The sequence below is a fragment of the Schistocerca nitens genome, chromosome 5, assembly GCF_023898315.1.
Source record: "Schistocerca nitens isolate TAMUIC-IGC-003100 chromosome 5, iqSchNite1.1, whole genome shotgun sequence".
Classification (NCBI taxonomy): Eukaryota; Metazoa; Arthropoda; class Insecta; order Orthoptera; family Acrididae; genus Schistocerca; species Schistocerca nitens.
Window position 1 is genome coordinate 27565171 of NC_064618.1, and position 288358 is coordinate 27853528.

Below are 288358 nucleotides of genomic sequence, written 5' to 3' on the forward strand. Positions count from 1 at the left end.
CTTTTGTTTCCTTTACTGCTTGCTCAATATACAGATTGAATAACATCGGGGAGAGGCTACAACCCTGTCTCACTCCTTTCCCAACCACTGCTTCCCTTTCATGCCCCTCGACTCTTATAACTGCCATCTGGTTTCTGTACAAATTGTAAATAGCCTTTCGCTCCCTGTATTTTACCCCTGCCACCTTCAGAATTTGAAAGAGAGTATTCCAGTCAACATTGTCAAAAGCTTGGACTCGTGGTATTTCTTCCAAAAAATTATTGGATCAGGTTTCTCCTCTACGTCTAGAAGCTTTTTGGACGAGTAGAACGGCATGTCCTGCTGCGTGTTTGTAAGTTCCGCTGATTCTGATTCATTTTTTTCTGTTCCATAAAATGATCCAGATCTTCTGCTTCTTAACTTGTGTTTCACCATCTTCTACTCGAGTCACCAAACTATCGACAGCAACTCTGCCTTTGTTTGTAGTTTAGCGAATCTCCGCTATGAACTCACTCACAAAATTTTCAGCACTTCCATCTACTCAGAAACCATACTTTTTGATCCGAGGGTCCAAAATAGTAGCTTTGGCACAGATGCTGGTGTTGTTTCCTTGATCAAGCGTCATTCGTTTCAACACGGCCTCCAGTAGATGATTTCTCAAAGCAGCGCCTACATTAGTCGCTGGGATTGTGTCTGTCACCACACTTCGGCAGCCTTGAGCTAATGGGACTACAATGGAGGCTGTTGTGAACTGCTCCCCTGACCTTCTCTTAACTCGAACAGAGGTTTCAGTAGAGTAAGGCAGTCTCTCAAAATGTCCCACATGGCGTCAGAACTTCACAGTTAACTTATGAAAATGTCATTACTAACTTTGACTGCACCATACGAAACGGAGAGTTCCATGTGCAGGGCGTATCCTGTTTTTTCTTCAGCCGAACTTGGCAATCTATCAGTATTGCAGGGGCTGCTGTAGTACCTTTGAAAACCACAATGATTTTGCGACATTTCTATCTCGAGGAGCTTAGTGCTGCTAACTTAGGACGGTTGAACACATCTGAACAGCGCATCGCAATTTAACAACATTCATTTTCCTTGCTAAATCCAGCATATAACTTGCACTGTCAGTGACGAGAGAAAATGCTTTCATAAGTGTGGCGATCAGTGACGTGCACAGTGGCCAGAACAGCAGACTGCAGCTCGTACTGCTCACCACAGTGCTCTGTCACTGTCAAAAACCCTCTTATTTATGTTGGTCAACATGTCCGCAGTCAGTTTGGTTTCAGCCAGCATTTCCCCTACTATTTGCTTAATTTCGAGACAGCGATCATTTAAGAGTTTGTCTGTCAGGGAAGGCAAAAATACCGCCGTTTTAGTGTCTCTAATTTTATTACCAAACAGTTCTTCTACCTTCAAGGTACCACAAATCGCCGCCTGCCTTGATATTTTTCTCGCTCTTGTGGGACTACAATGCTTGGGGGATTATAAGGTGATGTTTCAGTCATATTACTTATTGTGAAATCACATTGCATACTGTACATATTTGCTACATAGTAGTACCAACAGAGGAAGAGGTGGCGCACGTCGTGGAGACAGAGAAGGAAGAGGACATGGTAACAGCAGCGGATGGGTTGCATCTTCTGACGAATTACCAAGAGTACAATACTTAAGAACTGATGGTGCTTCCTTTTCAAGTGATCCATTAGATTATTGGATGAACCGTGAAAACGTATTTCCTTATTACGGGTCGTAAAGACCGCAACATCTCTCAGTTGCCAGACGGCAAACGTGAACACGCTATTAATAAAGACGGACGAATAACAACTAAAAGCTACTGCAGATATCGGAACGACAGGCGATGGCAGAGTTCAGTCAACAATAACGATTTAACAGCGGCAAAACGATCTATTGTTTCCGCCGAGAACTGAATGCACGAGTGGTCAAGCGAGTCCAACTGTCGCTCCCAGGGTGCTAGACGGATGCGAACTTGGTGACCCTGTTACAGACTGTATGCAATGCTGCCTTGGGACAGGCTTACCAGTGAAACCGAAGTACAAACGTATGAATCTGAGTAGTACTTCTTCATAGACATGAAATGCTACACAAGCTACTTTTGACAGACTCTGAGGTGTAAACAGCGTTGTCTGCATGAGTGTAATTTGTACGCATGTAGCTGGTGACGTGATTTTCTGTACAAAATATTTACCTTCCACACAACTTAGTGGGAGACTAAGGGTTTATGGAATACAATCCAATTAATTTAAATTTGTGGATGTCATCACACATTGTCTATTACTGTTGTTGTTGTGCTCTTCAGTCCTAAGACTGTTTTGATGCAGCTCTCCATGCTACTCTATCCTGTGCAAGCTTCTTCATCTCCCAGTACTTACTGGAACCTACATCCTTCTGAATCTGCTTAGTGTATTCATCTCTTGGTCTCCCTCTACGATTTTTACCCTCCACACCAAATTTGCTAAATTTGTGATCCCCTGATGCCTCAGAATATGTCCTACCAACCGGGCCCTTCTTCTTGCCAAGTTGTGCCACAACCTCCTCTTCTCCCCAATTCTATGCAATACCTCCTCATTAGTTATGTGATCTACCCATCTAATCTTCAGCATTCTTCTGTAGCTCCACATTTCGAAAGCTTCTATTCTCTTCTTGTCCAAACTATTTATCGTCCATGTTTCACTTCCATACATGGCTACACTCCACACAAATACTTACAGAAACGACTTCCTGACACTTAAATCTATACTCGATGTTAACAAATTTCTCTTCTTCAGAAACGCTTTCCTTGCCATTGCCAGTCTACATAATATATCTTCTCTACTTCGACCATCATCAGTTACTTTGTTCCCCAAATAGCAAAACTCCTTTACTACTTTAAGTGTCTCATTTCCTAATCTAATTCCCTCAGCATCACCCGACTTAATTCGACCACATTCCATTACCCTCATTTTGCTTTTGTTCATGTTCATCTTATATCCGCCTTTCAAGACACTGTCCATTCCGTTCAACTGCTCTTCCAAGTCCTTTGTTATCTCTGACAAAATTACTATGTCATCGGCAAACCTCAAAGTTTTTATTTCTTCTCCATGGATTTTAATACCTACTCCGAATTTTCTCTTGTTTCCTTTACTGCGTGCTCAATATACAGATTGAATAACATCGGGGAGAGGATACAACCCTGTCTCACTTCCTTCCCAACCACTGCTTCCCCTTCGTGCCCCTCGACTCTTATAACTGCCATCTGCTTTCTGTACAAATTGTAAATAGCCTTTCGCTCCCTGTATTTTACCCCTGCCACCTTCAGAATTTGAAAGAGAGTATTCCAGTCAACATTGTCAAAAGCTTTCTCTAAGTCTACAAATGCTAGAAACGTAGGTTTGCCTTTCCTTAATCTTTCTTCTAAGGTAAATCGTTAAGGTCAGTATTGCCTCACGTGTTCTAACATTTCTACCTCACGTGTTCCAACATTTCTACGGAATCCAAACTGATCTTCCCCGAGGTCCGCTTCTACCAGTTTTTCCATTCGTCTGTAAAGAATTCGCGTTAGTATTTTGCAGCTGTGACTTATTAAACTGATAGTTCGGTATTTTTCACATCTGTCAACACCTGCTTATACGGAATGCAAACTGTCAAACTGTAGCTAAAATAAGATAAGTTTCCTTTCTTCTTCATATATCCTTAAGGGAACCTTTAGGATCACCTTTACACCCATAACTAGGGCCGCAATACTTCCGAGCTTCCCTGGATTGGTCCTACTATCGAGGGCGTCCAGAGGTGTGCTGGAGGGGTGGAGGGATTTTTATACAACCGTCCAGGATACACCTGGACAATTTTCGTGTCTAAGAAAATTCCAACGATTGGAAATTAATAGACTAATAATTCTTAGCTAAAATTCATTACATAAGGACCGGCCCGTAGGTAGTTTCTTCGTTTTCGTTTATTAAAAACCCAGCGGTAAGTACACTTAGGCGCTGTCCTATACACATACAGGATGGTCCAAAATGATCTTTACAACATTGATCACGTATATTTGAGAAATGGTAATGGACAGAAAGGTGCAGTTTGATGCATAATGTTCACACGCACACACACACACACTTAAGCTGTTTCTTTTCCTTATTTTGTCATGCTAGTTATTGATTGTCCACCCCAGCTCCTGCGGAACCAAATTCAAATGGCTCTGAGCACCAAGGGGCTTAACATCGGAGGTCATCAGTCCCGTAGAACTTACAACTACTTAAACCTAACTAACCTAAGGACATCATACACATCAATTCCCGACCTTCGACCGTACCAGTCGCGAGGTTCCGGACTTAAGCGCCTAGAACCCTGCGGAACCACGTTACACTTTAATCTTTATTTTTGGCCGGGACCTGCAGCAACTGTGAGCTCACATCAGAGCAACAATAGCACACTTTAATGAGGGCATGTTAAGGGTGCATATAGAACTGGAATATCGCTTACATGTCCTGTGTGCTATGGATGGTGACTATTCTTCCACCCCCTGTCCTTTCTTTTCGTGACAGCCACGACTTTTCTAGGTCTGTACGGAATATTTTCAGAAGTAGCTCCGGACACCTATTTGTGCCGGATCCAACTATTATGAAACTACTTTTCCCGAATTAGATATTCATTTCATCTGTATCAGTGTTCTGGTACTGAAAGGTTATTTTCACAAATGAATAATGTGTGTAGCAGCGACAAAGCTCAGCTTGTTGTATAAACTACGAAGGCAATGTTAGTGACTAAAGTGAATTATAATGATACTTCAATTGAATGTTTGCATATGCTCTTGAAGAAAAAGGGCATGCCGAAGAAAATTTACTGCACAGATAAATACTTCATCATAGAAGGTACCAATAAAATATAAATTAATATACTTTGTCACAAATTAAAGCAACTGTTTACATTTGTTACATTTCATTAAGACTTCCTTTTGCAATATGGAAGTTGTATAAAGTGTACTGAAGTCGCAAAGATAATTTTGAAATGCCCGTACTTCTTTATTGAGACAATGAGAAACCGCCGACAATGGGCGATCACATGCACCACGACGCCTCCCCGCCCGCCAGACAACTGAATATTTTAAACGTCGTTCGCCTTCTGCCCATCGAGCTGTTTTAAAACTGACGTCATTTAAGTTCACATTCCTTGCTGCATATGAATACAACGTTTGAACAAGAACGGCTCCGTAAGCACAAACCCGTGTTACTCTGATGTAATGTAGATGTGCTGTGCGCACCTGCTGGCGTTGTCGGCAAGCGAGGGTACACTCCCGCTGTGACGCCCTTTCTCCCCGCGGTTCATCATCGCCATCGGCTAACTCGTCGTCTGCTGACTGCGTACATCCGGGAAAATAATGCGATTTGATCCAAATGGCCGCGCGGGATTAGCCGAGGGGTGTAAGGCGCTGAAGTCATCGACTGTGTGGCTGGTCCTGTCGGAGGTTCGAATCCTCCCTCGGGCATGGGTGTGTGTGTTTGTCCTTAGGATAATTTGGTTTAAGTAGTGTGTAAGCTTAGGGACTGATGACCTTAGCAGTTAAGTCCCATAAGATTTCATCACACACATTTGAACAAATTTTTGACCCAAATGTTTTCGAAGTTTTTATCTAGGGTCGGCAATTTAAGTGATGGTGGGCCCGCCTCAGTTTAATTATTTGCGTGTTTTTTTTTACAACAATTTAATTCACAACTATATATGAATGCGTTTTAAATGATGAAACGAAAAATTACTCAATTCAGTACATTATTGAATGAACATATATACTGCTTATTTTAACTTTGGCATACCCCCTGAGATAGGCCTTCACTTACTCATTGGGGTAAGCTGTCCTCTGGTGGTATAATGTAGCATTAATTTAGTTGAACTAATGAAACGTGCTGTAGTCTGGATCCACTCAGACGAATGAAGACTAAAGAGTGGTTTCACTTGAAAGAATGAATACATTTGAAAGAAAAGAAAGATTAATTCAGTCAACATGAGAAGCTAAACAGTGTCAAATGTTTTCATTTTGCGGCTCCCACAGACTGGTTTCACTCAAAAGAATTAATGAGTAGTCCAACTGTCTGAATCGATTTTTTTCATTCGTTTGCTCATACACAATAGTTTCACTCAAGAGCATGAATGAATAATTAAACCGATTCATAAAACTACAACCCAATGAGTCGATTGTTCTCCAAGATCTTTTTGTGTGGTGATGCTCCAGCATCTGATACATTACTGGAAATGTTTATCGGCATACTTAGGTGTTCCTATACATATGAATTTGCGTCCCCTTCCCTCCTCCTCCTCCTTGGAATCTGGTGTTCGGTGTTTTTATTCACCGCAGAATTCTTATACTCTTCTAGAAGTGATTTCCTGTCTCTGTTAGTGAGACAATACTATGGCTTTAGCAACTGCTTTATAGTCGTTCTTTTGTTCTTCTAAGTACGGTATCGAAGTAATGTTCATGTAATAAATACTGAGTGGATAACCATAAGTTTACTGAGTGGATAACCATAAGTTCTCTGGAATAATATGTTTTTATGTCAAAACCGACCAACTCTTTTACATCAGAAATCTCGCTCTCTCTCTCTCTCTCCCCCCCCCCCCCCCCCAACTTAAATTTCCACGGACGCTCAAATCTCCATAACCAAAAACCTAAATACTATTAAGAGAGATGTAATTCTACCATATCAGCGTTTACCTATTACGCTACTCCAACTTGCCACCGACAATTTGTTCTAAGACTTTAAATTTTGCTGTGGCACCTTAAAGAATCTGATACGTAATTATAGAAACATGTCACTAAACTTGCACTACACAGTTATTTACGGATAGATAATATATACAAATACAAACACACACACGCATAGGACCGCTACGGTCGCAGGTTCGAATCCTGCCTCGGGCATGGATGTTTGTGATGTCCTTAGGTTAGTTAGGTTTAACTAGTTCTAAGTTCTAGGGGACTAATGACCTCAGCAGTTGAGTCCCATAGTGCTCAGAGCCATTTTGAACACACACGCATACACACATACATCCATTTATACTTGTTTATAAGTTTGCATTTTTTTTCTTTAAAAAAACCGTTGTCCTTTGTCACCTTTCCAGATATTTTCTGAACAACAAATCATACGATTCATTCTTAACATTTGTTTTGTACTAATCTGCCCTCACGTCCCATAATTTTGGCAATTATTTATACATTTCGATGCACTCTAATCATAACCCATTTTCAACACCATTACAACAACAGTAAACACGATGATATCCAGTGTCTGTAGCACAGGAGACTGTCAAGAACGTTGCACATTACTGCCCGCAAGCGCCGCAATATTTCCGGACAGTGCAAAATGTTTCAAAAGTTTTTTATGTTCTCAATATTACTGCCCAATCTTTCAGTCTCACACCTACACGCTCGATATTATAACACTTCAGGAAATTTTGGGCAATATTATCGACCGTCTTCGGGCCGCTTTTAAATAACATTTGGCATTTTTATCCAGCTAGAGGCGTCGCAAACGTCATATTGTTTCTGATTGGCTACTCTCAACCAATGAAATGTTGTTACGTATGCTCGAGACACATGTTCTCAATTGTGTTGCCAGCCTACGATCCGTAGTTTAGCGATTATCGTTAATAACTTTTTAATGATAATAAATAATTGTAAAGAGACCTTATGTTTAACTACAACCAGTTTCATATTAACTGCTTAACGAAATGTTGTAGTGGGCAGAGGGGGTTCCAATATGTAACTTTGCAGCCTTCTTAAATTAAAACTGCTCTTCCTGAATTTTCAGAGTTTAGATAGCCTGTAATTGAAATACCGTCTACTGTTCAGACGAATAATATCTAAACAGATAATAAATTATTTGTACTTTTTTATTTTTGATGTTAATGACTGATAAGTCTACAATCTTGTTACGCTAGTAGCAATTTATGCCCAGGAACTGTTTTACGATAAGTATGCGTTAATATGAACAGTTCAATCGTGATGAGTAAAGAAATGAAGATGCATCAAATTCGACTGAGCTTGAATACTAAACACATCGATAGATTTTCAGTAGTTCCTACGATAGGTGCACGACTTGCGAAAATGTTTTGGAGTTGACGGCATGTGGATCTATTAAGTCCGTCGTAATCGTGATCCGCTCACTTCGTTCAGTCACAAGACCGCAACGAAATTAGCTTATAGTACTGTTCGTTTGTTTACGTTATTGTTCTGCAACAAGTATTTGTTATTAGATTTTTGGTTCGTTCCTTCTATTATTTCTCATTTACTACGACAATAAATAAAGAACAGTAAGTAAGTTACCCTGTAATAACGCCGCAGCAGTAAAAAAAAGACAGTATCGATAACTACAAAAGTAAATTAAAGAACACCGCTTTACTTTTGTAAGGACTGTTAAAATTTTTTTCTAAAAAAGCGTTAGGTACAGTCAGGGTAACTTCTCACGAACTAGTGTATGAGTATTTTTGTTTCAAACGGCGGGTGTTCCATCCACTGCGGTAATAAGACAGTAACTTTTAGAACAAAATAACCTCAGTAGATGGAACACCAGCCATTTAAAACGAAAATAGTAAGTGGTACAAAGATACCTAGACTGGTAAAATATTACCATGACTGACAGTAACAAATCTACAAATTGCTCCGCATAATACGTACAGACTAACGCCAGATTTTGAGAGCTGATTCTGAAGGAACATTTTAGCATTCAAGACTGCTGGGGCTAGAGCCGCAGGTGAGCTGATATCCACAGGCTCTTCTTCTGGTTCAATGATTTCGAACACTTCTTCTTGGCCTTTAACATTAAACTCGTCTTCGGCCCCTGAAAGTACGGAACCTTTGCTGCCCGTGGGGCTTTTCATCTTATTGGGAGATTCCGATGACTTTTTTACATCCGATGAAGACATTTTCCTGTGCAACAAGCTTTAACAGCAATGTCACAAGCCTCCAGCAACGCTGCTGCTTTTCTGTTCAGATAAACAACTGCGTGAATATGGAACAAAAGACGACTAATATTATGGCAGAATAAAAGGAAACTATAGCTCTCGACGTTAATGTGTGACATGCCATGATTTGCAAGCTCGTTAACTCTTCTGAAGATATTGTCTAGTCATCATGTCTCTTATTTATATATTCCTGCATAAATCTTTCCTGATAGTGGGATACAATACAAATACTATATTCGCGCGAGCGTACACACACACACACACACACACACACACACACACACACACACACACAGACTCACACCCACACAAACAGAATAGAAGCAGATTTTGCACTGTCTTGTTACAAGTCTCTTGTATTTCACATGTTCTAACAATAGCTCTGCTGTATAGAATGCCCTTAGGGTTTTACAAAAAAGTAAGAATGATGAAATAATTTCTTTCTGATATCGAAGACAAATGCAAATTTGTATGACACTATTTGTATGTAGTAGAACTTTTCAAAGCTGACGTCTTTACTGACTGAATATGAAACATCTCTCTTCGCAATGCTCATGTATATGAAAAATTTTATTATGTATTTTAATTTTTCTAACATACTTCCAAATTAATGGTACACACATGGGAGTGGGAAGATTAACAACTTTTGAAAGAGTGGCTTGGTCTGTTACCTCTGATGTCTTTTTCCACCACCTGCTTGGTGATATGGTCTTCTCAACACGTTATGTGCCTGTATCTCGAGTCTTCTCCCTTTAATCATTGCCACAATGTCCAGCAATGTGTACAATACTTGTAGTCCACGTTTCTATTTTTCCGTCCAGTCGCCCCTAATATGCCCGCCGAAGGTGAACGAAGGTGAACTTTATTGCATCACAAGAACCTCTCTTCCCCGATGGGAGAAGTCTAAACAGAAATAGAAAACGCAAAGGACACTTCTTGAATATGCAATAACAAAATGAAAACTCAGAAGGCATGCTAATGCAACAATACATTTAAAGTTACAAAATCTATTGTTCCTGCATTAAATGTGCCAAAGTCAAAGTCCAGATGGTACACTTCAAAATTAAAGACACGAAAAAAAAATTAAGTTCGGCATAGCTGGTAACACGAACTACACAGATATTACAAAGTCCGATTGCTAGTCGACATGGGGCCACGTCTCTTCCGGGTAGAGGGTACAATGGCAGTGGCCGGGTGGGAAACTCGACGTGGACAGCGTCGTCATAGCGACAGTGGCTCCAAAGTGACATCCAGATTGTTAGGATACTTTCGCAATTGGCGCTTGGCGAGGAAGCTCACTCGAAGAGAACCGGTCCTTTGCGGCCTGGGTGCCAGTGCTCCAGGATACTGCTGGTACTATTTTGGGTCACGTGGCCAGTGAGCTCTGGCGGTGCTCGGGTGGCAGGGCGGAGTGCAGCCCATTCGTGTCTGTCATCTGCAGAGAGCAGCCCCTATGTGATGTTAGTTGTCGGCTGAGCAGGCGCAACGCCTCGACACAGCGGTCTCTATCCTTCACTGGCCTGGCGTTCTCAAATATCAGGAGATGCCTTTCTCTCTTTTGGGTCAGAGTCCACACCTCTGTTTCATATAAGATCACAGATTGTATTACAGTCCTGTAGATTCTAAACTTTGTTGCTGCAAATCTTTGCCTAAATCCTGCTTGAATTCTTGCCGTTAATTGCTTGTCTGTCCCATTCCTTTCGCTGAATACTGCCCCACCAAGATATTTGTAGTATTTTACCCGTTCAGCGATTTTACCATCCATATCTAAGAGCGTCTGTCACCATTCTCTCTGCTCACTACAAGGTATTGGTCTTATTCATCTTCATATCTGCTCGTAATTACTCTTCCATTAACACTCTCACGATCTGAACCAGATCTTGCTCATTTTGTACTATTAAAACTACCTCATTCCCATAGGCCACCGTGTTGCTCCTTCACCCAGCTGGATTCCTGTCTCGAAGTTTCTTACTTTTGTCATAGCTCTACATTGATACGCAACACAATAATACTTTTTACAAATATATTTGAGAATTGCGTTCGTCACGCAACACGAGCGCCAGATACTGTGGGTTTTCTAGGCGTGCAGGGTAAAACAGATGGATAAAGCATGGGAACAATGTAACAAAAGACGTCCAGATACTAAACAGTACCTTTATTGGAACGTTAAGAGGCGCAATTAATTGCAGAAGTGATCTACAAGGGTAAGTTGCCATAAAAATGTCTACGAACGAGACCTCTCAATGTAGTTGGTCTGGTAATTCCCATTAATCGTGGAGACGTTACGAGCACACGCCAGGAGTGCCCACGCTCCGTGTGTGAGGATTCAGATTACACAGTTCGCTTAAGACAACATGAAGAACATTGATAATGTTCTCTAAGTATTGTAAATGGAGCTAATCTCACACAGTTATCAAGGACACACACAAATACACTTGGTAGTACCATAACTGTATCTAATGTAACACAATGATCAAAGCAAAACGCAGTTACAAATAAACGAACTTGAGGTACTGTGGGTGAAGCTAATCTAACACGGTGATCAAAGCACAGTACAATATATGAATAAACGAACTTGAGGTACTGTAGGTTGGTCGATTTGTCGACTTGGGGGAGGTGATGAACCAGTGAGGTCATCAGCCCCATCAGATCAGGGAAGGATGGGGAAGGAAGTCGGCCGTATCCTTTCAAAGGAATCATCCTGGCATTTGCCTGAAGTGATTTAGGGAAATCATGGAAAACAAAAATCAGGACGGCTGGACGTGGGTTTGAACCGTCGTCCTCCCGAATGCGAGTTACAGAGTTCTAACCACTGTGCCATCTGGTTCGGTAATCGTAGGTGAAGCTAATGTAACACAGTTGGCGATTGTGGCCTTCAGTGGCCACGCATGTGGTGCAGTGTCGGATTGTGTAGTTGAGCACGAGGTGAGTGCTGAATACTGTTTCCCTAAAGTATAGGCGTCGTGCGAGCCGGCAGCGCTATTCGCTTTATAGACTAACACCCTCCCTGGTCACGTGCTGCAGCAGAGGCGTGTGCTGATGTCGCAGGTGCCCGTGTCAAACGCGTGGTGTCAGCACTAGCCACTCCGAGGACAGTACTCGCAGCCACACCTTGTGCTGAAGCGTGACTGGTGGCGCACAGGGCCTTGGGAGATTGAGCATATATACTATCTTCAGTCAGTCAATGGGTACTGTGGTGATAGTGTCACAGAGATGTACAGAAGAGATCTTTTCCCTGCACTTGTGCCACAAGCTGCAGGGCTGAGTAGTGTGTAGCTGCCATCCACCCAGAGCAAGACATACATGCATGTGTGGAGGTTCTAGATCTATGCCCACTCTGACATTGCAGGGGTGCCAGGAGCAGGTGCGCCACGCAGTCAGGCAGCTGTTGTAAGAGGACTGAGTTGCGGGTAATGGCCGCAGGGCTTTGGCTCGACGAAATCACCCGGAATGGTGAGTGGCGGCCCGTACACCGATTCAGTTGTGGAAGCACTCGTGTTGGTTTTGTGGGTCACTCACAAGCCTAGCATAACTACTGGCAGAGTGGCAGACCAAGTTACGCATTGACAGGTACGGGTAGCTTTTAGAGTCGTGTGGAATCTCTGCACCGTGCTGTTAGTGGTAGGGTGGCGACGAGTCGTAAAACTGGCGAGCGTACCGCAAGTTTCCGTGAGTGTATTAAACGAGAGAGATCTGAAGTGTCGTCCACAGTCCTTTGTCGTGTGGCGGGCACACAAAACCCGAGTCCCAGGTGTCCGTGAAAGCTTTGGTCACTTTATCCGCAGAGTGAACCTGTCGGTGATGATAAGGATGCACCAGTGGCCGTTTGATGATGGAAGGGGTCCTATTATGTCAATATGGACACGGGAAATGTGGTGGTCCACCAGGGGCAAAGTAGCGATAGCAGAGTGTACATGACGGCCTACCTGCGAACGCAAGAGGCAGGTGCGAGCCCAGTATGTGCAGTTCTGCTGGATACTGGCCTAGACAAGACAAAACTCACATGCACGATGTGCACGGTGCACAGACGCCAGGGTGGGATGTGGTGGAGGGGTTGGAGGAGGCAGGGGTGGGGGGAGGGGGTGCACTAACTCCGTGACAGAGGTGAGATCGTTCATCTCGACGATCACGGGGGCTAAGAGCAGTGCTACGTCCGTGGAGGATTTGTGGGATGTGGACAGTGTGGATGCTGATATGTCCTGTACAGCGGATAGGTAAAATAATGTGAACACCAGGACTTACTTGGGAGTGGTTTACTAATAAGGGGTTGGGCCCCCATTTGCCCGTAATACATCTGTGATTCTTCTTGGAATACTGGGTTATGATGGATATATAGTCTCCAGTGGAATTTTATGCCACTCTTTGATTAGAACCTCTTCTAACTCCTGTAGTGACGAGGGAGGCGGAAATCTTCTCCGGAGTCTGTGCTCTGATACCACCCACTAGGGTTCGATAAAGTTCAAGTCTGAGGACTGTGCGTACTCCTCATACCACGACTGTACAGTCCTGGTTGTGTGAATGGCTGCTTTATAGTCGTGAAATATGGCACCATTGTTCGGGAACAATATTTGGATCATGGGGTGCACTTGATCACATGAAATGTTCACATAATCGTTGGCTGTAACACAGCCTTTGAGAGCAATGATGGGACCAGCAGAATACCATAATATGGCTACCCACACCATCACACTTCCACCTCCATGCTTAACAGTTGGAAGCAAGCAATAAGAATTGTAGGCTTCTTTTGGCGTTCTCCAGATGTAAACCTGGCCTGATGTTGGAAGTAACGGAAACATTGACACTTCGGACCATATGACGTGTTTTCAATGATCAGTCAGACTTATGCTCCTGACACCATGTTTTACCGTTCTTTGCGTTGGTTGTCGTCACTAATGATTTCGGTACAGCAGCTCGGCCATAAATATTCGTTTTATGGAATTCTCGGCGGGTAGTGTCGATAGATACGGGGTCTCGAAGATGGCTGTTGAGCTCTGCAGTCACTTTAGCTGCCGTAGTTTTGTGTTATTTCAACACAATTCGTGTTAGCGTACGATGATCTCTGTCATCTAGTTTTGATTTGTGCCCACTATTACATTTACACGATGATGTCTTTCCATGTTTTGTTTTCGCTGTCATGACTGTTGAAACAGTTGCTCTCGAAACATTCGCTAAGTTGGCTGTCTTTGTTAGTCACGCTCCAGCTAACTGGGTCCCCACCATCTGCGCTCTTTGGAACTCTTTCATTGCACGTCGACCTCGGCCTCTGAATGCACATACGAAGTGTGCACTACTCGTAAATAACCTGCACTGATGCCTAGTCCGTACTGAACATGCACAGTCCAACACAACACGTGGCTTACCAGCATTGTTGACCTTCGAACTATCACTGTTCACATTATAATGCTGTGGGGTCGAGGGACTCAAAGTACGCCGTGAAAGCTGCTGCACAACGTTCGTACAGACGTGCACTTCTAATGCCATGTGGACTTGTAGCGGGCAGATGCACTAGCCAATTTGATAGCAGCAGCATTTTGGGAATGATGGTAGGCTCGGCGAGTGCGGGGAGGTGCTGGAGGAGCTGTGAAGGCCGCATGCTAGCTGATTAATCGGATGAAAATAATGGGTGAGTGCACTACATTTGTGAAGCGACCAGCCACGCTATCAGATGGCCTCTCAGGGCATCTGCCAGACTGTGGTGGGCTTCCGACGATGTTGCGCTCTCCACTGTGACCGAAGGCTGCAGCTGCACGACCGTTAGGGCGAATTGCCGAATTGCACGAAGTCGCTGGCAATCGATACTGCTTCCACAGAAGCAAACCGCAGCAAGGGGCTCAGGTGGGCGGTGATGCGAGCACGGTTGGGATGCTGGAGGGGTGGCGTGCGCCGGGACAGTGGCGGTCCCTGAGAGCTGCGTGCAGAGACCGAGGAAAGTGTGAAACCTGTCTGTGTGCACTTGAAACACTTACCAACTGGGCTGAACTTAAAGTTAGCGATAATCTGGGATCAGCAACATGATTCTTCACTGTGTTACTGCTAGAATGGCATAGTAGTGTGCTGCCCTACGCATGCGACCTGGTGTGGTGAGCTCTAAATGGGTCTACCACCCTGGTTATGTGACGTCAGCAGTAGCTTGGTTTTGTGTAGGTTCCTTAAATGGCCAACACATATAAATAAATATTTGCAATGGTTCTTATTCGCGCCGTCCCCGTGCAGCAAAGATATCGCAGGGAGGTATGATCATATCTGGGTAAGATAACAGAAAATTGACAGCTAAACTATCAGTTATCTTACGCACTTCATTTGTTTTTTTCACCAACCTCGGTGTCTGTCGGTGTTTTGAGCAGATGCGATAAAGACGTATGTACTCTCCCAGTATTGTGTTAATTCTTCTACTGTAGTGGTCAATCCAAGGATTGGTTTGCAACAGCTACAATGGCAGCTTGTCTCCATTCTGTGCGTCTTTCTGTTTTTCTCTTCATTTATTTATAGGTGTTACATCCCACATCTTTCACGATTTGATCCATGTACCTCAGTCGTGGTCTTCCTCTTGGTCTTTTTCCCTCGACATATCCCTCTACGATGGTGTTCAGGAGTCCTTTATGTCTTAATAGATGGCCTGTAAATTTCACTCTTCTTTTAACAATGAAACTCCAGAAGCTTCTCTTCTCACCTGGTCTTTCCAGAACCACTTCGTTTGTGACCTTGTAGATACATTTGATTTTGAGCATGCGTCTATAGCACCACATTTGAAAAGAATTTAGCTTCTGGTCTTCCTCTGTCCCGAGAGTCCATGTTTCACACCCATAGCATGCCACACTCCACACATACGATTTCAAAAATCTTTTCCTGATTTCAAGGCTGATGCTCTTAGATGTTAAGATGTTTTTCTTCTTGTTAAAAGCAGCCTTTGCTTGAGCAATTCTACTTCTCACTTCTGCCTTGCTCCTTCCATCCCTGGCAATATTACTGCCCAGATAAGTAAATTTATCGACTTGTTCAAGCAGTTCATTGCCTACATGAACTTGGAATTTCACTTGATCTTTTTTGTCACATTCCATTAATTTTGTTTTTGCTTTATTAATTCTTCCCCCATAACTTTATCCATTCTATTCAGTAGGACTACAAGATCTTCTTCACTTTCAGCCAGGACAGCTATATCATCGGCATATCTTATCATATCTATTCGTTGGCCATGAATTACTACACCTTTCTGTGAATTTTCCCTTACTTTTTTCAGCGCCTCTTCAACGTATAGGTTAAAGATAACAGGGGATAGTGCGCAACCTTGTCGGACACCTTTCCGCATCTGCACCTCTTCTTGTTTTGTCCGTCCTCGGATAACTGCTGCCTCGTTTTTGTACAGGTTTCATATCATTTTTCTATCTTTATAGTCTATTCCTACTTTTTTGAGTACCTCAAACATCTTATCCCATTTAACATTATCAAAGGCTTTCTCTACATCTACGAAAGCTATGTATGTTGTCAGGTTCTTATCTAGTCGTTTCTCTGTTATTAGTTTTAGAGCAAATATTGCTTCTCTGGCTCCTCTATCTTTCCGGAATCCAAACTGGTCTTCGGAGAGTGTAGCTTCGACTTTTTGCTCTATGCGTTTTAGGATAATTGAGGTTACTATTTTAGAGGCGTGAGTAACTAGGCTGAGCGTCCTATAATTTTCACATCTTGTAGCATTTGCCTTCTTTGGAATTGGGATCATAATGTTTTTCTCAAAGTCTGTAGGAATTTTACCCTGCTCGTACATGTTGAAAACAAGATTATACAACTCCTGATTCAGTTTTGCTCCTCCAGATTTCAGAAGTTCAGCTGGGATATTGTCTATACCACGCGATTTGTTGTTTTTCAATTTTTTCAGAGCTAGTTCAAACTCTTCCTTTAATATAGGTTCATCTATGTTGTGTGCATCTACTTCTGTTTCTTCTTCCATGATGTTTTCAGACAGTTCTGGTCCGCTGTACAGCTTTCCTATATATTGTTTCCATCTTCTTGCAACTCCATCAGCGTCATCCAACATATTGCCATTTTCATCCATCACGGCCCTACACTTGTTTCTTCTGTCTCCAAAGCAATGTCTCACACATTTATAGGCCTTGTCAATATTTCCCTTTCTCATGTTGTCCTCAACTGAAATACAGAGATCATCAAGGTATTTTTCTCTTGCTTGTTTTGCCTCTCTGTTGATTCTGTTTTTCAGACTCTTGTATTTCTCTTGGTCTTCCTTCTTCACGGAATTTTTTAATTTCCTCCTGTATTCCATCATATTTAGTAGGTCATTAGTGATCCATTCCTTCCTTTTCTCTGTCCTTTCTTTTCCTATTACTTCTTCTGCTGCTTATAAAATACCAGTTTTCCTTTTTTCCCAGCTGCTTTGGATGTCACTGCAGCCCTCTGTATTTATTTTCTTGTCTGTTTCTAGTTGATAATGCTTCAGTGTATTTTCATTTTTCAGGCTTGTCAAATCCCATTTACATGTACTTCTTTTTTTAATGTTCTTGAATTTTAGTTCAGTCGTCGTCATAGCGAGTATGTGGTCACTTTCCACATCACAGCCTGGATATGATCTGCTGTCCTTAACTTGGTTTTTAAATCTTTGCTTCACTAATATGAAGTCAATTTGATATCTGTTAATGTCACCAGGCATTTTACAAGTATATCTTCTTCTTGGATGATGATTAAAGACGGTATTTGTAATGCAAAGTTTATTTCTTTGGCAGAATTCTACAAGTTTCATTTCTTAATCCTAATCCAAAATTCCCTGCCACATCTTTACCTTCCCCAACAACGGCATTCATATCTCCCATGATGACAAGGTTTTCAGCTCCTTTAATTCTGCCAATTACTTCTTCAAGGTGGTCATACATTATGTCGATTTCATCATCCTCGTGCCTCGTAGTTGGCATGTATACTTGGATTATGATTGTGTCTCTTGGTTTAGTTTCCAATCTGACATAAATTATCCTCTCACTATGTTGAGCAAATCCTTTTACTCTTAACCCCATCTCTTTATTGAGGATAATTCCCACTCTTGCAATCCCGGGATTGTCTTGTGCTGTTCCAGTGTGTATGATTCTGTAATCCTCTGACCAAAAGTCACCAGCGTTTGGTCATCTAATTTCTGAGACTCCCAGTACATCAATATCCACTCGTTTCATTTCCAGTTTCAAGTTTACCACATTTAAGAAGTGAGTTGACGTTCCATGTTGCTATCCTTCTTACATTAATGTTTTTGGATTTCGGTATCTCTTTAGTTCTCCCCGCCAGGAGAACCGAATGGGGGACTATTTTACCTCCGGAGAATTTAACCGAAGAGCTTTCCATCATAAGCTGTTGATACTTGGGATACCCGCCCGGGTCTTTAATGGAGTGGTTTCCCGTTGCCTTCTCCATTCTATGCCGTTGGCCACCTTGTGGCTCGTCCGCCTTTAGGAGCAGTTTCCCGCCCCAAGGGCAAGAGAGTGCCCTTCTTCTAGCCGCTCATCCGCCCTCCTAAAAGACCGTTGGCACTTGATAGAAGGTAATCTCCTTATCCCGGGAGATACATGTTATAAAATGCGGAGGTCGCAAGTTTTCATTGTCCTACCGAGCTATGTGCTAATCTCCACCTCCCCATGCGATCAGGGCTTCAGTTTTTAAACGCGCCTTTTCGGAGAAGAAGACAACAAGAAGAGACAATAACAGCCGCAACCACGCCGGCACTGTTGTACATCGTTCGGGAGACAAGCTGAAAGGAATTAACATTGAATCAATGTTCCAGAACTGCCACAACGTTTCTTACCATGCACGCATCCATACCTGTGCGTGTTTCTGGGCTTACATTCCTGGTGCGGCTAAACGTGTATTAGCATAACTACTTCAACTTTGAACAATTCACATTACATCTGGTGACCTGTAGTAGGACGTCGCCATCGGGTGACAGCACGTTTGTAATAATTCAAAATTGTTGCGTAATTTTGTAAATTTTCTCTTATACTAATCGTCGTCTTTCTCCGTTTCACGAATGGTATTACTATATTATGGTAACGGGGATAGAAATCGCAAAACGTACAAAAGATTAAAACATTATCAACTGGAGAATTAATTCCAGAAGGAGCGAAGGAGCCAACGATGAGGTAGGAAAATTCACGATCCATTGCATGCCCGACTGTATGATCTCTGCCAACAGTGATCGTAGTACCTTTCCTAATCTAATTAACAAATTGAAGTATTCTCGTAAAATATGTGGACATTTGGACATAAAATTAATTTTAGGGAGAGAAATGTATGCATACAATTGAGTTACGCCGACAGTGCATTTTGATACATGTTAGCAAGGCACCACTGAATAGATTTCGTAGTTACAACCAGAATGTTTCAATTTCGAAAGTATCCATTTACTATGCCATATTGTAAAATAATCAGAAAATGAGTACACAAGATAGGCACACTGTTGCCAGTCCATTGGCGGATAGCCAGGCACAGGATGTCGCCAACATGGACGTGGCAACAAATGAAATCGAAAGTGAAAATGTGGTCGCAGTGACGACGACCAGTTTCATTTTTCAATTAACATGGACACAGATGATAGTAACATTATCATTCGAAATGATACAATGATGACAGCAGGTGAGACAGTGTCACAATTTTCTCCAGGGAGTATTTTTTCCCCTGGTGAAAATGTAACACGTGACGGCGCGGGCTTCTTAAATCATTCTCTGCCTGCCACATTTAGGCTTAATGCAGACGTGCATCGAGCACACGGGAATCGTCGATCACGATGCATATGTTACAACAGTTATTTTTTAAGCAAAGCTTTAATGATTTCAAGAATGAGTTTCAGGAAGAGCAAAAACAAACACTCAAACAACGTATTGATGAAAAATTTAATGATTTTTCAGAACAACGGACAGATACACAAAAGGGATTACTTGAATGGCAAAAGCAAACTCTTGATGCTTTCAAAACCGACATAACACAACAGTTCTCTGACTTGGCAAACGAATTTCATGCTGATCTTTCAAATGAATTATCGGATAAACTTGTAAGTAAGGGGAAAAACCTAAAAACATAATTTCTCAGTGGTTTGTCACAAGATATAGATAATTTAAGCCAAAAAGTATCATCAGTAGGCAAGACACAAGAACAGTTCGCGGGAAAGGTGAAGAAGTATCAGAGGCTCAGACAAAGATGTAGCAGGAGCAGTCACAATTGTGCCAGAATATAAACAAACTAACAGGTACCATTGATGGGTTGCAAACAGCGTAAAAATGTCTACCTGAAGAGGTGCAAGATGTGTCATTGTAACTAAGTGGCACAAGTTTAAATACTCATTTCATGAGAAGGGAGCAAGAAAGTATAGTTAAAGACATTAAGGAAATAGAGGATTGAGTCGAGGCTGGTATCCTAGACCAAGGCAGTAACCTGACGCAGAAGGCAGTCTAGGAACATAGGGGTTATGTAGATGTAATCGAGGAAGCAATGAAGGTACAGAAGACAGGACTAAGAGCTGAAATAGATCAGAGGTTGAAAGCAGTGGAGGAAAAATCACGGACTAATGTCCTTATTAACATTGACAGGGAAAGGGAACATTCAACAACAAGCTATAATGTGTCAAGACAGAGGATTGATAATCCGAACATCTATGCATACTTGAATTCTAATCTGTCAGGTGAAATAGACCACAACTATAACATGCAGCAGGCGCTGCCAACTTCTGTCCCTGTCACGCAGAGGTATTCGGAATATGATACGAAACATCAAAATAATGCCACGCTGGCATGCGTTTGTACTTTGTTTGCGAATGAAGGCTTTTTATGTCACAGGCAGTCTCCGAATTTTTTCTTCCAGAAGTAAGCGAACAAATCCTATCGTGTTTGTAAGAGCCTTCCGCAACGTTTTGCCAAGGAACTGGACCGAAATGCAGAAGATACGCTTTGTGGTAGGTTTCACACAGGGTGACATCTTGCTGTGCGCCACTGACATGGCGGAGAAAATGTCACACCTACGAATAGTTTGAAAGGGCATTCGTAGACAAGTTCTGGTGCATTGTAGTACAAGAAAGATTGAGGCGCAAAGTGTTAACATGGCGACATTCAACAGCAAACACGGAGGGCTCAGAAGATACTTCAAGAAGTATCTAAATAAAACCATTGCTGAACAAACCCAATTTAACATGTAGATGTCATAAAAATTTTGAAAATCCAACCACTGTCTACCATACACGAGAAATTAATCACCACCCATGAGCACGATATGGAGAATTTCCTCTCAGTTCTCGATTCCATTGATCTTATCTACGAAGAGAGACCTTTGCAACCACAAAGCGACAGCGTGCACGCAGACCACACACAAACTAACGAACAGCACGGCAGCCATATCCCCCTCGCAGCAATACCAACCGGAACCAGTTTGATAATGGAAAGGGACAAAAATTCAAGAGAGGATATAAAAATAACCAAGGACAGTTTTGCATTTGGACAGGATACAATGGCCAGAGAGGTAACAGTCAGCAAGCATACAATGTGCCGGCGACCAGGAACAATTCAGTATTCAGTTTATTCACCATTGACCACTTACAGCAGAATAGGTCTGAACATTAAATATACAATTAACAATAACTTTACAGTAAAGTTTTTACAATTTAATTCCTTTTCTTTTAGGAATATTCTTATATACTAATGTCAATGATTGTTTCAAAATATTCTGGTATCTTATAAAATGGGTGTTTGAGTAACCAGTCATAAAACTTATGTTTGAAAATATTACTGGTCAGTGACCGAGCATATGCTGGAAGTTTATTGAAGAGTTTTAAACTCATTATTCTGTGTGAGTTTGCAGTCTTTGTGAGTCTGTGTCTTGGTATGTCGAAGTCCAGTTTGACTCTGATGTTGTGGGGATGTATGTTCTCTCTGGTCTCGAACTCATTTAAGTTGCTTTTGACATAAAGCAGTGCTGTGTAGATGTATAGATTCACAACAGTTAATATCATGTGCTTGATAAAGACGGTTCCTTGGGCTTAACTTTGCTCATTATTCTGATTACTTTTTTTTTAATTTTCAGAATTTCACTGACAAAGCAAGAATGTCCCCACAACAATATTCCGTAGGAAAGGTGCGACTGAAAGAGGCCAAAATATACCACCTTTAGATACTCATCAGTGACTACATCTGTCAGTCTCCAGATGAGATAACACACTCTTGCTATTCTCTTGCAGATATGGCTAATGTGTTCCTCCCAGTTTAATTTTGAATAAACGTGGAATCCTAACAATTTTATTGATTTGCTTTCAACAGCTTTAGTTAAACCCAGAATTAGTTCTTGTGTTTTATCAGGGTTACACAGGAGTTCATTAGAAGAAAACCAATCCATTACTAGTTCTAGTTTTTCCTGTGTTGCCTGATGCAGTTCTGTTTTGTCATGGTGTGTATTGAGCAATGTTGTATCATCTGCATAACACACAATTAAATTTACTCCTACATGGTAAGGCAAGTCATTAATTGCAATGATGAACAGAAAAGGACCTAGGACCGAGCCCTGAGGCACTCCAGTCCGAACTTCCTTCAGTGAGGAGCATCTATTTTTAATTGATACAAACTGTCTCCTGTTACTTAAGTATGATTCGATTACATCCAAAGATGGTTTGTGTATGCCATAAAATAGCAGTTTTGCAAGTAGGGTGTTAGATGGTATGCAGTCGAAGGCTTTGCTAAGATCACAAAGTACGACTGATACTAGATCCTTATTTTCGAATGCAGTTAACACCTGGTTAACAACCTCAGTGACAGCAGTAGTGGTATTTTTACCATGTTGATATGCAAACTGTCTGTTGGAGACGAGATCATGCTTATCAAAACAGTTATTTAGTTGACTGTACATTACATATTCAAAAACTTTAGAGAAAATTGGGACAATAGAAACTGGTTGATAGTTTTGGGGCAGATGCTTATCTCCCTTTTTAAAGACTGGTATCACTTTAGCAGTTTTGAGTGCATCTGGGAAAACTCCAGATTATAAACACATATTAAAAATGAAAGAAAGAGGCTGACAGATAAGGTGTATTATTTTTTTCATTACATAGTTAGAAAACCAATAACAGTCCAAACTTTTGGAGTTGGTGAACCTTGCCACAGCTTTTACAATATCCTCTGGGGTGACAACATTCCAGTGGAAAGTATACATCCTAGGGGCACAGCACCAAGTTGATCTAGTACACAAGTGCCACTTTGCTTGATTTTGTTTTTCAGCTCACTCAGTGAAGTTAGGAAGTGATTATTTACTTCTTCTGGGACCAGTATTTCATCTTGTGTATGGTTTTGTGAATTATATTGGTTGACGATATCCCATGCTGCTTCACATTTGTTGGGAGCACTTTCAATGTAATGTTCACATGCTTGTTTTTTGGCCAAGGACAGTTTGTCTTTGTAGATTTTTTTGCATTTTAGACAAGCTCTATAAGAAATATTATCTAGCTCAGGTCCTTGTTTACAAGAATTTTTATATATTCTGTACAGTCTGAGCATCTCCTCCCTAGTGAGAGCTAGCCCGTCTGTATACCATTTTAGCTGTTTGTTTTTCTGTTTATGCTTAGGGCTACTTTTGATTAATGGTGAGCAGGAGTACCATAATTCTATGAGTATTTCCAGGAAGTTAATAAACACCATTTCACCAGCACCCTTCTCAGGTTGTGTGTTGTATACAAAGTCCCAGTTAACATCAGATATTCTGTCAGTAAATAAATTAATATATTCATCTTTCTGACTGATTTGTCTGATAGGCAACTGATCACAGTAGAATGTTAAAATCAATGGTTCATGATCAGCTAGGGCTCCACTGGCAAGTCTGACATCGCACATATCTCTACAAAAATATACTATGATATTATCTAAGCATGCATTATCCCGTGTTGGTGTGTAATTTGTACATTGTAAATTTAGTGATCTTAAGATATTAAAAAAGTTCTAGTAACATGTTCATCATTGTTGGCCATTTCAATGTTGAAATCGCCACAGATAATTAGTTTTATGTTAGATTTTAGTATTTTTCTCATAAGCAGCTCAAATCTTTCGAAAAATGTATTTACATCTCCTCCTGGTGATCTATATAAGCTAACAATTATAGTATTCTCCATCTAGTTCTGCACAGTAAGAGCTAACATATATTTTATTAAACATTATACTATCTTTAACAAATATTAGGATACCTCCATTCTTTCTTTCACTTCTACACATAATGTCTCCAACAGCATACCCTTGAGGAACAAAATATTGTACTCGATCTTCTGTCAGCCAATGTTCTGAGATACAAACAACATCAACGTTTTCAATACTGCAAAAATGTTCTAATTGTAATACTTTGTTCCTAATGCAGCGAATATTCGTTTGCATCACAGTAACAGATTTATCTTTCTTGTTTATTGTCTGTGAACACTCTCTCATTTGAATGTCGCTTTTAGCACCTAGTTCAAGTACAGGAGGTTTATTACCCGCCGATTCACAGACTTTTATACTAAAAATGACGTACATTACAGGTATTACTCAAACCGCTACTTTCGTAGTTTGTTTTATTACGTGTGAGTCTTTCTTTAATTATTTCATTGACACGTTCGCACATAAACTTTTTCCCTTCATAGTTTAGGTGGTGCCCATGACTGGTGTCAAGGTTATGTTGCATTTTACTTATATCGACCACAGCACAATTTGTGATTTCAGAGTACAGTTTCTTTATTTTAATATTCGTTCTTTGAATTTCTTTATTAACGCACGAACTATAGATTAGATAGTGCCTATGAGGCACCGTAGCAACAACTGTATTCCTTGATTTATTTTTTTCTAGAATATTCTGAAGCACTTTTACGCAGACATCTGCTTCATTTTTCGCAACATCATTTGATCCCGTTATGCATACGACAAAGTCATTTTCTTGCGTGGATTTTGTTTGAATGCAAGGGTCTAAAACGTGTTTAGTTCCCGCTCCAGGTTTAACAACACTGGTCACTGCTAAGTCTCGATTTATTTCTCGAAACATACTTGATAAATTCCTGCCATGGCTGTCTGTTAGAAAAAAGCACACTGTTCTTTTTACCTGTTGTTCCCCGAATATCAACATTTTTCCCAGAGTGATTATTCGTTTTCAGCGCATTGTCTTTTGAATGGTCTGGATCATTTACACTGTCTTTAACACCATCACTGGACTGCAGAAAACCGTATTTGTTTTTATCCGTAAATGTAACTGCTGTTACAAAGTTCGTTTTTATTTTTCCAGCTAAAGTCCTACCTTTGTGTCTCACTTCTGTCCACTCGGACGATTTGTGCCTTTCGTCAGGTGCCACTTCGCTTGATTTGTTCTTCGACCGTAGTTCCCGATATTCGTTCTTGAGTGTGGTGATTTCGCTTCTTAAAGTGTTGACTAGGAATTGTAGACCTGAAACTCATTCTGTTAAATTTGTTATTTCGACGTTACAATTCTCGCAAACTCCCTTTTTTTAGCACATAACTGTAACTTTTTCTCGTATTAGAGTTGCACACTTCTACACTCGTGGCCATCTTGATATGACTGGAATGGTAACCGGCAACAGCAGACGGCAACCAGGTGACAGAATAATTCGTCGCCGTGTGACAATAATCGCATAATGTGCACATATCTGAGGTTGCGCCTAACGAACAGATAAGTGTTCAGGGTAAGCTGGAAAACTCGAACCCGTCTTGATAGGCCCCCTTTCGATGACCACTAATATGGGTGGAGGCAGGGAACTAGCTAAAAGGTGTTTTCTTAGATTCAACAATTATGGTGATATCAAAGATGACCTGTGTCAGGAGGATATTACCAACTGTGTAGATGAAGACACAGGGCAGGCAGTAACCTATGCAGAAATACTTGGTTTAAGGGTACCCATAGTACTGGACACTGGAGCTACCACAAATATAATTTCGTAGGGCCTGTTTGACCAACTACTAAAACGAGGACACATATCGGTGCCTCCATTCCAAAATTGTAAAATCTAAACATCTGTAAGACGTAGTCTAAAGGTGTAAAATTGCAGACATGGATTCCTACTCAAAATGATAGCTTTTCATTACACTGAATTTTTCTTGTCATTCAAAGGCTAAGAGGAAACTGCCTTTTCAGCATGAACACCTTTAGGAAGTAGCACAAATTGACATTGGTAAGGGGAAGTATCATTTCGTTCTGAATGACCACAAATATTCAGTAGACCTAGTCAGGTCAAGTGACAGAGAAAGCAAACCAAAACACACTACTGACATTCAAATGCAATTCTTCTATCCTACTGTTATGTTTGCAAACACACATGAAATTGAGCAATCACAGGAAGAGAAAATAGGACATGAGATTGTGTGCGCTGCGGTGAGTGAGTCAGTGTGTCTTACAGAAGAACACAAGGAAGAATTGCAAGAGCTTGTAATACAATATGCTCATGTTTTTGAATGACGCCCTGGCGTAATCGAAGGATACAAATACAAAATGGAGGTGTTCCCCTACAAAACCTTCTGCTTTTCGTCTTATCCCTTTCCATGGGCCGAGAAGGAGGTTGTGGGGAAAGAGATCAACAGAATGCTACACTGGGAAATAATACAACCATCGTTATCTCCATACTGTAGCCCCATTTTGGCCGTTAATCAGATGGTAGTGTCTGCCTTGTGATCGATGCACGAGGAATAAATAAAATTATTGTGCTTGTCATGACATGCCCTGACAACCTGGAAGAACAACTTCTTAAATTTCATAACATTATGTGATGATGATGATGATAATTATGATGATGATGAGGTCCCATACTCCGAGGAGTGTAGGGGACGATGTAGGAGACCCGCACCACCGACTAGGCAAGGTCCTAGCAGAGGTGGTGTACCATTGCCTTCCTCGAACCATAATGAGGACGAATGATGATGATGAAGACAACACAACAACACTCAGTCATCTTGAGGCAGGGGAAATCCCTGACCCTGCCAGGAATCAAACCCAGGGTTCTATCTTCTACCTTTTGGTTTAAACGTCAGTGCAGACATATTTATTCCTGCCTTAGATGGAGTCTTAGGGCCTTAATTGTTAAATAGAGTCACTGTGTATGTTGGTGATTTACTGACTGCCACCCCGAAGTTGTCAGAACACTTAAGACTCTTGACTCAAGTCTTGTATAGCTTTTCAGAATATGGAGTCAGAATCAACCTCATGAAGTCACATACACCCCTCACAAACACACAAGATGGATAAAATGCATTATCCCATTCTAGCAAGTTGTTAACACTCTTCCTCATAGCTCAACTGGCTTTACACCTACAGAACTGCTGTTTGACAAAAGACAGGTAGACGATTTGGAAAAACCACTAACCAAGGTCCCTAGGAAGAAAAATCACATGAGGACGAAAAAAAAGTTAAAAAGGGTTCAAATGGCTGTGAGCACTATGGGACATAACTTCTGAGGCCATCAGTCCCCTAGAACTTAGAACTACTTAAACCTAACTGACCTAAGGACATCACACACATCCATGCCCGAGGCAGGATTCGAACCTGCGACCGTAGCGGTCGCGCGGTTCCAGACTGTAGCGCCTAGAACCACTCGGCCACCTCAGGAAGAATACAAAAAACAACTGAATGATCACACATTTGGACGCACTGTAGAGTACCATGTAGGACAACAAGTACTCCTCAGGACCCATCCAAAATCGACTATGGTAAGTTGAATTGAATGTGGCAACTGCTGTACACAAGGCCATTTGTTATATCAAAAATCCCTACCCAGGAGCCTATAAGTTAGTGCACTTAAACAGTGGTAAGGAAAAGGGGCTCTACCCACACAAACATTTATGTGAATTTGTGCACCAAACAGAATTTGACACTGATCAAGCACGCTTAGAGCAATGTATATGAGTGTATATAAGAGATGGCATTCTGTCCACTTGAATATACTTACTACGACTGATGTTTAGTATTAAGCAAATATTTAATTTTGCCTATTTCATGTGTAAGTTTTAACTAAGTCAGATTTTCATAGTATGTTTACAAGCCATAGTAGCTCAGAAAACATTACTCTCACTGGGTGTGAGAAATTACTTAATTTGACACTGTACTGTTTACACACACAGTAGGGTGCGATTGAGATGCAGCACACGGAAGCGGTGAAGTGGAGTGAGGACAGAACTGTGCACATGCAGCAGCTCGCTTTAAGGTTGACAACCTCCATGCAAGCACACAGCACAGCCTAAGCTGATGGATCGCCACCGGACAACGATCGTAGCTTAGCAAAGAAACACGAAGCAATATACATTTAGAGAAAACTTTATATCATGAGTTGATTACTAAGAAAATAAAACATTGACACTACAAAACTAAAATAATTGTGCACAGCCTAAGAGAACACTTTTTTTTTTTTCAGGTGCAAAAAGTTAAGTCAAAGCGACAACCGCAGTACGAACATGTGCACTGTTACAGCTCATTAAAAAATTGATTCTGCATACTGACAGAAATTGAAAATATGAATATTGAAAGTGTGATGTGTTAGTAGGTGTAGTGTACCTAAACTGGGACATCTGAAAGACTGTTAATTTTTTAAGTGTTCGTCTCTCTCTTCCTCATGATTTATAGGAAGATAAACCTAACAAGATTGTATAACATGTGGTATAGGATCTATATTATCTCAGTAATTTCAATTTTTTATTTTCATTTGTTAACAGTTTTCTTTTATTAATGACTTCTCTTGTTTCATAAGTATTCAATACAGTGTTTATTACAAGTTTTGAGTTGGGTTTTATTTAGCATCAAGAAGAAACGAGGTAAAGTGACAACATCTGTGGACATTACTTTATAAGACATTAATGGGAATTGGTAGTATTTCAGGTGAATGTAACAATAGCAGCTGTTCAGTCTGCCACCCTTCCTACATATCTTCAAAGACTTACCATTATTCATAAAAATAGTAAAAAATATTAATAACTAAATCACGTCGACCACATTTAATAGTCAGCAAACAACTATACACTTAGTTTTAAGTCAATATTTAAGTGTCCTTCCAGCAGACAATGCAGTCACATCCTGGGTAAAACTGAGAACACAATAGTTAGGTGTTTGGTACCAAAGCATAAAGGCCACACCAAAAATGATTAATTATATATATAAAAATATGTGTGAGAATGATGGTGTAAATGCATGTACAAAACAGCTATAGTATGCCAAATGTCTAGAAAGGTTGAACTTGGGTCTTGTGCACTGAATTCAAAATGGTCAGACCACACATTATAAGACCATATGACTGAGAAGAGCGCTAAGGAAGAGTTACTACAGTACATTTGCACATGGACACAAGTTGTCTCAACATTGTTTCACACTTTTTCATTGTCACAATTCTCGTGCACAACAGAATACACAGGAGTGATATTCTGGAGTAAAATGAAGTACAAGTCACTCACACTTAAGTAAACTGATTACAGTTGATGAAGAGACTTGTGTAACACAATATTGTACTGTCAGAATGTATCAATAGATAATAAACACAAAGTACCGTAAGTGGATGAACATGAGTAGATAATCACAAAATAATGTACTCAATAGTTCCTCGTGATCAATGAAGGTTGCAATAGTAAAGTAAAACTGCTTCTTCTTGTCTGTAGAATTTCCTGTAGACCAGTAGACTCATCCTAGTAAACTTGTCAGAGGTGTAGTTAAATGTAGTAATGTAGGCTTATTGTGATTTCTTGTTATGAAGCTGTCTTTCCTCAGCATCTGTAATGATGGGTACTTGCATCAGATGTGATGTATGACCACAGAACTCATGCACATCATGTGATAACTTTGTATGCAAATATTTTGTCAATAGAGGAAAATGAGATTGAAAAACGGCAACCTGTGTAGTGCCAAAGCAATATCAGACTATGAAAACAGATTGTTCACAAATGAACATTCAAAAGAATAATGCCCTGGAGCAAAATGTGATAAATATGCAAATGTAAAAACTGAAAAATATTATGTGAAATAAAGTCACAAGAAATATACGTAATATTAACTGACTTGTGTGCATAATTTCTACACAGTGTTAATGTAATTTTTTTTTTCCAATATTTATGCAAAGAAATGTAAGTGCCACACGAAAATGTATATTTATGGAGTAAGAAATATGCAATCCGGCGTGTCAATATATTTTAAGACACAAATACCTAGTTTATCGTAACGATGATGTAGTGTAAAAACTACGATGGAATGTAATGCTGAATATGTTTTCCAGGACTGCATATGTGAACTAATAACTGTAAATGTGCTATGAATATTTTGTGAAGGTTTGAAACCCATAGTTCTGTGTGTTCCTGTTAAAACATGTGCCAGTGCTGGGCAGTAACAAACATTTATATCCTCAGTGGACTCGTATATTGACAAGGCATTCTACCACAGAGAGGGTATGGAAACAAATAAAGGCACTGGAGGCTTACCTTGAACCCATTAAAGTGCCTTCAGGATGATGATAGCTCAACCACTGATATATGTGGATTACGACAGGAACACATGCCTGGGCCATAAATGATGAACCTCCTCGCCACAGCATCGATGGTTCCAGTATGCACAAGCCTCGGCACACCTCGTTGCAGCTATGGGATGAACACTTTTATTGACTTTGGGCAAATAAGTGAAACTGTAGCATACTCATAAACAGCTCAACTTAACTACAATGTTAACAAACTCAAGTGCATGCACAGCATGTCATGTGAGATGTACATGCTGGACGATGCCGCAATAGCAGCGGTTAGATTCCAATTATCAAACTACAGACTCTGAATTCAAATGCACCTATTGACAGAACACTTAAAAATTTTTGTAAGTAGTAGTAGTAATAATTTGTAAAGTGTGTATATCCTTTCTTTCAGGAGTGCTAGTTCTGCAAGGTTCGCAGAAGAGCTTCTGTAAAGTTTGGAAGGTAGGAGACGAGATACTGGCAGAAGTAAAGCTGTGAGTACCGGGCGTGAGTCGTGCTTCGGTAGCTCAGATGCTAGAGCACTTGCCCGCGAAAGGCAAAGGTCCCGAGTTCGAGTCTCGGTCGGGCAAACAGTTTTAATCTGCCAGGAAGTTTCATGTTTTCAGATTGTTGGTGTAATGGTTCAGGGATTCCGGACTGGAGCAGATTCATTCGCCACGAAGAGCTAGGCTGTAGGGAAGGGACCGTTTGATGTGGAATGGGTGGCAGCTGTCCTAATGGAGGTACTGTTGCTTGTTGGTGGGTTTGATGTGGACGGATGTGTGAAGCTGGCCATTGGACAGATGGAGGTCAACGTCAAGGAAAGTGGCATGGGATTTGGAGTAGGACCAGGTGAATCTGATGGAACCAAAGGAGTTGAGGTTGGAGAGGAAATTCTGGAGTTCTTCTTCACTGTGAGTCCAGTTCATGAAGATGTCATCAATAAATCTGTACCAAACTTTTGGTTGGCAGGCCTGGGTAACCAAGAAGGCTTCCTATAAGCGACCCATGAATAGGTTGGCGTACGAGGGGGCCACCCTGGTACCTATGGCTGTTCCCTTTAATTGTTGGTACGTCTGGCCTTCAAAAGTGAAGAAGTTGTGGGTCAGGATGAAGCTGGCTATGGTAATGAGGAAAGAGGTTTTAGGTAGGGTGGCAGGTGATCGGCGTGAAAGGAAGTGCTCCAGCGCAGCGAGGCCCTGGACGTGCGGAATATTTGTGTATAAGGAAGTGGCATCAATGGTTACAAGGATGGTTTCCGAGGGTAATAGAATGGGTAAGGATTCCAGGCGTTCGAGAAAGTGGTTGGTGTCTTTGATGATGGATGGGAGACTGCATGTAATGGGTTGAAGGTGTTGATCTACTTAGGCAGAGATACGTTCTGTGGGGGCTTGGTAACCAGCTACAATGGGGCGGCCGGGATGATTGGGTTTGTGAATTTTAGGAAGAAGGTAGAAGGTAAGGATGTCGGCGGGGTCATGAGGTTGATGGAGTCAGGTGAAAGGTTTTGTAGGGGGCCTAAGGTTCTGAGGATTCCTTGAAGCTCCGCCTGGACATCGGGAATGGGATTACCTTGGCAAACTTCGTATGTGGTGTTGTCTGAAAGCTGACGCAGTTCCTCAGCCACATACTCCCAACGATCAAGTATCACGGTCGTGGAACCATTGTCCGCCGGAAGCATGATGATGGATCGGTCAGCCTTAAGATCACGGATAGCCTGGGCTTCAGCAGTGGTGATGTTGGGAGTAGGATTAAGGTTTTTTAAGAAGGATTGAGAGGCAAGGCTGGAAGTCAGAAATTCCTGGAAGGTTTGGAGAGGGTGATTTTGAGGAAGAGGAGGTGGGTCCCGCTGTGACGGAGGACGGAACTGTTCCGGGCAGGGTTCAATTTGGATAGTGTCTTGGGGAGTTGGATCATTAGGAGTAGGATTAGGATCATTTTTCTTCGTGGCAAAGTGATATTTCCAGCAGAGAGTACGAGTGTAGGACAGTAAATCTTTGACGAGGGCTGTTTGGTTGAATCTGGGAGTGGGGCTGAAGGTGAGACCTTTGGATAGGACAGAGGTTTCGGACTGGGAGAGAGGTTTGGAGGAAAGGTTAACTACTGAATTAGGGTATTGTGGTTCCAGATTGTGTTGATTGGAATTTTGAGGTTTTGGAGGGAGTGGAGCTGGAAGTGGGAGATTGAGTAGATGGGAGAGACTGGGTTTGTGTGCAATTGTGCTTCAGTATATCCTCTCTTCTCGTTATCCGCCAGGCCTCAACCTCCACTAATTTCAAGTTGCCGCCGCTCATACCTCACCTGTCTTTCAACAACATCTTTGCCTCTGTACTTCCGCCTCGACTGACATCTCTGCCCAAACTCTTTGCCTTTACAAATGTCTGCTTGTGTCTGTGTATGTGCGGATGGATATGGGTGTGTATGCGAGTGTATACCTGTCCTTTTTTCCCCCTAAGGTAAGTCTTTCCACTCCCGGGATTGGAATGGCTCCTTACCCTCTCCCTTAAAACCCACATCCTTTCGTCTTTCCCTCTCCTTCCCTCTTTCCTGATGAGGCAACAGTTTGTTGCGAAAGCTTGAATTTTGTGTGTGTGTTTGTGTTTGTTTGTGTGTCTATCGACGTGCCAGCGCTTTCGTTTGGTAAGTCACATCATCTTTGTTTTTATATATTAATCACACAATCTGGGAGTGGTTGAGGTAAACTTGGCCATGAATAAAGATCTCAATGTGCTGACGGGCCAAGACTTAAAGCACAAAAAAGTGCAAATAGTGCAATGCACTACCATCCAGTGATACGGATCATGCCAGTGGGGGAGGGGAGGGGGGGGGGGCAGCTGTGTAGGTTCTTTAAATGGCCTACACATATATAAAGCTCAATATTAATTATTTTACGTACATTTTTTTCTGATTTCCGTGTCTGTCGGTCTTTTTAGCTGGTGCGAAAAAGACATATGTACTTGTGCTCTCCCAGTATTGTGTTAATTAAAAGTTATAATATGTGGAAGTCGCAAGTTTTCATTCTCCTACTGTGCTACGTCCTGATCTCCACCTCCTGATGGACGAGAATTGCATTTTTATATGGGACTTTTCCGAGAGGAAGTCAACAAGAAATGAGAATAGCTGCCACAGCCATGCCAGCATTGTTGTACATCGTTGGGGAGACAAGGTAAATATCAAGCTGAACGTCAAAACTGAAAGGAATTAACATTGAATCAATGTTCCAGAACAGCAACAACATTTCTTAAAATGCAGTCATCCATATGTGCACTCGTTTCTGGGCTTACCTCTCCTCATGCATTATTGTGTGGCTGGCCACTGTAAAGAGCTCAGACTGGGTGGTGAGGGGTCAGGTTACGCTGGGGTCACCAGTGTGGCAGTTGTGTTCCTCGCTGAACATAACAGATGGATACCACAGGTGTGTTAGATGTGGTGAGTAAAATGCTGAAACAATACAAATAAATGAACTTGGTACCATATGTGTATCTAATCTAACACAATGATTGAAGCAAAATATAATTACAAATAAATGATCTCCAGAAACAGTGGATGAAGGTAATCTAACACACTGATCAAAGCAAAATAATATTTACAAATAAATGAATTGAGGTACTGTAGGTGAATCTAATCTAATGCTTTTGGGGATTTCAGTCTTTAACGGCTGCATGCTTGGTGCCATAGTGGATTGCACGCAGTTGACAAACAAAGATCAGATCTTGCTGTACTCACTTTAATTTAAGCTGTTTGAATTTCATGTGACTGTATGCTGGGATGCTGAGCACACGTGTCGGTGAGGGCAGCATACTGCAGCGATATCATCCGTCATCCCTTGCCGCACCCTGCCACGTCATCGCAGTCCATCGCAGACTTACCTGATGGGGCGAGACATTGTTGTTGCAGTACATCAAGTCGCCAGCCGTCGTCACCAGCAGCACTATCACGAAATTGTACCATTATTAAATGTCATACGAAGTGAATATTAAAATGTTGAAAATTAAAAAAGAGGGTACGGAAGATGTGCTCGCTCCGCCGTGGTTTTTTTCCGGGGTTTTTCCCATTGGCCTTTGTCCGAATGGGGGAGCGTAACTCAAAATCCCTGAGACTTAAAAGTAAACAAAGCACATGCTTCCAAGTGAAAGAACACAGTGAACTTTAAACAGAACAGACAAGGAAAATAAGCCTGCTTGGATGTCCAGTCAAACAAGTGTGACTGTACATCCAAAGGGGGCAATGTAGTGCTACAACGATGAAAATTAATATTACGACGATGTCAAACCTTATTTTCATGATTTAAAGAAGTATTCATGATATTAAAAATCTAATTATAATTTTATTATTTTCATTTTTGTGCTCAGTGTATCAAAGACTTTCTAGTGCATGGAAGAAATTAGTATTGTTTGTATTACGAAACTATATATGATTGTTAAGGGTTAAGCATGTAATAATTCAATGTAAGACATTTTGTTGAGTCTGAATTTTGTTCTCGTACTGGTCGGTAGAGGAGGAAAAGTTCCTTAATCGATGTGAAGGTATAAAGGCTGTAAAAAGGAGAGAGAGAGAGAGAGAGAGAGAGAGAGAGAGAGAGAGAGAGAAGGTAAATACAAGTTATTCAAAACAAATATCTCTAAAGTGTAACGTCTTGTGATTTCCTATAACTAAAAATTACAAGGTCTAATCTGAGCCTGTCCTGAATAACAGCGAAGAACATTTATGTTATCATATATTTTCTTCATTTGATCACGGTTGTGATTTGCGTGTTTCTTTTTGTTATGCGATGTGTTATGAATATTTTCATTATACGCGCAAAAGTGCATACAGCTTTAATCGAAGCTGCGTCTTTCAGAAACGATAACTTTTAATCAGTACAATTACACGAATACCGTCTAAATCGCAACTGTGATCGCAAAAGTGTTTCCTGGACCAAATAATTCTTATAAAATGTGTATTCTTCAAAGCGAGCAGCATTGCACTATCGCTGACTCGCAACAATTGAAAGAGTAAAAACAGTGCTTAAATAAAAGTGCCACCTTTTAATAATTATTATTATCCCATTAAATAAATAAATAGCAATTCAGTGGCTATCCAATCAATAAACAGAGAGGGCAATTCAATCCTTTTCATAGAGTGCTGTTCTGAGCCTGCTGATGTAAGATTTTTGTTTATTTCTGGTACTGTACTCTTACAAATCAGAACAAACGTTGCAGTCGTCTAACAAGTAAAATGGCTTTTAGAATATACATGTTGACTACGGTTAGCACACCAATTTTTGGAAACAAGCCACAGCATGATTCCTTATATTTTGCTCCACAGATGACTCTTATAGCATTTTTTTGAAATATGCCATCTTTAGGACAACAATGTCTTTGCAGAACTTGCTAATCATATTAATTGGAAATATATTCTTACACAACTTACATGCTAGTGTCAACGTGTGTCCCATTTTAGATTGCTTTGAATTGTTAAACCAAGGAATTTTACACTAAACTCTTTTTTTTTTTTTTTTTTTTTTTTTTTTTTTTTTTTTTTTTTTACTAATTCATTGTCTATGTATAGCTTAATTTCATCATTAAAACTGCTGTTGTTGAACAACAAGAGACATGTTTTACTACTGCCTACATTTAAGTGGCTTTCATTAAAGTACTGAACAATTTCATTTGTCACATTATTATAGTGTCTCTAGTTTGTTAAATGATTTCTTTTTACACACAATGGATGTGTCATCCACATGCAGAACTATTTTGGAAATTTGAATGCAATATCTTATGTCATTACGTAAATAAAAACAGAAGCGCAACCAGTACTTAGTCCTGGAGCACACCAATTTTATATTAGCGAATTTGGATTTGTGAACACCACTTTCAGTTTTAAGTAGTGCATACTGTTTTCGGTTATTCATGTAAGATTGGTCATGAGCAGTGCCTCTGATGCCAATGTTACATAGCTTATCTAATATGTTAGTGGCGTTCACACAGTCAAAAGCTTTCTCAAGGTCGAGGTATCTGTCTGCAAAATGTTGCTTGTTCTTGACGCCACTTATTATATCTTCAATTAACTGAGCAGCTGCTGACCTAGCTGATTTACATTGTAAGAATCCATTTTTTTTCAAACATTAGGTTGTGCTTATGGTGAAATTTTATAATTCTGTTGTATACGACTTTTTCAACAATTTTGGAAAGACAGGTAATATTGAGATTGGTCTGAAGTTTTGAATTTTGAATTTGTCACCTTTTTTAAAGGTTGGTGTTACCTGAGCTATTTTTAGTCAGTTTGGGAAGGGGTCTGCTGCTACAGACAGGGCTACAGAGACATTTTGTCTGCATACTTTTAATACATCAATAATAAGGCTCTTATGCCATGCAGAACTGGAAGATTTTAGGGCACTAATGATGTTAATTATTTCTTTGCAAATTTTGGGGGCTAAATATATGCTATGCTTAAATGGATGCCTTTTTGCAGGTTTCTATGTTTGTGATTGATAGCTTCCCCTACTGAAGGAAATATTCATTGAATAAATTAGCAATTTCAAGTTGATCTTCATCCTATTGTGGCTGATAATAAAATCCATACAGGATTTGCGTCTCTCTGTTCTAAAACTGTTCATTGCTTCCGAGACACCAGCAGAAACATAGTGTGTCGACTGAAGCTTGTTCGAAACATAGTTGCTCCTGGTCTGTATTAATAAATCATTATAGTAGTCTTCATACAGTTTGTAGGCCTCCTTTAGCTTGAAATTTTGTCTATTATTCAACATTGCAGTATGGAATAATTTAAATTTTTCCCTTGACTCAATGACACCATTATTTATCCACATATATTTTTAGTTTAACTTTTGTGGCTACAACTGGGCATGTAACATCAAAACAGTAGTAGAAGTTAGCAGCAAAGCTATCATGGGAAGAGCTATCATTCTCAGACCAAGGTGTGTGCTAACATGCAGTTCAGTCTACTGATGTTATCATTATACATAATTATTTTGCTCACATATAGTTTCTTTTTAGTGAGAAAGGGCATTTTATTTGCCTCCAACTGAAGCTGTACTGCATGATGATCAGAGGTGACCAGTTTTAAAATAGATGTACTGTAGGAAAGATGGGTCATGTTTGTTATTATGTTATCCAGACATGTTTTTCTGTTGTCAGTCTCTCTACCTGTCTCATGGATAAGTGGGGTCAGACTGAATTCATCAAGTAGGAGGTGTCACTTTTTGGTATTAGCGTCATTGGTTAATAAGGCTATTTTATATCCCCTGTTGTTATAATATTTACATGGCCATTTAACCCTGAAACTGTACTGTCTATATATAACCAGCAAGCAGATAGATTTTTGAAAAATGTATCCACATGTGCTCCAGGTGGCCTATACACACTGATAATTGCTATATTTTCTCTACACCATTTTAGATTTATTACAGCAAATTCTGTGATTGCTTCTAAGCAGATTCCAGTTACACCAAGAACACAGAAACTTAACAGTGAATATTGCTACACCACCCCCACATTTGTTTTCCCTACTAAAGGCAGAACAAAATTTCATGGAGAGTGGTTGAGTAATGTTAATTAGATTTTCATTGTACCAATGTCCAGTTATGACAAATTATCAGATTTATCAAGACATGTAATAATATCCATATCATTGTGCTTGTTTTTAAGACTACCGAAATTCTGGTGTATGACATTAATTATGAGTTTCTCCTGCTGGGCTACACAGGATGATTTAGGGCTATGAAACTGTCCAGCAGGCTTTTCAAGTTTCCCACACTTGCCTGAAGTGGCGGTTTGTGTGGCACATTCTGATTTGGTGGGTTGTGCCATTCCACGGCAATGCACTTATTTACATCACTTTGTGGAGTATTTCATCTAATTTCCTCAACAATTAATTTACACACACACACACACACACACACACACACACACACACACACACACACACACACACAGGACCACAGCCTCTGTCAGCTGACTGCAGAGAGAGAGAGAGAGAGAGAGAGAGAGAGTGTGTGTGTGTGTGTGTGTGTGTGTGTGTGTGTGTGTGTGTGTGTGTGTGTGCGAGCGCACGTGTGTTTTCAATGAATGTCTTATTTACTGAAAGCTGACAGTCTTTTCACTGTGCCTATCTGCGACTCAACATTTAATGATACTTGCGCATAAATGAAACATACATCCACACAGCAGAATATCTAATTCATTATGAAAATTAACTTTTTATACCGGCAATCATTTTTTGTTGGTTCGAGAAATGCTTGTGCAACATCAGTTCACCAAAGTGGTATGTTACACTACAAGTCCATACAGTTTTTCGAGGGAAGCTACTGTGGCAACCACGAGATCAACTGACTGATTAAATGCAGTGCTAAGTGTTGTGTGAAGTGATATTTTTCTCTCAGTTCGCTTTTACTTCTTGTCTTGAAAAGTCTTATGTTACTAGTGATCTATCCAAAGTGTATAAGTCCTCAACAAATAATTATTATCTTTTACCATACATCATTTCCTCATTTGTAGTTAGGGTAACAGTAAAGCTTAAAACCCTACCAACTCATGTACCTAAAGATACAGTATTAGAAATAAGCTTAATGTGTTACAGATTTTTGTAAATTAATACTCACCTCCAAGAGCACCCATGTTATAGTTCCTGGGGAGGCAAACTGGGATGTATGAAGTACTTTTAGTATTTTGGAAGATAAATAATGACTTGTAAGTATCACATACAAAAGTTCCAGTTCCGACCCTGTTAAAAACCTACATAATACAAAGTTTTAAATCATTTTTCTTCAAAGAAAAACACCGGATTACACTATATTTTTTCCTTACCCTGAAAGCTAATGGGGGGATGGGGGGCACAGTCCTCCCTTGTTTTGCAGTCCTTATTAGTAAGAATCTCGAGGCGAGGAAAATAAACTATTTAAATCAGTATGGCAAAAATGGTTGAGCAAAGTGACAGTCACTGAACTCTGCACCAAAGAGTGCAGAAAGTTTATGAGAAAAAATAAAGTTATTGGGACTTATCATCCACCAAAGGCAGTAGGGAGTTTCACGGACATACTTAGTAGGATAGTGGGACATAGTTGCCCCAGCGATCTCACTAAACTTGATGATTTGAATGCTGATGCAAAACACTGCAATGTATTTAATATAACAGTAGTAGAAGCTCTTAATTCATATAATCTTATAAATGTAGTAAATACTGGTACCACAGTACAACGTCCACCTCCAGCAGAATAGATTAGATTATACTTAGTAAACATATTAAAGACAATGTTATGTGCAGGAATGTGGATTTTCATTACTCTGACCATAAATGTCAACTAGCAGACACAAGCATCTCAAAACAGACAAAAGTTGTGAAAATAAAGTAATTCTAGCAGAGCATAAGAGTACAGGAACACCACAATAACATTTGTCAACTTCAAGAAGGCATATGAGTCCATAGATATAGAAACACTCTTCAACATACTAGAAGAAATGAAGGTGGATACTAGAAGAAATGAAGGTGGGCAACAGGACCAGAAACCTAATTTAGCAAACATTAATTTTTTTTGGTGGTTTTTAGGGCGCACACCTTCAACGGTCATTAGCGCCAAGACTACGTTAGGAATGCACCACGAGGCACAAGTTTAAAACAGCAACTAAAAGGGAAAACACGATAAAAGATCGACAGGCATAGGATTAAAAAAACAGCATAATCAAATGTCCTTAGACAGGTCGGTCAAGTTGATAAAACGAAGAACGCGAGCAGCTGCTCCTGGGTCATCCGCTAAAATGGCATCGAGAGTACATGGCAGGTCAAGATCAAGACGCAGTGTAGTAAAATCCGGACAGGACGTTAAAATGTTGCGGACCGTCAGCAATTGCCCACATGGGCAGAACGGCGCCAGTGCAGCCGTCAGCAGATGGCGATGGCTGAACCGGCAAAGTCCAATTCGTAACCGGGCCAAAACTACCTCCTCCCGCCGAGAAGGGCGTGAGGAGGACGTCCAAGCCGCGGGAAGAGGTTTCGAGGCCCGAAGCTGTCCGAGGCTGGAGGACCGCAGCCTTGGCCACGGCATCTGCAGCTTTGTTCCCAAGGATACCGACATGGCCAGGAACCCACAAAAAGCTAACCGGAGAACCGTCGTCCACCAGCTGCTGAAGAGAGCGTTGGATCTGGTGCACGAAAGGGTGAACCGGATACGGATCACTGAGGCTCTGGATGGCACTCAGGGAATCGGAGCAGATGACATAAGCAGAATGTCGGTGGCGGCAGATATAAAGAACAGCCTAGTAGAGGGCAAAGAGCTCAGCTGTGAAGACCGAACAATGGCCATGGAGCCGGTATTTGAAACTTTGTGCCCCGACAATAAAAGAACACCCGACCCCGTCATTGGTCTTAGAGCCATCTGTATAAATGAAGGTCATATTAATGAACTTCGAACGAAGTTCAACAAAACGGGAGTGGTATACCGAACCGGGGGTAACCTCCTTTGGGAGTGAGCTGAGGTCAAGGTGAACGCGGACATGAGCCTGGAGCCAAGGTTGCGTGTGGCTCTCACCCACTCTAAAGGTTGCAGGGAGTGAAAAATCAAGGTGTTGAAGGAGGCGACGAAAGCGAACTCCAGGGGGTAGCAGGGCAGAGACATACAACCCGTATTGACGATCGAGAGAGTCGTCAAAAAAGGAACAATAAGACGGGTGGTCGGGCATTGACAGTAGCCGACAGGCATACCGACAAAGCAGTATATCGCGCCGGTAGGTCAGTGGCAGTTCACCGGCTTCAGCATGAAGACTCTCGACAGGACTAGTATAAAACGCTCTGATCGTAAGACGTAAACCCCGATGTTGTATGGAGTTGAGGCGGCGTAAGATGGACGGCCGTGCAGAGGAGTATACGAAGCTCCCAGAATCCAGCTTGAAGCGGACGATCGACCGATATAGGCGAAGTAGGACGGTTCGATCCGCTCCCCACGACATACCACTGAGAACACGGAGGACATTTACAGAACGGGTACAACGGGCAGCCAAATAAGACACATGTGGAGACCAGCTAAGTTTCCTGTCAAATGTAAGACCTAGAAATTTTGTTGTCTCCACGAATGGGAGAGCAATGGGACTGAGTCATAAGGACGGTGGGAGAAACTCTTTGTAGCGCCAGAAGTTAATACAGACCTTCTTCTCGGCAGAAAAACGGAAGCCATTGGCGACACTCCAGGAGTAAAGATGGTCAAGAGAACGCTGAAGACAGCACTCCAGGAAACATGTACGCTGCGCGCTGCAACAGATGGTAAAATCGTCCACGAAAAGGGAGCCTGATACATCAGCTGGGAGGCAATCCATTATTGGATTGATCACTATGGCGAAGAGAGCGACGCTCAAAACTGAGCCCTGTGGCACCCCATTCTCCTGGCGAAAGGTGTCTGACAGGACAGAACCCACACGTACCCTGAACTGTTGATCCATTAAAAAGGAATGAATAAAAAGAGGGAGGCGAACGCAATGGCCCCATGTATGCATGGTGCGGAGAATGCCCGCCCTCCAACAGGTGTCGTAAGCCTTCTCCAAATCAAAGAACACAGCCACGGTCGGGCGCTTCCGCAAGAAGTTATTCATAATGAAGGTCGACAAGGTAACCAGATGGTCAACAGCAGAGCGGCGCCTACGAAATCCACATTGTACATTGGTAAGTAGGCGTCGAGATTCGAGCAGCCACACAAAATGAGAGTTAACCATTCGCTCCATCACCTTACAGACACAGCTGGTAAGCGTGATGGGTCGATAACTGGAAGGCAAGTGCTTGTCCTTCCCCGGCTTAGGAATCTGTACAACAATAGACTCGCACCAGCATGCGGGAACATGTCCCTCAATCCAGATGTGATTATAAGTACGAAGAAGGAAACCTTTAACTGCAGGAGAAAGGTTCTTCAGCATCTGAATATGAATAGAATCAGGCCCTGGAGCGGAGGACCGTGACCGGGCAAGTGCATTTTCGAGTTCCCGCATGGTGAAAGGGGAATTATAACTTTCACGAGTTGAGGAGCGGAAGTTAGGTGGCCTAGCCTTCTCTGCCTGTTTTCGGGGTAGGAAGGCAGGGTGGTAATGAGCGGAGCTCGAAACCTCTGCGAAAAAGTGGCCGAAGGCATTGGAGACATCCTCAGGGGCCACAAGGACGTCATTCGTGACCGTCAAGCCAGAAACTGGTGAGTGAACCTTAGTGCCAGATAGCCGGTGCAGGCTACCCCAGACAACAGAAGAAGGAGTAAAACTGTTGAAGGTACTTGTGAAAGCAGCCCAGCTGGCTTTCTTTAATAAATCTACGGCACTGTGCATGTAATCGTTTATAAGTGATACAATTCGCCACTGTAGGGTGGCGTTTAAAGGTGCGTAAAGCATGTCGACGAGCACATAAAGCGTCTCTACATGCTACGGTCCACCAGGGCACCGGTACGTGACGTGGAGAAGTAGTAGTGTGAGGGATGGAATATTCAGCAGCAGTGAGAATGACTTCCGTGAGGTGTGCGACCTGACTATCGCAGCTTGTGAAGGTTTGATCCTGAAAGGTCGCCCTGGAAGGGAAGAGCCCCCAGTCTGCTTTGGAGATGTTCCAACTAGTTGAGCACGGAGAGGGGGTATGATGCAGGAGATGGATGACACACGGGAAGTGGTCGCTCGAATATGTATCAGAAAGGGCATACCACTCAAACCGGCGTGCAAGTTGGGTAGTACATATAGAGAGGTCTAAATGGGAATAGGTGTGAGATGTGTCCGAAAGAAAAGTAGGGGCGCCAGTATTGAGGCAGACAAGATTGAGCTGGTTGAAAAGGTCTGCTAACAGGGAGCCCCTCGGGGAGGATGCTGGAGAGCCCCAAAGGGGATGGTGGGCATTGAAGTCTCCAGTTAACAAAAATGGTGCAGGTAGCTGAGCAATAATTTGCATCATGTCTGCCCTGGTAACGGCAGACGACGATGGAGTGTAAATGGTACAAATGGAAAATGTAAAAGTGGGGAGAGTAATTCGGACGGCAACTGCCTGCAGGCCGGTGTGCAATGTGATGGGATCGTAGTAAATATCATCCCGGACCAGCAACATAACCCCTCCATGAGCCGGAATACCTACCACAGGGGGTAGGTCAAAACGCACAGAGGTGTAGTGTGCCAAGGCAATGTGATCGCATGGGCATAGCTTCGTTTCCTGGAGGGCTACGACGAGCGGATGGTGCAAGCGGAGCAGCAACTTCAATTCCTCTCGGTTGGAGCGAATGCTGCGAATATTCCAGTGAATAAGTGCCATCGTGAGAAGAAAAGGAAGATGAAAGAAGGGGTCACCTCGAAGGCCGCTGAGGGCCTGGCTTCGAGCGAGCACTGCCGCCGCTATCAGTAGGCGGACAGTCATCGTCCATTGGTTCTATAGGTTCATCGGCCATCTCGTTAAGATGGCCGGGAGGAGGAGCTTCCTCCGCCAGTGGATGGCCAGATGTTCGGCTACCAGCGGTGCGGCCAGGCGAAACGGATGACGGCCTGGGGCGGCAACCGCTGGGTGGCGCAGGAGAAGAAATGCGCCGTGGCGGAGAAGGAGAACTGTGCTTCCTATGAGCCTTCTTGGAAGGTCGTTTAGTGGAAGTACTGGTCGACGGCTGGGAGTTCAAGGTACGTAGGAAGTCTGCACGGGACGGTTCCTTCTTGAAGGCCCGTGCATCTGACTTCTGGGTCTTCGTCTTGGCAGAAGCTGATGAAGGTGCTTGTGTCTGAGGGGTGACGGGAGGAAGAGGAGATGTCGACCGTGCGATCTTAGCACTGGCCGAACGGACGCCCGTGGTGCTGAAGGTCAGATCGCATGTCTGCATCGCCACCTCCCTGGTAGTCCGAGGAGAGGCGAGGACAGTACTGTATTTTCCCGCTGGGAGCAGCGTGGGCTTCCTACTAGCAAATAGCTTGCGAGCAGCCGAGGTGGACATTTTCTCTTTGACCCGAATTTCTTGGATACAGCGTTCTTCCTTGTAGATGGGACAGTCGCGGGAGGATGCTGCATGGTCACCCTGACAGTTCACACAACGAGTAGACGGAGGTGGACAGCCACCCTCATGGGCATCCCTGCCACAAGTGACACATTTAGCCGCATTGGAACAAGACTGGCGAGTGTGATGAAAACGCTGACACTGGTAGCAGTGCGTAGGTGTCGGGACATAGGGGCGAACAGAAATAACCTCGTAGCCCGCTTTGATATGCGACGGCAGCTGAACACTATCAAAGGTCAAGAAAAGTGTCCGGGTCGGTACACGGTCATTGTTGACCTTTTTCATGACCCTATGGACAGCCGTCACGCCCTGCTCAGCGAGGAAAGACTGAATCTCCTCGTCAGTCAATCCATCGAGTGATCAAGTATATACCACACCACGAGATGAATTCAAAGTGCGGTGAGCCTCCACCCAGACAGGGAACGTGTACAGGAGTGTGGCCCGAAGCAGTTTTTGTGCCTGAAAGGCACTCTCAGTTTCTGGTAACAAGGTACCATTACGAAACCTGGTACACGACTTGACAGATCTGGCTATGGCATCTACGCCCTTCTGGATAACGAAAGGGTTGACAGAGGAAAAATCCTTGCCGTCCTCAGATCGAGAAACTACGAGGAACTGTGGGGCAGGCGGTAGTACTTTTGTCACTGGTGGCTGGTCAAGTTTCCGTTTGTGGGCAGAAGTCGAGAGAGAAGAAGAAGAGAAATCCATTGTGGAGGAATCCCCCATGATTGCCAGCGTCTCCGATGGCGTGCTCCTTCCTTGTGGGGACCCTCTCAGAGGGCACTCCCGCCTTAGGTGAATGTTTACACCTCAGGTCACACCTCCCGAGAAACAGACGGAGGGACCAACCGGCATGGTCAGAAGGTATCAGCTCAGGCAATCACCCCTCCCTGGGCCTGGCCTTTACCAGGGGGTATGTGCGTGCCTTACTTGTCTACCCAGGGCAGGGAATTACGCGTTACCCCGTCACTGGCTACGCGTGCGAATGCGTGGGTCGGCCTTCAGGCGCGCACAGGGAGGAAGGAAGAAGAGGAAAAAGAAGAGAGAGAGGGAGAGAGAGGACAGACTGTCTCAAACGCCGAGGCGGAGACCAGAGAAGGCAAGGAGAAGAAGGCAAGGAGAAGAAGGCAAGGAGAAGAAGGCAAGGAGAAGATGGCAAGGGAAAGAGTAAGGAAGACAGTGAGATGGAGAAGAACAATGTAAGGAACCAACCAAAGGAAGGAAGAAATGAGAAGAAGTGGAAAACCAAAATGACTGCAAATATAGGTCGTGGAACCGTCCGTCTCCGGACGCAGGCGCTAACTACCCCCTTGAGGGGAAGGGACTCCTTTTAGTCGCCTCTTACGACAGGCAGGAATACCTCGGGCCTATTCTAATCCCCGGACCCGCAGGGGGAGGGAAACATTAAGAAACGCAACATTCAGATTGAAGTTCATGGGAGAGGTATGCCCATTCTATTTAATGCAGTTTCAGAGAAAACAATCACGGGATGGAACGTAGGAGTCAATCGGCTAAAGATGGGGAGAGACAAGGATGGAACCATGAACTTCAAATGTCTAGCCTTTGCCGATGACATAACCATCATAATATGTACAAGAAAAGAAGCCAAAGAAACTGTAGAGACACTAAAACGATATCTCAGCTAGGCAGGACTACAAATCTCGTATGAAAAAACACAGTTCATGGACACAAAATCCCTTGGGAGTGATATAATGAAAACAGGACTGAACTCGACATCCAATGAGGAGATGACCAAAACAACTACAGAAAGCATGCAGACTTACATGGAATCACTTCAACAAACGAAGTATCTCCAGCAATGCCAAATTAAGACATTATAATACCGTAGTCTCACTAGAGGCCTTGTATGCCTCATAAACAACAGTAATCCCAGGAATAATGAAAATGAAGGGGATAAAAAAACAAGAGAGAAAAGTACTCAGAAAGATCTGTGGGCTGGTTCAGAAAGAGGGAGTCTGCACGACAGACTGATGAAAGAAATGTATGAACAGACAGAGATGATTTCTAACAAATCACAAAAAGAAGGGCCAAGTTCTGTAGACACACACACTTAAATGAGCAAAGAAAAACTGACCAATCTTTATTTTGCTTGGATTGGATCAGTGTCAGTCAGATGGGACCGTCAGTGAGAGAATCCACCTTCCATTACTGCTGCTGAGAAGGTGAGTGCACCATTTGTTTGTGAATTATATTTATGAGCTTCAAACAGGAGTGACTTATTTTCAGTTATCTGTGTGGATAATAGTTTTCTTTCTTAATTTCTTGCATGTTTGAGAGCACAGTCTTAAATTTTAATCGCAGTGTAGCGTAAAGTAACCATGCCTGTATCGATTCCCGCATTTCTTGAATGTTTGTGTGATTACCATGCACCGCCTAGTAACTGTGTAATGTACAGTTTTGCCATCTATAGTGTGAATAGAGACTGTGATTGCTGCGTTCATATGTGAGGTGAGTTGGTGACCCTTCGTGAGCTGGTGACCCTTTGCACACAGCTTGAGGTTGTTGCCAATAGGCATCACCGTGGGGGGTCGGACGTGGAGATCCGGAGGACATCCAGCACATCCTTATCTCCCCTGATTGGTTCACTACTGTGGCTTCCCCTTGTACTGGCCACACTGAAGTTGATCGCTCACCCGTGGTTGAACAGGAGGTCACTCCAAGGAAAAGTAAGCATCAGAAAACTTTCCAGGGGTCCAATCAGAAGGCCATCCCAGTCCATCTGATGAACAGGTTTCTGGCACCTTCTGTGGCCAATGGTTCTGAGCCAGATGAAGTCACTTGTCTTATTTCTTAGGAAGCCTCTTGACCCACGAGGTCTAGGCATTCATAGAGGGTGGGTTTACTGGTAGCTGGGGACTCCAGTGTTAGGCAGGTAGTGGGGCCCCTTAGGGATATAGCTGCAAAGGAGGAAAAGAATACAGAGTGCACTCTAGATACATGCCGGGAAAAGGTACTTCTGCATACCGTGAAGAGCACAGAGTGCAGCCAGCTGCAGCTGGTAGCTCACGTCGGAATTAGTGATGTGTGTCAGTTGGGATCTGATGAGATTCTCTGTGGTTACAGGCAGCTAGCTGAAGTTGTAAAGACTACCAGCCTTGCTTGTGAGATGAAGGTGGAGCTCGTCATTTGTAGAATCATCGACAGAACCAACACAGCCGATTGGAAGGTTTTAATCAGAGGTTCAGGCAGTTCTGCAGCTATGTAGGCTGCAGATTTCATGACTTGTGCCACATGGTGGTGAGTTTACGGGTTTAGCTTTAATAGTTCAGTGGAAGTAGCTACACGGGTAACACGGGCTGTGTGGAGGGGACTGGGTTATTCTTTAGATCACTGTGTCTCAGAAAAGGGTGTCGGTCTAAAGGGGAGCAGGACAAGGGTGTCAGTCTAAAAGTGTGCAAAACAAACACAGGAAAGTAGATCCAGAAATAAATGGTGTTGTAGTTGTAAACTGTTGTAGCTGTGCTGGTAAAGAACCAGGGCTCCAAGCACTAATACAAAACACTGAAGCTCACATTGTTATAGGTACAGAAAGCTGGCTAAAGCCAGAAATAAGTTCAGCCAAAATTTTTACAAGGACTTAGATTGTGTTCAGGAAGGACAGAAGTGTTAATTGCTGTCAGAAGTGAAATAAATGTAGATAGCTTCTGTGAGATAGTATGGATACTGGTTACACTTGTCAACCAGAATAAATTAATAATTGGTTCCTTTTACTGACCCCCAACTCAGATTGTACAGTTGTTGAACAGTTCAAAGAAAACTTGAGTCTCATTTCAAATAGGTAACCTACTCATACAGTTATAGTTGGTGGTGACTTCAATCTACCCTTGATAGGTTCACAAAAATATACATTTAAAGTTGGATGTAGGCATAAAACGTCATCTGAAATCATTCTGAATGGTTCTCAGAAAATTATTTTGAACAATTGGTTCAGGAGCCCATTTGAAGCGTAAACAGTTGTGAAAACATACTTGACCTTTTAGCAACACATAATCCTGACCAAATAGGGAAAATCATGACAGACACAAGAATTAGTGGTTGATGGTGGTTGGTTTGGAGATTAAAGGGACTACACTGCATGGTTCTCCATCCCTTTTTCCTTAGTCACACTCGTCTCAGATGAAAAGCATACCCCAAAGGAATTCTATCGCTTCAAATCCAGAGAAGGAACAAAATGTGTAAAGCTGTTTTTGTAAGCACAATGAAGTAGAAAATGAAAGTATCAATTGAAAAAATTAATGAAGAGGAAAAAAGAGGTAAAAGATGTTAAAACAATATAGTAGATGATCTTAGCTGGCTGATCGCAACAATAAAAAAGGATGAGTCAGTCACTCTGCGGCACACTAAAATCCCCAGCCTAAAAACAAAAGGCAAGAGAAACGCAGATGGTGGAAAGACAAACACCAAGCTGAACAGAGGGAATGAGGAAGATTTAAAATGCAGGTAGGGTGAGGTCCTGAAAGATCAGGGTAAGGTGCCCACCCTTAAACAGAATGATAGAATAGAATTGAATAATTTTATTATCATTAGGCCATTAAGGCAATAGACAAAGTCATACATATCATACAATATAATTCATGTTGCAATAGAACAATAGGTTTGTTATTACAGTGTAGTATTACTATTGATGAAATTTTAGAAAGTCATACTTATAACACAATATAATTCCTGTTGCAAAAGAGCAATAGATTTGTTATTACAGTATAATATTACAATTGACAAAGTCATACAAACAATACAATATAATTCATGTTGCAAAAGAACAATAGGTTTGTTATTGCATGGTTATATTACGATTGATGAAATCCTACAAAGTCATACTTATATTACTATATAATTCTTGTTGCAAAAGAGTAATCGGTTTGTTATTGCAGTATAATTTTACAATTGATAAAATCCTTTACGTCATAGAATGCGTGGGCAACTAACCAGTCATACACTGTTTGTTTGAATGGTTGCTCTGGTAAATCTTGTACAGCTAGTGGAAGTTTATTAAATAATTTGTGCCCCATTAGCTTGTAACTGTTCAGTGATTTTGAGTGTCTGTGGAATGGAGTATAAATACATCTATTCGTCCTAATGTTGTAGCAATGTATATTTTCTCTGCGTTTAGCTGCGGGTAGATTAAAACATAGTATAAACATAGGTTTACTACTGTCATAATTTTTGGCTCAGTAAACAAAGGTTTACATTGCCTTATATGATGAGCCTGTAATTACCCTAATAGCTTCCTTTTGCAGTAGAAGGATGTCACACAACTGGAGTTTCCCCATAAAATGATACCATGAGTTATTATGCTTTGGAAGAATGAGAGATAGGATATTCCAACATAATTTTTAGGTACAGAATCCATTAGTTGCCTTAACAGATAGATTGCCCTTGACAACTTACCACTATGATACTTGACATGTTGACCCCAAGATAATTTGTCTTCCAAATATACCCGTAAAAACTTAACATAACTGGGATCATCATATGGTAGCTTGTCTTTTACACTAAATACTCTTTGTTCGCCTCTCTCTCTCTCTCTCTTTTTTTTTTAAGCAATTGTCTCTGTAACACGTTTTAAGGCTACTGAGGTCATTACTGCTGTTCAGAAAAGTTGTACCATCTGCATATAGTACAGTTTTTGATTTAATACATGACAGTAGGAGGTTGTTAACCATTATTAGGAACAGGAAAGGGCCCAGTACAGATCCCTGTGGGACACCTACGTTAACTAGTTCTACACTGGACAATTCTTTACCAACACAGACAACTTGCTTATGGTTCTGTAAAAATGATATTAAGGGGATACGGAATCACCTATCCCCGCAATGTTAATATATGCCTACTATAGGGAACATTTTCTCACAAACTACTGGAGACAGAGAGGTAAAAATTTTACTGTATGTGCATTCATATGTTACAACAATACTGAAACAACAGTTTATTGTCAAAGTATTTTCTTACAGAGATATTGTACATTTATTTTTAAGTAAATTTTTTCCATCGCTTTTTACTAGACTATCACCCCTAAGTCTTTTGTAAATCAAGTAATTAAAAAATCGTTGTTTCAGTATGTAATAGGGACCTATGTCACTACGTCATAAAAATTTCAGACTTCTAGGTTGACCAGTACCTGAGATAATGTTCCTAGATGAAGTAAAAAGTAAACTTACGGGAAACGGAGAAAGAAGATTAAAACATTCCTGATCCGTAGCTAATACCCCCTTCACAGTCTTCATAATCATCTTCAAGTCTTCTTTTGGCACCCCTCTGCACCTGTCTTGCTTTTTTCACTAATGTCTTGATTATATTATCAGCATGCCTTAGTCTGTGCTGATCTAAAAAGAACATAGCACGTACCGTACGGGAACCAACACACATACCCAACTTTTGAAGGACCTGGCATTTAGTTATATTTCCAAGATTGAAGGTTGCCACAGCATCATACACACCAAAATGTAGTGTATTAATTCCGACAAACACTGTTTTTGGGAGACGATGCCATATCACACTATTCAAGCACTCGTTGGGGTTCTGCGTTTTTCCGTGAAGACATTTCATCAGAAGACTTCTGTCAGCCAGATCTCTGAAAATGGGCTTTATTTCTGCCATGATGGCTGATGGTAGACTGTGGTGGTGAATGTATTTCTCTCCTGTTGTTAGTCCCCTATTGTATTTACACCAGCTGTTTTCACCTTTGGGGCACAAACCATGTTGTGGATGCTCATCCGTGGATGCGGTGTGGAAATATAAAGCCCATATAGCTCTCCTCATTTCTTCAAGATTGCCTGTATTTTGCCTGATTGCAAGGCCATAGCAGTTCTGAATGTGGTCTATTATGGAATCAGTCAATCTTCCTCTGCCATCCAAGGTTTTCCCATCATCTAGTTTTTTCCCTTTCATAACTGATTTTAACCTTCTCAGCCTGGCACCCATTCTCTTCTGCACATGTCCTATACATTCAAGTTTGCTTATATTTACACTGTTCCCATATGGTTTGCTTTCCAAAACTTCTTTGAATGCTTTAGAGTCACCATCTCCCAGATATTTGACATAGCGAACATTATACCACTGTGAAGAGCGCAATACCCGATCTCACAAATATATAAAAATAAAATAGTTATAATTGTAGTAGAGCTATGTATGATACGTCATTTTAAAGAGGAAACATGGCAGAATATAATACGCCAATAAAAAAAAATTCCATTTTTTAACCCAAAATCCGATTCCGTATCCCCTTAATAGTTTAAGGCTATTATCTCTAACACCATAGAAGTTCAATTTTTCAAGTAGTACTGTATGTTCTACATAGTCAAATGCTTTGCTTAGGTCACAAAAAGTGACTTGAGCAAAGTCTTTATCCTCAAATACTTGATGGATGTACACTACTGGCCATTAAAATTGCTACACCAAGAAGAAATGGAGATGATAAATGGGTATTCATTGGCCAAATATATTACACTAGAACTGACATGTGATTACATTTCCATGCAATTTGGGTGCATGGATCCTGAGAAATCAATACCCAGACCCACCACCTCTGGCCGTAATAACAGCCTTGATACGCCTGGGCATTGAGTCAAACATAGTTTGGATGGCGTGTACAGGTACAGCTGCCCATGCAACTTCAACATGATACCACAGTTCATCAAGAGTAGTGACTGGCCTATTGTGAAGAACCAGTTGCTCGGCCACCATTGACTAGACGTTTTCAGTTGGTGAGGGATCTAGAGAATGTGCAGGGCAGCAGTCGAACATTTTCTGTATCCAGAAAGGTCCATACAGTTACCTGCAACATGCGGTCGTGCATTATCCTGCTCAAATGTAGGGTTTCGCAGGGATCAAATGAAGAGTAGAGCCACAGGTCGTAACACAGCTGAAATGTAACGTCCACTGTTCAAAGTGACATCAATGCGAACAAGAGGTGACCGAGATGTGTAAACAATGGCACCCCATACCGTCACGCCAGGTGATACGCCAGTATGGTGATGACGAATACACGCTCCCAATGTGCGTTCACCGCGATGTCGCCAAACACGGATGTGATCATGATGATGCTGTAAACAGAACCTGGATTCACCGAAAAAATGACGTTTTGCCATTCGTGCACCCAGGTTCATCGCTGAGTACACCATCACAGGCGCTCCTGTCTGTGATGCAGCGTCAAGGGTAACCACAGCCATGGTCTCCGACCTGATAGTCCAAGCTGCTGCAAACGTCGTCGAACTGTTCATGCAGATGGTTGTCGTCTTGCAAACGTCCCCATCTTTTGCCTCAGGGATCGAGACACGTGGCTGCACGATCCGTTACAGCCATGCGGATAAGATGCCTGTCATCTCGAGGTCGTTGGGATCCAGCACGGCGTTCCGTGTTACCCTCCTGAACCCACCGATTCCATATTCTGCTAACAGTCATTGGATCTCGATCAACGCGAGCAGCAATGTCGCGATACGATAAACTGCAATTGCGATAGGCTACAATCCGACCTTTATCAAAGTCGGAAATGTGATGGTACGCATTTCTCCTCCTTACACGAGGCATCACAACAACGTTTGACCAGGCAATGCTGGTCAACTGCTGTTTGTGTATGAGAAATTGGTTAGAAACTTTCCTCATGTCAGCACGTTGTAGGTGTCGCCACCGGTGCCAACCTTGTGCAAATGCTCTGAAAAGCTAATCATCTGCATATCACATCATCTTCTTCCTGTCGGTTAAATTTCGCGTCTGTAGAATGTCATCTTTGTGGTGTAGCAATTTTAATGGCCAGTAGTGTATTTTACAACAGTATCTATCACATCAATTGTTGACATCTTTTTCCTAAAGCCATATTGAGATCCACTAATAATTCCTGTATTATCAAAGTAATCAGATAATTATATCTAAAAACAAAGATGATGTGACTTACCGAACGAAAGCGCTGGCAGGTCAATAGACACACAAACAAACACAAACACACACACAAAATTCAAGCTTTCGCAACGAACTGTTGCCTCATCAGGAAAGAGGGAAGGAGAGGGAAAGACGAAAGGATGTGGGTTTTAGGGGAGAGGGAAAGGAGTCATTCCAATCCCGGGAGCGGAAAGACTTACCTTAGGGGGAAAAAAGGACGGGTATACACTCGCGCACACACACACACATATCCATCCACACATATAAAGACACAAGCAGACATCTCACAAGCAGACATATTTGAAGACAAAGCGTTTGGGCAGAGATGTCAGTCGAGGCAGTAGTGAAGAGGCAAAGATGATGTTGAATGACAGGTGAGGTATGAGTGGCGGCAAGATAATTATTTGTAAATTGTGCATTCCAGAACTTTAGAAAAATATGGGTCTATGGAAATTGGCCGGTAACTTGAGGCAGAGTCTTTATCCCCTTTTTTATAAACTGGAGCTACCCTAGACAGTTTAAGCTCATCAGGAAAATATCCTTCAGCAAGACATTTGTTTATACAATGTTTTAAGGGGTACACTATACTGCCTATGACATTCTTCAGTATGTTACAGGATCAGTCATATATGTATATACTGTCTGATGATTTTAACTGTTTCACTATTCTTAATACAAAATCTGGTGAGACCTTATAGAAACTGAAGATACTTGTATTTGTTGATGATCTACAACTATTTTTTGACAGTAACTGTGATGAGCTGATTTTGGGTTTAGCAATACTATTTCCTACTTCTTCAACTGATGTAACAAAATAATCATTGAATTTTTGGGCATAGATGTTAATTGTAACATTTCTTTCATCTTTAGCGACACTATTTATTACGTCGCAGTTTGAAGACATCGCCACCCGGCTGGAAGCCCGAGAACTCTTCGCCAACTATTTATTAGCTTCCAAGCAGCTTTGCACTTGGTGGATTTCTCAATACTTCTGAGATTGTGTGCTATTTTGGCTTCTATGATCACTTTTTTATATTCATTCCTACATGTAACATAGACTAGTTTAGCTTGATTAGTCTTCAGTCTACAATAAACATTGTGCAACAACATAACTTGGCTTTTCAGAGTGGTCAGCTGTTCTGTATACCACGTATTTTGTCTTTTTAGAACTTTAGTTTTCAGGACTCGATTAGTTAGGCCTACTTCAAATTTCTTTGTCGGAATGCAGTCATTAAAGTGTGCCAAAAATACTTTAAAAAACCTTTCAAATAGTATATTTGCTGGAAAATCGTTACTTAAAGTATAGGGTATGTCTCCATAGCACTGGCCAAAACCAGTCTGTCAGCAAGGGAATTACAAAATCTATGAATTTTTTTCATCTGGTGATCACAATTTTTGGGAAAGGGTTAGTTATACTAGTTTTATCAGGAGGGAACCTACTTGTATAATTTAAGGTCACACAACTATGATCAGAAAATGCAAACTCTGACACACCACATGATTCATCTGTTGTTTTAAAATTCACAAAAATATTGTCAAGACATGCTTGTTCTCTTGTGGGCCTATTATTGACGCAGTGTAAGTTGGATTGTCGTAGTAGTTTTTGAAGTTCAGTGACACTACATTTGCGTGTTGTTACATCAAAATCAGAATTCAGAGCACCGCCTATTACAATATCATAATTTATCCATCTAGTTTCACCAGGTACCTGTATCAGCTGGTCCAGTTTCTCTAGAAATAGACTGATGATGCCATTAGGTGATCTCTACAGGGATATTACCAATAACTTAAAACTGTCTAAAACTATACCAGCAGCTTCAAAGTTCAGTTCATCACACAAAAAATCTCGATCCAATCTATTGATTGATCGTCTAAGTGATTTGTTAACATAGATTGCTACACTACCTCTTGAATGCAATTTTCTGCAGTAGCTTTTGGCTATATTACAATTATCAAATTTAACAAATATTAGGTCACTCTCAGTGGCCCAGTGTTCACTCAAACACAAAATATCAAACCCTTTTTCTGTTCCAAGATTACTGACAGTAAATTCCTTATCCCTCATTCCTTGAATGTTAAGATAGCATATTTTAAGATCAAACCTGTCTTTCCTCACAGATGTACCATTATGGTGAGGGGCCATTAAATCTCCTGCACTATTTACCTTATGGGCTTCTTCTCCTTGCTGCCTTCGACTAAAAAATCATTTAGACGGAGAAGAGGAACTGTTTTTCGTTGACCCACAACACTCGACGCTGCTACTGCTCATTGAACTCTCTTCCCTTCTTCATGTTAATGTCTTGATCTCGATGACTGGGTTCCCCTTGCGGGTAGTTCAGATGTTACTGCAGAATGGCTACCTGTACCACTTGATGGAGCAATAGTTTTTGTAGCTGAGTATGCTGCCACCCTTGCTCTTTCTGTTTTCTCTGTTCCTTGCTGTGTTGTTCCATCTGTTGTAGCTGTTAATATGCCTGCTTCTCTCCCAACTCGTTCTCCTGTAATCAATGTTTCTTCAAGTTGTGTTACTGCAGCAGCTGGAGTAGTTGGTAGGCAAGATACATTGCAGCTCTCCTTCACCATCAGCAATGGGATTGGATTACATTTCTTACTTCTAGGAGAAACACTTCCAACTAAATCCTTGAACTTCTGGCTGAGTAGCAATTTTCCCTATTTATTTAAATGTATTCCACGTGTAGTGGAGTGCTTTCTCTCCAGGTCATCAATATTGAGGAAAAACGCATTTGAAGTGGCCTTGCAGATCTTTTTGTACATCCTGTTTGCTTTTTGGATCTCTCTGTTCACACAAGAAGATTCAATAAGATCATACCTGTGTGATATGCCTACCACGATCACACTTTGATTCATTAATGCACATAGTGCATTTCTTAACACACTGTTTGCCACTATTAGTTCATTCTTATTCACATCATTTGCACCGCCCATTATTACTATACATTCACTTTGCAAGATGCAGTTATAGTTTTTACGGTCTTTTAAAACTTCTGTCAGACCTGCTCCAGGTTTCACAACACTTGTAAAAGAGAGATCTTGCTGGAGGCGAAGAATACCTGCAACTCCTCTCCCGTGGCGGTCAGCAAGCAAAACTGTAGGCCTATAAAAGTTTATTTTTGTCATTTTATTTGCATCGTCACTGCAGTTACGTTTTTCCGACATTTTGCATTTACTTCCCGCCAATTCAGATAAATAATCTTGGTGCGAGTTGCCAGACTCATCATTATTAACTTCACAATCTGTAATGAGACACTGAAATCTGTTTCTTAACGGAACTTTAAAATTGTTTGAAGCATATTTAGGTTTTGCACACTTCTTTGGTTCATTGTGCTCTTGAAATTGTCCGAGTTCTTTAAGTGATGGATCAGATAGGTTTTTAACCATATTTTCCAACAACTGAACATGTTCTCTTGCTTCTTTCAGTTCATTCTGCAGTGTTTATAAAACTATAAGTTCACGATTTGCACGGTATATATCAGTTGCGGCCAAACGTCCCTTACACTTTGTTCCACAACCCCTTCATGGATAAAACTTACAACTACATTAGCTGTTGAGAAATTGTCACTTACAAGTGAAGGGAGCACATGAAAGAGATTAAAAGTCTGCCACAGGGCGACTACATTTGGACAGTCGAAGATACGGACAACTGCCAAGTGTGAACTGCAGTGACACTGAGGTGTGTCCTTGTAATGAAGGAGGTGACCGTGAGTCAGCCAAGTATGGCTGATACGGAGCTGGCAAAGGACAAATGGAGCCCTTGCTAGATGTTTCCATTGAGGATCTCCACACATTTGTTGTCTCTTTTAGCATACTTAAGTTATTCAGCAAAGTCAGGGAGCACCATGCTGTATTCCAAAGCCCAAAAGCTTTGTGCCATACCGAGTGAGTTGGTGCAGTGGGTAGCAAATTGGACTCGCATTCAGGAGGACGTCAGTTCAATCCGCGTCCGGCCATCCTGATTTAGGTTTTCCGTGATTTCTCTAAATCTCTCCAGGAAAATGCCGGGATGGTTCCTTTGAAAGGGCACGGGGCTGACTTCCAACCCCGTCCTCCCGTAATCTGATGACCTCGCTGTCTGGTCTACTGCCCCCAAAACAATCCAACCCTTGTGCCATAATACCTACTGAAAATCAGATTGTGGTACACCGATCTCCAGACTCGGTTTATGAGTAGACTCTTTGGTTAACCTGTCAGCAAGTTAATTTCCCATGATTCCGACATGTCCTTGGGTCAACAGAAAGATCACTGACTGTCCATGTTGTTCAAGGACGTATGAACTCTTGGGTGGCCATTACCAAAGGATGCGGAGGCTAGCTCTGATCGAGAGCTTGTAACAGGGATTAGTGACGACAAGGTTGCTGTAGCAAGACTGAATACTGTAACATCCAAACCCACCAAAACTAAATGCAAAATACATCTATTAAAAAAGCAGATAAAACTCTGCTTGAGGCCTTCCAAAGAATCAGTCTCCAATCTTTCCAGTCTGTAAATGCAGACCAGATGTGGTTTAAATTGGAAGAAATAGTATCAGTGGCTACTGACAGACATATACAAAATAAATTATTAAGAGATGGTGCTGGTCCCCCATGGTACACAAAACAGGTCAGAAAACTGTTGCAGAAGCTACAAAAAAAAAAAAAAGCATGCCAAATTTAAAACAATGCAAAACCCTCACGATTGGCAGAGTTTTACAGAAGCTTGAAATATAGTGCGTACTTCAATGCGAGATGCTTTAATACTTTTCGCAATGAAACTCTGTCTTGAAATCCGGAAGAAAACACAAAGAGATTCTGGTCATATGTAAAGTACACCAGTGGAAAGACACAATCAATACCTTTACTGTGTGTTAACAGTGGTGATGTTACTGGTCCCAGTAAAGCAGAGTCATTAAATACCGTTTAGCAAAATTCCTTCACCAAAGACAACGAAGTAAATATTCCAGAACTCGGACCAAGGTGAACTGCCGACATGAGTAACTCAGAAGTAGATATCCTTGGTGTAACAAAGCAACTTAAATCACTTAATAAAGGCAAAGCCTCTGGTTAATTGGTAGAACAGTGGGGAACTGGAACAGTCTACAACAGAGTCTGCTTACAAACCACTCATGCAACCAGTTCTAGACTATTGCTCAAGTGTCTGGGACCCATACCAAATAGGACTAACTGGGGATACTGAACATGTACAGAGAAGGGCAGCATGAATGGTCACAGGCATGTTTGATCTGTGGGCAAGTGTCACAGAGATACTGAAAAAACTGAGCTGGCAGACTCTTGAAGATCCATGTAAACTATACTGAGAAAGTCTGCTAAGAATGTTTCAAGAATTGGTATTAAATGATGAAGCTAGGAATATACTACAACTCTCTGTGCATCGCCCACATAGCGATTGTGGGGATCTGATTAGAGTAATTACAGCACACAGAGATGGATACAACCAACCATTCTTCCCACTTCCATGCATCAATACAGTGGAAGGAAACCCTAATAACTTGTACAATGGGTCATACTCTCAGCCATACACCTCACGATGATTTGCAGAGTGTAGACATAAATCTTAGTTGTTGCCATTTAAACTTGCAAATTCAAACCAAAACTCTGTCAGTAATATAGGCAGAATTGAAGCAATAGACACAGATGAATGTAGATTTAAATGTACATACCTAGATGAAAATCTACAATGGGTAAGCTGCATCAGATTTATACCTAATAAAATCAGTAGTTCGCTACATATTATTAGCCAGTTATCAAAAGTAGTCGCTGATCCAACATTAAATCAAATTTATTATGGGGCAATTTTTCCATTGATTAATTATGGGATACACACATGGGGCTGGGCTGCTGACATATTAATGAATACAATATTAATCCTGCAGAAAAAATCAATCAGGATTCTCCATAGACTTGGGTACAGAGACTCCTACAGGGAAATTTTTGTACATCAAACATACTTCACAATTTACTCATTGTATATTTAGAAATTAACTACATTTTTGGAGATACATTGAACCAAAGCAACCAAGAACTTTGCTATGCATGTCTACAACATAGGAAAGGAAGTCTGGACCTACAAACAAAGAACCAACAAAAAACAAAAGACCACAGTCCAATTCCCTTCGTATCAACCGAAAAAAAATTACAAGACCTGTATGTATCGTGGAATAACAACACTGAACTTGAGCAGATCTCAAACGCTGTAAATTTCCTTGGAATCTCAATTGATTCAAAATTATCCTGGGGTAACCATATAGAAAAAGTGGGAAGCAGCATTAGCAAAGGAATATTTGCTCTAAGGAAGCTGCGTCTTTGTCTAAACGTGCCAGTACTTAAAGTGGTTTATTTTGCTTTAATACAGTCACATTTCCTATGGTACAATACTGTGGGGACATCAAAGCAAGGCAGCTAATGTCTTCAACCTACAAAAGAAGGCAATAAGACTGATATGTAGCTTGGCACCCAGAGTTCACTGTAGGCCAACCTTTAAAAAATTACAGGTTATGACCCTGCCGTCAATATTTGTACTACAGTGTGTAATGCATATTAAGAAAAACTATCCGAGTTATCAACAGTATGACGTGACATAATTATAACACAAGAAACAAGCATGACCTAGTTTCTTTCCGATGTAACTATAAAAAAACACAAAAGTGCTTCTTATACAAGTCCATAAAATTTTTTAATGAATTTTTAAGGGAGGCAAAGAATATGGTATGAGTACACTTTGTGATCAGTTTTTATGTGCTTCTATATATGAGTAAGTCTGTAATTGGCTAAATTTACTATGCAATATCAATTTGTACCAGAAGTTTCTCTGTTTTGTATTTGTGTGAAGGTACCATGATTATTTGTGTAATATTTATATTGAGTAATATTTTTCTTGTTTTTGTAATTATTTGTGTAACATTTATATTGTGTAATATTGACTTTTGTAATGCCTCAGATGATCTCTTGAGGTCTCTACAACAATAAAAATCAATCAATCAATCAATCGTTAATGGCCAAATTTGGTGTAACAACTGCCAAACTATATTAAGGTACAAAACTTGTGAGAAATTGCTATGACATTTACAAAATCCATCAGTTGGTGCTCTACACAAAAAAATACAATAAATAAAGAAATGAGTGAAGGTCTGTTGATGACTCTCCATCCAGTATAACATGCTGTTTCTCCCCTACCAAGAAATCCTCAGCCCAGTCACATAGTTAGTTTCATCCCCATAGATCTGTAGTTTTGTTAAGAAACATTGCACACACTTGAGTAACTTGATCTATGGTTCTCAAGATGACATGTTGTAATTTCTTGTCAACAATCAATCACTGGTTGAAAATGACAGTAATATTCTGCGGCACAAAAAGAAATGAGGTATTCAGTTATAATAACCTTTGACCACTTACCCAGTGATATAGAGAAATTAGTAGATTATAAATTGTACTTCAAACACAAACTGAATTCATATCGGCTGGTTAACTCCTACCCCATACAATGATTTCTGAATATGAAGCAATGCGTGGATGGGAAGGGGGAGCTGACAGACAGAAAGTGTTGTAAAACATTTCTCCTTTTAGTATTATATTTATACCTCTCTCATACCTTCCTATCTTCACAGCAGTTCTGCCTCATACCTTGCCGGGCAATTACTCCTGGTTGAATGAAGATATAAAGATATGTCTTATCTGTCGGTAGAGCATTTGCTTGTTTACGTATTTATTGTGTAACAATTATTTCTTAATGTAACGATGAGTTACTTCATAACATGATGCCATAAGGTACTACAGAACTTTTGTTTTCTTCTTGACATTTTCATCCCTAAAATCTAATATTATCTGTACAGTTGTAAGGCGAAGATGTTCAAAATCTAAACTTGTTACGTTTGCTGTCCAAACAGGACTACCTTATGTTGCTTTTGTTAAATGTCTTTTTTTTCCATTTATCATGAGTTACGAACAATACTTTCTTGCTGGCTATAAAATGCGGGTAACAACTTCTCTACAGGAGTGGCAAATTAAATGTTACTGACAGCATTTCCGGATGTAATATGTAACGTAATAAAAATAAATGCTATATAGCTTGTATAGTAGTTGCGTCCTATGTCTTAATATTTGGTACAAAAAACGTAAAGACGAGTGGTAAAGGGGGGGGGGGGTGGTACATGATACGTGCTACGTGACCTACCGAAATGTTTTTCATTGTGAGGTCAAAGGATCAACTCAAAGGTAGAATTTGGAACCTCGTATCTTATCTATACATTTGGGACAGCAAGTAATAATATTATCGCGGCATATCCAGTAATCAATCGCAATTGTGCTACGGCCTCGTCAGGCAGAAGTTTCACGTTACAGCAGTAAGTAATCAATCCACTTTCCTGTATTCCACAACCACCCGTAAAACTTTATTTTGCTTTCCACAGTCAATGACATAATATTTGGCCAAAGAATTTAAGGAAAGAGATAAACTACCCGGCTGTTTTATGCTCTTGTTTCGTTTTTATTGGCGAGATAAAGGAAAACAGTTTTCCTTTGTGTTGTGAGCGCTTTAAAATTTCATTAATAGGGCTCCCGAAAAACGACAGGACTCCGAAATTTCAAAATGTGAACAGTTTGTCACATCCAGCTACTTGCATTATTACATCGATTGCTTGACAATAGACACAGCATCCCTTGCCCACAATGCTTGAACTACGCGTAAAGAACAATAAAGGTGAAAAAATTCGCTTGCATTTTATCACATGTGGTTCTTAAACAGCAAAGTAACGTGTAATTTGCATAGAAGTTAATTGGGCCGTGGTTGGTTTTTACAAAAATAATAAAAACAGACATGCCACTGACGTAATTATAAAAATAAAATATGTTTAAAATTTTAGTAATATCGGAATCTTTTTATTCCTCACGTGTAATTGGCCGACGTACTTATTTAATGAATAACGGTCCGAGTCCTGAGCAACAATTTACTTGTAGGAGATATTACTACCGGACAGTATCGGTCGTTCAAGAATTCGTGTAATCTAAAGTTTGCTGATGATTTTTTGCATAATTTTTTTCCCTAGCCTCATAGTTGCCCAGCTTTTAAAGCGACTTGTTACTTCGCAGTATCACGAAAATAGTCGTGTATAGACTATAGTATATGTGTCTAAATATTGAAAGTTAACTGTCAATTAGGAAAACAAACTGGGAAGACTTGACAGACTGCGTCGGAGTTACAAGGTTACGATTACACAAGCATTATAATACAAGAACAAATTAGCATAAGCATGCACAATAATACAGAAAAAATAGCATAAGTATAGCATAACACTTAATAACGTTTAGAGTGAGAACTTTTTAAAACATACATGTTCACTTGATTTCATACGTCGCTGCATTGTTTCGGGAGTCCAATTTGCTGTTTCACTGTCAAAGAACTCATTTAAACTGTAAAGTGGTTTTTGGCATAGATTTTGCGGCATCTTTCCACGAAAGGAATAATCCATCATTAGTTTATGCCTTTAGTTTACAATTTTAGGAGCAAACGTTTCTCCACATGTAGGCCTATGTAGAGTTTAATTAACCAATGAATTCCCCACAAACGAAGACAGGGTAATGTATGAGACTCGTTTCCATGTATTTGATTTAGTTCGTTTAAGAGTCGGTGTATTGCGAAGTATGTGTAAGGGTGAAGAGTTTCATGATATTTAAAGATCTATATGCAAGACATTCAGTTGCCTATTGTATACAATATTGTCAAAGATGCAAGTCATTCAGTTACCAGTTTTATACAGTATCCTCATTGCTGACTTTTGCTGAAAACATACTTTTGTTGAGTAGTACTCTATTAGGCCTTGAGACAGTTGTGCAGAAAAGTAGCGTCAGAAATTGTACCTATGAAGTAATCTCTTTTGTATATGAATCAAGACAATGATACCTACATCTGTGTTCAAAAGAAGATGATATAAACATTTGAGTCAGCTTATCAGTGTTCTAATTAGCCTTGCATTTTGCGTCTATTGGTATTGAGTCACATGCTTGCTGTGTTGTATGTTTTACTGGTAGATCCAGAACTTTGTCAAGTACAGCTGGCTACACACTGTCAACACTGCCCCTCTCTCCCCACTCACAGACGGTACAATCTGTCATCCAAAAATCATGTTATTCAAGCTACAAAGTAGGGCAACTACATGCTTAGTAAAACAAAATATGAATATTTTTCCCTTTGTGTTAAGTGTCAGGCTGCCAAGAGCGTCACAAAGGGAAATCTGTTCTCCTATAATCAATGTGGCACTCAGTGCAAATCCAAACATCTAAATTATTGATGATAGATTGTGAGTCACAACTTAACAGTTAGGGAATACTGTGTGAATCTTTAGTTATTTAGGGTGCTGATCATCAGAGCTACTGAAATAAAATTTCAGACAGTTATCATAAAGTGTTATTTATTTGATTCCATCACAGAGTAAAGATGTTTGTTTCTCTTTCAGTAAAATATTACATCTGCCCCCCTCCCCCTTTCCGCCCTCTTACAGAGTTTCAGTGTTGTCAGAGGGTGACCTGTGGATGTCAGAATGCTGGAGCACGAAATACGAACATTAATAATGATCAGTCACAGGCAACATTCATTCACACACCATGTTTTGTGAAACTGTCACTAGGAAAGTTCCCTGGAATGACTCAGGTTATACATTAAAAACAAGAAGTGCTCAGCTATTGCAGACTAGTTCCGTAAATCATACTGTCAGCAAGTTAATTATGACTGCTAGGCACATAAACAAGACTGGTAGTTTGATTAGGTTTTGAATGGCTCATTCACACAGATACACTATCACTGTGCAACTGCAATGTTACGGCCAGCACAGTGTAGCCAGCTGAGCAAAAGTTACTGTACACGTGTGGTGAAGTGTATATGTAGTAATTTTTCATTAATTTATTCCCTGAGAAGGCTCTCTTTGTCTGACTGTTTTTGTGTTGTGAATGGTTTTCATGCTATACTATGGTGGATTGTAACCTTCAGTTTCAACAGTCCAAGTGCTGATATATTATGAATGACTTTCCAGACCCATTCAGTTGACAAATTAAAGTACTTTGAGTTGTAATTTAGTTTTCTAGTGTTTCACTATCCCCCTTTTTCTGATCGTCTGATAATGATGTGGTAATAAGTTTAAGCCTGTTATGATACTATTTGTGTGACCTACTATATATCAATATGAAGTAACAACAAAAATTGTAATTAATTGTAGGCGGAGTGGTGATGAGGCATTCTTTTGCTTTGATTTTCAAAATCCGAGGACTTTAATTTTTCTATCTGATACCTGACTTTAATTTTTCTATCTGATATCTGTTATGCACTTGTGCACCGGAATATGAAACTCCATTGTGAACCATTTAAAGAATGCCTACTGCAAATAAGAAGTAGTTGTATTTCTAGTATTGTGGACATGAAGTGCACTGTTCATCCTAAATTACCTTTTCTTATTAACTCCAAAGATGGTTAGTGAATATCTGTATTTACTTGAAAGTAAAATAGTCCGTGAAGAGGCTTCTGCCAGATGGTAAATATTGAACCTGCAAATACCACCTGTACAATTTATCCGTGATGCCATCTAAATGGTGAATTTAAACCACTCAGTGAGTAAGTGTAAAATAACTCTCATAACAAGAATTATTGTTATTAGAATGGCATCTCTCTCATTAGCTATGCCAGTTTACAACAAAGCTATTAGCTCCCAACCTTGATCATCGCAGTGCAGATCAGTGTGTTACCATAACCTACATTCTTAAAAATAACATAGAAGCAAAATAAATATTGACAATTTTCTGTTCTATTTCCGTTTACACGTGTATGACACCACATAACACAAAATCGTTGCAGCATGAGTCAAAGTTGACATTTGGTATTGGTATTTTCAGTTTCTGTACAAATTGTAAATAGCCTCTCGCTCCCTGTATTTTACCCCTGCCACCTTTGGAATTTGAAAGTGAGTATTCCAGTCAACATTGACAAAAGCTGTCTCTGAGTCTACAAATGCTAGAAACGTAGGTTTGCCTTTCCTTAATCTTTCTTCTAAGATAAGTTGTAAGGTCAGTATTGCCTCACGTGTTCCAACATTTCTACGGAATCCAAACTGATCTTCCCTGAGGTCGGCTTCTACCAGTTGTTCCATTCGTCTGTAAAGAATTCGCGTTAGTATTTTGCAGCTGTGACTTATTAAACTGATAGTTCAGTAATTTTCACATCTGTCAACACCTGCTTTCTTCAGGTAGGTGCAACCACAATGGAGGAGTATCTGTTGAGAGGCCAGACAAACGTGTGGTTCCTGAAGAGGGGCAGCAGCCTTTTCAGTAGTTGCAAGGGCAACAGTCTGGATAATTGACTGACCTGGCCCTGCAACACTAACCAAAACGGCCTTGCTGTGCTGGTACTGCGAACGGCTGTAAGCAAGGGGAAACTATGGCCGTAATTTTTCCCGAGGGCATGCAGCTTTACAGTATGGATAAATGATGATGGCGTCCTCTTGGATAAAATATTCCGGAGGTAAAATAGTCCCCCATTCGGATCTCCGGGCGGGAACTACTCAAGAGGACGTCGTTATCAGGAAAAAGAAAACTGGTGTTCTATGGATTGGAGCTTGGAACGTCAGATCCCTTAACCGGGCAGGTAGATTAGAAAATTTAAGAAGGGAAATGGATAGGTTAAAGTTAGATATAGTGGGAATTAGTGAAGTTCGGTGGCAGGAGGAACAAGACTTTTGGTCAGGTGAATACAGGGTTATAAACACAAAATCAAATAGGGGTAATGCAGGAGTAGGTTTAATAATGAATAAAAAAAATAGGAGTGTGGGTTAGCTACTACAAACATCATAGTGAACGCATTATTGTGGCCAAGATAGACACAAAGCCCATGCCTACTACAGTAGTACAAGTTTATATGCCAACTAGCTCAGCAGATGATGAAGAAATTGATGAAATGTATGACGAGTTAAAAGAAATTATTCAGGTAGTGAAGGGAGACGAAAATTTAATAGTCATGGGTGACTGGAATTCGTCAGTAGGAAAAGGGAGAGAAGGAAACATAGTAGGTGAATATGGATTGGTGCTAAGAAATGAAAGAGGAAGCTGCCTGATAGAGTTTTGCACAGAGCATAACTTAATCATAGGTAACACTTGGTTCAAGAATCATAAAAGAAGGTTGTATACATGCAAGAAGCCTGGAGATACTGACAGGTTTCAGATAGATTATATAATGGTAAGACAGAGATTTAGGAACCAGGTTTTAAATTGTAAGACATTTCCAGGGGCAGATGTGGACTCTGACCACAATATATTGGTTATGAGGCCAGACAAACGTGTGGTTCCTGAAGAGGGGCAGCAGCCTTTTCAGTAGTTGCAGGGGCAACAGTCTGGATGATTGACTGATCTGACCTTGTAACACTAACCAAAATGGCCTTGCTGTTCTGGTACTGCAAACGGCTGAAAGCAAGGGGAAACTACAGCCGTAATTTTTCCCGAGGGCATGCAGCTTTACTCTATGATTAAATGATGATGGCGTCCTCTTGGGTAAAATATTCCGGAGGTAAAATAGTCCCCCATTTGGATCTCCGTGCGGGGACTACTCAAGAGGACGTCGTTATCAGGAGAAAGAATACTGGCGTTCTACGGATCGGTGCGTGGAATGTCAGATCCCTTAATCAGGCAGGTAGGTTAGAAAATTTAAAAAGGAAATGGATAGGTTAAAGTTAGATATAGTGGGAATTAGTGAAGTTCGGTGGCAGGAGGAACAAGACTTTTGGTCAGGTGAATACAGGGTTATAAATACAAAATCAAATAGGGGTAATGCAGGAGTAGGTTTAATAATGAATAAAAAAAATAGGAGTGTGGGTTAGCTACTACAAACATCATAGTGAACGCATTATTGTGGCCAAGATAGACACAAAGCCCATGCCTACTACAGTAGTACAAGTTTATATGCCAACTAGCTCAGCAGATGATGAAGAAATTGATGAAATGTATGACGAGTTAAAAGAAATTATTCAGGTAGTGAAGGGAGACGAAAATTTAATAGTCATGGGTGACTGGAATTCGTCAGTAGGAAAAGGGAGAGAAGGAAACATAGTAGGTGAATATGGATTGGTGCTAAGAAATGAAAGAGGAAGCTGCCTGATAGAGTTTTGCACAGAGCATAACTTAATCATAGGTAACACTTGGTTCAAGAATCATAAAAGAAGGTTGTATACATGCAAGAAGCCTGGAGATACTGACAGGTTTCAGATAGATTATATAATGGTAAGACAGAGATTTAGGAACCAGGTTTTAAATTGTAAGACATTTCCAGGGGCAGATGTGGACTCTGACCACAATATATTGGTTATGAGGCCAGACAAACGTGTGGTTCCTGAAGAGGGGCAGCAGCCTTTTCAGTAGTTGCAGGGGCAACAGTCTGGATGATTGACTGATCTGACCTTGTAACACTAACCAAAATGGCCTTGCTGTTCTGGTACTGCAAACGGCTGAAAGCAAGGGGAAACTACAGCCGTAATTTTTCCCGAGGGCATGCAGCTTTACTCTATGATTAAATGATGATGGCGTCCTCTTGGGTAAAATATTCCGGAGGTAAAATAGTCCCCCATTTGGATCTCCGTGCGGGGACTACTCAAGAGGACGTCGTTATCAGGAGAAAGAATACTGGCGTTCTACGGATCGGTGCGTGGAATGTCAGATCCCTTAATCAGGCAGGTAGGTTAGAAAATTTAAAAAGGAAATGGATAGGTTAAAGTTAGATATAGTGGGAATTAGTGAAGTTCGGTGGCAGGAGGAACAAGACTTTTGGTCAGGTGAATACAGGGTTATAAATACAAAATCAAATAGGGGTAATGCAGGAGTAGGTTTAATAATGAATAAAAAAAATAGGAGTGTGGGTTAGCTACTACAAACATCATAGTGAACGCATTATTGTGGCCAAGATAGACACAAAGCCCATGCCTACTACAGTAGTACAAGTTTATATGCCAACTAGCTCAGCAGATGATGAAGAAATTGATGAAATGTATGACGAGTTAAAAGAAATTATTCAGGTAGTGAAGGGAGACGAAAATTTAATAGTCATGGGTGACTGGAATTCGTCAGTAGGAAAAGGGAGAGAAGGAAACATAGTAGGTGAATATGGATTGGTGCTAAGAAATGAAAGAGGAAGCTGCCTGATAGAGTTTTGCACAGAGCATAAGAAGGTTGTATACATGCAAGAAGCCTGGAGATACTGACAGGTTTCAGATAGATTATATAATGGTAAGACAGAGATTTAGGAACCAGGTTTTAAATTGTAAGACATTTCCAGGGGCAGATGTGGACTCTGACCACAATATATTGGTTATGAACTGTAGATTAAAACTGAAAAAACTGCAAAAAGGTGGGAATTTAAGGAGATGGGACCTGGATAAACTGAAAGAACCAGAGGTTGTAGAAAGTTTCAGGGAGAGCATAAGAGAACAATTGACAGGAATGGGGGAAAGAAGTACAGTAGAAGAAGAATGGGTAGCTCTGAGGGATGAAGTAGTGAAGGCAGCAGAGGATCAAGTAGGTAAAAAGACGAGGGTAACAGAAGGAATATTGAATTTAATTGATGAAAGGAGAAAATATAAAAATGCAGTAAATGAAGTAGGCAAAAAGGAATACAGACGTCTCAAAAATGAGATTGGCAGGAAGTGCATAATGGCTAAGCAGGGATGGCTAGAGGACAAATGTAAGGATGTAGAGGCTTATCTCACTAGGGGTAGGATAGATACTGCCTACAGGAAAATGAAAAAGACCTTTGGTGATAAGAGAACCACTTGTATGAACATCAAGAGCTCAGATGGAAACCCAGTTCTAAGCAAAGAAGGGAAAGCAGAAAGGTGGAAGGAGTATATAGAGGGTCTATACAAGGGCGATGTACTTGAGGACAAAATTGTGGAAATGGAAGAGGATGTAGATGAAGATGAAATGGGAGATACGATACTGCGTGAAGAGTTTGACAGAGCACTGAAAGACCTGAGTCAAAACAAGGCACCGGGAGTAGACAACATTCCATTAGAACTACTGACGGCCTTGGGAGAGCCAGTCCTGACGAAACTCTACCATCTGGTGAGCAAAATGTATGAGACAGGCGAAATACCCTCAGACTTCAAGAAGAATATAATAATTCCAATCCCGAAGAAAGCAGGTGTTGACAGATGTGAAAATTACCGCACTATCAGTTTAATAAGTCACAGTTTCAAAATACTAACGTGAATTCTTTAAAGACGAATGGAAAAACTGGTAGAAGCCGACCTCGGGGAAGATCAGTTTGGATTCCATAGAAATGTTGGAACACGTGAGGCAATGCTGACCTTACGACTTATCTTAGAAGAAAGATTAAGGAAAGGCAAACCTACGTTTCTAGCATTTGTACACTTAGAGAAAGCTTTTGACAATGTTGACTGGAATACTCTGTTTCGAATTCTAAAGGTGGCAGGGGTAAAATACAGGGAGCAAGAGGCTATTTACAATTTGTGCAGAAACCAGATGGCAGTTATAAGAGTCCAGGGACACGAAAGGTAAGCAGTGGTTGGGAAGGGAGTGAGACAGGGTTGTAGCCTCTCCCCAATATTATTCAATCTGTATATTGAGCAAGCAGTAAAGGGAACAAAAGAAAAATTCGGAGTAGGTATTAAAATCCATGGAGAAGAAATAAAAACTTTGAGATTCGCCGATGACATTGTAATTCTGTCAGAGACAGCAAAGGACTTGGAAGAGCAGTTGAACGGAATGGACAGTGTCTTGAAAGGATGATATAAGATGAACATGAACAAAAGCAAAATGAGGGTAATGGAATGTGGTCGAATTAAGTCTGGTGATGCTGAGGGAATTAGATTAGGAAATGAGACACTTAAAGTAGTAAAGGAGTTTTGCTATTTGGGGAACAAAGTAACTGATGATGGTCGAAGTAGAAAAGATATATTATGTAGACTGGCAATGGCAAGGAAAGCGTTTCTGAAGAAGAGAAATTTGTTAACATCGAGTATAGATTTAAGTGTCAGGAAGTCGTTTCTGTAAGTATTTGTGTGGAGTGTAGCCATGTATGGAAGTGAAACATGGACGATAAATAGTTTGGACAAGAAGAGAATAGAAGCTTTTGAAATGTGGAGCTACAGAAGAATGCTGAAGATTAGATGGGTAGATCACATAACTAATGAGGAGGTATTGAATAGAATTGGGGAGAAGAGGAGTATGTGGCCCAACTTGACGAAAAGAAGGGACCGGTTAGTAGGACATGTTCTGAGGCATCAAGGGATCACAAATTTAGCATTGGAGGGCTGCGTGGGGGGTAAAAATCGTAGAGGGAGACCAAGAGATGAATACACTAAGCAGATTCAGAAGGATGTGGGTTGCAGTAAGTACTGGGAGATGAAGAAGCTTGCACAGGATAGAGTAGCATGGAGAGCTGCATCAAACCAGTCTCAGGACTGAAGACCACAACAACAACAACAACAAAAACATTTTCAGTTAGCTCACTAAATCAGTATATGGTTCTTGGGTCTGCAGCCAGATCAGGTTGTGTAAATCCAAGTAGTTGCTACTTACTATCAGCAACTATCTAACAATGACGAGCAGTTGTTCTGAAGAAATATGTGATCCAATGGCAGATGCAACTGAACTCTTGGGAAATCCTGAAGTCAGAATTTGCTAATTTTCGGTTATCTGCTGTGCACAATATTTTTACTGTGTACTGTGCAGAATAAGAGCTGTTTTGATGTTACCATCTTCATCACAGAGGATTATGCCATTGAACAATTTTGAGTGAACTTTTGTGAACTATGCTACTATACGTGTCTGTAGGTCAACGCGAGAGAGATTTCCAAGGTCAAAATTAGCATGTCTTTTTTGTTAACTCACCACACACATCAAAGGAGAAATGTAATTCCCTTTTCAGAGTTCAGTGATAAAATATTAAAATTTTGGGATTTGCTGTTAAGGTCATCATTCTGTCAGAGAGGTAAAAGGATTCGAAAGAGCAGTTGAACGGGATGGAAAGTGTCTTGAAAGTGGGTTAAAAGGTGAACATGAACAAAAGGAGGACAAAGACGACAGAATGTAGTTGAATGAAATCAGATGATACTGATAGTATTAGATTAGGAAATGAAACATTAAAAGTAGTAGATGAGTTTTGTTATTCGGGCAGCAGAATAACTGACATAGAGAGGATGTAACATGTCAACTGGCAATAGCAGTAAAAAGCATTCCTGAAAAAAGGAAATTTGGATATGTCAAATATTGATTTAACAATATAGCGGAAATGCTGAGTTGCAAATAGGTACAACAAAAAGACTCTCACAATTATAGCTTTCGGCCGGTAAGGCCTTTGTCAACAATAGCCAGACATGCGTGTGCATGGACTTGCGCGCATGCACGCACGCACACACACACACACACACACACACACACACACACACATACATATGACTGTAGTCTCAGGAAACTGAAACCACACTGCAATTAGCAGGACCAGTGCATGATGGGAGTGGTGACTGTGTGGGGGTAAGGAGGGGGAGGGATAATATGGTGGGGGTGGCAGACAGCGAAGTGCTGTGGGTTAGACTGAGGGCAGGGGAGAGGTGACTGGGGGGGGGGGGGGGGGAGGAAGTAATGGAAAAGGAGAGAAATAAAAAGACTGGATGTGGTAGTGGAATGATGGCTGTGTAGTGCTGGAATGGGAATAGGGAAGGGGCTGGATGGGTGAGGGCATAGGCCGTGAAGTAGTTGTTGAAATGAAGGATATGTTGTTTGGCAGCGTGTTCAGCAGCAGGATGATCCACTTGTTTCTTGGCCACAGTTTGTCAATGGCCATTCATGTGGGCAGACAGCTTGTTGATTGTCATGCCTACATAGAATACAGCACAGTGGCTGCAACTTAGCACATGACTGGTTTCACAGGTAGCCCTGTCTTTGATGGGATGGGTGATGTTTGTGACCGGACTGGAGTAGGTGGTGGTAGTGGGAGGATGTATAGGACAGGTCTATTATGGGGTAAGGGATTGGGAACAGGGGTTGTGTAAGGATGGATGAGTATGTTGTGTAGGTTCGGTGGATGGCGGAATACAACTGTGGGAGGCGTGGGAAAGACAGTGTGTAGGACTTTTCTCATTTCAGGGCACAACAGGAGTTAATTGAAACCGTGACAGAGAATGCAGTTCAGTTGCTCCAGTCCTGGGTGCTACTGATTTACGAGGGGAATGCTCCTCTTGTTTTTGGCTGGACGGTAGGACTTTGGGAGGTGGTGGGAGACTGGAAAGATAAGGCTTGGGAGCTTTGTTTTTGTACAAGGTTGCGAGGATAATTATGATCAGTGAAGGCTTCAGTGAAGGCTTCAGTGAGATGTTCGGTATATTTCGAGAGGGACTGCTTGTCACTGCAGATTCGATGACCGTGGGTGGCTGGGCCGTACGGAAGACGCTTCGTGGTATGTAACGGCTGGCAGCTGTCGAAGTGGAGGTATTGCTGGTGGTTAGTAGGTTTGATATGGATGGAGGTAGTGATGTAGCCATCTCTGAGGTGGAGGTCAACATCTAGGAAGGTGGCTTGTTGGGTTGAGTAGGACCAGGTGAAGCAAATGGGGGAGAAGTTGTTGAGGTTCTGGATGAATGTGCATAGGGTGTCCTCAACTTTGATCCAGATGCAAAGATGTCATCAGTTAATCTGAACCAGATGAGGGGTTTGGAATTCTAGGTTTTTAGGAAGGATTCCTCTAGATGGCCCATGAATAGGTTGGCGTAGGATGGTGCCTCGTGTGTGCCCGTAGCCATACCTCGGATTTGTTTGTAGGTAATGCCTTCAAAGCAGAAGTAATTGTGTGTGAGGATATAGTTGGTCATGGCAACTAGGAAGGAGGCTGTTGGTCTGGAATCCGTCGGGCATTGGGAAAGGCAGTGTTCAATAGTGGTAAGGCCATTGGCATTAGGGATGTTAGTCTACAAGGAGGTGGCATCAATAGTGATGACAGGGCACTGTGTGATAAAGGGACAGGAATTGTGGAGAGCTGGTGGAGGAAATGATTGGTATCTTTTATACAGGAGGGAAGGTTCTGGTTGAAGGTGTTGGTCTATGAGAGCAGAGATTCTTTCAGTGGGGACACAGTAACTGGCCACTATAGGGTGTCCTGGGTGATTAGGTTTATGGACTTTGGAAACATGTAGAAGGTAGGAGTGCGGGGAGTGGTAGGGGTGAGCAGAGAAATGGACACTGGGGAGAGGTTCTGGGATGGGCCCAAGGATTTGAGTAGTGACTGTAGATCCAGCTTGATTACTGGGATGGGGTCACTGTGGCAAGGTTTGTAGTTGGAAGTATCTGAAAGCTCACATAGTCCTTCCACCAGGTAATCCTTGCGTTTCAATACAACAGTGGTGGAGCCTTTGTACGCAGGTAGGAGTATAAGGTCAGGATCAGTTTTTAGATGGTGGACTGTGGTTCTTTCTCCACAGGTGCTGCTGCTTGCAGTGTGGTTTCAGTTGCCTGGGACTGCAGTCATATGTGTGAGTTGCATTTTTGTTTGTTTGTTTGTTTGTGTGTGTGTGTGTGTGTGTGTGTGTGTGTGTGTGTGTGTCTATTGTTGATGAAGGACTTAAGGGGCTCCGGAACGCCCTATACTTGCAATGTTAAAATAACGCTTATAAATTACATCTTTCCTCACAAAGTATTTGAGGTAGGAAGTTGAACTTTTTACAGATTATTTATTGGAATATGGGCTACAACTTAACACAGGGATTTTACAAAATTTTAGTTCAGTTATTAAAGATGATTTTTTTTCAATTGTAATGAAAATTCACAACTTTTTTTTTTTGCAATTTTTTATTTATGTATTCAAAAATATACAGTTTTTTGGAAAAAGGCTGTGTTAAATTATGCAGAAGGTACTGTGTAACATTTACTGAAAGTTTGAAACAAATATGTTTGGAAGATCCTTAGAAAACATGTAATTAGTATGAGAAAATAAAAGTTTTGGGAATCGAGCGACAAAGATTGGATTAACTTTTTAGTGCATTCCAGGTCCATAGGATGGATTATCTTCATCCTCTGCAAACTCCTCCTCCAGCTTCCTCTTGTTCCTCCTCCTGTTTACTCTTGCTTGTATTTCTAGACTCTTTACAGCCCTGTCTGCAGCCCGAAGGCGTTCCTTGTCTAAAGCAAGCATCGCTCGTACCATGTTAGAACCTATCTTCATTCCCATATTTCTAAATGCCTTGCACCTTACAATGTTGCCATCATTGAAAGTCGCAACAGCATCATACACACCAAAGTGAAGTGTTTCTATTCCAACAAATACAGTCTTGGGGATTCTCGACCATATAACACTATTTACACTTTCATTGGGGTTTTGAGTTTTTCCGTGAATACACTTTTTCAACAGTTCAGGTGCTGCTAAGTCTCTGAAAATAGGTTTTATCACCTCCATTATTGCATGAGGCAGACTATGCTTATGAGTGTACACTTCACCAGTTAGCAATCCTTTGTTATATTTACACCAACTGTCTTCTTCTTTGGGACACAAGCTATGTTGGGGATTTTCATCGGTTGAAGAAGTATGAAGAAAAAGAGCCCAAACAGCCCTCTTCATTTCGTCGACACTTTGTGTATTTTGCCTAATAGCCATTCCATAATAGTTCTGTATTTTGTCAATTACACTGTCAGTTAAGCTTCCCTTCCCATCCAACCCTTTACCATCACTGAGTTTTTGTTTTTTGTACGAAGCTTTCAGTCGCCGAAGTCTTGTTCCCATTCGCTTCTGTACGTGTCCAATACACTCAAATTTCTGCACTACAACATCATCACCATAGGGCTTCAGTCCTTGAACATGTTTGAAACTTTTAGAATCACCGTCACCAAGGTAATTAACATATCGCACTTTATCACACGCCTCAGAAAGCTGGAATATACTGGCAACACCAGCCACTTCCATTCCTCCACTACTGCCACTATAGTTAGCTTTGCAATTATTTTCATGTGTACCTTTATATTTTTGTGGACATCTACAATACTTTGATATTACTGCTACATCTAAAACTTTCCCTGTATACATACTGGTGGCAGATACTACACCATGAAGAGATGTGTGTCCCCGTTTATGCCAGGTACCATCGAATGCTGCAGTCAAATCTCTGTTACCATTATTTTCCATTACTGCCTCTTCCACAGTGTTCTTCATAGATTCTATACAGACATCTTCTACTTTAGACCCTATTAATTTATTATAGGTCGTAAACTTGGTTGGGGGATTTGGAAGATTCATGATGCCACAGAAAATTGCACCTGCAGTAGCACCCTTACCAACTGAACCCAAGGAATAAACAAATCTAATGTTGTGTTCGTAGATTTTGCTACCATTTTCTTCAGTTGCAGTTACTGCAACACTGTTCCAAAAGGTGGTCATGTATGAACACTTATCACATTTCAGCTGTATTTCACTTGCAAGTCCTACGTGCTTTATTATGGAGAGTTCCAGACCAACTTCACTACAATGAATACATCTTACACAGTTTGAACAAATTCCTTTGAGAACCGACATATCAAATATTTCATTCACATCCGATTCGCCCATAAAACATTCATAGTTTTCACTCATTGAACCAAGCTTCTTCTTTGAAGTATTTTCTTTCCCACTTTGACTGCTATGGGCAGGTGTACTTGAGAGGTTAGGTTCACTCACTTGGTTATCATCTTTATTGTTTACAGTAATAACACATACCTTTGGCTTTCCAACATTTCTCCTTTTCTTAAAAGCCTTCAGAGGATTTCTAATAACTTTACTTTTACTCATTATTATACTTCAACAAAACAGAGACTCAAGAAACAGAATTAATTACGAATATTTTCGAGATAACGACAGAGTAAATAAACACGAAACAATCGACAATCACACCAGCGATATATATTGAACCATCACAGGTTAGCCACAACACATACTTTATCTCACATCACTAAAATGTACCTGATGAACACGGACGTTAATAATAACACCATTTGACAGCAGTTTAACAGCGCCACAGTGGGTCACGCCCATGTAGAACACATTTCAAAAAAAATTTAAAAATAGTTGTAGTCTTCGGAATTGAATAAATTATATATCTATTAAAAGGTAATAGTCTGCAGATTCAGAAAACGCAAAAAAGTAAAAATTGAACTTTTCATGATTTTGAGCCTTTCTGGAGCCCCTTAACAGCTGAAAGCTATAATTGTGAGAGTCTTTTGGTTGTGCCTACCTGCGACTCAACATCTCCGCTTTATGGTGAGTAGCAACTTTCCTTCTCATATTGTTACATTCTATCCTGGATTTTCCATTGTTTGAAATATTGATTTAAGTGTTTGGACAGTTTTTTTGAATGTATTTGTCAGAAGTGTGCCCTTGTATCTAAGTGAAATGTGGATGATAAACTGTTTGGAGAAGAAGAGAGTAGGAGATTTTTAAAATGTGATGCTACAGCAAAATGCTGCTGATTGAATGGGCAGATCATGTAACTAATGAGGAGGTAGTGAATATGATAGAGGCAAAAAATAATGAATGGCAAAATTTGACTAAGATATGGGATCACTTGTGAGGAATCGAGGAATCATCAGTTTAGTGATGGAGAGAAGTTCATAAGAGTCAATATTTACTGCGGGCACCATGACATCTAAGCCAGCCTCACATATGAAATTGAAACTCCTTCCAACCTGTGAACATTCCCCTCTGTTTCCATTCCACAGCCTACTAACTGTTTTACTGTGTTTTCTGTTTAACTTTTTGCACCGTAATCAAATCCTGGCTGCTTCTTTTATGGTAGAATCCCAGTATTTAGCCAGGGTTCACATTCTCCTAAAATAGTATTCTGTGGACATTCTCTAGAGTTCTGCAATGGTCGACTTGTTCAATCATCTCTGTCTTATACAGTGTTTGTCAGTAACGCAGCTCTCTGTGACAATGCAGATGGTTTGTCTTGCTAAACATAATCTCTGAGGATGATCTTGGGAATACCTATCGAAAGCTCAACAACCTTATCTCAATTGATGTAGATTGAAAACTGAGAACATTGTATTCGTTTATGGCACAACAAAGCATTACTAGGACACTTAGAGATTTGCTGTGATCCAATTTCAAGGTCATTCTGTTATTCTCCTGACTGGATATGTTTGGGCTCTTTATTGTCAAACTTGCCATCAGGAAATGTCACAGTTTCTAAAAAGCCCTCCAATGACGTGGATAGATCATTCATGTATGCCATGAACAGGAAACAGATCTAGACATTAAACCTTGCAGAACATCATATTTAATGTTCCCCCACTGCACTTTAGTCCTATTTCTGTTGTACAATTTGTTAATGTGACTTGTTTTCTGTTGTTAAGATATGACTCTATTCTTGCATGGAAAATGCCTTTGGATGTATATGCTATTCAGAAATTCTGGAATTCACAAGACTTGTCTTAACTCATCATCACTGGTGTCAGCCAACGTGATTTCCAGGAAGAAACTGCGGACTTTTGGATTTTGAATAAGATGTTACAAACTGGTGGTAATTTGGATTTCTAACATTGTGTGGGCATTTGACATTCCCTGCTAAAGTTTGTCACAGCTGATAATAAAAGTAGAGAAGATGTTAAGTTTATGTGACAGTTGGACAAATTCAGTTCTTATTAGTAGGAGCTAAGGAATAATGCTCTTTGAGATATACAGCAAAAATTTAATTTCCTTCCAACCAAAAATGCTAGATTTCTATAACTGCTGTATAATTTTGGATGAAGTACTCTCAAAAGCTTTTGTGTCGAAAAATATTCAAAGATCTAAGATAATATCTTTGAGTTATCTGTAACACATTCATTAACAAAGTATTGATACTTGTAGTGTACTGCTATACTGAAGGTCCCGAGATATATTACAACTTATAAAATTAGAGTTTTGAAACATATGATGCATTGTTTTAAGTATGAGGGTGTAAAAAAAAAGAAAACACATGCATTTGCACAAGCTAGCATACCTCATGCATACACAACTACTCCTCTGGCCACTGCAGTCACATTGCAACGGTGGCTTGTCGAGCAGAAGCAGCAGTCTGGAATGGGGTGGGGAAGGGAGTGGGATAGCAGAGTATGGAAGGGGGGGGGGGGGGGGGCGAGGAGTCGGCGCTGCCTGATGGTGTGTGCAGGGACTAGATGGTGGCCAGAGAAGGCTGCAGGGCAGAGTGCCAGGAGGCTGTGGGGGGGGGGGGGGGGGGGTGAGGGAAACGGAGCAGAAAAGGAGAGCAGCAGAGAGGGGAAAAATAATGGTGGCATTGGCAGAGATCAGAGCACAGTGGAGGTGGGAGTCATTAATTGAGAAGAGGTGATAGGTCGGAGGGGGTGGAAACTATTGGGTGTGGGGATAGTAGGTTACCTTAGGTTGAGGCTGGGATGTTTTCGGAAGCGGAGAATGTGTCGCAAGGATAGCTCCTAACTGTGCGGTTAAGAGAAGCTGGTGATGGAGGAGAGGATCCAGATGGCCCAGATTGTGAAGCACCCATTGAAATCAAACCTGTATGTTGTGCCACAGGACAGTCCACTTTGTCCTTGGCTTCAGTTTGGCAGTGCGTACTCGTCCTGGGAGACATGTGGTTGGTAGTCATGCCAATTTAAAAATATATGCAGTGATTGTAGCAGATCTGATATATGACGTGGCTGCTTTTACAGGTGGCCTGTCTGTCATATACAAGCTCTGCTATGATCAGGGCATAGCTTTTTGTGTCAGTGTGACTACAAGCCAGCTGTCTCCTAACATGAAAGGCCGCCACCAAACTGTGGCCACAAGCAAAGCGGACCATTTCAGTGGCTGCGTCATAACCTGGGCTATCCGGATCCTCCCCTCCAGCACCAGATTTTCTGAACAGTGCAAATGGGAGTTATCCTTACAACAGATTCTTTGCTCCCAAAATTATCCCAGCCTCAACCTGTGATAATCTACTGCTATATCACCTCCTCCAAATTAACAGTCCCCACTTTCAGTGTGCTCCGCTCTCTGCCAAGACAACTGGTATTTTCCCCTCTCCTTTTCTACTCCCCACTCCCCCCCCCCCCCTGCCCCCAACCTCAGCCCGCGCCCTCCTCCCCCTAAAGCCTCCCAATGCTGCACCTGAGAGTGTGTTATCTGGCCATCATCTAATCCCTCCATGCTCTTTGTCAGGCAGTGCTAACTGCCCACAGTACACTGCTATCCATTTCCCTTCTCCGCCCCATTCCAGATCACTGCTTCTGATTGACATGACGCCATTTCATTCTGCCCACAGTGGTCAGAAAGAGCAGTCTTGTATGTGTGAGGTGTACTTGCTTTTGTGAATATGTGTGTGTGTTTTCTTTTCTGAAGAACACGTTGGCTGAAAGCTAAGTGTGTAACAGTCTTGTACATTTGGGCGTCTGCAGCTCAATGTGTCGTCTTTACGGTGCTAGCAATTTATCCTTTTCTTAATGTTGTTAATAATGGCCATTGAGCTTGTCCTGTTATATAATGATGGTTACTTTTTGGTGACATGCTGGTCTGTAGTGTAACCCAACGGCCTAGGTTAGGTTCGAATGTGACAGTTGGCAAAAGCAATTAATGTGATATCCAAAGAATAACTATAAATCTTGCGATGGTGTAAAACGAAACAATGGAAAAATCCAGGATGGAATAATGACATTATTATGAAAATGATTGATTGCTATTCACCATATAGCAGAATTGCTGAGTCACGGAAAGACACAACAAAAAGACTGTCGGAAAGTTATCTTTTGGCCAACAAGGCCTTTCTCAGTAGCAGACAACATACACACATGTTCACACTCATGCAAATGCAACTCACACATACATGTCCACTAGTCTCTGGCAAATTCAAAGCCTTTGTGGCGATGTGTTTGAGGTGCTTCATACAAGGACAGTACTGTAAAATGAAAATAATTCTTTGTGAGTGGTAAGTAGTGTTTCAAGACATGACAATATAAAAGTATAATAAATGGACTTCATACAAACAAAGGAGTTGGAAAGTTGTTTAGCATACTGATTTTTGGATATGAATAGGTTGCGTCATTTGTATCCATCTTGCAGAATGGGATAGCAGCTCACGAAGTGGAGATACTGAAGGGAGGTTTTCAATTTGTGCAGTGGTCACTGTATATCTGTTGGTGTGGTAGTGGTAAATGTTCCAGGAGATAGCTTGTTATACAGTGAGGTACAAATTAAACAGGTTTTAAAGATTTTCTTTCTGTTCTGAAGGTATGATAAGTGTGTGTATTTACACAGGCTCAGATTTTGAGGATGTCATCGATGTGACATATTTCATACAAAAGTTGCATATTCTTGGTATATACTGTAAACATTTGTAATGAGGTAGGAATTACTGTTGTTGCTAGCACTCATTTATCAGGACTCCATTTCTGCATTTCTCACCAATCGTGAGCACGCAGTCTAAAAGTTGTATGGATTTTCAGTAACTTCTTGAGACAGATACATTTCCTGAGATCCTTTTCACTTTGTAACCTCTTAACTAATATTCTTTTTTACTAGTTTAGTATTCAACTAACTTTCACTCAGCTTTGCCTACTTTTTGACATGTGGGAAGGGCTAAATATGACTTCATAACCTGTAAAATTTTAGGGAAATGAGTACTGCTATTGTCTTTAAAATATGTCTTGTGAAATGGTAGCCAATATTTTAACAATTATAAATGCAAACATTTCTCAACATATGGATTAATTGCAAGGAAGTTTATCTAGATACTTCATATTCATGAAGCATCCCAGTGTCCAGCGGTGTGCAGGAAGATCAACATCACACATTTGTTTACCTACTTTCACTGTGATGACAGTGGTCTTTCAGGGTAGTAATTGAGTTATGTTACCTCAAAAATCAACTAAAATGATCTTGTTCATTTTTACTTCACTCTCAATGTTTACATTTAATAGCCTACATGAAAAGCCTTATTACAAATCAATGAATTGAAATTTCTTGTGTAGGCCCATTTGTGTCATCTTTCGGTTTTATTTTGTTAACATTCAGTTCATTCATTTACAATTTCTTGACTTTTGTTTATTATATTTGCAGCATCTTGCTTTTGTGAAATTTATCTTACACCAAAGTGTGTTCGACTGGCATTTCACCAGATAATCAAAAATGAAAGATGATGTGGGCAAATAATAATGTTCCTCTGTTAGCACAGTCCTTTCTGTTGTTCTTAGCTTTTTCAGAGTTGTGGTATTATTCAGTCTCCATATGTGGTGTAGACTTGTAGAATATTATAAACCATGTAAAATAAGTGAGAGTGGGGCAAACAAAGTTTTGTTCTGATTATTTCAGGATCCAAAATAGGTTAGAGGTGAAAATGGCAACAGATCTACTGCCTGACTTCCCACCAGGTCCTCTTGATTGCTATCGTAAAGGATCTTCTTTCAATTGGAAGTCTATGAAGATGCTTTTAGAAGATCCAGAGATTTTGAAATACAAGGTACAATAATTTACCCAATATAGCATTCAGAAATATGAGTATGTGATTTGATATGTTTGCATACTTACTTGTTGCTTGTGACTTATGTAAGAACAGATGAAAATATGGAATCTCTTTGAGGAAGATCAAGAATTTCAGCATGCTAATACAACATTAAGTCTGGATGAGCAGCGGCGTGTGGCCATAAGAAGACTGTATCGTTTAAGACAACTTTACAAAATAACTCCAGAGGAGATAATGGAAGACACTCGTAGGGTAAGGCAATTACAGCACTAATTTTGTTACTGGATTAACTTCCTTTCTGGCTAAAGAGTTAACTTACGGTGTGTGAATGTCGACAATACATTTTTGGTACATGGGGCAAATATCAGAGCAATTGCATTTCTGATTCAGTGACTTTTGTCAGATACTTATCTGCACATAATATGTGGCCCCTAAGGTAGTTAATAGTCTGTTTGTCATGGTGACCGAATGTCAGAAACTGCATCCAGATGTGATGTCTCAACTAATTAAACTCTCACTCACAGAATACCTGTTTATTATCAAAACATGTTGTTGCGACTGTGACATACACTCAAAACTGTTTCACTGTGATGTGCACTCAGCGTAGACCGGGACTGTGTCCTAGGCATGCCCGATGTTAACTGACTGGGCACGGCCCGTGCTGCCGGAGTTGTTGTTGTTGTTGTTGTTGTTCTTGTTGTTACGCCGGCAGAGGTCGCATCCGAATTCTCGCGTGCCCTCTGGTGGACGGGACTCTACTTGCGGCAACTACCGTCCGTGACGCGCCGTGCCAATGTGCGCCTCCCGCGATCTTTCTGGTGGCTACTACACTCCTCCTCCTTCGGGGGGTGAAGCCCCTGTGATCCACTGCGTCGGAAGGTGGAGCGTCGGGCAGGAGCGATGACCTCCACATCCATTGGATGGCCGGAGTCGAGGGAATCTGCCAACCCTCGAGCCGGAACCTTCGAATACGGCTGGAAGTGACCCACACAAAGAGGCCCCCATCGTCCCACAACCGGAGCCCGGGACAGAACGGGCGACAAGCTGTCGAACTCCGGATCCTGTTCCACCTCGGGAGGGGCAAGACCCAGTGGCGGGGACGAAAGGGAAGGGACGACCACAGGTGAACTAGCCCCCTGAGAAACCGGGCCCGCTAGGGGGGCCGGCTCTCGCTGGGGCATCTCGAATGATGGCGATGCCGGTGCTGGAGCTACTGGAGGCTGACAAGGCTGAGAACCATCGCAGTGCGGCAGAGTCACAGCGGGCACAGCGGGGAGAGGAGGTAACGTCCCCTGTGAAACCAATACAGGTGCCGGCAATGGGGAAGCCGGTGTCCGAGAGGTCGGAGGGTGGGTGCCCGAACGTGGACGTAGCTGATTTTGGTGACGATGGACCACCCGATCCCCCGCCTGCAAGGTATAGAGCCGGCGGCCATTTCGGCGCAGGACCACCGCCGGTATCCAACATGGATTGCGACCAAACCCACGGGCCCAGACCGACATACCCAGTGGAAAGCCAGGTACTCCGTTTTGTGAAGGCTGGCGAGGACCAGGCCGGAGGAGGTGCAGCAGAGTCCTAGGTTGACGCCCATGGAGGAGCTCTGCGGGGCTGCGTTCTCCCATTGGTGTGGTCCGGTATGCCGTCAAGAAAAACGTCAATGCTTCCTCTGCAGGAAATTCGTGCACATGCTTTTTCATCTGCGTCTTAAATGTGCGCACCATGCGCTCGGCTTCCCCATTCGATTGTGGATGGAAGGGGGGAGAGCAAACGTGCCGAATATCGAAGTGCCTACAAAAATCCTGGAAGGTCTGCGAAATAAACTGCGGTCCATTGTCCGAGACCAGGGTGATTGGCAGACCTTCCACAGAAAAGATTTTTGCTAGTGCCTGGATTGCAACTTCTGAAGTGGTTGAGGAGCAGCGAACCACATATGGGAATCGGGAATAAGCATCAATGACAATGAGCCAAAAGCCATTGAGAAACAGGCCCGCAAAATCGATGTGAACACGTTCCCATGCGTGGGTTGCCGGCGGCCATGAAGAGAACGCTGCCCTGGGAGATGCTTGTTGGCTCGCACACTGGGAACAGGCGGCCACCAAGTGCTCAATTTCTCTGTCAATACCGGGCCAGTACACATGTCTGCGAGCCAAGGTTTTAGTACGGGAAACACCCCAGTGCCCCGCATGTAATAACGTGAGGACCTCCCTGCGTAAACCTGCAGGAACAACCACGCGAGGAACTGTATCATGGGTAGCCAGAAGGAGAACTCCTTCCAAGACCGAGAGGCGGTCTCGGAGAAGAAAATAATTACGAAGAGGGTCCGAGGCCCGGCCCGGAGGGCGGGATGACCACCCCAGCTGAATGAGGCGAACGACTTGCTGGAGAACCGGGTCAGCCGCCGTTTCCCGGGCGACTCGAGAACTAGTGATCGGGAAGCCATCAACCGCTTGGCGGGACGCCACATCCAAATGAAAACACATAATCTCCTCTCAATCTAACGTAGGATCCGGGCCCACCGGAAGACGGGAAAGAGCGTCGGCGTTGGCATGCTGTCCTGTAGGGCGAAAATGAATGTCATAATGGTACTCAGAGAGGAACAAGGCCCAGCGCTGTAGTCTGTGGGCCGTCCTATCCGGAATCTGAGAGGCGGGGCCAAATAACGATATTAACGGCTTATGGTCAGTGATTAACTGAAACTTCGTGCCGTACAAGAAAGGGTGAAACTTGGTAACAGCATAGACAATGGCCAAAGCTTCTTTTTCCACCTGGGAGTAATGGGCCTGCGCGGGACTAAGCGTTTTCGACGCAAACGCCAGTGGTTGCTCGGAACCATCTGCGTTGCGATGGGCCAGGACCACCCCCACCCCATACTGCGAAGCATATGTAGCCAGGACCAACGGCTTATGGGGATCAAAAGTAGCCAAACAAGGGGCTGACATGAGGAGGCCCTTCAACGAGGCGAACGCTCGCTCGCATGCAGGCGACCAATCAAAAGGAACACCCTTGTGCAGAAGGCAGTATAGGGGGTGGGCTATAGTGGAAGCCCTGGGAATGAACCGGTGGTAATAGGCTATCTTGCCTGAAAAAGCTTGTAACTCTTTCAGCGAAGTGGGCTGAGGAAGGTTGACGATACCTTGGACCAAACTTCCTAATGGCTGGATGCCATGCCGAGATATGGTGTAGCCCACATACTCAATGGACGGTTGGGAGGAGGTTGACTTATGCAGGTTGGAACGCAAGCCCACAGACCTGAATTTGAGAAAGAGGGTGCAAAGGTTGTGCAAGTGTTCCTTTGTGCTGCGGCCCGTGACAATTACGTCGTCCAGGTAATTAATACAATGAGGGATTGTCGACGTGACTAGCTCAAGGTAACGCTGGAATATCGCCGGGTCACTGGATATTCCGAAGGCCAACCACTGGTATTGGTAAAGGCCAAACGGGGTGTTGACAACCGCCAGCCGTTCGGAGTCCTCATCAAGAGGTATCTGATGATAAGCCTCCGAAAGATCGATTTTCGAAAAATATTGGCCTCCCGCTATGGCGGAGAACAATTCATCAGCACGAGGCAAAGGATAGGTGTCCACCACCAATTGGGAATTAATGGTGGCCTTGAAATCGCCACAAAGACGTAATTTTCCCGAGGGCTTCTTGACAATAACGAGGGGCGAAGCCCACTCACTGGAAGAAACGGGAAGAACGACCCCTAGGGCTGTCAGCCGGTCTAGCTCGTCCTTTACCTGAGGGCGGAGAGCCAAGGGGATCTGCCCCGCGCGTAGAAAACGCGGGCAAGCCGATGTCTTCAACGTTAAGTGAGCTTCAAAATCGGAAACACGCCCCAGGCCCTCCTCAAAAATATCTGGAAACTCTGAGATCAAAGATTCCAATGAGTGATAGGGAACGTCTTCGGAGACCAACTGTATGTTGTCATTGATAGAAAAACCGAAAGCTTGAAAGGTATCCAGGCCAAAAAGGTTAGCGGAGCTCGCATCACTGACAACAATAAAAGTAATAGGCCGAGTGACTGATTTGTAAGTCACGTCGGTAGTGAATTGACGCAGTAGGGGAATGAACTGTTTACCATAACCGCGTAGACGCCGGTAAACTGGCGCCAACGGGGGCGATCCAAGGTCGGAATAAGTTTGTGCATTCAACAACGAAACTGCCGCGCCCGTATCTACTTGCAGTTGTAACCGGCGCGACCGAACCGGCACCTCGATAAAGAGTTTGCGTGCCGATGCGTTGGGAGCCTGGCCCGATGAAACTTCCTGAATGTCAACGTCCATGTCCTCTGTACTTGCTTCCTTCGTTGCTTTTGAGGCTGAGCGGCAAACTTTAGCAATGTGACCTTTTTTATTACATTTGCGACAAACGGCCCAACTGTTGTGTCTAGACCATACAGCCTAGACACAATGCTGTAGCCGATAGGGCACGCCATGCTAACGCAGACGGGCGTGAAGTCTGGAACATGAGACTTATAAATGAATAAGAAGAAAAGTACGTAGATGCTTGTTACTTAACTTTTAATTAGTCCTTGGAATACATCTCTCTTGAATATTAGTAAGCTATAGGCACTGATACAAATGGCGCCTTGCTAGGTGGTCGCCAGTTAACTTAGCAGAGGGCTATTCTACTGTCTATCTCTCGGCAAATGAGAGCAAGGCTTAGCACGTCCAATCGCTAGCTATGTTGTCCGTACAACTGGGGCGAGGTCTCCTCAGTCTCTCGAGACCTGCCATGTGGTGGCGCTAGGTTTGCGATCACACAGTGGCGACACGCGGGTCCGACATGTACTACAGGACCGCGGCCGATTTAAGTTACCACCTAGTAAGTGTGGTGTCTAGCGGTGACACCACACCAACGCTGGGGGCACTCTGACCGATCATGATGTATATAGCACGACACACAGGATGGCAACAGGGGCCGGCGGCCGGAATTCTGTTTATGCGCCGTGCGGGACCGGCCATAACGGCCGGATTGTACCGCTCGCACGTCGTCCACCCCGGACACTGTGGACGCGGCCGTGCCGCCCTGAACCTCCGCGACGTCGCACCACGCTTCCAGCTGTTGACCTGCTGCGTGAGAGACTTCATACGATTGAGCAATGGACAGGACTTCCTCGAGGGAAGGGTCTTCTAACTGCAGGGCCCGTTGCCGGACCTCCCTATCAGGGGCCGAACGAACAATGACGTCGCGTACCATAACGTGGGCATACGACTCTCGCGACTGCTCCGTGACAAAATGACACTTGCGACTAAGACCGTGCAGGGCAGCGGCCCACGCCCGGTAAGACTGATGGGGCTGTTTCTTGCATTGATAGAACTCGACCCTAGCCGCCACAACATGCGTGCGGCAGCGATAATATGAAGACAGCAACGAACACAATGCGTCAAAAGACAAGGACGAGGGTTCCTGCAACGGCGCTAGCTGCCGCAAAACTTGATACAGCGAGGGAGATATCCAAGACAAGAAGAGAGCACGACATACCTCCGCATCAGCAACATGAAACGCCTGGAAATGCTGCCGAAGGCGATGTTCATATGCGTCCCAATCCTCCGCCGTCTTGTCATACAGGGGAAAGGGAGGAGGGAACTGCGCCGGAGCAGACGGCGTGGAGAGCAACGCTGGAAGCACTTGTTTCATGGTGGCCATGAGCTCCGTCTGCTGCGCCACCAAAACCTGCACCAAATCCTCCATGCCGTGGAGAAGCTGCGAAACCGGAACAACGACGCAACACGCGAAAGAACGACCCTACTCGTCGCCAATCGTGTAGTAACACTGTTCACGTTACGTCGCACTTCACTTAGCGTAGACCGGGACTGTGGCCTAGGCATGCCCGATGTTAACTGACTGGGCACGGCCCGTGCTGCTGGAGTTGTTGTCGTCGTTCTTGTTGTTACGCCGGCAGAGGTCGCGTCCGAATTCTCGCGTGCCCTCTGGTGGACGGGACTCTACTTGCGGCAACTACCGTCCGTGACGCGCCGTGCCAATGTGCGCCTCCCGCGATCTTTCTGGTGACTACTACAATATCATACTATACTTTACTTTCAGTTAATCATTGAATATATTTTTATTTACTTCTGCAAATCTCTTATGTTATCAATCACTTTTCAGATGAAGCCGCCGTGTTATAGTGTTGTTTATCATGGTTAGCTTTTCCATACTGAGACACTGCTTTCAGCTAGCCCCTGGTGGTTTTTAATTATTTTTATGCCTTGGTCTTTATAAAAATGATCTCATTGTTTAATAACAAGACAAAAATGTTATTCAGTGGACATTAACCATTTTATATTGTACTTGTTTTGCAAAACATTTTATAATATTGGTTGTTTTTATTTTAGCCTTATGCAATGGTCTCCTCCCTATTTCAATATGAGCCATCACTTGCTGTGAAATCAGGGCTAACATTTGACATGTTCACCAACACAATTCGGGCCATGGGTACTGCGAGGCATTATGACTTCATTGAAGATTGTGAAGCAGCAAAGGCATGTATGCTTTTTAAATGTAACTATAAAATATAAATCAAGACACCTGTGGACAAGTGTGTATTGAGGAGGTAGTGCTTAAAAGCACACAGTATAGTCTTGTATCTCCTGTTAAGAGCCAAAGAGATACCAGGAAATGTTTGGCCATGTAGAGATAAGAAAAGAATTGTACTGGGATTGCAAATTGGCTTGCTCTCTTGTGACATTCACAGAAATGATTTTTATTTTCACCGGTGTAAGCTTCACACTCACAAAAAGAATAAGAACAAGTTATAAGTGGTGCATGGGTTTCGACTGTAGGAAGGGAGTTTTATGGATATTTGTGTTACATGTGTACAGCAAGCTGCATATTATTTAAATTTCTGAACTCTGATAAATATTTAAACTGGTATATGACATATAGATCACTCAGTTTTAAATATTTATATATGTGTCATACACTTCACCGTGACATCTTTTGAGAGAAATTGTGTTTGTGAAAATTATCAATAATTATGTAGGGTGACACAGTTAACTTGTACACTGAATTAATTTAAGCATCTCTTGTGGAAGATCACTGGTCTTCCACTCTCTCCGGGAGTGGTCAGCGAGGAGCAGCTCTCTAGGCATACGATCAGGCCACTGCCGTGAACATACATCATCAATATTTTCATTGTCTTCTCAAAATGATTTCATTCTTTTAACTTCCTCTTATTGTCTTGCTTTAGATGTTAGGTGCTTGTACACACGAAATGGATAAGTTTAGCTACACATAAATACTGAAATTGTCTCAAAAGAAAAATTTACTCGAGAAAACTATCATATCACAAGCAGGCCGAATGGCTGTACTAGCCTTTAGGAGGCGAAATTTTAAGTACTGTCGATAGATATAAATAAAAGTAGTTCATTTCCCAGGGAGGCAGAGGGATAGATTGAGGATGGTTAGAAAGTAGCACCAAACCACTCAGAACCCAGGGCGAGAGAACTCCAGCTGCTCAAATTACAAGATGCAGCAAAAGCAAGGTGGAGGGCGTCGAAGACAATATATAATCAAAGCTACTATACTACAGTTTCAGTCTAGTGATGATGGTTATGCAGTGAAACGTAAAGCTGTATTAGGAGGAAGAAAAATGAGAAGTGAAATGAATATTGTAATTAACAACTATGAGGAAAGCAGAACAAGAGATAGGGAAGATACAGATAGAGAAAGTGAGAGAGGTGGAAACAGAGATAAAAAGGTAAAAAAAAGTAGAGAAAATATTTATGTGAATAATAATCTTTTCATTTCACTGTCTCTGTCTTTCTTTACATCCATTTCCTTTTCCTCTTTCTTCTTAACTGCACTATTCATTTCACTTCTCATATCTCTTCCTGTTAATCAAACAGTGGAAAATCGAGGATGGTGTGTAAGAACATTATGAAAGGGCTAGTTGCTACTCACCATGTAGTGGAGATGCTGAGTTGCAGATAGGCACAACGAAAAGACTGTCAGAAAGTGAGCTTTTGGCCAATGAGGCCTATGTCGAAAATAGACAACATACACAGATACACTCACGCAAACACAACTCACACATGCATGACCACAATCTCTGGCAGCTAAGGAGACTGCCAGAGACTGTGTCCGTGTGTGTGTGTGTGTTTTGTCTGTTTTCGACAAATGCCTTGTTGGCCGAAAGCTCACTTTCTGACAGTCTTTTTATTGTATCCATCTGCGACTCAGCATCTCCGCTTCCTCTTAATGTTACTTGTCACTCTGTCACATCATCTGTGGACTGTAGCTGCAAAGTACTATCTTTGACTTCCTCCTCTCTACAGTGCTTCTTTGTATCTCCTTATCCTGACAACTGGTGAGTCACTCTCAGCTTCTGAGTGATCTGGTGTTTCCTTTATGTATTACAGAAACATTGTGCTGGATGTTCCCTTATTTATAACGTTCTGTTCCTGACAGCAATAATGAAAATCAAAATTGAGAAAAAAATAATTTATCCTGTAATAATGAATATAATTCTCATTATTTACTCTATTGAATATGCAATAAATTTTTGTTATTTTCTGTTTGCTAGTGAGTATAATAAGCACCAGCAAAAAGTCAAATTTTTTATATTTTTATGAGAAATCTGCTTATTAAACAGAGCACAATTGTTTGATGAAATTTAGAGTAACGAAAAATATTGTGTACGTGGCATTTATTAAGTTCACCAGTAAAACTACATGTTGTTGTTTTTCTTTTGACAAGATTGGAGGCTGTTTTGCTCTTACTGAAATCTCACATGGGACGAACACAAAGGAAATGAAGCTAACAGCCACATATGATCCACAAACCCAAGAGTTTGAGCTTCATACTCCTGATTTTGAAGCTGCAAAGTGTTGGGTGGGTTGCCTAGGTAAGTTGTTAGCTTTTCAAAATATGTGATTTGTGACAACACAGTAACCTAATGGGCTGTAAACCCACATAGTGATTGAAGTAGGAACTACCAAAAGACCGGTAGTAACGTGAAACAGTTTATGGGAATTATGAAGTTTTCAGAGCTGAAGACCCTTTCTCTGGAGGACAAAATACACATGGAGATATTGTAGAAATATCTAAGGAAAAGTTTACTGTCACAAACATAAACAACTGTTTGCCGTAAAGCTTGGCAAAAAAAAGGCAAAGTTAAGTGATTAGAATGAACAAAAACGTACATTTGTAGTGAGTGCTAGCTAACATCAGTTGATTTCATATGGTTCATCTATTGGCTTGTGTAAGTAAAATCTTTGCTTGTGTAGTATCAATCAATAAAACTTACTATTTTCCTCTTCTTCTTCTTTTAGTACAATATTTTAAATGGTTATATGTGACTATATTATTCCATATCTAGCAAACTTAGTTATTCAATCCTTCTATTTACTATTAATACCATCGGAGGACCACATACAAAAATGGCAATGTGAAACTGTGACTGTGGGACAAGTTCAACACCAATATTGCAAAATATGCTACTCGATGCTTTGTAGCTGACTTCACTGGGTGCTTTTCTGCCTCTGCCAACCACCCATCTCATTTATGTTCTAAGAATGTTGCTCTGTTTCTGTGCTGTGATATTCAATTCCTTATTTATGTTTTATGTATTTTACTTCTCATAGGATTTTCTGTCGCCTTCATTCCATATATCTACTCCCAGTGGTATATAAAACAGAGCTTGTATAGACAGATTTTATGATCGGGGATTTTGTGTGAATGAAAATCCTGTATTAAGGAAAGACACTAGATGTATAATACATCTGACGACAATAGCCAAAGCTTGTCATGATAGGCTGTATTGGGAGATGTGAAAAGCATTTTGGTGAATGTAGGCTTCATTCTACACTATGATATAAGAAACACATCCTTCTCAGGGAAAATTTACAAAGGATTCCATTTCATAATGGTATTGTATAGTCAGATGCCTGCCTGCTTTTCTTGCTGCCTCTATTCGTCATTCAGTTTTAATCTGCTTTCAAACCTGTAATACAATGTTGTTTAATGGATAATAAAATAGTATTATGAAAAGGTTAGTTGCTACTCAACATGTAGTGGAGATGCTGAGTCACAGAAAGGCACAATAAAAAGACTGTTGAAAAGTTAGCCTTCTCCATTGCTAGATAATAGAACAGTTACAATGCATCAGAAGGCAATTTGGTAATTATTTTAAAAAGAACTGCAGGACAACAACAAAGTGTAGATGTGTCAGAGTTTTGGGAAATCAGTGCTCATTTTAACTGACTAGCAAGTAACTGATCATATATGAATGTTGATTATTTATCTTGTTCATGGTTGAATATCCTCTAGCTTCTAATTACTTAATAATGGATAAGCATTCACAACTAAGAAAGTCAGTTTGGTTTCCAAACAAACAAGAACACAATTTGTGCTATCGGTATTAATGCTGCTATCGGACCACAAAAAAGGTGAATATGCACCTCTTTAAAAGACTCTGACAGGAAAGTGAGTAACCAGCTGCCTCAATCCTCATTCTGCCTTCCTCACCAAAAATTTTGGCATGTGAACATATTTGTGCTCTTTAACACAGAATAATCTAAACCCTTTTATCCAGTCTCTCTCATTGTGGTTAAGCCTTCATTCTCAGTATCTCGGGTTCACTGTCACTATCTATATATGTCTCTCTCCCACTGTCTCCCTTTTCTCCCATTGATTTACAGTATATCGCACTGTCACTGTCCCCTCTCTCTCTTACAGTGTTCCTTTTTGTCTTTCTTTGCCACTGCCACTGTCCCCAACCATACCTTGGCAGCTCAAAAATTCTGGAAGTCTGACTTATTTTTTCTGATGTACCCACATGTTTAAAATTTTAGTCCAGAATGCTCTATCCCCTATAGCTATGTGTTAAAGTTAGCCAATCATGGGAGCTAGACTCCGCCCCCCCTCCCCCTCCCCCCAAGCCAAGCCATATGTATGGTCTGCAGTCAGTCATATTTTTCGTTTCCATTGTCTCCTCTCTCTTTTGCTCCCACTGCTTCTTTCTCCAAGTATCACTCTTTGTCTTTTATTGCCACTGTCTCTCACTAACCATCGAAGTCTCCTCTTTCTTTGACTGCTATTGTCTTCATCCATTTCCCTTTCTCTTTCACTGCCACTTTCTCTCTTGCACCATCACTGTCTCCTCACTCTTTCTCTCTAACTGACACTGTCTTCTCTTTCTTCCACCGTCACTGTCTCTCTGCTACTCTCCTTCAGCACAAAAAAGCATGGGTAAGTTTGCATGCCAAAACTGACAATATATTGAAAAGAGTTTTGATGATCTGCCACAAATAGAAATTATAGAAGTGGCCGTCCCCACAATTGGTACTTTTTGTATAAAAAAATCAGGGTTTTCCGAGGCTTTCTCAGGAAGTGCCCTTGGACAAATGGTGCTTTTGTAAGCTGCCTAAGGTCCACACTAAACCTCACCTAATGCAATAGAAGCAACTGATTTGTTCAGTTTGCCTAGGCTGCAGGAAGTGTGTAACATTTAAATTTTGACCTTACTCTGTAGAATAGCTACAGGATACCCACACTTCCGATAGGTATACAAATGGTTTCTAGGCCGAGGGCTAAACACGTGATTCAGTTTTCTTGTATTATATGATATAAATGATGTATTAGAATTTAGTATAGTATATTGTTGACGAGTCTCCTGAACAGTAAGTAACTGATTCAACTGGCATGGTCAAGAAAAAGGCAAACCTCATAATTGGGCCTTGGCACCTGTGTGTGAGTTGTGTGTGTACAAAGTGTCTGTGTTTTTCTAAATCTGATGCAGGACTTTGTCTGATAGCTTAATCTACATTTAAATGTGCCTGTCTGCCTCCACATGCTTCTACTATGTGATCGGTAGCGGTCTAGCATAAGATTAAGGGTAAGCTGTTAGCTGTGAACCACTTGTAAGCTCTTTCCTCTCTTATACACACTTTGTCTGCTATGGATGTATTTGGTCCCTTTACCAGTTACTCAGTCTGGCACTGAGGAGTCATTAAAAGGTTATTCTCAGAAAGTTGAATCATTACTCTGTTATGAGCCACCTTCTCAAAAACTTTTGAGAATACCGGGATCAATTAGAAGAGTCTGTAATAAGAGGTCACTTTTATAAATGTACACATCAGTCTTTCAGAAAATACATCTTGTCTCACCAACTGGATACAAATAGTGTAAAGAGTTACTGCTTTTCAGTGACAGAGTAAATTCCTCTGTAGTTCAACGGGTAGCGGTGAGATTGCTGATCAGTATGCCCAAGATTCAATGTCCAGCTGGTGATAGGAATTTTTTTTCTCACCTGATGCTTATTTCATCTGTAGATAAGATTTGTGCATGAGAATGTGTCTGAGCTGTACTGTGGTTTGGAGTCCACATTATGTGGTAAGTCCACTTAGAACTGGCAGGATACATCAGAGGGAGGCAAGGGCATACCGTGTCCATGATGATCGAGCCTAGTGAAGCACTGTGGTGTTTGCGTCAGTTTTTGAATCTTTACCAGTATTGACTTTTGTAATCTCTGTAGCAGATGATATAGCAAAACTGATAACCAGTACTGGAGTATGCAGTATATACCTAAGTGTAATGGGTTTTCATGTAGGTAGAGTTTCAGTAATTGAATTGAGAGCTGAATGTTGTTTGCCATATTGAATTTATTCCTTTCGTGTTTAATAATTATCCAAATTGTCCTCTTGACATTGGTTTTTTTAATTTATTTCTATAATGTACATTGTTTGTGGCTTTTTGGAGACATGGTAAAAAACTATGCAAAACTGCACATAGTGACCACTTAATTCTTAATTTGAGCTAGCCCCCTGGATTTAACAAAGCTCACTTTTTGTGGGACAAGAATGTCTTTCACCTTCCACCATAATTGTCCTTGACCTGTAGTTAAGGAAAACTATTCATAGAGTTGTAACAATATTTTTAGGAAATAATTAAATTTCTCATCTAATGTGTTTCCTTGCAAACTTTTTCCCATTGTTAATCCTGTAAATTCTCTCTGAATAGTGTAACTAAGTCAGCATCCAGTTCTCTGAATTTTTGCTTTTCCTTTCTCAGTTAAATACAATTGATGAGGATTCATTATTGCTATCATTTGGGCACCATGCAGAAATAAACTTTTCATAATGGGATTCAAATATATTTCATAAAATATTGTTTTTTGAAAGTTATTGTGGGTATATAAAAAAAAGCGGGACATCTCTTTATGACTTCGATCAGAACTATTTGAGATGGAAACTATATTGATATCTCCACATGCAGTCACTTTCCAGTTGTTTTTACTAAGTTCTTTTAGTATTTTTCCTTAATGAGGTTTACAACATTCCCTGTTGGGTGCCTGTGGACTGTCAGTATTGCTAGTTTGTTAGCAGCGGCAGAAGAAAAAACATATAAAGTTGGTGAAATCTGCAAGCTTTTGGAGCCAGTGGCTCCTTCTTCTGGAAGAAGGGTTGAAGGGGAAAGAAGAGGGCTAAAGGAAAAGGACTGTTGAGATTTAGGAAATGGGGAGAGCTCAGAAAAGTCACCCAAAATCTCAGGTCAGGGAAGACGTACCAGACAGAATGAGACGAAAAGACTGATTGTTGAAAACTGCATTGGACAAGCTTTGAAAACCTGAGAGCTCGAATGTGGAAGTTAGGGTAAGAAGCAAAACAGAGCTTACTGACAAAACATCGTGCAAGAGTTAATAAGAGGCAAAAATTAAGTGCATGTAAAAGGTAGGCAAAAAAAAAAAAAAAAAAAAAATGAAAAACTGAAAGGGAGTGGAGGAAGGAATAGTTACTGAGAAGAAATGCTGAGACTGTAGAAATTAAAGTAAATTAAGGGAAGATGGAAGGTAGTTTTTATCCCTACTCTGCAACCCAATGCTATTTCAGTCTTTGAATTGGTACACTTTTCAAAAGAACTGTAAGCATGAAAACAGTGAATTTTTTTACTGCATGTATATATCATATATGCCTGCATTACAAATAAAATGAACAAAAAACCTCTTATGGCTTTGAAGAAATTTTTTTTATTGTTTCAGTAATAAAATTTCACTTTTTTAAATATATTTGTAGTGGCAACTTCTGCTACTGAATGTATCAGGATGACCAAATGTAGTGGGAAGAGGTAGAAGGCACCGTATTAAGACTCGTCTGAGCTTTCCAAATGATTTATTGTTTCCAACCACAGTCCCCTCGTACACCTCGGTCTGCGTCACAGGGCCCCGCACATTCTGAGGAAGCAACCCAGCAGCCCGAGTAATGCAATGCTGTGTCAGGCCAGCCTTGGCCAGCCACAGAGTTCTGATGGTGTCAGGATACGCCGGCTGCTGACTCAGCTGTCCCCGTCCTCACCTCAGCGCAGGTCCGAGGAGCCACCAAGTGGCCCACTGACAACTGCAAGATGATCCGCGCTGTGTTCCCTCACTGGCATGGCTTAGGACACGGCGACACAAGTGCCCGCGATCCACATGCAAAACCACTACGTATAATCTTTCAGCAATTTGATGGTGTGGCCTCCATTCTACTTTGCAACTGTTGGTATGCGTAACTCACTGCAATACGGCCCGTACCTGGCTGTAACTTGTGCTCTGAATATTGCATAAAACTAACTTTCCCTATCCTAAATGGTGGTGCTGCTACACATTGATTATTATAAAACAGTTTCTGTTGGGTTGGCAGTTCTCAATTTACTCATAAAAACTTATCACCATCCTGAGTACAAATTGATCAAATTTCATATTTCTCTCTCAATTAGCTACCTGGAAATAAAAAAATGTAGTTTTGAGAAAAATCAGTTTAAAGTTCACTATTGCAGTTTTTGTATAGTTATCGATGAAAATTACATACCACTAATATTTTCCAGCACCATACTGAGCATCATATGAATCGTACTGATCTTCAAACAATGGAAAATCCAGGATGGACTGTAACCCTCCTGGCCTCAACCTTTGTTAGTCACTATCTTCACTCATCCAGCCCCCTCCCTGTTCCCATTCCAGCACTACACAGCCGTCATTTCACCGCCACACCCAGTCTTTTAATTTCTTTTTATTTCTCTCCTTTCCAATACTCCCCCCCTCCCCTTTCTCACATTCTCTCCTGCCCTCCATCTAAACTGCAGCACTTCACTGTCTGCCACCCCCACCATACACCATACTATCCCTCCACCTCCCCACCCCAGCCTCCTCCTTACCCCCAACCAGTCGCCACTCCCATCATGCACTGGTGCCACTGCTTGCAGTGTGGTTTCAGTTATGTGAGACTGCAGACATGTGTACAAGTTGTGTTTGCCTGTGTGTGTGTGTGTGTGTGTGTGTGTGTGTGTGTGTGTGTGTGTGTATACGCGCATGCATGTGCGCACGCGTGTGCCTATTGCTGACAAAGGCCTTAATGGCCAAAAACTATAATTGCGTGAACCTTTTTGTTGTGCCTATCATGACTCAGTGTCTCCGCTATATGGTGAGTTCATATTGCCCTTCTTTTCTTCTCTTGGCCACACTTCTTTTCTGTCTAGTTTCCTTTGCTCATTTTAAATTAGGAGTTTCTGCTTTGCGGATTCTCTCTTTATCTGTTTGCACCAAGGAATTTGCTGCATTTCCTTTAGGTTTTATGCCCAATACTTCAGAAAACATACAGTTTTCTTGTTACACCTTCATTGAAGTGTAAAATAGGATCATAAACACCACTTTTGTGGATTGGAGTCTGAAAAATTACAGTTTTATCATTGAAGCATAGAATAGCATCATAAATACCAAATTTTGTGGATTGTAATCTGAACAAATACAGTTTTTGGTAACCAGGTCCAAATGACAGAGTTCACACCTTCATTTGAATTTTGTGTTTTCCCGTGAAGTCATTTCTTCAGCAAATTATCTTTACGAAGATCTCTTAAAAAGCTTTAATTTCAAGTAGAGAATGTTTATGGTCATATGTTGCACTTCTCCTGTATTTGTACCAAGTGTCAGGATCATTCGGGCAAAGACAGTGCTGAGGATTTTCATTTGTGGAAGGCTTATGGAAAAAGACAGCCCATACAGGTTTTTTCTTGTTTTCTAAATTCCCAGCATTTTTTTCGTATGGCCAGAGCATAATAATTCTGTAATCTATCTATTTCAACATTTTTCAGGTGACTTTGGCCATTTATCTTCTTACTATCTTCCTGTACTATTTTTGACTTTTCTTTTAATAATCTTCTCAACCTGGATCCCATTCTCTTCTGGACATGTCCAATGCATTCAAATTTAGAAATTGTGACATTAGCACCGTAGGGTTGTGTTGCACATATCCATTCATAAGCCTTGCTGTCACGGTCCCCTAAATACTGTGTGTATCTGACACCTCTTTTGACAGTGAATGAGAATACCAAGAATTACAGCTACTTCCATCCCACGACTTGGACCAGTATAATTCGTCTGACAATTACGTTCATCCTCTTTCTCAGCTTCACTGCCTTATGTTTTACAATACTTGCTGGAATCTCTTTTGGCGGACTTGAGTGCTAATATTTGTAAATTATATCTCTGAACTTTGTTTACATTCTTATTACTTAGAAACTGTTATCATCTCTGATCTTGTTCACATCTACATTGTTTTGAGTGTTCATTAAACATATAAATACATCATTTCTTGTCTGTTATGGTTCTTAAACCGTAAACCATATTGGTGACCCTGACGTGATTAATAAGAAGCACAACACATTCATTGTTAGTGAAGCATAAAAATGATTGGTGACAGCAATGATGCAAATCCAATGCCCGCATCAGTACAGAACAAAGCAGATATTGCTCATGTTTCAGTGAAGATTCCGCCCGTCTGGAAGAAAAACATAAAGGTATGGTTCCTTCAAGTTGAAGCACAGTTTACTACATTGGGTATCACTAACAAAACCATGAAATTCAATCATGTTGTTGTGTCACACAAAGCGGATGTTGTAGGATTAATGTCTGACTTTTTGACTCAACCATTATCTACTACTCCATTCACAGAGTTTAAAACAAGAATAATTCAGGAATTTGAGAGCCAGGAAATAGAAAGGTAATGAAATTATTAACAGAAGTGGAATTAGGTGATAAGAAGCCTACTCAGCTCTCATGTGAGATGCGATTTTTAGCTGGTACCCAAGTCAAGGATGATTTTTTGAAAACCATATTTATGCAACAGCTTCCTGTCACTGCACATTCTATACTAGCTACAAGTAAAGATGATCTTGACACCATAGTCACTATGGCTGACAAAATTGTCAAATTTTCACAAATGGGGTGAAATATATGTGCTCAAAACTTGTAGGCATCATCCAGTATTGCAGTCAGTAAAGTAAATGATACCAGTAACAATAGAATCTCAAAACTAGAAATGCAGATTGCTGAATTAACATTCACAATCAATGAATGAAAACATGGTCACGTTCATGAGGCAGCTCACGTACATCTCGCTCCTCACCAAGTAGATCATGAGACAGGTTTAATCCTACTGGAGCACTATGTTGGTATCACTTTAATTATCACCACAAGGCAAAGAAATGTCAGAGTCCATGCTCGTTTCGACCATCTTCCACCCAAAATTCCAACAAACAGTCAAACTTAAATGCTCCATACTAGCGGCGGCAGGCGATTGGAGCCACCTTTCACACCGTCTATTTCTCACAGACAGAAGTAGCAGAAGTCATTACCTAATTGACACCGGAGCTGATATTTCTGTGATTCCGCCTTTGAATAGTGATCGCCGAAAGAAAACAGATCATAAACTTTATCCTGCAAATGGCACTGGTATTAATATTTACAGAGAATGTCTATTTATTATTACTCAGTTTGGGGTTATGGCACAACTTCATATGGAATTTTGTAATTGCAGATGTGCAATTGCCGATTATTGGAGCCAACTTCATTCACTATTATAATCTTGTAGCAGACCTCAAGAGCAGACGACTCATTGACCCGGTAATGTCAGCAGCAATATATGGCACATTGATTAAGGTCTCGGGCATAGAAACAGTTCATGTAATGGCACTACATCAAATATGCTGCAATCCTAAAGAAATTTTCCAACTTGCTCCAAGAAAACATCCATTTTGACATCTCAGATACCACCGCTTTTCATACGATGTCACAGAAGGACATCCTGTATCAGCAAAGACACAATGACTACCACCAGATAAACTTAAAACAGCTAAAGCAGAGTTCCAACAGATGATTAATATGAAAATCTGCCAGCCGTAAAAGAGCGCCTCGGCAAGCCTCCTCCACTTAGTTCTCTAGGAAGACGGATCCTAGAGGCCTTGCAGAGACTACCACGCTCTCTACAAAATTGCCAAGCCTGACAGGTATCCTATTCCTAACCTTCAAGATTTTAACTGCCAACTGCATGAAAAACAAATATTTTCAAAAATAGATCAGGTCAGAGCTTATCATCACATCCCTGGATGCCCAGACGATGTACCTAAGACCACAGTGCTAACTACATTTGGTTTGTTTGAGTTTTTGTGACTTCTGTTTGGACTCTGAAATGCAGCACAAACTTTTCAAAGGTATATCAACAATATACTGAGAGACCTTAATTTTGTGTACGGTTATCTAGATGACATTCTAGTGGCATCACAAGATGATGAAGAGCACAAGAAGCATCTTCAGTAGCTTTTCAAATGCCTCATTTAAGTTCAACATCAGAATCAATCGGAACAAATGCGTTTTCGGTTCAATAGAAGTACCTTTCCTGGTATATGTGGTAACTGCAGAGGGAATTAGACCACTACCAGATCAAGTACAAAACGTTGTTGACTATCTGCTACCTACAACAATTAGAGAACAGTGCCAATTTCTTTGCCTCATTAATTTTTACCGAACAGCACCACCAAATTCAGCCAATAAACAAGCAGAGCTTTTGAACCTACTCCATGGACTAAGAAAATTGAAAACGGGAAAATTAATTGGACAGAAAATCTTCGGGAAGCCTTTAATGACCTAAAAAATAGCTTGGCTAATTCAGCACTTCTGGCTCATCCATCTTCAAATTTACCTCTAATTTTAATGGTTGACACCTCAGAGTATGCTGTTGGTGCTTCTTTACAACAAATCAAAGGTAATATTCTGCAACCATTAGCATTCTTCTCCAAGAAATTGACAAAAGCAAATATCGGTAGAAGTTGTGGCTCAAAATCCAGAAATGCAAAATTAACTAATAAACGCTATTTAGCAAATTGTATCCAGATGTATTTTTTCATAGATAGTTTGAAATAGCTTTACTGCCTGCAAAACAAATATTGAAAATGTAACCAATTTTCAGTTGCTGATATTACACACCATCTTGCAAAGCCCAGCTTATAAAAATAATGTGTGGATGAATGTGTGTGTAAAACAAAAAGTACACAAAAATATCAGTTGAATGGTCTCTATGAGATACATGCTGTGTAATATAATGCACAGCTCAGTTGTGGGACCTGATGTCTTAGAACAAAGGAAAATGTATCAAACAATCTGCTAGCTAAAGTTCAAAAGATGGTAAAATGTGAACACTTTAATGTGATAGTTTTAGTTAATGGGGGTTTTGAATTGTGGTTGTGTAAAGAACCAGTAGAGGTTGGGTCTGAACTACTAACTGTGCAAATTAAGTTGACACTTTGTGCAGTGGGTTATGGGAGTGACTATAAAGCTATTTCCCATTCACGGTCACTCCATCAGCCACTGTGCTGACTGTCAGCTTAGCTCGTGTGTATAGTACCTGACTTATGATACTGCCAGCCTCAGCAGCAGTTGTGTGGTAACCATTACTAAATGCTTTGTGTTGTGTGTTGCTTATTGTTTTCCTTGTTATGTTGAAATGAGTGAAGAAACTCATCAAAATTTTTAAGTCTAGTTTGTTTACACTCACAGCTGACTGCCAGTTTATAGTGTCTGTTGTGCAGACGCTATATCGTGGCAGTTTTAAGTGGGTAGTGTTTTGAACTATCATTGCGTATGATACCGGTAGAGATCAGATCTGAACCACCATTGCCAACTGCAGCAAACAACTGCACTGCAGCCAGTATCAAATGCTTCGTGTACTCCAATTTGCTTCGTGTTGTGGATTGCTTGTTTTTTCTTTCTTTCTTTTCTTTTTTTTTCTTATTTTTAAATGAGTGAAGAGACAAATCCTGGTGCATTAAGGGATTCAAATCCAACTCTCACCACAACAAAAAGAGCCAGAACGAGCCCTATGAACATTATGTCAGTTCTGATTTTGTGAAAGCACAGCACGTGGATGTAAGATGGCAATGCTTCGAGAGGTTGGGCTTATTCCCCAGCACCGCTCCTCTCCTCACGGAGAGTCCAAGTTCACATTTGTTTATGGTTGCAGCCGACTGCCACGGTACAGTGCCTGGACAGTACACTCTGCACTATGGTGATCAGAAAACAAAACTTCTTAAAGTATTTCGACCACATCAAAATACTTCGCCGGCTGGAGTGGCCGAGCGGTTCTAGGCGCTACAGTCTGGAACCGCGCGACCGCTACGGTCACAGGTTCGAATCCTACCACAGGCGTGGATGTGTGCGATGTCCTTAGGTTAGTTAGGTTTAAGTAGTTCTAAGTTCTAGGGGACTGATGACCTCAGCAGTTAAGTCCCATAGTCCTCAGATCCATTTGAATCAACCAAAATACTTCCCCTAATGTGTGAATAGACTTATTTTTGGTTCTACTTGTACTGTAAGCGCTTGTCAGTTCTATCTGTAGCATTGTCAGGTATGAGTCAGATAGTTACGAATGACCACGAAAGGTCGACTCAATACTCTGCTGATTTTTTAATTATCTAATTGGGAGGGGAAATAAAAACAACATTGAACCAGGGGAGCACTCTGTTCACCTTTGGAAAAATGCTGCTTCTTGTCACCAGAAACAATTATCTGTTGTCAGCTTAAAGAGAGTCAAAAGAAGAAAACAAGCAACAATTATTTTGGAAAAAAGCTGTTGAAATTTTTTCAAAAGTTCCCCAGCCACCATTTATTTTAATAGTCAGTTTCAAAGGCATTAAGACTTTGTCTTCGGGCATGTAACATGACAACCTTTTAAATTTGTACATCTAATACTTGGGGGAGAGGGGGGGGGGGGCTTCAGGTCCCTAAATAGGACATTTAGACCTCTCCATCAAAGCATGACAAACTTGTTAAATAAGATATATTGGCTTCTCATAATTCTAACACAAAAAGAAATAATCTAGGTATTTCTACATATATCTTACGTGCAACAGAAAAAACTTCGAAGTTACATAAGTTAAACAGATGGAAATTTTTGGAAATTTTTGGTAAGTTCGTATGTGACCAAACTCTTGAGGTGATCGGTTAAACAGATGCGCCTAAGACACATATTCTTATTTATTTATTTGTCCATATAAATCCCTTTTTCAGTACATATATTGTACACAGGATATTGGACAGAAACCTTTTTAGCTATTGGTTTTTCAAATGTCAAACATAAATTATTTAAATTTTTATAACAAATTGGATATATACAGTTAATAATTACACATTTTTTGAAATACTTATTTCTACAATTAAAGATGCAAATTACATATTTCCTTGCATAAGATTAGATTAATACTAGTTCCATGGATCATGAATATGATATTTTGTAATGATGTGGAACGAGTCAAATTTTCCAATACATGACATAATTAAGTTAATTTAATAACATAATTAATATAACAACTTTTTTATTTTTTTAAATTTTTTTTTTCTTAATTTATATCCAAAAATTCCTCTATGGAGTAGGAGTTGTCATTCAGAAATTCTTTTAATTTCTTCTTAAATACTTGTTGGTTATCTGTCAGACTTTTGATACTATTTGGTAAGTGACCAAAGACTTTAGTGGCAGTATAATTCACCCCTTTCTGCGCCAAAGTTAGATTTAATCTTGAATAGTGAAGATCATCCTTTCTCCTAGTATTGTAGTTATGCACACTGCTATTACTTTTGAATTGGGTTTGGTTGTTAATAACAAATTTCATAAGAGAGTATATATACTGAGAAGCTACTGTGAATATCCCTAGATCCTTAAATAAATGTCTGCAGGATGATCTTGGGTGGACTCCAGCTATTATTCTGATTACACACTTTTGTGCAATAAATACTTTATTCCTCAGTGATGAATTACCCCAAAATACGATGCCATATGCAAACAATGAGTGAAAAAAGGCGTAGTAAGCTAATTTACTAAGATGTTTATCACCAAAATTTACAATGACCCTTATTGCATAAGTAGCAGAACTCAGACGTTTCAGCAGATCATCAATGTGTTTCTTCCAATTTCATCTCTCATCAATGGACACACCTAAAAATTTTGAATATTCTACCTTAGCTATATGCTTCTGATTAAGGTCTATATTTATTAATGGCGTCATACCATTTACTGTACGGAAGTGTATGTACTGTGTCGTATCAAAATTCAGTGAGAGTCTGTTTACAAGGAACCACTTAGTAATTTTCTGAAAGACATTATTGACAATTTCATCATTTAATTCTTGTTTGTCAGGTGTGATTACTATACTTGTATCATCAGCAAAGAGAACTAACTTTTCCTCTTCATGAATATAGAATGGCAAGTCATTAATATATATTAAGAACAACAAAGGACCCAAGACCGACCATTGTGGAACCCCATTCTTGATAGTTCCCCAGTTTGAGGAATGTGCTGATCTTTGCATATTATGACTACTGCTTATTTCAACTTTCTGCACTCTTCCAGTTAGGTACGAATTAAACCATTTGTGCATTGTCCCACTCATGCCACAATACTTGAGCTTGTCTAGCAGAATTTCATGATTTACACAATCAAAAGCCTTTGAGAGATCACAAAAAATCCCAATGGTTGGTGTTCGGTTATTCAGATCATTCAAAATTTGATTGGTGAAAGCATATATGGCATTTTCTGTTGAAAAACCTTTCTGGAAACCAAACTGACATTTTGTTAGTACTTCATTTTTACAGATATGTGAAGCTATTCTTGAATACATTACTTTCTTAAAAATTTTGGATAAAGCTGTTAGAAGGGAGATTGGACGGTAATTGTTGACATCAGATGTATCCCCTTTTTTATGCAAAGGTATAACAATAGCATATTTCAGTCTGTCAGGGAAAATGCCCTGTTCCAGAGAGCTATTACACAGGTGGTTGAGAATCTTACTTATCTGTTGAGAGCAAGCTTTTAGTATTTTGCTGGAAATGCCATAAATTCCATGTGAGTTTTTGCTTTTAAGCAAGTTTATTATTTTCCTAATTTCAGAGGGAGAAGTGGGTGAGATTTCAATTGTATCAAATTGCATAGGTATGGCCCCTTCCATTAACTGCCTAGCATCTTCTAATGAACACCTGGATCCTACTATATCCACATTTAGAAAATGATTATTAAAAATATTTTCAGCTTCTGACTTTTTGTTCGTAAAGTTTTCATTCAATTTGATGGTAATACTGTCTTCCTGTGCTCTTGGTTGACCTGTTTCTCTTTTAATAATATTCCAAATTGTTTTAATTTTATTATCAGAGTTGCTGATTTCAGACATGATACACATACTTCTGGATTTTTTAATAACTTTTCTAATATAGCACAGTAGTTTTTATAATGTTTGATAGTTTCTGGGTCACTACTCTTTCTTGCTGTCAGATACATTTCCCTTTTCCGGTTACAAGATATTTTTATACCCTTAGTAAGCCATGGTTTGTTACATGGTTTCTTACAAGTATATTTAACTATTTTCTTGGGGAAGCAGTTTTCAAATGCATTTACAAAAGTGCCATGAAATAAATTATATTTTAAATTGGCATCAGGTTCACAGTACACCTCATCCCAGTCTAACTGCTGTAGGCTTTCCCTGAAATTTGCAATTGTTAAATCGTTGACTAAACGTACTACTTTGGAGGACTGTTTAGTACTGCTGAATGGAGCTATGTCATATATTGTAACTAGCTGTGCACCATGATCAGACAGACCATTCTCAACAGGCTGAGCATTAATCTGGTTAAACTTATCTTGGTCTATAAAGAAGTTATCTATCAGTGAGCTGCTATCCTTTACCACCCGAGTAGGAAAATCAATAACGGGTGTCAAATTGAAAGAACCGAGTAATACTTCAAGGTCATTTTTCCTATTACCCTCTTTCAGAGATTGTGCATTGAAGTCCCCACAAATAATAATTTGCTTCCCCCTGTCTGACAGATAGCATGACAAGGTGTGGTGTCACCGCCAGACACCACACTTGCTAGGTGGTAGCTTAAATCGGCCGCGGTCCATTAGTACATGTCGGACCCGCGTGTCGCCACTGTGTGATCGCAGACCGAGCGCCACCACACGGCAGGTCTCGAGAGACGTACGAGAACTCGCCCCAGTTGTACGACGACGTTGCTAGCGCCTATACGGACGAAGCCTTTGCTCTCATTTGCCGAGAGACAGAATAGCCTTCAGCTAAGTTAATGGCTACGACTTAGCAAGGCGCCATTAGCCTTACATAGTTTGATAGTTATCATATGAAATGTCTCATCAAGAATGCTGTATTCACAACAAGGATAAATAAAAGTTAAGTATTAGAGGAGCTGCATACTTTTCTTATTAGAATTCACTACTTATCCTGTTCCAGAATTCACGCCCGTCTGCGTTAGATAGCGTGCATTTCGGCCTCCTCTATCTACAAGGTGTTGGCACATTCACCAACACATCACAAGGAGTCCAAATTTTTCAGAAATAGATGAAAATTTCCTGATGGGGACCTATATACAGTTACAATTATAAATGTGCCTTTATTTAATTTAAGCTCACAGGCACATGCTTCTATGTGTTTCTCTACACAAAACTTTTTTGTTTCTATACTTTTTGCACAATGATAACTTGACATATATGGCAACTCCTCCTTTCTCCATATTTTCTCTAATTACATGTGCAGAGAGATTATATCCACTTACATTTACCTTATCCATATCAGTAACAATGTGATGCTCAGACAGGCATAGTATATCTATTTCATCCTCAGCTTCTAAATCTTCTAAACAAACTAGAAGCTCATGTATTTTATTCTTTAAACTCCCAATATTTTGATGAAATATACTTACAATATTTTTAATTATACTTTTATGAGAACCTTTCCTTATTCTAACATTTGCAGTACTCTCCTGTCTGAGTTTCTCATTGTGCTTAGGCCTAGTTCCTATACCAGTGGTCACATGGTGTTCAGAGAGGCAGATTATGTCAACTGGGTTGGGTGACCCACCAATATGAGCCCCCGCACCCGACCCAAACCAATATGAGCCCCCGCACCTGACCCAAGCCTTTAAGATACTATGGGATTGAATAATAGCAGTTTTTCAGAAGGTAGGCTGTCACAGACTTTTTAAAGCTTTGTAGTTCAGAAAGAGATTTTATGTCTTGGTAATCTGTTGTAAAGTTTTGTTCCTGCATGATATACACCTTTCTGGCACAATGTGTTGTTACAGTGATTAACATGTATGCCACTGTATGACCTGGTACTGTAATCATGGACACTTTTGTTTTGAGGAAAAAGGTTTTCTTTTCTCAGTATGCTTTTTTTGACATGCGTGACTACTTCCAGTATAGAAATGCAGGGAAGGGGTGGGATCTTTAGATCTTCAAAGAAAGGTTTGCATGATTTTCTGCTGCTCGCTTGTTTCATTATTCTTGTAATTACCTTTTGTTTCCTGAAAACTGTTATGGCCTGGTGTACATTTCCCCAGAAAATGATACCATACTTCAGTATTGAATGTACACTAGCAAAGTATACAGCCCTAACTGATTCTGCACTAGTATTGTTGTAAAGAATTCTTGCTACATAGCTCATTTTTGCTCGTTTTGAATTTAGCAATATGATATGAGTGCTCCATTTAAGATTTTCATGGATATGAATCCCAAGAAATTTAGTTTCATTGATACCACTAATGTTTTGACTATTGGTACATATTACAGGTTATGCCAGATTTTTATTTTGATCAGTGTGGAAATTCATGAGTACTGTTTTTTGGTGATTAACTATTAGCCTGTTTCTGGTAAACCATTCAGACACTCCTTTTGTAATATCTTTTGCAGATGAAGTAAGATTTTCCTCTTTATTCCCTTCAATCAATAGACTGGTGTCATCTGTAAACAGTACTGGTTCAGAATCCCTAACGTGTGATGGGAAATCATTAACGTAGACCAAAAAAAGAAAGGGATCTAAAATGGAGTTCTGTGGAACACCATAACTTAGTGTGGTGTGCGTACTGTAAGATCTTCAGTACACACACTATCAGATTATTTGACTTGTCGCTCTAACGAAGTAGGCGAGTGTCAGCAACAATATGTCTCGTGGTCTTATTGTGGCGTGTTTATCTTCTGCCATTAGGTCAGACGATAGAAATGCCATTTGCATACTTAGAGTAGCAGATTGACGGTGACCAACTTTAAACAGAACTTGATTAATTTTCACACACATTTATTAAAATAATAAAAAGCATAGAATTTACTTAACTTGATTCTGGATGCTGTTTACAATTGACAATCTGAAGTTCCTTTGGTCTTGGTACGTTAATCTTATTCTCACATATCTCTGACACTTGACAAAGTGTCTATGCATTTATCTTCATGGCTATTTACAGGAATATGATAATCTTATTAGGCGCAGACTGAAACTTGACTACAGACTAATGCAGACTGATTAATCGGAGGTCTGTACACTCGTTACAATACCTCGCGCGTTCAGGTATCACTGTGTGAGTGTGATCCGTGAGGAGAAAAGGTTCTATGTTAGCAGCAATCTCATTGGCTGCGTTACATATTAATACGCAGATCAGCGGAAGCAGAATTTGGTCCGTCTCTAAGACAGCGCCATCTCGTAGTGCGGAGACGGACGAGCGCTGCGCCTGCGCTGTTGTGCTTAGTGGGGCGCGCTCTAGTGGGAAAGTTGTGTACGCTCTGACTACGCGGAACTATGTACACAACACTTAGACCACATGGTTCTGAAAGGTGTACCTGGAGTTCATTTCCTTTTGTACTTAATTTCAGTTACCTTAGAGTGATATTCCAAATATGATTTAATCCACTGATTTGGCACACCTCTTACACCATACCATTCAAGCTTCCTCAGGAGTACAGAATGATCAATCACATCAAAAGCTTTTTTTAGGTCCAAGAATAAATCTGAGATATTTCTGTGGTTGTCCACTGCATTTAGGACATGGCTTATCAGATTGAAAGTGGCTGTTTCAATTGATCGCTGTGGTCTGAAGCCATGTTGACAACCAGAAATAATATTGTTCTTGTTGAAGAATGTAGTTAGTTTTGAAAGGACCACTTTTTCATTACTTTTCAAAAACCGTGGCAATAGAGACACAGGCCTACATGATCACCCTTTTTTATATAGGGGTATTACTTTCACCATTTTCCATTGCTGAGGGAAGACATCACACAATAAGGATGAATTGCATACATCCAATAAAGGCGAAAGTAATTTATTTCAATAGATGAAAGTTCTTTCCATGTTGTATTCAGTGGATTTCCAAATGTTTCCTTCACTAATTTTCCAGTAACAGTTGCATAATAAGAATTGAAACTGAAACTTCCTGGCAGATTAAAACTGTGTGCCAGACCAATACTCGAACTCGGGACCTTTGCCTTTCGCGGGCAAGTGCTCTACCAACTGAGCTACCCAAGCACGACTCACGCCCCGTCCTCACAGCTTTACTTCTGCCAGTAACTCGCCTCCTTTGCTCCTTTGCTATTATTACATGTAAATAGAGGAGTTGCCTCATGAGATGTTCCTCGGCAATAATTTGTCGACATTTATTATGTATGCTACTTTTAACACTGTGGTTACGTATTGACGGTGGCTGTTAGGGATATATGTGACTGTGATTACTTTGCTGGTGTAACTCTTTGTATTTGTGGGTTCCTGTCAAATCCGTTATGTCATTGGTGTATTAATAATAATAATAATAATAATAATAATAATAATGTAAGTTAGATGCAAATTTTGTTTTGTGTGGGTAAAAAAAAAACCTTATTTTTATTATGTAATTTTTATGATGTGATGTACCTCTTTTTAGTAATAAACTATGATTTATGTTGTCTGTGTTCTTATACTCTTTTGTCATGTTTCCATATGCAGGGGCCTGAAGATGACACTATGTGGTGTCGAAACTGGTAGCTTGTGATAAAATGAATGAACAATGTTACATACAAATAAGCCGCTGGTTTTGTTATTGTTATACTAGTGAAGTTCTCTGGTTAAGTTAATTGTTGGATGTTTTTACAGCTGCCTGATTCCATTGTGACAGCTATAGAGTCATCAAAGAAAATCTACTGTCAGTAGCTCGTAAATACCCAGATCATGCCTGCTAGCTGGAGGCAGCTGTAACCTACTGTGTATGGACTGGGACATCTATGGATTCACTGCAGGTGGCACAGAAAGACAGTCTTATGAAGAAGTTTTGGACATGTTTTCCAAAAACTGTTTTGAGCAGCTAGTCCAGCAGCCCACACAAAATGGAAATAACTTACATGTCATAGCTGCAAACAGGTCAGATCTTATCGATGATGTCAATATATAAACAGGAATTAGTGATCATAATATCACCATAGTGACTGAGGTTACAAAAGTTAATAATCAGTCAAGAAGCTAGGAAACTGAAGAAAGAGCATAGCAGTTGTTAGCATCTCACTTTAATTTCTATCATTTAGTTCCAGTGTGATGGGCATAGAGGAATTATGGGCAAAGTTTAAACAGATAGTAAATTGTGCTCTGGACTAATATTTGCCTAGTAAGTGGATTAAGCATGGAAAAGAACCCCTGTGGTTTAACAACGAAATTAGGAAAATGCTGAGAAAGCAATGACTGTTGGTTCAAAAGAGAATGTACAAGTGTTGACAGGCAAAGGTTAGTAGAGATATGTGTGTCTGTGAAAAGATCTATGTGCAAAGCATAACAACTACCTCCATCATAACTTACAAAGGCTCTGGCTAAGAACCCAAGACAATTTTGTTACTTTGTGGAATAGCTGAGTAGGTCTAAGGCTCATGCCCAGTCACTCATTGAACAGTCTGCTATAACAGTAGAAGATAGAAGAACAAAAGCAAAGATTTAAATTCTGTGTTCACTTAGGCAGATTATAGAAACATACTGTCATTTGACCATCAAACAGAGTCCTTTATGGACGACATACTAATAAGCATTGACCTCTTACTTAGCTTGCATTTATCACAAGTCTCTTGCCCAGCACAAAGTCCCAAATAACTGGAGAGAAGTGCAGGTGACTCCTGTATATAAGAAGGGTAAAAGAACAGACCCACAGAATTGCGGACCGATATCCTTGACATCAGTTTGCTGCAGAATTCTGGGACATATTCTGAGTTTGAATTTAATAAATTTCCTAGAGACTAAAAAACTTATGTCTGTGAATCAGCACAGTCTTAGAAAGCATTGGTTCTGTGAAACTCATTGTGCTATTTTCTCACATGATATTCTGCAAACTATGAACAGGCAGATCTCATGTTTCTGGATTTCCAAAGTGCATTTGACACGGTTTCTCGCTGCAGAAGATACAAGCATATGGAATAGATTACCAGATATGCAAGTGATTTGGAGACTTCTTAAGTATTAGAATCCAGTGTGTTGTCCTTGATAGCGAGTGTTCATCAGGAAACAGGGTATCGTCAGGAGTGCCACAAGGAAGTGTGATAGGAGTGCTGTTATTTTCTGTTTTCATAAATGATTTGGTGGACAGGGTGGACAGCAATCTGCAGTTGTTTGCTGGATGCTTTGGTGCACAGGAAGATGTCGAAGATGAGTGACTGGAGGATGATACAAGATAACTTAGATAAAATTTTTAGTTGGTGTGATGGATGGCAGATAGCTCTAAATGTAGAAAAACGTGAGTTAATGCGGATGAACAGGAAAAATAAACTCGTAATGTTTGAATACAGTGTTAGTAGTGTGCTGCTTGACACAGTCACATTGTTTAAATATCTCAGAGTAACATTGCAAAACGACACAGGATGGAATGAGCATGTGAGGATTGTGGCAGGGAGGGCAAATGGTCAACTTTGTTTCAATGGAAGAATTTTAGGAAAGTTTGGTTTGTCTGTAAAGGAGATTGCATATCAGACACTAGTGTGACCTATTCTTGAGTACCGCTTGAGTGTTTGGTATCCGCACAGGTCAGATTAAAGGCATACATCAAAGCAATTGAGAGGCAGGCTGCTAGATTTATTAGTGACAGGTAATGCTCTTTTCGAGGAACACTATTGAGAAAATGTAGAGAACCAGCATTTCATGCTGAGTGCAGAATGATCCTACTGCCGGCAAAATAAGGACAATGTAAGGACCACAAAGATAAGATGTGAGAAATTAGGGCCCAGATAGAGGCATATAGATGGTTGTTTTCCCCTTGTTTTATCTGCAAGTGGAACAGGGAAGGAAACAACCAGGTACTGGTTACCCACCACCATACACTGTATGGTGGTTTGTGGAGTATGTATATAGATGTAGATGTACAGGTAGATGTAGATTTTATAATCACTCATCATATGACTCTAACAGTGATGGGGGAGTATTAAAAGAAAGTGTTTTTGGTAAAGCTCTATTTGCATGCTGGTGACCTCCCATTTCCAAAACCTACATCTTTGTCACAAGAAGAGTGCAAAATTCCATGTTATTTTGCTGCAATGAAGCTTCTCCTCTTACAAAATACACAGTGACATCATATCATTGTAGACAATTAACTAATGGAAGGAGGATATTTAATTACAGATTATCTAGGGGAAGAAGGTCTGTAGAATGTTCTTTTGATATGTTAGTGTCAAAGTTCCAAATGTTCAATACTTCAACACAATGTGACATGAATAAAATTAATGTGATAGTTCATGATATTTGTGTGTTTCATAACTTTATATGAATTCCTGATGACTTATGTTATGTCACCTGTGAAGCACAGTGTAGATCCCCCTGTTGAGAACTCACAGCAGAACGTATGGAACCGAAAAGGATCCACCAACCATTCTGTGGAGTTGAGAAATTGTCTCTTTAGTTTCTTTGTTAGCCAGGTGGAGCCTTATCTTAGCAGAACCAAGGATATATATAGCTACATACTGAGAGGATCTGGCATTACATTACACCTAGAAATTCATTAAAAAGAGTTGCAGACATTTTTCATAACAAACCATGTCACATAGTTTAGTTTTTTTCTGTATCTTCTTTCTCTTCCACAAATAAATTAAATGAATTTAAATTATTGCTTCGCTGCATTTTCTTCCCATAGTTTTTCTTCAGTGTTCCTGGTACTGTGTGCCGCATTACTGCAATTTTAAATATGTCGATATGTATCCTCAAGACCAAAAAATGAATATTGAACTCAGGATTGTCCCTTTTCTGCATACAGTAACAATAGCACAACCAAATAAGAAACTTTTGTAAACTGTTATGTTGGTGCACATTCATCAGGCATACAACTTGGTATGCAGCATCAGTCCTGAAGGTGCTGCTCTGCTAGATTCTGTTTCCTCCCTCTGAGGCTTCAAGCTTTTGGCACCAGATCACTTGTCTTGTCATTACAGTGGATGCCCTGGCCTAGAGTAATACTTTTATCGCAGTTGCCAGGTTGCAATGTCACTAACAACATAAGTGAGGAAAAAAATCAAATTTTATTGAAATTTCAGGCTTTTGGGTTTCCATTTGAAAAATGGTATACTCCAGGTTTTTACATCTTATGCCAAAGTTTATCTGTGTGGTAGAGCTGGCCCTGGCATGAAGTTATAAGAAATACTACATTGATCACAAGGTTGGCAGGATGGCTGCAGCAGAGGTGTAGCCTAATGTTGATAATGTTAGAGTTCTTAACAAATTCTGAATACAAGCTTTTTTGTGTGTCTTGCATAAAATGTTTGAAGTGCTGTAACACAGTGTGTCTCATGAAAACGTATACGTGAACTGAACATCTTTAATTACTTGTAAATTTTGTCTAATGTTATAACGAGGAGGGATGCTGAGCATAAAAACCTACATAAACCATTTGAAACATCTTTCTTCTGCAGGAAAATGTTGCACTCATGGAATAGTATATGCAAGGCTTATTACACCGGATAAAACAGACCATGGACTACATGCATTTGTAGTTCCCATAAGGAATCCAGCAACACTTAAGCCTTTTGCTGGTGTAATTGTTGGTGATATGGGAGAGAAGATTGGTCTGAATGGAATTGATAATGGTTTTGTGATATTCAATAAGTACAGGATACCCCGTGAGAACCTCCTAAATAAAACAGGAGATGTAACACCAGAAGGAAATTATGTTAGTCCATTTAAAGACCCAAATAAAAGACTAGGTTTGTATCACATGTTGTTATAAATTAAATGAATTTAATTGATAGTGCATTACTTATGAGAGCAGATATTAAAATTTTGGTTATTAAATTGAAATGCTGATACTGAATCAGGTTGTTTTGATATCAGAATAATTTCACAATTTTAGGAGCCTCACTTGGAGCACTGTCTGGAGGCCGAGTGACTATTATATCGATAGGTGTGTGCTATCTTATGAAAGCAATTCCCACTGCCATTCGATATGCTGCAGTACGTTCAAATGATACACCGGTTACAGGAAGTTCATCTGCTTTGATAGAAAATCAGTATAAGGTAAGTTGTCACTTAGTATTACAATAGGAGAAACTGATGCCTGAGACTGTTAAATGTTTCACTACCAAAGCAGTGTGAAAGAAATATTATGTCAGACATGTGACGTATGTTAAATGGCATGTAGCTGACTTGTTGTTTCCATTCTATGCACAATATTCCTGCGACTGATCCAGTCATCTTCTTCAGCTGAAAGCTGTGCCATTACGTGTTCTTGTTGCCAGCACTCCAACCAGACTGTGAACTATTTTTGGTCTCTATCTTCTATGATGATCTCAGCCTCTGACACCCACTACACCCTTCGATGCTCTTTTGTTTTACAGAGCCCATACTGATATTCTATGAAACACACATTCACTCAGCATTTACCACCTCTGGTGGATGTGATAACTGGTGAAATCTTAATAGAGTGACAGACCCCAAGCCTTGTTTAAATTCAAACTTCCATTCTAGTATGTTAAGGTTTCTGACACTTTCTTTCAGTATACTCCTTAAGTATGCTGTTCCAGAAACTTGGCATTCACACTATGATACTGGTCTCATCTTATTTGATTTTATTTATTGATCTTATTTGAGGTGGGGCTCGGTGATCATTGATTTGCTAGGTTTTTTTTAGTAAAAAAACTAACAAACTTTGAAAGAGGTTCAATTTAAACAAAGCATGAGGTCCGGCACTCAGTTTATTAAGATCTCATTGGCCTCACATCAACCACAGCAGGGAAAAGCTGTGGAAGTTTGTGTTTCACAGAATATTGGTGCAGACTGTGAAAAACAAAAGAGCATTAAATGGTGTAGCGAGTGTTTAGTGCAGTAACTTTATTTAAACCTTGCATCAAGAATAAAATATATGGTTTGTTTTACTTTTATAAAGCAGTCCTTGAAATAAATCAGTGCTTAAAACACCTTTGGTAACGTGAGCTGTTCCAAATCCTCAAAGGGGAAGATGCAAGGTACAGGAAATGATTATTGTTGTTACTTCTGAATAACTTCCTGAAACTTAGGCATTTCTTGGCCAAAACGTACACGAAACTTACTATTTATTTTTTCGTATTTCATAGTTGTCATTTTTTTCCCAACAAAGGTGTTTAAATAGTATATGTAAGCAACAGATTTTACCGTGCTTCTCTCAATACTGCTTCAGTTGCCCATTTCCTTTTTTAGTAGTATCACATTAAATGCTTAACTTTTGTTGCAAGCAGTGTTAATATACAACTTGAAAAACTTGTTGAAAATACTTACTTAACTGCTGAGAAAAAAATTGAGCTAAGCCAATAGGACTTCTTGTAGTGATTGTACATATCTGTTGTGTTACACAACTGAGGAATATTTGGTGGCTATTTTTACTTGCATACCAGTCAAATAAGACTAATATTTTTTAGAACTACATCGGCAGAAAGTGGAAGTGTTACCTTGCAAAGCCCCAATCGAATAAATATGTAACCTTGTGGAGGAGTTTATCACGTAATTGTTATTGAATGATTAAACTGATGTCAGTGATCAATATCAGTTTGAGCTGCAACACAAACGGGCACACATACACTTCATATGCATTGTGATGTGGAAATAAACAGTATACGAATGTCATCTTGAGGGAATTCTTGCTGGGCCGGAAACACAATTTGTGTAATTTCATGAAGATTGCTGCCTGGAGGGTGATATGAAAGTACTTTATATCTTTTTCTAAATCATTTTGCAATGTGTTTTGATCCTCAGATGACTTTACTAGATGAGAAACAGCATCATCATCTGCAAAAAACCTAATAAGGCTGCTGAGATTGTCTCCTAAATTGTTTATATAGGTATGGAACAGTAGAGAGCCTATAACACTACCTTGTGGAATGCTAGAAATAACTACTAATGACTTTCTGTCAGTTATTATGAACTGTGACCTCTCTGACAGTAAAAACTTGAATTCAGTCATGTAACTCCGATGATATTCCATAAGCATGCAAGTTGATTACAAGCCACTTGTGAGGTATGGTGTCAGAAGCCTTCTGGGAAACTAGAAATACAGAGTCAATTTGAAATCCCTTGTTGACAATACTCAACACTTCCTGATGGTAAGGAGCTAGTTGTGTTTCATGTGAATGATGTTCTCTTAATCCATGTTGACTGTATGTTAATAGACAATTCTCTGCAAGGTAATTAATAATGTTCAAATGCAAAATATGTTCCAATTTCATGCTGCATATTGACATTAATGATATGGGCCTGTAATTTAGTGGATTACTCCTACTTTCTTTCTTGAATATTGGTGTGACCTGTGCAGCTTTCCAGTCTTTGGGTGCAGATCTTTTGCCGCGTGAGCAGTAGTAAATGATTTTTAAGTGGAGCTATTTCACCAGCATGTTCTGAAAGAAACCTAATTGCTATACAATCTGGACTGAAAAACTTGCTTCTGTTATGATTTAAGTTACTTCATTCCTCTGAGGATATCTACTTGTAAGTTACTCGTGTTGACAGCTGCTCGCGAATTGAATTCTGGAATATTAACTTCATCTTCTTTGGTGAATGAATTTCAGAGGATTGTGTTCAGTAACTCTGCTTTAGCAGCAGTTCATTGATAAAAATTGGGTTGTTTTGAAAATCAGCTGTATGCAAACACAATTAATTTATTTTTTTATTTTTGTATTTACCCAGACATGTTTCGACACCTGTGTGTCATCTTATGTGGGTCATATTTTTATTTCTGTAAAGTGCAATATCAAACTTATTTTTCTATTCTATTGTAGGCCAAATAATTAAAATATGTGCATTTTGCTTTGTATTGTTTAGACCCTCAGCTTTAAATTACACTGCTAAATGAACTGCATTGTTATACATCGGTTTTTGTACCCTTTTTTGATGTTTTTTGACAGCATGTCATCTGAAAACTAGCCATGAAGAAAAAAATTATTGTGTACTTGTGAAGAACTGTTTCATTGGTGGAGGCTATGTGCATTCCCCCCCCCCCCCCTGCCCCATGCCCATGAACCATGGACCTTGCCGTTGGTGGGGAGGCTTGCTTGCCTCAACAATACAGATAGCCATACCGTAGGTGCAACCGCAACGGAGGGGTATCTGTTGAGAGGCCAGACAAACGTGTGGTTCCTGAAGAGGGGCAGCAGCCTTTTCAGTAGTTGCAGGGGCAACAGTCTGGATGATTGACTGATCTGACCTTGTAACACTAACCAAAATGGCCTTGCTGTTCTGGTACTGCAAACGGCTGAAAGCAAGGGGAAACTACAGCCGTAATTTTTCCCGAGGGCATGCAGCTTTACTCTATGATTAAATGATGATGGCGTCCTCTTGGGTAAAATATTCCGGAGGTAAAATAGTCCCCCATTTGGATCTCCGTGCGGGGACTACTCAAGAGGACGTCGTTATCAGGAGAAAGAATACTGGCGTTCTACGGATCGGTGCGTGGAATGTCAGATCCCTTAATCAGGCAGGTAGGTTAGAAAATTTAAAAAGGAAATGGATAGGTTAAAGTTAGATATAGTGGGAATTAGTGAAGTTCGGTGGCAGGAGGAACAAGACTTTTGGTCAGGTGAATACAGGGTTATAAATACAAAATCAAATAGGGGTAATGCAGGAGTAGGTTTAATAATGAATAAAAAAATAGGAGTACGGGTAAGCTACTACAAACAGCATAGTGAACACATTATTGTGGCCAAGATAGACATGAAGCCCACGTTTGCTACGGTAGTACAAGTTCATATGCCAACTAGCTCTACAGATGAAGAAATTGATGGAATGTATGATGAGATAAAAGAAATTATTCAGGTAGTGAAGGGAGATGAAAAATAATAGTCATGGGTGACTGGAATTCGGTAGTAGGAAAAGGGAGAGAAGGAAACATAGTAGGTGAATGTGGATTGGGGCTAAGAAATGAAAGAGGAAGCCGCCTGGTAGAATTTTGCGCAGAGCATAACTTAATCATAGCTAACACTTGGTTCAAGAATCATGAAAGAAGGTTGTATTCATGGAAGAACCCTGGAGATACTGAAAGGTATCAGATAGATTATATAATGGTAAGACAGAGATTTAGGAACCAGGTTTTAAATTGTAAGACATTTCCAGGGGCAGATGTGGAGTCTGGCCACAATATATTGGTTATGAACTGTAGATTAAACCTGAAGAAACTGCAAAAAGGTGGGAATTTAAGGAGATGGGACCTGGATAAACTGAAAGTACCAGAGGTTGTGCAGAGTTTCAGGGAGAGCATAAGGGAACAATTGACAGGAATGGGGGAAAGAAATACAGTAGAAGAAGAATGGGTAGCTTTGAGGGATGGAATAGTGAAGGCAACAGAGGATCAAATAGGTAGAAATACGAGGGCTAGTAGAAACCCTTGTGTAACAGAAGAAATATTGAATTTAATTGGTGAAAGGATAAAATATAAAAATGCAGTAAATGAAGTAGGCAAAAAGGAATACAAACATCTCAAAAATGATATTGACAGGAAGTGCAAAATGGCTAAGCAGGGATGGCTAGAGGACAAATGTAAGGATGTTGAGGCTTATCTCACTAGGGGTAAGATAGATACTGCCTACAGGAAAATTAAAGAGACCTTTGGAGAAAGGAGAACCACTTGCATGAATATCAAGAGCTTTGATGGAAACCCAGTTCTAAGCAAAGAAGGGAAATCAGAAAGGTGGAAGGAGCGTATAGAGGGTTTATACAAGGGCGATGTACTTGAGGACAATATTATGGAAATGGAAGAGGATGTAGATGAAGATGAAATGGGAGATATGATGCTGTGTGAAGAGTTTGATGGAGCACTGAAAGACCTGAGTCGAAACAAGGCCCCCAGAGTAAACAAAATTCCATTAGAACTACTGACAGCCTTGGGAGAGCCAGTCCTGACAAAACTCTACCATCTGGTGAGCAAGATGTATGAGACAGGCGAAATACCCTCAGACTTCAAGAAGAATATAATAATTCCAATCCCAAAGAAAGCAGGTGTTGACAGACGTGAAAATTACCGAACTATCAGTTTAATAAGTCACAGCTGCAAAATACTAACGCTAATTCTGTACAGACGAATGGAAAAACTGGTAGAAGCTGACCTCGGGGAAGATCTGTTTGGATTCCGCAGAAATGTTGAAACATGTGAGGCAATACTGACTCTACGACTTATCTTAGAAGAAAGATTAAGGAAAATCAGACCTAATGTTTCTAACATTTGTAGACTTAGAGAAAGCTTTTGACAATATTGACTGGAATACTCTCTTTCAAATTCTGAAGGTGGCAGGGGTAAAATACAGGGAGCGAAAGGCTATTTACAATTTGTACAGAAAGCAGATGGCAGTTATAAGAGTCGAGGGGTATGAAAGGGAAGCAGTGGTTGGGAAGGGAGTGAGACAGGGTTGTAGCATCCCCGATGCTATTCAATCTTTATATTGAGCAAGCAAAAAAGGAAACAAATGAAAAGTTTGAAGTAGGTATTAAAATCCATGGAGAAGAAATAAAAACTTTGAGGTTTGCCGATGACATTGTAATTCTGTCAGAGACAGCAAAGGACTTGGAAGAGCAGTTGAACGGAATGGACAGTGTCTTGAAAGGAGGGTATAAGATGAACATCAACAAAAGCGAAATACGGATAATGGAATGTAGTCGAATTAAGTTGGGTGATGCTGAGGGAATTACATTAGGAAATGAGACACTTAAAGTAGTAAAGGAGTTTTGCTATTTGGGGAGCAAAATAACTGATGATGGTTGAAGTAGAGAGGATATAAAATGTAGAATGGCAATGGCAATGAAAGCGTTTCTGAAGAAGAAAAATTTGTTAACATCGAGTATAGATTTAAATGTCAGGAAGTCGTTTCTGAAAGTATTTGTATGGAGTGTAGCCATGTATGGAAGTGAAACGTGGACGATAAATAGTTTAGACAAGAATAGAATAGAAGATTTCAAAATGTGGTGTTACAGAAGAATGCTGAAGATTAGATGGGTAGATCACATAACCAATGAGGAGGTATTGAATAGAATTGGGGAGAAGAGGAGCTTGTGGCACAACTTGACTAGAAGAAGGGATCGGTTGGTAGGACATGTTCTGAGACATCGAGGTATCACCAATTTAGTATCGGAGGGCAGCGTGGAGGGTAAAAATCGTAGAGGGAGACCAAGAGATGAATACACTAAGCAGATTCAAAAGGATGTAGGCTGCAGTAAGTACTGGGAGATGAAGAAGCTTGCACAGGATAGAGTAGCATGGAGAGCTACATCAAACCAGTCTCAGGACTGAAGACCACAACAACATGTGCATTTCTGTACTTACATTTTTCATCCTGTTGCACATAACCTCTACCTACAAAACAGTTCTTCACAAATACACAATAATTTTTCTTCATTGCTAGTTTGCAGATGACATGCTGTAAAAAAAAAAAAAAAAAAAAAAAAAAAAGAGAGAGAGAGAGAGAGAGAGAGAGAGAGAGAGAGAGAGAGAGAGTAAAAAGGGCAGAAAAACCGATGATGTATAATAATGCAGTTCATTTAGCGATGTAATTTTAAGGTGAGTGTCTAAACAAAACAAAGGAAAATGTACATATTACAATTCTTCGCCACAATAGCGAAATTATTATAAATTTGATATTGTACTTTACAGAAATAAAAATTTGACCCACAGAAGAGGGCACTTAGGTGTCGAAACATGTCTGGGTAAATATAAAAATAATCCATAAATTAATTGTGTTTGCACAAGGCTGCTTTTCAAAACAACTAAATTTTTAAATTGCAAACACAGAAAAACATCAAGAGGAGCTTCAAACCTTAGTAAATTAGGCCATCGATAGTATTTACATAGCTATCCAGCAGAGATAGCGTACTTTACATATGACCAGAATCTATTTGGATTTTCTGCCAGGTTTTGAGACAAAGTTTCATTGTGGAAACCACTATAAGCATCTCATATTGTAGTCCATGCTAAGTCTTGAGTTTCTGTAAAAGATTACCAATTGTGGGAATTTTGCATTTCTTTAAGTTTGGCATGCTTTTTTTTGTTGTTTCTGCAACAGTGTTCTAACCTGTTTTGTAAACCATGTGGGATCAGCTCCATCTTTTGTTAATGTATTTGATATAAATCTCCCAATTGCTGTCAATTTCTTTGAGTTTAATCCACATCTGGTGTAACTTACATTGTTAAATTGGATGGTGCAGAGATTGTCTCCCAAGAAGGTGTCAAAGAAATTTTATCTGCTTTTTTGAGTAGATATATTTTTCATTTATTTGTTGTGTATTTGGGAGTTACGGTATTCAGTCTTGCTACGACAACCCTATGTTCACTAATCGCAGTATCCATTTTGTTTGCTCGTTAATAGCTCAGGATCACTTGTTGATAGCTGTCAAGTGTGTTTTCACTACCATTTAATATTCGAGTGGGCTTATGAACTAATTGGTCAATATAATTTTCAGAGAAGCATTTAGCATAACCTTAGATGATGTTTTATGCATACCTCTAGATTTAAGCATGTATTTTCACCAACGTATCAAGATTAAATTGAAGTCACCAACAACTATAATTATTTGAGTTGGGTGCATGTTTGGAATTTAACTCGTATCTTCTTTGAACCTTTCAGAAATTGTATCATCTGAGTTGGGAGGTCGGGAGAAGGATTCAATTATTATTTTATTCTGGTTGCCATGAATGACCTGTACCCATACTAACTCATAGAAACTGTCTACTTCAATTTCACTACAAGAAAACTTGCTAAGAAGAACGGTAAACGTACACTGAAAAATCAAATCTCTGTTAGCAGATGAGCCAGACCTCCACTCAGCAAACACAAAAGTGGTTGGCTGGCTGCAGTGAAGTGGGAAAGCTATAATGCATGCAGCACATCAGTGAAAGGTGTCTGTGTGATGCTGCCTGGACAGCAGCCATGGTAGAACTGATACTGTGGCAACAGTCATAGATCAGCCCTGACTGAGCAGAAGGCTGTTTACTGACAATTACAGAAAACAGGAAGCCGTTTAGTGCTCCCTAGTACACTGAAACATATCAATAAAAATACAGTGAATGCCCACTTTTACACTTTTCAAGGGACATATCATCTGGTGTAAAATGTGGGAAATAATGTTTTAAGCTGTAAAAGTTACTTATAGGATACAACCTTGCATTTTGCACTTTCTGTATGATATATGTACATAACAGACATCAAAAGACTTGTCAGGGACTTATTTACTATATAATAAAGGTTTATTATCTAATAAAAACCACTGATGAGACTGTAACTGATAACTGTCTGGAAGTAGGAATGTTTGACTCAATTTTATACGTCATATTCGATGTTTTTGAAATTCTGCAGCTGTCATTATTTATTTAAATAATGAAACACTGAAGTGGTTATGCATTTTTTTCATGCGTAGCAGGAAGCGGTTCGAGAATTTTTTCTCATTGTGAAGCGGAAATATGTACATAAGCATTTTGTGTGGTGCTTGAATATTCTGCTTCTGCTGCACTGTAGTCGTCTTTTTGAGGTTATCAGGTACTATGTTTCCTCAGTTATGTGGAAAACCACACACATGCAAACTATCACTCACATTGTTTGTGTAACATCACAAAAAATACATAAGTAAATACTGCAATTGACAACGAGAATAAATTCTTTACACATTCTGCTCAGCATGAAAAATGTACGTAACTGGCGCTATGTTTAAACCCAAAACATTTGAGCAACGCAAAGTGAATGATGGTGTCAACTAGCGCTACAAGTGGTCAAATGCCGAAACATGCTAATGGTTCAACAAAGGTGTCACAATGTTTACAACTATCACGAAACTGCATTTGTGCACTAGAGACAGTTTGGAAATGCTTGTGACTGGTAATGATATCTTTATTTGAACAAACGTAGGTACTCCCACTAGCCATCGTGCCAAGTAGAGCTTGGCAGTGGCGAGAGATATGGCACAAATTGTTCCAACTGTTACATGTTTACTGGTTCAAATCCACTGAGTAGAATGCCCTGGTGTTAAGAAACCTCATAATGTTTGTAAACACTACTGGCTGGCCAACATTATGCCAGCATAATTTTTTTTCTCTATGAACTTTTTTTTGTTAATGCATAAATCACGGGAAAATTATACATATGTTGACGCAAGATCATGTGCAAATTGACATTGTGGACGTAGCAAATTTGATGGGAACAATAAAAAATGTCATAACCAGGGGGAAAATGACCATGGACTTCTTAGTACCTCATATGCAGCACAGTAGCCAGTCTGTTGTGGTGGGGCCGCCATGTACCCTGTTGGTTATCACCTCCTGACAACACAGGGATGACTCTGCTGATGCCTGTGCTGTAACTCCACACGTATGCCATGGAGTAGATGCCCATCTCCCTGGGACATCGGGTCTCCTGGAAATGGCCATCCTGCCAGGTAGGCCTTGCTGATTCGTAGTGGCGCCCACGGGGAGGGCCCCTGGTCGGAGTGGGTGGTATCGGGGCGGATGACACGCCATGAAGCATAGCACGTCATCTCTTGCTGGTGGTCCGCTGCCAGCAGTCTCTAAGCGGGCAAAGTCTTAACTTCAATGTTAAGAAATATGACCACAAATCGTTCCCCTCCCTGGCCACACCGTGGGAGGAACGCCAGGCTAAGGATGGCAGTGGAGCTTATTCGCCGTGGTACCTCATATGTACGAGAGTTGATGGGGTATCTTTCATGTCCATGATGCCTCAGTTTTTTGTGGAACTTTTGGAGGACAAGTTTGGAGAGGTGGAGGGCTTGTCCAAAATGCGTTCTGGGTCAGTCTTGATAAAAACAGCATCCTCTGCCCAGTCATGGGCATTACTTGCTTGTGACAAGTTGGGGGATGTTTCTGTTACCATCATGCCCCATAAGGACTTAAATATGGTCCAGTTATTATATTCCACTGGGACCTTCTTTTGGAGTCTGATGACGAGCTGCGCACTAATTTTGAGTGGCGAGATGTTCATTTCGTCCAGCGAGACCATCGGGGTCCAAGGGATAATCAGGTTGCCACCGATGCCTTCATCTTGGCCCTTGCAGGCGACACTCTGCCCGAGAAGGTCAAGGTGATGGTCTACCGCTGTGATGTCAAGCCATATATCCCTCCCCCGATGTGGTGCTTTAAGTGCTGGAAGTTCGGCCATATGTCTTCCCGCTGAACTTCCAGCATCACATGTCAAGATTGTGGACGTCCATCACATCCCAATACTCCATGTGCCCCACCTCCCATCTGTGTCAACTGCAGAGAGCATCATTCACCTTGCTCAGCAGACTACAGGATTTTACAGAAAGAGAGGAAAATCAAGGAATATAAGGCCCTGGACTGACTGACCTACACTGAGTCTAAGAGGAAATTTGAGTGCCTACATCCTGTGACTATGACCACATCTTACGCCACCGCTATGAGAACAGTTGTCACTCCATCAGTTCATCGCATTCCTGTCGCCTCCCAGAAGCAGAAGACTACACCTGCCCCCTTGATGGTAGGGGGCACTTCCCTCCCTGTTGACCCTGCTGCACCACCTACTTGTGAAGCAACACCTCCCCAACCATTGGGGGTATCAGTCCCCACTTCTGAGCCAGAGAAGCATAAGTCTCCTTTGGCTCCTCTCACTAGGAAGGGGTCCCTCGGGTCACTCCCTTCCCAGGTTTCTGCTAGTGGGAAAGACAGCACCCGTCTGTGGCTGAAGAGCCCAAAAGCAGCTGGTCATAGGCTTCACGCTCATCCTCAGTCCCAGAGACTGAATCAGTGAAGTCCTCCGAGCCAGGGAAACCCAAGGAGCAGTGAGATAAATCCAAAAAGAAGGTCTCCAAGACCAAGGGAATTGCGGTGGTACCCACACCACCGCTACCTACAAGCTCAGCGTCTGCGGATGAGGTGGATATTCTGGCGTCCACTAAGGACCTAGATCTTGCCGTACCCTCAGACACTTTGTATATAGACTGCTCAGGCATAAAGTTGGTGGCACCAGGTGACCCTGAGGCGTAAACTGCCTCATTGAATGTTCCATGCCTTCCCAGTCTCACGATGACGTCATCCTCAGTGGAATTGCTGCAGTTTTCTCCACCACCTGGCTGAGCTGTGGCAACTGTTAAGCTTTACACCTGCTTTCTGCATTGCCCTCCAGGAAACCTGCTTCCCAGCAATGCAGACCCCTGCCCTCCGCAGCTATAAGGGATACCACAGGAACCGTAGTGACTATAATCGAGTGTCAGGTGGAGTTTGCATTTCTGTCCTAAACTCAGTCAGTAGTGAAACTGTGCCACTTCAAACCCCTCTTGAAGCTGTGGCTGTCAGAATAAGGATGACACAGGAAATAACTGTCTGCAGTGTATATCTTCCTCCAGATGGTGCAGTATCCCTCAATGTATTAACTGCATTGATTAATCGATTCCCTAAACCTTTCCTACTTTTGGGATATTTTAATGCTCATAACCCCTTTTGGGGTGGCACCATGCTTATTGGCTGAGGCAGAGCTGTTGAAACTTTACTGTCTCAGTTCAACTTCTGCCTGTTAAATGCTGGGGCTGCCACACATTTCAGTGTGGCTCATGGTAGTTACTCGGCCATCGATTTATCAATTTGCTGCCTAGGACTTCTCCCATCTAGCCACTGGAGGGCAAATGATGACCTGTGTTGTAGTGACCACTTTCCCATCTTCCTGTCACTGTCCTGGCGTCAGGCTCATGGACGCCTGCCCAGATAGGCTTTAAACAAGGCGGTCTGGGAAACTTTCACCTCTGCTAGTACTGTTGAATCTCCCCCACACAATAACATTGATGTGATGGTTGAGCAGGTGACTACAATAATCGTTTCTGTGGCAGAAAACACGATCACTCGCTCTTTAGGATGCCGTGACAAATGACCGTCCCTTGGTAGTCGCTGAAGCAATTAAGGAGCATTGGTGAGCTCTACAGCGGTATAAGCAGCACCGTTACCTGGAGCACCTCATAGCCTTTAAACGGCTCCGTGGCTGCGTTCGCCAACTTATCAAATGATGGAAGCAGGAGTTTTGGGAGAGATGTCTCAACCATTGGGTGTCATACGTCACCTTCCCAAGTCTGGGCAGATATTGAATGTGTTTTTGGGTACCAGATTCCAACGGGTGTTCCTGGTGTTAACATAAATGGTGTGTTATCTACCGACGCAAACGCGATTGCCGAGCACTTTGCCGAGCACTATGCTCGAGCTTCTGCGAAAGGCTGGGAAGTAATTCTCCAACACACTCTTAAACGGCAGCTGGAAGGGAAGGTCCTTTCATTCACTACACGCCACAGTGAATCGTATAACGCCCTGATTACAGAGTGGGAGCTCCTCAGTGCCCTTGCACATTGCCCCACCACAGTTCCTGGGCCAGATCGGATTCACTGTCAGATGATTAAACATCTCTCATCTGACTACAAGCGACATCTCCTCATCATCTTCAACTAGATCTGGTGCGATGACGTCTTTCCATTGCAATGGCGACAGAGCACCATCATTCTGGTGCTCAAACCTGGTAAAAACCCACTTGATGTGGATAGCTATCAGCCCATCAGCCTCACCAACGTTCTTTGTAAACTGCTGGAATGTATGGTGTGTCAGCAGTTGGGTTGGACCCTGGAGTCACATAGCCTACTGGCAGGGCAGTTTCCGCCAGGCTCGTTCTACCACTGATAATCTTGTGTCCCTCGAGTCTGCCATCCAAACAGCCTTTTCCAGATGCCAACATCTGGTTGCTGTCTTTTTTAATTTACAAAAAGCATATGACACCACCTGGCGACATCATATCCTTGCCACATTATACAAGTGGGGTCTCAGAGGCCTGCTCCCGATTTTTATCCTAAATTTCCTGTCGTTTTGTACTTTCCGTGCCCAAGTTGATGCCTCCCGTAGTTCCCCCCATATCCAGGAGAATGGGCTCTGTATTGAGTGTCTCTCTATTTTTAGTGGCCATTACTGGTCTAGCAGCAGCTGTCGGGCTGTCCATCTCACCTTATCTGTATGCAGACAACTTCTGCATTTTGTACTGGTGGTGCTGAGCAGTGTCTACAGGGAGCGATCCACAAGGTGCAGTCATGGGCTCTAGCCCACGGTTTCCAGTTTTTGGCTGCAAAGTCACGTGTTATGCACTTCTGTCGGCATCATACCGTTCATCCAGAACCAGAACTTAATGATGAACCACTCACTGTAGTGGAGACATATCGACTCTTAGGACTGGTTTTCGATGGCCAATTGACTTGGCTTCCTCAACTTCATCAGCTTAAGTGGAAGTGCTGGCAGCACCTCAATGCCCTCTGCTGCCTGAGCAACACCAACTGGGGTGCAGATCGCTCTACGGTGCTGCAGCTCTACAGAGACCTTGTTCAATCCCGTCTTGACTATGAGAGTCTGGTTTATGGTTTGGCAGTGCCCTCAGCATTTTGTTAACATAGTGCACCACTATGGCGTTCGCCTAGCAACAGGAGCTTTTAGGACAAATCCGGTGACCAGTGTCCTTGTGGTGGCTGGAGTCCCTCCATTGCAGGTTAGGTGTGCACAACTGCTGGCCAGTTACGTTGCACATGTTTGTAGTTCTCCTGTGTGTCCGAATCACCGTCTCCTTTTCCCACCCATGGCAGTTCATCTCCCGCATCAGCAGCCCAGGTCAGGGCTTCTGATTGTGGTTTATGTCCGATCCCTTCTTTCAAAACTGGGTTCTTGCCTTTACCACCTATACTTGAGGTCCATTCATGTACACCTCCATGGTGTACACCTAGGCCGTGGCTTCACATGGACCTTTCACGTGGCCCTATGGACTCACTTAACCCTGTGGCTCTCTGCTTCTACTTCCTCTCGATTCTTGACATGTACCAAGGCCACAAACTGGTTTACACTGATAACTCGATGGCTGATGCTCATGTCGGCTTCACGTATGTCCATGGAGGACACACTGAACAGAATTCCTTGCCCAATGGCTGCAGTGTTTTCACTGCCAAGCTGGTGGCTATATCTCGTGCTCTTGGGCGCATCCGTTCATGTTCTGGGGAGTCGTTTCTTGTGTGTACTGACTCCTTAAACAGCCTACAAGCTATCGACCTGTGCTACCCTCATCATCCTTTGGTAGCGACCAACCAGGAATCCATTTATGCCGTGGAACAGTCCAGTTGTTCAGTGGTGTTTGTCTGGACCCCAGGTTATGTCGGAATTCCAGCAAAGAACCTGCTGACAGGCTGGCCAAACAGGCTACACAGAAAGCACTTGTGGAGATTGACTTCTCTGCAACTGACCTGCATTCAGTACTATGCCGCAAGGTTTTGTGGCTTTTGGAGACAAAATGGCATAAGCTCACCACTCACAACAAACTGCGTGCTATTAAGGAGACTATGAATGTGTGGCAGTCCTCCATGCAGGCCTCTCTCAGGGACTCTGTGGTTCTCTACCGGCTCTGCATTGGCCGCACTTGGGTGACACATGGGTACCTCCTGTGCTGTGATGACCCACCTCAGTGTCAGTGCAGTGCCCGGCTGACAATGAGCCGTATCTTGGTGATCTGTCCTTCTTTGGCTGCCCTACAGCAGACTCTTCACTTACCGGCCTCATTGCCATTAATTTTAGCTGACAATGTCTCATTGGCTAATTTAGTTTTATGTTTTATACGTGACGGTGGGTTTTATCATTCTATATAAGTTTTAGTGCATGTCCTTTGCCCCTTTGCGTTCTCCACTCTAATGATTTTAAGGTGGATGTTTTAATGTGTCGCAGAGTGGGTGGCTTTTCCTTTTTATCCTCATGGTCAGCCAGCCACGGTCATCTGCTCTTTTGTTTTTACCCCTTTTACCTTTTTCTTGCTTCTCTCTGTGATTTTCTTTTTCTGCTTTGGCTATAGTAGTGTTGGTTGTCCTTCTGTTGTTCTTGTGGTTCTTCCTTTCTCCTGTTATTGTGCGGTATGTCTCCTTTCTGTTCTTCTTTCCCCTGTGTAATTATTTTACTGGGAACAAGAGACAAGTGACCTCACAGTTTGGTCCCTTCCCCCCCTCTTTTAAACCAACTAACCACCACCTGTACCAACCCTGTAACTAGGGAAACATATGCTGTCAAAGGGAGAACCATCTGAGAAGAGATAAGGAAAGGATAAGTATTTTATTTCAAATTCTATAATAATGCGTCACATCACCAACAACTTTAATCTTGCGGCAATTAGGAGCTCCTTTAAGCCATATGGACACAGACTCTGACTCATTTATTTGATGATGATTCCGTGTCCTGAAAACCAACGGCAGTGTAGGCATATAGTAAGATGTACCAATGTCTCTGTTATAGGTCTCACAAATCTGAAATGTCCAATACACAATAACCTCTCAACTGTTAAAAGTCTCAAGGCCAGCTACAGTGTCTACTTTAATACCATGTAATACAGCCACTGTAACCCAACCGTTACCATGTCGATTAGCGTCTGCATTCGTAAGCGTGAAATTCAATATGCGTCCGCAAAAGACTGAAGGGCCATGCAAAATCACTTGGGCACCTACTCCATTCCTTGTGCTAATAGCAATATTATAAATAGCTTTATATGCTATAATATATCTAAAAACAAAGATGATGAGACTTACCAAACAAAAGCGCTGGCGGATCGATAGACACACAAACAAACACAAACATACACACAAAATTCTAGCTTTCGCAACCAACGGTTGCTTCATCAGGAAAGAGGGAAGGAGAGGGAAAGACGAAAGGATGTGGGTTTTAAGGGAGAGGGTAAGGAGTCATTCCAATCCTGGGAGCGGAAAGACTTACCTTATGGGGAAAAAAGGACGGGTATACACTCGCGCACACACACACATATCCATCCGCACATACACAGACACAAGCAGACATTTGTAAAGGCAAAGAGATTGGGCAAAGATGTCAGTAGAGGCGGAAGTAAAGAGGCAAAGATGTTGTTGAAAGACAGGTGAGGTGTGAGCGGCGGCAACTTCAAATTAGCGGAGGTTGAGGCCTGGCGGATAACGAGAAGAGAGGATATACTGAAGGGCAAGTTCCCATCTCTGGAGTTCTGACAGGTTGGTGTTAGTGGGAAGTATCCAGATAACCCGGATGGTGTAACACTGTGCCAAGATGTGCTGGCCGTGCACCAAGGCATGTTTAGCCACAGGGTGATCCTCATTACCAACAAACACTGTCTGCCTGTGTCCATTCATGCGAATGGACAGTTTGTTGCTGGTCATTCCCAAATAGAAAGCTTCACAGTGTAGGCAGGTCAGTTGGTAAATCACGTGGGTGCTTTCACACGTGGCTCTGCCTTTGATCGTGTACACCTTCCGGGTTACAGGAGTGGAGTAGGTGGTTGTGGGAGGGTGCATGGGACAGGTTTCACACCGGGGGCGGTTACAAGGGTAGGAGCCAAAGGGTAGGGAAGGTGGTTTGGGGATTTCATAGGGATGAACTAAGAGGTTATGAAGGTTAGGTGGATGGCGGAAAGACACTCTTGGTGGAGTGGGGAGGATTTCATGAAGGATGGATCTCATTTCAGGGCAGGATTTGAGGAAGTCGTATCCCTGCTGGAGAGCCACATTCAGAGTATGATCCAGTCCCGGAAAGTATCCTGTCACAAGTGGGGCACTTTTGTGGTTCTTCTGTGGGAGGTTCTGGGTTTGAGGGGATGAGGAAGTGGCTCTGGTTATTTGCTTCTGTACCAGGTCGGGAGGGTAGTTGCGGGATGCGAAAGCTGTTTTCAGGTTGTTGGTGTAATGGTTCAGGGATTCCGGACGGGAGCAGATTCGTTTGCCACGAAGACCTAGGCTGTAGGGAAGGGACCGGTTGATGTGGAATGGGTGGCAGCTGTCATAATGGAGGTACTGTTGCTTGTTGGTGGGTTTGATGTGGACGGACGTGTGAAGCTGGCCATTGGACAGGTGGAGGTCAACGTCAAGGAAAGTGGCATGGGATTTGGAGTAGGACCAGGTGAATCTGATGGAACCAAAGGAGTTGAGGTTGGAAAGGAAATTCTGGAGTTCTTCTTCACTGTGAGTCCAGATCATCAAGATGTCATCAATAAATCTGTACCAAACTTTGGGTTGGCAGGCCTGGGTATCCAAGAAGGCTTCCTCTAAGCGACCCATGAATAGGTTGGCGTACGAGGGGGCCATCCTGGTACCCGTGGCTGTTCCCTTTAATTGTTTGTATGTCTGACCTTCAAAAGTGAAGAAGTTGTGGGTCAGGATGAAGCTGGCTAAGGTAATGAGGAAAGAGGTTTTAGCTAGTGTGGCAGGTGATCGGCGTGAAAGGAAGTGCTCCATCGCAGCGAGGCCCTGGACGTGCGGTATATTTGTGTATAAAGAAGTGGCATCAATGGTTACAAGGATGGTTTCCGGGGGTAACAGACTGGGTAAGGATTCCAGGTATTCGAGAAAGTGGTTGGTGTCTTTGATGAAGGATGGGACTGCATGTAATGGGTTGAAGGTGTTGATCTACGTAGGCAGAAATACGTTCTGTGGGGGCTTGGTAACCAGCTACAATGGGACGGCCGGGATGATTGGGTTTGTGAATTTTAGGAAGAAGGTAGAAGGTAGGGTTGCGGGGAGTCAGTGGGGTCAGGAGGTTGATGGCGTCAAGTGAAAGGATTTGTAGGGGGCCTAAGGGTCTGAGGATTCCTTGAAGCTCCGCCTGCACATCAGGAATGGGATTACCTTGGCAAACTTTGTATGTGGTGTTGTCTGAAAGCTGATGCAGTCCCTCAGCCACATACTTCCGACGATCAAGTACCACGGTCGTGGAACCCTTGTCCGCCGGAAGAATGACGATGGATTGGTCAGCCTTCAGATCACGGATACCCTGGACTTTAGCAGTGGTGATGGTGGGAGTAGGATTAAGGTTTCTTAAGAAGGATTGAGAGGCAAGGCTGGAAGTCAGAAATTCCTGGAAGGTTTGGAGAGGGTGATTTTGAGGAAGAGGAGGTGGGTCCCGCTGTGACGGAGGATGGAACTGTTCCAGGCAGAGTTCAATTTGGATAGTGTCTTGGGGAGTTGGATCATTAGGAGTAGGATTAGGATCATTTTTCTTCGTGGCAAAGTGATATTTCCAGCAGAGAGTACGAGTGTAGGACAGTAAATCTTTGACGAGGGCTGTTTGGTTGAATCTGGGAGTGGGGCTGAAGGTGAGGCCTTTGGATAGGACAGAGGTTTTGGATTGGGAGAGAGGTTTGGAGGAAAGGTTAACTACTGAATTAGGGTGTTGTGGTTCCAGATTGTGTTGATTGGAATTTTGAGGTTTTGGAGGGAGTGGAGCTGGAAGTGGGAGATTGAGTAGATGGGAGAGACTGGGTCTGTGTGCAATGAGAGGAGGTTGAGGTTTGCTGGAAAGGTTGTGAAGGGTGAGTGAGTTGCCTTTCTATAGGTGGGAAACCAGGAGATTGGATAGTTTTTTAAGGTGGAGGGTGGCATGCTGTTCTAATTTGTGGTTGGCCTGTAGGAGGATGCTCTGAACAGCCGGTGTGGATGTGGGAGAGGATAGATTGAGGACTTCTATTATATTTATATGCTGTAAGGCGAAAATGCTATAATAACGTGTCATCACTAGTCTGTGTTAATGCTGCTGTAAGTGCGGCTACTCGACGACTGAAGCTGTCTTAAGAGAAACGTCACTTATATAGCCCGTCCTTATCTAACCACAGCACGGCTTACGCAACCTACCAGAAGTGACTTTTAGCCCAGCAGAGCTCGAGTAATAACTAGGAGCCCTGCCTACCGGGCTCCTTCTTTAATGCTCTTCTTAAGTATTGCAGGTAAGCATACTACACTATTCTAGGGCACATATATAGCAAAGTATGTTGCAGTGGTAGCGAGACCCATAGAGATGCCCAGAGGTACATTATTATAAGAGAAGGTGTTCGCACCTTACAGTATATAATGCTGTTTATAATATTGCTATTAGTATGAAGAATGGAGTAGGTGCCCAAGTTATTTTGCATGGCCCTTCAGTCTTTTGCGGATGTGTATTGAATTTCATGCTTACAAACACAGACGCTAATTGACATGGTAATGGTTGGGTTACAGTGGCTGTGGTACTAAAGTAGACACTGTTGCTGGCCTTGAGACATTTAACAGTCGAGAGATTATTGCAATCAGACATTTCAGATTTGTGAGACCTATAACAGAGACATTGGTAAATCTTACTATACATCTACAATGCCATTGGTTCTGTGGATGAGGAATCATCATAAAATAAGTGTGTTACAGTCTGTGTCCGTATGACTTAAAGGAGCTGTGAAATGACACGTATCGTGTACTAGCTGTTATGTAAACACTGTTTGACCTTTTACATTGGTATGATTATAGTGAACATGGACAGAGGGTATATACTGGCAATGTGCAATATCCTGTTACAGACCATACTGTACAACATGACACTCATGATCTTGGTGCCTGTTTCGCCACACATGCCATCTGGATTCTTCCCTTGTTCCGTGCAGTCCTCGGCAATGATTCTCATCCCGTCCCTTAAGACTCCCACGACCTGAGGTTCTGGCAACTTTTCCAAACCCTCCAATTTCCAGTCCTTTTCCTTCATTCCTCTTCCTTCCCCTTCAACCCTTCTGGCAGAAGGAGGGAACACTGGTTCCTTTGTAAGTGGTCATATTTTATCCTGCTGCTGCTTAGTAAGTTGATTTTTTATCTATTCTACTATAGTGGAAGCGTGACCAGCAATTTTTCGAAACAGGTGTACTGTTTCCTGCATCTGCACTGATAGCACACCTTCAGCTACCACTGCAATTAGTTGATGAGTCAGGCTGTATTTTCCAGAAGGCTGATGAACATAAATAATACTATTTATAAACCTTGAAATAGGCAACTAACCTTTAATTTTAGGCCCATCCATTTGTTCCTTCCTTCTTTCCTTTGGGTGTTCTCAAAAAAGTTTCGAGAATGTTGCTTATAACAGTTTGTTGAATCAATTTTCTGACAAAAACCTTTTAAAGTTGCTCTGTCTGCCTTCTGTGAAGAATGGTCTACAAAGAAAGCAATATATTGCCTTACAAACTCAGTTCTGTAGAAGAGCTAAACAAGAACACTTAATCATGTTACTGAATTTTTATTTCACTTCTTGGTAGAAAAATTTCACAATTAAGGATGATAACCAAACACATTGTGTTTTCTTCCACTAAAATTTATTAACTATTGGCTTAATGTTTTGTCATGACCCAAAACATTAATTTAGAGAAAAAGAACCTGCTGAGTCTTTCTTATGGTACATCTTGTAATGTATATGAGGCATTTACAATCATTTATATAGGAGAAATGTGATGGCATTATAAATTGTTCCTACAATATTTGCTTTCTGTTAACAGCAATGGCAGCTGATTACATATTTGGCTGCAACATATGCACTGAAGATCTTCTCTGACTTTTTTTCGAATCTGATGGCTGATTTCCAAATAAAGACATTCCTTGGATCAAATAAGGAGGAACTGGTAAGAACAAGTTTGTTGTGCTTATTGGTGCATGTGGACATAAGGTGGGATATTGGTACAAATGATAAGAATAGCATAAAATACAGTATCATCTTTATTGGTACATGACATGTCATATGCAATCATTTGAGTGAAACACTGGTGACTCATCAATAATAGCAGTTGTACACCTATATTGGTAGTGTGTGCTCACACGTAACGATTTAAAGATGGCCGCGAAGACACCAGTGATGACACTCGCACTGGCAGACCATTGTCAGCAAAAACTGATGCAAACATTGAAAAAATCGGTAAACTTGTTCGACAAGATCGCCGTTTAACAATCAGAGCAGTGTCTGAGTTAACAGGAGTTGACAAGGAAAGTGTCGAACAAGTTTACCGATCTTTTCAATGTTTGCATCAGTTTTTGCTGACAATGGTCTGCCAGTGCGAGTGTCATCACTGGTGTCTTCGCGGCCATCTTTAAATCGTTTAAACCACTCAAACACTTGTGTTCGCGATAAACAATCATCGCCGTACACTTGTAACATTACAAACGTTTCATGTGTAGATTTTCCTAGTTTGAAACAAAATTTGATGTTAACACGCTGTTCTCTCTGTACACTCAACATTTTCCGACGCACAGACAAAACGTCAACTACTTAAAACAGACGCCACGGGCAGACTGAGTGCAGGAGGCAGATGAAACTCGAGCAGTAGGCGGAGCGAGAGTCACGTGACAGGCCACGTGACTTTCAGCCTTATTGCATTCGTTTTATTGTTTCACCAGTACTAGTCCGGTTTTTTTCTAGCCACACCTCGTATCTTTCCAATGTATAAAATTTCACACTGTAATAACATTTTCTTTGTCAGTATTTTTCATTTTTTGCTTCTGTGGCTTTTAGCATGTAGTCTTTGTCCTTGGACCATATTTTACTGCTAATCTCTATAGTCATGATATATGGGACATTTTCAAACAAGCTATTTATGACAAGACTACATGTAGTCTGAAATATGCCTCATTTCATAAGCATGTGTAAAAGAATTTACCTTGAAAATCTGTGGATTTTTAGCTCAAAGAGAAGTATTTTATGTACAAACATAAAAGAACCTGTTATTAAGTCAAGGCTCTTGAATAATGGTTTGCTTGATTGGATGTTGTTTGTACCCATCATAGCTCAGAATATTTCTTTTTTTCTGTAGTCTGTACACTTTGAGGAGGTTAGCTTTCTCAACACTCTGAAAAATTAGGTCGTATCTAACAACTGATAAAAAAATAAGCATGATACACTCTTCTTAACAGCTAAGTCAATTAAAATTATTTAGAAAGTATCTCATTGCATAAACAGAACTGTTTAATCACTTCACTACACAATCTACATTATCAGTCCATTTATAATTACCCCAAGAAAATAAAGTGTCAGCATTGAGCAGCTCTATTCCCTAATAATTTAATTATGACAGGCCAGGCCAAACAATGCTCCATGTTGATTATTCAGAATAATGTTATGAGTTTCTTTAGACTTTTCTAATTGATTACATGCTGTTATTTCAAGTATTTTAGAAAAATTGATAATATTTATACTAGGCAGAAATCTCATCCAGTCTGCCTCTTTTATGAATAGGTTAAACTTGTGCATATTTCACCCTGTCAGGGAAGCAACCCTCATCAGATATCTGATTTACTATATAGCAAAGTTGGGGCAGAATATTATGACTGCCAGCCTTTATAATTTTTTTGGAATTTCAGATTTTTGGAATTTTGTAATGCTAGCTATTTTATGACAAGGTACACGAGTAAATTTAAATTCCCCAGATGTATACTGCATTCTGTTGGGGTCTATATAAAGAGGAGAGAATTCATCAATTTTATTTGCAGTTTTAAAGTACCTGTCAAATTAATCACTGGTCTGGGTGGCATTAGTAACGGTTTTCCCATCAGTTTTTAATGTAGGATTAAAATGAGTAGTTTCCTCAGCACCTAGTTGAGTCTTGACAATCTGCTATACAGCCTTTGATTTGTTTGTGGCATTTGGGACAGATTTACTTGCTTAACAATTCCGCCAAACAGTCTTTTGTATTTGTTTACTTAAATGAGAAACTCTGCATCACAGTTGTTGTTTTGCCAAAGATATTGAGGTCTTTTGTTGTTCACGAGTCTGCTGCATCAATTTCTGTCTACTTAGAGAATAATATCTTCATACAGAAGCAAATTTGGTAGCAGAGGGGATTATGGGGAGCTAACAATATTGAGGAAGGACCAAAGCTGCAATAGGTAAGTTCAAATGACTGTTTAAGTGCAGTAGTTATGCACATATGAGCAAACTTGCAAGAGACAGACCAGTGTGGAGAGCTGCCTTGAACCATGCAGGCTTTCCAATAGAAAATGAATGAAGTGTTGTTGTGGCCCTCAACTATGTTCCCTCAGACTCAGAGTTTCAGTATTAAAGTTTTGGCTGGTTTTGTTTTCTAGGGGCCGGGATATGTAGTTGCCGCATTACAGGCCAAATACTGTGAGTCTACAGTATACGATAAGAATACACACATGAATCAAATGGTCGAAGATTTCTATCACTCGGCAATTGCGAATTATGAAAGTAACAAATAAATTTATAAATGAAAGTTTGCAATTAAATAAAATCTGCAGGTACTATCTTAACAACTTTAAATGATGAGTATGATAGCAGAAGTACTTTTGAGAATGCGGTATATTTCTGGAAAACACTTATTGGTGTCGATGGTCCAACAATCAAATAAAATGTAAGTTGAATAACGGGGAATAGATTCCTACTGCACATAATTAGTTATGAATAAGAACAAAGCTTGCAAGATATTCACTTCTAAGTGCACACTACATCTTCACTGTATAAGCCACAGAAACCTCACAAGTGTACAAGTCAGCACTACCAAATATTTCTATCTGCCGCGACCACGCCTAAACCACTCCACACTCTCAAAGTCCTTCTCGCGACTGTGCGTCCGTCGCGTCCAGCACTTCCCGTGTCCAGTGCCGTACTCTCCAGAACTTCCCCGTGTCCTCTCCAGAAACCATCCTCCTCCCCCGATTCCAAACAGTCTCACCATTAACGAGCGCAGTGATTGGCTAGAGCGCTCCCTCCATGTCTACACCCCGACGTACACTCACAAACATATTTAAACACATACAAAATCCTGGATTTACATTTAAAGACTTGAAATTAAATAAATATTCCTACAGCTGGACCATAAACATGTTCTAACAGATACATCAACAAATTAAATGAACATATATCAAAGGAATAGAACAAAAGGTAGGCCAGTAGCCTAATGTCTCTGTGCTTTCTAAAACACAGTAAATATTTAACCGATTTCTTCATGAATAGTATATATCAGATATAAACAAAGACATAGACAAATAAATATATTTATAAGCATGCTGCTACCATTTTTTTCGTGTAACTGTGCAGTACTTATGGCCTGATGCGATCGATAGTAATCAACCACTTTGGCCTCCAATAACTCATGTACTATTTAAGATACATGCCTGTAATTCATACTAATTTAGGTTTACACTAATAGCTTTCTAAAGACATGTAGATTGATGAAATCAGAAGAACCATTTCGATTTTGGAAATTCGTTGCTGGGTGTTACTTGTATAATTTACAGTCAGATACTAAACTTTAAACTAATAAAGATATTGAAAATCTGATTACACCATCAGAATCGCCGTTCAAATAATAATAATGTACATGTTTCTTTTTGAGGTATCATCATTCATCTGGATACTATTAATTTCTATACATACTGTGAAATGTCTGCCATTAAGGTTTCACAAAGTCCGCCATCTTTGGCACTCCCGGCATAGACATCTCCTTCATCGACACAAAGCACCATCCTTGTCACAGCGGAATTCCCAGCCACGTGGCTGGACCACGCGTTGGGGTTACCCCTCTCGTCCGGCTAACATTCGCCACAATGTGTTTGCTGCTGGGCCCCGGCTGGGCGAGCGGCCCGTGCGGCCATGCCAACTTAGAATATTTTCAGGACGCCATAATTCGCCCGTTACCTCACAACCAGTCCTCTTTACACTGAGCACCATAACAATGGATGTGACCACCCTATACTTACACCTTGCCACCTTCCAGCCCCTCTCAACTTCTGTAACATGAAAGATAAATTTTAGGGGCACATCACAATTTTGTGGATATTTCCTTCAGTCTTCTCAGCCTGGTACAACAAATGATCTGGCCAGCAACACCAGACTGTCTCATACAGTGCAGAGCCACCACTGTGATAATATTATCTACTTTCTCGTCTAACTTCACACACTTCACAGCTATTCCCAGAAACTGTGACACTAGCATGTCTGTTATTAAAAATTATAGTGTGATAACTCACTGTGTTACAACTTGTCATGTACTGGAGCCTCTACTGCAACTACCACATCATTCCATGGAGAATCAATGAAAACTGTTGATGTTTGACTCACCAGGGCTGGTACCAGGCACCATGGGCTCAGCCACTAGGCAGTAGCACAATCGAATGTCAAAAGGACAACACCACATTGTGACCGACACGTGCTGCCGATGATCGGTGCCACCACTGCTTACTGATCAGCAAACTAACCAAGTACAACCCCTGTGCAGAGAGCTCCCTCTCTCATTCACTACTATACATTCAACAAAGTTACTTAGGCTCTGCTCTTTGGAACTAGTTGTGAATTTTACGGTGTACTCAGCCGTGACTGTGCTCTAGGACTTGTATGCCTTTGGGTTTATCTTCTCTGAATCAGTTCATCTGGTTTCTTACCAAGTGCCATTCCAGGCACCTGATGAACTTTACAAAGAATTTCTGGACATGTTTTTGCCAGGGCACTACAAGGTCAAGGATTTTTCCTGTCATATCACCCTTAAAATGACAACACAGCTGCACCCCCTTTTTTTTTCCCTAGACACGGCATGTACTGTTAGCGCTTTGCGACCAAATCGAACTGGAACTTGACAGGTTCGTGGCTTTGAATGTGACTAAACCTATTTCATCAGGTCAGTGGATTATGCCACAAGTGATCATCAAGAAACCATCTGGCAAGCTCCACATTTGCAGCTATTTTAAAGTGACAATCAATGCACAGGCAATGGTTGTCACTTACCCACTTACACAAGGGACACCCTGTGCGAATCAACTAATGGTGAATCTGGCAGCAGTCCATTATTTTTCAAAAGAGTGTCTTTTGGAGGCAAATCTGCAGCTTCTGCTCAACGAGGCATCTCAGCAGCCGCTACTGGTCAATACCCCCTATGGACTGTACCAGTACAGGTGGTTGGTCTTTGGCACAGTAAGGTCTCCTGCACTTTTCCAGCATTTCTTGAAGCAGCTCAAACAACATATTCCATGTTGTATCAACTATTTGACAATGCTGTGGTTATCGGTCACTCCACGGAGAAACATCTTCGGAGCCTTTGGCTTCTTTTTCAGACCCTACAAAACGTGGGTCACAAGTGCAGTTTGGCTAAATTACTGTTCTTTCATCCCACTCTTCAATACCTTGGACATACATCATTTCAACCAACAGACAGTCACGGTGCTGCCATTGATGTTCTTCCACAGCCCACAAACCTGAAGGAACTCTAGGCTTTTCTGTGCAAAATTGCTTATTGTCATAAATTTATCCCAAAAGCTGTTACATTTTTGTACATTCTAAATCAATTAATGGAAAAATGTGCTTGTCTGGACAGCTGCGTGTGGTGGAGCATTTGAGACACTGAAGGACAGTCTACATTCAGTCCTTGCCTAGCCACATTTCAAGTGGTTAAACAGATCTTCTCGGCTACTGATGCATCCCAGTTTGAGCTTGGGGCTGTTCTGGCTTATGGCAATGCCGACGGTTCAGAGCAGCCGATAGTGTTCACCTCGAAGAAGCCAGATGCGGCACAACAGAATTACTCACAAACAGAGAAGGAAGCTCTCGCCATTATTAAGAAATTTAAGTTTCATCCTGTCACAGACCACACACTGCTCGCCTCCCGCTGTAGTTTCTCTATGCATCTGCTGGACAAGATGGTGCATGGGCTGCAGGAATGGGCCCTGTTCTTCAGCCCTTACGGTAATGAGAATCACTTCTGCCTGACTGTTCAGAACTCCAAAGCAGATGATGACCTCTCACATTTTCCTATGGGTCTCAATCCCTGTTTTGAACAAGAAATCCTTTGTTTTTATCTTGATGAGAAATCTCGGCAAGCACTAGTTGGCTTCTCTATTGTGAGCTCACATACAGCTGACATCATCAGTGTGGACCTTTTATTCACCATGTGTGGCAGCATATATAGTTAGGGTGGCCAGAGCTGACTCCAGCCTGAACATATGATCCCATTTGAAATTATTCTGTGCTGCAACACAGATCAATTCTCGTTGACAATGTGATCTTGTTGACAATGGAGCACACTGTGCCATGGGTGGTCATTCCTGCATCCTTCTGAATAGGAACCTCAAAGTCTATTGGTGCTACAGGCCACATGTGACCTTAAAACTGGACCTGTAACTGTACACAGATGCTATACATTCCATCACATATTTATTTATTATTTACATTTTATGGCCTTTGTTGGACCACTCTAGCCAACTTTTATACAAAGAATTTTTCAGTTTCCTGTCAGCCCAGTACTTCTTCATTCTCTCAGATCTCATCCTCTGTTCTTCATCGGAAATCACCCTTCCTATTGTCTATTTGTTGATTGTCATTTGCAGTCTAGTTTGTTTGTCTGTGAGTTTCTTGATTTTGTCAGTTTTGTTTCTTAGGTCTTCCAATGTAATCTGCAACTCATCCATATCTTCCTTGATTTCTGCAATCCACTTAATGTTGCACTTACTATTCCACAATTTTTCTATTATTCTCCTGATGGTCGTTTGCTCTGGTGTTATGATTAGATGTTCGAAAAATGAAATGCGTTTCTTCCTGATTGTGCTCATTACCGGTTTTATTTCCTTGTAGACTGTTTCATTTGTAGCTACTCTCCAGTGTCCATCTTTCTAGTATGATTTGTTGATGCATGTTCTGATGATTCTTCTCCCTATTTTGAGTATTTTGTCTTTTTGTGCAGTGTTAGTTGTTTTGAAGATGGTTTGGTTCAAATGGCTCTGAGCACTATGGGACTTAACATCTGTGGTCATCAGTCCCCTAGAACTTAGAACTACTTAAACCTACCTAACCTAAGGACATCACACACATCCATGCCCGAGGCAGGATTCGAACCTGCGACCGTAGCAGTCGCGTGGTTCCGGACTGAGCGCCTAGAACTGCTAGACCACCGCGGCCGGCTTTGAAGATGGTTTACTTGCGTATGTTATTTCTGGTTGAGTGACTGTTTTGTAGTGTTTTAATTTTGTTGCCATTGACAGGCTCTTTTTGTTGTAGGTGTTCTTGGTGATATATTGTGCTCTAGTCAATTTGTTTATTCTGTTATGCCATGTTGGCTTTTCGTTGAGGTTATATGTTATGATTTCTCCCAGATATTTAAATTTATCTACAATTTTGATTTCTTGGTTTCCTATGGCAATTTTGTTTATGAGTGGTAGGTCAGTTAACATGATGACTGTTTTTTTTCAAAGGATATTTCAAGACCAATTTTCTGTGCTATTTCCTGTAGTGAGATAACTTGTTTGGTTTCCTGAATACTGTTGGACAAGAGAGCAAGGTCATCAGCAAATCCTAGACAATTTAAACTTATGTTGTCTTTGGGTCTTCCAATTTGGATGTTCCTTGGGTTAATCTTGTACTATTCCCTCATTATGTATTCTAAAGCACAGTTGAACTGCAGGGGTGCCAAGCAATCTCCTTGTCTTAAACCCGTTTTTATGATGAATGGCTCAGAGAGTTCCCCCTGAACTTGACTTTTGATATAGTGCTGGTTAAGGTGAGTTCTATCAGTTAGATTAATTTTGTATGGTGGCTGAAATTTCTTAAGATTTTTGACATTGAAGGCCTATGGAAATAGTCATTTGCTTTTTTAAAGTCCACGAAGGTTATTACAAGAGGTTTATTACGTTTCTTGTAATATTCCATCACACACACACACACACACACACACACACACACATTCCACGTGGGAAAAATATATCTAAAAACAAAGATGATGTGACTTACCGAACGAAAGCGCTGGCAGGTCGATAGACACACAAACAAACACAAACACACACACAAAATTCTAGCTTTTGCAACAAACGGTTGCTTCGTCAGGAAAGAGGGAAGGAGAGGGAAAGACGAAAGGATGTGGGTTTTAAGGGAGAGGGTAAGGAGTCATTCCAATCCCAGGAGCGGAAAGACTTACCTTAGGGGGAAAAAAGGATGGGTATACACTCGCACACACACACATATCCATCCACACATATACAGACACAAGCAGACATATTTAAAGACAAAGAGTTTGGACAGAGATGTCAGTCGAGGCAGAAGTGAAGAGGCAAAGATGATGTTTAATGACAGGTGAGGTATGAGTGGCGGCAACTTGAAATTAGCGGAGATTGAGGCCTGGTGGGTAACGGGAAGAGAGGATATATTGAAGAGCAAGTTCCCATCTCCGGAGTTCGGATAGGTTGGTGTTGGTAGGAAGTATCCAGATAACCCGGACGGTGTAACACTGTGCCAAGATGTGCTGGCCGTGCACCAAGGCATGTTTAGCCACAGGGTGATCCTCATTACCAACAAACACTGTCTGCCTGTGTCCATTCATGCGAATGGACAGTTTGTTGCTGGGCATTCCCATATAGAATGCATCACAGTGTAGGCAGGTCAGTTGGTAAATCACGTGGGTGCTTTCACATGTGGCTCTGCCTTTGATCGTGTACACCTTTCGGTTTACAGGACTGGAGTAGGTGGTGGTGGGAGGGTGCATGGGACAGGTTTTACACCGGGGGCGGTTACAAGGATAGGAGCCAGAGGGTAGGGAAGGTGGTTTGGGGATTGCATAGGGATGGACTAACAGGTTGCGAAGGTTAGGTGGACAGCAGAAAGACACTCTTGGTGGAGTGGGGAGGATTTCATGAAGGATGGATCTCATTTCAGGGCAGGGTTTGAGGAAGTCGTATCCCTGCTGGAGAGCCACATTCAGAGTCTGGTCCAGTCCCGGAAAGTATCCTGTCACAAATGGGGCACTTTTGTGGTTCTTCTGTGGGGGATTCTGGGTTCGAGGGGATGAGGAAGTGGCTCTGGTTATTTGCTTCTGTACCAGGTCAGGAGGGTAGTTGCGAGATGCGAAAGCTGTTGTCAGGTTGTTGGTGTAATGGTTCAGGGATTGCGGACTGGAGCAGATTCATTTGCCACGAAGACCTAGGCTGTAGGGAAGGAACCGTTTGATGTGGAATGGGTGGCAGCTGTCATAATGGAGGTACTGTTGCTTGTTGGTGGGTTTGATGTGGACGGACGTGTGAAGCTGGCCATTGGACAGGTGGAGGTCAACGTCAAGGAAAGTGGCATGGGATTTGGAGTAGGACCAGGTGAATCTGATGGAACCAAAGGAGTTGAAGTTGGAGAGGAAATTCTGGAGTTCTTCTTCACTGTGAGTCCAGATCATGAAGATGTCATCAATAAATCTGTACCAGACTTTGGGTTGGCAGGCCTGGGTATCCAAGAAGGCTTCCTCTAAGCGACCCATGAATAGGTTGGCGTACGAGGGGGCAATCCTGGTACCCATGGCTGTTCCCTTTAATTGTCGGCATGTCTGACCTTCAAAAGTGAAGAAGTTTTGGGTCAGGATGAAGCTGGCTAAGGTGATGAGGAAAGAGGTTTTTGGTAGGGTGGCAGGTGATCGGCGTGAAAGGAAATGCTCCATCGCAGCGAGGCCCTGGACGTGCGGAATATTTGTGTATAAGGAAGTGGCATCAATGGTTACAAGGATGGTTTCCGGGGGTAACAGACTGGGTAAGGATTCCAGGCGTTCGAGAAAGTGGTTGGTGTCTTTGATGAAGGATGGGACTGCATGTAATGGGTTGAAGGTGTTGATCTACGTAGGCAGAAATACGTTCTGTGGGGGCGTGGTAACCAGCTACAATGGGACGGCCGGGATGATTGGGTTTGTGGATTTTAGGAAGAAGGTAGAAGGTAGGGGTGCGGGGTGTCGGTGGGGTCAGGAGGTTGATGGAGTCAGGTGAAAGGTTTTGCTGGGGGCCTAAGGTTCTGAGGATTCCTTGAAGCTCCGCCTGGACATCGGGAATGGGGTTACCTTGGCAAACTTTGTATGTGGTGGTGTCTGAAAGCTGACGCAGTCCCTCAGCCACATACTCCCAAAGATCAAGTACCACGGTCGTGGAACCCTTGTCCGCCGGAAGAATGACGATGGATCGGTCAGCCTTCAGATCACGGATAGCCTGGGCTTCAGCAGTGGTGATGTTGGGAGTAGGATTAAGGTTTTTTAAGAAGGATTGAGATGCAAGGCTGGAAGTCAGAAATTCCTGGAAGGTTTGGAGAGGGTGATTTTGAGGAAGAGGAGGTGGGTCCCGCTGCGACGGAGGACGGAACTGTTCCAGGCAGGGTTCAATTTGGATGGTGTCTTGGGGAGTTGGATCATTAGGAGTAGGATTAGGATCATTTTTCTTCGTGGCAAAGTGATATTTACAGCAGAGTACGAGTGTAGGGCAGTAAATCTTTGACGAGGGCTGTTTGGTTGAATCTGGGATTGGGGCTGAAGGTGAGGCCTTTGGATAGGACAGAGGTTTCGGATTGGAACCACAACACCCTAATTCGGTAGTTAACCTTTCCTCCAAACCTCTCTCCCAATCCGAAACCTCTGTCCTATCCAAAGGCTTGCATCTCAATCCTTCTTAAAAAACCTTAATCCTACTCCCAACATCACCACTGCTGAAGCCCAGGCTATCCGTGATCTGAAGGCTGACCGATCCATCGTCATTCTTCCGGCGGACAAGGGTTCCACAACCATGGTACTTGATCGTTGGGAGTATGTGGCTGAGGGACTGCGTCAGCTTTCAGACAACACCACATACAAAGTTTGCCAAGGTAACCCCATTCCCGATGTCCAGGCGGAGCTTCAAGGAATCCTCAGAACCTTAGGCCCCCTACAAAACCTTTCACCTGACTCCATCAACCTCCTGACCCCACCGACACCACGCACCCCTCCTTCTACCTTCTTCCTAAAATCCACAAACCCAATCATCCCGGCCGCCCCATTGTAGCTGGTTACCAAGCCCCCACAGAACGTATCTCTGCCTACGTAGATCAACACCTTCAACCCATTACATGCAGTCTCCCATCCTTCATCAAAGACACCAACCACTTTCTCGAACGCCTGGAATCCTTACCCAATCTGTTACCCCCGGAAACCATCCTTGTAACCATTGATGCCACTTCCTTATACACAAATATTCCGCATGTCCAGGGCCCCGCTGCGATGGAGCATTTCCTTTCACGCCGATCACCTGCCACCCTACCAAAAACCTCTTTCCTCATCACCTTAGCCAGCTTCATCCCGACCCACAACTTCTTCACTTTTGAAGGCCAGACATACCGACAATTAAAGGGAACAGCCATGGGTACCAGGATGGCCTCCTCGTACGCCAACCTATTCATGGGTCGCTTAGAGGAAGCCTTCTTGGTTACCCAGGCCTGCCAACCCAAAATTTGGTACAGATTTATTGATGACATCTTGATGATCTGGACTCACAGTGAAGAAGAACTCCAGAATTTCCTTTCCAACCTCAACTCCTTTGGTTCCATCAGATTCACCTGGTCCTACTCCAAATCCCATGCCACTTTCCTTGACGTTGACCTCCACCTGTCCAATGGCCAGCTTCACACGTCCGTCCACATCAAACCCACCAACAAGCAACAGTACCTCCATTATGACAGCTGCCACCCATTCCAAATCAAACGGTCCCTTCCCTACAGCCTAGGTGTTCGTGGCAAACGAATCTGCTCCAGTCCGCAATCCCTGAACCATTACACCAACAACCTGACAACAGCTTTCGCATCTCACAACTACCCTCCTGACCTGGTACAGAAGCAAATAACCAGAGCCACTTCCTCATCCCCTCGAACCCAGAATCCCCCACAGAAGAACCACAAAAGTGCCCCACTTGTGACAGGATAGTTTCCGGGACTGGACCAGACTCTGAATGTGGCTCTCCAGCAGGGATACGACTTCCTCAAATCCTGCCCTGAAATGTGATCCATCCTTCATGAAATCCTCCCCACTCCACCAAGAGTGTCTTTCCGCCATCCACCTAACCTTCATAACCTCTTGGTTCATCCCTATGCAATCCCCAAACCACCTTCCCTACCCTCTGGCTCCTATCCTCGTAACCGCCCCCGGTGTAAAACCTGTCCCATGCACCCTCCCACCACCACCTACTCCAGTCCTGTAACCCGGAAGGTGTACACGATCAAAGGCAGAGCCACATGTGAAAGCACCCACGTGATTTACCAACTGACCTGCCTGCACTGTGATGCATTCTATGGGGAATGACCAGCAACAAACTGTCCATTCGCATGAATGGACACAGGCAGACAGTGTTTGTTGGTAATGAGGATCACCCTGTGGCTAAACCTGCCATGGTGCATGGCCAGCACATCTTGGCACAGTGTTACACCGTCCGGGTTATCTGGATACTTCCCACCAACACCAACCTATCCGAACTCCGGAGATGGGAATTTGCTCTTCAATATATCCTCTCTTCCCGTTACCCACCAGGCCTCAATCTCCGCTGATTTCAAGTTGCCGCCACTCATACCTCACCTGTCATTAAACATCATCTTTGCCTCTTCACTTCTGCCTCGACTGACATCTCTGTCCAAACTCTTTGTCTTTAAATATGTCTGCTTGTGTCTGTATATGTGTGGATGGATATGTGTGTGTGTGCGAGTGTATACCCATCCTTTTTTCCCCCTAAGGTAAGTCTTTCCGCTCCTGGGATTGGAATGACTCCTTACCCTCTCCCTTAAAACCCACATCCTTTCGTCTTTCCCTCTCCTTCCCTCTTTCCTGACGAAGCAACCGTTTGTTGCAAAAGCTAGAATTTTGTGTGTGTGTTTGTGTTTGTTTGTGTGTCTATCGACCTGCCAGCGCTTTTGTTCGATAAGTCACATTATCTTTGTTTTTAGATATGAGATGCTTGAAGACTCTCAACAGCAATACCCTTTAAATGATCTGTGGCAGAGAGCTGCTGTGTCTTTACATGTAGGACATGGAAGGCTTTTGATGATGTTGGATTTGATCATGATATGCGAGCATATCTTCTGGTAACAGGCACACACATGAGGGCAGATCATGTTGCTGCACATACATCGAGTTAGTATTTTTGAACACTGTTCTTGTGGGATGGTCAATGTGACAGCTATTTCTGTGGCATGGGTAATGTGACTAAAAAGTAATTAATGAAAGTTAACTCTCCAATGAATGCATGAAGTTTAGCACAGAGGTTAGTTTTTAACTGTTTTGACAAATCAAATAAATATGTGCATAAATCTAGGACAGTAGAAATATTACTCTAGGGTAAAATCAACACTAAACTGTGTAACAGTGTAATGTATGTGCATGAAAATATTTCACAGCACATAGAATATTTGGGAAGTGTATTGGATAGTGATTCTTGTTTTCACATAAACTCCTTTGGGTCAGATTCTTGCTGTGCCTGTGTTCTCACAAACCATTATGGTGCACAGGCAAGTGCACCATAAAATGGGGTTTCTTTTACTTCTGTCCATACTCTCCAAACCACCGTGAGGTGCATGGCAGAGGGTAAATCGCATTGTACTAGTTGTTAGGGTTTCTTCCCATTCCATTTCACATATGAAGCACGGGGAGAATGATTGTTTGAATGCCTCTATGCTTGCAGTAAGTATTATAATTGTATCCTCACAATCCCTATGTGAGCAATACATAGTGGATTGTAGTATATTCCTAGAGTCATCATTTAAAGCTGTTTCTTGAAACTTTGTGAATAGACTTTCTCAGGATAGTTTGTCTATCTTCATGAGTCTTCTAATTCAGTCAAGCACTGTTTTGCAAGTTTATTTTATGGGAGACAACAAAGCAGAGAGTGATAGACTGTGTTAAATTATACATGGAGTTGAACGGGTGACTGTACTGAAAATATAAAAGGTTCTGCAGGATCACAGTGTGTTGCTGCAAGAGTTTAAAACAGCCCTTGGAGAATACCCCCCGGAAGAGCTGCAAGGTGGTAATGTACGCAGATTGCATGCCAAGTGGGCAGTACGGGTGCCGCTACAACAAACTGGCCATGGCCGAGGTCCTGACTGTGGTTATGGGCATCAACACTATCACCCTGTGGGATGTTGTCCTGCCCAAGCACGATGACTCCCTTGACAACAGGATCGTGAACGTGCACCACTGCCAAGATTCTCTATAATATCCTACTGTGTTTTGGAAAGGGCAAGAAGGATATCATTTCAGTGTCCGTCAAACAAATGCAGTGACTGGGTGACCGAACTTGAACAAAAATATGACACATGTGCATTTCTGCAGATTTCACCTGATGACCTGATGGCCCACGAACATGACGTCAATTTCCTGCTGTGGTATAGGAAACTTCTGCCTCAGTTTTTGGTAGACATGTTGGTGAAGATGGAGAGTGAGCATCAGAGGTACATAGCACTAAACCAAAGCAAGCTACATGCAGAGAATTATGTCTACCTGCATTGTGGATGATAGCAGTGTGAATCTGAATGACTTTAAGTCAGATGGTTAGTCTCCCATCATCGTTCGTGTACAGTACGAGGTACCTCTATTAATATAATGAGAACGTGTTCTCCTATATCCAGAACTGTGGTCAGCTGGACTTATTCGTCACCTTCATATGTGCAAAACAGTCTGGACCAAAATCAAGGAAGAACTGATAGAAGGGCAGAAACTGGCAGACTGCCACAATATTGCAGTGTGGCTTTTTAAGGTTAAAGTGCAAAAGCTGGTTGCTCTCCTCACAAAAGGACACATTTTTGGTGGGGTACAGTGCCTCATGTACTCTGATGAATGCAGAAACATGGCTTGCCACACATGCACTTGCTGCTGTGGTTAAAACAGAAATTGTGGCCGAACCAAATTGATCAGGTCGTATCAGCTTCCTGGCTCCATTATGGACAAACAGCTGTATGATATGCGCACTAAGAGCCTAATCCACAGCTCTTGAGGAGCACGAAACCCTGTGGTCCCTGTGCATGAAAGACAGAAAATACAGTGTTAAAAAAAGACCCCAAATGAACAAGAATGGATATCCATTGTACTGAGACGGGGCACCCGAGGAGAAGGACTGTACAGTCACAATTAAAGCGAGAGGTACTGTGCAAGACATTGTAGTGGAAAACAGCTAGATATTTCTGTACCCACAGGTTTTCTTCAAAATTTTTAATGCCCACATTAATTTGGAGTTTTGTAACTCCATTCAGACAACTAAGCGCATTTGCAAGTACATAAACAAAAGTAGTGACCAGGCAATATTTATTGTGCTGCAGTAGGGCTATGCTAATATTGACCCAGGAGACAAAGCATATCTGTTTGGAGCAGGTCGAATGCGAGCAGCGGCATGGTGTATTGGGCTTGCCACTTGAGGAGAGGCACCTGACCGTGACACATCTCGCAGTGCAGCTTCTCAATGGCAGGTGCGTGTACTTCACACAGGCCAACTTCTTCAGCAGAGTAGTGACACCCTCTACTGCCACCTGCACTCCATTTTTCTGTCTGTGCCAAACAGACAGATTTACCCAAACTTTGCTGTATGTGGAAGTGCCAAAATATTACACAAGATAAGAATGGAAGCATCACGTGTGCAGGGCACCACCGTTGGAGGCTGGCAATGTGTGAAGGCATCAGATGCCCTGAACAGAATTTATGCCACGCAAGTAACACACATTGTTGCTGCTGATCCACATCTTGGTGCTCGGTAGTTTTCAGGCCCTGAAAATAGTCGACGGACTGGAAAACCCGTGTTCCAGGAAGCATGTGAGGCTATGAGTCTTTTGGAAGATAATGGCCACTGGACCACTACGGTGGAGGACACTATATTGTGCCAGTCACTGAACAAGTTGGGATAGCTGTCATGTTGCGCACCCGCAGCCACTCAAATCCTGTGGCACTTTAGAACAAATATTAAACCACATTATCGGAAGAGATAGCACACCGGTACCGAGGGACAGCAGTGGCCAGCGACAACATTCATTTAAACAAAACACTGTGTCTTGTTGAGGACAAAGTGGGAACACAGCTGTTTTATTTCGGCAGGACCACCCCACAATGAGCGGGAGAGTTGTCCACCAATTTGCTCAGTGAGCTCAGTTACGACACCACAGCTGTGGGGTCTCAAGTTGCCCTAACCGAGCCCCTGCTGTTACCAGTGCAAAGGGACATTGTTAACAAACTTATGAGTTTCCTGAAAAACAGAGAAGGTGGTCTTTATTTCTTGGACACACCTGCAGATACTGGCAGTGCATTCCTGTCAAATTTGCTACTAGTGCAGTTGCACAGGAATGTCGTGCTAACTGTTGTGTTCTGTGGGTTAGCTGCAACCTTGCACAGTGGAGGAGAGCTGCACACTCGGTGTTCCAGCTTCCACTGAACCTTCGGAGTGAGGAAGCACACTCTTGCAGTATAAGCAAGACCAGTGGCTTTACGTAACCCGGATGCACCGAGGTTGTTCAGTGGACTCAGCTTATGCACTGTGGAACTGAGAAGGCACATTGTGCAGACCACTGTCATCATTGACGAAGCCAAGGGAGAGAGAGTATAGATACCATGAATTCCTATCATCCCAACAAACTTACCTTTCCAGTTCAGCCCCTAGCAATTCCCATTGACAGTGGCCTTTTTGATCACTGTAAATTTGAGTCAAGGACAAACATTAAAAGTAGTGGGTATTCACCTGGGCACAACACATTTTTTGCACAGGCAGCTTTACACAGGCTACTTGCGAGTATTGAGAGCCAGAAATCTCAATGTACATTCGGGGAACAAGAAGTCTGGAGCATTGTTTACAGGGACTTATTACAGTAGATTTCTGGCTCTCTATACGTGCCAAGACAATTGTGATCCTTTCCATGACAGGCATGTAGCAAACAGTCATGAAAATAATTATTCCCTTTCCTAGCACATTTTGTAATTTGCTACTGAGTCACATAAAATTTTTTTCCTTAACTAAATGAGTGAGTTGTGAGTGACATGTTTTCTGTCAGCTTCTCCCATCATCTTAAAATTTGGTGCTACACCCCACCCCTTTCCCCGATCCACCCCACTCATCACCCACCCTCACCTCTTATGTTGCGCAGTTTGCTGTGTCACAAGTGGGTGCCATCTCAGTACCTCCAAGAGATAACTTTTGTGGTGGTGTAGGTGTGTGGATATTGAGTTTTTTTATAAATAACTGTTGAACTGTGGGCAAACACATCGGGACGCAGGTAGTATTATATAAAGATGGATGGAAAGTTCTATACTACAATGACATTTATTGTTAAATGTAAGGAAGTTTATAACTACATTTTGAATTCTTATTAGTTCCATTTTATATACACATTTCAGTATAACTCATTGTTTAAACTCCTTTTTAAAATTAATTCCAAATATGATTTCAGTTCATTGTGTGGTGAATTGTAAAGTTTCACACTCTTGATAAATGTCAGCCATCTGATGACAACAGGAAAGTGTGTTCTGCATTTTTGTATTGTCGTTATAAATTTGCATATTGTAAATTTAGTGTGTCCTTGTTATTATTTGTAATATGTAGATCACATAAATAATCAGAATATTCGAATTAATGAACAGAATTATGCATAATATTTGTGGTTTTATTTTTGCCATAATTCTTATTGCTTTCCTTTATAATACTAAGACCCTTTTTTATTGCTTTGGCAGTTCCCACCTCACAAAGCAAATCAGAAAGGGATATATTGACCCAAAGTACAGAATTCTTAATTCTTCAGTACTAAGATCTGCATCTATTCCTTGTAATACAAACTGAATGGTAATTTCCTATTTGTTCTGATTTTGGCCAACTGTGAACCACATAGAGCTTAAGGCTTCTTGGCCTTCCTGATTTGATTTGACTTTTTTTGGTCCAGTTTTATCATACAGCACAAATTGTACAATTGATATTGGACAGGTCAAAGATAAGTTACAATAATACATAGTGTTAGCAAAATAGTCGGCAAATTAAAAATAGGTACCTATTACAATTAATTTTGTTACGTATTCAGAAATTCTCTGACAGAATAGAAACAGTGCTTTATTAGAAATGCCTTTAGTTTAGTTTTAAATATTGGATGAGTAGCATTTTTTATTTCCTCTGGTGTCTTATTGTGTAGGATTACACCAAATTTAATTATGCTCCTCTGATAGGTGGTAGTTCTGTGATAGTTTTGATGTATATTTGATTTCCCTTTGGTACTATGGCTGTGTACATTTTTGTTCTGTAGCAGTTTGCCTGTTTTCAGGAGGTAGTCCCTAGTGAACAAGATAGTTTCATAAATGAATAAACTTGGAACATTTAGAAGACCAAGCTCAGTAAAATGGGATTTACAGGACTCCATCTTTTTAAGGCCACAAAATATTCTTGGAGCTCTTTTTGGCATTCCTAAAAACCTTTGCACTGTGAGTTGAGTATCCCCAGAAAATGATCCCATATTGGACTATTGAGTGGAACTGTGCATAGTATGCCTGCAGTACTGTTGGTTTGCTTGTTGTAGCCTTTAAAATTCATAGGCCATAGCACACCGATGATACTTTTCTAGACAAGTTATTTATATGTGTGTCCCACTTTAAGTCTTGCTGAACCCATAGACACAAAAATTTTGTGGCACATACATTTCCTAGTGGATCATTTTTTAATTGTGCTTGAATAGACACTTGATTAGTTGGCGAAGTTAAATGAAAATCGACACACACAGTTTTTTCCGATATTTATAATGAGTTTGTTTTTTTGTGAACCACCCAGAAAGTCTTTTCCTAGGACTTTCTGCTGTGGGCTGCAAAGTTTCTGGACTGGATCCAGTGAGCAATATGCTGGTGTCATTGGCAAACAGGATAGTTTTTGTGGGACTCATATATTCAACTAAGTCGTCCACATAAATCAAGAAGAGTAGTGGACCTAAGATTGAGCCCTGTGGTACACCATATTTTATTGGTAATTCGCTAGAAAGAAAGGAGTTGTTTCTTGTTTTATTAATTTTGTTGAATTCATACTGAAGTGATACTCTCTGCCTGCGGTTTTTTAGGTATGAACACAACCAGCTACGTGCTACACCTCTTACTGCTTGTCTTACTAAATTTTCAAGCAGAATGTTATGGTACAGGACGTCAAAGGCTTTTGATAGATCTGGAAAAATACCTGCAGCTAATTTATGTTGATCAAGGGATTTTAAAATGCAGTCTAAGTATTCGAAAATTGCTGTCTGTGTAGATTTAGACTTTCTAAAACCATGTTGTTGTACTGTAAGAAGTGCATAAACTTAAAAGCCTGCCACAGAAGAGTTTTTCTAGAATTTTTGAGAAGGAACTTAACTGTGACATGGGTCGGTAGTTTGATATTTTTTTCAGAAGAACCTTTTTTTAGCAGTGGTGAAACTTTTGCTATTTTAAAAATATCTGGAAATAAACCAGTTTTTAAAGAGAGGTTGAAAATTTTTGCCAGGGGGTTTGCTATGTGGTGAGCACATGCTTTTAATATGAAATCAGGTACTTCATCAAGACCACTTGATATTTTATTGCTTAATGATTTAATTTTACTTATAATTTCATTGAGGTTTGTTTCATAAACATACATAGAAGCAGTCGAGAGCACTGACTTGCTGGAGAAACTTGGGACTGGTCCTTGACTGTACTTGAATGAGGTCTTCAGCTAGTGAAGTGAAGTATTCACTGAATTTTTCCACAACTGAATTTGGATCTGTGTCTTTTGAGCCTTCTAGTGTTAATTGTTGTGTCGATTCCCTAAGGTCTCGACACAATGAGTGGCTAGGTGCACGCGAAACTAACGCAGACGGGCGTAAATTCTGAAACAGGAGACTGGATGAAAAACTATAAAGAAAAGAACGTATTGGGTAGATTACTTAACTTTTAATGATGTTCTTCTTGTTGAAATACATCTCTTGCATAGTAGTAAGCAATTAGCAATGATACACATGGCGCCTTGCTAGGTAGAAGCGATGGACTAGCTGAAGGCTATTTAATCTGTCTCTCGGCAAATGAGAGGAAGACGTGATACGTCTTGTCGCAAGCTATGTCGTCCGTACAACTGGGGCGAGGTCATGTCCGTGTCTTGTGACCTGCCATGTGGTGGCGCTACGTTTGCGAATACACAGTGGCGACACGCGGGTCCGACATGTACTACAGGACCGCGGCCGATTTAAGTTACCACCTAGCAAGTGTGGTGTCTAGCGGTGACACCACATTCCTCCCCCGCAAATCGGCGAACGGTCGTGAGATAAGGCTTCCGCCCGCCGTGGGGAGGACCCCATGTTGACGTATGCGATGAGGTGGGGAGCCTAACAACAGGCGAGGCTGTGCCACCCGCACCCGGCCATTCGGTCCGAGGGGAGCTAGGAAACGCCTGCAAACCTAGTCCAGGGTGCACGTCAACATGAGGTGTTTGCGCACGGAATGATATAAGAGGAGCCGCGGGGTCGACCTCCATGTGGTCGGAGCACCCGACGGGCGAAGACGACTTCTGGTCCGGAGCGGGCAAGAGGTCCATGGCGGAGGACGGCTGGTCACGGGAAGCAAGCGGCGGCGCGTGACCCAGGGAGGCGCGAGGCGGCTGCAGCGAAGCGTCCGCTGCTGGCGGCGCCGGCGGCGGCTGCGGCGGCGCGACGCCATGAGGCAAAATGGAAGGCATCGTCGGTAACACCTGGGGATGAGGCGAGCCAGTAGATGGGTCCCCAGGGCGCTGACCTGACGGCTCCGTCGCTGAAAGCAGACGGGGAGCGGCAGAACCCAGGCGACGACAGAGGCGCAGCTGATTGAGATGCTTTATCCTCAGCAACAGGCAAACGGGACAACGCATCAGCGTTGCCGTGCTTAGCAGTGGACCGATACAAGATATCGTAGCGGTACTGCGAGAGAAAAAGTGACCAGCGAATGAATTTCTGCGCTGTACGTGGAGGTACAGGCTTGTTCGGATGAAAAAGCGATGTCAACGGTTTGTGGTCCGTGATGATGGTAAAGTGACGACCATACAAGAAATCGTGAAACTTTGTTACACCAAACACAAGAGCCAAAGCTTCCTTCTCTATTTGGGAATAATTTCTTTGCGCAGATGAGAGCAATTTGGACGCAAAGGCAATAGGGCGATCATGCGAGCCATCCTTGTGCGCAAGCACAGCACCGATCCCGAAATCCGATGCATCTACCATCAACAAAAGGGGTTTTCGGGGATCGAATGGCGTAAGGCAAGTATGTGAAAGTAACGCCGATTTCAACTGGCGAAAGGCGCGTTCGCATTCCGTCGTCCAGACGAACGGAACACCTTTACGGCGTAAGCGATGAAGCGGAGCTGAAATGGAAGAAGCATTGCGCACAAATCGATGATAATAATTTACCTTACCCAGCACACTCTGTAGGCAGTCGTTTGAAGCGATACAAGCCAAGATGCGTGTTGACCACTAAGACGCGCTGGGATTCTTCGTCCACAGGTATTTGCAAGTACGCATCTGCTAGGTCCAATTTTGAAAAATATTTTCCCGGGCACAGTTTGTCAAAAAGATCTTCCGGGCGGGGCAAAGGAAAAGTAGCAGTCACAAGTTGTGGATTCACAGTTGCCTTGAAGTCCACACAAAGTCTCAATTTTCCGGAAGGTTTTGGCAAAAGTACTAAGGGTGAGGCCCAGAGAGAAGCCTGCACACGTTCAATTACACCTTGAGATTCTAAATCGTGCAATGTTCTTGCGACCTCATCACGCAATGCGTGGGGAACATTGCGCGCTCTGAAAAATTTCGGTTGCGCGTTGTCTTTCAGTTCCAAATGCGCTTCATAGTTCTTAGCGCAACCAAGGCCCGGTGCAAAAATGTCTGCAAATTCTTCACAAAGACTAGAAACACTGGCGGAAGGCACAGTCTGATTCACTGATAGGACCTGATTTACAATAGACATATTAAACAATTGAAACAAATCTAAACCAAACAAGTTCACTGCACTAGAGGAACGAAGAACATAAAATGACACAAGTTTTGTCTGTCCCTTGTATGTGGCAATAAGGCTGCACTGTCCTAACACAGGTATATGCTGTCCTGAGTAACTAGTTAACTTAACATTTGCGGCACGCAATGGCGGGGCGCCCAGTTGTTTGTACGTGTCGTGATTGAGCAATGAAACAGCAGCTCCGGTATCGAGCTGGAATGGGATCACTTTTCCTGCAAAGTCTAAGTCCACAAAAAGTTTATTGTCTTGTTGACGACAAGAGCGACTGTCTCGTGCAATTTGAACTGATACAGGTCCAGAAGCACTGGCAACTTTACGGGATTTCCGGCGACGTCGACACACACTTTGGGTGGGACGAACACAGTCACTGTTAGCTAAAGTGTCACTGGACGGGTGGGAATGAACTACATGGATGTCCATGGGCAAAGGTCCACGAGCCTGATTGTCCTGGGTTCGATTCCGGCGCGAAGCAAAGGGCCTGGAATTTGTGTGATCGTCTGATCTTAACTTTTTCTGGCAAACACTTTGTACATGTCCTTTCTTGTGACAGTAAAAGCAAATAGCTTGGCGTGACGGGCAATTTTCACGCGAATGTCTAGTTGCACACCGCGGGCAAGATTTCACTGCATTCGCTTGCTTACGCGGCGCACGTGGTTGCAAGCTAGGCGGCCGCAGCGAAGTCGGTCGCGAGGGCCGCTTAGCGTCCCGTGCAGCGGGCCGGGCGGGCCGATTAACGTGACACACTGCTGGCGAAGTTTCAAATGATTCCTGAGCAAAGTCAAGTGTGTCTTGCCTGTCCAATATGTCTATCACTTGTTGCAGGGAGGGATTAACTAGTTTCAAAATCTGTTCCCTTATGCGAACATCAGAAACGTTCTGTGCAATTGCATCACGCACCATAGTATCTGAATATGGGAGGCCACATTCACAGGCAAACGCACAGTCTCTAGTAAGTCCTTGCAAAGTTGCTACCCACTCCCTATTAGTCTGACCGGCCGTACGTTTTGTACGAAAAAACGTATACCGTTTGGCAACTACATTTACTGTTTCTTTGAAATAGGCATCTAAAGCCGACAAAATTTCCTCGTAGGTCAGAGTTGCTACGTCGCGTCGGGGAAACAATTTCACTATCACCCGGTAGGTAGACACACCGACACAAGAAAGCAAAAACGGCTGCCGCTCTTTACCTTGAATTCCATAAGCAGTGAGGTGGAAGTTGAACTGATCGGCCCACTCAGTCCAGCTTTCGGTTGTGGCCTCGAAGGGCCTAAATGGCGGTGCGACAGCGTTATGTGGCTGCGGTAGCGAAGAAGCGGCTGCCGCCGCATCGGTTTGCAGCGCACGTTGACCCTGGACGAGCTGTCCAAGGGCTTCCAATAACGCCTGCGTCTGCTGATTCTGCAAGCGAAAAAATTCGGACAGTACATCTGGAGAATGCGGCGAAGCCATGACACAAGCAAATTAGAGCAAATATAACACAAAGACTGCAACGTGGGCGCGGCACCACTCCTCGGCGCCAAAATATTGTTGTGTCGATTCCCTAAGGTCTCGACACAATGAGTGGCTAGGTGCACGCGAAACTAACGCAGACGGGCGTAAATTCTGAAACAGGAGACTGGATGAAAAACTATAAAGAAAAGAACGTATTGGGTAGATTACTTAACTTTTAATGATGTTCTTCTTGTTGAAATACATCTCTTGCATAGTAGTAAGCAATTAGCAATGATACACATGGCGCCTTGCTAGGTAGAAGCGATGGACTAGCTGAAGGCTATTTAATCTGTCTCTCGGCAAATGAGAGGAAGACGTGATACGTCTTGTCGCAAGCTATGTCGTCCGTACAACTGGGGCGAGGTCATGTCCGTGTCTTGTGACCTGCCATGTGGTGGCGCTACGTTTGCGAATACACAGTGGCGACACGCGGGTCCGACATGTACTACAGGACCGCGGCCGATTTAAGTTACCACCTAGCAAGTGTGGTGTCTAGCGGTGACACCACATTAATGATACATTCTTTTTCTTTGGGGCTGAACTACAAGTTTCTTTCTTTATAACTCTCCACGTGGATCTCATTTTGTTAGATGAGTTTCTTATCAAATTGTTATTCCACATAATTTTTGCCTCTTTGACTACTCTACCATAGATAGTTTTGTAGGCTTTTGAATAATCTGAGAATTCTTGGGTTACTCTATATTTCTTACAACAGTACTGCAGAAATCTGTTTCTCTCACTGGAAATTTTTGTGCCTTTAGTTACCCATTGCTTAGGGCCTATTATTGTTAGATTTTACTGCTTTTACTACTTTTGGAAATGCTGCATTGAAATAGTGAAGAAAGATGCTCTGAAAACTCATCTACATGCTATTAACATTGTTCTGAGTGGCGGTGATTTCCCAGTTTTTCTTCGCCAGTAAGAGATTAAAAATTCTAATGCTATCTTCAGAAAAGGTTCTTTTTTCAACTACTTTTTCAGAACTACTACTACTACTACTACTACTACTACTACTACTACTACTTGTTGGCATTTCTATACACAGCAGCTGTGCCTCATGATCACTGTAACCCATGCTCAGTACTCTGCTTGTGAAACTGTAATTTGTTTCTGAGATGAATATTTGGTCAATAATGGAATTTGTGCATTCTGTTAATCTTGTCGGCCGGTGTATTGTGGGGATCATATTGAATGTGTTGGTCATATTTATCAAAGCATCTCTGGTGCTGCTGTCTTTTGAAAAATCAATATTGAAATTCCCACAAAGCACTGTCTTCATATTTAGTGCACTGATCCTGTTCAGCAGAACCTCTAGTTTATTCATGAAGACTGGCAGGGTTCCACTTGGTGCTCTATGTATGTTAATAACTATGAAATTAAGCTCTGGCAGTTTAATAATGGAAAGTTCAAAGTCTTTTTCAATTGGGTCAATATAACTTTTACTGACTTCACAGAACTTTATTTGTTCTTTCACAAAGATAGCGGAGCCACCATGTTTTGAAAACTCTGAGCTAAAATGACTTGCTAATCTATATCCTGAGATTGAGGTTAATTTTACTTCATCATTTCATAGCCAATGTTCAGTAATGCAAATTATGTCTAAATTTAGTGCATACTGGAGTAGTGCTTCCAACATGGAAATTTTATTTGTGAGTGACTGAACGTTATGGTGTAGGATAGCAAAATCTGGGTATTTAGTAACTTTAGTTGAAACAGTTTCTGATTCTTTATCTAATGGCATTTCTAATACGGCACTTACCCTAAATTTTTTTTGGTATCTTTCTTGTGTGTGGCTTCTGATTGCTGGTGGCAGTCAGCAGGTGAGTTAACTTTTGGAGTTTGTACAAGTTTTGCTTCATCCACATCTGTCCTCTTGGGCTTAAACTATTTCATATTTTTTGTATGGCTGACGACTTGATTGTTTGTTCCTCACCTAATCGGTTTAAACCACTTGGTAATTTCCGTTTGGCCATGGCACAGCTTGTAACTCGTCTAAAGCACTTCTAAATCTCCGTTTGTTTGTCACTTATACTTTTTTCTTCACTCTTCTTCAAAATTCGAGTACATATTTTTGCAGCTAATAATTTCTTTCCTGGCATATTTAAATGAAGTCCATGGACTGCATGGAACCTTCACTCCAATCTGTTTATGTCTACAATATCGACATTCTTAAAGTTAGTGCATATTTCAGTGATACACTCGTTTGCAATATTAATTTCGCAGTTCGCACATGACCAGGGTGGTAAATCATGATGATGTAAGATGTTCACAATGAGTACATTTGTGTGGGTTAAATTATTTAAACATTTCCTCATTTCTGTAATAACCTTGTATGTCTTGTTTCTATAGATGTCGTTTGATCCTCCTATTAACTCGGCGAAATCGTCTTTATTCAAACTAGCTACGTCAGTTGATGTTATTAGGTCCATTATTTCACTCAATGGAGCCCCTGGCTTTATGAAACCAGATGCCTTGAAACTACCGTATTTACTCGAATCTAAGCCGCACCTGAAAAATGAGACTCGAAATAAAGGAAAAAATAATTTCCCGAATCTAAGCCGCAGCTGAAATTTGAGACTCGAAATTCAAGGGGAGAGAAAAGTTTTAGGCCGCACCTCCAAATCGAAACAAAGTTGGTCCATTGTAATATGAGACAGAATTCAGGTCGAATGAATGACGATACAGCTACAGTAATTTGGTTCGAGCCGTAAGCTTAGCAGTTAAGCTTTACCAGGTAGCCATTGCTATGCGTCAGGCGCTCCGTCCTTATTTATGCGGGTACTCTTCGTTTTTCACGTGCTTCGTCTGGTTTGAATTGATTGCTTATTTTTCTTTGATCTGATAATTGCCGTTCTCTTTGTTATAGGTGTTTTCGTCACTCTAAGCTGAAAATGCATTACTGTACTGTGTCATGCATTGTTTGTCGCATTCCGATAATGAATGTTCACGACCTGTCGCCGCTCGCGGCATGGTTTGCTTTTGTGCGTGCTACCGCCGCTTACAATAAAAAAAAAGAGAGAGTAATTGTCTCAGTAGCGAAACAATGGCAAGAGACTGCTATTTGTTGTTATTTACACTGCTGCTTTCTTTGATAATGATCAACAAGAACCAAATAATAAACTGAGTATGATAGAAGATGTTCTGAACGAGAGTTTATCGAAAATTTTTCTCCGTTTGAAAATCTTTGCAGACGCCTCTTTAGTACATTATTTTCTGCACAGAAATTAGAGTCGTCTTAGATTTAAAAATCTAGTCAAATGCCGTGCTTCATTTCTGACTGTATCACTATTAGGCATAAGAATAATACGAATATGAACATGACATATGTGTATACTTCCGCGTTTGTGTTGTCTCACTCTAGTTTCGTAGTTTATTAGGCAGACAGGATTTAAATGAGATAGCAGCAAACACGAAAGAATACATGGCAAAATGTTTATATTCGTATTATTTTTATGGTGAAGAGAATACTGCATGTGATTCAGAATTCACAAAAGTTCCCATTAGCAACCATCTCTTCTCACAGGTAGAAAAAAAATCAGAACGTAGAATTGGCCATACTGATTAACATCGCAAACGGTCTTGCCAGTCGGATTTTCGTAGTACATTGAAAAGCTGCTACATTCGAAGATGAACAATACGGAATTTGTATTTATTTCGTTGGATAATGTATGAAAATGAAGTGGTCGAAATTCGGGGCGGAGAAAAAAGCTCGTCTCCCACCTTTTTTTTAAAAAAAATTTATTTACGGACGCAGAGGTGTTGGCGCCTTTGTGCCTGTAAAGCATGCCTGTGTAGCGCTACATAATTCGACGGCAGAAGTTAGTTGTGGCGGCACCTACCAACATATTTCAGAACTTCCGCTTACTTTGCACTCGATTCTAAGCCGCAGGCGGTTTTTTGGATTACAAAAACCGGAAAAAAAGTGCGGCTTAGATTCGAGTAAATACGGTACATCTTCTCATCAACATTGCAGAAATTTCACGGCCGCGACTATCACCTAACACACAGATTGTTTTGTTTTTCACACTTTTTGTAACCAAAGGATTTAAGGTTCTTCTTCTCACCTGACTAGTGTTTTTTTTTTTTTTTTTTTTGCCGCACATATTCTAAATGTACTACAGTTTCCAGTTTCACTGGAGATGCGTTTTTTAACATAGTTTCCTTTGTTGCATTGAAGTCTGTGGTAGTGTAGGTGTGCACACTTATTTTCAGAGTTTTTAGAGTATCTCCTGATAGCAGAAAACACGAAAAGACCGTACAGTCGTATTTTCTGTTTACGTTCTGCTGAAGCAAATCTATAGAATTTCGTTTAGTTGTTCCTTGCTCTCTCCAGCAATTTAACTTAGCGTACCTCTTCATTATTTAACTAGCATTTCCGGAAAGTAGCGTAAAGTTTAAGTTGTTGTTTCAGAAACTTTGCACTTTTGTTTTTGTTTACACACAGTTGCGTAAACAGTTGCGTATAGGCCAAATTTGTGTAACCATATTTTCGTTTTTATCTGTAATTTAACTGACTTATTCTTAATAAACTATTACGTTTATCATGAGTGAAAAGTGCTTGACTTGCCGTAGAATTGTTAGGTCGGGGCTTTGGTGTGATGGGTGCTGTAGTTTTTTCCATGTGGGTGACTGTAGTGGCGTGGGAATAGGGGAAGTAAATGAGACTCATCAGTGGTTTTGTAGGATTTGTAGTAGAGATAGGAAGATACTAGAACAGGAGGGGAAAATTGCCGCCCTTCAAGCTGAGTTAGACAAGGCCAGGGGAGATCTTGACAGGTTAAGGAGGGAGAAGGGTAAAGAGAGGTGGGAAGTGGCAACAGGCAACAGGAGGAACAGGCCTAGAACTTTGTCTGACAGCTTTATGGTGAATGTGGAAAATAGATTTGACCTGTTGCTTCAGTTAGAAGCTGGTGAGCCTCAAGCAGTTGCAGGTGTAGACAGGGCACAACAAACTTTCAGCAGCAAATTGAAAAGTAAGAATGTAGGGAAATCAGTAAAGAGAAAGAAAGTGTTGTTGTTAGGTAGTTCCCATGGAAGAGGTGTTGGCCAACTTTTGCAGGATGAACTAGGATCAGAATACCAGGTCACCAATTTTTTTAAACCTAGTGCTGGTCTGGAGCAGGTGACAGAGGATTTAGGATCACTTTGCAAAGATTTCACTAAGGAAGACACCGTGGTTATAGTGGGTGGGGCAGGTAACAGTATTGACAGAGATCCTGGGTACAGTATAGAGTGTGACCTGGCGAAGATTGCGTCAGCATCGAAGCATACTAGTGTTGAGTTTGTATCTGTTCTTGGGCGCCATGACCGACCTCATTTGAACTCTTCTGTCAAGAGAGTTAATTTGGAGCTGGAACGGCTGCTCATGTCGGGTGCGGGGTCACACATTGGTGTGGTTCCTGTTGATTCTCTCAGTAGGTGGGATTATACTAGGCATGGCCTTCACCTCAACAGGAAGGGGAAGGGTAAATTGGCTGGGGAAATAGCAGGAAAGTTAAAGGGAGGAGGCACTATCATGAGTGGTAAAATACCAGTGGTTATAGGATTCAGAAAAGACCCTTTTTTAGGGTAGGGAGGACAGAAAGAAAGCAAATTTTAAGAGAGGTTAGAACTGAGACAAATCTTCTGTTTGAGAAAGAAATCAAAAAATATAATTCCAGCTTATTACATCAGCATAAACAGCCATTGGTTAAGAATTTTCAACTGTCAGCAGATATTTTAACTCCACCCAATCTTAACTCAGTCAATGAGAAATGTCAGCTATCTTTATTGCATCAAAATATTCGAGGACTGAGAAATAAAATTAATGAATTAACTATCTGCATAGATGAATTAGAGTCTTCAAACCCAGCTGACATAATCTGCCTCTCTGAACATCATGTGACCACTGGTATAGAACTTTTAAGTGTTACAGGGTTTAGGTTAGCATCTCACTTTTGTAGATCAGAAATGGAGAAAGGAGGAGTTGCCACATTCATCAGGAACTGTCATAAATTTAAGAACATAGACATTCATAAATTTTGCCTAGAACAGCATATGGAAGCATGTGCAACAGAATTAGAATTTCACAAAAAATCCTTCATAATATTAAGTGTATATCGAGCACCTGCAGGTAACTTTAATCTGTTTGTCAACCACCTTGAAGCTGTACTGGCCCATTTAACAACCAAAAACAAAGAAATAGTGGTTGCTGGTGATTTCAATGTAGATTTCCTTAAAGACTCTCCCAATAAGAACTTGTTTGAGTTAGTAACACTATCATTCAACTTAATTCCCACAGTAAAGTTCCCCACTAGGATAGCCACTTGCTCACAAACAGCCATTGATAATATCTTTATAGAAAAGTCCAATGAACAAAATTATATTACAAAACCAATAGTCAATGGCCTCTCAGACCATGACATGCAGTTCCTTCTGTTAAATGTTAATACTGAACAGGATATAAAATCTGTTAAATCTGAGCTCAAAAGGGTAATCAGTAAGCCAAAAATTGATTATTTTAGGACACTCCTCAGAGACATTCACTGGACTGATGTTTACAGCGTTCATGGCATGAATGAAAAATATAACATTTTTGCTAATAAAGTGCTTACCTTATTCGAACACTGCTTTCCCCCAAAACTTACCAAGGTTAGAGCAAAGTCTACAAAGAAGCCATGGATTACTCGAGGAATAGGGGTATCTTGTAAAACAAAAAGAAAACTGTATCTGTCACTCCGAAACATTTCCAATGTTGATGCTATAGCACATTATAAGAAATACTGCAAAATATTAAAGACTGTAATACGGATGTCAAAGCAAATATATTACAAGGAAAAGATAGTCATATCAGATAACAAAATAAAGACAATATGGGATATAGTGAAGGAGGAGACCGGTAGAACCAGGCATGAAGAGGAACAAATAGCATTAAGAGTAAATGATACATTGGTGACAGATGTGTATAGTGTTGCAGAACTTTTTAACAAACATTTTATAACTGTTACTGACAAGATGGGGTTGTCAGGTTCGGTAGATGCTGCTATGGATTACCTTAGACCAGACATTTCAAGTAACTTCCTTAATATGAATTTGACCCTCACTACCCCAACAGAAATAATGTCCATCATAAAATCTTTAAAATCAAAAACATCTAGTGGGTATGATGAAATATCAACAAAGTTAATTAAAGAATGTGATTCTGAGCTAAGTAACATATTAAGCTATCTGTGTAACCAGTCGTTTATTAGTGGAATATTTCCTGAATGGCTGAAATATGCTGAAGTTAAGCCACTGTTTAAGAAGGGAGATAAAGAAATAGCATCAAATTTCCGTCCAATTTCACTGTTGCCAGCATTCTCAAAAATTTTCGAAAAAGTAATGTACAGTCGTCTTTATAACCATCTTATCTCAAATAACATATTGTCAAAGTCACAGTTTGGATTTCTAAAAGGTTCTGATATTGAGAAGGCTATCTACACTTACAGTGAAAATGTGCTTAATTCATTAGACAAAAAATTGCAGGCAACTGGTATATTTTGTGATCTGTCAAAGGCATTTGACTGTGTAAATCACAATATCCTTTTAAGTAAACTAGAATATTATAGTATAACAGGAAATGCTGCAAAATGGTTCAAATCTTATATCTCTGGCAGGAAACAAAGGGTGTTATTAGGAAAGAGACATGTATCAAGCTATCAGGCCTCATCCAACTGGGAACTAATTACATGTGGGGTCCCACAAGGTTCCATTTTGGGGCCCTTACTTTTTCTTGTGTATATCAATGACCTTTCATCAGTAACATTACCAGATGCCAAGTTTGTTTTGTTTGCCGATGATACAAACATTGCAATAAATAGCAAGTCAAATGTAGTCTTAGAAAAATCAGCCAATAAAATATTTGTGGACATTAATCACTGGTTCCTAGCCAATTCTTTGTCACTAAACTTTGAAAAAACACACTACATGCAGTTCAGAACTTGTAAGGGGTGTCCCAAGAGTATATGTCTAACATACGATGACAAGAAGATAGAAGAAGTGGACAGTGTTAAATTCTTGGGATTACAGCTTGATAATAAATTTAACTGGGAGGAGCACACCACAGAACTGCTGAAGCGTCTTAACAAATCTCTGTTTGCAATGCGAATTTTGTCAGACATAGGGGATATAAAAATGAAAAAGCTGGCATACTATGCTTACTTTCATTCCATAATGTCATATGGGATTATTTTTTGGGGTAATTCATCAAGCCAAGCTAAAGTTTTCCGGGCACAAAAACGTGCAGTGAGAGTTATATGTGGTGTGAACTCAAGAACATCCTGCAGAAGCCTGTTTAGGGAACTAGGGATACTAACTACTGCTTCCCAATATATTTATTCCTTAATGAAATTTGTCATTAAAAATATATCACTTTTTCAAACCAACAGCTCAATTCATGGAATCAATACTAGAAATAAGAATAATCTTCACAAGGATTTAAAGTCACTTAGTCTTGTACAAAAAGGTGTGCATTATTCAGGAACACACATTTTCAATAACTTGCCAGCAGCCATAAAAATCTTAACAACCAATGAAATTCAGTTTAAGAGAAGCCTAAAGGATTTATTGGTGGCCAACTCCTTCTACTCCATTGATGAATTTCTTAGTAAAACCAACTGATTTGTATATAAGTACAACATAACTTCTGCACAATTTCAGTGCAGTAATGTGTTCATTGAAAATTTGTGTGTGTGTGTGTGTGTGTGTGTGTGTGTGTGTGTGTGTTAGTATAATCTAACTTCTGCACCATTTCAGTGCAGTAATGTGTTCATTGTAAATAAGTATTACAGTAGTTGTATTACCTTATAAATAAATAAAAAACTTTTTTATTTTAAATTCAGTGCATTAGTATTTGTAAAATTACTCTTAGTGTTCATTAAAAAATGACGATCATTCCACTTGGGACCTGTGGAATGGTACATTAGCTTATTTGTTTTAATTGTAAATATTTGTCATGTATTGTTGTTTTTCTGACATGTTCCACATCCTGGAGGACCTCCTCACTACGGATCAATTGGAATGAAAGTAAATCTAATCTAATCTAATCCTGATGCAGTATTTTCACTGTTTGACCTACTTACAACAAGCAGTGGTTTGCCTACATTGTTTTCCAGCTTTTCAACCATTTTCGACGTGTTCACTGAATCCGCGGCAGAAAGCACATCAAAAGAGTTTTTTTGCACTAAATATTCACTGTCTTTCAGATGCTTTACCTTCTGAGTACAATTTCCTTCAGTCATTATCTTCCATGTTCCCGAGACTGAGTCTTCTTTCTTCATTAGCGTCTCACATTTTTCAGATTGTAGTTTACTTATTTCCACCTTTTGAGCGTCATTTGTAAACTGTACTGGATATCCATTTGTTCAGCTTCAGTATTTCATTCTTAGACTTGCACACGTTTCCCTTTTACTATTGAAATATACGTTTTTTTCGTGGAGACACATGATACACTTTTGACTTGGCCGCCATCTTCACTTTCCTCTTCTGCTCTCCCCAGAACCTTATTATTCATTCATCTACATCTACACCTACATCTACGTGGATACTCTGCAAATCACACTCAAGTGCCTGGCAGAGGGTTCACTGAACTACCTTTACAATAATTGACTATTATTCCAATCTTGAACAATGCGTGAAAAAAAAGGAACATGCATATCTTTGTGTGCGAGCTCTGATTTCCCATATTTTTTTTTTATGATGATCATTTCTCCCTTTGTAGGTAGACATCAACAAAATATCGCATTTGGAGGAGAAAGTTGGGGATTGAAATTTCGTGAGATGATTCTGCCGCAACGTAAAATGCCTTTGATTCAATGACGTCCACCCCAATCCTGTATCATGTCAATGACACTCTCTCGCCTATTTCTCAACAATACAGAATGTGCTGCTCTTCTTTCAGTTTCCTTGGTATACTCCTTTAATCCTATCTGGTAAGGATCCCACACCGCACAGCTGTATCCCCCAACGAGGACGGATAAGTGTACTGTAGGCAGTCTCTTAAGTACATCTGTTACATCTTCCAAGTGGTCTGCCAATAAATGGCAGTCTTTGGTTCACTTTCCACACAACCTTTTTTATGTGTTCTTTCTAGTTTAAATTGTTCGTAACTGTTATTTCTAGATATTTAGTTGAATTTACAGCCTTTAGATGTGACTAATCTATCATGTAACTGTAGTTTAATGGATCCCTTTTAGCACTCAAGTGGACGCCCTCACACTTTTCATTATTTAGGGTCAGTTGCCAATTTTCGCACTGTACAGATATATTTTCTAAATAGTTCTGCAATTTGTTTTGATCTTCTGATGACTTAACTAGATGATAAACAACAGCATCATCTGGGAACAACCTATGACAGCTGCTCAGATTGTCTCCTAACTCATTTATATGGATAAAGGACAGCAGAGGGCTTATACCACTACCTTGGAGAATGCCAGATATCAGTTCTGTTTTATTCGATGACTTTCCCTCAGTTACTAAGAACTGTGATCTCTCTGACAGGAAATCATGAATTCAGTCGCATAACTGAGACAATAACACATAAGCGTGCAATTGAGGTACAGTGTCAGGAGCCTTCTGGAAATGTACACATACAAAATCAAATTGAAATCCTTTGTCAATAACACTCAGCTCTTTGTGTGTGTAAAGAGCTAGTTGTATTTCACAAGAACAATGATTTTTAAATCCATGTTGATTGTGTGTCAATAGACTGTTCTCTTCGAGGTAACTCATAGTGTTAGAACACAATATATGTTCCAAAATCATGCTGCAAACCAATGTTAATGATATGGGCGTGTAATTTAGTGGATTACTCCTACTTCCTTTCTTGAATATTGGTGTGACCTGTGCAGCTTTCCAGTCTTTGGGTGCATATCTTTGTCGAGTGAGTGGTTGTGTATGATTGTTAAGTATGGAACTATTGCACTGCATACTCTGAAAGGAATCTAATTGGTATAGTCTAGACTGGAAGACTTACTTTTATTAAGTGATTTAAGTTGCTTCACTACCCAAGGTTATTTGCTTTTAAGTTACTCATGTTGGTAGCTGTTCTTGATTCAAATTCTGGAATATTTACTTAATCTTCTTTGGTGAAGGAATTTCGTAAGGCTGTGTTTAGTAACTCTGCTTTGGAAACACTGTATTTCTATTGCTGTCATGCAGAGAAGCACTGACTGTGTCTTGCCACCAATATAATTTACATACGACTAGTTTATGGGACAAAGTTTCATTGTGGAAACCATTATAAGTGTCTCGCATTGAAGTCTGTGCTAACTTTCAAACTTCTACAGAAGATCGCCAGTCTTTGATGTTTTGCATTCATTTGAATTTGGCATGTCTTTTTTGTTGTTTCTGCAACAGAGTTTTGACTCATTTTGTGTACCAGGAGGGATCAGTTCCATTGTTTGTTAATTTACTTGATATTAGTCTCTCAGTTGGTGATGATACTGTTTGTTTGAATTCAACCCAAATCCGGTGTACACTTCCATTGATAATTTGGAAAGAGTGGAGATTGTCTCTCAGTAAGGGAATTATTATCTGCATTTTTGAATAGTTATATTTTTTGTTTATTTTTGGTAGATTTGAGAGTTACAATATTCAATCTTCCTACAACAACTGTATGTGTATCCATTTTGATGCTCACTGGCTGGCTGCGGTGGCCGAGCGATTCTAGGCGCTTCAGTCCGGAACCATGCAACTGCTACAGTCGCAGGTTCAAACCCTGCCTCAGGCATGGATGTGAGTGTCATCCTTAGGTTATTTAGGTTGAAGTAGTTCTAGGGGACTGATGACCTCAGATGTTAAGTCCCACAGTGCTCAGAGCCATTTGAACCATTTTATGCTCACTATTAGGTCAGGATTATTTGTTGCTAAGAGGTCAAGTGTGTTTTCACAACCATTTACTATTCGAGTGAGCTCATGAACTAACTGCTTGAAATAATTATAAGAGATTGCATTTAGTTAAATTTCAGACAGTGTTTCATGCATACCTCTGGATTTTAAACATGTGTTTTCATCAGTATATTGAGGATAAATTGAAGTCACTGCCAATAAAATTTGTATGAATCAGGTATATGTTTGAAATTAGACCCGTTTTCTTTGAACTTTACAGCAATTGTATCATCTGAGTTGGGAGCTTGGTAAAAGGATCCAATTATTATTTTATTCTGGTTGCCAAGAATGACCTCTGCCCATACTAACTCACAGGAACCATCTACTTCAATTTCACTACAAGATAAACTACTTCTAACACCAACAAACATGCCACATCCAACTGTGTTTAGCCTATCCTATCTGAACACTGTTAGGTTTTGGCTGAACTTATCTCCGACTTAAACCATCTTTCAGTGCGTACAACAAATTTGGCATCAGTGCTTTCTATTAGCGTTTGGAGCTCTGGTACTTTCTCAACACAGCTATGGCAACTTACAACTGTTACACCAATGGTTCCTGGACCTACATTCTTCCTGTGCTCGACCTGCACCCTTTGAAACTGAAACCCTTTTTGTGTTTCCCTGAGACCCTAGCCTAAAAAACTGCCCAGTCCATGCCACACAGTCGCTGCTAACTGTGTTGCTGCCTCCTGCATTTAGTGGATTCCAGACCTGTTTAATGGAAATACTTCTCTTCTTTCTCTCTTCCATGGAAATATAATGCATGGACTCCCTTTCTAGTGGTTTGTCTGCCACAATCCTGCATGGATAGTGGAAAAATATGGGTAATCCAAAATTTGCATGTTTTAACTGGGATCTACTGTTTACCACATTCCACATATTAAAGCCCACAATGTAACTTAAATGTTACTCACTAGAAACTGACAAATTATTTACAAAATGACACTAAAAGCATACTGCAGGTTTCTATCACTTCCTTTTAGTTCACTGCATCTGTTTTTTTTTTTTTCTGTTTCTCTTTTCCTCTTATCTTTCTGCTGATGGCAGTTCTTATTTCCTAGTGAATCAAAACATTGGTGTAGTCAAACAAATTTTATCCTGATACTCTGATAACAGATAAATACATTTCAGAGCCTTGGTGTGTGAGATAATGGTTTCTTCAATCGCCTGGTCTTTGTTCCCTTCCTCTAGCGAATATGCGTTGTTCGCACATGATGGTTCTCTGTGCATCATTATGAGCATTCCTTTTCGTTTTCTTAACTTTATTGAGAAAATATCTGGACATATTTCAATCCACTTGAGGGAAGAAATTGTTGTGAAAATTAGACTCATTTATTCATCAGTAGGTAGTATTAACACATCTTACTGGACAGAAGTACTGAGCAATAATCATATTTAAAAAACAGTGTAGGAAAGGATAGATTGCTTCTTACCGTAAAGAAGACATGTCAAGTTGCAGACAGGCACAATTAAAAGATACTCATATATCACTTTTGGCCACAGCTTTTGTCACTAAAGAGGCACCCACCCACACAAATATACACAAGCAAGAACACGTCATGCACACACAACTACCAGCTCCAGCATCTTGGGCTGGAAATGATTTTGTGTGTGTGTGTGTTTACTGATAAAGGCTGTGACCAAAAGTTACATGTGAGTATCTTTTAGTTGTTTCTGTCTGCAACTTGACATGTCTTCTTTACGGTAAGTAGCAATCTGTCATTTCCTACGTTGTTGATATTCCCACCTGGAATTTCCATTGTTTCATGTTTAAAAAAATCTTTTTTCACTGAGTAACTCTTTCATGGAATCATAATCATTGTTGCGGAGCCTTCAGATCTCAGGTGGAGTAGCCAGCAACTCCCTGGGAGATGTGCACAGTGCAACTCTGTGAGATGCTGCTGTATTATGTGGCCACACCTTGTTGCACAACCAAGAGAATGGTATCTAATCTTTTTATGACAATAAATAAGAAATAAAATTTTTATTTTCAGTTGTTTGTGCAGATGTCACTCAATTATAATTGTCTTTTTTCAGCGAGCTAACTTACAGGTATTTGTGCAGCGAGGTCACAAAAGTGTAATACACTACCTGGACCACTTAGATGCCAAAATCCCAATTCATAGGTGTAACCACTCACAGATGTTGTTGTAACCTATGTCTTCACAACCAGAAATTTGTATTCTAGAAGAAAAATATTCATTCTAATTATAACAGGATAGTTCAGGCTTTGTTGCTTTTTTATTTTCTTCAAAAATTGATGAACTGTGCACAGGTAATCCACAAGACAAACTGTGCACCGATAATCCACGAGCTGGATAAACTGCACTTGGATAAGTGGGAGCTTGGTGTATTGCATGTGCTGAAGCAGTTCTGGTCCAAATAAATTTCTGAACTCTGTTGTCCATTGTTTGATTTTTTAAAACTATTTTTGTGTATCCTGTTCCAGTATATTAAGATAGATATCTGAAGTATATCTGTTTCTATATCATGTGATGTATTATTTTTATGTATACATCCATTATGGTTGTGGTGTTATGTTATTAATGAGAATACATAAAAAATAATGATGTCTGAGAAGTGAAGTGGTGGTGGTGGTGGTGGTGGTGGTGGTGGTGGTGGTAGTAGTAGTAGTAGTAGTAGTAGTAGCAGTATAAATTTCAATTTATTATTGTGTTGTGAACGTCGTCACTGAATGACAGAGACTAATCGTAGTGCCACACTATTCAGAATTTATGCATTTAAGGATATTCTGAGCATATCTCCTGTCCTTATTTCAGCAAATTGTAGGAAGTACTTATTTCTTACACTTACTGTAGCAATCTCATAAACAATCCTTATTCTATGTAGCTCATCATTTGTGTTCCTTTTGTGTTATGGTGATAATGACAAGACATTTTGCCATAATATAGCAGTTACATTTTATGCTGTAATGTATATTGTGCTTCCGTTAGAAGGTTTTGTGTTGGCTTTGACAAGCAAAAATCAACAGTATATTGAAAGTCAAGAATTTCTGAAGAAAATATGATATGAAATAACCAACAGATATATCTGTAGTTTCTTAATGAGGTCTAGAGAATAACTGTTTTCACTGATCATGCTCTTAGTCTTACATACTATGTTATTTTCTTTGTTTTCAGGCAGCATTAGGTCCTGAAATTCATGCCCTGTCATCTGCTGCCAAGCCATTAACAGGGTGGATAGCACGAGATGGTCTTAAACAGTGCATTGATATTTGTGGACACTATGGATATCTGAAAGGTAACCTTTGAAGTTGTTGTCTTTTGACAGTATTGTGATATAAATCATAATGCAAGGCTAGGAACAGCATATGTGTGCTTGCTTTCTAATGATTTCCTATTTCAGTATCTGCAATTGGAGAAATTCGCAACAACACTGATGCTAGCTGCACTTATGAAGGAGAGAACAATGTGCTTGTGCAGCAGACGAGTAACTGGCTACTTCAGTTGTGGAGGAAGGGCAAGGGCAGTCCCAATGAATTTAAAACACCGCTCCACTCCATTTCTTTCTTGGCTGATGCTGCAGATATTCTTCGAAGTAGATTTATGGCTGTATCTGTTGAAGAGGCAACAAGTCCAAAAAGTAAGATAATATCATAATTAAATAATGCGTCATTAAAGGTTTAGGTTAAAGTTTGTTTAAGATATAGCTAAAAGGTTAATGCTGAAAAATATAGTATCAGGTTAGACATTCCCTTCTAGAGAAACTATAGTGAAATAGAGGGAAAAGTAAGGCAATTGAGGAATGACTTCCTTCTTCAGCACTCTCAGTTGAATTTCAAATGCATAATAGCATCTAAATATTATTTTAGGTTGTTGCATTTCCAAAATCACACTTGAAGAACATCAGTTACAGAATGGAATGGAGGAGACTAAATTAAGGTACAAATGTTTGTGGTGTGTTGTGCTGTTACAATTTGCTCATAAATGTAGCATAGATAAAAATTTTCTGAATGTGTAACCATATCTTGTAAAATAACTGTCACCAAAATTTTAGCCAGTGTCATAGAAGCTTTTTACTGGAGTACTGTGTTATCACACACACACACACACACACACACACACACAAAGTTATAAATAAAGTTAGAATATGCTGCTTGTGTCTGTATATGTGTGGATGGATATGTGTGTGTGTGCGAGTGTATACCCGTCCTTATTCCCCCTAAGTTAAGTCTTTCCGCTCCCGGGATTGGAATGACTCCTTACCCTCTCCCTTAAAACCCACATCCTTTCGTCTTTCCCTCTCCTTCCCTCTTTCCTGATGAGGCAACAGTTTGTTGCGAAAGCTTGAATTTTGTGTGTATGTTTGTGTTTGTTTGTGTGTCTATCGACGTGCCAGCGCTTTCGTTTGGTTATAAGTTCAGTCTACTGGAAGAGTGCAGCCCACCAGGTCAGATTAAAGGAAGACATCGAAACAATTAAGATGCGTGCTGTTAGGTTTGTTATCAGGACGTTTGATCAACATTCAAACATTAAGAGATGCTTCTTGAACTCAGATTGGAATGTTGCAGGGAAGATGATGTTCCTTTCATTAATCATTATTGAGAAAATTTAAAGAACAGATATTTGCAGCTGATGGCAGAACAATTCTACTGCCACCAGTGTACATTTTGCAGAACTAATGTGAAGAGTAGATAAGACAAATTAGGGCTTGTATGGAGTCACATAGATAGTCATTTTTTCCTTGCTCCATTTGTGAGTGAATCATGAGAGGAAATGACTGATAGTGGTACCTGGCCATGTGGTGGCTTGCAGAATATGTGTGTAGGTACACATATTTCATCAGGATCCCTCTTCTTGGCATGACATTATGCTGCAGGTTTAAAAATTATCGATGTGATTGGTCTTCCATGGTAAAAGGAGTGGGAAACATTATTAGATTGGTTTCCTATGGTAGGAAGAATGGGGATCTTGTGTTGTCCATTGTCCCATTCAGCATGAGCCACGATTGGCAGTTATCAGCAAATGGAGTGTAGATACCTATTTTCCCGACATGGGAACATCAGAAGTGATAGTTTCTTTCCGGTAATACTCATGTCTGAATAGTGTGGCCTGTTTGGCTCTGATGGCTGGAAGCCAGGATGGTGTGTGCCTATGCCATCCTCTCCATTCTGCACAACTGCAGAAAACCTCACAGCCTTTCGATTGGCAAAGGCCCTGGCTCGAGTCATTGTCATGGAGACCAATAAAAGCTCATGGCAAGTGTTCCTGGACACTTATCAACCATTCCACTTGTTCTACAGTAGTATGGGAGTCATCACGAGGATTTCTGCTAAAGGCAGTCAGTTACCTAAAAAAACAGCATTGTTGAAACAGGGGTATCTCCAAACAACACCTGGAGACATTGCACAGACAGTGGCAGAGCATTTTGCACTGGCTACTGTCACTGCCAGCCAGGATCCAGTGTTCCGTCATTATGTTGGAGACGGTTAAGCTGGACATCCAGTCCACCAATTTGGAGTCCTACAACTGCCCATTCTCCATTCAGTAGCTGGATTCTGCACTGTCTGTTGCTCATGATGAGGCTCCCAAATCCAGTACATCAGGCTGCAGTACTTGCAAACAGTGTCAGAGCAAATCTTTTTACTGTGTTTTAATTGTAATTCTGTCAGAGACAGCAAAGGACCTGGAAGAGCAGTTGAGCAGAATGGACAGTGTCTTGAAAGGAGGATATAAGATGAACAACAACAAAAGCAAAACAAGGATTGTGGAATGTAGTCAAATTAAATCAGGTGATGCTGAGGGAATTAGAAAATGAGACACTTAAAGTAGTAGATGAGTTTTGCTATTTGGGGAGCAAAATAACTAATGGTGGACGAAGTAGAGAGGATATAAAGTGTAGACTGACAATGACAAGGAAGGCGTTTCTGAAGAAGAGAAATTTGTTAACATCGAGCATAGATTTAAGTGTGAGGAAGTCCTTTCTGAAAGTATTTGTATGGAGTGTAGTCATATATGGAAGTGAAACATGGGCGATAAATAGTTTAGACAAGAAGAGAATAGAAGCTTTCGAAATGTGGTGCTACAGAAGAATGCTGAAGATTCGATGGAGAAGAGGAATTTGTGGCACAACTTGACTAGAAGAAGGCATCGGTTGGTAGGACACATTCCGAGGCATAGAGAGATCACCAATTTAGTATTGGAGGGCAGTGTGGAGGGTAAAAATTGTAGAGGGAGACCAAGAGATGAATACACTAAGCAGATTCAGAAGGATGTAGATTTCAGTAGTTACTCAAGAGATGAAGAAGCTTGCACAGGATAGGGTAGCATGGAGAGCTGCAGCAGACCAGTCTTTGGACTGAAGACCATAACAACAACATCAATTTGATAATGACTGACAGGCCAATTTCCAGACTCGTGGTGAGAAGCAATTTTGATATCTCTCCTCAAATCACGAAATGTGTTCCAGCTTAAAGAGCTTTGTGGGAAAGACCCTAGAGCATATGGTCAACCTTTGTCTGATATGGACATTAAGAGACCAGCTCTCAGTGTGAATTCAGAATATGTCGATCAGCTGTTAACAATCTGACCTGGCTAGAGTGAAAATCTATCAGGCTTTCCTACTTAAAAATTATTGTCTAAGGTTATGTGTCACTACTTGGAGGCACAATATTCTGTGAGCTACTCAAAGGGGCTTTCGTAGCCATCTCCCCACCTTCATTTGGTCCTTCCTCTCAAGACACCTTTTTAGGTACAGAATTGGTGACATGCTGTCAGATAGCGTTTTGCAAGAGAATAGTGTTTCTCAGGGTAGTGTTTGAAATGTCACCATCTTTGCCATAGCCATTAAGAGTATAACGTCCAAGGTAAGGAGTTCTGTCCAATACTCCTTATCCGGTCTTCTGCTCATCCTCCAGTACTGCAATTGCAACTTAAAGTGAAGAGATTGAGGAGTGGGCTCAGTGACTGGTTTTACATTTCCTGCTGAGAAGTTTGTATGTATTCGCTGTAGTCATTCTACTCATATTTTTAATTTACCTGAGTTGTGTATGTGGGACACTGTTTTCCCTTTTAAAGACTCGGTGATGTTTCTGGGCCTTATTTTTATCTGCAACCTGTCATTGTTGCCACACCTAAATGGTGAAGGTACATAAGGTGCTGTGTCTTAGCCACAGATCGTGGAGGGACAGCAAGGTCTTCTTACCTGAAGATCACTGATGATCTACACTGTGAGGGGATCAAGCTGGCCATGGGCACTTACGGGACCAGCACCAAATCCAGTCTCTGAGCTAAGACTGGTGGACTGCCACTTACCATCCTGTGACATTTCATCATTGTGTAGGTGTGTACATTCCTTGCGTCTCCCACTTCCCCAACATACCATACCATTGCCCGTGCAGCTATGGAATGCTGCTTTACTGATCATCCATGGGCATTGAGTCCTTTTGGGACCTGCATGAAGTGTGTGCTGGAGACCTTTGGTGTGGGCCATTTATAGACTCAAATCTGTGGTTTTAACTGACTGCCATCCTGGTTATTTCAGAGGATAAAAGTAATTTTAGATGTAGTGCAGTACAGGAGAGATTGCACCCTGTTATGTTTTTAACATGATGTTTTCTGACTTTTAAATAAGCACCACAACTATGCAACCTTATTCACAGATGGGTCTGAATAGGGCGATTATGTTGGTTGTTCTGTTGTTTTCCATGATCATGTCCTCAAGATTCGGTTGCTTCCAGACTTTATGCATGATTGTGAGGGTGCTGAAGGAGATGAGATATGCTGTCCCTGCTCAATTCCTCATCTGCTGTAACCCCTAACTACTCTTCAGTATCTACAACACTTGTTGATAAAATAGTCCAGAATGTCCTCCTCGTACAAAGGCTAGTGAAGGAGGTGGCTTTCTGCTGGGTGCAAAGACACATGGGTATTGTGGGAAAAAAGAAAGAGTGGTTGTGGCAGCCAAAGGGGCATGTCATGATCTTCAGCTAGTTCAGTACGCTATTCCTCTGCATGCTATCACTTCACTGTTGATGTACAGAGTTATGCGTCAATGGGACGAAGAGTGGCTGGAAGTGACAGACAATAAGCTGCATCTAGTCAAATCCACAATGCGGCAGTGGTATGTGTCCGTCCAGCCACGGAGGCGAGATGAGGTCCTTCCTTTTCGTCTCTGTGTAGGCTGCAGCCCTATGACATATGGCTTTTTGCTCTGGGAAGAGGACCTTTCAGTGTGTGGTGCTTGTGGAATATGGATCACTTTGTGTCACATTTGACCAGACTGTGTGTTATTTTCCCAACAGACCTGCCTTTTGTTTTAAGTGGCATTCATATGAATATGGTTTGAGATTTAGATTTTTGTTGAATGTCTAATTTGTTTCCTAAAATTTTTGTGAGATGTTCGCAATAATTAATGAGGTGGCTGGCTAACCCATGTTTTTTGGAAGTGGTCAGCCAGTCACCTATTTTAGCTGTTCTCTCATATTTCTTGTTTTACTTTCAGTTTTAGCACCTTCAAGGCATTTTACAGACTGACTCATTCTGTTAGGTTTACTCCTCAAGGTGTGACATCATTTTTAGCCCTTTTATTCACTTTTTTCTTTAGATATTTTTAAAGGCGCTGGTAACCTCGCCATTGAGTGCCTCTAAACTATTAAACACACACTCTTCTCAATTCCTGTAGTTAATGTGTTTTAATATTTCAATGGCCTCCTCGATCTTGTGTTTTATCATCCCTGCCTATTTGGCAAGTACACAATTCTTGCTTAGTTTTATTATCTTAGTATTTCTATTGTTCAGCCACTGCTGACTTGATGTGATACACAAGTCAAAATATAGACCGATTCTACCAGACGCATCTTGCTACTGGCCTGCTGATTTCAATATTGTATACTTTTCGCCACTTACACAAGAATCCGCCATTGACATTCCCACAATGCACATAGCATCTGTGCTGTTCTTGGTGGAGCCTAGCACCTCTTGGAATTTTCAAATGTAAACACAGCATACCAGCAGACCCAGAAGAGGACCACTGTAGCTGTGGACAAAAAATCACCAACATCTATGTTACAGGAGTGATCTCTACACCCAGAAACACATTTACATTAACTGATTCTGCCTGTGTAAGTCTGTGCTTTACAGTCCATAGTTCTCACTGAAATAGTTACTTGTTTCATGTCTACAACTGTTTACATGACAGAAGGTACATAAGAACAGCAGGATTTTGTGCTGCAGCTGAGCTATGATTATACAAAGATGATACCATTAGTTTTAATCAATAAAACTAGCTTAGAACACTCTGTTTTACTCACGTAGAGTGTACAGTCTGCACAGATTTTTTCATGTTGCTGTAACTGAATTTGTATGATATTACGCTCATTGCTCGTGTGACTCTACTCATTATGAACAGTGTATCTAGTCTACACAAACTAAGCTGCAGCCAGGGTATTAAAATTTTAATAGTTATTAGTGCCAGCCTTACACCTGGTACTGAGTTCTCTCATTTCAAATTGATGTCCCTGTACATGAAATCACATTTAAATGTGGTATCTATGTTGTCACCACTAAAGGTTACTTTCATAGTAATTACAACAAACAATTTTATAAACATATATTAAGCCTATTGAAAAATTAATGTATTGAAGATACCTTTCTTTTTCTACACAATTCTGACAAAGACAATTATTTTTCATGGTGATTGTTAAATAGCTTACTTTGATTTAGTTCACAAATTGCAACACCTTCAAAATGTTTCACACTAATTGAGGCCATAGAAGCATAGGTTTTTCTGAATGTACTTCTGGTCAAAGAGCAGTTCTGGTCGCTGGATTCGGAGGTTTTGTTAATCCTGTCTTTTGAGCTCTTGTGGTGATATTTCCATATAAACTCTCACCCCCTACCAGTTTTCAGAGTTTTTGCTTTAAAAATGTTTTGCTACAACAACATTATGAAAAGGTCAGATTGCTATTCACCATATATGGAGATGTTGAGTTGCAGATAGGTACGACAAAAAGACTGTCAAACAAGTAAGTTTTCAGTCAAAAGGCCTTCTCCCAAATTCAACAACATACACACATGCTCATGCAAACGCAACTCACAGACATGACCACTGTCTCTGGCTGCACAGTCCAGGCTACAAGTAGCTGCATGTGAGGGGGGAAGCGATCTGGATGGTGGAGGTAAGGAGGAGGCTGGGGTTGGGTAGGGGGAGGGGTAACATGGTAGGGGTTGGGGGACAGTAAAGTGCTGCTTGTGAGAGCATACAGGGACGAGATGGAGAGAGGATAGGGCAGTGAGGTGCAGGCAGAAGGTTAGACAGAGGGTATTGGTGGGTGGAGGTAGGGAGCAAAAATGGAGAGAAGTAAGAAGAGTGTGTTGGTGTATAGAGGGGCTGTCTAGTGCTGGAGTTGGAGCACAGGGGGGGGGGGGGGGGTAAGGGATAGGGGGGTGACGGACAGTGACTAACGAAGGTTGACGCCACGTAGGTTTTTCCATTGTTTACTGTAACAGTATATTTTCATAAAAATTTTCATTATTTCTTTCACCCACTTAGGGGTTGAATTTCCAAATGCACTGAAACACTTAATGTTTTATTTCTAACTGAGAAGCCAAATACAAATTTTTAAATATTTAGGTTCAAAAATGCTTTCATAATGAAAAATGTCTATAAAAACTTTCATCCACTATTTCACCTCTTAGGAGTTGAATTTTCAAAAGAAACTGAAACATTTACTTTTTTATTTTGAACCAAGAAGTCAAATACTAGTTTCCTTCTCTGTTTATGATCCTGCAAAGAGTCATGGCACCCATCTAGCAGATAATTTTCTCATATCCAGTTCCTCTGTAAAAATGTGATATGCCCATTTAGAAAACATCCCCACACCTTTCACAATTTATCAACCTTTCAGTCAGTTATCCTCCATGACCATTTTATGCAGTTTTGCAATAATTTCTGGGGTAGTGGCACATCTCAGGTGGCACTATATGGATCATCTGCACTGTCCCAACTAAATTTAATCTCATTGTCCACTTGGCAACAGTTGGATTGAAGGAGCAGAGTCCCCAGTTGTGTTCTGAAAGTTGGAATGAATTTCTTTTGCTTTCATACTTTTCTTTACAAAGTTCATAAACATTGCTTGAATCTTGATTTTTTTCCCATCTTGACAAATCACTACATGGGAACAACAGAGAGATATCCACATCACAGGTCTCAACCCAGAGCATTTACACATCATGTGTTTATTCATAAAGTATGACCTATTATTACATGGGAAACTCACCTAGCACTGACATCTGGTGGTAATTCTTTGAATATTTGAAACTACCATCATATATAACAGAATACTGAGGTGTTCTATTACAGTTATTGACTGCTGTCCAGCACTAACTCCTCAGGTATAAGCAGCAGGAGAGTATTGATTTTATCTTTTGCTTACGAGTTTAGGAAGCTCTTGGGTGATTCACTACATATAAAATATAATCTTAGAAGAGTTCTTGTAGAACTGGAGAAACTGTGGTTCCTTGCCACCAGAAAATATTGTATTCTTTGAAATTTTTAAAATTTTTGTTTTCTTGAATCTTGATAGAAAATTGTTAACGTCTTTGAGAATACGAATATGAAAATTGCTACATATTCACCTAATTTCTGAAACATTAATAATTCATCACATACTGATACACCATTGTGATCCTTCGAGTAGGTCTACTTTGACATTAACAGTGTGAGGAAAATGACATATTGCTACCGACTTAAAGATGAGACGTGTTGCAGAGAGGCACAATGAAAAGGGTGTTACTCACTTATCTTTTTTAAAGTCATAGCCTTCTTCAGAAAAGGAAACACACACACATAAACACACATTCATTCTTTCACACAAGCAAGCAAAGCTCACACTTCACTTACACATGACTGCCAACTCTGGCAGCTTGGACTGCAGTGCCAGGCCAAGCTGCTGGTGGTCATGTGTGCATATGAATGAATGTGCATGTATTTCCTTTGCTGGAAAATGTTATGAGAAGACTTCCATTGTGGTCAAAATATGTAAATAGATTTTGTTTTCTGGTCACACTATAGTGCAGAGGGCAGACACTATGAACTGGATGTTGGCTGCAAGCCTAAACCAACTGGAATTTTGACTGCCAGACAGGAGAGGAGCAGTGTGGGGGAAACAAGCCATCTCATGGTACAGCCAGCCTACACCCATGTTATTTGTTTCTGTGAAAGCAGAACTTGACACACTGTCAGAAGGATCACCAGCCCCTTCTGGCATATTGATGGTTATAATCTAACTCTGTGATGAATCAGAATTAGTTTCTTCACTCACATCAAAATTTAAAAAAAGCACAAGCAATAAACAGTGCATAGCTTTTGGCAATAGCTACCTCACTGTTGCTTGCTGAGGCTGGCAGTGTCCTAACCGAGGTAGCTCAGATCCAAGCTGTACCAGTATTTGACACAACCACAGTTCAAAACACCTGCCACCTAAAACTGTCACATTAAAGTGTCTGCATTATACCAACTTTTGAACTTTAGCTAGCAGACAAACCTTTTCAGGTCTTTTACTAATGAGGAAAGTCCAGTGAACATAAAAAAGAAACTGAGTGACATCTGAAGAGGCTCGCCAATTAGGACATCCCAGAAATGAGATGATGTGTAAATTGTAGACCTAAGTTCACTAGTGACTGAAATAGGTATGCCAAAGAATTGGGAAACAGCATATCTGACCACAGGAGCTAAAATATTGGTGTTAGAGGCTATTGATGTCTTCAAAGTGAGATGGAGTATAATGAGCAAACAAAATTATAAATTGGACCAGTTAAAGTATGGTTGAAAGGTGGATAAGATTCTAGTATTACCAAGAGTTATTTGCAGTTGACTTCAGTGTGTAATCTGTGACACACAAACCAAGAGTTCTTCAACTTAATCACGTCATCAGTAACAGTGCTCCAAAATACTTAAGCAGGTAGGTCCAGAAGCACCCACTATGTGGTATTCGGTGTAGTGTTACATAACACAGGTCCAGTGGTTGTACATGGACTAGGTGAGCATTAGCTTACTTGTTTAACAGCAGAGCTTGGGGGCCTTTATGGTTAGGTGCAGTTGATGTTCTGGTGAAATTAATTAATTAATTTGTGAGCATTGGGTATTAAGCCTGTTAAAGGCCTCTCACTTTCAGTATCACAATTCTTCAGTTCTTGACCATAAGGCAGATTTGGTCATGAAATGAGCCGGTGAATTCAAATGGCCTGCCTGATGGTTACTCAGGTAGGTGTCTCTGGCAAGAAACAACTGAAAACCAGGCCTGACAGCAAAAAGTTTCATAATAAATAATGCCTTCTTTTGCAGAACAGAAATTTATTTCACAATATAATATCCTTCAGCTGAGTGAATTTGCTTCAGTGAGATTCAGTGTTTTATTTCCTTAAAAACTGTTTAGTTAATTAATTCAGTGATTCATTTATTCTCAAATTGTAACCACAAATCCCATCATAATGCAGACTATTCGTGGATATGGAGTGTATCAGATTATACTTTAACAGGCAGCACAGCCACTGCAGGTTACTTCTTGTCACATCAGATTTGTCAGTCTCATGCTTTTTACTACTTCCTCTGTGATCACTGTCAGAAGATACTTCAGTAAGCTGACCCGTCAAGAAGACTGTGGAGCACTTATTTGAGAATGTCACTGGAAAAAACCCTATTTGGAAACTTAAAATATGTTTAATATGTATGTTGGTGATGACTGATACATCTTGAAGTCCAGATATTCTGATAAAAGGTGTGACTAACAAAATTGTGGTTGTGAATTTCACAGTTAATCCTAAAATCAGTCTTACTACTAACAACAAATGGCAATGGGTATTCAGTGTATTGTCAAGTAATCTCTAGGTCTCTGATAGTTGTCTACAAGAAGATCAGTTATTAGCTTTCCATCTCAGCACAGTACTCATTTACTACACAGATAATCTCTTCACTTGTGAGAAAAGTATTGTCCCCAAACCATTCTCTGCGAGAAAACAATCAGATGGGATGTGAAATTATTGGTGCAGGGTGAAAGACGATCTATTTTTAGGGCTTGGAAGAGCAGTTGAAGGGAAGGGTAGTGTCGTGAAAAGAGGTTATAAGATAAACATAAACAAAAAGAAAACAGTGGTAATGGATTTAGTCTAAATCAGTCAACACTGAGGGAATTTGATTAGGATACGAGACACTAGAAGTAGTATATGAGTTTTTTTGTTTGGGCAGCAATGTAAGTGAAAGTAGCCAAAGTAGAGAGAAAATAAAATGCATATTCAATAGTGAGGAAAGAATTTCTGAAAATAGAAATTTGTTAACATATAAAAGTGTTAATTTAAATGTTAAGAGTCTTTTATGAAGGTAATTGTGTGATGTGTGGCCCTAGTAAGGAAAATAAATGTGGATGATAAACAGTTCAAGCAAGATCAGAAGAGATTTTGAAGTGTGGTGACACAGCAAATTGATGAAGATTAGACAGGTTGTTTAGGTAATGAACAAGGATATACTAAATCAGAGTGGGTTAAAAAGTAGGTGATATCACAACTTGACTAAAACTAGGACTTGTTCAATAAATCACATCCTCGTTACGCACAGAGGGAAAAAATTGTATAGGGAGGCCGAGACCTGACAGTGGTAAGCAAGTTCAAATTAGTGTGGATTGTAGTAGTTATGCACAGAGTAACAAGCTTACTCAGGGAACCACACCAGACTAGTTTTCAAACTGACCCCAAAAACAACTTCTCCTCCTCCTCCTCCTACTACTACTACTAATGCAGTTTACCATTACATTAGTCAGTATTCAGCACATCTGTTATCCCAGCACAAGACTAGCTTTTGCAGGCAACAGCCCAATAACAATTTCTAATAAAAGCCAGTAATTCTCTTTTGCAAACAGTCACTCACATTACCATGTGAGTTACCAGAAAATATACGTTACCATTTTTCATTCTAACCTAATAGTTCTCTCCTGTAGATTGCTGTCACCTTCGACAATCCACGGTTTTTGAGTTCAGTTTTGTCTTATATAAAGTCATGTATAATGAGAAAAATCCTTTGGATTGCACCCAGACATAATGCCCTATATATTTTAATAAGTGTGACATTTCTTGATATGAAAGTCTACATCTGACAACCTTGTCAGGGTGATTTTTTATCTTGAGTCAACAATTATGACTCAGTTATTTTCTTATGCGGTATTCTATTTAGTGCATACATACAAATTTATGTTAAATGCCTATGTCAACATCCTGGAAAGTTTTAATGTGATGATCTTTTTGTACAAGATGTGTAAAGCACTGTCTGAAAAGATGGTCTTGGGACCATTTGTAGACTGAATCCAGAACCTTTGACTTTTACTTTTCACACTTTGTCACACAACACCTGAGCCTCCCATGGCTTACTGCCTTCAGCCTTGAGAGAAAAAGAATACGGAATCAATACTTTCAGTTTTAAATGTACAAGTTCATAAGCCACGCAACTAGCGTTGTAATGCTGTGTTATCCATATGATTTTTTGTTCCACCTTGCTTTTTTTTAACTAACCAGCCACTCATTCAGCTATTCACAAATAAAAATAAACATACACAAATAAGCTGTGAACAAGTAAATCTGACACTACATTATACTCAAAGAGGAAAAGTGTAAGAACATACAAGCCAAAACAGTAGAAAAGTGAGTTCTGGCATAAACTGCTCTGTTATATGGACAGAATAACTGGTGCCAGAGGGGAGGAAGGTGTCACTGGAATGTAGAGGGGGATTTGTCATACTATATACAACAAGCACATTATCTTATGGCGAGAAAAATGAAGTGACTGCTGCCACTTTAGCGAGAGACAGTAATGGAACTATATTTGATCACAAGAAACTATAAAATAAGTATTGTTGTGGAATGTCAGTACTATGTATTTCACTTTTTTATTATGTCTGTGTTGTCCAAGTACTTAGAGACTATGCCAATAATATAATAGCACTTTATTTTTAGTTTCATTAAAATTATTATCCATGAAGTAATTTCCCTCTTTGTGTTACATAGCCTTGCTTTCTGCATATGAGTGGCTGATCTGTTGGTTGCTGGTATCAACAGAGGAGAAACTGGAGAAATTACGAAAGACAGGAGCTGATCCTTTCACTGCAAAAAACAACTCTCAAGTGTTCTATGCTCGCACACTTTCACTAGCCTATGCAGAGGTAATGACAAAAAGTGCTCTTGTAAGATGCATAATGGAAAGAAGATAGACTGTTTTGCCTTTAAATACTGAATCATTCTTTGCATTATTTGAAATCTAAAATAAAAAACTTTAAGAAAAAGGTGAACTAAATTCATAATAAGGTTTTTTATCTTGTTGAAAATCAACATTCATTCTTTGTATTCAGGTTTATTCATCTCAATTATTTTTTAATGATCTTTCACAATGTACATAGTATATTCTAGATCCATTTTCCTGTTTCAGAAGAAATTAATGACTTCTAGATGCCTCAATAAAACTTGTCTTTCAGTTCCATTATAAAAGGTGGTGGAAAAGTCACTGGACAGTTGATTAAAAGAAAACTAAAGTAACAGCAAGATGTAGTACAGTAGGATGTTTTAACCCATTAAGTTGTTATTACCAAATGGTGATAATTATGCCTAGTCAAGTTGGTATACGATGTAGTGACAAACAAAACAAAAACATTAATCAAACTAGTGAATTGTTGAAAGCATGACCTGTGAAATGTTTACATCTGTAGTTTCCTGAATTGTCACAATGTTAATGAAAAACGAAAGGATTTTTGAGTTAAATACACTTTATAAATGTGGTGTTGCTGCAATTGTCAATGAACGGGAATGACACTTTAAATCAAAACTACCATCTAGATAAACAGTGTATGACATACAAGATAGATTTGGAGAACATGGATTTGTTATGGAAGCATCAAGATCTGGCAGCCCAGCAACAGTCACGACTGAGGAAAAGCAATTGCAGGTATATTTAGCTGTGACTCAAAGTTCATGAAAATCAACTAGATGATTAGCAACTGAGCTGGATTTATCATGAAGGCCAGTGCAAAGAATGTTACACAAACAGAAGTTTAAAGTTTACATTCCACACTTAATACATTGGTTACTTGAAGATGATCCAGATTGACATCTTCAATTTTGTGAATTTATGCTTGACCAACAGGAACTTGATCCTATCCTATTGAGTAAAATTGGGTAGTCTGATGAGGCCAATTTTAAGTTAAGTGAACAAGTTAACAGACATAACTGCACTTGCTGGTATACTGACAATCAAAACTTTTTGTTATAACAGCCTCTAAATCAACCTGGTGTGAGTGTTTGTGGGGCAGTATCATCATTTGGTGTACTTGGACCACATTTTTTTGAAAGAATAGTGACAGCAGATAACTACTTGGATATGCTTCAGAATTACGTATATAAATAAATTCAGCCTTTTGTTTAAATCGTTGTCCAGTGTCTTATGCACCACCCTGTATTGTAACAATATGAATTCATTCACTTCATATTTTGTTGGCTAATCATGTTAGCTGGTTATATGGTCACACTGGCGTATCTGATGTATCCAGCATTTCCAGATTTCCCATGCTACATCAGTCCATCAACCATACACTGAACAGTTTACCCTGTTGGCAATGTGTGCTTTCCATACATTGTGTATCATTGTAAAAATTATCCCTGAATAAACGAGCTGTTGTTGTTGTGGTCTTCAGTCCTGAGACTGGTTTGATGCAGCCCTCCATGCTACTCTATCCTGTGCAAGCTTCTTCATCTCCCAGTACCTATTACAACCTACATCCTTCTGAATCTGCTTGGTGTATTCATGTCTTGGTCTCCCTTTACGATTTTTACGCTCCACGCTGCCCTCCAATACTAAGTTGGTGATCCCTTGATGCCTCAGAACATGTCCTACCAACCGATCCCTTCTTCTAGTCAAGTTGTGCCACAAACTCCTCTTCTCCCCAATTCTATTCAATACCTCCTCCTTAGTTATGTGATCTACTCATCTACTCTTCACCATTCTTCTGTAGCACCACATTTCGAAAGCTTCTATTCTCTTCTTGTCTAAACTATTTATCGTCCATTTTTCACTTCCGTACATGGCTACACTCCATACAAATACTTTCAGAAACGACTTCCTGACACTTAAATCTATGCTCGATGTTAACAAATTTCTCTTCTTCAGAAACGCTTTCCTTGCCATTGCCAGTCTACATTTTATATCCTCTCTACTTCGACCATCATTAGTTATTTTGCTCCCCACATAGCAAAACTCCTTTACTACTTCAAGTGTCTCATTTCCTAATCTAATTCCCTCAGCATCACTTGACCCAATTCGACTAGATTCCATTATCCTCGTTTTGCTTATGTTGATGTTCATCTTATATCCTCCCTTCAAGACACTATCCATTCCGTTCAACTGCTCTTCCAAGTCCTTTGCTGTCTCTGACAGAATTACAGTGTCATTGGCGAACCTCAAAGTTTTTATTTCTTCTCCATGGATTTTAATTCCTACTCTGAATTTTTCTTTTGTTTCCTTTACTGCTTGCTCAATATACAGATTGAATAACATCGGGGAGAGACTACAACCCTGTCTCACTCCCTTCCCAGCCACTGCTTCCCTTTCATGTCCCTCGACTCTTATAACTGCCATCTGGTTTCTGTACAAATTGTAAATAGCATTTTGCTCCCTGTATTTAACTCCTGCTAGCTTTAGAATTTGAGAGTATTCCAGTCAACATTGTCAAAAGCTTTCTCTAAGTCTACAAATGCTAGAAACGTAGGTTTGCCTTTCCTTAATCTTTCTTCTAAGATAAGTCGTAGGGTCAGCATTGCCTCACGTGTTCCAACATTTCTATGGAATCCAAACTGATCTTCCCCGAGGTCGGCTTCTACCAGTTTTTCCATTCGACATTAAAGAATTCACGTTAGTATTTTGCAGCTGTGACTTATTAAACTGCTAGTGCGATAATTTTCACATCTGTCAACACCTGCTTTCTTTGGGATTGGAATTATTACATTCTTCTTGAAGTTTGAGGGTATTTCACTTGTCTCATACATCTTGCTCACCAGATGGTAGAGTTTTGTCAGGACTGGCTCTCCCAAGGCTGTCAGTAGTTCTAAGGGAATGTTGTCTACTCCCGGGGCCTTGTTTCGACTCAGGTCTTTCAGTGCTCTGTCAAACTCTTCACGCAGAATCATATCTCCCATTTCATCTTCATCTACATCCTGGGTTTCCATCTGAGCTCTTGATATTCATACAAGTGGTTCTCTTTTCTCCAAACGTCTCTTTAGTTTTCCTGTAGGCAGTATCTATCTTACCCCCAGTGAGATCAGCCTCTACATCCTTACATTTGTCCTCTAGCCATCCCTGCTTAGCCATTTTGCACTTCCTGTCGATATCATTTTTGAGACGTTTGTATTCCTTTTTGCCTGCTTCATTTACTGCATTTTTATGTTTTGTCCTTTCATCAATTAAATTCAATATTTCTTCTGTTACCCAAGGATTTCTACTAGCCCTTGCCTTTTTACCTACTTGAACCTCTGCTGCCTTCACTACTTCATCCCTCAAAGCTACCCATTCTTCTTCTACTGTATTTCTTTCCCCCATTCCTGTCAATTGTTCCCTTATGCTCTCCCTGAAACTCTCTACAACCTCTGGTTCTTTCAGTTTATCCAGGTCCCATCTCCTTAAATTCCCACCTTTTTGCAGTTTCTTCAGTTTTAATCTACAGTTCATAACTAATAGATTGTGGTCAGAGTCCACATCTGCCCCTGGAGATGTCTTACAATTTAAAACCTGGTTCCTAAATCTCTGTCTTACCATTATATAATCTATCTGAAACCTGTCAGTATCTCCAGGCTTCTTCCATGTATACAACCTTCTTTTATGATTCTTGAACCAAGTGTTAGCTATGATTAAGTTGTGCTCTGTGCAAAATTCTACCAGTCTGCTTCCTCTTTCATTTCTTACCCCAAATCCATAGTCACCTACTACGTTTCCTTCTCTCCCTTTTCCTGCTACCAAATTACAGTCACCCATGACTATTAAATTTTCGTCTCCTTTCACTATCTGAATAATTTCTTTTATCTCCTCATACATTTCATCAATTTCTTCGTCATCTGCAGAGCTAGTTGGCATATAAACATGTACTACTGTAGTAGATGTGGGCTTCGTGTCTATCTTGGCCACAGTAATGCGTTCACTATGCTGTTTGTAGTAGCTTACCCGCATTCCTATTTTCCTATTCATTATTAAACCAACTCCTGCATTACCCCTATTTGGTTTTGTATTTTGACCCTGTATTCACCTGACCAAAAGTCTTGTTCCTCCCGCCACCGAACTTCACTAATTCCCACTATATCTAACTTTAACCTATCCATTTCCCTTTTTAAATTTTCTAACCTACCTGCCCGATTAAGGGATCTGACATTCCACACTGCGATCCGCAGAATGCCAGTTTTCTTTCTCCTGATAATAACGTCCTCTTGAGTAGTCCCCGCCCGAGCTGTCACAACACAATATAGTTACTGTTGGATAAACCTGAAACAATAAAATGTGGATTTCCCATCCATAAAATATAAACAAGCAGATAATGTCTAAATAGATCTGTATGCTTCAAGGGATTTCAGTGACCCTCTAGAAATTGGAATATGATGGTGAAATAGAACTAGTTTTGAATAACAGCTCACTTAGCATCTCTTAGTTTTGCTTGACATTAATGGCAATAGCTTTGCCTTGGCATTAGAAAATGGACAACCACTTTGACTTTAGAGACTTTCCAATGGTTTTGACCTCAGTAATAGCTTCGGGAAGGGCTCCCCTGTGGAAAGTACATATTTGGCACAAAGATGTGTTGATTTGGATTATATGTAAATTTTTGTTAATTTGTGGTAAAATAATCATCGCATTTTTTCTTCAATCTGTATCTGTTACATTTGTTTTAATGTGTATGAGAATTTTTGTAATGTATACACATGCCATTGGAATAATATCAGATATCTTAAACAGAGGTTTGCAAGAGTCTCAAAATCTGCATCCAAATATGATTCTAATGGCCCTTTTTTGTAGTTTGGAAGTGCCATTAGATGTTCCAGAGTTTCCCCAGAAAGTGACTCTATATTTAAAGTGAGAATGGAAGTAGGCATGGTATGCATTCATTGTTGTTTTCTCAGTACAGCATGATTTTAGTGAGCAAAGATGGTAACATGTCTTGCTTAGTTGTGCATTAAGATATTCAGTATCGTTATTCCATTTAACATTGTTCTGCAGCCAAAGTCCTAGGAATTTGTTTTCAGTTCTGTTACTAACAAGTTCTTCATTGATAGAGACCAATGGGATAAACATGCCCTTGTTTGGAGCATTGTTGAATTTTAGTGCAATTGATTTTTTGCTACTTATGACAAGTTGATTCACCTGTGCCTAGCTGCTAAGTTGTTTTGTGACAATGTTTACTGATTAAATGTTCTTCAGTTTGTCCTTTGAGTAGAACTGTGGTGTCATCTGCAAATATAATTGTTTAATGTGCATTCATGTTTAAGTTGAGATCATTTATATACAGAAGGAACAGAAGGGGTCCCATTACTGATCCTTGAGGTACACCATATTTAATTTTTTAAAGTCTGGTAAGTGTTCAGATACAATTTTTAGGTCTATATTTGTGTGTTTGATGCACACTGCCTCTTAAGATTGTTCAGGAAGGAACTGATCCAGTTGTTGGACAGACCTAAATATCGTATTTTTCAACTTTTCACCATGTCAAAGCTTTTGACAGGTCAATAAAAACTCCTATTGATTCCTGTTTCTTGTCCATCAGGCTAATATGGAATTGATGCACTCATAAATAGCAGTTTTCGTTGACTTCTTATTTCTGAATCGATGTTGTTCATTCCATAGACTATTGTTTTTATTTACAAATTTCATAAATTTGTTAACCAAAATTATTTCTAATATTTTTGAAATGCAGGAGGAAATTTTTGTGGGCCTGTAGTTATTTACATTATCTTTCTCATCTTTTTTATGTACTGGAATGACTTTAGATATTTCAATACATTAGGGAAAGTGCCTGCCTGAACTGAGCAGTCACATAAATGTGTAAGTACTTCAGTTAGGTTTGATGCACTCTTCTTCAAGATACTACCAGAGGAATAAAACTAAACACTGTATGTGAAAATATCAGATACTCAATTCTTGAAGCATCAGCACTTATGGCCCTCATCTTTGAAAACACACAAATTATCTGCCAAGGGCATCTCAGATAAATGTGATACTTGTTGATGAAGCAAGGGTCAATGGTCTAAGCTCAACAACACCAGGCATAGGTCAAATGATATTTCATATCTCTCTTAATCTCATGTTGTGCATTCCAGAGAAATAATATCTTATTTACTCAGAAGCTGACATTAACTGTAATTCACTAAGTAGATATCAGCATGTAAAGGTAGATAATGTCTAGACAGGTTAGCAACTAAAACGTATAAGGCAAAAATTGTCATGTCATGATTGGCCCATAGAACTTTACACCACTGTGTTTAAAAATGAAAATATATTTCATATTAATACAAAGCAGACTTTCGTTACGTCCATAGTATAGGCTAGGACCTAATTTCCAAAAACTGATGTTACATGCGATACAAATTATCAAACTTCCTGACAGTTTAAAGCTATATTCCAGAATTTCAGTCAAACCCAGATTGATGTTGAAGGGTTAGAAGATTGATAGACAACTACAATTTTTCTTTGAAGTTTATTCCCAAATTGGTTTTGGAAAATTTATGTTTCCATCATCAAAGCTGTATAATGATAGGAAAAGTTCTTATGTCAATAATGAGAGGTGAAAATATATATAACCTGCCCACCCAAGGATGATTTTAGTTCTGGTATACAAGTGACAACAGCACAGCAACTACAGTGGCAACTTGCTGTAACAAATGTGTAAAGTTTGAAGAGTCAGATGTGAGCAGGCTGCATTAAGCAGTGGACATGTGGCTGTCATGTGTCAATGTTGTTGTCATCACAGATTTATCCCTTAAACCTCAATGCCCTAACAAAATGTGGTCCATCAAGACCGAAGGAGGAGGTGCGAATGTGATGGGTGAGAGGAACAGCCTTCCCAAAGAAGGTATTTTCTGACAGTTCAACATGGTTATATGAGTATTCTACACATTGATTTGGACTGGTGGTTGGGGGGGGGGGGGGGGGGCACACAGGAGTGGAGACTCTTTAGAACACCTGAAGCATTAAAACCTCCATCTTTATTTTCTATTAACTCAGTCTTGAAACGTTTTGGACAGACAGTGCCTGTGTGTGTGTGTGCGCGCGTGCGCGTGATGCGTGCCTTTTTTTCTTTATCAACAGTGTTTTCTGTATATTGCAGAATAAAATAATAATAATAGTAATAGTAATAGTAAATCATAATTGTAGCTGTTTGCTAGATTTTCTGTTCATATAAAAAAATATTATATTGCTGCAGACCCGACCCAGCCTAAGTATCGGCCTCAGTTAAATGCATCCAGGGTCATGTTTTTCATTGACCCTTACTGAGCCACACAACACACCTCGCAACTTACCTGACTGCTTCCTTCCATCACAACCTGTCTCCTACTTTCCAGATTCTTCAAATCTTCCTGAATACTTTGTTAGACTGGTGCTGCTTGGAGAAAGTAAGCTGTAGCAAAATTGTTTAGCCACAGCCTAAGGATTGATTTTAGTGTGGATCTTTCATTGTGGAACAACGTGTTGTGTATTGTTGTGAAACTTCCCAGCAGATTGAGACTATATGTTGTGCTTGGATTTGAACTCAGTCCCTTGCCTCTCTTCAAGAGAACTATCCACATGATTTGTTGCCCACAGAAGGCCAGGGCTCTGGACATGTGTCTATCCATTCCCATCAAAAAAACTTTTCAAGGATATGAAATAAATCAAGAGATTTATTAACATAAGACATTTTCTTTGTTTGTCTAATTTCTTTACAGCCTTCTATGTATTTCCTTTCTACTCATGGATTCTTTAATTTTATGTGTAATGTTTGATACTTTTAGAAAATGATCTATTTTATTTTCTGGTTAACTGTAATTGCCCTACGCATAGATCATCATTTTTCTCCTTACTGCTATTTCTTTTTGTGCCAAACCTTTGCTTATTTCTGTTTTTCATTTTTATTGATTTCTTATTTATCTATATGCTAATGTTCATTCTCATTCACATAAAAAAAAAAAAAATTGCATCGGTCCACTTCTAGCCCTTATGCGAGCAGTTGTTTGGCTTGACTTTGATCAACAGAGGTCTCGGATGTCCTACAGAGGGATATTGTGCCAAATCTGTCCAGTTGGCACATAGATTGTCAAAACCCTAATTTGGTTTGAGGTTTCTGCCCATAATGCTCCAAACATTCTAGTTGGGGAGAGATCTGCTGACCTTGCTGGACAAGGTGGGGTTTGGCAAGCACAAAGACAAACAGTAGAAAATTTAAGTTTATCCATATTTTGCAGCTTCAAACGTGGTTGTATTCAATGCACTGGAAGTATAAATTAAAAAACGCCTTCAGACACAAATTTTTGTGTTTTATTAAATACCCACTGGGTCCGAAATACATTGTGTAATAAAACACAAAAATTTTTGACTGAAGGCATTTCTTAACTCACACTTTCAAACAGTGTGCAGGCAGATGTCTTACTGAAATGTAAGCCCAGGATGGCAGGACAACAGAATGGGGTGTAGAATATTGTTGACAATCCGCTGTGCTGCAGATGATGACCAAAGTGGTCCTGCTATGAAATTAAATGGCCTCTCAGACCATCACTCCTTGTTCTCAGGCCATATGGCATGTGACAGATAGGTTTGGTACACCACCACTGTCCGGGGCATCTCCAGCATTGTTTCACTGGTCATCAGGGGTTTGGTATACCACCACTGTCCGGGGCATTTCCAGCACTGTTTCACTGGTCATTAGGGCTCATTTTGAAGCGGGACTCATCACTGAAGACAACTCTACTTCAGTCAATGAGATTCCAGGCCGAATGTGTGGAACACCGCTGAAAATCGGCTTTTCGGTGTACAGAGGTCAGTGGTAGTCAGCGCAAGAGGCACCGTGAGCGTAACCCCTTTTCTCTGAGCTGTCTATTAAGGGTCGTTGTTGTCCCTGATGCATCAGTTACACTTCAGATCGATGATAATGATGAATCCAGTGCTCTGAGTGTGTGTCTGACAATTTCTCGGTCCTCTTGTTCTGTTATCTCTGTAGTTCGACCACTTCCTTCTTGAAGCTGTGTTCAGCTGTGGCTCATATTGTTAATCCATTTGTGCCAACATCGTTGAATAGTGCCATCACTCCTACTCAAATATCAAGCAGTTTATTCACCTACATGTGCTCTCTCAAAGGCTGACATCTGCATATATTGTTCACACATCTGTCTGCGAGGCATAGTTCCTGTCCAACTTAGTACAAATAATTAAATTTGCAAAGACTTTATGCCCTGGTAATGACATGTCCTCTGTTTACTATCTCTGTCATCTATATTGTGAAACTGTGCTGTAGCATCCCACATTCATCCATGGGCTGTCAAAATTTACAATTTTGCATTTTCTGTGAATACCTGCATTTACATCAGTTTGTGAGCAATTTGTATAACTCCTTCGTGGTGTCCTTTTTGTTCTCCGTCTTGTGGTGCTACCGGATTTTAATTCAGTAGGTAAATGATTTTAAATATCGCATGTATGTTAAATTATATTTCCGCAATTAAGGTAGTGTTTCAGTTAACACATGCGAAAAATATCTGTGGGTTTACTTTGGCTCTTGCCCACCATCCTTGTAATTTTTGTGTGGGAAATTGACATTACTTATTGTGAGTGTAGATGGTGTAAAAGAGACGGGGGAAAACTAATGATATTTTTGACATTAATAATGAAAGTTTGCTCGAGAAGTAGACTTCCTAGTAGATAAGCTAATTAGGCTACCACTTTTCATTTATTAATGTGAACAGTAGCCATTATTCATCTTATTTCCTTGTTGCTGTATAAAGGATGTTTTTGGAGAAATAGTAAATATTTTAGAAGCTGATCTGTAGACTGATTCAAATAAAACATTCTGTTGACATGTGCCCATTTTTATTGGTTACAGATATACAAATGTTAGAAAGTGATCAAAACAACTACTGGCAAAAGGTGTTAAGTAAAGGCAAATGATTAATGTATTGCATGTTGACATCTGTCTCAGGTTCTTTGGCTGACATTTGCTTAACTATTTTCCTGACATTTCGATAGCACTAGTGGCCGGCTTGCAGAAGGTGTTGGCAGCGGACCGGAGTCAAGCTTGCAGCCAGAGTTTATGTGTAGATTCCTGCGCTGCAGCGAATGATTGTTGCAGGTACCAAGGGAGGACAAAAACCGTAATGACCATGGAAAAGCCCTCAGTTGTCAGCACAACTAGTATGTGCAATCTCTGTTGATGAGTACACCACCTATGCTGTAGGGTGAAGTGAAGACAATGCCAGCCACTTGTGCTTGCAAAATGTCAGGAGAATTGTTATACAAATGTCATCTGAAGAACCTGAGACAGATGCCAATAAGCATTACATCAACAAGTGCACCTGAAAGCCTCAAAAATTTTGTGCAAATGATACAGTTTGAAGTTGAATTTCATAAATTCCACGTTCGATATCATTCCACTTCTGAATTCTCATGACAACACTATGTGTAGTTCTTCTGAGGTCATGTTCTTGTTCATTTATGAGGGCAGCACTATTCATAATCCAAACAATCAATTCACCTCTTGTGTTTACTTTTTATTTGCAGAATTCACTTTTCATTTTTACCCAAATCCAAAAATCTAAAGGAGTAATGCAACCATTTCCACTGATGCATCTTTTAGGTTTAGATTACATGTCAGCCGATGTCTAGAATGTGCAGTGCTCTTGTCATACTGGAAGAACACACCCAGCCTTGTAACCAAAGGAACCACTTGCAAAATGCTGGAAGCTTGTTTTCAAGTGAGCGTAGTTAACAGAGTCCCGTAAGGCGATGTGGTAGCTTGACAGGTCCAATCATCTGATATTCTGTCACCCCACACCTCACATTTACAGAGAAGTGAATCTGAAAATGAGTCTCCAAAAAGGCATGTAGGTTTCCATCAGACAACAGATATGAGTTAAGAGTGTTGCTGATACCATTACAAATGAAAGTGGCTTCATCAGCAAACAGCATTAAAGGACTTCCACAGTGATTTGAAAGTAGTCAATGACAAATTCTAATCACCTTCCTTCATCTACTTTTAAAGGGGTGTTGAATCCACTGTAAATGGTGAGGATAGATGCTAAGTGGATTTAATGTCCACAGTATTCTTGTTCATGGAATGCTGATATGTGTCATAATTTGACATGCGCTTGTCTGAAAACTGTGTTCTACTAGCTGAATAATGCTTTCTCCATGGCCAGCACTGAGTATGTTTGCATGTGGAGATGAAATATGGCTGCTGGACACTCCACCAGTTTCATGCAGATTAGTGAAAACACAAAAAAACATTCTTCAACATGATACTCTGTGGTTAGAAAATCATCTGCTGTGTTCTCCACGAGATGCAGCTGCGTTTCCACTACAAAACCTGTTCCCAAACAGCAAATTGGCATATATACGTGTGACATGCAATGCATAAACATTGCAGTAGAACTGTCAAGCGAATCATATTCACAGTTAAGGGGACCAATACATGGTATGGCTCAAAAAATGGATTTTTGTTATGGAGTTTGAATCTTTGGAATCTTATTCATGTACTCTCCAAAGGATTTTCACGAAAAATTGGTTTTAGGACGTTTATTTTATTTTATTGTGTTTGTCTGTCATTCCTGGATTGACCTTTCCTACTCACTTATCATTTAGTTTTTTATGTGAAATGTGTAGCTAACCTGTAACAGTGCCATTATCATGCTCAACTGTTTCACATGTGTTTCATCTTTCGAAGTTTGTTTCTGTTGTTACTCAGATAAGTGTATTTGCATTGTTGTGAATCCAGTTTTACTTTGATTTCACTGAAGATCACAAAACCGAAAGGAGTATTTAAAAAGAGAAAGTTTAAAGACAATCAGCACAGAATGTCCTCTCCTCATATACATATATCATATGAAAATATCACAGCAGCACCAAGGTAAAGTGCTCCACTCAGTACTGCTCACAGTGCTTAATCAAAACAATATCTCTTTTTTTTCTGATGAATATAGAATGCTCACAGGAACCAATGAAGAAAGGAAAAATATTATTATGGACAAGAATATTTTATCTGACATTGTTTTTAATTTTGTGAAGTGCAAGAAATGTGGAGTATCTGAATGTCTGAAGAGTGGAAATGTGGAGTATCTGAATGTGTGAAGAGTGAAGAAAGTGACAGTGGTAGAAAAGATCTCACAATTGAATTACAAATTGTTTGTCATAATTGTTTATCTGTTGTTTGCTTTTTGTTTTCATTGCAGCAGACCCAAATTGGTCTTGTGAAGCAAATAAAAGACTTGTGTACACTCTATGTTCAGTTGGGAAAGGTAAGGCTGCGGGACAGGTTTTCTGCTCTGTCATTGATTTGCATGCTCCAACAAAGAACTTCCACAATCTGTGAGCACTATTGGAGAAAGCATGAAGAATACTGTAAGGGAAGCTGTTGTAGAAAATGAAGGTTGCACAGACCTTGCCATTGCTTTAGATGGAAGCTTTAAAAAAAAAGGGGGACATCTCTCCCTAAACAGTGTTATTACAGCAACAAGTATCGATGCAGGGATGGTCATTGATGTAGAAATTATGACGAAGTATTGCCAAATTGCTAAACATTAACAGGTGGCAGAAAGGAAGAACACAGATTGAAATGTGAAATGAGGATAACAGTGATAGGATGGAAGTATTTGGCGTAAAAAAAATATTTGAAAGACCAGAAGAGACAAGAGGCATTTGTTACACTCAGTACCTTGGAGATGGAGACAGAGACAGCAAGGTCTAAAAGGAGTGTGCTAAATTCCAATCTCTATGGTGATGTGGAAATTATCAAAATGGAATGTGTCAGCCATGTACAAAAACCTTTGAGGACCACTCTTAGGAAACTGACAGTCAACCTGAAAGGCAAAAGATTTATGATGGTAAATTGTTGACAGGGCAAGGTCGTTTGACCAAGAATGAAATATAAAACCTCCAGAGATATGGACAGGGAATGAGAAGGAATAAGGACAATGAGGCTATGAAAAATGATGTGTGGTCAATATTTTCTTGTAAATCTTCTATAGTCTCTGTCCGAAAGGTGAGACATCATGGTACAAGATTAACAGGGCAAAAATGACAGGAGAATCGTATTTGCATAAGTATAGTCTCCCAGCAGCTGTGACTAGTGTTATAAAGCCCATATTTAAGATTTGGCCAGGCCTGAGCTATTGAAGAAGTGTTTGCATGGGCGAATCCAAAATTCAAATGAATGTTTCAACAGCTTAATATGGGATCATTTACCAGAAATTGTGTTTCTAGGTATGCAGACATTAAAAATGTAGTCCATAATACTGTTCTCACATACAGCTGTGGAAATATTGCCAAGTGTTTGGTACTACAAAAATTAGGAATCATTCTTTGCCATTGTGACAGCTGTAGAGTGCAAGATTCTGAAAAGCAAGAAAATCAGCGAGATGTTGCAAATGAAAGCTAGAGGACATGCAAGAGGCAAAAGAAGACAAAACAGGCTGTCATTAATTGTCTGTGAGTAATCAGACTCAGCTCATTTTCTTTAAAAGAAATATTCAAGATAATTCAGTGAAATTTAGTATGTACTTTGATAACTGCCATCTTCAACTACAGAATCTCAAATGAGGTGAAATTTTAAATCCCTTCAGTTTTTAAAAAAAATTGAGAAAAAAACTGAAAAATAATTGGTTAGGTTCAGTGCAATTCACAGTAGGTAATTAACTTCTAGTAGAAATTTCATTGCTGTACGTTCAATAGTGTTCTCACAAATGGTACAAACATTTGGTGTAAAATTACCATGGACTGGATAGGGAAATAAGCTCCACCTATTGGTCCCCTGAAAAAACTGAATTATGTAAACTCGAGCACAGCTTCATAACTTGAAATTCGAAATAAAAATTATGATTGATAATAAATGCATAGCAGTTGGAGTAACAACACGTGAAATGGAAACTTATCTATGTAAGCAGCTTTATCGAAATAATCAATAGAAGTTTGACATGTGTTATATGGAAGGTTTTATTTGAATTAATCTACACTACATCCTGCATATATATATTTACTATTTCTCTTGAAGCAGTGTATTCCCAATATATTTCTGTAATACTTAATAATGCATACATTTTTGTTTTGCAGCATGTTATTCTTTCAAAGTTTTGGACCTTTGCTTCATCACAAGATGTAGACCCAGCACTTGCCAATGTCCTGAAGAAACTGTGTTCATTGTATGGATCGTGGAGCTTGGAGAAACATCTGGCACTGCTATATCAAGGTAAGAAACTACACATATTGAGTGAAGGCTTTTGAATCTGGTTACTAGAATAGTTGCTTATTAACCAGCCATCCCAGTCCCCCTGCTCCAGACATTGGGAGGAGAGCAATCTGTAGGTGCCCTGCCTTCACTTCTTATTATGCTCCCCTTTCACATTTTTAGTTTCAGGCACAGTTCATATTTCCAAGATCAGTGTAGCAGTTAATCTTATTATATATTCCTCATATGCATGTAGCTTATAATTTACAATAGCAGTTGTTTGACTATGATTGACATTGTTGGCAAATTATTTTTATTGGGCCATTTTTTACCTCCTATAGTTAAGTGACTAAATTTTATTTGATGCTGGAACACTTTGATAGCCAGAGCAATAAGGACCACTATATGACCTGCAGTCCAGTGGTCACAAAATTTGGACTGAGAATTGGCTAATGCCATATGAAATTGTTCTTGAGCTGAGAGAACAGCAATGAAATTGAACTGTTTGCTCCTTTTACCTGACTGAGTACTCCATCAATATTTCACAGTAAGTGCAGAGAAGAGCTCCAGTGCATAAGATAACACATAACCTATTTTGCAAAACCTGTTTTATTGCATTGTGTGGAAAAAGGCAAGTACTGGTCATAATTTCTTATCTTGCTCTGATAAAGAAAAAATATTGTTAAAAGTTATGTGCATATAAATAACAAACAAAACATGTATAATGCATAGCACATATTGTGCCAAACCATCAAGGTATTACCTGTATGGTATGATACATAGTTCTGCCATACTACCAAAGTTATGGTCATTGTGTGCATATGTATGGTCCATCTGTGTACTTTTTTCCTCTTATTTAAATCAGTGATCCCATACGATAGTATTTTGGGGCAGGAGGATGGGGGAGGACAAGACTTGGGGGTATAGAGTACTTTTAATATTTTGGTAAATGAATGGCAACTTGTAAATAGTCATAAAAAAGCTCCAGCTCCAATCCTATTAAAAACCTACGTAATACTGACTTTTTTTTTCAAGAAAATAATTTAAAAAAGATCTGACTACACTGTTTTTCTTCCTTTCCCTGGGAGCCAGGGGGCATTGGCCCCTTGCCTGGAATTCAACCAGAAACCTCCGTGGCCATCTGTCATCTGTGTGCCTGTCCTCCCATTTCCTTTCATTTTCATGGCAGTCATTATGTGTTTCCTATCTTGCATCTACATAAACACACATACTCTGCAGACTGCCATGAAGTGCATCATAGAGGGTGCTTCCCACTGTTCCACTTACTAGGGACTGTTCCCATTCCACAGATGGAATGGTGTGCAAAAAGGTTAAGCTGTAAAACTTTCTTTTAAATAATGTAACAATGATATGTATTGCTTTTAAATGTAATGGTCTACATAATTCTAATTGGAAAGTAATTTAGTTTCGAACTTACTTTCAAATTTGCAATGTTATTAAGTTCTTCGAGTCGTTTAATATTGGCTCCATTAGAGGCAAACAATGTCAGCTCATCAGCAAAACAAATGTGGTTCAGATAGGCTCCATCAAGTGTACCTACTTTGCTTCCCAGTATAAGAATTCAAAGAATTTTTAGTTGTTACTCTTATCAAATATGTGGTATGGCACTCTATCATACCAGTTGTAGAATTAAATTCGGTGACTGCAAGTAGTGAAAATATTTCAATATTAAAGTGTAATGTCTTCTCCAGCCTCCTTGCAGGAACAAACAATACTGAAATGAACATAACTAAGATTTACTCTTCTCACTTAAGAGAAGACTTCTTGAACTGATAAGGACAAATGTGACCATGTTTTCTGTTCCAAACACCTATGTCATTTCTGAATGATCTATTAAAAATAAAGAAATGGAACTGCAAATAAGGAAGTACAGAAAATAGGCACACATTTTGAAAATTTTTCATCTGTCAGCATAAATTGGGTACGGAGAAAATTCCTCGCTGCTCGTGATTTTCACCTCGACAGACCAGAAATAATATGAAACTACACAAAGGAGGAGAAGTTATAGGCACCATACCTCTCAAGGGGAAGAACAAAGAAGCTCTAGAAGAGTGAAGCATGCAAACATAATTCCTGTTACGAGCAGTGATGAACTTTTAGAGCAATTAAACACAGGAAGCTCTGTGTGTGTGTGTGTGTGTGTGTGTGTGTGTGTGTGTGTGTGTGTGTGTGTGTGTGTGTTAACCATATTATGCTCTTCAGAAACCGTAACACACACAAGAGTCATGTACAATAAACGAGAATGTCAGTGGCTGTGAGTAGATTTTGGGAAAATCAGAACACTGAGTTAAAGCAGGCAGGCACATCTTTGAGTACTACATGGAAAGATCCTAACAGTTCCATGCCTTTTCTACTGGTAGTTGGTGACAATAGGTTTTTAATTTTCCACTTAAATGTGCAGGAACAATCTAAATTAAATAGAGATCTTTTTAAACAAAAATCCCTGAAGACTATTATGTGCAGTGCAGTAATTGTCAGTGCTAAGGAGTTTGTTAAGCGGAGAATTTAGTGTAACGCTGTCACTTCTGCGCACTCAGTGCACCGAGCGACTGGTCATGTAAGTGTTTTTTTACCACTTTGAACATAGTGCATATTTTACTTACAATGCTCCTGTGACCTGTGTTCAATATAAATTTTTATTTTAGGGCAAGAAAGCATTTAACAAATGAGGAACTCGAATGGCTCTTGAATGAAGATCAAAATTTTGTGAGAGATGTAGACACTATATCGGACAATGACACTACTGAGGAAGTGGAGGTAATTACTCGTAGTGAACGTGACACTGAAAGTGAACGAGAGTATGAGTCAGACGAAAATGAGGACAATAATTGTCAACCAGGTTCTATTGAAGGAAAAGTACTAGCTCTGTCACTAGCAAAGTGAGAAGGAAAAATATTGTAAACATTTTTCCTGGACTCAAGGCTATTGCCAGGGATGTAAAGACTGAGATTTCTGGATTCCTCAAGCTAATTAACATGGAAATGATTGATACTGTTGTGAAATATACAAACAAATATATCCAGCTCAAATCAGAATTTTCTGATTATCAGAGAGGAAGAGACAAAAAACAAAAGATGAGAAGTGAAATACTGCCACTCCTTGGGTTACTTTATGTCTTTGGAATGAAGGAAGCTCACCACACAAATGTAATGGAACTGTATAATACCAATGGATCAGGAATAGAAGTGGAAGAGCTGTAATGAGCTACAAGCAGTTTCTATTCTTGATGTGTTGTATTCGTTTCGACAATAAAAGCAAAAGAGAAGAGAGGAGAAGATCTGATAATTTGGCCACAGTACATTCGATTCTGGATGAGTTTGTAACCAATTGCAAAAGTATGTACAGCATCAGTGAGTTTGTAACCATTGATGAGAAACTTCAAGCTTTTCGTGGTCGTTGTGGATTCGTCCAATATATCCCCAACAGACCTGCCAAATATGGCATTAACCCTAGGATGCATGATGCCGAAAACACACATGAATGCATATGCAGGGCCTCCAAGGCCCTGCCCTAATTTAAAATTTTCCTCTTTTCATATAATCATTCTTTGGAGTTAAATTTATTTCTGTCAAATTTATTGTCATATTGAAAGATTCCTAAGATACAGTAACAGGATCTGGTGGGCCAGATTAACATTTTATTAATTTTTAAAAAATGCTCTAAGAGTGAAGTTTTATTAGTTACATCCCTTTACATACAACATATACAAATAATTTTATTAATTCACTTATAAGTTGCAGTTTACATTTTATAACAATTATTACAACCAATTTTGTCAATTAAAACATACTCATTATTCACAATATTATGTATATAGGCAATATTTTGACAAAAAGTTATAATTCATTGTTCACATAAAAGCATTTTTCTTAGTTTTCAACATGTGACAAACAAGAAGCACAAAGAACGCCACTATGTTCCTTACAAATGTTGGTTTTACGCATAATGCATGTCATAGCACTTTTCCTGTGTTTATTATATGGACAATAATCGCATCTTCTTCTTTTTCCTGAAACAGGTAGTTGGTTCGGCAATATGACATCTTTTTGAAAACCACATCTTTACATGGCATCAACGATTTTCTTTGGAAGATTAAGAATCTGAATACGAAGTTCCATTAGGGGTCTTACCATTTCCTCTGCTAAATCTCTTAGGAACAAACGCCTTTTATCACTTCTTCCACTATGGTTTGTCAGATGTTGGGCGGGAAATAAAATTTCACTGTTCATTGCTGCGACGCCCATCGTACTCATACATAATGTAAATGGCCATCTTCTTGTTTGCCTCTTGCAAGTGTAATAACGAATTTTCTGGTCCATTTGATCTACTCCACCCTTCGTAGAGTTATAGAACTTTATTATATCTGGTTACTATTTTGCATGAGTTTCACCAATGTTTCTGTCATGATGCATTGTGCTAATGAGAACTACAGACTTTTTCTTTTTGGGAACATAACTCACCATTGTAATGTCTCCTCTAAATGCAAACAAAGAGGAATGAATCGCTCTTGAGGCAGATGTTTTCATCTCATTAGGAATTTCTGGTTTGTTTTGTTTGATTGTTCCCACCACTGTAATTTGCTTCTGAAGCCTCTCTTCTGCCAGCTGCACACTAGTAAAGAAGTTGTCAACAGTAATATTTTTTGATGATCCTACAATGCTTCTAGCAAGATCTTTCACCACATTCAATCCAAGATTTTTCTGAATAGGTTCATGGGGCTTCCTTCCCGTGTAAACAATTTCGTCTAAAGCATATGCAGATGTAGCATCACATAACCAAAATATTTTTTTGCCATACTTGGCTAGTATAGAGGGCATATACTGGGTAAAGCTGCATCTTCCACAGAATGGGACTAGCTGTTCGTCAACTGTGAGCGAATCATTAGGAATCATTCTATTTCTGCACTTGTCAAGAAATAGTTCCCACACATAGCGAACAGCTGCAAGTTTGTCATCTGCAGATCGAGCTTCACAGGTATGCCTGTCATCAAATCTAATCATTCTCCTTATATCCTCGAATCTGTTTACTGACATGGTGGCCTTATATGTAGGATTTGCCTTTTCATCCAAGAATAATTCTCTAATAGGGACATCCCAACTCTTCTCAAGACCAGAAAGCAGTAAAAGACCAAGAAAACCCTCCATTTCAGCAAGCGAAACGTTTTTCGGCGTTTTACCACGTAACGCAACCACTCTTCTGCCTTCAATATTTGTGCAGTTGATGATTTCCTCTAGTATTTCCTTGGAGATGAAATAGTCCCACGCATCCTTAGGTTTACAGGTTTTCAAACCATGGGCTGGACCAGGTGCCTTCTTTACGATATTATGGACAGGCGTACGAAAAGTTGCAGGAGGATCTAATTTCCAAATCGTTCCATTCCGACTAATGTATGTGTGATCTTCTATACCTTTTTGTGGTGGTTCTTCATTTTCAGACTCTGATGAAGTAATATTATCGGAAGAACTGTCATCTGCCTCAGTATTCACATCTGCAGGTTCATTGGCTGATTCTTCACTACTTGCATCTTCAAAAATATTTCCTTCCTCGCAAGAATCATCTTCTTCAAACCACTGAGCCACAACACTTTCAAAATTAGCTGCATTTGCACGTACTGACTCTCTTGCTTTGCGTGTCGAAGCCATAGCAAAAGGCGTGTCGCTCGAACATCAGCTTGTGCAGCATTAAACGAGTCATACTCGTAACAATATTGGCCTTGCAGCAACAAACAAACTACAGTAACAATGAGGCTGACAAGAGCAGCACAGGATAACAATACTATGCAATAATAAAACATTTGGTAGCAAAAAGATCAATAATACACCGACATCGTCAATATGTGAAGGTAGTGTGTATTATTTTTTAGTTATACTATTACTACTACAGCTACTGCTGCTGTTGGCACTCCTGTTGCTGGAAATACCATTACAGTTATTGTTGAATTAATAACTGCTCCCAAACAAATGTTGAAGACAAAATAGGCTAAAGAACATTTATAAATGTGTGAGGGCTTCTGAAGCCCTGCTTATGCATTCATGGTGTATGGGTGAACGTATTAAATTATACAAAAAACTTAAAAAGGTATCTCGTTCAGACTTGATAGGAGGAATGTCACAGTGTTAGTGAAAGAGTACTGGAAAGCAGTTTGAAATCAAACAAAAAATTACAGAATTTTTTTTTAAAATGAAGACGTACAAGGGCCTTGGAGGCCCTGTATATGCATCCTAGGGTTAAGGTATTTGTGCTTCATGATGCGAAAACATTTTTTCGAGCAACCTTGAGGTATACTGTGGAAAGCAGCCCGAAGGGCCTTGTGCAGTCTCAAATTCAGGGTCGGAAATAGTTCACAGACTTATGAGTCATATAGAGTGATCCAACAGGAATATAACTAATGACAATTGGTATACAAGTTGCCCCATGGTTATGTCACTATTAGGTAAAAGACTTACGTGTATTGGGAATAAACAAGAAATTCCCTTGGGTAGCTGCCTAAGAAAAATCAAGTACCTGGTTCATCCCTCTTCGGATATAAAAATGATTTGATGTTGGTTTCTTACGTACCAAAGAAGAACAAGGTGGTTTTGTTGTTGTCGACTATGCATGATTCAGGTACTATCGATGAAGATTCTCAAAAGCCAGAGCCTGCGTTAGATTACAATACCACTAAGGGCGGCATTGATACAGTCGACCAGATGTGTGGCACGTATTCTGTGGCACATATAATGAGAAGATGGCCTTTGGTAATGTTTTCCGCTCTAATGGACATTGCTGGTATCAACACCCAGATCCTTTTTTTACTCAAATGGGCAAAATCAAAAGGTAGCAAGAAGAGTGTTTCTGAAGAACCTGGCTTATGACCTCATGAAACCACATCTAACAGAAAGAGTCAAAATTCAGAGCCTTCCCAAGGACACATTGCTGTTCCCTCAAAGGTATTGGACAATATCTGAGCAAGTTGAGAAGCATTTGGCTAAGAAATGAGGACGCTGTGTTATTTGTGGTGGGGCCAAGAATATTAACACAACAATAAAGTGTGCTTCTTGTAATAGTTTTGTTTGCAGGAAGCATACGAGTGTTAGTTACCCCAGTGAAACGTGTCAAGTTACACCTGTAGACTCAGGTGACTAGTGATTTGATTCTTGGCATCCCTTAAATTCCTAAATAGTGAACATGGCCTTTCTGTAAGCTATTATAATATAGTTTGCTTAGGCATTCACTACGAATATATTAATTTTCAATGCTGACAGCGAAATGTAGATTTTTTAGAACTATGTCATTTATGTGTTTAGATGTATATCAACTTTTCTAAATAAAGAATAATTAACAGCCACGTTAAATAATGAAACATTCTTTCCCACTATAAGTGAGCAACGGTGTATAGACATTTGGCTAGATATGTAACATTATTTCTTAGTATTTTCCACTGTGCCCATAATAAATGCCCATAATAAATTATTTGTATTAATTACACAAAAAATTTGTTACTTTGATATTATTAATATCATTTTGAGTGATATTATATTTACCTTTAAAAACAATAACCCAATTAATATCAGTACTAGCATGAGAGCATATGAAAATAACTATAGAACTGAGCAGCAAAAGTGGCACACAAAATGCGCTGCACAACTGTCCGTGCAATAAAAAAAGTGCGCGCCTGCCAGAGGGATAATGAGGAATATGTATTAGCTAGTACTTTCGGTAGGACTAAAATTTACCATGGAGGAGTAGCTCTGAAACATACCTGTGACCATTCATCTGGCCCTTCTCTGTATACATTCTGTACCCCAGTTAGTCCTCTTTTATACAAGTCCCACACATGTCTTGAGCTGTATTCTAGGATACGTTGCAAAAGTGTTTGTAAGCAATCTTCTTTGTTTACTGATTGCATTTCCCTAGTATTTACTATTGAGCCAATGTCTGCCAACTGCTTTACTGTCTACTGAGCCTTATATGATCATTCCCAGTGATACCCCCACAAATTTTTACACCTAAGTATTTGTAGGAGCTGGCCGATTCCAGTTGTGACATCTTTTCATTTTGTGAAGTGGAAAATTTTACGTTTATGAACTTTTAAACCAAGTTACCAACCTTTGCACCAAGATCTAATGGAATTTTTGTGCAGTTTATTTTCAAACATCGTTATAGATAACTGTATCATCTGCAGACGGTCTGCGATTACTATTAATTTTGTCTGCAAGGCCATTGATATACAATATGAACAGCCAGGGTCCAAACACACTACACTGGGATGCACATGAAGTTACTTCTATGTCTGTCGATGACTCTCCATCTGAGATAACAAGCTGCATTGTCCCATCTGGGAAATCCTCACTACATTTAAAAATTTTGCCTGATATCTCTTGTGATCTTACTTTTGATAATAATTGTAGGCGTGGCACCAAGTCAAGTACTGCAATATCAAGTCAAGAAATAATGCATCTACTTGACTATCTCAATACAAGGGTTTCTGTATGTTGTGAGAAAAGCACGAGTTAAGTATCACATAGTCAGTGTTTTCAGAATCCATGCTGGTTGGCATGGAGAAAATCATGTTTGTGGCACCTCGTAATTTTTGAGCTCAGAATATATTCTAGATTGCTAGATTGAATGATATTTTGTGGCTCACTTGTCTTACTGTTTTTGTGGATATGATCTGTGTTTTTAACGAACCACTGGCCACAGTTTTTTGTTTGAGGGATCTGCAGTACATTGTGGTTAAAAGTGGTCTAGAATCTGATAAGGATTCGATTAGGTAAGGAATTTTGTTCAGTTTCAACAATTTGAGCTTTTACTATAAGCGACTGACTAATGTCTATTTCACTGTTGTTTTCAGTTATGCAACAATTAAATTTGTGGCAATACTCCTGGAATTTCCTTATTAAAGGAACTTTATAAAATTGAGTTCAGTACTTCTGTGTTTACTTTCCTGATCTCAATTTTAAATCCTGTCTTGTCCGGGTGTGTCTAGAAACTAAATTTGATGCCACTAGCAGTCTTTACATATGACCAGAATTTCTTTGTATTTTGTGATAGATTGTTTGATAATATTCTACTTTGGCAGTCACTGAATCCCTCATGCATTGCCCTCTTGACACCCAAATGTCTTTCATTCAGAATCTCTCTATCTATAGACTGCTGTGTTTTACACCTATTATGCAGTAATCTCTGTTTCTTTAGAAGTTTGTCTGAAGTGGCTATATACCACAGAGGGACCTTCTCACCACGAACTGTTCTACTAGGTACATATCTGCCAGTTGAATTGTCAACTGTTCTAATGAACTTGAACCACAGGTCTTCTACGTGCTCCTGTCCAGAGTTGAACGTCTCAAGTTCAGCAATGGCACATGCCATTCATTGTGGCATATCGACCATAATTGGTAAAAAAATGCACCAGAGTGGAAGTGAGTTGCAACAGAGCCAGCTGCAGTTGGGTGAGAGGGTTAAACGTTGCAAAGTAAAACAAAACCAACAGGCATTGCGAAGTGGTGCCAGCTGGGTGTGAAGGACGGATGCCTTTCCTCAGTTGCCACCACGGAAGTGTTTAGAGTACGTGCCTTAAGCTCTAAATGAATGTAGTCTGGTGCATATAAGCACTTAGCCGTTCATTTACTACTGTATTTACTCGAATCTAAGCCGCACCTGAAAAATGAGACTAGAAATAAAGGAAAAAAAAAATTTCCCGAATCTAAGCCGCACCTGTAATTTGAGACTCGAAATTCAAGGGGAGAGAAAAGTTTTAGGCTGCACCTCCAAATCGAAACAAAGTTGGTCCATTGTAATATGAGACACAATTTAGGTCGAATGAATGGCGATACACCTACAGTAGTTTGGTTCGAGTCGTAAGCTTAGCAGTTAAGCTTTACCAGGTAGCCATTGCTATGCGTCAGGCACTCTGTCCGTATTTATACGGGTACCCTTCCTTTTTCACGTGCTTCGTCTGGTTTGAATCGATTGTTTATTTTGCTTTGATCTGATAATTGCCGTTTTCTTTGTTATAGGTGTTTACGTCACTCTAAGCTGAAAATGCATTACTGTACTGTGTCATGCATTGTTTGTCGCATTCTGATAGTGCATGTTTACAACCTGTCGCCGCTCGCGGCATGGCTTGCTTTTGTGCGCGCTACCGCCACTTACAGTTAAGAAAAAAAAAAAAAAAAAGAGGAATCGTCTCATTAGCGAAACAATGCCAAGAGACTGCTATTTGTTGTTACTTACACTGCTGCTTTCTTTGATAATGATCAACAAGAACCAAATAATAGACTGCGTATGATAGAACATGTTCTGAACTAGAGTTAGGTGAAAATTTTTCTCTGTTTGAAAATGTTTGTGGCCGCTTCTTTAGTACATCAAATTCTGCACAGAAATTAGAGTCATCTTGGATTTAAAAATCTTGTCAGTTGCCGTGCTTCATTTCTGACTGTATCGCTATTAGGCATAAGAATAATACAAATATAAACATGACACGATACGTATATTCTTCCGCGTTTGCTGTTGTTTCACTCTAGTTTCGTAGTTTATTAGGCAGACAGGATTTAAATGAGATAGCACCAAACATGAAAGAATACAGGGCAAAATGTTTATTTTCGTATTATTCTTATGATGAAGAGAATACTGCATGTGATTCACATTTCATCAGGTTCCTATTAGCAACCATCTCTTCTCACAGGTAGGAAAAAATTCAGAACGTAGAGTTGGCCATATTGACAAACATCCCAAACAGTCTTGCCAGTCGGATTTTCGTAGTACATTGAAATTCTGCTACATTCGAAGATGAACAATACGGAATTTGTGTTTACTTCATTGGATAATGTATGAAAATGCAGTGGTAGAAACTCGGGGCGAAGAAAAAAAGCTTGTCTTCCACTTTTTTTTTTTTTTTTCCTTGACGCAGAGGTTTTGGCGCCAGTATTATTTGTGCCTACAAAGCATGCCTGTGTAGCGCTACATATATTCAACGGCAGAAGTTAGTTGTGGCGGCACCTACCAACATTTTTCAGAACTTCCGCTTGCTTTGCACTCAATTCTAAGCTGCAGGCGGTTTTTTGGATTACAAAAACTGGAAAAAAAGTGCGGCTTGGATTTGAGTAAATACGGTAAATGGTCTCGTGTCAGTATCACATCCTATACCACAAGTCAGTGACACCCAGATCAACGTCCAGGAATGCAGTACAGGGCCCGCTGTTTGACCACAAGACAGATCAGCCTACCCTAAGTTACGAAAGAGTAACCATCAGAACAGGGAGCTGCCCACTTGCTGGAGGGAGTTCATGGCAATTGTCAACTGCAGTCAGAGACGTCACTGACAGTGGCATTTGAGTGATGCCATGCTCAGCCCCGCTGTTTGCGCTATCAGCACTGTCAGCAATGCTGAACGTCTACTGTTTTGCATGAGAGGCAACAGAATGCCTCTACCAAGCTGTTCTTGAAGTTCTATGGCTGAGGGCTGGAATAAAGAATTTAATTGAATAAATCTACTGTTATCCTGACATCTCATTTCACTCTCCATGGGTGACAATCCACGTATTATCTGACACTAGTATCCATTGATGTTGCCTTCTTAGAGCAATCTACAGCCTGCGGTATAGTGAGTCAAAAAAGAAATTGTATTTCAGCCAGGGAAAAGAGATTTGACAGTTGTGAATTATGTAAAGTAGATTTTATTGGGAGTAGATAACCAGTGGATTTGCTATAGTTTTAGAGGTAATGGAAGTCACGACTGGTTCGTTCCTCTTAGATGTACACAGTGTAGCCTTGAGGGTAACTCAGTGTTATATATGAAACCAGTTCCAGTAAAATGTTATACATGTAATCATTGTGGGCATATGGCTAGGAAATTCTGGGAGTCGAGATTATTCATGATTTGACGTAAAAATTAATGTTAATAGAGAAGGTAGCACAAATAACAGTGGATAATACAGAACTGCGTGTATTGGTAGATTCACAATTGTCAAAACAGAGTGTAGATTTGTCACTCGCAAGTTTAAATGCCCCTTTTTGTGATAAGGCAATTGAGGACGTGCAAACCTTTGTGAGAGACCTAGGAAATCTGGCTCAGATGGAAGGTTGTTCTGATAAGGAATTATTGAGTGTTGCGAAACTGAGAGTAACAGGGGAAACTAAAACTTATTTAGGGTATACAGAAACCCTGAAGGGAGCCACAACATTCAAAGAATTTAAAGAGCGGTTAATTCAGAGATATACGAAACAAAATAGTGGCAGACACTATATGCAACAAATACCTAAAAGCAATACAGAAACTGTAGAACAATTAGCAGATCAGATAAGGAAAATTAGTGGATGTACCTATGTATTAGGCAGAGCCATACATTGTGCCAGATTTACCCGCCCAGGCATGGCTTGGGCTGACCGCTCCGTCCTGTTGCCCGCACTGCGGGTACTCGAGCTCAACTGTACTGGCAACTGGGGCTGAAGCTATGGTGCACCATCAAGGCCCACGGCTTGTCAAGTACATGACCCATCCCGGATGTCAGCAAGGCTCAGTGCTACCAGGAAACAGGCAGCACTGGTAAGGCAAAATTGACCGGCCACACGGGTGAAAATTGCTTTCTGAATCATCTGCACTCCTTTGAGATTGTGAAGGTTTGATGTGCTAGGAACAGGGTGTTCTTGATCCTTTATAAAGAAAAATAACTGGTAACCTAAAATTAACAATATTATAAAAAGGAAAGTTGCTTCACACCATATAGTGGAAATGCTGAATTGTAGATAGGCACAACAAAAAGAATGTCACATTTGTTGCAGTCGTGTGGTTTCAGGTGCCTGAGACTGCAGTTGTGTGTGTGAGTTGCATTTGTGTTTGTAGGAATGTGACTGAGCAAGTGTGTGTGTGTGTGTGTGTGTGTGGTGTGTCAGTTATCTATTTTTGACTAAGGCCTTACTGGCCGAAAGCTATATTTGTGACAGTCTTTGTTGCTTCTATCTGTGACTCATCTTCTCCGCTATACAGTGAGTAGCAACTTTCCTTTACATAATATTGTTAAATTCCATCCTGTAAAATGATGGATGTAACACAAAAAAGTACTTACTATGGAAGTAATTGAATTCAAAGCAAATGGTTTAATACTCCTAGTGCTTCAAAAGGGCTAATGAAGCTTTTGCACAATGGGTAGCTGTAGTATGTAATATTCAAGTATTTTAGACTTTTCTGTTAATTTAAAAGTTTTCATTATGGAACTGACTGGCGCAACCATTCCTTGGAATTTGTTGAGGGAGATCAACCTGCTTTGCATGTGACATAACTTTGAAATCAGGAACCACAGTAGGTAAAAACAGTTTCAAATTACTTTTGCTATGAAGTTTGTTTCTGGATTTATTTTTTGTATGTGTGTAAGAATATGGCTGGGAGAGTGGTGTGCTGACCACATACCTCTCCGTATCCACATTCAGGGATGTCGGTACCATTGGGCCTTCATGGCCCATTCAGGCAGAGTTTAATTTATATGTGTAAGAAAGAAAAGCCGTTTCGCACAGATATGTGTAAGAGACAGGTTACTCCTTTATTTGATAGCATTGGAAACTCTGTCTTTAAGCTTAACCAGAAACTTATCAATGACAAAAATTTATTTTCTGTAACTTAGTCACTTGAAGTTCCAAGGAACTGCTTGTCTCAGTTTACAGTTCAAGTAGATTCCAAAATTATTGTCTGTTCCAAGGGATTGCAATTCCAGTTGTCAATACTAGATAGGGCAGGGAAACAGCGTTTGAAATTTTTCCAGATCCGTTCAAATGTTCCTTTATTTTATTCTTGACATTATCATCCAAAGTTAAGATGAATTTGTACTAGGAAATCATGAAGGGTATCAAAGCACTCAGTTTGATTGGAATTCAAACATATTTCCCAAAATGTAAGGATTTTAATCAATGATTCATGAGGTCTTGCATATTACACAGGTTTGTGTTTGGTCTGCAAAGTACAAATTTCAACTGTTGATTTTTGAACAAAATTTATGTCAAATAAGCTACAGTCGGAAGCCAAACTTTGATACGGTAAGGTGTTTCCCTGTCAAAGTCTGGTTAGAAAAAGATAAACATCATACAATGTGAGAACAGTCCTACTGCAATAAAACCATCTTACATCCAAGTTAGCCAATAAAAACTTTTAAATACTTTGGTTAGTGTTTTAAAAATTCACTGATTAGTAGGATGACCATTAATAAAATAAACTATTTTTACAGAATTGTAAGGTACAGAGATTTTTGCATGCACCTAACAATAAGTTGATTTAATAATTACAAGCAACAGAATAGTCTTCACGGGTTTGCCGTGATATCACGTTGTGCAGATTCCACAATATTTCCTCGGAGCAACTGTCCGACATCTTCAGGTGGTTCAACCTTGCTGGTGGCTAGGTACGACTGACAGTATCTGCGCATTGATGCCCCATTTCTAGAACATGCACAGGTGTGGAAATTATGCGTGTGCAGTGATTTGGAGATAGATGATGCCATACTCAAATACCATCTGCTGAAAATCAAAGAGCGGCTCTCTTGTGCGTGCACTGTATGCTGTCTTTCCTAACAGTGCGGCCAGGCGTTACTCACAAAAGAAAAAAAAACTAGACCAATGTTATGACGGGTCGGTTATCAAAAAATCTTGATTTTCGTGTCATGATTTATAGCAGCCAATGCAGGGTTTCAGGCTGTGCTCAGTTGAAAACCTGCATCGCTTAATGACACAATCCCAGAAAGATGATGCCGAGGATTAAACTTCCGTCTTTTCATAAATTTTTAGTGAGAAACATCTGGCTACACTGTTAGTAAACACAGCATAAGGTGAACGTGCAAGAGTGCCGCTCTGTGATTTTCAGCACAGGGCATTTGAGTGTGGCACCGTCTATCTGCAAATCATTCCACATTTGTGATTTCCGCACCTTCGCATTCTTCACCTGCATGTTCTAGAAACAGGGCATTGACATGCAGATACCATCAGTCTTACCTAGCCACCAGCATCCAGCATGGTTGAACCACCTGAAGATGTCGGACAGTTGCTCCAAGGAACTATTTTGGAATTTACACAATGTGATCCGGCAGCCTCCCCCCCCCCCCCCCCACCCCCCTCTCTCTCTCTCTCTCTCTCTCTCTCTCTCTCTCACACACACACACACACACACACACACACACACACACACACACACACACATTAACCATAGAGCTTGCTGTTGGTGGGGAGGCTTGCGTGCCTCAGCGATACAGATAGCCGTACCGTAGGTGCAACCACAACGGAGGGGTATCTGTTGAGAGGCCAGACAAACGTATGGTTCCTGAAGAGGGGCAGCAGCCTTTTCAGTAGTTGCAGGGGCAACAGTCTAGATGATTGACTTATCTAGCCTTGTAACACTAACCAAAACGGCCTTGCTGTGCTGGTACTGCGAACGGCTGAAAGCAAGGGGAAACTACAGCCATAATTTTTCCTGAGGGCGTGCAGCATTACTGTATGGATAAATGATTATGGCGTCCTCTTGAGTAAAATATTCCGGAGGTAAAATAGTCCCCCATTCGGATCTCCAAGCGGGGACTACTCAGGAGGACGTCGTTATCAGGAGAAAGAAAACTGGTGTTCTACGGATCGGAGCGTGGAATGACAGATCCCTTAATTGGGCAGGTAGGCAAGAAAATTTAAAAAGGGAAATGGGTAGGTTAAAGTTATATATAGTGGGAATTAGTGAAGTTCGGTGGCAGGAGAAACAAGACTTTTGGTCAGATGAATACAGGGTTATAAATACAAAATCAAATAGGGGTAATGCAGGAGTAGGTTTAATAATGAATAAAACAATAGGAATGGGGGTAAGCTACTACAAACAGCAGAGCGAACGCATTGTTGTGGCTAAGGTAGACACGAAGTCCACGCCTACGACAGTAGTACATGTCTATATGCCAACTAGCTCTGCAGATGATGAAGAAATTGAAGAAATGTATGATGAGATAAAAGAAATTATTCAGATAGTGAAGGGACAAAAAAATTTAATAGTCATGGGTGACTGGAATTCGATAGTAGGAAAAGGAAGAGAAGGAAACATAGTAGGTGAATATGGATTGGGGGTAAGAAATGAAAGAGGAAGCCGCCTGGTGGAATTTTGCACAGAGCACAACTTAATCATAGCTAACACTTGGTTCAAGAATCGTAAAAGAAGGTTGTATACATGAAAGAAGCCTGGAGATACTGACAGGTTTCAGATAGATTATATAATGGTAAGACAGAGATTTAGGAACCAGGTTTTAAATTGTAAGGAATTTCCAGGGGCAGATGTGGACTCTGACCACAATCTGACAGTTAAAACTGAAGAAATTGCAAAAAAGGTGGGAATTTAAGGAGATGGGACCTGGATAAACTGACTAAACCAGAGGTTGTAGAGAGTTTCAGGGAGAGCATAAGGGAACAATTGACAAGAATGGGTGAAAAAAATACAGTAGAAGAAGAATGGGTAGCTCTGAGGGATGAAGTAGTGAAGGCAGCAGAGGATCAAGTAGGTAAAAAGACGAGGGCTAGTAGAAATCCTTGGGTGACATAAGAAATATTGAATTTAATTGATGAAAGGAGAAAATATAAAAATGCAGTAAATGAAGTAGGCAAAAAGGAATACAAACTTCTCAAAAATAGAGCAACAGGAAGTGCAAAATGGCTAAGCAGGCATGGCTAGAGGACAAATATAAGGATGTAGAGGCTTATCTCACTAGGGGTAAGATAGATACTGCCTACAGGAAAATTAAAGAGACCTTTGGAGATAAGAGAATCTTTTGTATGAATATCAAGAGCTCTGAAGGAAAGGTGGAAGGAGTATATAGTGGGTCTATACAAGGGTGATGTACTTGAGGGCAATGTTATAGAAATGGAAGAGTATGTAGATGAAGATGAAATGGGAGATACGATAGTGCGTGAAGAGTTTGACAGAGCAGTGAAAGACCTGAGTTGAAACAAGGCCATGAGAGTAGATAACATTCCATTAGAACTACTGACAGCCTTGGAAGAGCCAGTCCTGACAAAACACTGCCATCTGGTGAACAAAATGTATGAGACAGGCGAAGTACCCTCAGACTTCGAGAAGAACATAATAATTCCAATCCCAAAGAAAGCAGGCGTTGACAGATGTGAAAATTACCGAACTATCAGTTTAATAAGTCACTGCTGCAAAATACTAATTCTTTACAGACTAATGGAAAAACTAGTAGACGCCAACCTCGGGGAAGATCAGTTTGGATTCCGTAAAAATATTGGAACACGTGAGGCAATACTGACCCTACGACTTATCTTAGAAGCTAGATTAAGGAAAGGCAAACCTACTTTTCTAGCATTTGTAGACTTAGAGAAAGCTTTTGACAATGTTGACTGGAATACTCTCAAATTCTAAAGCTAGCAGGAGTTAAATACAGGGAGCAAAATGCTATTTACAATTTGTACAGAAACCAGATGGCAGTTATAAGAGTCGAGGGACATGAAAGGGAAGCAGTGGCTGGGAAGGGAGTGAGACAGGGTTGTAGTCTCTCCCCGATGTTATTCAATCTGTATATTGAGCAAGCAGTAAAGGAAACAAAAGAAAAATTCAGAGTAGGAATTAAAATCCATGGAGAAGAAATAAAAACTTTGAGGTTCGCCAATGACACTGTAATTCTGTCAGAGACAGCAAAGGACTTGGAAGAGCAGTTGAACGGAATGGATAGTGTCTTGAAGGGAGGATATAAGATGAACATCAACATAAGCAAAACGAGGATAATGGAATCTAGTCGAATTGGGTCAAGTGATGCTGAGGGAATTAGATTAGGAAATGAGACACTTTAAGTAGTAAAGGAGTTTTGCTATTTGGGGAGCAAAATAACTAATGATGGTCGAAGTAGAGAGGATATAAAATGTAGACTGGCAATGGCAAGGAAATCGTTTATGAAGAAGAGAAATTTGTTAACATCGAGTATAGATTTAAGTGTCAGGAAGTCGTTTCTGAAAGTATTTGTATGGAGTGTAGCCATGTACGGAAGTGAAATATGGACGATAAATAGTTTAGACAAGAAGAGAATAGAAGCATTCGAAATGTGGTGCTACAGAAGAATGCTGAAGATTAGAAGGGTAGATCACATAACTAATGAGGAGGTACTGAATTGGATTGGGGAGAAGAGGAGTTGTGGCACAACTTGACTAGAGGAAGGGGGTCGGTTGGTAGGACATGTTCTGAGGCATCAAGGGATCACCAATTTAGTATTGGAGGGCAGTGTGGAGGGTAAAAATCATAGAGGGAGACCAAGAGATGAATACACTAAGCAGATTCAGAAGGATGTAGGGTGCAGTGGGTACTGGGAGATGAAGAAGCTTGCACAGGATAGAGTACCATGGAGAGCTGCATCAAACCAGTCTCAGGACTGAAGACCACAACAACAACAACAGATCTGGCAGCAAACCCGTGAAGACTATTTACAACATATCTGCCGAGAAAGCTTGAAGAATCACAACAGAGTTTTTGTTTCGCATCCGCTACAGTGTGTTGCCTGACGGGCACGCAACTTCACGAGCAGCTTGGCTGCGCCTGGACAGATTCGGGCTGTGGCGTGGCACCACATGGTCCAGTGGGGCCCGATGTGGCTCGACTGGCAGCCAAGGCTACAGTCCCAGATTGCCTGCGCAGATGCAGTGCATGCCTCTGATATTAGCACATGATGCTGCAGTCAGTGAAATTATTTTTCACGAAGCTGAGCAGAGGGTGCTCAGTCTTTTTTTCTTTAAGTGGTTGCATGTGAAATTGTCAAGACGTGTGCGGGCGGGATACGACAGATTTGCAGGCAGTGGTGCAGTTAGCTGTAGAGTGTAAGGAGATAAATTTGTCGACTAGTATGCAGGGTAAATGGACAGTGTTTGTAGCTAATATAAAATGTTTCAGGTGTGGACGAAGGGGGCATGTAAGGAGGCAGTGTCGCCAGCCTCAGGGTGATGTGAATGAAGTAAGAGGAAGTAATAATTTTAGAAGTAGAGGACTTGGGAAGAATAATGTGTTAAACACCACAAGGAACGTCAGGTCCACCTACGGTCTTTCTCAGTAAGACTGAATGCCTCGAAATTGTTTGCAGAAGTGGAGGAATAGCAGGAAAAAAGGGTTGCAGGATATTATTGGACACAGGGATGCACGTGTCATTCACCAGGAGTGATCTGATGAGATGTAAGCAATGGGACACCTCATGGTACAGATTGCATGGAGTTTGAGATACAGATGTCACACTATTAGGATTGGTGGACACAGACTTTTACCTGGGTTCAATTTAAACATTATGTAGAGATTGTGCCACACATTAGTGAGGGCGACGACATGATTCTGGGATTAGATTTCTTGTAGCAGCATTGTGCCATAATCAATCTTCGGTGATGTAGGTTGGAACTTGATGGAAAAATGTTTCACAGCTGAAGCAATTGTCAGTGTAGAAGCAATTGTCAGTGTAGTCATGTTGTGAGGGGAGTCGGTCTCAAAAGATGAACCGATTAAACCGTGAATGACCACACTAAGACTTAATTTGCATGATTGTGTACCTAAGGGTACTGGGAAATCACTATGGCTCAATATTGAGTCTAGCTTGCCAGTTGGAATTTTGTGTGTTGTGGAACTGTTAGAAGAAAATGAAGTATTAGATCAGGCGGGTTTCCTATTTAAAAGAAGTAGTGTATGCCTACATGAAATAAAGGGTGAAAGAAGGTGCCAGTTTCTATAGATAATTTTAGCACAGAGAACATAGAATTAACAAAGGGGTTGTTGATTGCTAATATGGATATCCTGGAGGAAGAAGAATGGGACACGAGGGATACCAGCAACAAGCAATTGCTAGACACGGTACGCATTCCAATATGTCGCTCCAGATGTCACAGGCTTGTGTTGTAGGCTGAGATGTTGAGACAGGAATCATTTAGTGCATGGATGTCTGAATACTTATACACTCCAGACTATGTTCATTTAGAACTTAAGGCACTTAATCTAAACATATCCTTGGTGGTAAGCAAGGAAAGGCTTCCGTACTTCCGCTACATTATTGCAGCGTTGGCTGTTGCTGTACTGCACCCAGCCTGTCAGCTGTATTTTGCTTTGCAACACATAACAGTCTTGCAAGCCTGCAACTGATTCTGTTGCACTGGCGAGTTGCCTTCATACTTGAGTAATCATTGTTGCTACAGCAGTCTCGTGGCCACTGATACCTATTTCGTTGTGGGCATCCTCAAAGAAGTCAGGTTTATTTGTTGCCATTAGATACAATATATTTCTTTCTGAGTTGTCTTTGAGTCTTGGTCAGAAAACTTGCCATGCAGCTTGAATTTCTATCTTAGAGAATCTTGAGTTTTTTTCCTACTGTGGCAAATACACTATATCCAATTCTCATTAGCCTATCCTTTCCATATACACTTTAATTACTGCAGTAATCTGACTACTATCAATGTCAGGTTTTAACTAGTTTCCTGCACGTAGAATTATGAGAACTCCCTTGCTTTTTAAAAGTGCAATAAACTCTTGCTCTACCTTGTGAATACTTTCACAGTTGATCACTATGGTTTTAATTCTTGTTGGTGGGAAGGGGGATTTCTTTGGGTCTTTGACTAATTCTTTGGATCTCCTACAGCTATTGTTATCTCTACTGGATGAAGAGTCACCTAATTTGTGTGCACTCCCACAAACAATCAAGTGCCTGGTTAGCAAGCAGTCTCCAGTGTGTAGCGCACACCTGACCCCTTTAGCTGAATCCTACAACTCTCAACACTATGGCACAATTCCAAAAAGTCGCAACCTAACTTGTCTCAGAGTTTATGAAGTCTGTGGTTCAAGTGTCCCACTCTACTCGGAACAGGGGCTTGCGATCGATTCTAAGGACAACACTTCAGCTTCTGAGCTTCGTTGGGTGAGGTTGTCTTCTCAACAGTCTCTGCGTCAGTGGAGTCATCCGAGTATGACATTGGACTTCAGACAACAGGTATCTTTTTTCCAATGTGCAGTTGGAACAATCTACTGTTGGTTGTACCCTTTTCTTTCAGAAGCTGCCAAAACAGCCTCTTCAACATGCTGATTGAGCCCCCAAGGCATACACACTGGATGCATCTGTTGTTCCTTCCCATCCCATGCTGCCATTTCCGAAAGGGGGACCATTACTCAGTGTACATTTGAATCACTAATGATTAATAGATTCCAACCCTTTTGTGACAACATGCCCTTGGCATGAGACACAGCACTTCCCCAACAGGTGAAGTGAGTCTCATTTGCTCAATTTCAGTGGAAGTCAGCACCTCAAACTTTTTGATTGGGGGTAGGTGTAACACCCTGAGTCTCCTAGGTCCCTGTCTACCCTGTACAGGGTGCTTAAACCTACTATTGACATGCCACTCACAGTCAAGTTGAGTAGTGATAGATCCTGTGTTTCCTATAGAAGCTACAGTGTCCACAGGATGAAGACTGTGGCCGAAAGCTTAATGTGTAAGTGTCTTTTAATTGTGCCTGTTTGCAGCTTAATGTGTAATCTTTATTGTAAGTAGCAATCTTTCTTTCCCCCATTGTTAATATTCCTGCCCAGAGTTTCCAGTGTTTAAATATTGGAATGAATTATTTACAGAAGAGGCAATACTGATCTTAAGACTAAATATAAGTTAAAGGAAGGCAAACTTACGTTTATAGCATTTGTAGATTTAGAGAAAACTTTTGGTATTGTTGATTCAAATACACGTTTTGAAATTGTGAATATAGCAAGGGTAAAATATATGGAGTGTATTCTCCACAAGAGATGAACAGAACCAAGGATAAGTTTGAAAAGTGAATAGACATTCAGGAAGAAGGAATAAAAATTTTGAAGTTTACCAGTGACATCGTAATTCTTTTAGGGTCATAAAAACACTTGGAAGAGCATTTGAATGGAATTTCAGTTGGTTTGAAAATGGTTTTTAAGGTGAACATCAAGGAAAGTAAAACAATGATGTAATGTAGTCAAATTAAATCAAACACTGAAGAGAAAATTAGATTAGAAAACTTTACACTAAAAGTGAGTTTTGCTATTTGGACAGAGAAATAGCTGATTATGGAGAAACAGAGAGAGACTGGCAATAGCAAAAAAGAAACATTTCTGAAAAAGAGAAATTTGTTAACATAGAATATAAATTTAAGTGTTGATATTTTTTGGAGGTATTTGTCTAGAGTGTGGCCGTGCATCACAGTTAAATGTGGTGCTACTGAAGAATGATGGAAGAATGATGAAGAATAGATGGGTAGATAGACTAGCTAATAAGGATTACCTAATAAGGAGGTACCTAAACTGGTGAGAAAAGAAATTTATGGTACAATTTAATTAAATGAAGAGATTGTAGATAGGGCAAATCCTGAGGCATCAAGGAGTTATCAGTTTGGTAATGGAGGGAAATGTAGACGGTAAAAATTGTAGAGGGAGGCATAGTCTTGAACATGATAATCAGATTCAAATGAATATATGAGGTGTTTTCATAGAGTAAATGGGAGGTTCATAATTTTGTGTGCATGGTATAGTGCATTGTGAATTCTTGCCACTAGCCTAAATTATTACTCAGACGTACTACTTTCAAGTCCAGTGCTTCTTGTACAAAGCAGTCCAATAAATGGTACTAAAGTACCCATAATCTGCGACACATATTTGTTAACACAATGATCGATCTCCTAACAAGCTCTAGGGTGTCAAAATACATTTTTGTTAGCAGAGTAATTTGCTGGTGGTGTCTGCTTGTAAATGTAATATTTGTTTCACACATTATCACATTAAACACAGTCCACAGGATAAAGAATAACAGCATTCGTAGCAACACAAAAGATAAACACAGAAACAAGGTATAGATTCTAAATTCAAATCTCTTCACCTTGTAAGAAAGCAGTGACAACATCTAGATGACCAATGTCATGATCATGTTTAGCAGCCATAGCAAATAAATATCTTAATGAGTTACATCTTATAACCGGTGCATATGTTTCATCATAATCCAGGCCTTGCTTCTGAGCACAACCCTTTATTACTAGCCATGATTTACAGTGTACAGTGTGGCCATTCAAATCTTTCTTTGTTTTAAACACCAATTTCACATTTATAGGTTCCTTATCTGAAGTGAAACAGTAGACTCCCATGTGTGGTTCTCTTTGTGTGATAGTAACTCTTCTTGTATTGCTTTCAGCATTGTCAGACATCATTGCTTCATCCAGTGACAAAGGGTTGGTGTTGGATGACTGTTTGGATTGAGAAGTTACAAAGTCATGTAGCTTATCTGGCTTTGGAATTCTGGATGACTTTTGTATTGACTCAAGTTGCTGTGGTTGCCCAAAACCATTATTTGCATTATCTGGGCTTGGTTCTTCACTGCAGCTTGTATTCCTCGAACTACCACTTGATGTGACTGTCTCACGTTTTGGTTCAAATTCTTTGACGTCAGTCATTATTTCATTTTGGTTCTTTTCTGTCAGTGGGAGAAACAGTTGACTTGGTTTTCGTGACTCAGTTTCTTCTTTATAGTGTTTAGAAGTACCTTCATAAAAAATAATGTCCTCGTTTTTTATGATTCTCTGGCTGTTAGGTTTAAAAAGCCTGTATGCTTTTGATTTTTCACAGTATCCTAAAAAAATAGATTCAATACGTTTTCTGTCGTATTTTCGTCAGTTGGCCCTCGGAATGTGAACATGGGACTTGCTTCCAAATATTTTGAGATATCGAATACCTGGCTTCTTGTTTGTCCAAGCTCCTCCTGGACCCTTGCTTTTTCATGCCTTAGTCAGAGATATTAAATGGACTGCAGCAGAAACTGCTTCTATATGGAATTTATTTGGCAAATTTGCTTCAAAGGCAGGTGTCTTGCTTTTTCTAGTATTGTGTAGTACTGTATGTGATGCTGTGGTCTCTTGTTTGATCCCTACTTGTCTGAAGAAGTTTATTAATGTATTGTTCACATTTTCTGTGCCATTATCTGTGTGTAGAGTGCTGGTCCTTTTTCTATTTTGCCTTTTAACTAGATTTTTGAAGTCTCAAGTTAGCTGTGTCACTTAATTTTTATTTTGGAGCATTTATACAAATACTTTCTTGGAACAATCATCAATTAAAGTAAAGAAGTACTTGGCTCCTCCAATTGACTCAGTTTGCATTGGCCCACACAAATCTGAGTGAAGTAGCTGTCCAGCCAGATCGTGTTTGTTTTCCCTTTAAGTAAATAGCACAGGGAGTATTAACTGCTCCCTCAAATGAAAGTCCACTAACCAGACCTCTGCAACGTGCATGCATAGTTTCAGAATGCAGTTGATCTAGTCTTTTACACCACAAGTCTGTGTTATCTGACTGTAATACTGATTTTTCTTCAAAAATTAGGTCATTTGGTTGGTCTGGTTGGTACATACCATCTGCTAATGATGCAGTAACAACCACATTTTTAGTGTATTGTGAATGGGCAGCCATGTTTGTTAAATAATATTGAATGACCTTTTTCTACTACTTTCCTAATGGATAGTAGATTTGTGCTTAGCTGAGGCACATACAGAATATCCTCTACTTTAATTTTGCCTTTCTAGTTGACTGTGAAAACATCTACAAATGAAGATCCTATGCCTATGCCTTTTATAGGTAAGTTACCATCTTCGCTATTACAGCTTGTAAGTCTATCACTGTTTTACAATTATTTTCATCACATGGGTATGTAGACATGTGTACTAATGTGCCCAGTCTACATACCATTCTGTCTGTGCGTCTTAACATGCAGCTGCGTTTGAAAAGAATGCTGTGTTGACTGAAGTTTTTGTATCATTTTTGCTCATGCTGTGACAATTTTTTGCAAAATACCCATACTTGTTGCAGTTATAGCACTTTGGACCTTTTTTGAAGGTAACATCACTCTCTTTCTTGGTGACTCGAAGAGCTGCATCATTTGTCATTTGTTTATTACAGGCATTGTCATTTATTTCTTACCATAATTTACTTTTTATGGTGTCTCTTTTGATTGGCAAGTTCGAATTTTCCAAACTTGTAATCAAAGGTTTATATTCGTCTGATAGTCCTGCAAGCAGAATACACACAATCCACTCTTCTTTAACTTTGAAGCTCAAGCCATTTAATTTTTGTGGCATGGAAATTGTCTTTGACACACATTCTTCGACTGACAAACAATTTTCTAGTCTGGTTGTCAGCAGTGTCTTTAGTAACCTATTCATCGGAACAGGCCAGAATCTTCAGAGACTTGCTTTAGCTTGTCCCACACTTCTTTAGCTGTAGACATGCCTTGCAACTGAACATATATTGAAGGATGGAGAGAAAGTGTAATTTTGCTCTCACTGTACAAACTTTAGTTACATCCGTTATTTTGCCACTGACACAGTCCCAAAATTCCTCATGTTCTAGATATGTTCACATAAGGTTCGTTTGAGCAGTTGCCTGACAACGCCAGACAACAGGCTGTACTGCACATGCGCAGCTATGATGATATAGGCAGCCTGTGCTTGGTGCTTGCTCTGCTCGTGTGCTTTTCATCGCATTTCTGTGTGGAAGTTCGTGCGTGGTGGGGCATCACGTGACCATGTGCAGCCCTGCTGCATGTTGTTGAGAGGACATACAGAGTTGTACTTAGAGCAATTGTTTTATCATATCCCACCCAGATTAAGGATGCAAATAAGGAAGCAGTTCTTGGCATAATATCATTTCAAAACTAGACTCTACAGCTCAAAGTACCATAACATTTTGCTACGTGGTGACTTTGACAGATTTCTTTTTTAATTGGTACTCTGCAATATTGTTATGTAGCATTTGCAATCACATTTACATCTACACAGCACTGAAAGAAGCTAGTAAGAAGGAATACAAATTTCAAAATAAATAAATAAACAAAGAGAAGTTCCTTGTGTAGCTTACACCAAAATAAGTGACAATAAATTTCATGACTATTTCAGAATGTGATAAAAATTAAAAAGGTTGTCTGTGAGGCAAAGAAATTGTACAACTGACAGTTTATATTCTACTCTAGGAATAAATATAAAGCCATGTGGGGAGTTAAAATGATAAAACACGGTATGCTGCCAGTCTACAATTTAGCATAGAATGACATCCTATAAATTTAAGATGTTAACACAAATTGAGAAATAGCTTCAGGCCTAGAGTCTTGTGATCGAAAAAGACTGTGTTTCGTGGAACTCAGATTTGTAAAATTCTGCTGCAGCTGTCAATATATTTGAAACAAAATATTTAGTTCAAAACCACTGACCAAATTTACCTGCTTAGTCAGCTTCAAGTCAATGTATGTTCGTACGTATATAGCATTAAGAGATCTTACAGTGTCTTAAGAGGAACAGGACATCAGAGACTACTCCAGCAGTATCAGAATTTCATAAACCATACTATAATGCTTCATTCCGCTCTAATTGCACATTTCTATGTCCAGATGCAGTCTGAAGCACCTGATATTCAGCTTTTGTACGTGGTTTTCGGGATACCAATTTTGTTGGAGGTCCAGTACTGTATTCTCATGTTTGGTTCTTTATTATGGTATTATGTTATTTGTCCCGGAAAATGAAAATTTGCACTTGAAATTGAACAAAGTTGAAAGTAGCCAATAGTGTGGAATGATACACTTCATTTCAAATAAAGTAACTGCCTCAGCCGAAAAATTAATAGAAGTAAATTTCTCTACAAAACTGACAGAAATAGCTTAATTAAGACATTAATAGTTGATTGCTAATAATGTGGAAATAATATAAAATCAGAAAATTGAAACTACTAACTTATTTTAGTCTTTCATTATTATGAGAATGTATATTAATTCACTTGATGGCTTCCCGCCACAGAAATCTGTTTTGTTTTCATTTGACGTGGGAGCTGTAAATGAAGAGACACCAACAATTTCCTGAAACATATACATAGGTCACGTGGAGAATGACCCCCCACTATAACTCAGCTTGCTCTGCGCATGCGCGAATCTGGCAGCTTGGTTGCGCCAGAGAAATTTTTCCAGGTAGCTTTTGACTACTTGCTGCTACTGCTCATACGGCAAAGAGCCATGCTTCAAGTAGCCAGAAGCGGGAGAAGGCACTGCTCATATGCGAATTCAGCTCTGTGAATGTGCACGAGCCCGCTGGCAACTGCTCAGACCAACCTATAGTGAACTGCGACATACTCTAGGTTTCTCTTCCCATTAGTTTCTCAACTGGAGGCAGTGAATTCATATTTTCAGAACCCATTGTATTAGCTATTACGTGATTCCAAGATGCTGTATGCTACTGCTAATTTCTGCTGGCCAATTATCTCTTTTTTCTTTTAATATGGCAGAGTAATTTGCTGGTAGTATCTGATTGGAAATGTAAGATTTATTGTACACATTATCATGTTAAACACAGTTACACTAACCATTGTATTATACAGACTACAGAATAAAGAATAACAGCCTCCATAATTATGCAATATATATATATATATATATATATATATATATATATATATATATATATATATATATATATATATATATATATATATATATATAGTTATAATAGAGGGAAACATTCCATGTAGGAAAAATATATCTAAAAACAAAGATGATGTGACTTACCAAATGAATGTGCTGGCAGGTCGACAGACACACAAACATACACACAAAATTCAAGCTTTCGCAACAAACTGTTGCCTCATCAGGAAAGAGGGAAGGAGAGGGAAAGACGAAAGGATGTGGGTTTTAAGGGAGAGTGTAAGGAGTCATTCCAATCCCGGGAGCGGAAAGACTTACCTTAGGGGGAAAAAAGGACAGGTATACACTCGCACACACACACACATATCCATCCACACATATACAGACACAAGCAGACATGTCTGCTTGTGTTTGTGGCGAAAGCTTGAATTTTGTGTGCATGTTTGTGTTTGTTTGTGTGTCTGTCGACCTGCCAGCACTTTCATTTGGTAAGTCACATCATCTTTGTTTTTAGATATATTTTTCCTACGTGGAATGTTTCCCTCTATTTTATATATATATATATATATATATATATATACAAAGATGATGTGACTTACCAAACGAAAGCGCTGGCACGTCGATAGACACACAAACAAACACAAACATACACACAAAATTCAAGCTTTCGCAACAAACTGTTGCCTCATCAGGAAAGAGGGAAGGAGAGGGAAAGACGAAAGGATGTGGGTTTTAAGGGAGAGGGTAAGGAGTCATTCCAATCCCGGGAGCGGAAAGACTTACCTTAGGGGGAAAAAAGGACAGGTATACACTCGCGCACACACACACATATCCATCCACACATTACAGACACAAGCAGACATATTTAAACTTTGTTTTTAGATATATTTTTCCCACGTGGAATGTTTCTCTCTCTCTCTCTCTCTCTCTCTCTCTCTCTCTCTCTATATATATATATATATATATATATATATATATATATATATATATATATATATATATATATAATCAAGGCATAGTATTAAGCATTTTATAATATAAACATGAAAGCTTTCTGAAATGGTGTTTTATTAATTAATCGCTATGTGCAAAACAACAACTACATGCCCCAGGACACATAATCACCTAGTAATTACCGTATTTACTCAAATCTAAGCCGCACTCGAATCTAAGCCGCACCTGAAAAATGAGACTCGAAATAAAGGGAAAAAAAATCTCCCGAATCTAAGCCGCACCTGAAATTTGAGACTCGAAATTAAAGGAGAGAGAAAAGTTTTAGGCTGCACCTCCAAATTGAAACAAAGTTGGTCCATTGTAATATGAGACACCATTTAGGTCGAATGTATGAAGATACAACCACAGTAGTTTGGTTCGAGTCGTAAGCTTAGCAGTTAAGCTTTACCAGGTAGCCATTGCTATGCACCAGGCGCTCCGTCCGTATTTATACGGGTACCCTTCCTTTTTCACGTGCTTCGTCTGGTTTGAATCGATTGCTTATTTTGCTTTGATCTGAAAAGTGCCGTTTTATTTGTTATAGGTGTTTACGTCACTCTTAAGCTGAAAATGCATTACTGTACTGTGTCATGCATTGTTTGTAGCTTTCTGATAGTGCGTGTTTACGGCCTGTCGCCGCTTGCGGCATGGCTTGCTTTTGTGCGCGCTGCCGCCGCTTAAAAAAAAAAAAAAAAAAAAAAAAAAAAAAGAGAGAGAGAGAGAGAGAGAGAGAGAGAGAGAGAGAGAGAGAGAGAGAGAGAGAGGAATCGTCTCATTAGCGAAACAATGGCAAGAGACTGCTATTTGTTGTTACTTACTTTGATAATGATCAACAGATCAACAAGAACCAAATAATAGACTTCGTATGATAGAACATGTTCTGAATGAGAGTTAGGCGAAAATTTTTCTGCGTTTGAAAATCTTTGCGGCCGCTTCTTTAGTACATCAAATTCTGCACAGAAATTTGAGCCATCTTAGATTTAAAAATCTAGTCAGTTGCCGTGCTTCATTTCTGACTGTATCACTATTAGGCATAAGAATAATACAAATATAAACATGACACGATACGTATATTCTTCCGCGTTTGCTGTTGTTTCACTCTAGTTTCGTAGTTTATTAGGCAGACAGGATTTAAATGAGATAGCACCAAACATGAAAGAATACAGGGCAAAATGTTTATTTTCGTATTATTCTTATGATGAAGAGAATACTGCATGTGATTCACATTTCATCAGGTTCCTATTAGCAACCATCTCTTCTCACAGGTAGGAAAAAATTCAGAACGTAGAGTTGGCCATATTGACAAACATCCCAAACAGTCTTGCCAGTCGGATTTTCGTAGTACATTGAAATTCTGCTACATTCGAAGATGAACAATACGGAATTTGTGTTTACTTCATTGGATAATGTATGAAAATGCAGTGGTAGAAACTCGGGGCGAAGAAAAAAAGCTTGTCTTCCACTTTTTTTTTTTTTTTTCCTTGACGCAGAGGTTTTGGCGCCAGTATTATTTGTGCCTACAAAGCATGCCTGTGTAGAGCTACATATATTAGACGCCAGAAGTTAGTTGTGGCGGCACCTACCAACATTTTTCAGAACTTCCGCTTGCTTTACACTCGATTCTAAGCCGCAGGCAGTTTTTTGGATTACAAAAACCGGAAAAAAAGTGCGGCTTAGATTCGAGTAAATACGGTACAATGCAAAGGAATAAACAATAAAAGGCTGGAAATATCAGTTTACATTAAACTGGCATCGACACAAAGTATAAAGTCTAAGTGGACAGTTACTCTTCCTCTTATTTCACAAGGCCAAGTTTCTTACACATGTTTCATGTCTGAAGTTGCTAGGTCATTTTGTGAAAGCATCAGATAACATTTCTTCAGAAGGCAGATGCTCAACATTACTAACACCTGACACAACATGCCTTATTATAAAATGATACTTTATATCTATATACCACTAGATTCTTGGCTAACTGTATGGCTCCTTTATTATCACAATACACTGTAAGTAACTTTATGACACTTTTTGGATCTACCTCAGACATAGGTTGTCTTAACCACAATAAATCTTGAACAGTTGATGCAAAGGCCATACATTTAGCTTCAGAAGTAGAAAGTGCAATAGTTTTCTACTAGACTATGAAAATAAAGAGCTTTGCAACTGTATGACTGAACCAGTTACGGAGTGCCTGTCATTTATTTTATTTCCCCAATCTGCATCATGAAGGCCATTATTCTTTTGTTACCACTTCTAGAAAATTCTAGCTTGGGGTCCAAGGTTCTCTTTAAATATCTAAACAATCTTTTGCTGACAACCAATGAACCTTTTTAAAACAATGATTAGATGTGCTAAGGAGATTTGCAGTGAAACACATGTCAGGTCTTTAGACTTCCTATTGCCTCTTGGCCATAGGAAATGACTTCCTATTGCCTCTTGGTAAGGTACTTTGATATCACTTGATTTGAATGCTTCAGAGCCCAAACCAAGTTCAAGTGGTGTTGATTCTGGCTTGACTTAGTGATTCCAAATTTTTCCAGAGCTTTCTTTTACATAGGATTTCTGGGAGGTCCAAAATTTTCCTTTTTCATGATCCCTTGTAATTTCCATGCCTAGAAACTATTGAATTGATTCGAAACACTTTTGTCATTTGAGAATAATAGCATGTCATAATGCTATGATGACTGGTTTGGTGCCACCTCTCTGAAAATAAATACATGGACTAGTGTTTGATCTATTCACTTTCAGTTTTCTTAACACCTCATCAATTTTTTGATTCCAATTCCTACCAGCCTGTTTTAGTCCATAAACAGCTTTCTTCAGCCTCCATATGTTTCCAGAAGTTGCAAAATTTTGTAGTGGAATGACACAAATTTCTTCATTTAAGTCTCCGTAGAGATAAGCAGCAGTGATGTCAACATGATCCAGGTTCTCTCGAGCTGCTGTAGACAAGAGATATCTAAATGGATACATGCTTGACCACTGGTGCGAAGGTTTCCTGATAATCAACACCTTGAACTTGAGTGCGTCCTTTTACCAATAGACACGCCTTACATGTTTTTGGCATACTGCTAATCCCAGGCTGTATTTTTAATACCTGCTTAGTCTGGAGAGGTTTGTGTCCCCTGAGTAGTTCTACTTCTTCAAATGTGTAATTACAAACTAGAGATAAGAATTCTGTCTTCATTGCTTGTTTCCATTTTTCATTATTTATCCCTTCCAAGGCTTCTTTGACATTAGTGTTTTCACTTGGAAGTCCTTCTTTCAAGTAGTAAGTAACATGATCAGGCCATGTCTTGGGTTTTCGTCCTGTTTGTCCTTTGAAGTGTAACCTCTTGAACTATGTTTTGATTCTCATGAACCTCATCTTGAGTTTCAGTTTGTATTGGATCACTGTCAAAGCCATAAAAGTGTTCATTATCACAGTTTTCTTATTTAACTTCTCCATCAGTTTGCGAAGTATTGATGTCCTGAAGAAGTGCTTCTTGTTCCAATGCAAAGGCATTTGTGGTCTTAGGTTCCTCTGTCTTTGAACCTGTAAAATTCTCATCCTCCAGGAATTTTAAATCCCTGCTGACAATTATCTGGCCAGTATCCATATTGATGAATTTGTTGGCTTTTTTTTTCCTGACAGTAGCCTCCAAATGTCAACTTCTGTGACTTCTTATCCCAGTTCTTGTGATGATGTTTTGGAATGTGAACCATTGCACAGCAACAAAGAATTCTCAAATGTGATAAGCAAGGCTTTGTCTGATGCCAAAGTTCATATGGCATCTTATCTCCAAGTGTGATGGACGGCAAATAATTGATATTTACATCTACATCTACATCCATACTCCGCAAGCCACCTGACGGTGTGTGGCGGAGGGTACCTTGAGTACCTCTATCGGTTCTCCCTTCTATTCCAGTCTCGTATTGTTCGTGGAAAGGATTGTCGGTATGCTTCTGTGTGGGCTCTAATCCCTCTGATTTTATCCTCATGGTCTCTTCGCGAGATATACGTAGGAGGGAGCAAAATACTGCTTGACTCTTTGGTGAAGGTATGTTCTCAAAACTTCAACAAAAGCCCGTACCGAGCTACTGAGCGTCTCTCCTGCAGAGTCTTCCACTGGAGTTTATCTGTCATCTCCGTAATGCTTTCGCGATTACTAAATGATCCTGTAACGAAGCGCGCTGCTCTCCGTTGGATCTTCTCTATCTCTTCTATCAACCCTATCTGGTACGGATCCCACACTGCTGAGCAGTATTCAAGCAGTGAGCGAACAAGCGTACTGTAACCTACTTCCTTTGTTTTCAGATTGCATTTCCTTAGGATTCTTCCAATGAATCTCAGTCTGGCATCTGCTTTACCGACGATCAACTTTATATGATCATTCCATTTTAAATCACTCCTAATGCGTACTCCCAGATAATTTATGGAATTAACTGCTTCCAGTTGCTGACCTGCTATTTTGTAGCTAAATGATAAGGGATCTATCTTTCTATGTATTCGCAGCACATTACACTTGTCTACATTGAGATTCAGTTGCCATTCCCTGCACCATGCATCAATTCGCTGCAGATCCTCCTGCATTTCAGTACAATTTTCCATTGTTACAACCTCTCGATACACCACAGCATCATCCGCAAAAAGCCTCAGTGAACTTCTGATGTCATCCACAAGGTCATTTATGTATATTGTGAATAGCAACAGTCCTACGACACTCCCCTGCGGCACACCTGAAATCACTCTTACTTCGGAAGACTTCTCTCCATTGAGAATGACATGCTGCATTCTGTTATCTAGGAACTCTTCAATCCAATCACACAATTGGTCTGATAGTCCATATGCTCTTACTTTGTTCATTAAACGACTATGGGGAACTGTATCAAACGCCTTGCGGAAGTCAAGAAACACGGCATCTACCTGGGAACCTGTGCCTATGGCCCTCTGAGTCTTGTGGACGAATAGCGCGAGCTGGGTTTCACAGGACCGTCTTTTTCGAAACCCATGCTGATTCCTACAGAGTAGATTTCTAGTCTCCAGAAAAGTCATTATACTCTAACATAATATGTGTTCCAAAATTCTACAACTGATCGACGTTAGAGATATAGGTCTCTAGTTTTGCACATCTGTTCGACGTCCCTTCTTGAAAATGGGGATGACCTGTGCCCTTTTCCAATCCTTTGGAACGCTATATGCTCTTCTAGAGACCTACGGTACACCGCTGCAAGAAGGGGGGCAAGTTCCTTCGCGTACTCTGTGTAAAATCGAACTGGTATCCCATCAGGTCCAGCGGCCTTTCCTCTTTTGAGCGATTTTAGTTGTTTCTCTATCCCTCTGTCTTCTATTTCGATATCTACCATTTTGTCATCTGTACGACAATCTAGAGAAGGAACTACAGTGTAGTCTTCCTCTGTGAAACAGCTTTGGAAAAAGACATTTAGTATTTCGGCCTATAGTCTGTCATCCTCTGTTTCAGTACCATTTTGGTCACAGAGTGTCTGGACATTTTGTTTTGATCCACCTACCGTTTTGACATAAGACCAAAATTTCTTAGGATTTTCTGCCTAGTCAGTACATAGAACTTTACTTTCGAATTCATTGAACGCCTCTCGCATAGCCCTCATCACACTACATTTCACTTCGCGTAATTTTTGTTTGTCTGCAAGGCTTTGGCTATGGTATGAAGCTGAAGACAGCTTCAGCCCCATATTCCTTTGGTAGGTTAGTATCAAAAATCATGGTATGAGCTTGTTCAACCAATGTTCTATTAGCTCTCTCAGCAGCACAATTTCGCTGTGGACTGAAATGTTCTGTAAGCTGGTGGATGATACCTTTAGAAGATAGAAATATTTTTAGTTCATCGTTGACATACTCCTCTCCATTGTCAGACTGGAAATTCGTGGCATTTGTGCCTGTCTGCTTTTCCACCATGGCTTTGAAGCTTTTAAATATCTGTTTTACCCCATATTTTTTTCTTCAAGAAATAAACAAATTAAAAAATCATCAATGAATGTGACAGAATAATGATTTCCAACCATAAATGCTGTCTCCATTTTCCCACACAAATCAGAATGTACTAAGTCTAAGATGTGTTTAGAATACCTTTTGCTAGGTTTGACTGGAAGACGTGACTGTTTTCCCATATGCACAACTCACAGGGATCCTTAACCACAATATCTTCATTTAGTTCCATTTAAACCTTTACAACTTCAGCATACTTTTGCAATCCCTATGCCCTAGCCTCTGATGCCATAAGAATCCACTATCTTCTGTATAGTAGCACGAATTCATTTCATTTGTTTCTAACAATAGATGCCATTCTTAGGCATTGCTTTGGCAATTAGTTCACCTTCTGCATCTAGATGAATCCACTGTTTTTTGTTAAAAATCACTTTATGCCATTTTCTCACAATATTACTAACTGAAAGTAAATTTATAGCTCAGTTTGGGATATGAATGATGTCAGATGCTTCTACTTCTGCTGCTTTATCACCAGTATAGAAGGTTAGGTCAACACTTCCAGTAGTCTCTGCTACTAAGCCACCACCTCCCATGCAGGTCACTGAACTATTACATGGCTTGACATTATGAAGCATCCTTCCATCATTGGTGATGGAATCTAAATACCACATATCTTTTCCTTGAGGCTGTTTAACATCAGCTGCAAGAAAAACTTTCTTTTGTTGTGGCTGTTTTCTAAATACATAACCATCATTGTTATTTTTTTTTACTAACTTCGTCCTTTTCCATCCTTGCAAGAACAATATTTAGCAATATGATTTGGTTTGTTGCATTGTTAACATTTAATAATACATTTTGTCGGTCTCTGTTTATCTTCATATATGGCTGATTCTTCATTTCTATTTGCATCTTTTGCTTTGATGTGTCATAGCGGTATCTCTTTAACAGAATCTCCATGAAATGTGTGCCGCTGTTTTCAAGTGCCATAGACTGATAGTGATCAGGTAATCCAGCCAGGAGTGAAGCTTCTGCCCACTCTTCATTAAACGGAAACTTCATTTCATTTAACTTAAATGTGGTCATTATTATTTGATCGCAGTAGCTGTCTACCAACTTGCATTTATCTAATTTGATTGTGATTGATTTTCTAAGAAAGCCCTCTATGCATGACAGTCCTGAGTCTTCAGATGCTTTTTTCAAGGCTGTCTAGGCTTCTGCTGCTGTATTTGTGTCTCTTATATGGGAATAATTCACCTTGCCCATGAAAAGTATAATCTGGGAATATGCCTTTTTGTTCCTCTACTTCCAGGAGTCTTGTTGGCTCTGAAGGAGGCTTTTGAATAACATCTCAAAGTTCGTTATGGACCAAATACACCTTCATGGCAAATTTTCATGTCGAATAATTTTCACGCCCGGCCAACAATTTAACCACTAGAAGTCCAGTTGGGGCTGTATCACTCATTTTTAGCTTTGAGTGATTTTTGGGGGGGGGGGGGGGGGAAGAGAAAAACATCAGTCTGCACACACAAATGATCAGTCAGAAAAAAAATGAATGATCGGCACATGCATAACTTCAAAACTGATTCTGGATTTTCGTGCACGATTATGATTTTAACATTTATAAAACCTAACTTTCACACCTGTGCCTGGGCCCATAACCTTCTGTTAAGCATTTTTTAATATAAACATGAAAGCTTTCTGAAATAACATTTTATTAATTAATTAGTTTGTGCATAACAACCATGCATATCCCAGAACATATAATCACCACCGAGTAATTACAGTGCAAAGGAGTAAACAAAAAATAGCTGTCAATACCTCAACACATAGATTCTAAATTCTCAGAATTTTACACTGGGTGTACATGAAGGTAGAGAAGAGTGAAGTATGTAAGGAAGTAAATATAATGTGTAAAGTTACTATAAATAAAATGATTTAGTGGAAAGTATATTTGTGATGTCACAACCAAAAGGTTTTATCTCTAATGTATATACTATTATTATTAGTCAACATACAAAGAGGAAGAACCACTAGTCTTCGATACCTTATTGCCTCGAAAAAATACATTTTCTTTAAATGGCAAAACATGCATGTTATATTTCAAGATATCAAGTGATAAAAAAATATGGCACAGCACATTATTTTCTGTTACATCCATTAAATATTATCAACCTACCGGTTTCCTTTTCGTTGCCATCGGTATGCACTTCAAGTGTAATGTTTAGCACAGCTCTTCCCTACTCAAGCCAAACAAATGATACAGTTCAAATCAAATGACTGCTATTGCCTGATGACCTCACAGTTTAGTCCTTTAACAACAACCAAGCAACCAACCATCACTCATGTATTGTTTGACTTTGCAAGGTTACCAGATTGCACTTAGACCAGTACATTGATTTGCTTATCCATTGAAAAGAGTGCATCACAGTTTTTACTATGCCATGCAACTAGTTTAAAACCATTGAAAGTAAATTACATATTATGCTCAACTTCATTAGAGTAGTTTTATATATCTCTCGAAGAATATGAAACGAGAGAGCACTCTAGAGGCACTTGAAACTTCTAGGTGCATTTCTGATAAAGCATGCCTCATGTGAGTAATGGGAATGTAATCAAACTTCTGTCATCACAGTTCCACAGTACTCTGAGACTGAGGACAGCAATAGGCTTGGACTCTTTTAGAAGGGAGCAGTCGGTTGAGGCATCTAATAATAAAAATTCAGTCACTAAATTAGCACTAGCAAATGCATGCTATTATTTGTAGTTTATAGCTCAGTAGTGATGTGAAGCACTGTTTCCTATTTTCTTACTGTTACTGTAAACTTTTTGTTGCACGTTAGTTTATTTCTTAATATTTCCATTATTCTTCATATCGTAGGGTAATCATAAATTTGAGTGTTATTAGTAACTTCCTGGGTGTCCAAGCTACTTTCCTGTTCATTGCAAAATGAAGTACAGTGTTATCTTAATGAAATATTTCTGTTCTGTAAATTTCAGGAGGATATGTAAGAGGTCCTCAAGCATCTGAGATGCTACATGAAGGCATTCTTTCTCTGTGTGCTCAGCTGAAAAATGATGCTGTCTCTTTAGCTGATGCCATAGCACCACCAGATTTCATTTTAAATTCCATACTGGGAAAATCAGATGGTAACATTTATCAAAACCTGCAGACACATCTATTCCAGAAACCTCAGACATTTGAACGACCATCTGGTTGGGATGAGATGACATTCCAACAAAGTAAACTGTAATCATTGCAAAAGCAAGCATATATTTGCGTACTTTCAGTACAATAATATAATTGCTTGAAAATCTATCCATTTCGATATTTTTATTTGTACATATTTACTTTGTTTTCATGATAGCCCTGTGTAACGAAATATTTCTAATTTTTATATTTTAGTACAAAAATACCTTTGTAAATAAAATAATAGAATGTGTTTTTTGTATCTTGAATGAGTACTCATTTTCATGTATTAAAAGTGTGTCCTATATTTTTATAAAGCACTTGAAGGAAAAGGGTGTTGTCATTTGTATTGTTAAAATAAATGTTCATTGATTGAAGTATTAAAAATAAAGATATATTTTTAAATGGTTTGATTTCCATCAATTTTTGTGCAATTTTCTCTTCTTTTGTATCTTATGCTCTACGTAACTGAAACATTTGAGAAACGTAAAAGCTGATCACCAAAATATTTACTAATGATTAATAACTGGTTTACTTTGGCAATGCATTGAGACATTTATTTTATTTCAAATTTGCTTTCCTCACACCCCAAGAGCAGCCTGCTCCCAAAAGTCTTTAGAACAAATATAAACAAGAGATAGGAAGAGTTAATATGTTTGATTAGACAATGAAGTAAAACAAGAAGCCATGTTAATTGCATGAAGTGAGACCACTTTGACTTTTGGAGAAGAGCAGGGACCTTGATACCAAACAATATCATCTTCCATTTAGAATGATAACTTAAAAACTGTAACATATAAAAGTAAATTGTGTTTTGTTTTGAAGCTCAGACATTGTAGTTATGTTCTGAACAAAATATCATTCAGATACGGATAATGGCTTTGAATAGAGTGACACACATGATGGCTCCAATTGTTAATCACTCTCTCCAATGTTAGTGGCATTATTTCTGCCATAGCATGACAACTGTTCTCTCCAAATGTTCAAAGGTTTGTGGGTTGGCTTATCAGCATAGACCTGGACTTGGATGTAGCCCCAAAGAAAAAATCCATGGGTGGTAAATCACATGACTATGGTGCCCAATTCACAGATCCACATCTTGAGATGTTTCAGTCACCAAGCTTCACTCTCACCAAATCAAGCACGACATCAGCTGTGTGGTGTGTAATGTCATCCTGCTGGAACCACATGTTTTCGATGTATATGGTTTCAAGTTCTGATCACAGAAATTCATGTAACATGGATCTGTAGTGATTGCCGTTGACGGTGATGGTTCTTCTCTCATCATGTAGAAACAAATGAGGTCCATTGGTGCTGCATTGCCATAACCCACACCACATTATTAGTGAGTTTTTATGACTGCAATGACATCTCATAGACCACTTATGGGTTATTCTCTTTCCAATAATGACAATTTTGCATACTGAGAAAGTCACCAGGACAAAAATGTTCCTCATCTGACAGAATGATTTTTCAACTGAAATCAGGATCAGCTTTCAACTTCTGTATGGCCCAGTCAGCAAACTCATGACACACTCTGTGGTCATTTGGGTTCAATTCTTTGTCATTACAACTTTGTATCAATACAGGCTCAAATATGTTTGCAAGATTTGCCAAGTTGATACCTCGGATAGCCACAACCATTGAGATTGTCTTGAAATGACACATTCTGAAACATACTGTGTTCGAACATTATGAATTATTTCAAAGAGAATGGTCTATTGACACACAGTCAACTGGGAATTGTTTTTTTTTTTTTTTTTAGGGCGCACAACTTCAACGGTCATTAGCGCCCAGACTACGTTAGGAATGCACCGCGAGTCACAAGTTTAAAACAGCAACGAAACGGAAAACACGATAAAAGACAGACTGACAGGCATAGGATTAAAAAAAAAGAAAACAGCATAATCAAATGTCCTTAGAGAGGGTTGTCAAATTGATAAAATGAAGAACGTGAGCAGCTGCTCGTGGGTCATCCGCTAAAATGGCTTCTAGAGTACATGGCAGGCCAAGATCAAGACGCAGTGTGTTAAAATCCGGACAGGACGTTAAAATGTGGCGGACCGTCAGCAATTGCCCACATGGGCAGAACGGCGCCGGCGCAGCCGTCAGTAGATGGCGATTGCTGAACCGGCAGTGTCCAATTCGTAACCAGGCCAAAACTACCTCCTCCCGCCGAGAAGGGCGTGAGGAGGACGTCCAAGCCACGGGAAGAGGTTTCAAGGCCCGAAGCTTGTTGTCTGTAAGTGCAGCCCAATCGGCATGCCACAGCGATAAAATGCGCCGACAAATGACCCTGCTACAATCTGACGAAGGGACACAACAAGAAGCTGTCCGAGGCTGGAGGACCGCAGCCTTGGCCGCGGCATCTGCAGCTTCGTTCCCAGGGAGACCGACATGGCCAGGAACCCACATAAAGCTAACCGGAGAACCGACGTCCACCAGCTGCTGAAGAGAGCATTGGATCCGGTACACGAAAGGGTGAACCGGGTACGGATCACTGAGGCTCTGGATAGCGCTCAGGGAATCGGAGCAGATGACATATGCAGAATGTCGGTGGCGGCAGATGTAAAGAACAGCCTGGTAGAGGGCAAAGAGCTCAGCTGTGAAGACCGAACAATGGCCATGGAGCCGGTATTTGAAACTTTGTGCCCTGACAATAAAAGAACACCCGACCCCGTCATTGGTCTTAGAGCCATCTGTATAAATGAAGGTCATATTAATGAACTTCGAACGAAGTTCGACAAAACGGGAGCGGTAGACTGAACCGGGGGTAACCTCCTTCGGGAGCGAGCAGAGGTCAAGGTGGACGCGAACCTGAGCCTGGAGCCAAGGTGGTGTGTGGCTCTCGCCCACTCTAAAGGTTGCAGGGAGTGAAAAATTAAGGTGTTGAAGGAGGCGACGAAAGCGAACTCCAGGGGGTAGCAGGGCAGAGACATACAACCCGTATTGACGGTCGAGAGAGTCATCAAAAAAGAAACGATAAGACGGGTTGTCGGGCATTGCCAGTAGCCGACAGGCATACCGACAAAGCAGTATATCGCGCCGGTAGGTGAGTGGCAACTCACCAGCGTCAGCATGAAGACTCTCGACGGGACTAGTATAAAACGCTCCGATCGCAAGTCGTAAACCCCGATGTTGTATGGAGTTGAGGCGGCGTAAGATGGATGGCCGTGCAGAGGAGTATACGAAGCTCCCATAATCCAGCTTGGAGCGGACGATCGACCGATATAGGCGAAGTAGGACGGTTCGATCCGCTCCCCACGACATACCACTGAGAACACGGAGAACATTTAGAGAACGGGTACAACGGGCAGCCAAATATGACACATGTGGAGACCAACTAAGTTTCCTGTCAAATGTAAGACCTAAAAATTTTGTTGTCTCCACGAATGGGAGAGCAACGGGACCGAGTCGTAAGGATGGTGGGAGAAACTCTTTGTAGCGCCAGAAGTTAATACAGACCGTCTTCTCGGCAGAAAAATGGAAGCCATTGGCGACACTCCAGGAGTAAAGACTGTCAAGAGAACGCTGAAGACAGCGCTCCAGGAAACACGTACGCTGCGCGCTGCAATAGATGGTAAAATCGTCCACAAAAAGGGAGCCTGATACATCAGCTGGGAGGCAATCCATTATTGGATTGATCGCTATGGCGAAGAGAGCGACGCTCAAAACTGAGCCCCGTGGCACCCCATTCTCCTGGCGAAAGGTGTCTGACAGGACAGAACCCACACGTACCCTGAACTGTCGATCCATTAAAAAGGAACGAATAAAAAGAGGGAGGCGACCGCAAAGGCCCCATGTATGCATGGTGCGGAGAATGCCCGCCCTCCAACAGGTGTCGTAAGCCTTCTCCAAATCAAAGAACACAGCCGCGGTCGGGCGCTTCCGCAAGAAGTTATTCATAATGAAGGTCGACAAGGTAATCAGATGGTCAACAGCAGAGCAGCGCCTACGAAATCCACATTGTACATTGGTAAGTAGGCGTCGAGATTCGAGCAGCCAAACCAATCGAGAGTTAACCATTCGCTCCATCACTTTACAGACACAGCTGGTAAGCGAGATGGGTCGATAACTGGAAGGCAAGTGCTTATCCTTCCCCGGCTTAGGAATCGGGACAACAATAGACTCGCGCCAGCATGCGGGAACATGTCCCTCAATCCAGATGCGATTGTAAGTACGAAGAAGAAAACCTTTACCCGCAGGAGAAAGGTTCTTCAGCATCTGAATATGAATAGAATCAGGCCCTGGAGCGGAGGACGGTGATCGGCCAAGTGCGTTTTCGAGTTCCCGCATGGTGAATGGGGCATTATAACTTTCACGATTCGAGGAGCGGAAGTTAGGTGGCCTAGCCTCCTCGGCCTGTTTGCGGGGGAGGAAGGCAGGGTGGTAATGAGCGGAGCTCGAAACCTCTGCGAGAAAGCGGCCGAAGGCATTGGAGACAGCCTCAGGGGCCACAAGGACGTCAATCGCGACCGTCAAGCCAGAAACTGGTGAGTGGACCTTAGTGCCAGATAGCCGGTGCAGGCTGCCCCAGACAACAGAAGAAGGAGTAAAACTGTTGAAGGTGCTTGTGAAAGCAGCCCAGCTGGCTTTCTTGCTTTCTTTAATAATACGACGACACTATGCACGTAATCGTTCATAATTGATACAATTCGCCACTGTAGGGTGGCGTTTAAAGGTGCGTAAAGCACGTCGACGAGCACGTAAAGCTTCTCTACATGCTGCGGTCCACCAGGGGACCGGTACGCGACGTGGAGAAGAAGTAGGGTGAGGGATGGAATATTCAGCAGCAGTGAGAATGACTTCCGTGAGGTGTGCGACCTGACTATCGCAGCTTCTGAAGGTTTGATCCTGAAAGGTCGCCCTGGAAGAGAAGAGCCCCCAGTCTGCTTTGGAGATGGTCCAACTAGATGAGCACGGAGAGGGGGTATGCTGCAGGAGATGGATAACACACGGGAAGTGGTCGCTCGAATATGTATCAGAAAGTGCATACCACTCAAACCGGCGTGCAAGTTGGGGAGTACATATAGAGAGGTCTAAATGGGAATAGGTGTGAGATGTGTCTGAAAGAAAAGTAGGGGCGCCAGTATTGAGGCAGACAAGATTGAACTGGTTGAAAAGGTCTGCTAACAGAGCCCCTGGGGCAGGATGCTGGAGAGCCCCAAAGGGGATGGTGGGCATTGAAGTCTCCAGTTAACAAAAATGGTGCAGGTAGCTGAGCAATAAGTTGCATCATGTCTGCCCTGGTAACGGCAGACGACGATGGAGTGTAAACGGTACAAATGGAAAATGTAAAAGTGGGGAGAGTAATGTGGATGGCAACTGCCTGCAGGCCGGTGTGCAACGTGATGGGATCGTAGTAAATATCATCCCAGACCAGCAACATAACCCCTCCATGAGCCGGGATACCTACCACAGGGGGTAGGTCAAAACGCACAGAGGTGTATTGTGCCAAGGCAATTTGATCACATGGGCGTAGCTTCGTTTCCTGGAGGGCTACGACAAGCGGACGGTGCAAGCGGAGCAGCAACTTCAAGTCCTCTCGGTTGGAGCGAATGCTGCGAATATTCCAGTGAATAAGTGCCATCGTAAGAAAAAAAGGAAGATGAAAGAAGGGGTCACCTCGAAGGCCGCTGAGGGCCTGGCTTCGAGCGAGCACTGCCGCCACTATCAGTAGGCGGACAGTCATCGTCCATTGGGTCTATAGGTTCATCGGCCATCTTGGGAAGATGGCAGGGAGGGGGAGCTTCCTCCGCCGGTGAACGGCCAGATGTTCGGCTACCAGTGGTGCGGCCAGGCGAAACGGATGATGGCCTGGGGCGGCAACCGCTGGGTGGCGCAGGAGAAGAAATGCGCCGTGGCGGAGAAGGAGAACTGTGCTTCCTATGAGCCTTCTTGGAAGGTCGTTTGGTGGAAGTACCGGTCAAAGGCTGGGAGGTTGAGGTACGTAGGAAGTCTGCACGGGACGGTTCCTTCTTGAAGGCCCGTGCATCTGACTTCGGGGTCTTCGTCTTAGCAGAAGCTGATGAAGGGGCTGGTGTCTGTGGGGTAATGGGAGGAAGAGGAGACGTCGACCGCGCGATCTTAGCACTGGCCGAACGGACGACTGTGGTGCTGAAGGTCAGATCGCATGTTCTCTGTTGCCACCTCCCTGGTAGTCCGAGGAGAGGCGAGGACAGTACTGTATTTCCCCGCTGGGAGCAGCGTGGGCGTCCTACTAGCCAATAGCTTGCGAGCAGCCGAGGTGGACACTTTCTCTTTGACCCGAATTTCTTGGATACAGCGTTCTTCCTTATAGACAGGACAGTCGCAGGAGGATGCGGCATGGTCACCCTGACAGTTCACACAACGAGGAGACGGAGGTGGACAGTCACCCTCATGGGCATCCCTGCCACAAGTGACACATTTAGCCGCATTTGAACAAGACTGTTGAGTGTGATTGAAACGCTGACACTGGTAGCAGCGCGTAGGTGTCGGGACATAGGGGCAAACAGAAATAACCTCGTAGCCCGCCTTGATGCGCGATGGCAGCTTAACACTATCAAAGGTCAAGAAAAGTGTCCGGGTTGGTACAAGGTCATTGTTGACCTTTTTCATGACCCTATGGACAGCCGTCACGCCCTGCTCAGCGAGGAAAGATTGAATCTCCTCGTCAGTCAATCCGTCGAGGGATCTAGTATAGACCACACCACGAGACGAATTCAAAGTGCGGTGAGCCTCCACCCGGACAGGGAACGTGTACAGGAGTGTGGCCCGAAGCAGTTTTTGTGCCTGAAAGGCGCTCTCAGTTTCTAGTAATAAGGTACCGTTACGCAACCTGGTACAAGATTTGACAGATCCGGCTATGGCATCTACGCCCTTCTGGATAATGAAAGGGTTGACAGAGGAAAAATCCTTTCCGTCCTCAGATCGAGAAACGACGAGGAACTGTGGGGCAGGCGGTAGTACTTTTGTCACTGGTGGCTGGTCAAGTTTCCGTTTTTGGGCAGAAGTCGAGAGAGATGGAGTGAAATCCATTGCGGAGGAACCCCCATGATTGCCAGCGTCTCCGATGGCGCGCTCCTTCCTTGTGGGGACCCTCTCAGAGGGCACTCCCGCCTTAGGTGAATGTTTACACCTCAGGTCACACCTCCCGAGAAACAGACAGAGGGACCAATCGGCATGGTCAGAAGGTATCAGCTCAGGCAATCACCCCTCCCTGGGCCTGGCCTTTACCAGGGGGTACGTGCATGCCTTACATGTCTACCCAGGGCGGGGAATTACGCGTTACCCCGTCACCGGCTACGCGTGCGAACGCGTGGGTCGGCCTTCAGGCGCGCACAGGGAGGAAGGAAGAGGAGGAAAAAGAAGAGAGAGAGGGAGAGAGAGAGGACAGACTGTCTCAAACGCTGAGGCAGAGACCAGAGAAGGCAAGGAGAAGAAGGCAATGAGAAGGCAAGGAGAAGAAGGCAATGAGAAGGCAAGGAGAAGGAGAAGAAGGCAATGAGAAGGCCAGGAGAAGAAGGCAAGGAGAAGAAGGCAATGAGATGGCAAGGAGAAGAAGACAAGGAGATGGCAAGGAGAAGAAGACAAGGGAAAGAGTAAGGACGACAGTGAGGTGGAGAAGAGCAAAGAAAGGAACCAACCAAAGGAAGGAAGAAACGAGAAGTGAAAAAGCAAAATGACCGCAAATAGAGGTCGTGGAACCGTCCGTCTCCGGACGCAGGCACTAACTACCCCCTTGAGGGGGAAGGACTCCTTTTAGTTGCCTCTTACGACAGGCAGGAATACCTCGGGCCTATTCTAATCCCCGGACCCGCAGGGGGGAGTCAGCTTGGATGTAGAAGACATCGTTCTTGTCAAACACAGTTAGCTGTTTACGAGAGATGGAAAGTTGCTACTCACCATATTGCGGAGATGCTGAGTTGCGATAGGCACAATAAAAAGATTCACACAATCATAGCTTTCGGCGATTAAGGCCTTTGTCAGCAGTAGGCACACACACACACACACAAGCACAACTTGCACACACGTCTGCAGTCTCAGAGAGCTGAAACTACACTGCAAGCAGGAGCACTTGTGCAAGATGGGAGTGGTGACTGGGTGGGGGTAAGGAGGAGGCTGGGCAGGGATAGTATGGTGGAAGTGGCAGACAGTGAAGTGTTGCAGTTTAGATGGAGGGTAAGAGAGAAGGTGTGGAGAGGGGGAGGGGGTAAGTAGCAGAAAGGAGAGAAATAAAAATAAAAATAAAAATAAACTAACATTACCTATCACATCAAAGGCAGGGCTACCTGTGAAACCAGCTACAAGCTAAGCTGCAACCACTGTGCTGCATGCTGCATTCTATGTAGGCATGACAACCAACAAGCTGTCTGTCTGCATGAACGGCCACCAACAATCTGTGACCAAAAAACAAGTGCACCACCCTGTAGCTGAATACGCTGCCAAACATGAGACCCCTCATCTCAATGGTTCACAGCCTGTGCCATATAGGAAACATATGGGAAACACCCCTGCTCCCAATCCCTTACCTCATGACTCATACCCCTGTAATAGATCTAGATGCAAGACCTGTCCCATACACCCTCCTACCACCACCTACTACAGTCCGGTCACTAACATTACCTATCACATCAAAGCAGGGCTACCTGTGAAACCAGTCATGTGATCTACAAGCTAAGCTACAACCACTGTGCTGCATTCTATGTAGGCATGACAACCAACAAGCTCTCTGTCCGCATGTTTGGCCACCGACAAACTGTGGCCAAGAAACAAGTGCACAACCCTGCAGCTGAACACGCTGCCAAACATGATATTCATCTTCTCAATGACTGCTTCACAGCCTGTGCCATATGGATCCTTCCCACCAACACCAGCATTTCTGAATTGTGCACGTGGGAACTTTCCGTGCAATACATCCTATGTTCCCGTAACCCTCCTGGCCTCAACCGTCATTAGTCACTGTCCTCACCCATGCAGCCCTCTCCCTGTTCCCATTCCAGCACTACACAGCCATCATTTCACCGCCACACCCAGTCTTTTAATTTCTTTTATTTTTATTTCTCTCCTTTCCGCTACTTACCCCCTCCCCCATCGGCACCTTCTCTCTTACCGTCTGTCCACCTGCAACACTTCACTGTCTGCCACTTCCACCATACTATCACTGCCCAGCCCACCTAGTCACCACTCCCATCATGCACTGGTGCTGCTGCTCGCAGTGTAGTTTCAGCTCTGAGACTGCAGACGTGTGTGCAAGTTGTGCTTGCGTGAGTGTGTGTCTGTGCGTGTGTGTATGTGTGTCTACTGCTGACAAAGGCCTTAATGGCCGAAAGCTATGATTATGTGAATCTTTTTATTGTGCCTATCGCGACTCAGCATCTCCGTTATATGGCGAGTAGCAACTTTCTTTCTCTCATATTGTTACATTCCATTCTGGATTTTCCATTCTTTGACAGTTAGCTCTTTAAAATAATAGAAATTCCATGTAGGAATGTCAACAATGTTGCTACTATCCATAAAGAAGACAAGTCAAGTTCACCCTGACAGCTTCTCGCCACAGCCCTCGTCAGTAAAGACACACACACACACACACACACACACACACACACACACACACACAAGCAAGCACACCTTATGCACACACGACTGCCAACTCCAGCATCTCAGGCTGGCCCGAGATGCAGGAATTGGCAGTCGTGTGTGTGTGTGTGTGTGTGTGTGTGTGTGTGTGTGTGTGTGTACCTCTGTACATCATGTGAAACTCAGCTCACCCTATTTGCCCAAGAAATTCACAGTGCCGTAGACACTGGCGAGCAGATTGATGCCGTATTCCTGGACTTCAGGAAGGCATTTGATACGGTTCCGCACTTACGTTTAGTGAAAAAAATACGAGCTTACGGAATATCGGACCAGGTTTGTGATTGGATTCAGGATTTCCTAGAAGAAAGAACACAACATGTCATCCTTAACGGTTCAAAATCTGCAGATGTAGAGGTAATTTCGGGAGTACCGCAAGGAAGCGTGATAGGACCTTTATTGTTTACAATATACATAAATGACTTAGTTGACAACATCGGTAGCTCCGTGAGGCTATTTGCAGATGACACGGTTGTCTACAAGAAAGTAGCAACATCAGAAGACTCGTACGTACTCCAGGAAGACCTGCAGAGGATTAATGAATGGTGCGACAGCTGGCAGCTTTCCCTAAACGTAGATAAATGTAATATAATGCGCATACATAGGGGCAGAAATCCATTCCAGTACGATTATGCCATAGGTGGTAAATCATTGGAAGCGGTAACGACCGTAAAATACTTAGGAGTTACTATCCGGAGCGATCTGAAGTGGAATGATCACATAAAACAAATAGTGGGAAAAGCAGGCGCCAGGTTGAGATTCATAGGAAGAATTCTAAGAAAATGTGACTCATCGACGAAAGAAGTAGCTTACAAAACACTTGTTCGTCCGATTCTTGAGTATTGCTCATCAGTATGGGACCCTTACCAGGTTGGATTAATAGAAGAGATAGACATGATCCAGCGAAAAGCAGCGCGATTCGTCATGGGGACATTTAGTCAGCGCGAGAGCGTTACGGAGATGCTGAACAAGCTCCAGTGGCGGACACTTCAAGAAAGGCGTTACGCAATACGGAGAGGTTTATTATCGAAACTACGAGAGAGCACATTCCGGGAAGAGATGGGCAACATATTACTACCGCCCACATATATCTCGCGTAATGATCACAACGAAAAGATCCGAGAAATTAGAGCAAATACGGAGACTTACAAGCAGTCGTTCTTCCCACGCACAATTCGTGAATGGAACAGGGAAGGGGGGATCAGATAGTGGTACAATAAGTACCCTCCGCCACACACTGTAAGGTGGCTCGCAGAGTATAGATGTAGATGTAGATGTACTGGTGAAGGCTGTGGCTGAAAGCTTCATGTGAGTGTCTTTTTTTAATCGTGCCTGTCTGCAACTTAACGTATCTTCTTTACAGTAAGTAGTAATTTATCTTTTCCTACATTGTTGACACAGCTAGCTCCTTACCTACACAAAGTGTTCAATGCTATCAGTAAACAATTTCAAATTGATTCTGTATTTCTGGATTTCCAGAAGGCTTTTGACAGTGTACCTCACAAACAGGTTGTAATCAAACTGTGTGCTTAAAGAATATCGTCTCAGTTATGTGACTGGATTTGTGATTTCCTGTAGAGAGATCACAGTTTGTAGTAGTAAAACAGAAGTGATTTCTGGTGTTCTCAAGGTAGTGTTATAGGCCCTCTACTGTTCATTATCTATATAAACAATTTAGGAGACAATTTGAGCAGACATCTTAGGTTGTTTGCAGGTGATGCTATTGTTAATCGTCTACTAAAGTCATTAGAATATCAAAACGAATTGTAAAATGATTTAGAAAAGACATCTGTATGGTGCAAAAATTAGCAGTTCACCCCAAATAATGAAAAGTGTGAGATCATCCACATGAGTGCTAAAAGGAATCTTTTAAACTTCAGTTACATGATAAATCAGTCAAATCTAAAGGCCTTAGATTCAACTAAATACATAGGAAATATGATTACGAACAACTTAAAGTGGAAGGAACACACAGAAAATGTGTGGGGAAGGTCAACAAAAGACTGAGTTTTATTGGCAGAATGTTCAGAAGATACAACAGATCTACTAAGGAAACTGCATACACTATGCTTTCCATCCTCATTTGGAGTACTGCTGCAGGATGTGGGATCCTTACCACATAGATTAACGGAATACATCTCGAGAGTTCGAACAGGAGAGAGAGTGTCACGGACGTGATACAGGATTTGGGGTGGACATAATTAAAACAAAGGCATTTTTCATTGCGGTGGGATCTTCTCACAAAATTTCAACCACTAACCTTTTCCTCCAAATTTGAAAATATTTTGTTGACACTGACCTATATAGGAAGAAATGATCATCACAATAAAATAAGTGAAATTAGAACTTGCATGGAAAGATATTGGTGTACATTTTTTCTGTGCACTGTTTGAGTGTGGAATAACAGAGAATTATTGTGAAGGTGGTTCAGTTCACCCTCTGCCAGGCTCTTACGTGTGATTTGCAGAGCATCCATGTAAATGTAGATTTGGCTCTCCTCAATACTGGTCGCTACTGCTGCAATGTTGAACTCACTTCACCCTTTACATTGTCTATTTTGTGGCTTCTGGTCATGTAGAGTGAAATCCCACTCAAACTTGGCCATAGTGCAGTGTATAGCTTGAACAGAGAAATAGTGGTGGTGGTGGTGACCCAATTCTCTGGCGAACAACTGATGAGCAGCCCCAACTGATCTGTCACTTCGGAAAAATTATTTAATAATTTCTAAATGTTCAGGAAGCATGAGTCGCTGCCATTTGTACTGCATATTTTACACCTGGAAGTACACAGAAAAATATAATAGAAACTGGAATTTACAATTTTAAAAATTATTACTCTTAATGAAAGACCCTGAAATTTTAAAATTCACCGTGTTCATCACGTTTTCTTTTTTTTGCACTGATAACTGGTTTGGCCTTACAGCCATTATCAAACCTAGAAGAGGAAAATAAAAATAAAGATATTTCAGTATTTAGGCATCATAGAAACATCAACCTACTACATGCAAATGGAAGTACATTTATTGCCTTATAAAACAGTGAGGCAGAGGACACACAGTTGTTAACTGGATCTACTAACAATATATGTAACACTTATATTCTGCTATAATTTCACATGTGACACTTCCACTAACAGTCCGTAGTTATATCGAAGTCAGAACCTTCTGTTACTAAACAGAAACATTTTCTTCCCAAAATCACTGAGTTTCCCTATTGAAGTAAAGTTCTTTTTCCTGTCTGTAAATTATTACGTAAGTCCAAAGTATATTAAATTTTCTTTTCCATATCGTGGTTCACTGAAGTCTAGTTCTTCGTTACTTTAAGTATTGGTATCCTCTAAAAGTTTTCACTAGCACATCATTATGTTGAGTGTGTGAACAATGTTTAAGTTACAGTCATATCTTTAAAGGAGCACTTCAATTGTGTCCTTTTTCTCTCTGAACACCATTCTTACCATTTAACACCATTCTGTTGTTTGTTTGGCAGTCACAAGGATCCATTTCCTTTTCTTTACATCCAGGCTTCTCTCTCATACTTTTTCATGGCACCTTTCACTTGTATGATGTCTCTAACACTTCATACACTGTTTCATTAACCATTCATGCTTCAGTTTCTTACCTGTTCCTTCTGCAAATGCAATACTGTCTAAGATTTACTTCTCTACAACCTTTCAGTTAAAGATTAGTCCATATTCTCTGTCAAATACTATCTTATGATTTATGAATTGACAAGTTCACAACAGTCACATCTTTTATAAAAAGTGAATCAGCTGAGAATCTCATTTACTGGTGCTGTAAAGTGACATGCAAAATTTGAGATACTTGGGGAAAAAATTGTATTCTCCAACTGAGACTGCAAACGAGTTTAGTAAAAATAGCTTGCTAATGAATGCATTTTAATGTACAGAGTGTAAGATTTAAAATATCCTAAATCAACATAAATGACAATGAGACACACAATTTAATATAAGCCACATGGGGCAGAGAATGTCGGAAAGTACCCAAGAAGTGGATGACAAATGTTAACATGTGATGTCAGCAGATGATGTATCTCTTAGCATATGCAGTGATTGGGCTTGTCGATCCTATGCTCACTGGTAGGGGGCACTACTGCCCATCAATCCACTTCTCTTTTTTTGAAGACCTTTTGTAAATGTGATCTGTTGTAAATGTAGAAGTTACAAAATTATTGTCCATGCTGTAACCAAGCAAAAGCTTCTTTTTATTTGATGTTTCTTTCCTTTCATTCCTTCTTTTTTTTTGTTTATGCACTTGATTTATTTAGTAAGGAAAATGTGTGTCATTTGCTAGAAGCGACACAATTCGGAAGCTTACACTCATTTACTCATGACATAATATGCTAGTTTTTTGTTGTACTGTACCTTGCAATAAACCAGCAGGGTCCAGGGCCCATGAGACTGAAAAACAAAATAATAAACATTGCCTTAATGTAAACACATAACTGTGGGACCCAATGGAGGGGTGGGGAACACTTCCTGCCACATGCAAGATTCGAACTCTGAACCACGCATCTTTATAGTGGTACATGTTGCTGTAAAGCATAGCTACACATTTCACTTTTCTTTTACTGGACCAATGAAAAAAGATGTGCATGTGAAAAATGTGACTTTAATTAGTAGTTGTGTAATGAGCATCTACTGTGCCTTGGTTTGTTGGAATTTATGAGATATTAGAAAGAAAACCGCTGACACGACATAGAAAGCATCAATGTATGTGTAATTTGGACTGGCCAGTGAGGGTCACTTGCACTTTGCAAGTGTGCTTTGGGAGTGCTGTTGACTTCAAAAAAGAAAGGAGCACTAAAGAAAAATAAATGTTGTTATATAGACTATATGCCATGATTTTGGTCAAGCATTGATGCATCATGTGTGAACATGATATCCAAAAAGCTTTGTTAATTATCAGTTGTTGCGAGTTGAAAACTTATTTGAATATAGAAGAATTAAGGTAACCCTGTTTTCTGATTTCATGGTGAGCTATTTAAATGTAGAAGCTCTGTTATAGCCCTCACCCCTCTGTAGTCAGAAACAAAGTCAGTGGTTAAAAACGTGGCACTGCATAGCAGAAGTACAACATCAAGAGAAAACAAGACAGGGATGGGAAATTTGGAAGAGAAGGCAACTGTTATTAAGGGAATGAGTAAAGATTTGGCATCTTGCCTTATATCAATCACTTAAAGTCAACCCATAACGAGAGAAACATCTCATGTGGCAACTGTGACAGGACAAGAGGAAATAAAATAAGAGAGCTATAACAAAAAATTAAAACTAAAATTTTATAAAAAATGGGAAGATGTCTGTCATTGCCTAGGTTGTGGAAGTACACAAACCATCAAGAACTGTATTGTGAGTATATATCCTATAACGCTACAAATAACAGCAACATTATTCAGAATAAAGAGATTGTGAATTTAATTAAACCCAAGCAATTCAGATTGTCATGATCTCTAACAAAAGGAATCCTAGGTCAACAACGAATATTATTCACATATTGGAGTACGCTTTCGGCACATAAATTGTGAGAAGATATCCGACTACAGAAAAGACTTTCAGTGAGCAGTTTCGACGATGACAGGTGCTGTGACAGCTTCCAACAGCAACACTTCAACTAAGAATAAATGTCCCATATTACCAGTGACAGGAGTATATATCATGGAATAGCGGGTAGTAAAGGAAAACAAGTTAAAGAAGAAACTCAGTTGCCATTAGAGATAAGTGATGTTGAATTTATGCAGACTTTATTAGTAGTACCCAATGTAAACATGTGGATATTGTTAGGCCCAGATTTCTTATTAAAATATAAAATAAAACTTGGCTTTGATGATCAGGTTTTATAGTTGACCAAGGAAGGCTTTACTCACATTACACCATTCAAAATAAATGAGTTATTAACTAATAGGGATGTATTACTAGTTGCTACTGCTCAGTTAGTGAATGATGAAGAAGAAAGAGAAAATCTGGAAGGATGTCAGGAACAAATAAAGATTAAATCTCAGGAATCTAACATATTAACTGGAGAGCAACAACACAATTTGTATACAATCTTTATAAAATATGAGAGTGTATTTTCTGAAAAACCAGGAGTGATTGGCAATGATGTTTGTCAACTTAAGATAAAAAATAAGGAATCTTTTTTTGCAAACCTTACCAAAATCTATATGAAATATTAATTTCTTATTTCCTCTCTTTCTCTTACCACTCCTATTTCATAAAGATAGTTAATTTTGTAAAATTAAACTTAATTAAACAAGTGGCACTCTCCCATTTTCTTTAACTTTCACACTATACTTGTTTTAGATCATCATTTTAATAATATGGTTTGTTTAATTACCATGAGATGCGAAATTTAGCCCACTATTTGGCTTAAGGAGTTACATGTTAGAATTCCATCTTATCTTACTTCCCATGTTCACAAATCTCAGAATCGTTCTATTTCAATGTGTATTCGAGAAAGAAAAGTTTAAGGAACCAATCAAGTCGGGTAAGTCCATATGCTTTAACTATTTTGAAGAATACATCACATCTTCTTTTAGTTAACATTCTTAGTTTTTTATTTTTATATTTACTGCAATTTCAACTAAGTCCCATAAGTTTAAGATCAGCAGTACAAAAAGAAATACAGAAAGTGGTAGAAAATAAGGTGATAGAAAGAAGTGCAAGTGCATATAACAACCCTTTACTTGTAGTTAAAAACACAATGGGAGGAGAGCAATTAGTGTTAGATACACAGAATTTAAACAAACATATAGAGACAGAAAGAGACAGACCTGTCTCTGTCGGTGATTTGTTAACATAATTTGAACGAGGAAGGTATTTCAGTTAAGTTGATTTAACTGCTGGGTTAAATTGCAGGAAAATTCATAAAAATATACTGCATTCCTTATTCCTTTTTGATGGAAATGCTTGTCAATTTAAAGTGTTATCTTTTGGGTTAAATATTTCAGTGTAAATGTTCATACAAGTGCTAGATGAGACACTAAATAAAGACATGCTATATGAATTAATTATTTATGTATTGTATTGTATTGTATTTTTATTGATCCAGGCAATCATAGTATTGTACAGCTGTACATATGATATTGGATAGGTCAAGAGAGCTATTTACAGTAATTTTTACAAATTGATGTTTACATTATTTTGTAGCAAGGAAATTATCTATCTTCAACAAAACAGTTAATACAAATCAAAGAGATGTAAGATTTTACATACGATATTGGATAGGTCAAGGGAACATATTTGCAGGTAATATTTAATAAATTGATTTTACATCATTTTGCAATGAGGAAGTTAGCTATCTTTAACACAACAGTAAATGCAAATGTTGTATGGTAAAATACAAACAGCCAATACAAATGTAATAGTAAAGTAGTCCAGTGTATTTCATAGACATGCACAGTATATAATTTTCAGACCTAATTGAACATTTATCATATTTTTTACATTTTTAACCCCTTTCAAAAAAATGATCAACCGCATAAAAGCAATGGTCCAAGAGATATTTTTTTAACTTATGTGTGAAGGCTCTTGGGTTCTTTGTTGCTTTGATTTCATTGGGTAAATTATTATACATTTTTATCCCAACATTTAAAACACTTTTTTGGTAGCAGGTAGTTCTGGACTGAATCATATGTAGGTCAGATTGCTGCCTTGTTGCATAGTTATGAATATCTCCATTGAATTTTAGTGTGCAGTCATTGTTTAACAGGTATGACTTGACAAATGAGACGATATTATAAGTGTAAGCAGAGGGCAGTGTCATAATGCCATTTGTTTTGAAATGTTGTCTGCATGATTCATTATGTCTTAGATTACATATTATGCGTATTGCCATTTTTTGCATTTTGAAAATATATCTACCTCCAGGTGAGTTCCCCCAAAATATGATTCCATACTGTAATGTAGAATGGAAGTAAGCATAATATACATGTATAAGAACAGATTTTGTGACTGATTTTTTGAGTACCCTTAAAATGTAACACACAGTTGAGAGATTTTTTGAGATATAATTTGTCTGTGTCTCCCACTTAAGATTTTCTGCAAGCCATATGCCAACAAACTTGACGGAGTCCACACACCTAAGCTCTTGGTTATTTAGAATCACATCAGGCATTTCTTGTTTTTGGGACGAGAGTCTGAAGTTGATGTAGGTTGTTTTCTGTATGTTTATAATCAGTTTGTTCTCGATGAACCATTTGCTGAGTGACGACATAAGCGGTTTAATTTTTTGGTTGTGGTCCTCTGTATCAGTACCCGTTATTAGAATACTTGTGTCATCGGCAAATAGTGTGGTATGTCCTGTAGCAAGCTTTGTGCTTATATCATCAATGTATAGCAGAAACAGTATGGGTCCCAGGATTGAGCCTTGTGGCACACCATATCTAATAGGCATTGTGTCAGAGGAGTGGACAGTAGATTGATGGGTGGTTGTATTCTTTTTTTCAAAATTAATTTCAACTTTTTGAAATCTGTTTGACAGGTAAGATTCTAACCATTTGTTTGCAATTCCTCTTATACCTTTATTTGCTAACTTCTTAAGGAGTATGGTATGGTCAATTACATCAAACGCTTTGGATAAATCTAAAAAGATACCAGTAGTGATTTCCTTATTATCCAGTGCTTTAAAGGTTTCGTTGAGATACTCATAAATAGCTGTGGTGGTTGTCTTTTGCTTTCTAAAACCATGCTGGTGTTTTGTCAATAAGGATAGTTTATTAGTAAAGTCTTCCAATCTGGTGTAAAATAATTTTTCAAATATTTTTGAGAATGAGCTGAGCTGTGCTATGGGCTGGTAATTGGCTACATCATTTTTAGAGCCCTTTTTGTGAAGTGGGGTAATTTTAGAAGTCTTTAGTAGGTCAGGGAAAACTCCATTTGTAAAGGATGCATTTATTATGTGAGTTAGGGGTTCTACAATGGATTCTCCACATTTCTTTACAATTATATCAGGAATATTGTCACTACCACTGGAGTACTTATTCTTTAGTCCTTTTATAACTGTAAGTACTTCAGGATTGGAGACTTTGTGAAGAAACATTGATGCCTGTACCGGTGCGGTTTCTATTAGTGTTTGGTGTTGAGCATTTGGTCTGTGGCAGTTGTTCTTTATCAGGTTTTCTGCTATCTTGCTAAAATAATCATTAAAACCATTTACTATTTTTTGGGGATCTGATGTGACTTCATCATTTAGGTTTAGTTTTAATGTTTTGTTTATGACATGCTGCTTACTGTTTGTTTCATTTTTTATATAGTAATAGTATCCAGGACATGGGAAGAACACTGTGTATTATTAACTAGGCTACAACCTCTAGAACGTCAGTCGTAGAATGTTCCAAGACAAACTCATTGAAAAATTCTTTCCTTGTTGATGAGATACTAAAATCTGAAATTGCATGAACTATGAATAAAGTCATTCCTCGTTCTTCAGTTCTGGAAACATAATAGACATGTTCCAAATTTTGTTTCCTGACATCATGATTGCCAAAAAAATACAGTTACACAAGGGTAAGTTGTCATATATAATTACTTGTGGACTTGGTCCTCATTTCCAGAATCTCCAAGCTAACGAAGTCAGGTTAGATTCTTTTGTGTATCATAGGATGAGAGTTTAAACAAAGTTGTCCAAAAGGGACAGGTGGATTTGGTGGTTCATTTCTGGGATGAACAAAATCAGTCTGTATCTAAAAGATATTTAACATTGATGTTTTTTTAATTCTATTGCATCTGCTGATTTACAATCAATTCTCCTGGAGGATCTGGATCGTTTGAACTTGTCACCTAAGAATAGAATTCAAATTCCAATGGATGGGACAAATGTGAACTTGAAGATGTTGTATGATTTAAAAGGATTTCTAATCAGTGAAGAAGATAATCACAAATGCTTCATTGTGGCACTTGCTCACTTCGTGTATTGAATGGAGCTTTGAAAACTGCTCATAATAAAAGTGGTTGGAATGTTGATGAATTTCTTGGAGTGATCTGGTACTTTGTGAAGGATTTTCCTACAAAAAGGCCAAGTTTCTCAAATATCACTGGGTTTTCCAAGTTTCCTCTCAAATTTTGTTCTATTTTATTGGAAGTGTTGAAGCCGTGAAAAGAGCATATGAAATTATTCCACATTTGAAGAAGTGTGTTGCTGAAGTACATAAAAGACCATCTAAAAGTAGTTTTTAATGAAGTATCAGTCAAATAACTCGCTCTTCCCCTTTTTGTACAAAGATTTGTTCAGTTTAATGCATAGCATTGCTTCTCAGTTCATAAAGAAGACTGGTATGGAAATCACAACAAATTCCAGGAAATTGATGTTACCAAAGCATGTAGTCATAAAACAAGTCATTATCTAGATATTGGATTTGGTGCCATCACTCCTAGCAGGAGCTAAAGGGGCATTCAAATGAAACCAGGTCATCAGTGTAAAGTAACTGTAATGATTTTATTTACTCAAAAATGTAGTTTTACACAGTACACATAATCAAAAATAGTCACCAAAACTGTTGGTATATTTACCCAATGCAACATTTGCCGGTCGATTCCATCCTTGAAGAAGCTAGTAGGCTGCTGTTGGATCCAGGTCTGGACCCAGTCACACACTTTGTCATCTGTTGCGAACAGCTTGTTTTAGAGGTGATTCTGTGGTTGTCCAAGACCAAAGCATTCACTTCTGCAACCATTTCCAGTGTGATGACACGATGAGCCTGTCCAGGACGAGCATCATCTTCCACTGTCTTGCGCCCCCCAAGGAATCATTTGCACCATTCCAGAACACTTGAACGACGGACTGAACTCACCGTACACAGCCTTCATCTATTGAAACATTTCATGGCCTCGAACTCAATAAGTGTGCAGGTATTCTGAAAACAATGTATCAGAGATTTTTAGATACATTGTTTTCAGAATCCCAGAAGCCTTTGAAATTAAAGATAGACAAAGGTGGCTCATGTTTATCATCTGAATTTATGCAGGATCCATTTTGAGAAAGTCTTGAGTGACAATTGTATTGGAAGTGTTTATATTAAAAAAGCATATGACTGTAGCAACAGCTGACTTAGTGAAGAGAGAATATTTTAAATTTTGTGAATGTTCTGAAAAGCAACTTAACAGTTCAATTCTAAGGAGAACAAACTTGGTCAGTTCCTGAAGAATGTACTGAAAAGTGCAAACCATGACATTATCAAGTCTGTGCGGAAGCTGGTAAGCATGTTACATGGAAGCGCTACTGTTGAAAGAGGTTTCTCTGTTGACAAAGAAGTTTTTGTTGTAAAGGTAGAATTGTTGCAGAAAGAAGTGTTTACAATGAAATACAATCATTTGATGATTTACTTAATAGTGAGGAACAACTGAATGTGGACATTACAAAATCAATGATACTAGCAGTGAAGACTGCTTCATCAAGGGAGGTAGAAGCCTTAAAAAATAAGAAATCTAATGAAAATAAAGTGGATTATCTTAAAAGAAGAACGTTTGAAGAAATAAAGGAGCTCAAAATTAAAAAGAATTATTATTGAAATGGTAAAAGAAGAAGCTTAGATGTTGAAATTTCAAAGTTTAGCTAGGAAACTTAAACACTGAATCTTTTACTGTGATGTTTAATATTTGTCATAAATTTTGTACCTTGAAAATTGTTATATTGTCTTAAGGAAAAGTGTAAGTTTTTACTACATTACTACGTTAAAACAATTTGTATTTTAATTGGTGCAATAATAAATATATCTGAAAATAGTCATACATCATCCTGGGTGACAGTTTACTGTTTTTATAGCATTTGATGTATGATATACTACAAGTCAGATGCATGCACTATACTTACTGTTTATAAATCACTTCATTGGTGCACTACTTACTTCTGAACTGGTATAAATTGTACGACTTCAGGCCGTTAATGCTTTGTGTCTGGCCACAGCCACTAATAGTAATAGTAGTAATAATAATAATAATAATAATAATAATAATAATAATAATAATCCCGTGGAGGCCCGGGAAAAGAATAGGCCTCCGGTATGTTCTGCCAGTCGTAAAAGGCGACGAAAAGAACAAACCACTAATAGGGCTAACCCCCCTTTAGTGTGATTAGTTGGTTCAGGACAGAACTAAAGAAGCCTCGGACAAGCGCCGTCATGGTCGGGGACGACGCTTGAACCCTATGCCCGCCCACAATGGTAACGACACTGCTAGCCAACTGGAAAATGATTTAAATCCAAATAGAGGTGTTTTGCAGGATATGCTTCCTGCAACCACCCTAGAAGGAAAACAAAGACAGAGGATGAGATGGTCAGATGAAGTTAATCGACACCTCATGTTCTGTTATTACCAAGCAACAAACCTAGGAACCAACACAACTGGATACAGATCACAAGTATACACAACATTTATTACCAGATACCCAGAATTAAAATTTTTAACAGAACAACGACTAGCTGATCAGATCCGTGTAATAATCAAAAATAACAGGATACCCCAGTCAGAATTAGAAAACATCAAACAACAAGTACAACAAATACTGGAACAAAATAATGTGCAATCAGAAGAAGAAGAAGAAAATACAATAATGGACTCAAACATCCCAGAGTAAACAAACAAAGAACAACACGCACCAATTAAACAATCAGAGGAAAACGAAATCTTAAGACAGCCACCAGAACAAGCACAAATAGAACACGAAGTGACACACATGTTAGATATAGAAGAAAAATTTCAGCTGACATATATAGAATACAAAGACACAAATACAGACATAAGACCATTCTTGCATAGACCACCAAATAACCCACAAGTCAAAAAACAACAATAAAAACTATCAACACAATCATACACAACAAAATAAATGAAAACACAACTATGGAAGAGTTACAACTACTGGTTTATATAGGAGCACTCACTACACTAAATATACACACTAGACAGAGATCAGAACCAACCAACACACAGAAGAAACCCACAAAACCAGCATGGCAACACAGGCTACAGATCAGAATAGAAAAACTGAGAAAAGACATCAGACAGCTAACACAATTTATAAGAAATGAAATCTCGGAAAAAAAACGAAAAAGGTTAGGTAAAATCTCACAACAAGAAGCGACAGAGCAATTAGACGAAAAGAAGCAGAAATTACAAGCATTAGCCAAACGACTCAGAAGATACAAAAAAAGTGAAAATAGAAGGAAACAAAACCAAACATTCAACACAAACCAAAAGAAATTTTACCAGACAATAGATAACACACACATTAAAATAAACAATCCACCAAACATATCAGACATGGAACACTTCTGGAGCAACATATGGTCTAACCCGGTACAACATAACAGGCATGCACGGTGGATACAAGCAGAAACAGACACATACAAGATGATACCACAAATGCCTGAAGTGATAATTTTGCAACATGAAGTCACCCAAGCAATTAATTCTACTCACAATTGGAAAGCCCCTGGAAATGATAAAATAGCAAATTTCTGGTTAAAGAAGTTCACCTCAACACATTCACATCTAACTAAATTATTTAACAGTTATATTGCAGACCCATACACATTCCCTGATACACTTACACATGGAATAACTTATCTGAAACCTAAAGATCAAGCAGACACAGCGAACCCAGCTAAATATCGCCCCATAACATGCCTACCAACAATATACAAAATATTAACTTCAATCATTAAACAGAAATTAATGACACATACAACACAGAACAAAATTATAAATGAAGAACAAAAAGGCTGTTGCAAAGGAGCACGAGGATGTAAAGAGCAACTGATAATAGATGCAGAGGTGACATATCAAACTAAAACTAAACAAAGGTCGCTACACTACGCATACATTGATTACCAAAAAGCTTTTGATAGTGTACCCCACTCATGGTTACTACAAATATTGGAAATATACAAAGTAGATCCTAAATTGATACAGTTCCTAAACATAGTAATGAAAAATTGGAAAACCACACTTAATATCCAAACAAATTCAAATAATATCACATCACAGCCAATACAGATTAAGCGTGGAATATACCAAGGAGACTCATTAAGTCCTTTCTGGTTCTGCCTTGCTCTGAACCCACTATCCAACATGCTAAATAATACAAATTATGGATACAATATTACTGGAACATACGCACACAAAATCACACATTTGCTATACATGGATGATCTAAAACTACTGGCAGCAACAAATCAACAACTCAACCAATTACTAAAGATAACAGAAGTATTCAGCAATGATATAAGTATGGCTTTTGGAACAGACAAATGTAAGAAAAATAGCATAGTCAAGGGAAAACACACTAAACAAGGAGATTACATATTGGATAACCACAGCGACTGCATAGAAGCGATGGAAAAAACGGATGCCTATAAATATCTAGGATACATACAAAAAATAGGAATAGATAATACAAATATTAAAGAAGAACTAAAAGAAAAATATAGACAAAGACTAACAAAAATACTGAAAACAGAAGTGACAGCAAGAAACAAGACCAAAGCTATAAATACTTATGCCATACCAATATTGACCTACTCATTTGGAGTAGTGAAATGGAGTAACACAGACCTAGAAGCACTCAATACACTTACACGATCACAATGCCATAAATATAGAATACATCACATACATTCAGCAACAGAAAGATTCACATTAAGCAGAAAGGAAGGAGGAAGGGGATTTATCGATATAAAAAACCTACATTATGGAAAGGTAGACAATTTAAGAAAATTCTTTATAGAACGAGCAGAAACTAGCAAAATACACAAAGCAATCACTCATATAAATACATCGGCTACACCACTACAATTTCATAACCACCTCTACAACCCTTTAGACCACATAACATCAACAGATACGAAGAAAGTAAATTGGAAAAAGAAAACACTTCATGGCAAGCACCCGTATCATCTAACACAGCCACACATCGATCAAGACGCATCCAACACATGGCTAAGAAAAGGCAATATATACAGTGAGACAGAAGGATTCATGATTGCAATACAGGATCAAACAATAAACACCAGATATTACAGCAAGCATATTATTAAAGATCCCAATACCACAACAGATAAATGCAGACTTTGTAAACAACAAATAGAAACAGTAGATCACATCACAAGCGCATGTACAATACTAGCAAATAATACCCCAGAAGACATGACAATGTAACAAAAATAATACAACAGCTTGTCATATAACATAAACTAATAAAACAACACGTTCCCACATACAAGTATGCACCACAAAATGTACTGGAGAATGATGAATACAAATTATACTGGAACAGAACCATTATAACAGATAAAACAACACCACATAACAAACCTGACATCGTACTCACCAATAAAAAGAAGAAATTAACTCAACTAATCGAAATATCCATACCCAATACAACAAATATACAGAAGAAAACAGGAGAAAAAATTGAAAAATACATCCAACTGGCTGAGGAAGTCAAGGACATGTGGCATCAGGATAAAGTTGACATTGTACCAATTATACTATCAACTACACGAGTAATACCACACAGTATCCACCAGTACATCAACGCAATACAGCTACATCCAAACATATATATACAACTACAGAAATCTGTAATTATTGATACATGTTCAATTACCCGAAAGTTCCTAAATGCAATATAACACATACCGTACAGTTAATAGGAAGTGACGCTTGATCAAGGTCCGCGTCACTTTCCATTCTCAACCAGACTTAACGTCTGAGAAAGTAAAGAAATAATAATAATAATAATAATACCCGTGGAGGCCCGGGAAAAGAATAGGCCTCCGGTATGTTCTGCCAGTCGTAAAAGGCGACGAAAAGAACAAACCACTAATAGGGCTAACCCCCCTTTAGTGTGATTAGTTGGTTCAGGACAGAACTAAAGAAGCCTCGGACAAGCGCCGTCATGGTCGGGGACGACGCTTGAACCCTATGCCCGCCCACAATGGTAACGACACTGCTAGCCAACTGGAAAATGATTTAAATCCAAATAGAGGTGTTTTGCAGGATATGCTTCCTGCAACCACCCTAGAAGGAAAACAAAGACAGAGGATGAGATGGTCAGATGAAGTTAATCGACACCTCATGTTCTGTTATTACCAAGCAACAAACCTAGGAACCAACACAACTGGATACAGATCACAAGTATACACAACATTTATTACCAGATACCCAGAATTAAAATTTTTAACAGAACAACGACTAGCTGATCAGATCCGTGTAATAATCAAAAATAACAGGATACCCCAGTCAGAATTAGAAAACATCAAACAACAAGTACAACAAATACTGGAACAAAATAATGTGCAATCAGAAGAAGAAGAAGAAAATACAATAATGGACTCAAACATCCCAGAGTAAACAAACAAAGAACAACACGCACCAATTAAACAATCAGAGGAAAACGAAATCTTAAGACAGCCACCAGAACAAGCACAAATAGAACACGAAGTGACACACATGTTAGATATAGAAGAAAAATTTCAGCTGACATATATAGAATACAAAGACACAAATACAGACATAAGACCATTCTTGCATAGACCACCAAATAACCCACAAGTCAAAAAACAACAATAAAAACTATCAACACAATCATACACAACAAAATAAATGAAAACACAACTATGGAAGAGTTACAACTACTGGTTTATATAGGAGCACTCACTACACTAAATATACACACTAGACAGAGATCAGAACCAACCAACACACAGAAGAAACCCACAAAACCAGCATGGCAACACAGGCTACAGATCAGAATAGAAAAACTGAGAAAAGACATCAGACAGCTAACACAATTTATAAGAAATGAAATCTCGGAAAAAAAACGAAAAAGGTTAGGTAAAATCTCACAACAAGAAGCGACAGAGCAATTAGACGAAAAGAAGCAGAAATTACAAGCATTAGCCAAACGACTCAGAAGATACAAAAAAAGTGAAAATAGAAGGAAACAAAACCAAACATTCAACACAAACCAAAAGAAATTTTACCAGACAATAGATAACACACACATTAAAATAAACAATCCACCAAACATATCAGACATGGAACACTTCTGGAGCAACATATGGTCTAACCCGGTACAACATAACAGGCATGCACGGTGGATACAAGCAGAAACAGACACATACAAGATGATACCACAAATGCCTGAAGTGATAATTTTGCAACATGAAGTCACCCAAGCAATTAATTCTACTCACAATTGGAAAGCCCCTGGAAATGATAAAATAGCAAATTTCTGGTTAAAGAAGTTCACCTCAACACATTCACATCTAACTAAATTATTTAACAGTTATATTGCAGACCCATACACATTCCCTGATACACTTACACATGGAATAACTTATCTGAAACCTAAAGATCAAGCAGACACAGCGAACCCAGCTAAATATCGCCCCATAACATGCCTACCAACAATATACAAAATATTAACTTCAATCATTAAACAGAAATTAATGACACATACAACACAGAACAAAATTATAAATGAAGAACAAAAAGGCTGTTGCAAAGGAGCACGAGGATGTAAAGAGCAACTGATAATAGATGCAGAGGTGACATATCAAACTAAAACTAAACAAAGGTCGCTACACTACGCATACATTGATTACCAAAAAGCTTTTGATAGTGTACCCCACTCATGGTTACTACAAATATTGGAAATATACAAAGTAGATCCTAAATTGATACAGTTCCTAAACATAGTAATGAAAAATTGGAAAACCACACTTAATATCCAAACAAATTCAAATAATATCACATCACAGCCAATACAGATTAAGCGTGGAATATACCAAGGAGACTCATTAAGTCCTTTCTGGTTCTGCCTTGCTCTGAACCCACTATCCAACATGCTAAATAATACAAATTATGGATACAATATTACTGGAACATACGCACACAAAATCACACATTTGCTATACATGGATGATCTAAAACTACTGGCAGCAACAAATCAACAACTCAACCAATTACTAAAGATAACAGAAGTATTCAGCAATGATATAAGTATGGCTTTTGGAACAGACAAATGTAAGAAAAATAGCATAGTCAAGGGAAAACACACTAAACAAGGAGATTACATATTGGATAACCACAGCGACTGCATAGAAGCGATGGAAAAAACGGATGCCTATAAATATCTAGGATACATACAAAAAATAGGAATAGATAATACAAATATTAAAGAAGAACTAAAAGAAAAATATAGACAAAGACTAACAAAAATACTGAAAACAGAAGTGACAGCAAGAAACAAGACCAAAGCTATAAATACTTATGCCATACCAATATTGACCTACTCATTTGGAGTAGTGAAATGGAGTAACACAGACCTAGAAGCACTCAATACACTTACACGATCACAATGCCATAAATATAGAATACATCACATACATTCAGCAACAGAAAGATTCACATTAAGCAGAAAGGAAGGAGGAAGGGGATTTATCGATATAAAAAACCTACATTATGGAAAGGTAGACAATTTAAGAAAATTCTTTATAGAACGAGCAGAAACTAGCAAAATACACAAAGCAATCACTCATATAAATACATCGGCTACACCACTACAATTTCATAACCACCTCTACAACCCTTTAGACCACATAACATCAACAGATACGAAGAAAGTAAATTGGAAAAAGAAAACACTTCATGGCAAGCACCCGTATCATCTAACACAGCCACACATCGATCAAGACGCATCCAACACATGGCTAAGAAAAGGCAATATATACAGTGAGACAGAAGGATTCATGATTGCAATACAGGATCAAACAATAAACACCAGATATTACAGCAAGCATATTATTAAAGATCCCAATACCACAACAGATAAATGCAGACTTTGTAAACAACAAATAGAAACAGTAGATCACATCACAAGCGGATGTACAATACTAGCAAATACAGAATACCCCAGAAGACATGACAATGTCGCAAAAATAATACATCAACAGCTTGCCTTACAACATAAACTTTTAAAACAACAAGTTCCTACATACAAGTATGCACCACAAAATGTACTGGAGAATGATGAATACAAATTATACTGGAACAGAACCATTATAACAGATAAAACAACGCCACATAACAAACCTGACATCATACTCACCAATAAAAAGAAGAAATTAACACAACTAATCGAAATATCCATACCCAATACAACAAATATACAAAAGAAAACAGGAGAAAAAATTGAAAAATACATCCAACTGGCTGAGGAAGTCAAAGACATGTGGCATCAGGATAAAGTTGACATCATACCAATTATAGTATCAACTACAGGAGTCATACCACACAATATCCACCAGTACATCAATGCAATACAGCTACATCCAAACACATATATACAACTACAGAAATCCGTAATTATTGATACATGTTCAATTACCCGAAAGTTCCTAAATGCAATATAACACATACCGTACAGTTAATAGGAAGTGACGCTTGATCAAGGTCCGCGTCACTTTCCATTCTCAACCAGACTTAACGTCTGAGAAAGTAAAGAAATAATAATAATAATAATAATACCCGTGGAGGCCCGGGAAAAGAATAGGCCTCCGGTATGTTCTGCCAGTCGTAAAAGGCGACGAAAAGAACAAACCACTAATAGGGCTAACCCCCCTTTAGTGTGATTAGTTGGTTCAGGACAGAACTAAAGAAGCCTCGGACAAGCGCCGTCATGGTCGGGGACGACGCTTGAACCCTATGCCCGCCCACAATGGTAACGACACTGCTAGCCAACTGGAAAATGATTTAAATCCAAATAGAGGTGTTTTGCAGGATATGCTTCCTGCAACCACCCTAGAAGGAAAACAAAGACAGAGGATGAGATGGTCAGATGAAGTTAATCGACACCTCGTGTTCTGTTATTACCAAGCAACAAACCTAGGAACCAACACAACTGGATACAGATCACAAGTATACACAACATTTATTACCAGATACCCAGAATTAAAATTTTTAACAGAACAACGACTAGCTGATCAGATCCGTGTAATAATCAAAAATAACAGGATACCCCAGTCAGAATTAGAAAACATCAAACAACAAGTACAACAAATACTGGAACAAAATAATGTGCAATCAGAAGAAGAAGAAAATACAGTAATGGACTCAAACGTCCCAGAGCAAACAAACAAAGAACAACACGCACCAATTAAACAATCAGAGGAAAACGAAATCTTAAGACAGCCACCAGAACAAGCACAAATAGAACACGAAGTGACACACATGTTAGATATAGAAGAAAAATTTCAGCTGACATATATAGAATACAAAGACACAAATACAGACATAAGACCATTCTTGCATAGACCACCAAATAACCCACAAGTCGAAACAACAATAAAAACTATCAACACAATCATACACAACAAAATAAATGAAAACACAACTATGGAAGAGTTACAACTACTGGTTTATATAGGAGCACTCACTACACTAAATATACACACTAGACGGAGATCAGAACCAACCAACACACAGAAGAAACCCACAAAACCAGCATGGCAACACAGGCTACAGATCAGAATAGAAAAACTGAGAAGAGACATCGGACAGCTAACACAATTTATAAGAAATGAAATCTCGGGAAAAAAAAAAAAAACGAAAAAGGTTAGGTAAAATCTCACAACAAGAAGCGACAGAACAATTAGACGAAAAGAAGCAGAAATTACAAGCATTAGCCAAACGACTCAGAAGATACAAAAAAAGTGAAAATAGAAGGAAACAAAACCAAACATTCAACACAAACCAAAAGAAATTTTACCAGACAATAGATAACACACACATTAAAATAAACAATCCACCAAACGTATCAGACATGGAACACTTCTGGAGCAACATATGGTCTAACCCGGTACAACATAACAGGCATGCACGGTGGATACAAGCAGAAACAGACACATACAAGATGATACCACAAATGCCTGAAGTGATAATTTTGCAACATGAAGTCACCCAAGCAATTAATTCTACTCACAATTGGAAAGCCCCTGGAAATGATAAAATAGCAAATTTCTGGTTAAAGAAGTTCACCTCAACACATTCACATCTAACTAAATTATTTAACAGTTACATTGCAGACCCATACACATTCCCTGATACACATACACATGGAATAACTTATCTGAAACCTAAAGATCAAGCAGACACAGCGAACCCAGCTAAATATCGCCCCATAACATGCCTACCAACAATATACAAAATATTAACTTCAATCATTAAACAGAAATTAATGACACATACAACACAGAACAAAATTATAAATGAAGAACAAAAAGGCTGTTGCAAAGGAGCACGAGGATGTAAAGAGCAACTGATAATAGATGCAGAGGTGACATATCAAGCTAAAACTAAACAAAGGTTGCTACACTACGCATACATTGATTACCAAAAAGCTTTTGATAGTGTATCCCACTCATGGTTACTACAAATATTGGAAATACACAAAGTAGATCCTAAATTGATACAGTTCCTAAACATAGTAATGAAAAATTGGAAAACCACACTTAATATCCAAACAAATTCAAATAATATCACATCACAGCCAATACAGATTAAGCGTGGAATATACCAAGGAGACTCATTAAGTCCTTTCTGGTTCTGCCTTGCTCTGAACCCACTATCCAACATGCTAAATAATACAAATTATGGATACAATATTACTGGAACATACGCACACAAAATCACACATTTGCTATACATGGATGATCTAAAACTACTGGCAGCAACAAATCAACAACTCAACCAATTACTAAAGATAACAGAAGTATTCAGCAATGATATAAATATGGCTTTTGGAACAGACAAATGTAAGAAAAATAGCATTGTCAAGGGAAAACACACTAAACAGTAAGATTAGATATTGGATAACCACAGCGACTGCATAGAAGCAATGGAAAAAAACAGATGCCTATAAATATCTAGGATACAGACAAAAAATAAGAATAGATAATACAAATATTAAAGAAGAACTAAAAGAAAAATATAGTCAAAGAGTAACAAAAATACTGAAAACAGAATTGACAGCAAGAAACAAGACCAAAGCTATAAATACATATGCTATACCAATATTGACCTACTCATTTGGAGTAGTGAAATGGAGTAACACAGACCTAGAAGCACTCAATACACTTACACGATCACAATGCCACAAATATAGAATACATCACATACATTCAGCAACAGAAAGATTCACATTAAGCAGAAAGGAAGGAGGAAGGGGATTTATCGACATAAAAAACCTACATTATGGACAGGTAGACAATTTAAGAAAATTCTTTATAGAACAAGCAGAAACTAGCAAGATACACAAAGCAATCACTCATATAAATACATCGACTACACCATTGCAATTACATAACCACTTCTACAACCCTTTATATCACATAACATTAACAGATACGAAGAAAGTAAATTGGAAAAAGAAAACACTACATGGTAAGCACCCGTATCATCTGACACAGCCACACATCGATCAAGACTAATGCAACGCATAGCTAAGAAAAGGCAATATATACAGTGAGACGGAAGGATTCATGATTGCAATACAGGATCAAACAATAAACACCAGATATTACAGCAAGCATATTATTAAAGATCCCAATACCACAACAGATAAATGCAGACTTTGCAAACAACAAATAGAAACGGCAGACCACATCACAAGCGCATGTACAATACTAGCAAATAATACCCCAGAAGACATGACAATGTAACAAAAATAATACAACAGCTTGTCATATAACATAAACTAATAAAACAACACGTTCCCACATACAAGTATGCACCACAAAATGTACTGGAGAATGATGAATACAAATTATACTGGAACAGAACCATTATAACAGATAAAACAACACCACATAACAAACCTGACATCGTACTCACCAATAAAAAGAAGAAATTAACTCAACTAATCGAAATATCCATACCCAATACAACAAATATACAGAAGAAAACAGGAGAAAAAATTGAAAAATACATCCAACTGGCTGAGGAAGTCAAGGACATGTGGCATCAGGATAAAGTTGACATTGTACCAATTATACTATCAACTACACGAGTAATACCACACAGTATCCACCAGTACATCAACGCAATACAGCTACATCCAAACATATATATACAACTACAGAAATCTGTAATTATTGATACATGTTCAATTATCCGCAAGTTCCTGAATGCAATGTAACATATACCGTACAGTTAAAAGGAAGTTGTGGCGGCAGCACCGTCCAACGCACGAGGGGCTGAACAACGGCACTGCCGACACAAGCAGGGGCAGCTGTACCGTTACGCGGAATTTCGGCAACGGTGCGTCGCACACCGGACCGCACGGGAACAAAGCTGCCCCCAGTGCGAGCTAGTCGACGGGACGCGACACACGTCTCCCCAGTTCTTCCGCCGCGGACCACGTGCGTCGAGTCAACGTGACTCCGCCGTAAACGCGTACGCGCGGTCGCAAACGCAGTCGCCGTTCAATTGCCCTTCGTTTCTTCGCGGACGTTACGGCGCCTCCGGTCGCGCCAGGAGCAGAACATTCGGTGACGCGGCCTTTTGCCTCGCTCGGTCCACGCGGTCGCGCCACGGCTCGTCACTGGAGTGTACACCCTCCGGGATCGGTGACCGAGCCGTGCCGCCGGTGCAACGCACCCGTGTAGACGAACATCGGCGAAGGCTGTTATGTGACATTTATTGTGAAGGTAGGAAAAATAAATGTGTCCAGTCTCGAAACCGCTCTAGTCGTTCATTGCCACAAAGCCTCTCCCATGAGCATAGTGCGTGGGCGCGGCGATAAACGCCGGTTCACTGCACATGAGCGACTGTAAGCGGAGATACTACACGTTCCCGCTTCACTGGTGACCCCGACGTGATCTTGAGGCTGAAAAAAACACGTGGTGACGAACGTTCGTCGGGACGAGAGACGTGGAACCGCGAGTAGGCTTGCGCGTATACGCCCGCGCCGAACAGTGCTCCGTAGTAATTTTATTTTTAACTAACTTTTTTTGTACTGTTTTTGTGCGCGTATGTTTTGATCGCAGACTGCTTAGTGTTATTTTTTTCGTGTGTTTCCCTTGTGTTATTTTTTTTTTCTTCGTGTGTTTCCCTTGTCGTGTTATTTTCGCTGTGTACTTTCCTCTTGCACGAGGATTCGACTCTGAACTAAGATGGCGACACTAGAGGAGTTGCAAAAGACCATCGAAGAACTGCTCGCACGCAACACGAGGCTAGAGAGTGAGCTACAGGCACGGAATACACGCGCGGACGCCGCGCAGCCACAGACAGCTCAGGACAATGTTGGCGCGCAAATCCCCGCCACACCGACGCCTCCTACGACCGCCGGAACGCCGTCAAGCGCTGGACGGGCATTGATCAGGCTGCCTCCCTTTTGGCCGCGCGACCCTGTAATGTGGTTCAGCCAGGTTGAGGCGGTATTTATGAGCAACCACGTGACCTGCGACCTGGCGAAATTTGGGCACGTAGTGAGCCAGCTTGACCAGAACTATGCGGCCGAAGTGCGGGATATAATCACCGCCCCGCCGACGCAGTCGAGCTACAAACGGCTCAAGGAAGAGCTGATCCGGCGGATTTCGTCGTCAGAGGAACAGCGAGTGCACCAACTGCTGCGGCAAGAGGAATGCGGCGATCGGAGGCCCTCGCAGTTCCTGCGCCACTTGCGGAGCCTCGCGCAGTCCGATATGGTGCCAGATTCGCTGTTGCGCACTATCTGGGTGCGCAGCCTCCCAGCTCAGGTGCAGGCAGTGATAGCCGCACAGACGGAGATGCAGCTGGACGCCGTCGCTAACTTGGCCGACAGGGTGCACGACGCGCTGACAACGGCGCCTAGCACCGCGGCTGCGGCAGCTTACGACTCCGTCCCCCCACCTCCGTGGCGGCAAGCGCCTCCCGCACCCGCATCGGATGCCGACCTGCACCAGCTAGTGCAAAACTTGACCGCACAGGTGGCAGCTCTCTCGACGCAAGTCGACCGGTTGGCGCGCTCGCAGCAAGAGGGCAGCACGCGCCGCAGCGGCAGCAGACCGGGCGACAGGCGGCGCGGCTCGCGCAGCCGGCAACGCAGCAACAGCCGCTCCAACGGTACCCCGCCGACGTCACAGCACGCACAAAGCGGCTACTGCTGGTACCACGCCCGCTTCGGCAACGAAGCAACCAGGTGCCGCGCTCCTTGCTCGCACCCAAACGCCAGCTGCGACCGGACCTAGGCGCACCCGGCTGCAGTGTGATATCGAAGCGTCTGTTTATTGCGGAACGGGGGGCAGGCGTGAGGTACCTCGTCGACACGGGCTCGGACCTCTCGATATTCCCCCGTTCTATGTTACGAGACCGCAGGCGGGCCGAGGCACTCTGCCTTACAGCGGCGAACAATTCCGCTATTAAAACCTACGGCACACACAGCCGCAATATAGATCTAGGCCTACGGCGCACGTTCTCGTGGACTTTTACCGTGGCTGACGTCAATGAGCCGATCCTGGGCGCAGACTTTCTCTGCCACTACGGGCTGCTAGCCGACATCGCAAACGGCCAGCTCATCGACGCCACAACTAATTTAAAGACAGCGGGACAGCGCCGGCAGGCTGCATACTACAGCGTTAAACCCGTGAAGTGCCCCGGACCGTACGCTGACATTCTGGAACAATTCCCCGACCTCACCCGCCCAGCCGGTGCACCGAGAGACATCAAACATTCGACGGTGCACCACATAATAACCACACCCGGACCCCCCACATCGTGTCGCCCACGTCGACTCGCGCCGGACAGACTCGCAGCAGCAAAGGCAGAGTTCGAGGCCATGCTGCGGCAAGGCATCGTGCGACCATCGAGCAGCCCATGGTCATCGGCGTTGCATTTAGTGCCCAAGAAAGACAATTCGTGGCGCCCGTGTGGGGACTATCGCGCCCTTAATTCGCGAACGGTGCCGGACCGATACCCAATCCCACACCTTCAAGACTTCAGCTACGCCTTGGCGGGCTGCACGGTGTTCAGCAAGATCGACTGCGCAAAGGCGTACACCCAAATTCCGGTGGCGCCCGAAGACATCGAAAAAACAGCCATCGTAACGCCCTTTGGGCTTTTCGAAAGCCTGTTTATGACTTTCGGTCTTCGGAATGCTGCCCAGACTTGGCAGCGGTTCCTGGACGGCGTCTTGCGAGGCTTGCCATTTTGCTTCGCGTACCTCGACGACATCTTGGTGTATTCCAAGTCACCCGAACTCCACCGCCGCCACTTAACTACCATATTTCAGCGCCTGAGTGAAGCCGACATCGTCATTAACCCCGCTAAATGCGAGTTCGGCGTGACGGAAATTGAGTTCCTCGGCCATTTAATTACGCCCACCGGATCGACACCGCTACCGGAGAAAGTGAAGGCAATACAGAACATGCCGCGTCCGCAGACGCACAAAGAATTACGACGTTACCTTGGCATGTTGAACTTTTATCGACGACACCTGCCCAACGCCGCAGCCGTGCAAGAGCCGCTGACTAAGGCGTTACAAGGTCCTACCTCAAAAGGAAAGACCCTCGTGAATTGGACAGACGCAATGGAGCAGAGCTTCACGGACTCAAAAAGGAATCTCGTGGAAGCGACGCTGCTCGCGCACCCGGTACATGACGCGGACTTAGCTGTAGTCGTGGACGCCAGCCAGGCCGCCATCGGCGCGGCGTTACAACAGCGCGTCGGCGGGAGTTGGCAGCCTCTCGGTTTTTTCTCCAAAAAGCTTTCCGATTCGCAACGTGCTTGGAGCGCTTACGACCGAGAGTTGCTTGCGGTGTACGCGGCGGTGAAATACTTCCGACCGTCCATCGAAGCCCGACGGTTCATCATTTTCACCGATCACAAACCCATTACACACGCGTTCGCGAACAACCACACTAAGTGTTCACCGCGCCAACTCCAGCAGCTAGAGTACGTGTCGCAATTCACGACTGACATTCGACACATTTCGGGGATAGACAATATCGTCGCCGATTGTTTGTCCCGAGCGTGTGCCGTTATTTCACCCCCTGTGAACTTTGAGGACGTGGCCCAAGTACAGGAGAGTGACGAAGAACTGCACCGCTTCCGTCACGACACTTCCAGCGGCCTGCAACTGGAGCTGGTGCCTGTCCCCGGCTCCGCACGGAAGATTTGGTGTGACACCTCAACCGGCACGCACCGACCGTTCCTCCCGGAGAAATTCCGGCGCAGTGCTTTCGACCGTGTCCACGGACTGTCACACCCCGGCACCAACACCACTGCGACGCTCGTGGCCGCGCGTTTCGTCTGGCCCGGGCTTCGGAAGGACTGTCGTGAATGGGCGCGCACTTGCACCGCATGTCAACGCGCCAAAGTCGGGAGGCACACCCACGCACCCGTGGGCACCTTCCCGGACGCGACACGCCGATTTGCGCACGTCCACGTGGACCTCGTCGGCCCGCTTCCTCTCTCACAAGGCAAGCGGTACCTCCTAACGATGGTGGACCGCTTCACTCGCTGGCCGGAAGCAACGCCCGTCGCGGACGTCACAGCCGAGACCGTCGCCACAGCATTCGTCGACACCTGGGTGGCACGCTTCGGATGTCCCAGTCACGTGACAACTGATCGCGGCCGCCAGTTTGACTGCGCGTTGTTCACGCACGTCGCCAGACTGTGTGGCACCCGGTTACACAGGACAACCAGCTACCATCCGGCGTCGAATGGCATGGTCGAACGGTTACACAGGACTCTCAAAGCCGCTCTAACCTGCCACGACACCTCATGGCCAGAGGCGCTTCCACTGGTGCTGCTCGGCCTGCGAGTCACGCCGAAGGAGGAGATCGACGCGTCACCTGCCGACCTCGTTTACGGGCAATCCCTGACAATCCCGGGCGATTTTGTCGAAGATATAAGACTCCCACGCGACGCCGTGGCACCCACTCTGGCGGAACGTCTGCGCAGTCACATGGCCGGCCTCCGAGCGCACGCACCGACGCGGCACGGCACCGGGAAGATATTCGTCCACGCCGACCTGCAGCGCTGCACGCACGTCATGTTGCGTACCGACGCAGTACGGCCACCTCTTCGACCGCCCTACAGTGGACCGCACCGCGTGATCGCCCGAGGAGACAAAACGCTGGTCATCGAGTGCAACGGAAAGCCGTCGACAGTGTCAATCGACCGCGTCAAACCTGCCTACGTCTTGCCCGCTCCATCAGCCACGCATTTCTTCGACCCGGCAGAAGATCTGATCACGGACGACACTCCCTCTGCCAGCGGTCAGACGGAAGCCGCACCCGGAGCCGCCGGTGACGCACAGCTGCAGCCTGCTGTCATCGCGCCGCCACGTGCGCCTCCCACCACCACCCCCAGGCAGCTGGTACGGCCGCCCGGACCGCGCCCACCACAGGCGCACCGGTCGCCCCCACCACAGCCGCCAGCGGACTACGTCACGCGCGCCGGCCGCCGCGTCCGATTCAAACGGCCGTGCTGCGTCGCCAGCGCGCCACGACACCCAAACCGGCAATCACGCGCCCGAGCCGCCGAACGCCGTCAGAATTCGGCGCCCACGAGCCGCCGTCCGCTGTAGAGACCCGACCTCCAGCTGCAAGTGCCTTCGCCCGGTAACTCCAGTCGAGCCCCGGACACCGTCTCCTGCGTTCGTCACAGCTCCTGGACCCGCGTTCGCGTCGTTTGCCTCCGCCGCGTCGGGCGTTGAGGCCGGATCGGCATCCGCGCCATCTTACCGCATTCGCTTCTCCGTCGAGCTCCGGACATCGCGCTCCACACCGCCCGGCTTGTCCGTAGTAGCTCCCGGACCCGCGTTCTATTCCGACGGCAACGCACTCGCGCAAGCGCCTTCGAGACGTCACCACCAATGACCTGCAACGCGCGCCTTCACGCGCATCGCTACGGACAGTCGCAGCCAGTGCCTGCTGCCGCTGTCACTAGCCGCCAGCGCGAGGACACGCCCACCGCACGCTCGCCGGTCCGGCGCGCTGACGTCACGGGCCGCCGCCCTTCCGACGCCGACCGACCCCCACCAAAGCTGCCGCACTGCCATCACGCAGCGCGCGAACTTTAAACACACGCGCGCCACAGAACGATCGCCGCGTTTTCGCAGCTACGGAGCTCCGCTCTCCAAGGGGGGATCTGTGTGGCGGCAGCACCGTCCAACGCACGAGGGGCTGAACTACGGCACTGCCGACACAAGCAGGGGCAGCTGTACCGTTACGCGGAATTTCGGCAACGGTGCGTCGCACACCGGACCGCACGGGAACAAAGCTGCCCCCAGTGCGAGCTAGTCGACGGGACGCGACACACGTCTCCCCAGTTCTTCCGCCGCGGACCACGTGCGTCGAGTCAACGTGACTCCGCCGTAAACGCGTACGCGCGGTCGCAAACGCAGTCGCCGTTCAATTGCCCTTCGTTTCTTCGCGGACGTTACGGCGCCTCCGGTCGCGCCAGGAGCAGAACATTCGGTGACGCGGCCTTTTGCCTCGCTCGGTCCACGCGGTCGCGCCACGGCTCGTCACTGGAGTGTACACCCTCCGGGATCGGTGACCGAGCCGTGCCGCCGGTGCAACGCACCCGTGTAGACGAACATCGGCGAAGGCTGTTATGTGACATTTATTGTGAAGGTAGGAAAAATAAATGTGTCCAGTCTCGAAACCGCTCTAGTCGTTCATTGCCACAAAGCCTCTCCCATGAGCATAGTGCGTGGGCGCGGCGATAAACGCCGGTTCACTGCACATGAGCGACTGTAAGCGGAGATACTACACGTTCCCGCTTCAAAGTCACGCTTGATCAAGGTCCGCGTCACTTTCCATTTTTGACCAGACATAACGACCGAGAAAAGAAAGAATAATAATAATACTGTGTAAACACTATAGTAGACCTTGCGTAGTTATTGCTGGCAATTAATTCATTTACCTGTTTCGAAGCGAGTAATGAAACAATTTCTGGACTGCTGCAGTTACAATCTACAACTTGGGGAAGACATTGTCTTGAGATATTTACCATTTGTTACGTTAGGTATATGCCTCACTTTGTATCATAACTGATGTACAGGACAAAGCACAGCATATGACGTTGTGGGTGGACTATGTGAGGAACCTGTAATCTCCTCCACATTAATGCTACTAATTAACAAAAGGTGATTATTGATGACGTATATAATCAATATTAGAGTCTTACAAAAGTGTGATAATAGTAATGATCTTTTGAAAATAATTCAGTTTCGTGACTGAAGCAGAATCGAATCGTTTAGTTTTTAGCCCTCACGGCGTAATTAACCCCAGGTTGGGAACCATTGTATTAGATGGAAGCTCTTCCCATCCACTGGATAATGTCGTAAAATCTGTTCCATTTCATAAATGTTTTTGGGCATATCGGAGTTATCATCGATTCATATGAAGCCTGATGTAAAACAATCTCAGATCTGTGTAGTAATTGTTAAGAAATGCTGCCAAACTCTTATTCGTTATGAGTGACCTTCATTTCAAAACGATAATCTGCATTTTCGGTTTGGGGTATGAAAAATAAGGCAGCAGTTTGGATGAACTCATCTTCGTTCCCAATGTGGCACATTACAATCCTTTTCCAGAACCGGCCGACGTTTGAGTTCCTTATTTCCAGCCTTTACGCTCTTGAACACTTCTGGTATGATTTGCGACAAATCAAATCCTATCACTCGCAGATCTGTTTAGTAATCCAGTGTTCGATGAGGTCTCATTTCCCTCAAAAACTCGTCTCTTTATCGTATCACTCGGTTATTTTCCATGATTATTATTTTCAGTCATATCAGGAAAGGTGAAATGCTACAACAGAGACTGCTTTTATCGTTTTCGTCTTATCATACATATCAGCTTTAGGCGAAATGCGGCAATCTTCATCCGCCATTATTACAACAGGACGACTGATTGGAAAGCAACAGAAATCTCCATGTAACTAGAGAATTGTTGTATCTTTACACTGGCAAAGGAAATTGTTAACACGATACAGGTATGGCTTCTGTGACTATTTGAAGTTGACAGTCGCCATAATATGCTTTCTCTTAAGTAGTCATCCCCTTTTCAACCAAAATGTAATATTCGTACACCAAATAAAAGTAGACATTTCCACTATTCCGGAACGGCACAACACATCGATGTTCGTCGGCGACGCAACCAGAATATCAGCTCAAATTCAGGGGTCAATCATTATGAAATGGGTGGTACAGTACATACAGCTCGTCTTCGCCTTTATAGCAAATTGTGAACGTGCGTTCCATGTACGACGCGGCGGCGGCACGTTAACTCTGAGTAAGTCTTGCAACAAATGTCGTCCTCACTGGAAGAAATCCGTGACCGTGGACTGAAACTTGCAACAAACTGTGTCGTCCGAGCAACTCAGATCAGGCCTCGGTCTCCAGAGACGAACCGTTCACACAGGAGACTCTGGCACGTGTACGACGGTATTCGCCAAAAAACCCGTGACGGCCGGCGGCCTGCCCGCAGTAGAATGCAGCGTGCAGAGCGCCGGTGGGCCGCCAGTACAGGCAGCAGGGACCAACGGATCTGAAGCCACAGTCCAGTCCTGCCCGGAGAACACAAGCGACGTATCTGCTGACCCTCCCTCCGTCTCCAGCACATTCACGGAAGAGTGAGTTCCGCGACTTCTTCGGGCAGCGTTGCTTGTCTGTTACGACTCCCAACTTTATCCAAACGCCGCTGCTCGAAGACTGTCGGCCACTGCGTTGTACGTGGACAGAGGTAGTGCCTGACATTTGGTATTCTCGGCGCACTCTTCACAATGCCGATCTCGGAACACTGAATTTCCTATTTCAGAAATGGAACGTTCCATGTGTCTAGCTGCAACTGCCGTTCCGCATTAAGAGTCTGTTAAATCCCGTCGTGTGGCCATAATCAAATCGGAAACCTTTTCACGTGAAAATAATAAATTGTGTACGCTATACCACCGCCATCTGTATATGTGGATGTCGCTATCCTGTGACTTTTTGTCGCTTCAGTGCACAAATCGGTCCCCACCGGCAGATAGTCTTTAATTCATTTGTGTTTTGGATATGAAAGAGACTCACTCAAACTGAATGTATTCTGTGCCATTTCTGTTGGCAAAGTTCACGGACCTTTCTTCTGTTGCAGAGGAAGCTGCGGCAGGAGTGTCACACCTGCAAGTGCTCCGAAATTGGTTGTTTCCTAAGCTTCAGGATGATTTCGACGATCTCATTTTTATGCATGCCGCCCCCCGCCCCCTCTCTTTGACCTTGAGATGCGGCGTTATCTTAACAAAACTTTCCGACAACGTCTGATTGGAAGAGGTGGACTACAACATCTTGTTCATCACCTTTGGCCTCCCAGGTCACTAGACCTCTCACCTTGGGATTTGCTTCTGTGGAGGTACATAAAAGACAGAGTCTTTGTCACATCTATGTCAGCCACACTTAACAGCTGAGAAATCGAAATACTGACGCTGTCGATTCAATAAACAGGGGGAGTGTTGATTCGTGTGTGAAATGAAATGGACTACCGTTTCGTTGTTTCTCGAGCAACGCTTGGCGGTCATGTTGAGCGTATGGTATAGATTCTGTGCGGACATAAAACTTGGAATCTTTCTACATCCTGTGAAATGCGCAATGTGTTTCTGTGTTTCGTAGTTCGTCTGTAATAAACAGTTTGAATGCGTTCTTTCTCTTTGAACCAGCCTGTGTAGTAGGAGAGGAGTGGTCCACATATGGAACACCGTGGCATCAACCCGATCACTGGTCCCAAGTCGGCAGTGCAGTTCGTACCCACAGTCGACCATCCAGAGTTAGCTGTTCTGCCGTTCCTTAAATTGCTTAAGACGAACGCCAATATGGTAATTATTAGGGTAATCGATTACGTATGCTGATATTTCTTTCTCGTCAATTAATTTTGCGTAATCGATTGTCCTTGCAAGTAGTTATTTCGATGTTTCCTTTTTTCTTCTAATCCCTGAAGAGCGTCGACTTGTTCCATATAATTCGATTAGGAAGCAAGTGCGACTGTCCCCGTAGTATTCACTGCGGAACGCCGGCACGATTCGGAACAATTTGTGTCGACTGTGTTGTGCTTACGATTGCTGCCGACGTCACTGATCCAACACGATAAATGTCGTTGTTCTAAACAAGCCGAAGTCGAAAAATCACTCTGCAGAGGTGATTTGTGGAGCGTTTGCGAGACATTATTTTGAATACAGCAGGAGCAGGGCTCTACCACAATGTCACTAACCGATGCTCGACTCTGTCGACATCAGCCTGTAATGGGCAGAAGAGCACCTCCTCTGCAATTCTGGGGAGACAGTGAGGCAGTGTGTCCGGTCCTTCGTGGCGGATGCCTGCGATCCTTCTGAAAGACTGCTTTCTGAAGCGGTGGTTACAGAAGCAGCCCGCCGTTCGAGGCTCAGTGGAAAAAGATTACATGAATTCGTTTTCCTCAATTTGCGTCCTGAAATATTTCGTAAGATTATTCGCTGGAGTATCTGTGTTACAAATAACGATACTAATTAGGTCTACTAACAAACGTTAAGTAGGTGTATACCACTGTTAAAATTTAAAAAAATAGTCGTGTATTTTATAAATCAGAGCAACTATTGTTGCTTACAAAAAGTGAAGCACAAGTGTCATATAAGCCTGTCGGTAAACCCGAGAGCGAGCTGGCGCGTCCGCACACTGCGTCCACAGCTACGTGAGAGGGCGCTGCTACAGGCTGTTTCACTGAGCTGTACCGGGCATTCCGCTGTGAGCGCTTTAAATTTGTGGCGACTCTGTGTGCAGATACGTCCGGGATGCATCTAGTTTTAGACAAATGCGGAATACAGAAGGCTGTTTGCCTTCATACGTCACACAGCATTACAGGGAAAATTATATCAATTAGGAACGGAAGTTCTCATGCATGGTGTTTCCGTAAAAGCGTGCTGCAAAAATGCAGCAGGACATAGAGAATACTCCACTGAACAATTTGAGGAAGAAACATGGGATAAGAGCTTAAGAAGGTGTTCTAAATGTTCAAATGTGTGTGAAATCTTATGGGACTGAACTGCCAAAATCATCAGTCCGTAAGCTTACACACAATCTAAATTAACCTAAGGACAAACACACACACCCATGCTCGAGGGAGGACTCGAACCTCCACCGGGATCAGCTGCACAGTCCATGACTGCAGCGCCTCAGACCGCTCGGCTAATCCCGCGCGGCTAAGAAGGTGTGGAAGTAAACTTGTCTTCCGCTTTGTCTGGCATTACTATTTTCCAACTTACTACAACTAACACGTGTACAAGCTTATGCTTGCTGTGCTCGTTATTTACACGTACAGTCCTTATTTCCTGCGATGAAACAAGCCTGATTACCAGTAGCTCATGATTCAGGTTTTGTTTACTTTACTTGTCCATATGAAGGCTCTGTTGTATAGCAATTACATTGTCCCATGACAGAATGTGCTGACACAAGAACAGACACAGTCATTACACAGTGCTGTTAGTATTGGAATAAGGCGGTTTCTGCGCCAAAGTACCGTTATCCAAGATGGCGGCGATAACGTCATCAACTGACGTCACTTGATGACATGGCGTCTGTGACGTCAGTTGATGACGTCATCCAAGTTGGCGGGAAAGTGCCACGCCCACCTGCCATGCCCCCTGCCACAACCCCCCCCCCCCCTTGCGTGAAGCTCAAATTCCATCAGCACAATGCAACCTCTACTAACCTAGGAAAATGGCAGGAAAGAAAGGTCACTTGGATTACTTCCACTAACCTAAGTCATCCGACCACCACCTCATCCTAGGAACTGGTGCCAAGTTTGAATTTTGGCGGGAAGATAGGTCAATTGGGCTACCTCTACTAACCTAAGAAAATGGCCTGATAGAAAGGACACTTGCGCTACCTCCACTAACCTAAGTCACCCGACCGCCACCTCCTCCTAGGCATTCGTGGGAAAAAGACTCGACCAGTGCTGGACATAAGTCTTTATTATTTTGCATGTGCCAGTCTTTATTTGAACAATTTCATGCAGTACAGCTATCCAGTGTGTTCACCACGAGTTCTGGACTCCAGCGCACCTAGTACACACTACCACCAGCAGATGGCGCTATCGTCGAACATGACGGACATGACATCAGCTGATGATGTGAGTACCGTTATCCAAGATGGCGGGAAACAGTGCGTTCACTCCGAGGCCCAAGTGGTCTACTACACAGTACAACCACCAGAGAGTGCTGTCATCTGTTCCGTGATGTAATCCAAGATGACGTTCTGGGGTGGGGGAAATGGCAGGAACCAATAGGAACCCTTAATCCAGTCACGTGTTAGATTTCAGCCTGTAGGATGGTAGTATCTGGTGACGTCATAGGCGAGGCTCAGCAGCTCTGGGACCTCATTCTTGTCCAGTCAGTCAGCAGCAGGAGCAGAAGAACAATGAAGCGTCAACAGCAGTCGCACTCCAGCACAGTCACACAGAACAGAATTAAACGGAAAAGTAAGCACCCCATATCACATCTTTCTCTGTTGTTAGCTTTATTCTTATTACTATTATTATTCAATGTTCTCATGTCTTGGTCCACGTCTAATGCTTCCTCGTCTGTGTTCAACAGGGTCGAGCGCTAACATACCAAGCTCTGGTGCTACGTCCGGACGTGTAGCAACCTTGGCTGGCATCTTGTCGAGACCTGCAGCAACAGCATCCAGCGCGCCTGAGCCAATAGCGGCCACGTGGGATCCGGTAGCGCACACAGCCCACTTGATGGAGCAGGACAAGAGTTGCTGTTGTTCATCCCACTCATCGATTCGTGTGATGGGGACACGCGATCTGCCCCCGACAAATCGACTGCTCTCACTGGCAGTGTTAAACAAGAGGATGGAGGTCAGTACCGGTCGCCAACATGTGACCCATCCCGCAGAACGCCCCAGTGATAGCGCAACCACAGAGTGCAGATACTGTGGATAAGAAGGCGTCGAGTGCACCTACGCTTTTCACCTCCACATACAATTTAACTCCCAGTGGATCGATACGTGTGAACACTGCTATAGAAGCGCATCATGTCTGGGGGTTGCATGCGAGAATGGATATTGAAAATGTAAAGTGCCAGTTTCTGAGTTCGATTGGGATGAAATATGTCGTGCAGAGAGCTACATCAATCAGCAGATGAGTACAGAGTATTATCCAACTCGTTCCCCCCCCCCCCTCCCCCCCCCGCCCCAGACATTTGCCTTACTCGTGGGACACTTTCTATTACAACAGTGTATGATGGCTGTGTCTTATGTGTGAAATCGGGTGACAACTGTGTTTATCTAAGACATGCCTCAGTTGTGAAGTTATACGATCTGGACACTACCATACGTCTTGCACTGGACAGACTGAACCATTGGTTGCCTAGCATAGACTCTGCATACAATGATGTTGCAAACTCCCTACGTATGCATAGTATATATGTTGATGATCTTAAGCAGCACTTTTGTTCGCACATTATCGCTAAACCCAAAGAGAAAGAGATTAAATGTGTGTGTGTGAAAAACCTGAGTACTGTGAATCATCTATTGGTTTGAGTGAGATACGAGCTGAATTTATTGCATGTCAGAAAGCTTTATTTGGTAAGTACTGTACAGGTGCGAAGAAGAAGAAGATACATACAGATTGTAATGATATTCCTGAAATACTAACCGATGTATGATATTTAAATAAATAATTTGTGTGTATATAATCTCAAACCGTGTTTGTGTTTTGTTTCATACCTTTCTCATTATAATCAAAGTATTAAAATTATTAATTTTTTTTCAATGCTATACGAGTTATTGAGATGATGATTGATCAAGTTACTCTTCATGGGTAAAATATATAGCTCTTTCCTCTGTGTAGTTAATATAGCTCAGTCGGTTAAGTGATGGAACTATAGTGGCTACACATACTACTATTATTCTTTCCAATGTATTCTTCTATATATGTTAACTACTTGGCTGTACCTGGCGTAGTTAGTATCATGACAGGGTGGGTGAAACAGCCTCATCACAAGGACTTTGTCGTCGGTGACTGGTCCTGTGAAGATGCAAGAGAAGACCTGAAGAAGAACAAGAAGAACGGAATTCTCCTTCCTGATAATATATGAGCAATTATTGTAGGTCCATCCAATTGTGGGAAGACTAATGTCCTCATGACTGCTAAAACATGTAGATGGAGTCCGATTTGAACATGTTTGTGTATTCTCAAAAACACCGTTTCAACCCAAGTATCAGCTATTGCAGGAGATATTGCGAGGTGTAGATGATGTTGCATACACGGGATTCAGTGAAAGCAGTGGTATCCCTCAACCTGAAAAAGGAAAGCCAAACACCATCTTCATATTTGACGATGTTGCTGTAAAAACCAAGACCAAATTCGAAAATATTTCTGTTTCGGCCGTCATATGGGTGCTGATGTATTTTATCTAAGCCAAACATATTCCAGAATCCACAACAGTTGGTTAGAGATAACGCAAACATCATTATAGCCTTCAAACAAGACAACCTGAATTTAAAACACATTTATCAGGCACATGTCGGAACGGACATGTCGGTCAATGATTTTATAAGCTGGAATCATTCACAGTATGGGTTTCTCGTTATTGAAAAAACAAGAAAACTCAGTGATGGTAGTTACAGGCGAAACTTTCAAGGGTTTTTGCATATATAGCGCGGTAAGAGAGGTTATTACATCAGTATACGCCGCACCATGGACAAATTCGCGCGTATGTCTAGCTCTGAACCCGAGAGAATGGGTGTACACAGACAGAACATTCGCCTGTACATGGATGCGAAAATTCAGGCTATTGTGCATAAAGTTAGAGGTATACGCAGGGAACTGGAGACACATTACCATGCTCTTTTGAGAATGGTGAATGCGTTAAATGAGTTACTTAATGAAGTCGGTAACAAAGTAGCCGACTCAACTGAAAAGGTCGAGGCTATTGAGGGGAAAATAGATGTAGAGTTCGTTGTTGTTGAGAAGGGAGAGCAGGTGCATAGTAAGAGGAAGAAGAAAATGACCGGATATATAAAGCTTCACGCTGCGGAGATGTCTGATTAGTATACACCGAGATGTTGACGAAGCAGAAAGTGATTCAAGCACGGAAAGCAGTTCGTGAGAAATTACGGCTGCTGAGGTTATGGCATATGGATCGACAGCAAACGCTTAGAGTGACGGATTCATTATTCGTCACACCCCCGGTCGGATAGAACATTCGGCTTTAGCAGGGGAAGACCATACATGTTGGGTGCACATCCTATAACTGTAACTGATGACACAATACAGATTGGTGATAGACGGTTTGAGAGAACACCTGGCTTAATGATCCTCATTTTCCTAAAACCTACCGAAAAACCTATAAATTATTCAGTTAATGATAGGGAAACTAACCGTGAAATACTGCACTTGACTGGTGTACACAAGATCACGAAAAGCCTGAGCAACAAGAAATATGAAACGAATACTTGAAGGCGAAAACAACAATAGCATTAGCAGCAGCGGTGATGGTATTGACATTGAGAATGAAGCAGTGAACAATCGAATCCCGCAGTATATATGTTATGACGATCCCAACGAACTAATAGATCGACTACGGCTGCTCATGGCGTCAGCAGCTGCAGGTAAAACAGCTCATTCGGATGAGATTGTTTCAATAATCTCGGAGCTTAGAGAGAGAGGTATCGTCGAATAAGTATGGAGACAGTAGTTCGAGAACTGCACAAACCAGCACGCAAAACATACCCTCGCAGGCATGTTATGATTAAAGCGTTGGATAACTTGTGGCAAGCTGACCTTGTAGTAATGGGGGAATATTCATATGAGAATAATGGATTCAAATATATTTTAATGGTTATTGATACATACCCCATATTTGCCTGATCATTACCTGTCAAAGCAAAAACGGGTAGAAATGTCGCGGATGTTTTTGAACGTTTGCTACAGACAGGGATGCCCAGACAACCTCCGAACCGATCACGATGGGGAGTCTTACAATAGGTATTTCAAGACCGTGATGCAGCGGTACGTAATACATCACTACTCAACATTCACTCACCTGAAGGCAAGTATGGTGGAGCGCCTGAACAGAACAATAAAAGGTCGAATGTGTATGCGTTTTAACCTTCGCGGCTCGTGGAACTGAACAGATATCCTCCCAGAAAGAATTGCTCAGTATAATCGAACCAAACATAGCACAATAAAAATGAGGCCGATCGATGTTCGTGATAATGGGCTCATGGATACGGTGTACTATCGCATTAAGATGCTGGATCCACGCAAACATAAATTTCATGTAGGTGATTTGGTGTGTATCTTAAAACACAGGACGGTATTTGAGAAATCATACCTACCGATCTGGTCAACTGAGATATTTACAGTTTCAAAGGTGCAACGAACGAATCCTAGAACTTATATATTAAATGATAGTAAAGGTGAAGAAACTGCAGGCTGCTTCTACACCGAGGAGTTGCAGAAAAGCTCAGAACCGGATGTTTTTCTCGTGGAGAAAAAGTGCAAGGCCCCAGAAAACGAGGAGTAAATTTACTAAGATTCCCGTCATTCACCTACCTTCCCGGGAAATTGTGGACATAAACTTGATTCCCTGGCCTGCCCTTAAATTTTTTTCGATTGCGATTGTAATGCTCAGCTTGTCTGTTATGGGTTCTGAGTATACTGCGCATGGCCCAGTTCCAGTTTGCCGGCCGAAGTGGCCGTGCGGTTAAAGGCGCTGCAGTCTGGAACCGCAAGACCGCTACGGTCGCAGGTTCGAATCCTGCCTCGGGCATGGATGTTTGTGATGTCCTTAGGTTAGTTAGGTTTAACTAGTTCTAAGTTCTAGGGGACTAATGACCTCAGCAGTTGAGTCCCATAGTGCTCAGAGCCATTTGAACCATTTTGAACCAGCTCCAGTTTTCCTTGATAACACGAGGACTAATATCGGCTGGAATAAGATCTTGAATTCACCACAAGTTTCAAAGAGGGGAATTAACCAGATAGGAAAAGATCAAGGAGGCGGGCGTAGCTCGCAATGCCTTATGACTGGCGGTATTACACGCAAAACTATGCCAGGGAAGACTGGAGTCCCATTTGCTAGGGGTTTTCTGATGATAAATAATCAACGCGGACTTAAGATTTCGGTTAACCCTCTCCGTGAAAGACCCCTGGGGATAATACGAGGTAGAAGCGATATACCTGACACCGTTATGAAAACAGAAGGCCTTGAAAGGAGCTGAAATAAAAGCAGGAGCATTATCGCCCCGACAGTTGGATGCACAACAGGTTTAGTGCACTCGCAAAGGCCAAACTTCTCTCGAGGAGCGAATGTAAAGAAAAAGGTGTGTCCAGAATAATTCGGAACCAACCGAGTTTTATTGATGAAATCACTCCCCAAATTTATATTAATGGGCAGTTCCTTAGGCTACAGACGTAGGCCAGATAAAATCGCCGACCAATATACTCCCCCAGATCCAACCGTACAGAGGAAACACCTGGCTATTGGCTACCTGACATCTCTGCTCCAACGAAGGGACCAACCGAAGTTTCGTGAGATACCCAAATTCCAAAAAACCACTCGAAGCTCAATAATCAAAAGGAACCACCAGAATCCAAA

At 40.9% G+C, this 288358-nt stretch overlaps 1 protein-coding gene and 1 long non-coding RNA gene across 6 annotated transcripts; one reads left to right on the forward strand and one right to left on the reverse strand.

Moving 5' to 3' along the window:
* Positions 1-28609: 28609 nt before the first annotated feature.
* Positions 28610-62642, reverse strand: LOC126260208 (uncharacterized). 2 transcript variants are annotated; one of them, XR_007546627.1, is made up of 4 exons: positions 62584-62642; positions 33655-34301; positions 30351-30506; positions 28610-29649 (listed from the first exon to the last, which is right to left on the reverse strand). It is a non-coding gene; the product is annotated as an uncharacterized LOC126260208 (long non-coding RNA). The 2 variants fall into 2 exon arrangements; XR_007546626.1 differs by lacking the exon at positions 62584-62642 and having other exon boundaries at positions 33655-35769.
* LOC126260206 (peroxisomal acyl-coenzyme A oxidase 3-like) lies at positions 61454-238441 on the forward strand. 4 transcript variants are annotated; one of them, XM_049957497.1, is made up of 13 exons: positions 61454-61596; positions 81558-81705; positions 81802-81960; positions 88047-88193; positions 90409-90556; positions 113679-113969; positions 114116-114279; positions 134535-134657; positions 173293-173413; positions 173519-173755; positions 186163-186317; positions 200462-200597; positions 237940-238441. In XM_049957497.1, exons 2-13 carry the CDS (start codon positions 81583-81585, stop codon positions 238191-238193), a joined length of 2058 nt encoding a protein of 685 aa, XP_049813454.1. In that variant the 5' UTR covers positions 61454-61596; positions 81558-81582; the 3' UTR covers positions 238194-238441. The 4 variants fall into 4 exon arrangements, with proteins under 4 accessions (XP_049813454.1, XP_049813453.1, XP_049813452.1 ...); XM_049957496.1 differs by lacking the exon at positions 61454-61596 and adding an exon at positions 61766-61952 and having other exon boundaries at positions 237940-238438; XM_049957495.1 differs by lacking the exon at positions 61454-61596 and adding an exon at positions 62244-62455 and having other exon boundaries at positions 237940-238438.
* Positions 238442-288358: the final 49917 nt, after the last annotated feature.

Coding starts and splice junctions, on each gene's coding strand:
- LOC126260206 (XM_049957494.1), top strand. CDS start 62,802: ATGAATTCCCCACAAACGAAGACAGG. Junction 173,756..186,162: donor AGAGGCAACAAGTCCAAAAA/GTAAGATAATAT, acceptor TGTGTTACATAG/CCTTGCTTTCTGCATATGAG. Junction 186,318..200,461: donor TTTCACTAGCCTATGCAGAG/GTAATGACAAAA, acceptor TTTGTTTTGCAG/CATGTTATTCTTTCAAAGTT.